Source organism: Falco biarmicus, chromosome 2 (assembly GCF_023638135.1).
Source record: "Falco biarmicus isolate bFalBia1 chromosome 2, bFalBia1.pri, whole genome shotgun sequence".
Lineage (NCBI taxonomy): Eukaryota > Metazoa > Chordata > Aves > Falconiformes > Falconidae > Falco > Falco biarmicus.
In genome coordinates this window covers 28,283,650-28,506,900 of record NC_079289.1, presented here as the reverse complement: position 1 = coordinate 28,506,900, position 223,251 = coordinate 28,283,650, and the positions used below count along the sequence as shown (strand labels likewise).

Below are 223,251 nucleotides of genomic sequence, written 5' to 3'. Positions count from 1 at the left end.
CTAAGACACAAAATCCTGCAGCTAGAATCTGCTAAACCATTTATATACTGCTGTTGTAGCTTGAAGCAACATCAAGGAAGATTTGGGACAACACAGTTTGGGAGGAAAAAAGTATTTCCCTCTATTCTACAGTCAGAAAAGGTGTATTCCGCATCTTGATTATCCTCTGTGTGATTATCCAGAAATAGCAGCCCATATGGAAAGGAACACAAAGTACTCTGCAGAATATTCTCGTCTGGTCACCACAAAAAGAAACACTGGGTGCTTTTAGTGGGCAACTTGCTGTTAAGGGACACTGAGGTGCCCATCACCGGCTTGACAGAGAGTCACAAGAAGTGTTCTGCCTTCCAGGAGCTGAGGTCCAAGGTGTTGCTGAGAGGGTGCCACAATTTGCCAAAAGCAGACTACTATCCCTTCCTACCGTTTCATGTGGGCTCAGATGACACTGCAAGCCAGAACGTGGGCATAGTCAAGGAAGACTATAAAGCCCTGGGGGTTCGAGTGAAAAATATTGGTGTCCAAGTTAATTTCCATTTTACCAGCAAGAAGAAAGGGTTCAGGCAGAAATAGATGTATAATGCAAATCAACTGCTGGCTTCATGGCTGGTGCCATCATGAGGGTTTTTGGCTTCTATGAGGATGGGACATTCTTTGATGACAATGGAGGGATGGGGTCCACCTGTCTAGAGGAGGCGAGGGAACCTTTGGCAGCAGACTGGTCAGCTTGGTGAGGTGAGCTTTAAACTGAAGGACTCAGGGGGAGGAGTCCAAAGTGGTAACACTCATGCCATCACATCCAACTGCAGAATAAACCAGGCCAACCAGAGCAGCAACAAATGTTCCTTAGCTGCTTCCCAAGATGAGAAGCAGAAGGCCAGCTACCTCAAGGTTGTGAGTGACTATGGTGGATCCTCTTGCACCCCTCTTGGGAAACTTGCATGCTTGATTACCTCTCTGAAGTGCCCATACACCAGTGCACACAGGGCCATGATCTCATTGCAATTGCAGAGACATGGTGGGAGAGCTCTCATGACTGGAATGCTGTCATGGATAGCTACATACATTTTAGGAAAGACAGGCCAGCAAGGCAATGTGGTGGAGCTCTTCATGTGAGAGAGCAACTGGAATGTATCGAGTTCTGCCTAGGAGTGGATGCAGAACAAGTTGGGAGCTTATGGGTAAGGATTAAGGGGCAGGCCAACATGGGTGACACTGTTGTGTTTGCTACAGGCCACCTGCTCAGGAAGAGGAAGTCAGTGTGGCCTTCTACAGACAGCTGGCAGTAGCCTCGTGATCACAGGCCCTGGTTCTCATGGAGGACTTCAGGCACCATGGTATCTTCTGGCAAGACAGCACAGCCAGGCACACACAGTCCAGGAGGTTTCTGCAGAGCACTGATTATAAATTTTTGATGCAGGTGGTGAAGGAGCCAACAAGGTAAGGTGTGCTTCTAGACCTTGTACTCACAAACAAAGAAGGACGGGTTGGGGATGTGAAGGTTGGGGGCATCCTTAGCTGCAGTGACCATGAGATGGTAGAGTTCAGGATCCTGCGTGGAGGAAGCAGGGCAGTAAGCAGGATTGCAACCCTGGACTTCAGGAGAGCTAACTGGCCTCTTCAACAGCCTGCTTGGAGGAATCCCACGGGTTAGGGCTCTGGAAGGCAGGGCGGTCCAAGGGAGCTGGCTGGTACTCAAGCATCACTTCCTCCCATCTGAAGATAGGTGCATTCCTATGAGTAAGAAATCAAGCAAAGGAGGCCTGCATGGATGAGCCAGGAGCTTCTGGCAAAACTCAGACAGAAGGAAGTTTACGGGTTGTGGAAAAAGGGACAGGCCACTCAGAAGGAATAGGGATGTAGTCAGAACGTACAGGGAGGCGATGAGGAAGGCTAAGGTCCATTTGGAATTAAATCTGGCAAGGGATAAGGAAAACAAGGGCTTCTTCAAGCATATCAGCAGGGAAAGGATGACTGGGGAAATGTGGGCCTGCTGCTGAATGGGGTGGGTACCCTGGTGGCAAAGGACACAGGGAAGGCAGAATTACTGAATTCCTTCTTTGTCTTGGTCTTTACTGCCAAGGGCAGCCCTCAGGTTTCCCAGACACCGGAGGCAAGAGAGGAAGTCTGGAGAAAGACAGACTTTCCTCAGGCAGTGTGGGTTAGGTGAGCGGACAGCAAGGTGGGCTGAGGGCTGGCTGAATGCAGAGCTCCGGGGGCTGTGATCAGAGGCGCAGAGTCCAGCAGGAGGCCTGTAGCCAGCGGTGCTCCCCAGGGGTCAGTGCTGGGTCCAGGCCTGTTCAACTTACCCATCAATGCCCTGGGTGAAGGGACAGAGTGTCCCCTCAGCAAGTTGCTGATGCTAAAAAACTGGGAGGAGTGGCTGCTACACCAGAAGGCTGTGCTGCCATTCAGCGAGACCTGGACAGGCTGGAGAGCTGGGTGGAGTAGGAACTTAATGGAAGTCCAATAAAGGAAAGTGTAGGGTCCTGCACCTGGGAGGAATACTCCGATGCACCAGTACATGCTGGGGCTGACCTGCTGGAAGGCAGCTCTGGAGAGAAGGACCTGGCAGTTGTAGTAGACAGCAAGTTGCCCGTGAGCCAGCGGTGTGCCCTGGTGGCCAGGAAGGCCAGTGGGACCCTGGGGTGCATTAGGAGAAGCGTGGCCAGTAGGTGGAGGGAGGTTCTCCTGCCCCTCTGCTCTGCCCTGGTGAGGCCGCACCTGGAGTGCTGTGTCCAGTGCTGGGCTCCCCAGTTCAGGAGAGACAGGGTACCACTGGAGAGGCTCAGTGGAGGGCTACAAAGGTGATGAGGGAACTGGAGCATCTCCCTGATCGGGAAAGGCTGAGACAGCTGTGCCTGTGTAGCCTGGAGAAGAGAAGACTGAGAGGGAACCTTACTGATGTTTACAAATACCTTAAGGGCGGGTGTCAGGAGGATGGGCCAGGCTCTTTTCAGTGGTGCCCAGTGACAGGACAAGGGGCATCGGTCACAAACTGCAACATGGGAAGTTCCATCTGAATGTAAGGAAGAACTTCTTTGCTTTGAGGGTGGCAGAGCACTGGAACGGGCTGCCCAGAGAGGCTCTGGAGCCTCCTTTTCTGGAGATACTCAGAACCCACCTGGAGATGACCCTGTGCAACCTGCTCTAGGAGAACCTGTTTTAGCAGAGGGTTGGACTACATGATCTCCAGAGGTCCCTTCCAACCCTGACCACTCTGTGATTCTGTGAACTTAGTAACACCGCAGCATGTGCATAAAAGATGACATGCTCCTTTGAAAATATGACCTGTGACAGCACTCTGTGTCTTCAGGGGCAGCTTTCACACCTGTAATTTTTACCTATCTTTTTGTTTCCAGAGTCTCTGTCCGTTTGCAAAGCACTACTGAGCCCAGCGACAGGACAGAGGCAGGGACATCAAGGGGGGCGGGGGGCGCAAACCTTCAGCAGCAGCACATGTACAGAGTCCTGGTGCCATCCAGTGGGCAGCTGTGCTCTCCACTACAAAGCAAGGTTTCATGAAGAACTGTGAAATTGCCGCTCTTGCTTTCCGAGACCCCCTTGTACCTCCCAGACAAATGTAATGTAGACAAAGGAGTAATGAGGAGTCAGGGGCAGATTCACACGGGTGAAGGTGAAGAACAATGGGTGGTTCTTCACAGTGCAGGCTGCTTGTACATGAGCTGCCTATCTGAGCTCCATGGCAGTCAGCCCAGCTAGTGGGTTTTAAAAAGCATTTTTTGAGTTATCCTAGTGGAGGGATACATCCTGGTCTGCTCTAAGGAGTGCTTAAGCACTTGCATGTAGAAAAGAAGAGGAAAAAAAGAGTAATACCGCTCCAAGCATGTCCCAGGTGACCCACTGGCAGTTCAGAATCAAACACATTATCTGCTGAGGCATCTCTGATGGGATTCGCTTTGGGATACTGAGACACACTCACCTCTTGACATCACAGCCTTTACTCAACTGCTTCTCAAACCAACGTCTCTGAATACAAGCTCAGGTTTCTATCCGGCTTTTTAACCTACTGCCTAGTTATAATTTTGCAAGAAAATGCACCAGAGAAGTGGTGCTGTTCAAACCCTACTTTAAGGGTAAGTTTTCATAACGACAGTGCATTCTCTGTTGGCAGAACAGATCAGAGCTAGTCGTGAGCACCTTGCTCTACCCAGATACATCAGCCGCATGGCATTAGACCCTGGAAGGCAAGATGAAATGTTTTGTGCTGACCTGCACAGTCTGTTGCCAAGAACAATGCTTATCTCCTTTGCGTCCTTTCTGAAGTGATTATTGCAGTCAGAAGCCTAACCCCACTCCACGCCTTAAGGACTTTCTGATTTACTGCAACATACTCTTCCCACTCCCTGCGAGTCAAGAGCTTATCTGGGAAAACAGATGCCTTGAAGACGTGGGGCCCCTATTCTCTATTCCAGCTAAATTCTACTTATGACTTGAAGGGAGGGGGAAAGATTATTTTAAATCATCTTTACACTGCCTGTATTTCACAGTAGTCAGAGGGCTAGCTTCACTCCTGATAGGAATTAAAGCGCCTTGAGGTACTGTGATATAAGGCCAGTTATTTAGGAATGCTAACACCTTTTTGGCACACAGGGATAGACAGAGATAGGCTTCTCTGTCATAACATGTATCTCTGAGGTTAATAGAACACAGAGAAAAAATATACCTTCTAAGGATATTTATTTTACTTTATAACTTATTTCTCTTCACAGTCAGCAGATAGCCCTTCTGCCGTGGGGGTTAGAGTAGAAATTCAGGCTGGCTTAATTGTATTTACAATGTTCTTAAGAAATAAATAACTCTATCTGCAACTTGGATATCTGAAAGTGCCCTCTCTAAGGAGTCAGGCAGGCGGGATCCTCTACACAGAGCAGTGCGAGACCATATAAAAGGAAGATAATGTGTAGAAGGTACAGAAGAATGCAGCTATGAGCTTAGGAAAACACTTCTCATGCAGATTCAGATAAAGAAAAAGACATCCTTTCCTTTTCTGCAGTCCTGAGAGGTGTACCCTGACCGCCTTCCCATCTGCCTGCAAAAGCGACCCACAAACACTATTTCTGCGGTTATGTACACGCCTCTGTCCTCACTTATGAGTGTTACTCTTCACCTCTGTTACCTCACACAGAACAATCTCCTGCCTACATGGTTTTCCACTGCAAAGTCCTCAGTGAAAAGAAGCTAAGACCCCTGAACGCAGACCTTGCTTCTTACAAAGAAGCATGCTGCTTGTTAATGATTAGAGAAAAGAAATTAAAGCATTTCTCATACCTTGGAATTTGGTAAGCCAGCCAGGCCTTGCCAAAGTCAAAGTTTATCTAGTTACGGACACTCCTTAAATGGCAATAGAGGAAATATAGGTAGGAAAATCTGTGCAGGGGAATCTGCTCATACCTGTAATGTTGTGCTTTATTTGGGATAATAGAAGACTAAGGTACTGGGATAGTGGTGTAGAAAATGCCCCTTGTGTTTTTTTGGGGGTAAAGGAATCATCAGCAATACAAAACCTCAGACTAAAAATCATGAAACACAAAAGCAAAACTTTGGGACTGGAGCTGTGTTTCTATCTCCCCATTGCATTTTTTTGTTGTTGTTGTAGTGTGCAAGTGGGGATGCCCTGGGTGCCCGGGCAGAAGCTCTTCAGCATCCCTGCATTAGTGAAGGAGAAGAGGGAGATTTTCCCAGCACAGCTCTGAAATGTATACGTGTAGGTGTACATGTGGAGGTGAAGGAGCTGAGGTTAAGAGGGAAAAAAGCAGATACAGAACGTTGTCCAGTGCAGTGCAGTGCAACAGAGATTGGGTGAAGTATCACCCTCCTCCTCCCCCTTTACTTTACATTGACAGTGGTCAGAATTGGCCTAATTTCTGGTTTCCTTGGAAACCTTTTAAGTGAGCATGTTTATTGTAACAGCCAGAGTGCAAATAGTGTAACTAAAGAAAAGATATATGTGAATATTTTGATAGTTCAGAGGGATTTAAGAGGTGTGTGCATATGTAGGTTTACATTCATGTGCGTGTGCCTGCATATATCTCTGCACAGATGTGCCTTTATTTTATGGAAGTTTCCAGAGGTTAGAGGTTTTCTTGGGACTGTGCAGTAGCTGAAAAGAACGGAAGGTGGCAGGTTTTCAACGTTTTCATGGAGCAAAAAAGTACAGTAAAGGAAATGCAGGAAGGAGCTACAGTAAAAGGAAAACAAGAAGGTAATAAAGTGAAAGGATACAGAAGGAAGAAGACAACTAAGCCCAGACCATATCCAATTTGTTATATCTCTGCTGTTAGTGATTGCATTAACACTGAAGGCTATTTATTTCCCTCATTCTTGAGATGTAATTCACTGGTGCCATAAGGGCTGATTTCACTAGATCCTTGAAAACACCTGGTCAGTTGTCATGCATTTCATTTCAAGACTTTAATGTTTCATGAAAATTGTAAAATGCAGGTATGTATTCTTTTCTGGTTTTTATTATTATTATTTATTTATTATTTTATTTCCTTTGGGAGTGCAGGTACATGGGAGATAACACCAGGCAAAAAGGAGAATGAATATAGGTTTGCCAGAAAATTATAAAGCAAAACCCCAAAAGAAATAAAACAGAGAAGATGACAGAACTGTCTGTTCTCAAGTCATTAATTGAAGATCTTTCTGAATATTCAATGAGGCTTTGTGAAACTGTTACTACAAACGGGTGCCTTGTCATCTGCAGGCACCCTCTTGGCTGGTCTACTTTTCTGTAAAGCACACATCTATCTCTTTTTTCCAACCCACCAGTCTATTTTAAGCAACAAGTTCACCTCACACTGTGTGACAGTGGCACGAAAAATACCCGTTTGCAGCCAATGCTGGTGACTTACCAGGTAGGATGCTCCTTGCGTCTTGAGCTCCCTTTTTCACTTTGTCCTACAACTAATTGCCACAGCTTGTTTTGTGAGAAGCAGACTGAGAGCTGGGTTTGAGTGCTCCAGAGGGATGGCAAAGGCTGGTCTGAGCTGGACCAAAGCAACCTCTCCTGCCCCGGCCGGGGGTGCCAGGAGCCACCGAGAGTTAGTGGCCACATCCACAGGCACTCACGTGGGAAAAAAGCAGCACCTTTCTTGCCCCTTTGAGAAATCTTGGACTGTGTCCGACAGCAGGCAGCTCTTCTTTGTTTAGCAGCCAAATTCCCTCATTCCCAGGGCAGCAGATTAGCTTTGAACTTAAATACCTTTGCCAAATGAAAAAGACTCTCTTCAAGCCTCTGGGGACCAGGGACCAGGGAGAGAGGTCTTGCTTGTCCCAGACGCTGGCAGAAGCCCCTGTCACTGGCCCGTGGAGGCACATGCTCACAGACTGAGGCTGCTGCTTGGGAGCACTTCCAGGCCACTCTGCTAATGAGTGACCAAACCCAGCTTACAGCACCCACAGAAGGGGAGCCAAGAGACCAGCAGCCCAGGAGAGGGGCACAAGGAGAAGCTTTTATCTTTTTCCAGACTCCAGGCTGCTGGTGTTTGGGAGGGGGAAATCCTGCTACTGCAGCATCTTGACATAAAAAAAATAGAAGAGGCACCAAAACATGGACTTTTGGAGAACTTCGGTCATTTAGTTTCTCTTTTTCTTAATGTGTTTCCTTGCTGCTCTCCAAACACAAGGTATTTTGGCAGAATGGTTGTGCTGCTCTCTGGTACCCTGCAGCAGACCAGGGCTCAAGCTGGAAGCAGAGATGGCAGCTGCTGGTCCCTGGAGCTGCGATCGCTGAGGTTGCCATCTGGGAGACAGTCCTGAATGCCACCAGTCTGCATATTTTGGACTCCAGCAGAGTGTATCAAATCAGTCTTCCTGACCCCAAACACCAAGAGGTGCATTCTCAGGTTTTGGCTGTGGGTCTGGCTGCTATGATTCCTTCCAGACAAATACATCTTGCATTCTGCTTCCCATTTTGTAACGCTTCATCCTTGTGATCTTACCTAAGGAATACATATAAACAAAAAAATTGTATTATATAACACAAAAACATGAACACACACACACAAATGTACTATTTACATATATTGATATCTATTACATACTATATAAAATGCACAGGCATTATATATAACTATAGGTAAAGTTTAAAATACATATTACACAATAAAATCTCTATAAATTTGTATAATATAGCGTGTACTTGTTGCAGTCATGCTTTGAGAGCCGTTTTGTTGGAGAATAAAACTTCTCAGCCATTTCATGAGGAAACCGGGACAACGCATATTACCACAGCTGACAGTCCCAGATGGGAACTGCAGGCAATGCCTAAATGCTGCAAGAATTTTTTTTAATTATTGGCATCACACTTACCATTCATAATGATGTTATGGATGTGAAATGCATAGTTCCTAAGAAAACTGAAATCTCCTGGGGGAGAAATATCTTCCTGACACCTTCATTTTGAAAGCCAAATTGGAAAGGAAAAACCAAGCAGGGGCGCACTGAGCCAAAAGAACTCAGACAGATGCTGTTACTGGTGGTTCTGTTCCGAGCACAGTGTTGCAGGATAGGAAAACCAACACAGCTGAGGAAATAGCAATAAATGGGTGCAGCAACTGTTGCAGGAGGTGTGTGCACAAACCTGTCCAGGCTAACACCTGATAACAGAATCTGAATTTCCTGGACAAGCTGTCTAACTGTACAACTAGTTCAGAAAAAAAACCTGTCAGCAAGGGAAAGCAATTATCGAATTGCTTACATTTAGCCTGGCTACATAAAAAGCAAGATGTGGGTTCTGCCTATGAAACTCGTATTTTTTGAGATGCCAGTACAGTTAAAAGCATTTAAGTTAGCAGTTGTAGCCACGCACCACTCTGGGTACTTGCTGCAGGTGGGTTTAGGTCCCGGTGCACAGCCTGATATCTGCAGAATCACTGCAACAAACCAAGCTCTTCCTACAACCAAAATGCAGCAGGTAGGCCCTTAATCATCAGTGAAAACTTCACTTGTCTGTTGCCCTTCTGTTCAGCAACTTTTAGGTGTCTGTGCCCATTGTGATGTAGTCCATAAACAGGCTTTTTTTGGCCCTTGTCACTAAAGTTCACCTAAATTAGGATCTCAGTGGAGTTTAGGTGGAGTGAACATGGTCTACCGAGACTTGCCTCTGCAGTCTTGGGAGATGTGACACAAATGAGCGCATCCCCATGCAGCATAGTGAGTTGGTGGTTGACATTACAACCTGAAATGGAAAGTCTCCTGGGGTGCAGAGGAGCCCCGAGAGCACCTGTGCCATACTGTACACTGTGATGCATTAGGGTTGCATGGGATATTGAGGGCATCACGTGGCACCTCTGCTAAGCTCTGGGCACATGAATGTCGCTCTATGTGTGATGCATGGGCAGCTGCTGATGCCCATAAAGCCATTACAAATCTCTCTCCAGTTGATGCTCTTTGAGGATTGAAACAAATCTTTCCCTTCCTCCTTCTGGGAGTGTTGTGAGATCCTGACAACGGGAGGCCAGGAATCCTGACTCCAGGAGACTGTGCAAGGCACAGCATTAATGAGGTGGTCTGTGGCACTGTTGTGTGATGTACAGGAAGACATCTCCTGTGAAGCCAACCTCCTGACATATCAGCATAATTTTGTCCCCAAAGACAGGGGCTTTTGTTGTTCTGAACGATTAGTCAGATCCTACTCCAGCCTGTTTCACAGACTTGACGATACTGGGGACCCGTCCCTGTGGGGAACAATGTAGATTGCTGTGTTCAATCCAAGTCTCATGCCAAGAAATGGAAGATAAGCCCAGCCACATCCCCATGAGCTACTACTACTACTACTTTTAAAGAATTTGGTATTTATGTTTCTTTCTTGCCAGGATCATTTTGGTGCCATTAGAAACATAAGAAAAAAATACATCAGTGAAAGAGACACTTGATAGCCCGAGAAATATTTTTTTTAACCTTTGGTTACAAACAGCAGAGAATAAATAGAGCATGTTCAAAAGGTAAATAAACTCAACAGTATCTTTTACCTCTGCCCCTATTTTCCTCTCTCCAGATGCTTTACCTCATTCTGGCCAGATCATAGGCACAGGATATGTGCCAGCAAGAAGCTATAGACTCATGTACCATTTCAAGCGGTCCCCAGCAGGAGGTCTAGGCAGATGTGAGGTGCAGGTAAGCCAGCTGTTAGAGACCTAGGGTGCTGACAAATGGAAACTTTCATTCCCTCTTACCCCAATAAAAAACCTGCCAGATTATGGGTTTTGTACTTTATTTCATCAGTTCCAAGCCTGGGTCTGGCAGCTCTTTGTACAACTGTAAGGGCATGGGTGGCTCTTCTGGGTTGGGTGATCTGCCTCTGACAGAGCCCAGCAGGAGCTGTGAGGAAGACAAAGGAAAGAAGATGAACAGCTTGATTTATGTTCTGAATCATCTCAGCTGTTTCTGGTCCGGGATTTCTAAACTAGCTGTTGAAGCAAATAGTTGATTGTGACGGACTTTTCTTCCATGAATTTAACTTCTTTTTTTAGTTTGGCATACACATCATCCTTCAGTAATGAGTCTTGCAATTTTAATTTTAGGTTGGATAATTAGGTATTGCCTACTTTGTTTCATCCTTGTAGCTAGCAAATTTTTTTGGTCGAAACTGAAATATTGCAAGAAACAGTGAATACTTTTTTTCCCTAATCATTGCCTACTTTGTTTCATCCTTGTAGCTAGCAAATTTTTTTGGTAGAAACTGAAATATTGCAAGAAACAGTGAATACTTTTTTTCCCTACTCATTGCCTCTATAACATCCAGGATTTAATGCACCTCTATAATACTTTCTCTTGTGTATTTCTTTCTGAGGCTGAAGAGTGGAAGAATCTTATCTATTTAATCTCGCCTTATGGGGAAGACATTCCTTACCTTTTGTCATTCTTTTTGTCATTTGCTGTCTCATTTAGTTCCATTATATGCTTTTATGGATGGGAATGCAAGAGGAAGAAAGGCAGATATTAACTTGTTATTAAAGAGGTGGGCACACCATGCACTTATCCAGAACGCTTCCTTTTGTCTTCCGTGGTAGCTCTGTTAACAGGTTTTGCTACAAAAATGGCCAAGAAGAGGCTAGAGGTGACAATTGTTACACCTGATCTTCCAGTTGCATTAGTTTAACTGGTGCACTTTAACTGGTGACCTACAGATTTGTGCTTCACATGTAAATTAACACTCAGGAAAACTTGTATCATGAAAATGCAGGTAACAGGACAGAGCAGGAACCCAGCGCATGCCCGAGCATTGGCCGTGAACTGAAACAAGACTCATCACTTCCAAATCTTCCAGTTCCCTTCATTTTTACTGCAAGTCAGTGGTTACTTACCAAAGCAACAGTAGTGCAAGCAAAATTCTAACAGATTATCTCTTGAGATAAATAATAACACCAACACTCAAACAGCCAATCACTTGAGAGTAATTAACTGCACAGCTTTCAAAGCTAAAGCATTCAGGGGTAGGAGCTGAATTCCTTTGGTGTAGGACCTGAGTCATTCTTTTAAAAGACAGTGAGGATGCATTTAAAAACCCTGAGTCATATAAATGCTGAAATGTAACCAGCCTCGGGCTGTGGAGAAAGTCATCCAGAACCTGCTGGAACATGCTTGCCCACCTTAGCAGTATCAGAATTTCACTAAGTGTCAAAATGAACGTGGACATGACTCCATCGCTGTGGATGATCTCAGAGCGGGAAATTAATGTCCTTTGATTTATTGATAGTGCTACAGTCCTGTGTCCAGATTATTCGTTTACATGATATATAGCTATTTGTCTTGGAGCAGGACAGAAACAATTCTGATCTGATTTGCCCTGGTAGAAATCACAGCACAGAGCTCACAGATAACAAGAGCGGATGGCTCAGCTCAGTCTGTGTAACTGCTAAGCGTGAAATCCGCATGAGCAAGTTTAGGTAGTAGAAGGGAACAGACAGAGCAAAGCAGGAATCACTGCCTGCTACTTTATCCTTCCTGATAGCAGTTGGTAAATATACTGTATCACTTGTGTGACTAGCCATAAGCATAGCCTTTCCGACAGGGAAGGAGGCGGGTGATTGCTTGAGTTCACACAGAAATCAGAGACCAGTGCTGCAAGTTTGCAAAGGGTGGGGTGAGAGGGGAAAGGTTCAGAGCCGCTTTTTCTTTCTGCACCATGTGTGTGTGCACGCGTGCGTGTGTGTATACATATAACAGTTTCACCATGTCTACATCTCATAGATTTCTAACCCCATACATTTGCTACTGGGAAAAAACTAATGAGCTGGCACAAGAAACAACTGACAGCAACATCAGTGCTGCAGGAACAAGAAAATTGCTTCCTGCAGGCTCACCTTCACTTGTCAATGAGTCTAGTACAATAAACCCTGCCAGCACACAGGAACATGGCAATCCAGCCCACAAAGGACTTGCAGATAGCTAGAGCTTTCTGATGGTCTGGAATGGAAAGGGAAATCCCTCTCTGAGCCATGACTGCAACCACAATGATTAAAAACCTACCCCTGCGCTGAACACTTCATGACCAGAAAGCAATCAGTTCAGGAACAAAGCAGTGAGATTTATTGCAAACACAGCAGTAAGTTTATGTTCTGTTGATGTGACAAACTAGTTTTCCTTAACACTGCGTTACTGACCCCTCTCCACAGTGTGATATTCATACACAAATTTTAGATCAGTAACCAAAACAGAAGTAGTTTTATTTTTTCATTATACAAATGCCAAATATCACAGCCATAGACATAAGCAAAAAATTGTTCCAAATAAATATGCATGGAGAGATTTTTGACAGCTTGATAACAAATTTAAACACAGTAATTATTGTATAAATGGTTTAACAAATGGTATTACTGCTAGCAGAATAAGCATCTCCAGGGAAAAGAGGATTGAATACAAAATCTGGAAATAGATTAAATATATATATATAAAATATACTCAGTTTATTGCATGGATAGATAAATATTAACATATTTGTGCACATAACTGGGAATGAGGCACTTATTCAGGTTAGTAAAACAAGGCCACTTGTTAAGTAGAAGAGAAAATGTTAATAAGCCTCCAAAACATCTTGCTGAAATCTAAAACCCTGAAGCCATAATAAAAAAAGGCATGTGTTACAGATGTATTTATAGTTCACTGAATTGTAAGAAATCCAGTTTCTTAGGAATGGGACAAATCCAGCAGGCCTTACTGAAAACGTTGGGATTTTTTTTCCAGACAGAGGACTTTGGTATCTGACTCATGAATCTCACTCATGCTTGTTCAGCTTTTCAATGTTTGCTTTGTGTTTTATTTTGTTATCACCAGTTTGCATTGTTATTTTATATATTGTTAGCAAAACGTTAGCCTGATAATCTCCATCAACCTAAACATTTTACAGACTTGTAATCAGATGCTATTCAAAACAGTGATCAAGTTGTTTATCGCGCTAAATGCTTGGCTTGTAGAACACATGGTTTTGATGTGATTTTATAAAAAGAAATAATAATAATAAAAAGATTTGCCTGCAAAGCAACTTTAATGATATTTCAGTCTGTTAAAATTCAAAAGCAGAAAAATAGCTCTACTGATAAACACCTAATTTCTGTATTATAAATATATTTTTTTTTAAAACGATCTTCTCTGCTTATAAAAACCAGGCATTTTATAAATATTAAAATGTTCTATTATTTACATGTGTCCCATTTTGCTGTGGAATCAGACTGTTACTATCAAAACATGCAGGTTCTAGGAGACAGATTCTGCATTTCTCATTATCATAATGATTTCACACACAGGAAAAAAGGCAAATTTGATCTTATGTTACATTTGCAACTTAGTGGTGAACTTAAACTGAATATAAAAAGCATCTGTGGGTTAAGTCTTTGATCAATCTTGCACACATAATACATGGATCACAAAACCAGGAACTTAATTAAAAGAGTAAATTAATGTCAGGTGACTAGGGAAAAGGTCTAATGCACTGGGCACATCTTGCGGATAATTGTTTTGGGCTAGAACCCAGATTAATTAAAATAAAAGATGACTGCATGATTTTAGTAATGGAGTTTGACCCTTAGGTTGCTGCAAACATCCCTCAATTAAGCAGTCTGAATCACAGCCCTCAGAAAAACCTAGAAAAGGTAGGACAGATTCTGACCTGATTCGTTTGGTGAAAAACTGGTTAAATCTTATTAAATGAGTGAAGTGCTAACAATATAAATCCAGAGCATGAGATACCAGCATGAGTGCCTCTGTGGGCATATTCACACCGTACCATGAATCATAGCACAGCTATTCCTAGGCTAGTAGACCTCAATGTTTCTGAGCCCTTACGGCTCAGAGAGCGATTGCACAGAATTACTGGGTCAGGTCTAGCTGTACTGGCAGAGCACCACAGCCAGGCCAGGAAGCCTTTTGGATGGATTTTTCAGTTCAGAGGCAGCACTGTGTGCTTGCAGCCAGGCTGCTTTCAAGTTGGCTTTTGCTTAGCTAACTCAGATCTCTGCAGCGTGGTGCCCATAATACCAATTGCCAAGTGTATTGCAGCTGAAGAGAGTTTGGGGGCTGCCCACGCCCACCACCACAAGATAATGAATGGGAACAGGTATTCTAGCAACAGCCTCAACACCTGATTCAGATTTTGTATCTTTTATATAGTTTAGATCCATTCACAACTCCATTAACTCCAGTGCTGTTTAACAACTTTGTTGGCAACATGACAGTGGGATTGAGTGCACCCTCAGCAAGTCTGCTGATGACGCCAAGCTGTGTGGTGCAGTCAACACCCTGGAGGGGAGGGATGCCTTCCAGAGGGACCTTGACAGGCTTGAGAGGTGGGCCCGTGTGAACCTCATGAAGTTCAGCAAGGCCAAGTGTCTTGCACATGGGTCAGGTCAATCCCAAGCACAAATACAGGTTGAGTGGAGAATGGATTGATACCAGCTCTGAAGAGAAAGACTTGGTGGTGTTGAGGCTGAAAAGCTCAACATGACCCTGCAATATGCACTGGCAGCCCAGAAAGGTGACCAAATCCTGGGCTGCATAAAAAGAAGCGTGGCCAGCAGGTTGAGGGAGGTGACTGTCCTCCACTACTCTGCTCTTGTGAGACCCCACCTGCAGTACTGTGTTCAGCAATGGAGTTCCCAACATACAAGAGGAATATGGACCCGTTGGAGTGAGCCCAGAGGAGGGCCACAAACATGATCAGAGGGCTGGAGCACCTCTCTTATGAAGACAGGCTGAGAGAGTTGGGGTTGTTCAGCCTGGAGAAGAGAAGGTACCAGGGAGACTTTATAGCAACCTTCCAGTACCTAAAGGGGGCCTACAAGAAAGCTGGAGAGGGGCATTTACAAGGTTGTACAGGGACAGGACAATGGGGAATGGCTTTCAATGTAAAGAGGGTAGATTTAGATTGGACATAAGGAAGAAATTCTTCACTGTGAGGGTGGTGAGGCACTGGCATGGGTTGCCCAGAGAAGCTGTGGCTGCCCCATCCCTGGCAATGCTCAAGGCCAGGCTGGATGGGGCTTTGAGCAGCCTGTTCTGGTGGAAGGTGTCCCTGCCCATGGCAGGGGGGTTGGAACGAGATGATCTTTAAGGTCCTTTCCAACCCAAACTGTTCAATGACTCTATGACTTGAAAGGACTTACTCATCTATAATGTTAGTGTGACAAATGGGACTATCTGTCCTGAAGGTTATATAGCTTTCATAGCCAAGCATTTGGCAGGATTTCTTTGGGACAGAACAGGTCCTGTCTGGATAAGAACTGACATGGGACACAGCTGATCAAAATTTCTGTGGGACATGATGGTATTTAAATCAAGAACACTGAGAGAAAACTAGAGTTACTCTTGCAAGAGTAGTTACTCATTAAAAAATGCCCAACAATGCCCCAGCATGTTTGTCAAGATGTGCTGTGATTATGCAGTAATAAATACTACTTGATTCTATCAAATGTTAATGTTTTTTTCACTTTGTTGCCATTTAATATGGCAATTGACAATCACATGCTGGATTCAGTATCGTGATTCCTAGGCTCAGTTCAGGCAGAACCTTGTCCTCTGCATTTTGAATCTAACTCTATCATCTTCTCTAGGTGCTGAAATACTAATGTTTGCATTTCCCAGCTGTGGATATGCACTAAGAAATGTAATTTACTTTACAACACTTCCATGATCCATTATAAACTTAAGAGGACATAAGTGTCCAGTTTCTGTGAAAAATGATTTTTTTTTCTGGATTTGTTGCATTCTTTGGCTTTATATAAACATAAATAAGAAAAAAATGTCTCAGATTAAATAGATGAATAAGAATTTGCAGAAAAGAGTAGGTATTACATCCTGTGACATGCAACTGTTTATAATGCCATGCTGTCTAATCTAGCTGTCTTTTGAAAAAAAATTCAGTTACACATAAGTAAAAAAAAAAATAATAAAAAAATCACTGGTATAGCTTAAGTGAAGTCAAACGCTTATAGGAGGAGGATTCATGCCTAAGGCATTTCATCACCTTTCAGACTAATTGTCGACACTGAATATTTTGTGAGAAACAGTACGAAATATAAAGGGTGTAAGGATTCCTCCTCTCAAGTATTTTGTGTTTCTAAAGAAACAGATTTCCTCTCTTATTGTAGACAGGATATATAGCACCTTTGGATACTTTTTATGAAATGTCAGAAAATACAAAAAGAAAACAAAATTCTCTCCCTTACAATGCAGTTCCTTGAATTGCTGCTTAAAATTAGTGCATGATACAGGGACATCAGGATTACCTTTCGTGCAAAGTGGGAGATTCAGTATGGATTCTTCTATTGTTGATAATGGCAGCAAGAGTTCAGTATGAAAAATTTCAAGTACACCTAGAAGCATATGAACTCTTTATTCCTCATCAGTCACTGTGATCTGCTGCTAGCAAAGTGCAGTTCAAGGTTTTTTTATGAGGCACTCTGGAGACTCTGGCTTGAATCCTGCAGTCTTGGAATCAAACCTCTGAGCTGTCACTGGTGTAATTATACGGTAGCATCATTGGTTCATTGCTGCCTGACTCCTTTGTGGCTTCCTTCTTCTCAGAATTTTGTTTCCATTTTAGCAGCAAAATGATGGTTGCAATCAAGCAGATGGCAAGGAAAACGGCAGCAGCTCCACCAATGATTGTGACTACGCTGACCCCTTCACTTTGGTTATTCAGTTCTCTTGGGAGAATGCCATTGACTGCAATCTCCCGTTGAGGAACCTGTTTCTTGCTGGTGCGATCTAGTGCTATGTGCTGTATATTTGTTCCTCTGTTGTTCTCTACACCAATGTCTTTTGCGAGTTCTGGGTCTTGCTCAGCTGCCCTCTTCTGACGTCTCTGTGTGGATGCTCCGGGGCTCCCACCACTAAAGAGCAAGTGGTACTGGTGCTCCACGCTTCTTTTGCCAATTCCACGGTTAGCATTCTCTTTTGAACGTACAGTGTAGATTGTATGGACATACCACTCCCTACCCAAAGACACCTAGAAAGACAAATACTTTTTTTTGTATTTAAACACAGACATGCCCAACCTGGACAGCACTATACACAGAGGAATTCAATCACTGTTCCGAGCTGATTGTCTGGACAAATATTTTTAAAATCAGATAACCCACCTCTATGTGCCAATGTGCATCAGAAGAGTCATGTTTTCTGCCAAGATTTTAAGAGGGGGTAGTCTCCACTCCTCTCCATGGCCAGACTCTATGGCTATCAGGTACAGATGAAGAACCATAGCTTTGGCTTTTTTTGGTACTGTTAGTGCCAATGGCTGTACAAAGAACCTCAGCTGTAGACAGGCTGCAGAAAAGGACCGTCTAGGTCCAACCTGCCAGCTAACTAGGCCCTGGCTGTGGCTCTGTTTCCATCTTAATATAAGAAAACAGTTTTTTACTGTGAGGATGGTTGAACATGGGAATAGGGAGGCTGTGGAGTCTCCATCTTTGGAGATGGAGACATTCAAAATCCAACTGGACATGGTCCTGGGCAACCTGCTCTAGGTGGCCTGCTCTGAGCAGAGGGTTGGAACAGGCAGTTTCCAGAGGTCCCTGACAACCTCATCCATTCTGTGATTGCACGATTCCCTGCAATCTGTGTGAGATGATGCTATCTCCCTTTAATTTGTCTTGTCTTTTCTGAATACATAATAAATCTGGCCTCCACAAAGTCCAGTGGGATTCTCTGAATACTATCTTAAAGCTGCTGGCTGATAATTTCAGTGGTTGAGTCCAAGTCCTGTTATTCTAAGAAATAACACATTTTCTATTTTACTCTTGTTTTTCCAAGTCTTTCTCAGGATATTCTGTTGTTCCTTCATATTCTCATTCTTTTGAGAGAATGAGGATCAAAAATCACAGCATTATTGGAAATGGATTCTTCATATAAAAAATGAGATTTCATTTTCAGGGAGGCAAATTATGAAACCCTTTTTACATTGGTAAGTAGGCTGTTCTCTTAAATACTCCACTGCTTACAATGAGACCATTAATACTGAAGGGGTCAGGAGCAGGATTAAAGTCTCCTCAATATTTTTTCTACTAAATTTATACACTGGAGTTTTGCATGTAGTTTTGCAAATACTAAAGAGACAAATAACGAATAGACAATTCCTAGCTGAGTTATATAGATTAAAGGGGTCAATGCACACTGTTGAAGGATTATATTTAATTAAACAGTAGTTGCACCCTTTAGTTGTCAGTTTCTAGGCTTTCCAGTGCTTAGATGTTTCACAATGTGCAAGTTCTCAAGAAAAGAATTGCATAGAAAATGCTGAGTATCAAACTAGATTTTGATGAAGTTCACTATAAATGCTTATGAATCTTTTATTTTTTGTCATTCACAAGTGAGATGGGAAGCAATAAAACAATGCTGTGTAACAAGAAACTTAGCAAGTTCTTAGAAGAAATGCATAAGAATCATCTATATAATTTTGGGCTAGACTGTGGAATTAAGCAAAAGGAAAGCATAGTATCCCCACAGAAATCTTTTAATAACTGCTACAAATTTTTTATCTATGAATTTTTAAGCATTTATAATCCTGTTTGACTGTCATGGGAATCAGAATAAATTTTTCTGTTGGCTTCAATATGACTTACCGTTAACAATGCTTACACAGGAAGCCTTTCTTGGTTCAGTACTCTTGCTACTAAGCTACAGAAATCATACCTGAAATAGAGGAGTTGAATCTACTTTAAATCCATCAGAGCCTGGCTGTTTAACTAATGGAATTGCTTCAGGATCATCTATTGCAAGTTTTGCATTAAAAAGCAGATTTCCAAAGCTTGTGGCTTGCGTCTCCGGTTGAGCTTTGTCCTACATGATCACGGAAGGAAAAAAAGTTTGTAAAACACAGATTCATTTATTCTAGGGAAAACAGTTCTAATATTTATGCACAATGTAAAAATTGTGTAATTTACACATTCTATTTTATGCAATCTGGTGTAATATCAAAAGAAAAGACATGAGAAGCAGTTGTGGTCACATCTGACTTGTACTAACTTCTATTTAATCTCTTGCCTGAAGGCGTTTTTGTTGAAATATGAGGGAGAAACACTAGGGAACAAACATAGCTACATTTCTGAAATAAAAAAGATATATAAATGTGGTATGAAATAAAAGTAAGACTCTATTTCTCAGTTTAAAGAAGCTACCTCTCATTTCTATTAACAGTCATTCATACAAATTAAATAATCATCTTACTTAAAGTTAACTCTCTAAAAGTTGGGCATCAGGTCTGTAGTCATCTAGGCTTACTCTAGAATTATTTTCACAAGGGAAATCACATCAGGAATTCTAAGCCAGCTTTAGAGTTATCTTTCTTTGCCTATTGACTACAGAGGCATCCTGGATGACTAACTTTACATTATACACTACATTTTGGAAGCCTAAAGATGAAACAAATTCCAATCCTTAACCTGCACATGTCCTAAGACTCTCTCTATGGTCAATGGCTATAGACAATGCAGAGCAAGAGTCTGTTTTGGGATTCTAACTTAGGCCAAACTCTAAATGATTGAAGTCCCCAAAAGAATTAAGAGTAGAACCAGGAGGAAGAAAGGTACAGTACTGCCTTGATCAGTTCATATTAGTTTGGAGCTCAAGTCAAAAATTTGGTGCCATTGAGAATATTTTAAAGAATAGTTGGTTTTGGATAAAAAAGAAGTTAGAAAAAAATTAAAAATATATATTTGCATCCTCCCAGAATTAGAACACTTACCACAATCTTAAACCTGTACAGAAGGGATGGAGAATCAGCAAGGCACCCATATTCAGTGTTGGATGGGTTGTATTTGGGTACATATCCATCAGCTCCTGTGCACAGGAAAACCTTCTCGATGCTACAGTAGAAAGAATCACCCAGATTCTGCACTGGATCCACCATCACCCGGCCATATATGATATCACCTGTAAACAGTGTACACAGTTCACATCCTATTACCCTGGAGCATTTAGCACAGTACTAAGCCTGAGTTAATAAACCTAGCCAAGAAGCTTAGTGCAGTGCAATATGATTATGATTATATCCAAAGACACCTTGCTACCCAGCTTCCCCTGTAGGGGTGTGTTAAAGGCTGTAATCACAGGGCACACTCTTCCACGCACTCTGGGCCATGTGATAGCAGTAGGAGGCCATTTGCTGTCGCTGTAGCCTGAACCACTTCAGGGGCTGCTTTAATTCTGGGCTATACTGGGTTCTTCATTCAAGAGGTGACTTAAATAATTATGTACATTATGTACAACTCTGTATCAGATCAGGGTGTAAGTTTTGGCCTCCTGACAATGCACTTTGTTGAAGAGATGGGTTTTTTTATGTCAGTAGGATCCTGTTTACACTGTATAAGAGTTTATTTATAGTTGGTCAGACTGGCATACTGTACAAGGGAAATAAACATTATGAAAAGTCATAGAGACATTTTCTGAGATTTGGCTCCCTACTGTGTAACTGCATTTCAGCTGTCTGATAATGTTTAAGATAAGACATGCTTGCCAGACCTGTACAAATAACCTGGGCCGTTGCTATGCAGGCAAGGAAAGTGTACTGTGTGCAGTGGTCAGATACATACGACAGAAAGTGGTTGGGAAGGCTGAGAATCTGGAGAAGGAAAGGAGAGATATTGTGTTGCTTTTACAACAATTTGGAGCAACTGTAAGGGAGACCAGATACCTGCTGTACTGTGCAAGAGTGTGCAAGTACTGAGACTGTGCAAATACAACACAAAAGACAGTCATGCATTCAAGGTGCTGGCACTCTACGCAAAAGAGGCACGTGAGGAAAGCAGAGGAATGAAATGACTGCTTAGGTCCACCGACAAATGTGTCAACTGACTCAATCTTTCCAACCTCAGCCCACTCAGTGGAGGACAGGGGGAAGGGAGAAAGCCTTGATGAAAGCACTGTTCAGTAGCAGCCAAAACATTAGCATGTTATCAACCTTGTTCTAGCCACAGATGCATAGCATGGCACCGTAGTGGCTGCTAATAAGAAAGTTAACTCCATCCCAGCCAGACCTAGTACACTCAAATGCAACACAGACTGTATAATATTCACTTATCAGCTAGGAATGTTCTTCATATCAGCCAACATTTATAAAGTGCTCAGTTTATGGGAAAAGGTACCAGCACTGTAACCCTCAGACACACCAGTTTCAGTGCAGAGTGGCCAACAACTCTGATGTAAATGGCCAGGTTGGAAAGGCAAATGCAAAAGAACACAAGCAACAAGCCCAAACCCTTGCTCCTATCTTGTTTTGACTGAAACAGGACCCTGATAGTGTGGAACACACATTAAACATGCATGAGGTGTGCACAATTGTACCTTCTGAGAAAGCAACATCGCTTTCTTGCCCAAAGCCCATTGAGCCATCAGATAGCCAAAGTGTCTTTTTGGAGAGGAGGAACATCTGGGTATTCAAGCTGAACTCAGCCGCCACTGGATCACTGACCTAAAACACAACAACATAAGGCTCTTCAACAAGCATTGTTTAAAGACTCTTAAAATACAGCATGACTTTCTCCCAATGTACATTATTCATCAGCTCCCCAGATCTACATGCAATAATACAGTTTAACCAAAAAACTTCTTTGTATTAGACCTATACTGTGATATATTTTACATGCATACAACCTTTGAGTTATCTGCCTCTGTGATATTTGATAGTATTCTAGGTTAGCTTCTTTCCACCTCATTTTTCCAGGTCCCAGCCAAAAAGGTGCCCAGGGCAACTGATGTGTAGGGGTAACATAAGGAAAATATTTCCCTCAATAACTTGTCTCCATCTGACTCATCACAGCCTGTTTTCTCTATCCCATTTTCATTCTTACATCCAAGTCTCACCTCTGCTACTGATCCTCTACCAATTATTTCAAAGTACACATTGCTGAGGATTTAGTTGCAAGTGTCAGTTCTTCTGATGTGCTGCAGGATATCAGATCATGCATGTGAAAATGCACCAAACCATGTGAACATCTTTTTATGTTAATATTTATCTTTATATATTTGACACAGTTATCTATGGTTCCTCTTTGATTACATTACAAGAATAAAATAAATTAATACTGTCAGCAGCAGGTTCTCATTGGGCCATATAACATTAAGTCAGAAGGCAAACTATACAGGGACATGGCATAATAAAAGGGTAAGTATATAGTCAACAGAAGAACTAGGGAGAGCCCAGAGTTCAAAAAGATGCAGTGTACTTGAGAAACCAATATGGAAGATGCACACATTTTAAAAAAAAAACCAAAACAAAACAAACAAGAGGTCACTAAAATAAAAAAATACTGACACATATATGTATATTTATGTATACATATGTAGATGTGTGTGGAAAGGAAGTAAGGAAAACAGAAAAGAAAACAGTCTTGCCAGCGCATGGACAAGGGACTGATGGAATGAGATATAACAGTACCAACAGAAACTACTGCTGCAAGTTATACAGCTAACACATTTATTCTTCTTCAAATCCCTTTTTCACAACAGGTTTATCCCAAATTATCAAAGCAACAGAATTTGTCAAGAAGAATGTATAGCTGAAATAGATTTTACACCCACTGCTACCCTTCAGAAAAAGGAACCCTACCCCCATAGCCTTTTCACAGAAAAAAATAATTTAAAAAATCATTTCCATTCTCTTGGAATGCTTCCTTCTTAATGCCTGGGATTCAGGCCCACAGCTTCAAAAATCTGACTGGCACAACAGGTTTCCAGCTGTGGTTCTGAAAAAGAATCAAGCATGGCCTCATCACGCTCTTCCTGGGCAGAGTAAATGTCCACTGAATAGGAAGCAAGAAGTGTGTGTTCAGCTAAAGGCTCCGGACTTCAGCCTCACAGCTTACAAGAATGGTAAGAGCAATGGCATGGGTAAATACCATGCACGTAGCTATGAACACATCTTTTAGGCATCCTATTCTAAGCTATTAATTTTATTTCTGTTTTATGTGTAAGTCTCAGTACTGCCAGTGGCCGACATAGCTGTTATTTATGACAGTAGTTTAAATGTAATTATTTTCATATGCATTTGAGCCATTTTAAACAAGAGTTCTTAAAAAATAATCTGTGAGGACCTGCTGGGTGAGATGAGTACTGTCACTTTATTTGCTTATTTTCTATGCACATCAAGCCTCATATGGATGACTTGGGGACAATGCAGGTCACTCATGGTAGACATCCCCACCTCCATGGGACTAAAGCCCATGAGATACTTGGTACCTCAAGAAGCAGAGAATTCTTGCGATTGCTCCATCCCAGGGCTGCAAGTATCTTGACTAAGGAAGTGCTACTGTCAGGAAATAGTCATGTACATTTAAAGAAAGGAGATGCTGAAAGGACTGGGATAAAGCAGAGCTTTGTGGTTGAATGCTGTTTGTGTTCAGGAAATTCCAGAGAGAGACAGTAGTAATACAAACCTCACTAGGGTTCCAGGCTACCCGTTTCCCTCTTCAGGGGCCACAGAGAAAAGAAAAAGGAGATGGGCAGATACATACTAAAGAAGGAAATGTAGAACCAAAATCTCTAGAGTGGAGACACCAAATATATTGCCTTCTTGATGTTTGATCCTTAAAATGGCCCCTCACTCATGAACAGTGAAAACAATTGTGAAGAAAATAAGAACAAAAAGTTTTCAAGAAAATGAAAAGCCTCATGTTAAAAAGCCCAAGAAGATAATTCAGTACAGCAGCTGGAGCACTAGACCAAGAATTGGGAGAAACAACTGTTCTGCCCCATGACTTCATCATTAGGCTTTACAGCCAAAGTCATTTTGGTCCAGTTATGACACCTGCGCTCACTGACTTCATCGAAACATATAATGGTTTGGGTTGGAGGGCACCTTTAAAGATCATCTAGCCCAATCCCCCTGCCATGGGCATAGACACCTTCCTCTACAATCAGGCTGCGCAAAGCCCCATCCAGCCTGGCCTTGAACACTTCCAGGGATGGGGCATCCACAGCTTCTTTGAGTAACCTGTTCCAGTGTTTCATCACCCTTATAGTGAATAATTTCTTCATTATGTGCAACCTGAATCTACCCTCTTTCAGTTGCCCCTTGCCTTGTTACTATAGCACTTGGTCTCTGGTTTTCTTATAAGCCCCCTTTACATATTGGGAGGCCGCAACAAGGTCTCCTTGTCTCACTCTCTTCTTCAGACTGAACAAACCCAACCCTCTCAGCCTTTCCTTAGAGGAGAGATATTCCAGCCCTCTGACCATTTTGAGGCCCTTCTCCGGATCCACTCTAACAGGTCCATGTCTTTCTTGCACTGGAGACACCCCAGACTGGATGGGCCTGTGCAAAGTATGAGGTGTTGCCTAGTCTAAGGACCAGTGTCACAGTCTGACCATTCATGTTCACTTCTCTGTCTCTTGTTCCTTATTTCTAAAACAGTGGATACCAATGCTTATTCAGTTTTGCAGAATAACTAGAAGATCTTAGAGGTGAAGTGCTAGATATTGTCTACTGAATTTGTGCTACTGTACTGCTGTAATTGCTGCTTATTTGGGACCTGCTTTCAGTCCACATAGTCTTTCAATCTATGATGGAAGGGAACAATATCATGGGCCACAGAATCTCCTGAATTCCTTTTCCTATGGTATCTCAAGAAAAAGAGCTGGTCTTGGTTTGAAAATTATTGGTGATGGAGGACTAACTGGCCACAGTCCTTGGCGATTATGACACTGCTGCAATTTTGCACCTTATCCCTATTTTCAACTGATGTACCTGAAACTTCCATGTACTGTATTATTAAAGCTTTATCTGATATAATAACCCCTATAGTATCCATTTATTTGTTCCAAGGTAGTTCTTAGTTTTATTCATAGTTCTTAGCCGTAGACTTCTTCCAGGTAAGAGTTAGGTCTCTTGCTAGGCTACTTTGCCCATTTTGCAATGATTTTTGCGGCTTTTATGAATTTTCTTTGAATTATCAACATCTTGTTTATACTAGGACCTCACACAAGCTCTGGTTTAGCATTGCTGTGAATTGCTTTAGAGTTCCTAGAAGCAGATTGGAAATCCCAGACAAAAGCTGAAGTGCTGAACTAGTATAAATTCCCATCACTCCCTCCATTCAAACTTTTTCAAAATGTTTTGCTAATTAACTCTGAGAAGGCAGGTTTCCTGTCAGATCATGTATCATCTCTCTGCTTCGCCAGGACTTAATGCCATATCAGGAATCATCTGTTCTCCCATAGCTGGCATAGTGTCAAATGAAAGCATAAAGACTGCATACATTCTCTTGTGTACTCCGGCTAATTCAACAGAAAAGTGATTGTGTATCTCTGACTGATCTGGATCGGATTTATACCATAAGATGACCTAATGGCACACATCTATACTATTAATGAGCATGAAACCACAGCCACACTATTCCAGTATTAGTTGTACTGGCTCCAAACAACAGAAATGATACAACTTCCTCCTTACACACCCGAAGGTTATGCTAGCCCTTTTTATAAGACTGTAAACTGGCAGTTTATTTTCTGCTAACTATCCAACATGACCCTCAGATTTTTTCCAGTCAATGCTTTCTCAGCAGAGTCCATATTTTGTTCCCAGCTACAGAGCTTTACAGCTGGGCTTTGTGAAAGGTATGCTGTTTTGCCTGTTCCCATGTTCCCATATGATCCATACTGCTACCTACGGCTGCAATTTGTCTCACTCTTGTGACTCTTAAAGCTAAGCATTTTAGCAGTGCTGGCTGTCTACACTTCCTTTATAGTCAGTGAAGGAAGTCCCGCCTTAGGCATGAATTAATCTCCCTCTGGAGGTCCCACCAGAGAACTAGCTCTGATCTTTGTGTCAGATTAAAACCTTATGATAACATTTATGTTTTCCTAATTATGTGATAAAACTATTTCATACCAAAGCCAACAGACAAGTAAATAATTCCCAAGGTTAGTTCATATCACGGTATCTCCCAAACCAATGTCAATGAGCTTCCTATCAGCTATCAAAGATTGGCCGTGCATTGAGGACAAAAAAACATTTATACCCATGTTACTATATTAGCCTTTACCAGTTGGGCAAAACTGGTTAAACAGCAGAGGGGGAGCATGTGCAGTCCCACCAATTTTGGAACTGGTTTGTTTAAAAGCAAGTAAATTAAGGTTCTAGTACTATCATTGTAAGACCAACAAAGGCAATTTTGGTAACAAACTGAAAAGGAAACATGATGAAGGTATCATTGTGATGGTACCTGCTGGAAACGGATATCCAAATCGAATGTGATCGGCTCTCTAGGATTGCAGATAACTGGTAGGTTGTACTCCTGATGTGGAGCAGTGGTACAAGCTATCAGCTTCACAGTGTATGTTCCAGAATAGTCTCGAACCTGAAAAGAGAGAGAAAGCTGTTCCACCAGCACCCTAACTAACAGGTTGGGGCAACAGAAGGCAGAGTGAAGGCTGAGGTCTTACCGCAAAATCTGAAACAAAGCTCCACTGCTGTACTGGCTGGTTATACGTTGGCTCACTTCGGATGAGGCTGAGGCTAAATGTCAGGCCTGGGTGATCAGCTGACATAACCATGGAAATTAGAGATGAAGCTAGAAACATGTCAAGAGACAGATTTGTCACCTTTAGTGTTTCACTGCAAACTCTCAGAGCCTGAAAAACATTCCCAATAATTCATAAAACACGCCATAGTTGATGTTAATATATTTACAGGGCACTTGGTTTTATTAACTGAAACTAACAAAATCAATTACAGTCAACACAGCCGGGTTGGGCCACATAACCAGAACTGTCTGAAGATTAACAGGCAGGCAAAAGTGGAATGGCAAAGATCTATATTCCCTCCTGTTTTAAACTTGGAATGTCAGCCCAGGGAACACAAAATAATTTCTCTTAGTAATGTAACTCTTTTGGCTCTACCTGATAGGCAAAACCTAACACACTAGAGGACAGCTGCGGAAAAGTAGAAGCACTATGAAGGAGTTTTACAGGTCAATAAAACTGAATTAAACTAGAAGAGATTTCTTAAAATTATTTTTCCCCCTTCTCATTATTGTTCAGCAGATTTAATTTAGTTAATCTTTTCCATGGCCAGCATTCATGGTCAGATTTATATCTGTAGACAGCCTTACACCTGTGATTATTCTGAATAAAGGCAGTGGGGTTTAAACAGATTAAATTGCAGGATCAGGTCCTCAGCAATGACTAATTGAATGGCAGTGAGAATATTTTATTAACAGAGTGATACAATGCTCATACAAAACCTTTTCTTACTCTCTGAAAAAGGTCTAGATAACCTACAAAGGCTTCAAGTTAGAAAAGACATTTTAATACTAAGTTCCTAGGGCAACATCAGTAAATAGGTAATCATAGCTTTTAGATTAAAAACATGTATTTATAGATCCCCAGTGGACAGAATGGCCTAGATGTTCTTTTTTCATGAATCGGGCTCTTGATCAAGAATATCTCTGTTTTCCATCAGATTAATGCATATTCTATTAAGTTTGACAATCTGAATACAGTCATCAGTGACAAGAAAGTAATCCAAAGTAGAGGGAAAATCCTTATCTGAAGAGAACAGTACATAAAAAATTCAGGTTTCAGTAGCAGAAATAAGAAAAATTAATAGTATAAAATCTGGGAGAGATTTTTATAATACTGCTAAAATATAGATTATGCTTACCAGGATGGGACATCACAAACAGGCCATGAAACCGGGCTTCAGTCTTGAAGTTGACAACCAAGCGCCCCTCTTCACTGATACGCATGCTGGTTGGGTACAGGGAACCTGGCAGAAGAAGCCAATTTGCAAAGTTTATTCCTCTTGCAGATGACAAATAAAATACACTCCTGTGAAACACCAGCCCCACTCTTTCGTTTCCACTTAATCATGTCAGTTGTCTGGGAGGGGGCCTGCTGCTACCTTACGAGCTGACCCAAGATTCTTCTCCAACGAGAATTTACACAGTGGGGCCTAGAGTTTTCACAATGCTTCAGCTCTCCAAAGCACATACAGAACCTCCTGGCAAAACCATGGTGTTACACGTTGTCACGGACCCACACAGCTGCTCTAGTAGGCTGAGGAATGTCCACAGCACAGTGTGCTTGTGTTCAGGCAGCAGCATGGTCAGCTGCAAGGGAGTTTTATAGAAGGAAGAATACTTTTGTTTTCACAAGGTACTCAGGCTGACTCCTGCCAATGAAAGCTGCATCAGAGATACTCTTTAATCAGTGCCTCCCTATCTATTGTCCCAAGGCAGCACCCCTCAGCATTTAGTTGTAGCAGTTGGTTGTGGCTTCCATGGCAATCTGTTTGAGGGTGCTTGATTTTGTGAAACTCATTCTGACAGGCTTTGCATTGCTGGCAATTTCTGGCATGAATCCGGCTCAAAACACAGGCCTAATGTTTCCTAATTTCAGGTTACAAGGTCTTGTTTATATGTCAGAATTGGTTTAGTGCTGTAGCTTGCAGCCAAGTCCCTTTTTCTCTGCAGTTCTGCAAAGCTTCAGAGTTCAGGCATTTCCTCCAGTGCCCCCTTACAGCCAGCCAGTGATGGGCCCTCACTCTGCTTGCAAGGAGCAAGAAGGAAACGGGAATGTTCTTCCATGAATGTGTCAGCAAGCTAACATACTCACCAATATGAATGCATACCACCCACACAAAATCATCTGTATCAATCAAATGTATTGGTACATTAAATATATATATATGTATGTATGTATGTATGTATGTATGCATGTATGAATTATTGCTTTAGAAGACCTGGACTGATGTACAGTTTTATGTAGAATTTAAGTAGAGCAATTATATATAACCAGAGGTATGGAAATAAACTGGAAACTAGTTAACCCCTCTCTGCCCGGAAAAAACTGCTGCTCATTGTGCAAGGCTGCGGAGTCAGAAAATACTGCCCAGATCAGATTGGGATTTGTTAAGGGTCTATCCTTTGCTACCTTGCTGTGTTTATCATCTGTTTTGTGCTGGCTGTTTTCAAAGGGAGCTGCCAAAGTCCAGCATCTCCATCACCTGGCCATCAGCTTCTTAAACAAAGAAACAAAATACTTAAAGCATCAAAGACAGGAAAATGGTGGCATAGATGCACCACATAACTGCTAAGGCTGAGGATTAGACCTCGTTGTTATTCAGTGACTAATACATCATATGATTTGTGTCATGTGGTTTATTCTTTAGGCATGGCATGACATGTGCTTCATTCTTCATGCACTGTAGATTCCCCTTGCCACTCCTGATTTCCTGCTTTTAACATGAAGACAGAAATTACATAGCAATGACTTCTGTAGTTCATATACAAAGTCTGCAGAAACAAAAGATGGTTTTATGTTCACTGGAGTCCTGATACTGTATAAGCGTACATACATAATTATAGCCAGTGCCTGTATTCTACCTTAGGCTGAGACAGATATGGAACACCTGAAGCTTAATGCTGGGAAACACTAAGTAAATTTACATAAATAGAACAAAGCAGCATATAGGTGTAACTATAAACTTTAATCTTTCACAGACATCTGTATGTCACTATTTTAAAAACATAAATTAACTTTTTGCAAAGATAAATTCTGTAATGATAGAGTTTGATTTGTTGACTAGTTATAGTCACAAACATTTATTGACAGTATCTATCACATTTAAAGAATGTTTCACAGTTTATTACTCTAACACATAGGACAGGTTATTATACCCTTTATATATTTCTGTATATTTCAAATATTTCACAATTCATGTTTTCAAAACATCAAAGGTTTCTGAAACTGCACATTCATGTCCAGAAAAAAATACCGCAGAAAAATATCAATTGTTTTTCATTGAAGTGCAAGCATCTTGTATGGTGACAGAATATGAACACGTAGTGAACCTTGAAGTTCTGAGTAGAAATAGATGTTTTAATTTCTCCACATGTACTTCAAACATAACAAAACATTTATCTTTCTTTGCAATAAAAGAACCGATGTCAACTTTACATGGTTTTCATAAACACCCCAGCAGAGAACTGAGTCCTAGGAAATGACAGTTTGCAACTGGTAATAAATTATATACTTTCTGGGGGCTTTTTAAAGTATTAGAATGATTGAAAAAAACATCCTACTGTGTGCAAACTATACTCTTAGTAAAAGAAGACGAGTTGGATGAAAAGAAAACCAGCAACTACCTTGGAGCTCTGCTTCAGGTGGGCTACCGATCCCATCCTTCCACAGGATGGCAGTGTCATACACAAAAGTCAACCGGAGCTCCGACTGCAGGTCGAAATGCTGCCAGCCTCCTACACCCACCGGAGAGTGGAAAACGTAGGAGACGTACAAGGGGACCCTAAGCGTGACATAGGACTGCACTAGGTTGAGAACCTATAAAAAGGAAAATTATTTATTTAGGTTAGTGGTCATGAAAGGCAACATTGCACAGGTAATCCAAATGCAAGAGAAAGAGAAGACGCAACTTGAAATAAATATTGTGACTGAATCAAATTCTCTTATTTTGCAAATTGCAGATGAAGTCCAAACCACCACATTTCAATGTATTTCACCTGAGCTTACATCTCCTCAAGATCCATTTTTGTATTTCAAACTAAATATGTGTTCTGATAAAACATAAACCTCTCAATTTTGACTCATTTTTATTTAGGTTTTTAAAGTACATAAACAACATGGCAACAAATGAAGGTTTTAGAAATTTTTGAAATATCCTTTTGCATTTGCTCTATACTTGTGCCTTAACCAACTCTTTTGCTTACAGTCTTACATTACTATCTTCTAAGAAGCTCTTCTGGAAGACCCTGAATTTGCTCAGATGTCATTGCAAGACTGATTCCTTGGACTGTACTTACTCATCTAGAACTATTTCTTCCTTTGTGCATGGATAGTAGCTAACACTCCATGCAAACACACAAATCATACCATTTATCACTGTCTGGAAGAAGTAAAAATAATATTCAAGTTGATATAGATTTAAAACCAGACCCTTTATGCATATATTGTGAAAAACAATAGCACTGTATTTAGTTATTACCAGTCAGAGAATTATATATTCTTCTCATATATAGATGAAAAAAGACAAGAGCAACAGTGTCAGTAAACTGTCACCTCTTAAGATAACTCTTACATGATATGTGGATCTAAATTTTTCTGAAGAGACTTTGAAACTACGGTTTGTTAAAAATACCTTTTCATTCACATCTCTCTGATTAGAAATGTGCAATCTAGATCAATTTAGAGCATTCTGGATTTTCTTAGAAAGCCACGGAAGGAAAGGCATTGAGATCATTTCCCGGTGGAAAACTTTTCAAAGGCATAAATGGTGTTCAACTCTCATTTATTTCCGATAGAAATTCCATACATAAATTTGTATTTGAACATTTCCCTGGAGTGATTACTTTACAAGCTTCTAAAGAGTGTTTTGCACTATCAAAAAACTCCAGCATTCAAAGTACTTTACAATCTGTGTAATAAACAAACTGTTTCTGGGTTCACACAGTGCCGTGTCAGGGGGCTGAATGTCCATTACTTTACAGCTGGTTTACATTTCCAAATGCCAGACAAAACTTTCAGTAACACTATGAAACCACAAATTTACTGCCAGCACTGAGTGAACACTCTGAGCTAATTAAGGAGTTCATTATGGCAAATGTTCATAGCTGCCACAACTCACTTCCACGCATGACACTCCTTGATCTACACACTATGCTACCAAACCCTTTCCACTGACATTGTTTGCATTGTTCCATACAATGTGCTAGCCCTTAGACAGCAGACAAACTGGAAACACAGAGTGTCATGCAGTAAAGCAGCCTGGTAGATAATATGAGAAGCTACAGTAAGAGATTATTTTCTATTAATGTTTGTTGGTTTTACAGAAACACAATCAAGAGCTTCTATTTGGAACAAAACAAGAGGGTTTACTTCTCTATATGTATTTGATGACAAATCAAAGTTAGACAAATATATTATTCTTTAGGCCTATTTAGGCTGCAAGTTTATCTTTGGGAAACCTGCACAAATATCTCAGCAGTTACTTAAGACAATTTGCTAAATTGTTCCAAATAACAACACAGAATTCTCACTTTATTAAAAAAAAAAATAATATATATATAGCTATGATGCAACTCTAAGTGCATCATGGTTTGCCCTTAATTCAGGAGTAACCTCAAACATTTGTCATTTCCTGGAACAGTATCAAGAACTGAACACATTTGCTAGTATAACAAATGTGTTGCTATTGAAAAGTCATCCCAGACAAACTGTCGTCTTTTCTCTGTGTGTTTTTGTTCTACATCTGCATGTTGTACAGTAAGAATTACACATTGAAGTCAAAGACCTGAAGTTCAGCTTGTTTATGAGGAAGAGACAAAGGTACATGATTTAATGTATGTCCACTATCCTTTTGAAAAGAAGCATACATCATGCTTAATGATAATGTAGAGAAGGACTGGAATATCACACAAGGAGAATTTAATGACCTTGAGGACTTGAATAACAGAAGTGAGATGAAATTTTACAGCTTAAAGTAATAGAAACTAGTGAGAGAGATTTCTGCTAGAAATTAAAGACTTTGCTTAGAAACAATAGAGGGGAAAAGATTTTGGTACGTGAATTGATCACATCATAACTATGACCTTCTACCCTCTCCATGTGATATGATCCTAAGATAAACTGAGGAATGGGGTAGAAATTAGAAGCATGCATGCCATTATACAGAGCGCTAGTGAGAGCTTATCTGGAACAGCTTTGATCATCCATGCTTGAAAAAGCCTACTTTGCATTGTAGACTGCAGAAAAAGAAATCAACATAATCACAAGAATGGCATAATTATCTGATGAGAAAAGACTAAAATAGCCATGTTGGTTAGCCTAGTACAACAAAGGCTGAGAGGGAATACGAATGCTGTCTATACACGTCAGGAGATGAACAGCAGAGAAGGCCACTGATGATGAAAGATGGTGCTGACATGGGAACAGACGGGAATAAGATGGCCATGACAAACACAGCCTAGAAATCAGAAGAATTTCTAGCACTCAGCGTGGTGGCATTTAACAAGAATAGTGAAGCCATGAAATCCTATTAGCTTTTAGATTAATTTTACTAGCGTTGGGACCACATTACATAGAGTTAAGGCAGTGGCCTGGACAGAGCGATCCACAAACCCCTTCTAGTTCGGTGTCTTGTGCTACCTCAAGTGAAAAAAACCCAAACACCTTCTTTCAAAGTTTTTCTTGAATTTCAAGTCCAAGGTACTATTGGCTCTTCACATGCAGTGCACATAACACAATCCATTAATGGGGTTTGTAAGCCACATGTTAGGGTTTTCTTGCCTCCATTCAATGGGAGCGTAGTATTAGCTCAACTCATTTGTACTGGTGGAGATCTAACCATGGGATCCCTTCTGGGTCTAGCCTGCCTGAAACACTGCTCCTTTGCCATATATCACCACTGCTTTGTGGACAAATCTGAAACTATGGTGCTAAAGAACTGTCTTCATTTCTAGAACCCTAGAATTTAGAAAGGTCTTCCTTTTTAGCAAAACCCATATGTCCGGGCAGCAGGGCTGCTTGCCCCAGCCTAGGAATTTATTCAGTAATTCTCTGGCTATCGGTATGAACGTCTGTGTGCTTCCATCAGTACAGCTGCCCTTATGTGTGATTCATGGCATGTAGAGAGAGGAAGGGGTTCTTGCTAAACCAGCTGATTGAGTTTTTATGCATACAAATCCTTCTTCAGGCACTTGTGGACTTGTGGGTGTGGAGGAAAACCTACAATACCGATAGCCAGAGAATTACTGAATAAATAGTTCTCTTTCCTAACAGGAAACGAAAACTTACAAGGCCCCCTCATTTCCTGCTGTCAAGGAAAATGCCATGAAGGGCAAACTAATCTTCAGTAGGCAGAAAAGAAAAATCTCAAGACATGCTACGTGAAATACAGAGGACCTTTCAAATAACATAAAAAGGAAATTAACTGCAGATGAAAACTGTGTCAGAGTAAGTGAGCAGACCCCTACCACCCCCCCCACCCCCCCCAAATGAATTGATGGAATGTGTTACACAGATGGGGGAGTCTTACTTCTCTAGCCCTCTTACTAACACCGTTTAGGTGAACATGAGAAAACATTCTTTCCATTGAGTTATCTTTATTTTCCAGCACTGCCTGCGAAGCCTATTGAAAGTAGCCAGCTGTTCATATTTTATCTCAATGTGACACTGATGAAACCAAAATGGTAACATAGAGTTGTGTAAGTGTAGGATCAGCTTAACTGCTGTAGAGAGACAGGACAGGTGCATAATGTATCTATGCATTCTATGCACAGGAGATTTTAGCAGTTGTACTGACAAAACTATATTCATTAACATTAATTTTAAACAATAGTAGGTGGGTGTGACTTTTAGCCTTCAGATAGCAGGAGAGAAATACACACTACAGCAACAGCTCAGCTAAATTGGGCAAATTGTGTCTAATAATCTGTGACAGTGCTAGGTCTGGAGAACCTGAGAAGGCAGAAGACTCAAATTTTTCCAAGCAGGGAACTCTTACTGTTAGTATCTGAAAAAGTGTACATCACAGATCACTCAAATAGCACATCTCAAAATTCATGTGTGTGAGGGAAGAACATAATTTATACTGGATATTGATATAAGAAGCAGAATTTCATACATTACTTTTTTGCAAGTCAAAATTTTGCAGAGCACAAGATCTGTTTTTGAACACTGACAATTCCCATTTAAGACTTAGGAAATATTAATGGGAGTTTCTATAGGTGTTCTCCTTTTGTTCCCTTTTCTGTTGCAAACTGTCAAACTTCATTAAGTAAAAAAACATAATTAGTTTGAGAATCTGTCATGTAACAAGTGAGAATATTTACAACAAAAAATATTTTCAGTTAATGCTTTGGGGCATGGACTCTGTTCTACTTTTATATTGTGCTTTATTTATCTGGCTTACATTTCCAGAGGGCAGAACTTGGCAGTGTGTGTGTGCATTGTTAGTACTGATAAAATCAGAATTATAAATAACACAAGTTCATGTTTTATATTGTATATCCCAATGAAACAAAGTTTTCATGAAAACTGTCTTTTTGTCCTCCAAATTGGCCTAAACCTCATTTTCTGTTGCATTTACTTGCTATGTCTGTGAATCTGAGTCACAGAAGTTTAACAATGTTATCAAGTAACTGTTTACACAATATCAAAGTGGTAAAGTTAAGATTTCATCCCAAGAAGGCAGGCAGCCAGGTAGGTCACAGGTGAAATGCAAAGCAGGTTTGTTTAAAGAAGTCTGAATGGAGAGGTGAATGCAATACAGCCTTGAAATGCCAGCTCCTTGAAAAATTTAACCTCTGACTTTGTTACACAGCTGGTGCATTAACTTTATAGTAGAGTGTTTTCTTCACAGCGCTTAGTGAATGCATGTGTTTGCAGCTGGAGAAAAAAAACGTTTGACTGTTAGCGAGCTTCCATGTCAAGGGAATACAAGTTGCAGGGCTTTCTTAAACTTGACTGTGGTGGCTGCACTGAACAAAAAAATCTGAAATTAGATATTTCTGTCTATTTGCATTTTACAGCATCTAGTAAGATTTTCAGAAGAGCTGACTTTTCCCCCTAAAGTATAATTTTGGTAAAACTAGAACTGGTAAAGCTGGAAATATAATGTTTCTGTGTAATAAAAAAACTCTGTACGCTGCCTCATATAAGCTGTGGCTGTACATTCGTGATTTTAAAATCTGTTTTCACATGGGATTTCCAAACACTCTGTGCCATAACCTGTGTGGCATAAATGTGAACTGAACATACTGGAAAAAAGGCATTTTCAGTTTTGGCCAGAAATAACTGTTTTACTTAGAGACAAAACACAGTGCTCAGCTGTGTTCAATTACAGTAACTTCAAGGTATCAATCTGTACATTCAAGTATTTTAATATGTGTTCTTTACTTTCTTGTTTCTGTCAAAGACTTTCTTAATTGGCTGTTGTTAATAAAATTTGTTTGAACGGTAATTTCCTTGCTTCCCTATGCCAGGTTTGGCAATGGACTGGAACTAGGGAAAGTAACATCCATATATAAATACTTGGCCAGAACCACACAGAAGATTTTAAATGCCAAAATGTCTGGCTACAGCAAACAGTTATAACAGTAGGAAATGAGATCAAATGATACTCCATACTATCAAATAAGTCTAGGCCAACACTTCTATATATACTTTATTTAAGGATAGCCACTTGTTTGGTTTTCACTGTTTCATTTTTTAACTTCCTTTCATAAATATGTCATTGTTCTACACCTGCATCTTAAGAATGAGGTGCCTGTAGTACTTGACTCTCACAATGTCCCATGAAGTTCAACATTTACTAATTACTTGAAAATACAGGAAGACAGCCCTTAGGTAGGCAAGTTCCACATTTTTGAGGCCTATACATATCCAAAGACAGACACTGACACTTAGGCTGTTACTGCAGGTTGTCCAAAAGAACGCTGTTGCTGCTAACCATCAAAGCTGACCTTAACTTTAGCCAGAACAGAACTACAATCCAAAAGAATTAGCTCAATTTAAAGAGGAGCAGATCTTTATTTTTAAATATAAGGTGCTTAAGCTGCACATCTAAATCCATGTTTAGACACATAAATTCCTGACTTTTCAGATGTGGTGAATATGGTCAGACCCCAGGAACAAAGCGTCTAGCTGTAGACTGAAAGGAGTGCGGCATCTAACTCATGCAGGGTTTGCTCAAGCACAGAGTAATTGAGAAACAGAATGGGTCACAAGCAAAAGGTCTCAAAGAAAAAAAAAAAAAAAGAAATCTCAGACCTTCTCTGTATGTATTATGACAGTTCAGGAGTTCATGGGAACTGGCTAAGACAGCTGCAGCCTGCAACAAACACTAGGAGCACTGCCAGAAGAACTACACCAGCTGCAGGTCTCCCACCTCACTTCTTGCTGATTGAAACTCATCTTCTTCCCCTACCATAGAAGGAACACCTATAAAGTGAAGTTCCACAATCACACAAGATGTTGCCAGTTACTTTTGTGAAATCTCTCTGAAGCAACAGTACTGTCTTTGTTTGACCATACAGGTATTGGAGAGCTAGAATCAAAAAACAGAATTTTGAGCTTAGAGATCTAGCCAAAACTGACGCTATTAAATTTGCAGTGGTAGCAGGATGTGGTAAGAGTGTTTTTGTTGTTTATCTCTTCTGTCTGTATAATAGAACTTAAGCTTCCTTTGTGTGCTAAAAAAAGATGGTGAAAACCATAGCTGCCAGCTTTCCTCTCACAGAGGAGGATTATTAATTGTTCACTGAAGGAGAAAAAACCAACAATGGTGACAACCACAGAGATAGGGCACTGACTGCCTCCCCTCTCAGCTGGAGGGGGTCATGTGAAGATAAAGACCAAACCTGGAGAAGAATTAAATGGAGGTGGGGGAAACGGGGAAGGCAGCGAAGCGCATACTGGCTGTGGGGCAGTGCTTCACTGCTAGAAGTAATTCAGCTTGATATTTCACTTAACACACTGTAACCTCTTAGCCATAACCTACGAGGCACTAAAGAATAACTTCAGCTGCAGTTTCATGGCTCTCATAGCTCATGTTCACCCCATTCTGCTTTTAAATGAGTGGTCTTACCTAAAGTACATAATGCTTCTGGAGCTTAAAGCAAGAACAGCTCTCTGCCTTGTTCACATTAGCATTTATGCATGTCCTCCACAACTGAGTATACAGGTTCTTTTCATTTACCAAAACAGTGGAATGTATCCTCTCCTTTGTTTACACACATATAGGTTTTATTTAAACACATATTTGTCTAAAACAGCTATTCAGCCTTTTCCCTAAATGACACAAAAATATTCAAAATGGAAAGGATTCATACCAGGCCTTCCTTTCTTTTCACTGTGGGAGAAGTGCCTTGCATAGGTCACAGAATCAGAGCCACAGCTGCTTGGCAGCTGTGTGTGCTTATGTGCTTATCATTGAGTTGTGTGGGAAATAAGAATATATGATTGCATATTTACATGGGCATAAGGAGATAGTCAAAGATGATGAGTTGAAGAAATTAAATCATTCTAAGAACAGTGAAGATTACTGTCATTTTTATCTTGTGGGAATGTGTAAGTTTTACATTCCACACTTGCATGCCACCTTCTTCCCTCTGACAGTTCATAGTCCCAGTGGAATGTGCCTGTAGGAGGATCTGCCTGTAGCAGAGGGGCAATCCCAAGCAGATGCACCAGCATCAAGTGAGCTTTCAACATGAAGGCAGAGACCTTCTGGTTTTATACCTTACAGAGTATGTAGTCTCTAGTTAAATGGGACAGAATGTTAGGAACTGAACTCAGGGCTAAAGAGAACCTGGTGCAATTTCTTGTCCAGCAAACTGACTGATCACCTGCGGACACCCACAGAGTATGGTGGACTTTAGGTGTGTAAGTATAAAAAAAAGGAAAAGCAGTTTATCTGATTAGGTATCTACATGTCCGTTGGCACCTATGCTTTTAGTAGTAAAACAGCTTTGTTGTTGCACATGCCCATAGGCTTCTTTGGGCAACAACACACTTTTCTCATCTGTTAAGGCCTCATGTCATTTCGGACTTACAATAAGAATTTGTGCATATAAGTCTACTGAGGTCTGATAAACAGATGGATCCTTGGCAAAATTAACACCTGCCAAAAAGCAGAGAAATTATGGCCATTTCACACAGTGGCCTGATCCTTTCCACAGTGGCTCAACAAGGAAGGCTAGCAAGCCAGTAAAGTAAGTTAGCTTTATCACACAGTTGTCATGCTGTGGATGGACTTCTCTGAAATGAGGTACTGCATTTCCAGTCTTTCTTCCAGCCTGTGGGATTATTCCCCAAAGAGACTTTTCTGTGTCATAAAGGACTGATCTTCATAGCTACAGCTTTTGTAGTCCAGAGCCTAAGTGGTATCAGACAGGCTTATATGGTAATTATACAAGGAAGACCTAGGGATTAACTTCGCTCTCAATGTACCAGAAAAAATCTTGCATCCTTTTGCTTCCACATTACTATGGATCTATAGAAATAATTTTCCAAAGAACACCTGACGGTCTCACCAGTCTCTTTGTTTTAACTCCCCAACCACTTTCACAGCTCTGTTCTTTGTCCATTCCATATTAGCAGCTTCTCATTGCTTCCTGACCAAGGAATTTTCTGCTGGGTGATGCAAGATCACTGTGCTGTCTGCACTGGTGGGTCTTGTTACCCAGTGAGCAAGATCAGCAGAGCCAAGCAGCTGGTAGGACACTGCAGTCCAATGTTATCAGCAAGAAGGCTCTTCACAATTTTTTAAACTCTTTTTTAAGATACACCATGACTAACACTAAATAGCCCAGACTATAAATATGCTAAAAGCAATCCTTTAGAAGCTTTTCATTCTAAGAAAAGACTAAGGTGGCTCACTATACAGTAAAAGTGTGATTGATTTGTCCTAAAATACTTCAAAACTGTATTGGGAGATAACAATAGCAAATTTCATTAAAACTAAATTATTCCCTTACTTTCAGTCAGACAAGGATTTCATATATAACCTATTAGCATTTAATGAATATCAATAGATTTATAACATAAGTTGGCTTTGGGGGAAGTCTGTTTCTTCTTAAGAAAAAAAACCAAAACATTTTCCAAATAAATTAATTCTAAACCCACTTATTTTTACTAGCACAGATGCATTACAAGGGAAATCTTTCATTTTAAGAATACAGTACAAAATCAAGTTACACTTCCGTACCTGTCCATCTGTCCCAATGGTGCCTCCACAATCTGTGAGGAGCTCGGACATGTCATAATAGCTAACAAACTCCCATAAACAGGCTTCCAGATTCAGATTGCGGTAGAAGCGTAGGGTATTGAAGCCCCTAATTATTGGGCTGTATTGATAGGGAATGGTCTCTCCAATCACATCTGGATTTTTGGTAGCATCAGTTAAGAAACCATGGTGGGTCTTCACTTCTGTGTAATCCAAGAGGTTGGAGCATTTATGGTTTCCAACTCTAGTTCCATCAGGGCTAAGGGTCAGCTCAAAGTTGGAGAGCTCTCTTGTAGAAATAACAGGCAGCATGCCTAAAAAATATTAATTTATATCACTATCACTAAATTTCAGTTGTCAGAGCTGCTTAATTTAGCCAAAGTTTGTCAAACACTAAGCTTGTTATGCAGTGCTTCTGTATTTTTTACTTATAATGTACTTTAGAATTCAAAGAAAGTTGATATGCTAAGTGTGTATGAGAATGTTATCCACAACAGCTATATCTTTATACCATGAAATGTGAAATAAAAATTTTCTAAATCTCCAACATATTTTTTAGTCAGGACTTAGTGCGATTTTTTCAGAAGCACATAGTAATTAACTGATTTTATATTTTTTTAATAAATAAATTCTTCTTTGGTATATCTCTATGCACTTCAAAGGAGTTTTACAAAGTGCAGGTCTAGTTCAACTTATGTAAACTATGCAATTAATCTGAAAACAATCTTCACATCAAAGACTATGTATCAATACAGTATCTTATGCACCTTGTTGCAAACTGCACTTTTACATTCATCACATTCTTCTCTGGTCCCATGTGTTAAAAGATTATATTATTATTTAGGCTATTTAAAATGACATGATTTAAAATGGCATGACCAATAAAATAGCACAAATAACAGCTTGTTGTATGTGTTCTCTCAACTACACAGCTGATTTTGTCATACCATCAATATGTGGCATTGTGACAGTCAGTTTGATGAGGTTGGCATAATCAGGATCTTCTGGGCCGGTATAGCGCAGTTTGGCAGAGAATGGTTCTGCTCCAACTACTCCTGACATATGAGGTTGACAAAGACCTAATGGAAAAAAAGAGACAGTAACTTTATGTCTAGAAGAAATAACCTGTACTTTCCCTTGCACTATTTTTAGATGTGCTCTTTTCCACTGTACAAGTTTCCAAAACAAGGAGAATTTTCATGAATGACAAGTAAATGCTTTCAGTAGCATTTACCAGAGGTTTGAACAGGAATTTACGCAAAAGAGGGTTCAAACAGAAATCATTGCTAGATCAGCTGGACCACATTTTCAGAACCAGGTGATGATACCGCACCTGTACATTTTCAGCTGCATGCGTCAACCATAGCGTGAAGTCAGTGTCAAGTGCCAATACTTTCTCACACAGGTCCTCAGAGGCATACACTTTTACTCCTCCCACCCTCTTAAGCACACACACAGATTTATGGAAGATACCTGAGTAGTGTTCAGTTGGTTTTGGCACTGGATTGGGATGTGAACCTATATATGCCTTCATAGGACTCTCTGAGCCCTCTGTTCCATTAGTGACTGAAATGTAGTTAGAATATTGTGTCAAAGGATCTTTAGAAATACTGTACATATACCAACGTAAAGCCAGCTTCAAAGTTAGATCAAGTTGCTCAGGGCCTTGTTCAGTTGCATGTTGAATTTGTCCAAGAAAGAAGAATCTGTAACTTATTTTGGCAATCCTTTTGAGGGATAGTTCAACTTGTTCTGGTATTAGTCCTGCTTTGTAGGACCAGAAGATTAGGTTTGCAATCATATAATTTGAAATCCATGCGGCTTGTAGTTGAATCATTCAATGCAGAAGTGTCTGCATTCTGGCCACAAGAATCATAGCACATTGTCATGCAATGGCCAAAGGATCACAAGGTACTCTAAGAAAGAAATCAGTAGAAATGGAAAATCAAAACAGTTGCCTTTGCCCACATTTCTACTGTTTGCCCATTTCTGAGGGATTACAAGAAAAGAGGAGGCAGGGCTCTCCTCTTGGAGAACATACTGGTTCTGGTGCACCTCATCTGGCTCAGCAACTCCAAGTTGGAAACTTCTGGCATGAGGAAACAAAATTTCTCTTCTGTACATGATAGCATCTTTTGTTTGTATTTTTTCTCAAATGCAAGTAAAGCATACTAAAGAGGCTAAATACAATTTTTTCACAATCTGCCTTACATTTGAGAATTTGGTCTATGCACTGGAGGTCAAGCATCCTCAAAACTGAAAATATTCAAGATTTTGTCAGGTTGCTCTGAACATTGCATTTCTTTCAAAACAGAATCTTAGAATTTCCTTTATGTTGTACACGATCTTCAGGATTGTTCATTTCCACATCACAGGTTACCTCAGGTAATATATGCATGGCAATTCAGTCCTGAGCCTGAGCTAACCAGCCCTGTTAATTTGTCAAGTGTAATCCAAGTAACACATTATAACTGAGCCAGTCTGTTTCACATGACAGAACTAGCTCACCCAGCATAAGGCTGTCTGCCTTTAATGAGCACTACACTGCGCCTTGTAGGCAATACCCTTAGACAGAGTCCTCTTTAGGGTGTAGGATTCCTGATAGTACAAACAAAGGTGACTTGAGCCTACAGTCAAAATGTGGAATAAAGGATAGGGGTTAATAGAGATTCTATTAATTAAGCTACTTAGAGCCCTAACTTAGCAGAATAAACTGTTTTAATTAAAATATTTAGTTGGAAAGGCCAAGGAAATGAAAATGATACTGCAAATGAACAATCATGTAATTTATTATCTATCATAAGGTCTCACAAAACCCAGAAGAGTTAATTTTGCTATGAAAGCAGCAGAGATGACACAAAGAATGCAAAATGGCTGCAGATGGGTAATAAAATAGAAGGCTTTGTAATTTACCTTGATTGCTGACAATTACTCACTCTCCATATTATAAAATAAACATAAGTATCTGTGCTTTCTGCAACAAAATATCATATGCTCTCAGACTGTACTCATGTGCATGTCAGCTCTTCATCTCTGCTTCATAATGTTGTTCAGTACAAGTTTCATGAAAAGAGCTGGCTGGGCAAAGGAGGTAGGCTACAGTAACTGCTGGCTGAGAGAAAGCATCGTCAGTTCGGTACTGATTAGGTATCAGAGAGAGACAAAGAAAGTATCAGAAAGAAGGATGAATATTATGAATAACTCAACCATGAAAAAATTTTATCTACACCCCATTATTGGACAACAGTTGCATTAGTCCTTAGTCGAGGAAGATACTGAATCTTGGGTGTCCAGTGAGGCCAGAATGCCAGATGAAGCTTTTCTTCTGGCTAAGCATTCCTAACAGCATTCCCATGTGGGTTCTCCAATGTCTAACAGGAGCTGAGATTGCAACACAACATTACTACATTTGAATTCAAAGGCCAACAGAAACCAGCTTTCACTAATTCCGTTGCACATTACATACTATTCTCCTAAACATAAAAGTTTGTTTTTAAAGTTGTGCTTTTAAAGATGTGGAAAATTAATAAAGAGAAAAACCATTTTCTTCACACAATTCTCTGCTGTGTGAAGAAAAGAGTTTTTGCACCGCCTCTACAAACAACAGAAGAAAAGCTGAGACTGTAATGTCAAAACACCTGATCATCTAATCAGATTTTGTTAGGATGGAATCTGGGATCCAAAAGAGGTCTGGGGGTTTTGCAATATGTAATGATGTCTTACCTTCTGACGTGCTTATAGTTACAATAGGGCTCATAAGCTCAAGACCCTCATTCCCATCTGAATTCACAGCACGAGCCGCACACTGGACACGAGAACCAGCTTGAAAGTAAATGGAGTCAAGTGTAATCATCTTGGAGGAAGTGAAGAAGGTATCAAAGTCAACCTCCTTCATGGGGCTAGTCACACCATCAGGACCAGTGGGTGCACTTACAAGCCACCGGTATTGTGTCAGAGTATTATTGATGTTCTCACTGGCACATATAGAACCAGTCTTGTCAAAGTCTTCGTATTTAGGATTACAAGCCTGCAGAACAAGGCAGATGTGTTAAATTTTTTTTGCTTCATGGCAAAGGAATTTTAATTTACCAAGAGTCAGTAATCTCAAAAACATGGAATTGACAACTCCAATAAATCTATTAAGAAATCAATTTATTTTGACAGTAACACTTTCAGCACTGTTATGGTATATTAAAAGGCAGGTCTAACCATGCTTATTGAAATAAAAATATTATTTTAAATTATGGTTTATTGGTGAAAATCTAACTATGTTATGAAGGTACAGACTACACTCTCACATATATATTTTGGATTTCAATATTTCTTTTGGTTTTTATATTTAGGAGAACTATTCAACATAAGATGCATTCCTGTGCATAAGGAACGGTGTGAGAAACCAGCTGAAGATGCAGAGAGTCCAAAACCTTCCTCAATGCATATGAACATTCATGCAAACTTTTCAGTTGCAAAATTACAATGAAAGAAGCCTGTAGGACTTCAACAGACAGTACTAATTTTTCAGTCTGTATCACTCATTGAAAACAATTTATCGCCAGGGATTTTAACTCCACAAATTGAGGCAAGACAATGCAGGAAATAGTAAAATCATGCAATCACAGACTTAGTGTGAACATCAAACTGCTCTTAGTGATGAACAAGTGAAAAATCTTTCTATGCTTTTTGTCCTCTTGAAAATTGATTTGTTATCCAGACAAAGTAGATTAACTCTTAGGACAGTTCTAGTCTCATGCGTGACTCACAACAATATGGATTGATACTGAGCGCCTAAAGTCCATTGAACAAAATCCATATACTGATTTTGTTCCATCTTTCCACAGAGATACTCACTGTGATACAGATGACAGGATAGCCAGCTATGGGACTTGTTCTGTCTTTGGCACTAGAAATATCATCATATATCAAAAGGGATGCAACTTGCGGGACAGAGGGAAAGGTGACATCTGCCATGCTGTTCATTTCTTCAATGTAAACAATGGCCTTGGCTGTCTGAACAATGAAAAGGCAGAAATAGTTCTCTGTGAATATTTAAATAAACAAGGGGATTCAGGCTAGACCTTGATCAGAATATGTGTAGCCTTTGGAACATTGTCCTCAAAGAAGTTCTAACACCTCAACTGGATGAGCTGTTGAAAAAGGGTTGAGGCACTGGAAAGTATATTGCAGACTACAAAAGCAAGAGCTAAAATTATATTTTTCTTTTCAGAACACTGAAGATACCAGACCCAGTGGGGTACCTTTTGTCCCAGCTTTCTTGAATCACTTCAGTACTCTGGCAGAACCCTAATGTGCAGTGTATGCTTTAACGCCTGGTGGAAATGGGATGCTTGTCATCAGCAAAGGCTGTGTCTCTGCTGTCTGGCCACCTGGAGTCAGACTATATATATTGTGATACTGATGAAGCGGTCAAAGGGTTTGAAGAACATTATATGCAGAATCAGAGGAATATACTGTTCAAATTAGAAGTACATATGTTATAATGCTAAATACGAAAGTGTGGCTATTTCATTTCACACAACGAGAATATTAAAAGGGTTTTGAAAGCAGAAGTTATATTTCACCTAATTGCTCTTTTTACAGCATAGAGGTTATATTGTGTTGCCAGGGTGTGTTTCCAAGAGGATATCAGTTTTTAGGACTGATTCTATGAGGAGAATGTGTCTGGAATGGTATCTTGAAGACTTCAGTCTCTCATTGTTTCCATGACCCCACGAACATTATTCCCTTGGCAACAATCTGTTTTGGGTAGGTACTACTGTGTCAGCTGGGATGATCTTCTTTGTCTTTTAAGATACAAGCCAAGATATACAAGCCATATACATGGCGTGTATAAACCTTAGAAGAAGAGTAAAGCTGTGAGCCAGAAAGTAAGGTCTGTTTACCAGATTTTGCTGTTGAGGACTTTGCATCAGTTTGTTACCTGTATTTCTGCGACCATGTTCTCGTCAGGCTTCAGGTGAACAGTGAAGGCTTCTCTCATCTCCCTTACTCCATCAAAGAGAACTTCAATCTCCACAAAGTGCTGTGTTTCACCTTCCTTAAACTCAATTTCTAAAAATATAAAAAGACACTTAAAAATAAATCTGTTTTTTCATAACAAGCTGTAATTCTAGACCCAGCCACGAGAGATGGCAGTTAATACTCACTTTTAAAATTACAGATGTTCATATATTTAGTTTAACCTCTTTGATGCTAAAAATAATAATAATGAATAGCAGTGAACACATGGAAATCACTGAAAATAAAGCATTATCATCATCAAAAGAGATTTGCAAAGACCAAGATTTAGTCTCACAGAAAGTAATTCCTTGAAAATTACCTGGGACTAATTATTACATAAACGTTGGTAACATGAATGACCAAAAGACTGAGGAGATCTCAATAAAAAGTATTTATCATGCCTTAGTCATACAAGATGCATTTAATTACAATGGCATATACCAAAACCAAGATACAAGACTAGAGTTACACAAAAGGGTACTGCATTTTGAAAAGCATTATCTCTGAAAAAACTTTGCTTGCCATGATGGATAAAAAGTTCAGTCTTATCTGTCTCTATTGAGTTTGTGTAGCAAAGTCTTGGTTGTGGGAGGGCTGCAGGCATGGCTTCTGTGAGAAGATGCCAGAAGCTTCCATCATGTCTGACAGGGATAGGGCCAGCCAGCTCCAAGATGCACCTGCCACTGGCCAAGGCTGCGTCCATCAGTGGTGGTGGTAGCCACTCTGTGCTAACATTATTTAAGAAGGAGAAAAAAACTGCTGCACAGCAGCAGTCAGAAGGGAGAAGTGAGAAAATGTGAGAGAAACGACTCTGCAGGCAGCAAAGTCAGTGAAGGAGAAAGAGGAGGAGGTGCTCCAGGCACTGGAGCAGACTCCGCTGCAGCCCGTGGTGAACACCACAGTGAAGCAGGCTGTGCCCTGCAGCCCAAGGAGGCCCACGGAGGAGCAGATCCCCACCGGCAGCCCCTGGAGGCCCCACGCCGGAGCAGGTGGGTGCCTGAGGGAGGCTGTGACCCATGGGCAGCCCACGCTGGAGCAGCTCCTGGCAGGGCCTGTGGCCCCGCGGGGAGAGGAGCCCGGGCTGGGGCAGGTTTGCTGGCGGGGCTGGGGACCCCGGGGGGACCCAGGCTGGAGCTGGCTGTGCCTGAGGGACGGCACCCGTGGGGGGACCCGGCTGGGGCAGGGTGTGAGAACTGCAGCCCGTGGGAAGGACCCACGCTGGAGAAGTTCATGGAGGAATGCTTCCTGTGTGCGAGACCCCATGCTTGAACAAGGGAAGAGTGTGAGGAGGAAGCAGCAGCAGCAACATGTGAGGAACGACCAAAACCCACATTCCTTGTCCCCCTGTGCTACTTGTGGGGAGAAGGTAGAGAATTTGGGAGTGAGGTTGAGCCTGGGAAGAAGGGAGGGGTAGGGGAGAAGCTGTTTTAAAATCTGGTTTTATTTCTTATTGGCCTACTCTGATTTGATTGGTAATAAATTAACTTAATTTCCCCAAGTTGAGCCTGTTTCGCCCATGACGGTAAATGCTGAGTGATCACCTCGTCCTTATCTCATGGGTCTTTCATCATATTTTCTCTCCCCTGTGCAGCTGAGGAGGGGAGTGATTGAGCAGCTTCGGTGGGCACCTGGTGTCCAGCCAGGGTCAGCATACCATACTGACAGTAAGAAGAGTGCTGTGGTTCTTGGATGTATTAATTACTAAAGGAAGAAGTAGTACAGAAACTATTTAACGTTCGTTTAGGGAATGGGTGAGAGTGATAGTAGGTGTATTTCTACTGTCTTTGTTTTTAAAGGATGTCAAATCAATCAAAGATGGTACAGAAAAGACCAACAGAAACTGAGGACCAGAAGGAAAAAAAAAAAAAAAGACTTGCAGAAAATGATGTTCTGATTAGTATATTGAAATACTGTCACAAACAAAAAATACCAGATGCTAAAGAGCTCTGCTCAAGTATGTATGGTGATGATGAAGCGATAAGGACTGGTCAGTGAAGCAAAACACTAAGAAACACTCATCCTCTCTGGTGCCTTCAAACCAAGACTGGATGCCCCTTCTGAAGTGTATACTTCCTCTAACCAAAAGTTATTGGGTTCTACAGAAGTAGCTAGGGGAAACTGGGAGAATCCTGCAATCCATGATGAGTCTAATGATACTTCCAGCCTTAAATTTTACTAAGCCATGAAAATACTCTTTGTGGTAATAAACATGCTGGTGTGAGAGCTAAGAATTTTACTGAATTTCAGCTTGTCACACTTCCTTCAGATAACCCAGTTAGGGATGTGGGGTTTATACCCATGACTGAACAGGCAGGGTCCCTAAACCAACAGATGCTCTGATTCTTCTGTGGGGAAATCCTGCAGATCACAGACCTTTCTCAAAGGTTCTTGTTATTGTTCTGCAGTAGCATGTTTCCCTTGAAAACTCTGCTCCTGTGTGCTGTCAGTGCACAGCAGGGAGAGGGTAAAGCAAGGCCATGTGTATAGGTAATGTGTATAGATAATGCGTACAGGGTAAGGATTAGCTGACATTAAAAATTCCTGTGGTTTTCAAAAGGAAAGAGCAAAACTCTAAAATGCACAAGGCAAAGTGACTGTAATTAGCAAGCTATGGGTTGATAACTTTCTTGTTGCTAACAATTTTTCTCTTCAAATATTACTAGTGGGAAATGCCTCTTTATGGAATTCGGAGATAGCCCACTGTTGTTACTGGATGTTCAAAAATAAGTCCTATCTTTCGGCTGGACTGGGCACCAAAACAGTTTATACAAAACTGTAAAAGCACTCCAGCAATGAATGATTAATCTTAGTATCATGTATTATCGTAAACTTTAGAAGAAAAAAATTCATAGTGCTACAAAGTCTATTAGTCATTCACTAAACCATGTTGATGGGCGACTAATAGAAATAAGTTTATCAACTAAGAAATTTCTTATTCTGTTGCACAACTCTCCTTATTCATTACTAGTGAGGAGCATTGGGCAGTGAATTGCAGAGATATAGAAATAAAGCTTAATTATTATGAAAGTAAAAAAATGAACAGAAGTAGACATTAATTCCTACATAGAGCAAAAGCCATTAGCTTAATGAACTGCTTGAGAATCAACTACACAATCATATCCTATAAGTAGATGCTTTTGCAAAATAATGGTATTACACTTTGCAAATGTTACTAAGGTGGCACTCACAGATTTATTCCACATTTATTACTTGAGCTACAGATGTTTTCAAAGTAGACACAATTCTTTTGCAAATACCTTCACTGATATCTAGTATTCTAAGAGCAGTTGCATACCACATGGGATCACGTCTGTCCTGAATTTAAATAGCAAAATGTATTAATAGATGTAGTTGCAAAGTAATCTATTCATAAAGTTACTTAATTTTTCAAATATTACATTAAAGTCATGAACAAAACCAAATAGTAGGATGTGATAATCATCTGAATGATCCTACCTTCTGATATAGGGTGATAGTCTTCTCCAGAAGTAGCAGATCCATCCTTTGTATGAACTCTCACAACAGAAACCTTGGAAGTGTCTCCCAAACGAAGCACTGGGATTTTTACAACTGCTACTTGCCTTGTGTCCTTTGGTTCACTCACACTAAATTTGGTCTCACCAAACTTAATAATAGCCTCTGCAAACAGAAGAAAAATGTTTTTAGAGCACACAAATGGGCTTCCAAAAGCCAATAACAACAAAAAAATTTCTTACTGTCTGCATCATCCCGAATCTTTATCAGCATCTCATTTTGTTCACCAATAGAGGCACCAAACGAAGAATCGCTTCTTGGAGTGCCAAGAACCAGGCGTAGTTCTTCCTCTTCTTCATGGAAAGTATCATCCATAAGCACCAGCGTGCAAGGCTTCTCAGTTTCACCTGCAATCATTCTGAAGGTAACATCATGCAGAACTTAGGTGTTCTTTGCTCTATTACAATACTTCTTCCCAAGCTCAAGGAACCACAGACTGCTTCTGCTGGCCAAGGCATCCACCTTGACACTGCATAAGTTAATGGGTAATGACAATAGTGAAAGCAGAATTGGTAATCATTAGCTTTCTATGAAAACTCATTAAAGTGGCATCCACTATTTTGGGACTTCTCAAAGACAATTTTCTATCTGGTATATCCACTTCATGTGTATTGTTCCTTTTGTTTTATCTTAGAATAAAATACTCCTCAGTGACCTCTCCCACAATGTGCATTTAAAAAAAAAAAAAAAAATACTTGCACGAGGAAACAGAGTAATAGAAACTTGCACTAATAATGGTAATTTTGTCCTGAAGTTGTCCAGTCTCTTTTGACTGGACACTCTCCAACTGTGTGGACCTTCACTTATTTAATTTGATTTTAGTATCTTTTAAACTCCCACTGATTCCAAGCAACAAAGGTTATTGCCTTAAAAATGCTTTGGAGTTGCAGAATACTCAGTTTGAGCACTCAAAAATTAATGTGTCTAGACTTACTAGATGTTCAGAGACTGGGAAATAGGCCTTGTCTTAGGTCTTCTACAAGATCAGCAAGAGTTATGAGTGGTGCACAGTGTCTGGCTCCAAGTGTCAGGCTTAGTGGGCTCATCATCACGAGAATGACTCCTACTTCGCCGACAAAAGGAACAGCATAGGATATGAAAGAGGTCAATTTACAGTATTTTTTCATCATTACACATGCAACTATGATCCAAGCTCTTCAAGAAGAACCAGACCAGGATACTGACTGTGTTCATTCTCTGAGGTGGGTTTTTTTCCCCCTATAGAAAATAAATTATCCATTAGGAGGAGAAAAAAATTTTTCAAAATATTTATCCTGCTCATTGTTACATGTGAAATGTGAAAACTACTGAAACTGCCACATATTAAACATGCCTAAGAAGCTTATGGAAACAAGATACGATCGTAGCAGATCTCTTTTTGCTACTTGTCTTAATGGAGAAATGGTAGAGTGACACTCAAAAAAAATGAGGAAAATCACTTCCTAAGGGGTCCAGATCCATTAATTGTAACAAGTTGGACTCTATCCTGGTTGCACAGAAACAATGGCAAAGGTATAGAGTACATGACAGCGCTGAAAGCTGAGGCCATCTCTAAATAAAGATAGATGGAACAACTCACTTTACTAGAGAACTATCATACATATCTACAGAAATATGAAGGTCGTCATTTCTGTGATAAGGGCATACCAAGGATTTCATGCTGATGACAGAACTTGCTTAGGGCTTGTAAAAATATTATCTGTGTGTAAACTTAAAAGACTAAACTGTTCTGCACAAATAGAAGGAATCAGGTAATATTCTTTCAAGGCAGGAACATCTGACTTATTTGTATTTAATGTCTGATGTGAAATATTAAGTATCTGATATTAGTGAATTGCCTTAGGAAAACTTTGGTGGGAAAAAAAAGTTCAAACAGAAATTACAAAGCTGTATCCCTGTTGAAAGACCTATTACTTACTTCAGTGAAAGTCAAATGTATTTACCAGAAATCTGCTTAACAAAGAGCAGAGCTTCTGAAGTTTCCTTTCTCACAGCAGGTCTGTGCTTCCATTACTGTGTTACACTGAACCTGCTTTTGCTATCAAAAATATCCTGGCACTCAGGCTGAACCTATATGAGATTATGTCCCTCCCTTTGGTTCCTATTGATGATCCCTCTATGTCAGAAGTGAAGCAAAAAGAGACAACAATTTGTGCACTCTGCCCATTGTGTACAGAAAAAAGCTTGGTTTTCCAGAGTGGTCTTTTTGGCAGTACTTTGTGAGAAGACACAATTAAAATGAAAGAAAACAAACAAACAAAGGAAAGGAAAGCAAAGCAATGCAAAGCAAAACAAAACATGGTAGACTCAAAGCTTCTAAAATAAGATCAAAAGCTTACCAGGAAGGAATGTGATGATGGAACTGTCAGTATTAGGACGTTCTTCAAAGTCCATCATTACCTGAGCTGAACCTTGCCTTGTATAGCACCTCACAGTGGATGTGTATCGGATATCCCCACTCCTGTATATCATGGCAGAAATCTGTCCATCATTTTCATTGCCTACATATACAGATTCCTTAAACTGCATCTTAGGCACTGGGAAGAAAAACATAAAAAGAATGTGTATAATTGCAAAAGTTATCATATCTTTCCTCCATTATTTCAAATTTGATATCTTACATTGCACAGGATACATAAAATAAGCAGCCAGACAGCAAATTACTGAACACATCGTCTGTAGCTGAAACAGGCAGACTTGCTGGTTTTGGTGTGATTCAAAAGGAAAAGTGCTATTTGTGTACTGCAGTCATCGATCTCCTGCAGAAATGTGAAAAGGCAAAAAAAAATATTACTCACAGTCAGACAGTGAGTCATTAATGAAGATGGTGGCCTTGCTGGGTTCTCCAAGGGCAGCGTTCATGGGCATCCTTAGCACAAGCTCAAACTTCTCAGTTCCTTCTAACACCGGTTGCCCAAGGTCATCCAGAATTACCACACGAAATGTCTGCATATGGACTCCAGGGGAAAAATCCAAATTACGACTGATGCCTACATAATCTACTCCAGCTACCAAAGGAAAAGAGATTAAAAAGTATTAAATTAATAAATAACATTACCTGCAATGAAAAATAAAAACATCTATCATTACACAGTTAATTGTAAGCAAATATATAGGGTTTTTTATATACCGTTTTAGAATTTGCCAAATTCTGGCAGTCATGTAAAGCAAAAAGCTCTTTTGACCAATATAAGTTGGACTATACAATAAAACAAGTCAATATTAAGCTATAAATATTAAGAACTGTTCAGAGGAGTTGTGTAAAACAAAGTGAATGGAAAATAAAAGAATCAAATTCTGCTCAGACCATGTCTGGTGAGGTCTGGCACCTTAATGTTAAAGGCAGACTGATCTGGGTTTGGTTTGCTTTTATGTTTTGTTTTGTTTTGAGCAAAGCAAAACAATCCATAAAAAGCCAGTAAGAAAGCAAACAAACCAAGATACTGACTAAAATGTGACACACTGTCTCAGAACCAAAGCATTAAAGCTATCTAGGATTTTAATAAAGGACTGAGTTTTAATAGTTTTAATGTTCATTTTTGGGGGGAGAATAAGCAGCAAAGCTGTTGAAACAAAGCTTTGGGGAGAAATGGTTTCACTGAAATTGAAATAAGGTTTGGAATTCTGTGAATTTAACGAAATACGGCAAGATTAAAGGCCATTATCAGGTGGGCACTTGCCTGGGGTCCCTGCTGATCTACCCCAGATCTAAGCCTCTAACACAGGATGCCAGGACTGGCAGCTCAGTGCAGCAGAATCATTGCAGAACTGTGTAAGACCAAGAACCAGGTTTATGGTTTTACAGCCAGCCAGCCATGTCAGAGCTTTCAGGCTGTAACCAACAGTCAAGACAGTCCAAGAGGTGTGCCATTTCCAGTTTTGAATCTAGAGGTCCTAGCAAAATTAATTATGATTCTTACTGTATGGAAATATTTTTTTCCCCCAGAAATAAAATAACTTAAATATTCAGGATGAGATAAAGACATCAGATCATATAAAGCAAGTTCAGAAGTGAAGTAATCTTATCTTTTTTTCAGACTTCATAATTTTCTTTTTCATGAGAAATAGGTTTATCATATAAGTTATGTCTGATACGTATATAAGATGATTAGATATTCCTGAAATAACAGTAAAGTTTTACATAATTTTGGCTAAAAATTAGTTGAGAAGCTAAACTCTACTGTTCAGTTACACTCAGAATAAGCATCTAAGGGAGATAATTTTTATGCTGTCTTTATATAAATGTCTTAGGCACATTGTCATATGTGAAAAGTAAAAAAAAAACCCCTATACTAACACTTGATTCTGCAAAGGTTCTGTTGAAGCATCACTGAACCACACAGCCATAGAAATTCTCTTGCTGAACAGGATACTAGATAGTAATTTATCATTGCCTACAGTAAAAATGAGAGGAGCAAACTCTGCATGCTGCCAGTGATTATAACTCTGTGCCCTCAGTATGCTGTTGAGGCAAATAATGAACTGCTTTCATGGGATAGTGTTTTATATGAGGATTTGAAGGCATTTCTCTTAGTGCTGTATTTAATGACAGTACAGTTTATTTATAACAGTTTATAAAATTTTACAGTTGCTCCTACTCCTGTTTTGAGACAAAATTGGTAACAATTTGTACTAAGATCTGCTAAGACCAAGAAACAAATAATTTCACCTTATGCAGTTGAATCTATATCAAGACCAAATGCACTAGCATTTTTTGTTGTTATGTATTATGAAACTAGAGCAAAACAATAACTTACCCTCTGCAGTTACTGGCTCAGATTTGCGAGACCTCACTGTAACGGAGGCAGATTTAGACAGATCAGTTCCAGTCCTCCAGACACGTACCTCAATATGGCCAGCACTCTCATCAACGTAGTATTCATCATTTCCAAAGTAGAATGCTGGTTCTGGGGGAAAGAGAAATAATGTTTATAAATGTTTCTTTACCTTACATTGAAGGTAATGAGTATCAAATCCACATTAGACAATGGGGAGCACTTCACTCTTCTCAGTAAGTGAAATACAGCCTTTTATTAAGGGTTAGAATTTTTTTAGGTATTTTTGGCTTCTTTTCAAGTATTGGTTTGCCTGTTTCAAGACAGCAATTGTTGTATCAGCACTGTGTTCTTTTTCTTGCCTCCTACATTTTCAACTTTGTGTGTCAGCAGTTATGAATCTGTGTACAAACCCAAATGTGTTATCTCATTAAACTTATTTGAGTCCTGTGCACAAGCCAGAAAATTCCTTGCATTTTTCAATTTGGTGCAAGCAGACAGAGGTGAATATAGATAATGAAACCTTAAGTTGAATGTCCTCATGGATTCCTGTAGCTAAACCCAGACTGGAACATGATATATATCTGAAGCTGCTTTTGGAAAAAATTTCCAGCTAGCCAAAGGGGCAAATACTTAGTTCCCCCACATCCAGCATTTAAAACAAAATCAATCTTATTTCATGTAAGCTGTAACATGAATAGTATTATATCTTAATATTTAAGTTCCACAGTCCATGAGAAAAAAGAGCAAAAAAGCAAAGGAGGTTAAGTGTTATCCCACTCAACAGACATATTGTTTATCGTCATGTTTTCCTCCCTTTTTCAGTTTTTCTACCTATAGCAATTTACAAAGTAAACAGGCTTAATAACATAGCCCAACTTCATCCTGGATATATATTAGGTCTCCTTTTCTACCTCTTCCATTTCTGTTTCAAACATGCAAGAGTAAGCACACACAGGCAATGCCTCAGTTTTCCCGTTATGCAGCGGAAATCATACCTACCCTCCCCAACGGCTGGGATGTAATTTAAAGATGTACACAAGTTCTTTTTGTATTTAAGCAAAATTTTCTTATGTTGCTTAGTGAGAACTTATTATAATCATGAGGTTACATTATCATAAATGTGTTTGAAAATGCCATACAGCATGTGGCCAACTTAATTTAAGTTGACAAAGATCACAGCAGTTAATCAGTGCTCTATCAGTGGCACTATGAATACTTCCCCTTCCTGAAGCATAGAAAAAAAAAAAATCAAAGAAAATGACTGGAAAAGTTTATCATTCTACAGAGCTATGCCTAGAATACATAAAAGGTACAACTTACCCAAAGGAGGAGACATAAATCCTTTTTAATGGTAAGTGAAATTCGGGCCATCATTTCCATGATTCAAATTTTCTTAAGATTATATGTATGTTGAAAAATCTATGACTTCTATTATCATGGAACAAATGCTTTGGAATTAAAGAACCTGCTTTGGACTACAGCTGAGCTCAATAAAGCAAAATATTGTGAAGACATTGTATCTTGAAGGTTTTGGAGAAGCTTGTAGGATAATCAGACAAAATATCTACGCATTTCTGAAGTACTTGAGGCCAATCTGACTGACTACACAGTGTATGGCAACAACCTCCTCTGTAGTAGATTGCTTATTTATTTTTATAGAAAATTGAACAAATTAAAATAGGAATTTAATTAAAACTAACCAGAAGTAATATAGTTAGTTATTAGTAAGCCAAAACTTAATCTGAGAAGTGAGCAGTTAATAAATATTTTGGAATTGCATTCATGAGTTAAATTGGAAGTTTTGGAGAACATAATTTTCTCTTCTGCTTTCAAGATTTTTCCTGTATTTCACAACTGCCAAAGCTAGTAAACACCGCCCCCCCGCCCCCCCGCCCTTAGATATTCCGCATCAGTGAAACAAATCCAGCAGCCTTTTTATTTATCTGCTAAAACCAAAATCATGGGTTTTAACAAATTGATGGAATTGAATGTATTTACCGGAAAATAGTTCAGACTCATAGACCTGCTTGAGCATTATCAAGGACATCAGCCTTTGCAGGATGAAAGACAAACTTGGTAAATGTATAACTTTGGTAGATGAAAAGGTTTTCAGTTCCAAGTTAAATTTTTTTTATTCAACATTATGTGTATTTAAATGTGCATGTGTGTTTGAGTGCACAGGCATACAAACATCAGTCTTACATTATTTGCCTATAGGGACTGGTTGCCAGAAACATTTTTAACATATGAATAGGATACACTCTCTGGACCTTTTTGTATAATTACTATTAATTTTGATGACAGTTCTACTTGCAGAGATGCTGCAGAACTGGATATGAGATCTGCAAAGAAATATGCCATTTCAGACATACAACAATCTTCTAAAATTCTCAAGATGGACAAAGACTCATCCAGCCTCTGGAGGTTAAAAATACACAATGCCTACCAAATGGTGATGAATGTGACAACAGCTAGAAAAAGGCTGCTAAAAATATTATCAAATCTAATAAATTTCATTTCTTAATCAATTATTCTTAAAGTTTAACACTCTTCCCCAAGTCTAATCTCATTCTTATAACCATATTCATTCTATATTTATGTCCCAGTGGTTCCGGAATTAGATCTGGACTTGTCTGCACCTCATTTTAAACATTTAAGTGAGAGGTACTCACACCCACAGCCTGCTTGCTCTCAGTTTGCAAGGACAAAGATATGCCATTACAGAGATTTCCAGTATAATAAACATACAGAATGAGGTGGAGTGGTTCAGCCACTGCAGTGAAAAAAATTTTAGGAGATCTGGAAGAATCCCCTTCTGCTCACTGACTACCCAGGGAACATAAATGATCTGCCTTAAGCTAGATGGAAGATATAAAAGAAAATTTATATTTCTTGCAGTGTTATCCTAATGCTTTATTTACTGCTGCTGCAGAAGAATCTCTGTGCACTGTTTATTCCTGTAGCCACAACCGAACGCAAAAATGCCTAAACCCTCAGTTAGCTTGCCTTGTATTCCAGAGTGAGGGTTTCACACTTTTTGAGGCATATATCTTCAATGAAAGACACATTCTGCATGGTTACCCATCCTAGGAAACAAATCCTTACAAATGTTTTGTAAGTTCATTTCCTGTAAGCTGTGTTAGTAGCTCCCCAGGGGAAGTAGCAAAGCCAAGGTACTAACAGGGAAAGCATTGTCTTTCTCAGGTCATGGCTGGCAAACACTCTGCTCAATGACTGCAGGCTCACTTACGGCAGTTCTTTAATCTAGTAATCACCCTGAAGAGAGACCACTGCAAATTTAATGGTTCCTTTTACAGAAATAAGAGGAAGGGGTTTTTTAAAGTTTTTTTGTTCAGACCCACAGATTTCACTGGCATGAAGTTACAATAATCAGAGGAGAAAGGTTAGAAGCTTTAGTCCCAGGTTTCTTGGCACAGAAATGAAATCTTTGTCTTGCCTTTGTGCTTATACAGTCAGGAGCACAGATCAACTACAGCACTAGTCAGTCCCCAAGCAGGAAAACAAACACACTTCTCATACTGTCAGAAATAGCTCTATCTTTGAATATACATTACAAAATCAATGCAATAGCACAAAAAAAAAAAATTATTTCCAAGGAAGCTTTTGTTTTTAAAATGGTATCCTTACAATCTGCTTTAGAAGGACATGGCAAAAGAGTAGGTTGGTTATAGGATATGTAAGGTGCCATAATCGTTTGGGCTGCCCATGCAAATAATCTGCGAGGTGGGCTATTTAGGACAAACACAAAAGAACAGACTTGTCTTGCTGCCACCTTGATAAGCCTTAATACTAAAGTGTTTTTCGGTGATATAAGCTTCCAGTGAGAGATACGTATATATATGTATATCATCTCAGAAAGAGACAAATAATAGAAGAAAACAGACCTTCCACTCAGACATATTTAGATATTGGAACTTGAAACAGTCATTACAACTGAACTCATGGTTGATCTTTTCTAGTGGTGTTAAACCATTTATTCCTGTAAGCTTTTGCCAATGTTATGATGTGATCATTGTGAGTTGCCAGAGCTAGCAGAAATCTGTTGTAGTAATGCAGAAGGTGCAAAACAGGGCTTTGTAAACCTACTAACTTGTTCTGGTACAGTCTAGATATGCTAGTGCAATGCTGAGTCCAAATTAATGAGCCCTGATGGTTGACACAGCTAATTAGCTTGAACATAACAACAGACAAACAAGGCCAGATTTCCTCTGGATCTGATGTGATTCATAAATCCCTACACAATGCTTACTTGCATTTCAGTATCACAGTTAGCATTAAATGACTGAGCTGCTGAGTCGATAACAAAGAGACTCCATCCTTCTGAACATGAAGTGGGTGAGTTGTAGAGAGACCAGTTAAGAACAAGAGTTCCATTAAATGTGAGAAGGAAGAGGCATTTACTATTTAATAGCAGTAAAGGTCAACTTCTGTAATCTTTCTCATATATGCATATTAATGGGAACAAAGTATAAGCTCAGAAAAACTCCCTTACAAAAAGTTTATATTATAATATTATCAAAGAGGACTTTTAACATTTGAAACTAGGTAGCACTATTCTACAGCTATATACACATCCTTGAACCTATGCAAGCAACTAGGCTTGCCTTTAGCACAATGAATTTAATTTGCTAAGTCATTTATTTTTGCTGAATGCTGTAGAAGCAGAGGTCAAGATTACAGTCAGAGCTTAGTTCTGGAGCAGGTACCTATTGTGCAAATGCCAATAGCTTTTTATTTGATGTGGTCAAAACAGATTACTTTCAAATTCATATGTTGCAAAAAAGAAAAGTTAACTTTCATCTTCTTAGCACTGTTGTCATAACTTTTGCAATCAAAAAGTAAATTCACCTCAGAATCAAAGTTACTAGTTGCAGCCAAAATGCCACACACATTATCTGAAGCAAATAACATCTACATTTCCATTTGTCTCAACAGCTCATTTCTGTCTAGCAACTTACAATGATTTTTTAAATGATACTGCAAACATTACAACAGGTAAAAGGACAGACTCAAATTAATGCGACCCTTACCAAACTCAGTTCTACTCTGTAAGAAAAAAAAACATTTTTTAAATATAGAAAGTCAATGCCTTACATTGACTGGGCTGTTTCATCACTGAATTACTCTTTTTTTATGCAGCTTAACCCCATAATTTCAGTAGAGTAACACCATATGAATCGAGATCTATAACTGCTACGAACATTATGTATAATTTATTTTTAATTAATTTATGATACAAACTAAGTCAGTACAGACCTTTACATTTTAACTCACCCTTTATGTTAAAGTGCATCCATGCTTCAGTTCCTTTACACACAGTACCATCACAAGCAGCACCTGCCTAGCAGGTCTGGAAGCCATATCTAACCTGTCTGCTACATGAATAAGTAAAACTTAAATGTGAGCAAAGTAGCACAGTAAAGGAAGTATACTACAGCCCTAGCTGCAAGACTAAGGATGGCAGTAAGATGGCTACAGCGATACCCTATATCTGACCACGTACTCTTCCCTTCTTGTCTGTCCCATCTGTACTACAAGGACAGCCTGCAGCATAGTTTGCAGCCTGAAGAACTGAGATAAACCTAATTTTGCTTAACATCAAGTTGCAATTCATAATGGTTCAGTAATAACTAGATGGGCTACAGAGAATGTCTGAACCATGGAATAAAGACATCTGAGTGCATGAAGCCATTCTGTAGCTCAACTCGTTCAAGATGCGTGCCTTTAAACTGAAAATGGATTTTTTAACAATTAGTTAACTATTATGTACAAGACGGTAATGAACGGTCTTACATTGTCTCCCAGCTATAACTGGCAGTTCAGGAGAAAGACTAATGTGTGAGCTTGACTATTATAAGTGACCTTCTCTTGGACACAACTCATATACCTTTGTTGGTTTGCTGAGAAACATTGCTAACTTTCCAAAATACTAAATTCATATATATGTGAATTAACATATATGTGAAAGTATTTATTGACAGAAATAGTACTGTTATGATCCTTGCACGCACCCTCAGATTATAACATACAGACCTTGATACCACTGAAACTATCACAGGTGCCAGAGGAGCTTCAATGTGCAGAGTCTGAGGACAGGACCAAAGTTTATCAAGCTCCAATCATTTGCCCAAACTATTCCAGAATTCAGATAATTGCCACATTTACCAATGCAAATAAAAATATAAAGACTAATAGCTGAAGAAACAAACACTTTGGAATTTGAGGAAATACCCAAATGTGATGGTACTGCCTGCAGCAACCGTCTGATATTCACATACCTTTTTCATACTGGCTAGACCTCCCACAGAGCATGAAACCAACTCAGATTCTTCTACATGTTCTGTTTTTTAAAAGAATGAGATTATTTTTATGTAAGACACCCAGGAAATGGGATCCATAACAAATTCTCAACAAACTGATGAAACAGAGGCAGGCTGATAAATGGCAAGGCTTGGCAGTAGTATCTAAATATACCACACACAAGGTACCTCACAAGGAGGCCAAGCATGAAGGAGCTCACAGTCAATGATTCATACATGAGATAAGAAATGATGACTCCTACAGACAGAAATAGTTGGAGAAGCTGAGCAGCATTTTAGAAATCAGGCTACATGAAGATATAGCATGTAGCCATTTCTAAATGTTTTTCACATTTTAATTGAGTGATTAGTTTACTATTGGCCCTTGCGGAAAAAACAGTGTGTAGAAATGGTCTGAGGGTAGTAAGTCTATTTGCAAAAACAGTTTTTCTGAGAAGAATATTTTCAGGTTTTCTCTTCAAATCATGTTCCTAACTCCTAAAGTTATATCTAGAAACACAACCACCAAATCACAACAGATCATTCTATGAATATTTTCTTTATAGTATCTTGTAACATCACACACTGAAATCATGGCCCTGATCTCTAAGGTTTTAAGGCTTGAAGTCATAGTGATGACAATCATATTTTCTCCCCAGCTGAGATTTCCACTGGTTGGGTAGTTGTATTAGTAAGGCTTTTGAATGATAAATAAGTGTTTTGTTGTTTGGTAAGGAGAGCTGATAGGAAGATGTCGAGGAAATTGTGGAGACTGAATAGCAAAGATAGAAAAGACAGAAAACCTGGACCTTCCAAAACATAAAAGCAAATGCATGCTGAAAATGGGTGAGCTCCTTATGCAATGAAAGCTATTAGACTTTGAGAAAAAAGATATAACAAGATTCTAAATGTCAAAATAAATCCAAATTGTGAATTTTCTGAGACTAATTTTTCATAGAATCACAGAAGAGTTTGGGTCAGAAAGGGACCTTTAAAGAGCACCTAGTTCAACTCCCCCTGCCATGGACAGAGACAGATTTCATTATACCAGGTTACACAAAGCCCTGTGCAGCCTGACTTTGAACACATCCACTGATCCACAACCTCTCTGGGCAACTGTTCCTGTGTCTCATCACCCTCATCATAAAAATTTCTTCCTTATGTTCAATTAAATCTGCCCTCTTTCAGTTTAAAACCATTGCCCCTTGTCCTGTCACTACAGGCCTTGCTTAAAAGCCTCTCTTCAACTTTCTCATAAGCCCTGACTATATAATGAGAGGCCACCACAAGGTCTCCCCAGAGCCTTCTCTTCTCCAGGTTAAACCCAACTCAGCCTTTCTTCACAGGAGAGGTGTTCCAGCCCTCTGAACATTTTTGTAGCCCTTCCCTGGACCCACTCTAACAGATCCATGTCCTTCCTGTGCTGAGGAGCCCAGAGCTGGATGCAGTATTCCAGGTAGGGCCTCACAAGAACAGAGAAGAAGGGGAGAATCACATCCCTTGACCGGCTGGCCACACTTCTTTTGATGCAGCCCAGAATACAATCGGCTTCCTGGGCTGCAAAGCGCACGTTGCTGGCTCGTGTCCAATTTTTCATCCACCAGTACCCTCAAGTCCTTCTGTGCAAGGGGGGATACCATACATCCCCCAGTCTGTACTGATATTGACGATTACCCCAACTCGGATGCAAGGCCTTTTACTTGGCCTTGTTGAACTTCATGAGGTTCACATGGGCCCCCTCCTCAAGCCTGTCAAGGTCCCTCTGGATGACACCCCTTCCCTCAAGCCTATCAACTGTGCCACTCAGCATGGTGTTACTTGCAGATTTGTTGATGGTGCACTAAATTGCACTGTCTATGTCATTCATAAAGATATTGAATACCATCGGTCCCAGTACAGACCCTTGAGGAACACCACTCATTAGTGGTTTCTGTTTGGACATTGAAACATCGAGGGTAACTATTCAGACATGTCCATCCAGCTAATTTCTTATCCATCTAACGGTCCATCCAACAAACTTGTATCTCTTCAATTTAGAGGCAAGAATATTGAGGGGGACTGTATCAAAGGCCTTGAAGAAGTCTAGGTAGATGACGTCTGTAGCACTTTGTCCACTAATGCAGTCACTCTACCATAGAAGGCCACTAGATTAGTGAGGCATGATTTGTCCTTGATGAAGGCATGCTGGCTGTCTCTAATCTCTTCCCTATTTTCTGTATGTTTCTACATATCTTCCAGAAGGATCTGTTCCATGATCTTACTAGGCACAGAGGTGAGTCTGTTAAATTAATTTTAACCAAATGAATTACAAATCGGAATCTTATCAAAGCATCAAATGTGTTTGGTTTCATTAAAGAATAAATGAAGAAGGGAGGCACTATTATCATAACTATCATGACTACATATGGTGCATAGAAGAGGAATAGCATAACCAAGAAATTAAAAAAAAATGCTATGTTTTCCAGGTGGCTGTGGTATTTCTGTATCATTTCTGGCACAGCTTGTACCACATTTTTTTAAAGAAAATTATGATTCTATCTATTCTTGTGGATAGTTAATAAATCTGTTCTTCTGCCTATATGCATACACACACCCTTCTGGCTTGGAGACATCTTAACCCTATCACAAAATAGACTAAGAAAGACAGTGCTCCAATTCTGACTTTAGATTTTTAAACTTTTACTGTTCAGTCACAATGTTATCTTGAATTTGCTTAACCAGCAGAAACAATTTCTTACAGGCTTTTTGCCCACATATAACGAGAACACATTTAGCCCACTGAGTTCTGAGAAGAAAAATATGCAAGAGATCTTCCACACTCCCTTTACAGGAGCTAATGTTGAGAATGGAACTTGGCAGAGAAGAGAGAACAGAAGTGAAAATAGAGCAACAGCCAGACTTATCACACAAGCAGAGCTCTAATGACAGAAAATATGCTCTGCTGTATGTTAAAAGTTCTTGAATTCTCTCTTTTGGTCTTCTAACCCCATTGGTGTGAGAGGGAAGAGAAAAGAGTTGCCTGACAGACAGTAATGTGAGATAACAACTAAGGTAATCCTTTAAGGATTTAAACATTCAAAAGGAAAATCAATGTCATTAAAGCCCAGTGGGGTACACTGGTTACTCTGTTGTTCAGTATCTTTTGGATCTTCAAAGACTGATGAGTGAAGTGTTAGTATAAGCAGCTTCAGAGGAAGCAAGATGATCTGCAAAAAAAACCTTAGGAAAACAATGCACCAAGATGTTCCACAGAACTTGATTATCCACATGTTAAATACACAACACTAAATTCACTCCCTACAATCACAAGCAACCAAGAACAAATGATAAATTTAGAATGGTTTGCTAGGCATTCAATACATTTTCAAATATAATAAATATTAATATTTATTTATATCTATAATAAATATAAGACCTGCAGTACAAATAACAAAGCCATGAAAAAATAAAACATGCTACAGGAAGACTGGAGAGAGAAAGATGTTCAATGTACTCTTGAGTGAACTGTCATAAAACAATGATCCATTAGGCTCTGGAAAACAACGTCAGTAACATAAGAATGCTATTTCATTTAACTCATTCTATATTTAACAGAAAGTATCAATTTTCTACAGTTCCTGTAAATTTGTACCTTCTGCTTATCAACTATTTTATGTGCTTTGAGTACAAAACTCAAAAGCTGTTTCCCACATTTCCACGCTTTGCTAGAAATACTGCTACAATTCACACAGAAATGTAATAATGCGTATGTCAGCTAACCGTTTCAGAACCTACAGCAGTGAAGACTTAGAGATACACTGCTTTGCCAGCTGAGTCCTCTATAGTAAAGGAGTCATCTGAAAGAGATGTGACAAAGTACGGTAAGCAGGTCATGAGGAGCCCAGATCATAAAGTTGGACTATATACCTAGTTATTAAGCAGCCAACTGAATATGAGATTAATCTAATATTTGTAGTTCATGTATATAATGTGTGAGTTTGCACCTGCAGACACACACATGTAATAAACTGCCAGCAACAGATAATGTTGGAAAAGTAAATCATAAATGTGCCTGGTTGCCTCTATAGAATGTCCTACTGTAAGATATGACAATAATTTATTTCTGTGACAGACATCAAACAGGGACTTTCCAAAATCTTTAAGGCTATCACCATAAATTGAACATTTTTCACTGTGTTGAACTGGTGATAATTAGACACTATAAGTAAAGAAAACTGGGAGTATAACATGTGTCATAAATTGGATGTCTTCCACCTTTTCCCTTGATTAGTTGCCAGTCTGGCCACCTGCCATAGACTGGTGAAAGGGGAGGGGTCACACAGAGATTTTACCTAATGAGAGGACAAAAGAAGCTAAAAGCTGCACAGAAGTGCCAGAGGCATCAGTCCCACCAGCACAGTAAAAATAGAAAAGGAAGGAAGCAGTCAAAGGTGGATGTATAGAGGAAAAAAGAACAACTATCTCACTATTTTAGTTATCTCCAGAGAACGGTGATGGATACTTTGCCAAATTATGACTCCATTCTTTAATATAACAATGGGCATGCTATGCCTATAGTGTTCAGGTTGTAACTAAAATTGGACAAATAGACCAGCAGATATTAATCACTGAGATCAACCACCCAGACATTCAGTTTAAGGTTATGGCATACTTATTTTCAGAAAGAAAAAAACACATTTGATGGCCTGCCTTGGAGGCCAGTGGAAACAATGAGATTCCAGATAAACTTGTGAGATAAGGATGTCTCTCTAACAATGTTACTAATAGAATATTTAATTATCATCAGCTGGAAATTTGGCTCAGTAGATTTAGTTGACACTGTATGTCTACTGGGAGCCAATGCAAAGCATAGCTTTATGTCGCCTTGCACTGTAGACTTTCTGCCTCTTTTCAGGCTATTGGTAGTAAACATTAACATAGACTTTACTACTCCAAGCAAGCTGGACAAGTGCTAGTGGCTACTGATTTCCAGAACATAGTCTAAGGTTTTCCAAAGCTTAATTAACTGTAGGGGGAGTGACAGTAAGTGTTTTAAAGAAATCTCCAGAGGACTAAATAATTAATCTGTTCTGTTTGATCTCTAACACTGGCTTTCCATGTTATCATACCATGATCGTACCATCATCCAGTTTACTCAGCTGTAAAATATTCCCAGATAGTGCTATCCTTTCCCCTGTCATGTGGATGATATGAGTGATCGATTCTGTTGAGTAGGTACAAAGAAAATGGTAAGCAAACCTCTGACATAAACCTGAGTCCATTGCTTTCCCAGCCCTGATGTAGAAATGTCCAGAAGTCTGAACGACTGCTTGCCCATCTAATGTGAATGTAGTGGAACAAATGTATTTAATGTACTTCTTGCTGTGAAGAGCATGAGGCTTCAACAATTCCACTAAGGCAAGATGACTGTCAGCCTGGCTGTAAGGCTGGGTGCTCTCATGGCAACACTAAATACGGTATCATGGAATTAAAATCACATGGGAAGATAGCCACTGACACAAAACTTGATGCAAACAAAATAATTGTAAGCATTCTCCTCTTAGCTACAAACTTCCAGCTCTGCATTCATCACACCTCTTCTCTTCGGGTTTCCAAATGTGACTACAAACCAAGAGTTTAAAATTTGCCCGTGATACAAAACAGAGTAAGCAAAAAAAGAGTCCAAACAGCAGCCTGGCCGTCAAAACAGTTGACTGTGAGAGCAGAGTTTCACTTCAAGACTTGTTGCAAGGACTAAAGCACATTTTGTATTGGACTTATTGCACACAAGACAGCGACACTGTTGGAGTTAGAACCAAACTACAGGCTGCTCATTCCCAGATGAACTAACAAAAGAGTTTGGTCTCATTTTTTTTCTTAATATATGTGAAATTATTTCAGTCACAGCTTCAGTTAGAAAAACAAAGAACACTTCTAGGCTGACCTTGCTGAGTTGCTAAGTCCCTGGGGATTAAGGTATTTCCATGGAAGACTGGGGTCTGGGTGTTTTCAGGGTCTGAGTCTAAACTCCAGGACACCTCTCTCCAAGGAGAATGAAAAGTGCACAGTAACCTTATCTTCCTTTTCCTAGATGCACAATATTGATCTATTATGTAAAGTGCCTCCTCCAAATGAACTTTATGCTGAACTCTGTGCTCTCCATGCAGGATAGGTATGTCCTTCCTGAGCCAATCAAGTGACCTCAAATCCTTCAGGGATTTCTGTTGATCCCCCAAATCCTTGATGTGCATGCAGACAAGTAGTTGAGCCCACCAATTCCGGCTAGATTTAGAAACAAAAGTCCACATTTGCATGGAAAATAGTTGGGTATTTTTGTCTGATTCTGGACTTCATCTTGAACATCTAAATACCTAGTGAAACACGCTCGAGCATTCATTTCTTTAGATTTCAGCTAGATTATTTTCAATTTTTCTTTAGAAATCATAATTATATTATGAAGCAGGAATAGCTACGTATGTTTTTGTTGTCTAATGGCATTTCAAAGTAGGAGCTGTTTTAACAAAAAATTAGAAAAAAATCTTTCCTTCATGCCCAGTAGTGCTTATCACTTTGGGTTGAATGGCAAGTTAAATTTCTAAGGCTAGGGTTTATAGGTACTGTCAGAAATCAATGTATTCAGATGCACCAGATATTCACAGTGATTGATCTCAACAGTTCAGATACTTCTAGGATGGGATGGTTCCTGGGAGTACATCTGTCTTTAACTATATTAACTATAGGAGGACCCCAGCATAGCCTGCTTGAATGAGATGGCTAATATTGAGTGAGATTACTGCTACCCCAAAAATGGATGATTTGCATAGGTCTTTCCCCTGAATGCTTTTCTTGTAGTGATTCATGGTTAGTGAATATCACCTCTGACTCAAACAGATCCACGTTTTTATTTTTTAGTGCTTAAACTGTAGTGACGTGTAAGTTTGAATCCAAGATCTCCAGGCATAATTTACTTTGCTGTGTATTTCACTAACTTAATCCTTTTCCTCTTTTCTACCTGTCTTCAGCTTCAGGACCTATCAGGAAAAGTCCCTTCCGAATTAAGAAATGTCCCAACAGCAGCACTAATTTTAAAATCACCTTTCACAATATAAAAATATACCTGTGCATGGTCTACATACTATGGTTTTTGTTTTGTTTTTTTTGTCCCAGATTTTGCTTTGGCAGCACAGCACTACTGTATAATCCCCAATTAAAGTATTCAGTTGCCAGGAATTTAATATACTCTGGTTCACTACAAAGTTGAGCACACCTCTTTTATTTTTTGTTTATTGTCATGATTGTATAGCAACTCAGCTATTTTAGTTAGACCCTAAGGGCCTTTCTAGAAATAAAAGAAGAAAAGACTTTGATGATAGGTACTGAAGGTGAATGTTTCCTAATTAACTTGCACTGAATGCCAGAGGAGATAAGGTAATGTTGGTTGTGCTGATTTGACTTCCATAGGAAAGATCTCATGTAGTATTATTAAACTTTGACCTTTGCTGTTTGTATCTTTTGACCTGAAGAAGTCCATGCATAATGTTAATCCTGTCACAGGAGTTGGAGAAATCACAACTTAATGACATGCTGTGACATTTGTCCAAAGAAGCTTTGTTAAATAGAAGATGAATTTAAACAATGAGAAAAATATATCAGTAGATATGAAGCAAAGAAGTTAAAGTGAACTAAAGAATTTAGTATGACATTACAATAGCTCATAGGCTATTATACATGTGCTAAAGTTTTAACCCATCTCTATCTGAGGCATTTTCTGAATTAAATTTTGATGTTAAAAGCTGAAGAAAATGCTTTTTATTTCACATAAACACATTTACATTTATTAAAATTAATGTTGTGCACTGAAAATAATAACCAATGCTTCTTAAAATTCCCTGCTTATTATGTAGAATTTTAATCATGACTGCCAGAGTGTTAAATTGCTCACACATTACACAAATACTTGTGTGTGTATATACACAATCTGAAAGAAACATACACATATATATTTCTTTCTCTGTGTGGAGACATAAATAGGTATGTAAGGTATACCGTAATTTATCTACTCTGTAGCCTGTACTCTGCATTTTATAGAACAGGCAGCACAACACATCTCAGATGAAAAAAGACACATACTGACTTTTCTGTTATTGTGCATTATGGTTTTGTGAAAAATAAATTCATTTTCATGTTTTCTAAATTCATTCTCATGTTTTCTAGTGGCAGTGTTAAAACAAAGGAGATTTCCCTAATATGTTGTGGGAGTCTCATAAACAGTTAAGTTGTACACTATGTTGTGATTGATTAACTTTCATAATTTCTTATTCAAAGTCAGTCAAGGTTACAGTTATAATGATTGTGTAAGTCGAGGAATTATAATCTTATTTTAAATGCTAAAAACAGTATCTAAAAGTGTTCCCTCCCAAGAAATAAGGTTCTACTGAAGATAGACACTGTAATTTCAGCTTCAGTTCTCTTTTAAACAGTCTCTTGGAGAAACATTCTCCCCATCCCAAACTTTCCATATATATTTTAAGCACTCAGAACACTTTCAAAAGCTGGGTAATCATCTGCTTCATGGATATATTTTTTTATACCTACTCTCCCAATATTTTGTATTCTGCTATCTACAAACAGTAAAGTTCATGAATTCTTCAAAATTATTCAAAAAATCAAATTGTTGCAAAAAACCTACACAAACCCGTATTTGCCATCACAGCAAAGTCAGATAAACATATTTCTATTTCAGCTTGCATTCGATATATGATCTGTTACAAGAAGTGTTACTTCAAACTTTTGTATTCGTTAACGATATATGATTATCCAAATACTTCACAGAGAAAACAAAGTCACCTCTGTCACAGGATTACATGTGAGAAATTTCAGGCAGACTGAGTATTTATGATGTAATTAGATGGGTGTCAACTTCCTGCCTTTAAGAGCTGCCTTTTATACTCTTAACTAGGGAGAAATCACTGTGCTGATAATAAATGTCTATCTTGGCATAAGACTTTCAAAGATATAATTCCTCACATTTAGGCTTCAGGAAATATGACAGTGTCACAATAGATGGTTTATGGCCTCACAGAGAGGACTAAAATAGCTTATCCGTATTCCTTTCACAGAGTTTCCAGTTGGTATGTCAGCTTCTAAAATCCATGCATAAATAGGGCAATTGTGCCAGGAAGCCTTTTTGCTACCACTCCTAGAAAGAAGAAAGTTGCACCACCCATGCTAGGGACACTGAAGGAGACACTTGAGGCTGCAGTAGTATTTACATGAATTTTTGAAAGCAGTTGGTGACACAGTGTGCTGATTCTACTGTTCCTTAGTCACAGACCTCTCTAATCACAAATAGAAATGTTCTTTTCAATGCAACATATCAAAGCTATCGACCACTTGAACAAAGGACATCATTTGGTCAGCATGTCCTTACTGAGGCAATTGCTAAAATAACATTACTGACTTTTGATAATTCGCTTTACTAAAAAGACCAAGGCAGCATACATGGACACTTCTAGGCAGAAAGTTAAATGCAGTATCAAATCAGAAGGACTATAGCTTGCCTCTTAGCAGCTGCTATATGGCTTCTAGTCCATCGGGGATTCTCATATGGCCCTTTGGAAAGTAATGCAATGGGCCTGAAGGCTTGTGGACATAACCTCAGAATCACACATAAATAGATGCCCATGAAAGGTGATTTTTTGGATTACATCTGCTACTGTGATAGGGAAAGGTGCATCTCCTCACTCCCAATCACTGCTTGTGTGACTTTCTCAAACCATAAAATATCAATACTAAACACTTTAAAAAACCCGCATTGCTTTCTAATAGTATTTTCAAATCTCAAGATGGAAGCAGCATGTGTTTTAACCAACAGGAAGAAGTGCAAAAATCCAATTTCTACATGCTGATTTGAATATGATATTGATACTATTTGTAGTTTCTGTCTGGAACTGGGAATATCACTTTGTTAAATGATGTCTTACCATCATCCTTGTCAGGTACAATGGTAATTCGAGTGCTTGGGAATTCTGCACCAACTCTTCCACCCATTGGCATGCTCAGCAAAACATCAAAGGTCTCAGCCTCTTCATACAAGGAATCATCTATGATGACAATCCGACACATTTTTTCTCGTTCGTCTTTGTCAAAACGTAGAATGCTGTTGTGATCCTCAGGCCTGGATATGTAGTCGGAGTAAGAAAGTACAGAGGTTGGGGCAGTGCCAGATGCTGTTCCTGTGGCATAAAAGGAAAACAGTCACTATACATACCATGGTTACAATGATCTCCTCACAGAGGCTGAATCTTATTTCATTACCTTTTAATTTCTATTTACTTTTACATTACAAGATGGGCTGAAACCTTTGACCAGGCTACATTTCTGAGATCCCTGGACAAACTTCTTCTGTATATAATGCAATGCAAGCACATGGCTCCTCAAATTAATTTCCAGTTTTCCAGTCAGAAGGAATATTGTAGTCTATCACAAAAGACACTGACAAAGGAGACCTAGTGAGGATTAACAACTAACTCCCTTTGTATATTTTACCCAGTGAAGATATCGGTGGACCAGAAATTATCTATACAGCTAGAATTTGATGAAAACAAATTATTTTGATTCCAGGTCACCTCACCAAAAATGTTGCTTCAGCTGTCCAGATGAAAAAAAATAGTAAAAGCACAGTTATGCTTACTAGAGACCCCATGCTCTGTGTGGATTTAATTAATAGGAGACTGAAACATAGAGGAAGGAGAAGCACAGCAATTAAGCACTATTATTTTGTAACTTTTTTTTAAAGATACAAACAAATAAAGGATATCCGTGGCAATCACTGCAGTGCTTTCAGTTCTCATCACTTCCAGATATATGGGGCTGATATAGATAAAGAACACAGATCCTCTTCACCTCCTAACAAATGGCAGAAATTTGCAACATGATCGTTTCTCATCTGTATTCAATAATAATCCAAGACAGACTGAAAAAATGAATACATTTCCAGCTGAGACTGAAGATATTTAGATGAAAATGTAATTAACTGCTATAAACAATTTTATTATACGATAGATAGAACAATTCTTTTTCCTTTCTGTCTCCCGTTTTTGCCTTTTTTTTGTTCTATAGTAGATTCTGTTACCATGTTGTGTGTAGCAGATAACCATCAGTTCCTGGCTCACATCTCCACTTCTTCTGACTGGAATGAATAATTCACCAACATCTTCTTCAATAGTATAGGTGGACTGAGGAATAAAGACTGTTGATTCTGCAAAGAACAGACATATTTATTTATGTAGATTTATGGCCTCATAAAGTCACCTATAAAATACCTAGGAGCATTTTAGCATATTCTGAAGTGCAACAAATAACTTGTATTTATCAGCAATAGTGCTAATTTTAAGAAAAACTTGGAGGGTGAGAGAAGTAGAGTTTCTTAGTCTTTCAGAAATGGAAAACAAAATCAGATCACTAGGTCTGAATTCACAAGTCCTTATTAAGTAGTCTCTAATCTGACTAATTTACTTATCTAGGGTTACTTGTGCAAGATAGTGTTTGGAGAATTTGTCCACAAGGTCTATATTTTTCTCATTTCCATGGTATTTCTTTATTAACAGTTAATCACAGAAGTATCAGTAGTATAGCTCACACACAGGCAGTGGTTCTGCAAGGCCATTCATTAACTTACTACATCAAGATAACTGAAAATCATTTGGCATTGAGGATGCAAGATGGAGCTCCTGCTATCTTACTCTAACTTGGACACTTGATTTGAATCGGCTACACATCTACTCCTGTTTTACTCAAAGGAGACCTAGCCAATACAGTCAGCGAAGTCTAGAGAGCAATCTCACCCTAAAATTTATTGGACCAAAGAATGTCAGATGTGTTTTTCAGGGAAAGAAACACTAAAATGAATTTTAAACTCTTCATTATTTTATATTCATATAATCATATTGCTGTTTTATGCTGTTACTGGGATTCAGGATCCATTTTGTTCTTATTCTCTCAAAAACTCAAGAACAAAAGGTGGCTATGCATATGATTATAAAGCACCTTTACAGTTTCATTAATATGACTGCAACCCAAACAGAATATAATTCTGTATAATATTAAATCAAGTGGTATCAGCTGACTGCACAAAGCAATTCTTTCCAATATTTCAGAGTACTTTGGCAAACAATTTTCTGAAAATTGTCAGGTGATTTCTTTGAAAACATGTTCCAGGTTTTATTTATCCAATTGGAAAATACTAGCAGCATGACTTAAGGTCAAAAGACTGCCTTAAAAATGCTGTAATTCAGGTTTGGTAAGATCTAGACACTTTCACTATTCCAGCAAGTCAAATATTCAATGTGAAAAAAACCAATCCCCTACCTTTTTCTTTTAAAGTAAAACAAGATGTAACACCCAAAACCCCCATTTTGTTAATTTTATTTCTCCCTTTAGAATTAAGTTGACAAAATGAAAAACTCTATCCTAAAAAAAAAAAAAAAGCAAAAAAAAAAAAAAGCAGCAACCTGATTTGTTCTGTTTTCTGTCTCCTATTATCCTATTAGGAGTAAAATGACACTATAAAACTTGAACTGATCTTATGAACAACATAAAAGCTCAGAGGAGAATGATGTAGACAATGTCAGCTAGTGTAAGAAAGCACATCCTTATGCAATCTCTTTTTGGAATAAAACATTAACTGATGTCCCATACACCAAGGGCTGGTACAGCTTTCCAAACGAGCTCACTGTTTTGGAACTAAGACTACACCATTCAAATAAATGAATTTGAAAATAATTTTCACTGGAAGCAGAATAAAACTTTTGATGGTTTCTATACAGTTAGCAGCTGAACTTGTACCTACCCTGTGCTCTAAAAGACGATTAGGAAACCTAGTCCTTCCCCTCAAAATTCTCTTTATATTCCTTCCTGTAGATATTACTTGATTTGCAGTTGTGCATTCAATTTTCTCTTGCGCAACTTCACTTTATGTATAATTACTACAAATTCTCTGGGACTGTGAAAATTTTATCTTAATATAAGAAATAGAAAAAACTATCATTGGCATTAAGAAGACTCAGATAACTATCTTGAGTTGTGCTATCTCACTGATCATAGAAAAGACAGATGTAACACATTTTCAAGTAATTTCTGTGTTTCATACATACTACTTTTCAAGTAAAGCACTATTTTTCTCAGTGGCTAAATATGGATGATGATCATATAACCTCTAGTTTAACTTGCGCTATGAACAAAGAAACCTCTGACAGTTTTCCTGCGCAGTCCTCTTCAAATGTTAATCAGGGAAGACCACATAAAAGAAGCTGTTACAGTCATCCAATACTTGAAAGATCCCTTAAAGGACAGTTTTGTGTGACCATGGCCCATGAGTTCAAGTGTCTGGATGCAGCTGAAAAGCAAAGCAACCAGAGCACATTCTACATTTTTAGGGGTTTTTTTCCTCAGCTTCTTTTTTCATTTACATTTAACCATAACTGTATCTGTTCTTGACACAGCTTGTGCTGTACTTGGTCTACTGAACCTTACCCTTACTGACCTCCCCAGCTTGACATTAAGGCCTAACTGATGCGACTAGTTTGCTTCAAGACCCAAACCAGCCTGGACTTTCCTGTACCGTCCTCTCTCACAGGAATTATCATGGCAGAGTAAATCCAGTCAGCCTCCAGCCGCACATGCAGATACACTCTGCTTGCAAACACATTGAACTGAAACCCTATTATACATAAAATGAAACCGAAACTAAACAAAACAAAAAACCTAGAAATAATATATCATAGGAAAAATGCAGGCATTTCATCAAAGCATGCTACCTTAGTCACATATTCATTAATTACTTAAAGTGATAGGGGACAAATGGCTACCCAATGCCCAGGCCTGCCTTCAGAAATATTCTGAGGGAAGGTAAGCTTTACTATCCACTATTACTAATAGCATTTGTCCTTCAGTCTATCTTCTGGTGTATGTACATATTGGCAGCACAGTTCTGGAAAGGTTCTTACCATCTCCTGGGTCAATAATTTCCACTGTGGATACATATGGAAACTCCAGAACTGCCATGACAGGCTCAGAAAGAACAATTTGAAAGGACTCAGACTGTTCATGTTCACCGTCACTCAAAATCCGTACTCGCCACGTAGCTAAGGTTTGGCCAGGATTAAACTGCACTTGCTTCTGGGCTTTTCCTCTGAAATCCTTATCTTTCTTGGCAGTACCATCTTTGGTGCTAATACCTGCAAAAATCATAAATTTAGGTCATTATAAACATTACTTACATTTTTTCTGTCATTTTTAAACAAAGAATTTTTAAAAACCATACTTCTCACAACCCGAGAGTATTCAAGCCAACTCCAATTACTCTTGATCAATTTTATGCTAGTGTCACACACAGCAGTGGAAGTGTATCAATTAACATTATGAAAGACAGTTTGGACAGAATTAGACAAAGCAAAGCTAAATGCTAGAAAAACTCTACATTCTCCAAGGTTTCAGTCAAGTTTCTGTTTCTCTGTAATTCAACTATGGGTGCCCAAAAGGGCCAACAATATGTTTTCATGCCTTTACCTTTCTGGGTTCTCTTCTGTTCCAGAACTTCTAAATAACATGCTGCCTGAAACCCTCAAAAATATTTATTTCTCCTAGAAAAAATCAAAACACACCTGGAAAGGGGAAAGCTAAGGAAAACACAAAGACACAAAAGGGTAAAACGTACAGAATAAGGATGAAAGATGTAAAATCTGAACCATTGTGGTCATTCCCACTACAATAAGTATTTTTTTTTAAATGATCATCCTCTTATTTCAGTGTTTGCATAATGACAATTATAAACTGTAGTTCAGTTGAAACTGCAAAGCCATAAGATAAAAATCAATACAGCTCATCCCACAGAGACAACACAGACCTTACAGCCTCAAATCCAGGATGCTCTAAAATGGATTTCATTGGCACTTTCCTCACAGTTTAAGGCTGTTTAACAGGCCCACATGGAAATTAGACAGTCCTTCAGAACTATTTCTAACTCATGCATTTGGCCTTTGTTTGAACCCCACAGCACCACTCAAATCTTAAAGGTCTTTCTCAGGTTTTCAGAAAAAAATTCAAAACTTCTCCCTTCTCTGTTTGTTTCTTACAATGGTGTTAATTTATTAAACCATATAATCTTTCCCTACACAGCTTGCCTTTCTTGCTTCCTGCTTGTGCCTCTCTTCCTAAGTTATAGCCAGTATAACTTAGCATAATATATAGCCAGTATTTTACATAACCTATAACCCTTCAGACCCTTTGGCACTACACATGGACCAGAAAGGCCAGCAAGCATCTTAACCAATATCTTTTAAGTTCTTTGCAACTCTGTAATTCCATTTTGCAGGTGGTCAGAGGCAAGTTATTCAAACTGGTTTTGCTGGATTTTGAGTCAGCTCAATTCAGAAGCTGAGCTTGAATCTGTAGGTAGATAATTTTGTAAACACTAGTTGTAGGATCAGAAGTCAAATCAGTATCTGTTAATCAGCACCAGTAACTAATTTAAACCACACACCTATAACTTTGCATTTTATTGACCTATTTTATTCTTTTACTTTAAAAGAAATATATTATCAAAGTTAGTTCACTGTTCAAGATGGAGTCTTTTAAGTTAGATCCAGTTATTTTGTGCCTATACTCCTTATATCTCATGCCAAAATAGGTATCCTAACTACATCTCAATACCTAAACACAGATTCTTATTCAGAAAGAGACCTAAACAGAAACCTGATTTCTAAGCATGAACTTGTGCTCCATGCCAGGTAAATGCTTACATATCTCTGCAAAACCAGCTTTGAACTGAGTGCCTTTTCTCAGCAGTGTAAGCTCGTCATAGGTTTCAACATGAAACTGTATAAGAATAATGCTCCCTAGTCCAAACGCATCACCAGGAAAAGGATGGGAACAGATCCAGAAACTACAGACAGGTGTGAGGTTGCAGGATGTGATAACATAATCTTTTTTCACCTTTTCACTCCCCAGACACTGCAAACAGCTTTCAACACCTCCTGTATCAGCCTCAGTTGACTGCCAACATTGACAAAAGAAAACGAGCCTAATGGTCCTAGCTGCTAATCAGACCAGCTCACAATAGCCTTCCTGGAGAATGATCTCTGCTTATTGTTGTCTTTCCAATTGCTACAACTGTTTTTTCTCATTACAGGAAAAATAAAATTCGGACAGGAACTACATTCTGTGAAACAAATACAATTGATACCACTGTTGGTATCAATCAAATCAGAGAAAGGAGGACTGGGTCTTGGGTTGTTAAATCAAAAATTAACCTCAGAAGACCAAAAAGAGAAAAGTGAAATTTTCATCATATAACTAAAGAAATAATATCTTAGCATAACAAAAGATACTTGCTTTAATAAATAAACATACTCCTTTGAAAGTAGCTTGCTTAGTATGAAACACCAGTAAAAGAAAATAGTTGTATTGATGCATTTTATCATCTAGCTGGCCAGTGATTTATAGAAGCAACTGATAAGGTTAAAATTGAACTTACTTATAAAAGAGGTTTCTCCAAGATAACCTCTCCGTTTAAGAACAACATCAAGATATTTGGAGTCTTCATTTACTAAATAGTATTCCTTTTCTAAGGAGATCCATGCCCAGTTTAGGCGAAAATGTTGATTCTTCAGCTTATTGCCTCCTGCAAAACAAAATAAAAATTCATTTTTCTTCTTCATCAAATACTACTCTGTCTTTGGAGGTTAATGTAACCTGTACCCTGGGTAAAAAGTGTATCTTACCTAGACATCACAATCCAAAGATTTTGAAGATTTAAAACTAAGAAATAACAAGTAAAGAACTCAACCATGAAATGTTCAGTGCATATAGGAACAAATTTTATCTTAGATGCATACAGATTAATCACATTCCTTACAGAGTATGCTAATGTTCTTCTTTTTCAAGGGAAGAAGAACAAGGATTAATAAAAATATATTTAGGATGCCTTTTTAGAAATTACAAAAGGTGCAGATGATCCAAGTTTCTGCAGAACTGTATTGGTATTTCTAAATAACACACAGCGTAGGGCATTATGCAGAACTTCTTCAATATGATCAGGCTACCAGAAGCACTGGAAGACCCTTAGTATCCTGAGAGACTGGAGCTGATACCTACCATCTTTTAGACTTGCATGTACCCATGCAGCCTGCTTCTAAAACTTGCTATTTTGTTCACTAAATCCAACAATTTCTGCTCTTACTGGTTTAGAATTTATGCATTAGCACTGTATGATTTTAGGAACAGCTTTCATGTCTTCCTAGGAAATGGTTTCAATAGGATTAAGTATACCTGATACACACTGCAGTTTATAGTTATGCTGATGCCCTCCTAAGTTTACATGCGTGTAACCGTTGGGTTAGGTATGATTGCCTGTGCCACCTAAGAAGATTTAGAGAGATATAAATGCTTATTGGAATTCTCTTATACTATTTTGCAATGAGCTATCTTCATGATATGACGAATGCCCCCAGCTAAGTAAGCTGTTGAGATGTTTATTGAGAATCAGTTTTCAATAGACCACAAGATGTCTTCACAGTTCTTTTTACACAGGCACAACTGTAGCAACATGTTCCTGGTGAAGAAAGCAAACTCCAAGGATCCCTTCCAAGGTCTTGACTGTAGCAGCAGCACAGCAGCTTCCTTGTGGTCTCACTGTGCATTCAAACACTGGGAACTGAAAACACAGGACAGCAAGCAATGCACTAAGCTAGGGAAACTGAATAGTTAACATGGACCAAGTCAGCATCTCTGGCTGGCAGCTGTTGATGGCATTGTCCTTAAGTTGAACACTATTTCCTTATACAATAATTGAAGAACCTTCACAGTCCTTCTGAAACAAAAATGACCATATAGTTGTCAACAGAAGTAGGCTCTGTTTTTGAAGCCAAAGCAATGCAGGAATACAGGAAGCATCCCTCAAAACTTTTGGAGGGGATGATATGGAAGTCATTTAACTCCAGCTGCAAAACACTGAGCACCAGCCTAAAATCTGAGCATGTCTCAGCCTAATCTCTTGCTCCCAGCAGAAATGAAGCTGTTGTGTCTACAGTTAATGGGTTTTGTACAACTGTAAAAGAACAGGAAATACTGATTGAAATGGCTCTCTAAGGTCCAATTAAAAATGCTACTTTTTTTCAGTTGAAAGGTAATAGCTGGAAAGAGCTAGCATCCATTTCACTATGAACCAACTATTTGTACAACAGACTGAATATCTTAGATTAGATTATCCCATTTCTAATAAAACATAGCATAGCTTTAGTTTTACAAGTACAGTTTACCTCCATCTGTTCACTGATTTTTCACAGTAAAAAGGCATTTCTTGTCAGTGTAGGGATTCTAGATGCCACACATAAAAGGGCATGACAAACTGAGTTCTATGTATCCTATTGGACGTTTGTTACTACTCAGGAGAATCCTCTAACTTCCATAGCAAGAATAAAATAACCTGTTCAGCTCACTGAAGGCAGATGCTTACTCAGCAACTGTCTTCTGGGAATGCTGGCTTGTGTGGGAGGCTGTAAGCTGATCTCCTTCCCACAAGGTGCTGCTACAGAATAAGGTTTGCTCAGGTAATGACTGTCTGAAACGTGCCCTTTAGAATTAACACTTCTGTAAACAAGCCAGTGAATAGAGTTACTGGAGTACTACACTGCACTCCTTGCCCTGCTTTTTTCTGCTCTTTTGATCTCTATAGTTGCTGACAAAGGGGATGACTACAAACACACATACGAAAACTGTAAAGAGCACCACGAGAAAACCAGGAACTACAGTGTTAGCTACACCAGCACTTATATCAGGTTAGACATATGTTATGTCTTCCCATTAGTTTCTTGGGACAAATGCAATAGAGTATGTCTTGTTCTGTAATCTAGTAAGAAAAGCCATTTGTGTGCTGCCCTTGAACACAACTGCCCAATTTAAACATAATTTGACACAGGGATAAAAGTTTCTAACGATATAAAAGAAACAAAAATTTACTGCCAATTAGAGGAGAAAGAAGCTATTAGTATCACTACTGAGAAAATTACTGCTGCATAAGCTTACTAGAAATGAGACTGTCAGATACTGGAAAACCCTCAACTGAAGGAAAAGCGTAGCAGAGTTTATATCTTTTTAGACAGAATAGATTCCAGCTAGGGAATGGAAAGCAATAGCAAATCCAACACCAACTGTTCTAACATCCAAAGAAGTAATGGTTTAAACATGTTATGGACATAGGCACACAATCTACAGCTTACATACACACAGGTCTTATGTTTCATTTCTAGACTCTTAAATCAACCTTAAATGTAATCGATATTTGCACATAATTACTGAACATACCAAAATTACTACACAAGTGACAAAAATCCCAGTTGTTAAAGAGGAAAAGTCATACAGAGAAATTCTCAGTAGCCAACTACCAAACCAGTTAATTCCTGTCATTGAAAATGTTGAAATATACTGAGTTAGAAATCTAATAGGAGGACGAAATTTAGGAAGGAAAATGTGCAAGAAAGAAAATATGATTTTATATTGTGTTAATTCCACCTATTTCTTGCTTTCAGCAGTTTCTTTCCATTTTTTCTTAAAGTAAAAAAAAACCAAAACCAAAAATGTATTATTTATAGCAGGCTTTCAGCAAGCCTGCATTTCTATCAGCCTACTTCTGCCCCTAAAATATATATTGTTCACGTTTTAGAAGGTGCAGTACTAAAACCATCAGATTCATAATTTTAAGAAAACAATATAGATACTTTAGATCTTGATTTCTTAACTTTGTGCTTCAGAAGAAATGTTTTCTAAACTATACAAGCCACTTCACAGTCCAATGTCCCCAAAAAATAAAACCAGTGTTGCGGTTGTTGTTGTTATTATTACAGAACTCCGACACAATAGTGCAGGAAGTATATGATACAATTTATCTAATTTCAGGTATTTATTTTTGAGCTAGAAATTCTAAACTGTCTTTATAGCCAAAATTGGGAAAGAGGCATTTTGTGAGGCTATGATGTATTTTAGGTATCTATTTTTGAATGAGATTAGCTGTGCCTCAAAATATGCAGAAATACATGCATTTTTCCTCAGTAGCTGTTAAGAAGGCCTGTCATGATGAGTTACATTGTAGGCACTTTTATTATGCTATATATATACACTAATGCTAGGTAAGATGAGTTCCACCACACCTGAACTGGATGAAACTGGGCTGTTCTAGAAGATGGTAGAGCCAAGCACCACACAAATATAAGGTCTGTTAAAGAATAAGAAGAGTATAGCTTTCAGAAATTATAAAATATCAGAAATAAAATTTCACATGCCATCTTAATTTTGTTCCCTGTTAAATTAGTTATCTGCCTTACAATAGTATTTCTATAGGCAAATGAATTTTGCATGGCTCACTAGCACTTCCTTTGGGCATAGTCAAACATTTAGCTGCTAGGCAAATAATTAAGGTAATTAAGGTACCTCAATGACAGTTTTGCTTTTGTTCCTTTCCTAGACAAGTGCTTGTAATACAAATACATCAGAAGTTGACAGAGAGAGAAGCCATTACTAGAGTGCTTTTAAAACAAAACAAAAGGAAGGAGGGCCATGTTACGACAAGGTAAATCCAAAGTAACTTTGGTTATACATCTATGAGATACGGTTGGCAAGATGTTGCTATAGTGATGCATGAAAACCCATTTCTTGAATTTTGCCAAAGACCACAGTGTAGCAGTGCTAAATCAGAAGATGCTAGACAGGACCTGGTATAGTGAGACATTGATGAGAAATGAGATGGCAAGGGTTGTGAGACACAGTCAAAAACTTTGTACGCAGCTTAAGCTAAGGATCTAGAGTAAGGTGGGTCACAAAGTGACTTAATGACTGTGACTTCACTGACTGAGGCTGCTGAGGACAATACTGTCTGAAAAGGTTTGCCTGAATATGACAAATCAAAGATGGATGTCGTCTAGAATTGGTCTTTACAGGAGTCCTGTCAGAAAACAGTGTCACCTGTCAGAAAACAGTGATATATTATTTTTGCATAGGTCATCAAACCAGAAATTCCTAGAAAGATCAAGTCATACAGAAACTCCAATTTCAGCTACATGAATAAAAGAAGAGGACTTGATCAGTAAACTGTTTAAAGGGAAAAATATTAAAATGAATTTTCCCATTTAAGCATTTATCCTTCGAAACTGCTGTTCAGGTATCTTTAAAAATACATAAAAACTCCATCAGAAACACTCACTAGATTGTCAGAACTTTCTATCATGATGTAAAGAGCTCAGAGAAGGAAAGAATCAGTTCCAGTTCTCTCCACAGATTTCTGGGCTATGTGAAGACAGTATAAAATATATTTCCATCATTAATTCGTGTCTCTTGAGCGCTGGCAAGCTGAAGGGCATTCCATAGAGAACGTCTGATTGTAGCTTTGCTGTCCCTAGGAGCTACCCCAGAACCCCAATTCATAAACAAAAGCATACAGCTACACCACAGTGTTCACCTATTGATACAATGGAAATTGATGTATCTTGATAGATACTGTCTTCCCTACATGGTATCCATGGCATAATCAGTCAGAGATGAATCAGCTAAAGAGTGCCCAACCTGTACAACCATAGCCACCCAGATTCATTGTGTCCACAAAGTATGTCTTGCATTGCCATAAAGCTCTACAAATACCAGACAGCTGTGGTTTAGACATCTGTTTCATTTTTTCACCCTCTGATTAGCTTCTTTCTGTGCCAAACCAACTTAAGTTACATATCAGGATAAAGTTATCTCAACAGTTTCATTAGAAGTAAAATCTGATGTGGAATGCAGAAATCTTAGTTCCCAAGATCATGATTCTCCATCTAGCTATGAAGATCCCTGTCAACCTTAGCACTTCCCAAGTTTTTTGATCCCCACACTACTTGCTAGTTGTTATTTGTGGTTTATATAAACATGATTTTTAGCAGACTAGAGAAGTGACATACAATCTTAGATGATTCTGCTAGTTAGAATAAATGTAGAGAAGATACTATATATTCAGCTGAAGACACACAGTTTCAACAACTCTGATTTGCCATACTGTGTCATAGTCCCAGTACATTCACCCTACAGGTTAAAAAGGCAAAGATCTCAAGTAAATCTATTAGAAAGACCTCACCTATAAAATAGATAATAAAAGTACTTTATTCAATGTTTTGGGGCAGTACATCATTGGGCTAGATGACCTTCAAAGGTCCATTCCAACCCAAACTACTCTGATTCTATGATCATATGCTGTTCCCTCTGCTATGATCACCAGAAAAGGCATATCAGGTGAAACTGCTTTAATTTCATTTAGAAAAGCTATTTGCAGAAGTGAAACACATAAGTAAACCCAGCACATAAAATACGCCATTAAAATGTTTTAAATAGGCTTCAACAATGCATAAGCTAACCTAATAATTTTACCCAATTAGAAACCCTTAAAATGCTTCTCCTTTATACGTCTTTTTCAAATGTACTATAATGGACTCCAATCACTAAAGCAACTTGCTGAACTCTGCACCCTTCTGCAATCTCTCTGCCACTGTAACTCAATATATTTGCAGAACAACCAAAACCAACCCCCTGAACTAGCCCCTAGTGATTAGGGACTAAAACAATGCTTCCTCTGACTTGTCATGAGAAAACACACACTTCCCAACATTATGGACTTGGCTTGCCTAGAGTGTAATTGCTGATATCCAATGGGCTGCAGACAGTTTCTGTCTTTCAGTAGTTTCTGTAACTCTTTTGCTTTTGTTTTATGTCTGCCCCCAAGAAACAAGTTGGAATGGCCACATTTGCCAGGGCTCAGACTAAGCAAATGCTTGAAGTCACATAGCAGAAAAAATATCTTAAGTATACTGTACAGTTGCTTTGTTACAAAAAGAGAAGGGGAAGTGAGAGAATGTAAAGGCTGGCTAGTGCATATTAAATGTTGATCCTAGTAAATTCAACTAAGCGTAACTAAGGATGTCTCCAAGCACAGTCTGGAGATTCACACTGGGTTAATTTAAGGAATTTCCAATACAAGTCTATGTCCAGTTCTTCTGCAGGAGATTAGCCAGATTCTGATTAAGAGATTATCCAGATTTTCATTGACAGAAACTGTGGAAGAAAACATGCTCTTTTAGACACTGCGTTTCATAGCTTTAAATTAATTTCAGTTTAAATCAGCTCAGTACAAATTAGTTCACCAAGAGCCAGGATACCTTCATTCTGTTGGCTGCACCAAGAAGCTGTGAGCTTTCAAAGGAAAGAGCAAAGCAGATAAAGAGAAACCCAGTCTGAATCATAAAAAAGGATGCTGGACCACTGTGTGGGTTTCAAAGCATTTATAGACATAAAGTGGTTAGCTTTGTAACTGATTTCAAGGGAACCCAAAAGGATCCACTTGCTGGTTTGGGATTCTGTGCTGTAAGCAAGGTACTAGCTCTGCAGGAGTTGAATGCTTCCCACTTCTACAGTTCCAATGGTGAAAATACAAATAATTTAATGAATTCAGGGTACTACTGAAGTGCTACTTATTGAAGTGCTTAAGCACATACCCATATATGCTGCTGAATCATTGTAACAGAAGAGAAAGTCATTGAGCTACCCAAAAAGTTCTTAGCAAGACTGAACAAAGCAAAATTGGGCAAAAAAATATTCATATTATTCCTCCTCTCCCTCAAAATATCAATCCATCAAATTAAAGTTGTTCACAAAAAGACTGGCTTTGATTAATCTCTTTACTGAAAATACTGGTGGAGAATAAATGATGAATTATCATCTTTTTCCACAGTCTGACTTAAGTATTTCAGGTATATATAGCTTCACATATTATTACTGTAATAAATTTGTCTACATATACATATGCATGTACATGTACATATACATATATAAATTTGTTACATATGATGTAACAAACTAATTTTTAATGTAAAAACTACAAATACTACACCATACATTTTATTTTATTTTTTTCAAATGGAAAACCCTATGCTCAATTATTCCACAAAACTTTATTAGAATTTTGACTTTTTGACCTGTTTCAAAATAAAATATCTCAAAACATTTTCACAGGATAAGACAATATCTTGTTGCTCTGCTCAAAGACTCAGGAACCATTCAGCATTTATTGGTGGAGAACATACACAGAATAGGATTTGCAGAATCACTTTAGATAATGCTTTCTCTGGACAATCACATTCTAGAATTTGATCAATCTTATTTTAAAGTAGATACTTTAAATATGTCAGATGCAGCCTAAATTTTCCTCTAAGGGAGCAAAGAGTTTAAATGAAATACAGGGTAGATTAAAAGTAAAATAATGACAGTTCATTAGACACAAAAAAATATGTTATTTATATTAATCACATATATTTCTATATTAATATATTCACAAAAGAATGGTTATACAATACTTGTACTATGTACATACCAACAATAACATATTACAGCATTTTAAAATCTTGCAACATTCACAGTGCAGCCAGACAGGTTACTGTGATGACAGTGACCATACGATCTGATCTAAATCACTTTGATACATTGGATCATTATACAGTTTATATGGAAAGATTTCTTTGGAAGTTGAAGTGCCACAAGTCTCAGTTCCATAGAAAGTATATTTTCAAATTAATACAGGCCTGTTCTCATTACAAATCAGAACTGACAATGTTATCTTTCCAGAAATACTTTGCCTTACTGAATGTCAGCGGGAGCGAGGCATTCATCACAGAATCTGCTCAAAACAATTCATAATCAGACTCTACCCTCTCAGCCTGCATGCACTATTGATAGGGAAAAAAAAAAAAAAAAAAGACATCTAAAAATTATGAAAGTGAGCATTTTAAAGGATCAGAATACATTACAAATAATAATGTGAAGGTATGCTGAATGCACCTGATTTTGGCCAGTATTTGAGGTCAAGCAGTCACCAACAGGCTGGCGTTTGGAAGGCAGACCTCTAATAAACTCCTGTGCATCAGGCACATGAGAAGGTTGGTGTTATACTGAATTTACAAGATGACAGATAATGAAGCAGAAAGACTTTATTTTGCCCTGTCACTGTTTCTGAGATGATGAACAAGGAAAAACAAAATTTTTTAAAAAATTGTGCCACCTGACTCTTGGTTGGTATTGCTAGGCACTTAGCAGGGATTATTTTAAACTAATCAGCAGGTAGCAACCACTGCTGAGAGCTTTTATTTGAAGGTAGTAAAGGACAAGGAAGAGAGTAAAATGTTTGGGAACTTACCCTTCATTCTGGAAAAGTCACTCATATAAACAGATTCAGGAGAAGCAGGACAAAACCAAAACCAAGGGAAATGGACAGGAGGGGAAGCATTTGAAAGGGGACAGTTGATGGCTACTGAACATAACGGCCCACTAGTCCCAGAAAAGGGAAGGTACCAGGAGGCAGGGTTGTCTGTAGACTGCTCTATTAGCAGCACTTTGTTCTCAGAAGTCTTTGTTCTTACTGTAGAGATCAGTCCTTGTTTTGAAATGATGCTTTATGTTATTGTATAATGGATAAATCATGACCACTGCTTCCTAGCAGAAAAAAATCCAGAGCAGCCAAATTAATTCCAGTGAATAACCACTATTGGCAACAGGTCCTAGTGCACAGGAACATAACCAACTCGGTCCTATTCCACAAAATTTAAAGACATAAGACCTGCCACTTATGAGTAGGATTCATACAGTCTAATTTTACCATGTAAAAGAAGTATGTTTAACTTAGGCTAGCTGTCCAGGCACAATGAAAGCAAAGAACTGCATCTTCAGAAACTGCAGGTAGATCTGATATGAACAGCTGGATTACCCTCTGGAAAGGTTTGGCCCACTCCATTGAATATAACTGGAGAATGTTCAACCCGCCAGTCTAGATGGCTAATTAAGTCCAAAGACATGATTTTCATGCACGCACAAAGGAGAGTCCCGAAAAACGCAAAAATGTGACTACTCCTGAATTGTAATACAGTAAACTTGTAAATTCAAACACTTTAAAAGTAATCTTTGGAATATTTAAAAATAACAACAAAAAAATCTATTTGGTTAGAAGAATTACTCTAATTCTAAAAGTTATTTCCATGTTGTCATTAAACTAATTCGCACTCAGTGTAGCCACAAACTAACTTTGCACCAGAAACATCAGAAAAATAATTTAAACTTCCTTTCTGAGTAGTAACAGAGAAAACCCAAACATACCACTGAAGCTGTCATGTCTATCATTAAACAATGGTCATATTACCTAAAGCAGAATACCTTTTTTCCTCAGGATCCACACCCTGCACCTCCCTCTGAAGGAAAAAAAACACCACCTGGATTAGTAAGGTTTTGTGCATGCATGGCCTGCAGCAGTAGGTAAATTTATTAGATCTCTGGCAACACATTCTTAAAATAAACTTAATAGTCTTCAGGTCTCTGCTTACTAATTTGTTTTGTGGCGCCAGACAACTTCTGCCAAAAAACAGGCTCCAGCTGAATTGAAGCAAGGGTCATTTCCTTGTCTCCCAGAATAACGGGTTTAGCTCCACCAGCTTAGTTACTGTCCTATATGGGACTGTCTTCTGGTTTACACATTTAAAGCAGCACTATATCCATATTAGCCTGTAGTAAAACTACATTTTAAAGCTTAATCAGACCTAGTGTTATATTTGAAGGTCATGGGGTATCCTCAGCCTCAGTCTTGAAACTAAAGAGTAATAACAGAAAAGTGCACTGTGACTTTACAAATGAAAGACAGTCCAACAGAACATGACCCAGGAGAAATATATTTACAATGAAAATATTGTCTCACTTAATATAGAACTATTTTAAGATACTCCTTTACTCTGGGAAAAGAATATATCAATTTCCCTTTCTTTAAATAGCATTTTAATTTAAAACTTGCTAACACAAACTCCTTCATATGTGCCTAATTTTCCAATGCTTGCAATATCCTCATGCTTAAAATTGGGGAGCATGAGTGGGTGCCACCTGAAACTGAGGCCTCTAATTTTTCATAATGAATCTGAAATTGGTATTTGTGTCAAACTGGCAAATTTCCCTTGAAGAAGTAGTTGAACTTTTTAACTAACTGTTGAACGCTGTCTTTGCGGAGAATTCCCCTCTATTTCAGGTGACAATCCAGGCTCATAAATCTCAATTTTTATAGCCTTAAGAGGAAAATGTGTGCAAGAGGGATTAAAGAGGTTGTTGTTATTTGCAAAGCCTACCCTAAACAAAATGGAACAGTTTCCATTTGATCAGCTGGACTTGCTGTAACTCACTGAGCACCAATAGGAAAACTATTCTTTCAAGTCCATGTCAAAGTGATTGAACTGTTTTTCTTTATTAAGAATTAACTTCCACAGACTTGAATTTTGGTTCCTTTTCTGTTCTGGCAATGCAACAAATGCCCAACTGACTGGAGGAGAACAAATGTCAGGCAGGCTCATTTAACATTTACTCTTAATTCATTTCAGAGTAATTGTACCAGGTAATCTGAAATACTTAACTTTTAATATTTGACCAAAGAAACTCCTTTGTGGTGCCTTTGATCCTTTTTAAGCTATGCCAAACCCATAACCTTTTGCAGATGATTTAGTCCTGCTCAGGAAGAGCAGAGTAAAAAACTAAAAACATACAAAATCATTGATAGAGACAAGGACAAAAAAGGGTTCCTTTTCAGATCACTGTAATTTTGCCTTAAGACAAGCCTTGTAAAGAGGTATTCAAAGATATTAGTTCTGCTGAAGAAACATTTTTGCATGAATGCATTTTTTAATATCATGACAAGTTCTTCAATGTTACTTGAGGCGTATCCTATGGAACAGAACTGTATATTCCTAAGGCAGCTATTATACTATATTCCTGTATCCTTTTTCATGTCAAATTCCAATGCTGAAGTCACAATGTATACTGCAAGATGAAAAAAATAAATAAATTGGGAGAACCTCAAAATTCCTTCAGAAAAGTCAAGACATGAGAAATCTGTTCAAATATCAAAACTAAGTACAGAAAGGTACTTCTGAACTTAATTTTGAAACTCCTGAATAATATGACCACTGTGAGTTTCCCAAGACAGAAGTTCAACAGACATAAAGCAGAGGGACAGGGGACAGAAGTGACTGTGAAATTATGACAACTAATCTTGATAGTAAGTTGCTTCCAACACATTATTTCTCTCTCCCTCCTCTCTGCATATGCATGCAATCTTCATTTATACTTTAAGACAAGTAGTTAAATTAAATGAAAATCATCAGTAGAAAAAGTGTATCTTTATTTTTAGCACAGAGCTAATTTTAACAACTCATTTATTTATGTACGGTTCACATTTGACTCAGCTTGAAAAGAGATCATTGGTTTAGATAGTATCCCCTGTCTTAATGTACTAGTAGAAAACTGCAACATCTTGATAAGTGAAGAGGTACATCTACAAAAAAATCCCTTTATTTGTAATAGGTTTGGCAAGATTATTTTCAAAAATTACATATTGACCTTCAAATACCAAGGTGTGTTTTCTGACATGCCAAGTTGAAGTTCATTTGGCATCACTCAGGCTTTTGAAAACTCCTTGATCAAGACTTCCATGACTGTTCTCCCACATGTTTTCAGAAATTAAAATCCTCAGCTTTTTCCCAAGGGCCAGGGAGGCAATGTTTTTGTCAAATCAAGTCCAGCTCCCCCTGAACCTGCTGGCTATCACATACAGGCAGGTGAAGGCCTGGGTATCTGTGGTCTGAAGTTTACATTTTTTGCCTTAGAGTTCATACAGAAATGTGTGGAGGTGCGACCACAGCAGTTTTAACAAGCCAGCTAGCAGAAATGTTTCTGTTTTAAAGGAAGGTTTTTCCCACCCTTTCTTGAAAGGGAGCTGCATAGCCCTCGCCTGTCAGGACACGACCTCAGCCTCCTGCGTGTCGCCCACTGCAGCTGATAACATCGCTGACAGAAACCGCAGCAGTTCCCCGGGCTGCAGCATAACTTGGGGTGCTTGAGAAGCTGCTGGGAAAAGTCCTCTCACCTCAGCCTGCAGCAATCCAAACAACGCTGATGACACAGTGCTGAGCTGTCATCGTCTACCTCCTCCTTTCGGCTGCGGGTGTTAAACTTGGGTTTTTTAACTGATTTAATGGCTGTTCAAAACATTTATTTTTTTTCCCCCACTACATCTGACAGTTCTCTTGCTACCTGTTAGGATGCCTACTCCTTGTATGATGCAGCAACATGCTGGAGACCGAGGCCCGTGGGTTCAGGAGGCCCATTCCAGGAATGCTAGAGAAGCCCTGGGGTCCATAAGGCCATGAAGAACAGTGGATACTGTAGAGGTGGGAGCACAGGGAGGAGGTGACAAGATGACAAAGATCACCAGTTGCTCAGTGAGATTACTAGGACATCCCAGATCAAATCAGCCTGGGCAGCCCTCCTGCCAGGTAAGTATCGATGGCTACTGAAATCCTTCCAGCTAATGACTGCCATCGAGCTACCTGTGAAAGCCTTTTTGTTTAGGAAGGTAAATTCTCCCCTGTATGCCTTTCAAGGATATTTCTTTCCATTCTTACCTTAATTATATAAGAAAATTAAGGACTTGGCAGGATTGATTAATGAGCGCTGCATATATGTTAGATGCGTAAATAACAGTGGATTTTTTTCTCTGTTCTGTAAGACTGAACAGGTGCGGATGTCAATTGATTTAACATCAGAAGATGGGATGGCATAAGTATTAATCTTCACATGGATAACTATGCAAAATATGAAATGTCACTGATTGCTGGGTCACTGTTTGTCATCTGTGGAAAGGTACATTTGAGTTCATCTATGAAAGCTGAGTGACCAGTTGGTCAGGCTGAAAGCAATCCACTGCTGATATTCCTGTGCAAAACAACATACGCCATGTAAATCGACACATACATAAAGAAAAATATAGCAGTGATTCCTTCCATGTTTAGAGATGGATCTGAAAAGTTATGTGATACATAATAAAGTTTCAATCATTCTAACATCACTAAATCTGATCCTCAGCTTCCTACCTGCTATAGGCTTCTCTGTGCTTGGTCTACTGGTCAGTTCCATCCAGCCACTCAGAAGGGTGGACTCTAGCCTTAAGCTTTCCAAAGAACTTCCTACTATGTTACCTATTTAAGAAAATAATTGGTCTACCCAGATCTCCATCTCCTGCCTTTTCAAAGAGGGAAAATATTCTTGAAGTTGTTTGTAAAGTCCAATGAACTATAATGGTATTAAATCTCAAAACATAAACCCTGGCTTTTATGTTTACACTGCAATTCTGCCCCTCTCTCTGCCCCAAGCTAGGAAGTGCAGTTATATCAGCTAAAAGTGCGTATGGGTTGAGGTTTCTGACAGGAGTAGTTCCACCAATTCTTGAGTAACCATTTATCTTTTAATTATTCCAGCTATTCTTTAGGTGTCTTTCATATCGGAAGAGAGGGGAACACAGCAGTTGAGTAACCTCACTGCCTCTTAGCTTGCTTTTAAGGTTCTCTAGTCCAAACTCACCCAGTCTTCTCCAGCAAGTTCACACTGGGAGTGATCTGGGATCTCTCTTCCACTGTTTAACTCTGTAGGTAATCTAACTGAAAGGGATCTTCCTGATCACTGCATCTGGTCTCCTGTTGCAACAGAAAGCCTTATTGCTATTCTATGTCCAAAACTCATTAATCTCCACCTGCAAAGCAGAGGCTTCTTGCCCTTCTCTTCACCTCCTACAGTGGAGCCCTTCAAAAATTGTTGACTAAAATGGGGCACTGCAGTCCAGAGGTCTCACAATAACTCTATTTTAAGCACTTGGACTTAAAACATTTCAAGAAAGCATATTCTGACCTTGGAAAGTCTTTGTCCAAACATATTTCTAATCCTTTGGACATGATTCCAATCTCATGTTGTTAAATTCATATCATTATAGATTCCTTAGCTGCTGAAACATGAGCAATAACTCTATTCAATTCTTCACATACTCACTGAGTAGCTTCTTGGACGGATAGTGAGCCAAATACAGTCTAACATAGCCATGGGAATGCACTTTCTTTTTGCTTTCTAGTTAATGAGCAACTTTCAGGATGAGTTTGATAAAAATCCTTATGTTAAAGAACACAGGAGGGAACAGTGAAATGAAACTCGAGAGTGTACTATCTCAAAAATTACTTGTTCAATGCAGACACATTTGCTCTGTTCTGTGAAATACATTAGAGGCCTGTATTTTAATATTCTTGTTCTTTTATTGACAGATATTTCAATCTACAATCACCAGGATACCTTAATGTGCCTTGGCACATGAACACAGGGGCAAGACATAGTACATGCATCCTCTTCGCATCATGCAAACAAGCTCTGGTTGCGCTGGTACATGCCCGTGGCACAAAGGGCAGCGCCACAAGACTCAGCCCTGCCAGAACCGAAACTTTACCAGTTTGATGCTCTGCTTAGCCTGCTCAACCCTGCCCTGCTGATTGCTGATTCCTGAGCTAGTTCATTAAGCTCTGTCTTGAGTGGCTCAGTAAGGAAGGGACTGTGTTGCTGTGTAGATGGAAAATGGTTGGGGTTTTTTATTATTATTTGGCTAGTGGGATATAAATGAAGAGGGTAGATTTTATCTTGGGTTCTCTCAGTGTTTTCCCACAGTGCACTCTACAGGTTATTGGATACGCTTGTCTCTCTCTTTCCTACCTATGTGTGGTCACAGAAACCATTTTCTCTCTGGTCTGTCATCACGTGCCCTTCTTGTGGTAAATACTGTAACTGCTTACACAGGGATATAATACAGGACAAGTCTTCCAACCTTTAATTTGAAGGTTTCCTTTAACATTATTCAACAACTAAATACAAAAAGGGCTGCCAGCAATATGTCAGACAAATCTGACAGCCAGTTTTCACACCAGTGTCCTCATAGGGCACCATTTTCTCTGAGTCAGATTTCGATAAGCAGAAGAACAGCAATTATTTAAATGTATTGGAGAACAGGGTGGCAAACCTCATGGCATGAAAGTGGGCCTGGAGTTCCATTCAGACTATGGTTTAACTTTTTCCTCCTAAGAGATCTTGGAGCAGAGACACTCAAAAATTGCTGGAGAATGAGATTTGGACAGTATACTGTATGGGAAAGTTTCTACTTTTTAGGTCAATTCTTTGCACCCTTACTAATTATGCAGAAAGGTCTAAATAAAATAAATGTTATACAGAAGTGCATGGAAGTTCTGCATAACAACATATGGATTTGCACTACACAGAAGAATTATTCACAGATATATATAGATAAAAAACTAGGAATACTTCAGAATAACATTTAAAGTGTGAGCATATCCATTTATGGCTATACTATATTTCAACTTTAAAGCAAACATGGTCTTTTCTTAAATCCTATGCTGCTGAGCAAGGCTGGCTTTAAGACATCAGCTTTCCATTATCTGAGTACTAATAGATTGACTGTAAAAGACTTCTTTGAGAAAAAGCCTAGAATATCTAGAGAAAAGTATTGTGCTGACATACATACGAAGCCAGACTTGGCTTGGGTAAGTCCCTGAGCAGGCAGACTGGAATATTATCAGCAGGGAAATCCTTACACCTTGGATAATCCTGCCATCTATGCAGTTGTTGATGCTAAAAAAGATGGTGAAAAGAAGCTACGGTGAAATCAGGGATCAGTGATAAAGTAATTAAGGAATTCCATTAATAATATTGATTTGGTATATCAAACACTTTTAATGAGTTCTGAAATAGGGTTTTTTTGTTTGTTTGCTTTAACTAGGTATCTTCTTAATATTAATCATCTGGCAAGCAGGAATGCTGACTTCATTTTAGCAAAAGAAAATCACTGTACATTTCAGATCTAACCAAATCCTCAAATATATATTTCCTCTGCTCTGTGTTTCACAAAGATGGCATAGCTTGATGTTACACTAAAAATGATTTCACCTTACTGATGGTCCTACTTGTCACTTTTCAAAATAAAACTACTCTGCAAGGAACTATTAAGACAATTCACCTCTTTTGTGCATATACTGTATCATACTTAACGGCTTTAATACTCACTTTCTTTAGAACTTTTTTATATCTCACAAATTTGTCTGTCTTTCAGACTGACTCTAAATTTTGCTTTCCTCCATAATTCTGTCTTAGTGGTGATCTGACAGAATTGATTTGGACTTGATTTAAAATGCAGCTCCCTCAGTAGCTTTCAACAGTCTGCCAGAAGATCATTTTTTCAGAGCAGTAAATCACAATAAAATAGGACACAAGAAAGGAGTGTTAGGGGTGAAAAGAAATCAATTTGATAAAACAGAATAAGTTTGAACAGGAATTGAAATAGTGGTTTCCTATTATCACTTTTGGTATCAAAAGAGAAGAAGAGGGAGTAACTAATACACTTTTGCCAAACCTAAATTTCTGCTTACACCAAATAAAATGTGATGACAAAATATGTCCCTTCACTTAGTGTTCTAGCAAACCCATTGTTCACAAATTTAAAAAAAACACCACCAACTCATATTAATACAAATAATGCAAAACTTACTGTGAATTATTCCTGTGAATTCCAGAATGCTCTCTGCAATCTGGTATTTAGTATTTTGGATAAGATTTTTTGTCTGCAATTGGCACACAAGTGAACCCTATAATCACCTAGAAAGTCAGCAGTAACCAAGTATCCTGCAGAAATTTTGTTAAAAGTTTTAAAGAAAGAATCATAATGTATCATGATGGAAAGAGAACTAAGTCTGATATGATGGTCAGATAAAAAGAAATACACTTTAACAATATTTTGAATGCTACGTCATTAACATTACCTGAAGATATTTTTATAAGATATATGCACAAACCTAAATTATTTCTGAATAAAAATGAATATAAATTATAAAAAAGTTATCATTTTTTCCAAAAAATGGCATAATAATTCTGAAAAAAAAAATCCTAAGTAACAGTGTCTATTCTAGTAAGCACCATATATCAATGAAAACACATGATCAATGAGCATCAGGTTTAGAAGATGCTATTACTCACTTTTAAAGTTTCAAGTACTCATAAGATTTTTAAACATCTCCTCCCATAAAATGAGAAACTTTCATGTGAAATTTGAAGTCTAGATAGCAGGTTTTATATGTTAAATATATATAATTCAGCATGGCAAAATGATCAGCTTCTCATAATGTGAAAAATATTTTGCATCCTTTTATATCTTTTAGGAGCTGTGCCCAAACATTCAATCCCTCTCTCCACCATAAAGACACAACATGAGTGATGGGCAGTGAGAGGCAATCTTTCAGGGGATTTCCTTGAGTATTCTTCCCCTTGCTGCAGAATTTGATCTCAGAAATGTTTAGGAAAGTTATATTTGAGTCAATACAGAAAAAGTTTTGACACTTAACAGTCAAGAAATATAGAGTATTCAGGTCAGTAAGAGAACAGTATGTGAGAACTTTCATTATCTCCCTACGAAATCTAAATGGTCTGTCAAGCAAACAGCTTACAGTACTTAAAGCTCTTTCAAAGACATACTCAAAATGGTATAAATATGTAGACTGTAGTAGGTACAATATTTATATGCTTTAACCTTTGCCAGAATATTAATATTAAGAGGAGATGAAAAATTATAAACAATTATGTTTTGGAGAATATAATTTCTACAATTCCTTCCATTCCTAGCACTACAGCACAATATTTCAAACACCAACAGTGAACTGAAGTTCAGCATTCATTTCTATGGCTTGAATCTGCTCAATAGGCAGTGTGAAGTGCAATTATCAGCAAACAATGCAGCATGACTACTAAAATTAACACTGACATATTAAGGAAGATTTGTGCGGAACACAGAGAATATTATTAATGCTAAAGAATTTTACACCTGATATGTAGAAAAGATTGACACAAAATTTTCTGACCATGCAGATTTACATTTTTCATATAAGTTTTGGGAATAATCTGGATTTCTTCCCAACAGCTACTTATACTATATTTTTAAGAAGCCACATGTATTTCACCTGACAAACTTAAGCCAGCTCTCTTTATACATTGTTAGATTTATAAAGAAAATTGAGTTGCACTACTTTCATGGAATACTCTTTGATATGAGATCTGACAGACGTGGGACGTAAATATGTCTCTACACTACAAGTCTCCTTCTTTCTCTGTATATATCTTAAACAAGAGAACTACATAGGTAAGCCCCTGTAGATAAGACACATGCACATATATACACAAAGACTTATGTAGGGAACGCACAAGTCTTGAACGCTCAGTTAAACAGTTCATTGAGTACATTGCATTCACTCCAGATTCAAAATAAGTTTCATTCTGCAGCTCAGCTGAAGCAAATGGACCAATCAATGACTGTTCATTAAGATGAAGACCTTGTCCATATTTTTTTGTGCTGCTCTGGTATCTATACACCAGTGAGATGCACATCATATCAGCAACATAAATGCGAATAAATACACTGAAGGTACCACACCCACATAAATTTATGATTTTTTTAGTGTTCACATTATGCATTGGGATTTATTTTTCATCTTACAGAAAATTCAAGTCTTTATTCAGATCTGGAAAAACCTATGTAACAGGCTGGGGAATAATTCTCTTTGGCTGTCTGAAATAAACCAGTAACATGGATAATAATAATAATATTATTATGGATAATAATAATATGGATAATAATATTTCACTGTATGAAGCAAAGTGAAATATACTGCAGATCTCCAGAGTCCTGTTTTATGTATTAACAGTTCCATTCTACCTGCCTCCCACTACAATCCCTATAGGGAGTGACTCCAAGAGCAATTCCCCACAAACCTTATCCAGGACTGCAGCAGACTCCAACAACACACACAAGAGAAATCAGTTCATACAGTTTCCGAGGACACACAATTAAAACTTTGCATTCTGCCAGTAAATCAAGACTGAGCACCCTGTTCTTGAGTGAAAAATGTACACTGTTCCCTTCCGACAGTAATGTCAGGCAATCTCTCCTACTTCCAGTAATGCAGTTTAAGTTGGTATAACGCACTCAGCTGTAATCTCCCATTACTCAAACTTTCACCTGGAGAACGTCAAGCCTTTGGGCTGGACACTATTAAGCCCCCACAGGATGACACAGCTTGACTCACTAGCAACACCCCAGTAAGTAAAGTGATTGTGGAGAGCAACATTCTGGCAAAAAAATTGATGGTTATCCCAAGCAGAAAACTCTGTTTGGTGCCTATGGCATTCCATTATCTATTCTCTCTGCTGAATTTACATACTCATACAACCCTTTGCTAGTACGACAACACTTACGCCTTACCACAGGGGGCTTTGCTGGGTGAGTATATGTAACTTGTAGTTTTAACCACGGCCGAAATCCTTGCCCTTTTAACAAATTATCTAGGTCATAGACCTGCTGGTTCTTGTAACTGTGGTTCCTTTACTGTTCTTGCCAGGAGAAGCTGGAAGCTTGCTTCCACTTTCTCTCCAGGACTCTCTATACAGGGAGACACTACTGCATTGAATTACACTCATGCTATGCTAGATAGGTTTTTTTTTTAAAAGAACTTATTGGTATTAGTTTCACCTAACTTTGGACACTGTAGATATCTGTATCCTAAGATAGTTATACTAAGCATCCATTATAGCCAGTGAAAGTCTAGTCAGTGGATTAGGATCCTGTTGCCTAAAGATAGGTATTCAGGACCATTTGAGATCCTTTAAAGTATCTGGGACATCTGCAGAGGCTTCACAAATATAACACAGGATTGACAGGAAATCCATGTCCTTCTGCAGGGTTGCACAGAGGTCAGGCAGGTTGGCTGGACCTCTTACACTGCACTCAGTCCTATGCTGAGGGAACTAAATCCTGCACAATGGTGTCTTGAGAGCTATTCAGCTCATCCTAAAGAAGACACTTGCCTCAGATGAATAGTTTTGTAATTCCTGACTGTACAAAATAAATCTTCATGGGCCACTGTGGGACCTTAGACAACTAGACACATTCAGAAACCTGCATTCAGATATCTAAATTTGTGTGTCTTCAGTCTAGCACAAACTTCCACACATAACGTTTAAACCTTGTTTTTTTCAGGGAGGGGAGCATGCAGATTGAAAAACAAATCTCATGTTACATGGCAGCTGACTATTACTAAGAGAGATTCTCAAGCCCTACCTCTTGGCACTGTGTCTTTGAGATGAATGTGTGGATGTCTGCCTGCATCAAACAGGCAGCCTGAAGCAATATGCAGACAGGGTAGGACAGGAACATGTCACAGAGCAGGGAAGTGAAGGAGGTAGTATCTCTTTCAGTGTTGGCCTCAGATTGGTTTAAACTGATTGAAAATGCATCCCTGAGTCATGACTTCATGTATGCATTCAGCACGTATAGACGAAGCACTGCCTAAGAAATCAAGAACTCCCTGTTCCCCCACGGACTCTCAGTCCCAGCTTTTGCTCCATCCCCTCCCTGGAGCTGGCACAAGTGGCTGTGGCCATTTAAGGAACTACTCTAGGGAACTGATCTGTAGTAGAACTAAATGTGGAAAGAAACAGTTTAATTTTAATTTGGGTGATTTCCCTGACCCAGAGTTCATGGCACAGTGGTAAGAATGCTTGTGCCATTGTAAGGGAGGCAGCAGCACAGTGGCAAGTACCAGGGGTGGAGGGAGAGCGCAGGACTGCTGCACTTGGCAGCAATGCTGCCTCTTGACGCTGAAAGTAATCTCTTATGCTGTCCATTCCTTGCTGGTATAAATCAGTGTGTTGGAGTGTAAATCTGGCCATTATTCTGAAAAGCAACTTTTCCATGTTATTTCCACTAAGAAACAACTTAATCCCTGAGTCTTATACCTATTGTAGAGTGTAACCAAGGAACACACACTTTGATGCTGACACAAATCACATCACTTTTAACAACATGAAAATGATTCCTGATAGAAGCCGGGAGTTGTTGTGGCAACGATTTAAAGAGGTCATAAAGGTTCCAGCCTTACAATGCTTCCCAATAAAAACAAAAGCCTACGGATACCCAAGCTTTCTGTTAAAGCTCCTTTCCATCAGACCCATTGGCCAGGACACTAATGTGACCGAAGGACAGAGCTTTCTGAAATGTTACAACTTGCTCCTTTTGACCATTGTGAGGCACTACTTTGCATCTAATTGCCCACCAGCCACCCACTTAAAAGGTAAGAAGTCACTCCACAAAACAGAGATTTGATGTCCTAAGAGGTAAAGCACACACAAAAAATCTGACCCTCTGAAAACTGATTCTCTTAAACTCATGCTTTACATACACACACAGAGATACCTACCTACAACACACAAATGTAGCATTTCAAGCACCCACAAGAATGAATTCTAAAGTGAATGCATGATTTTAAAAAAACCCTAAAAGGACAGCAGTCTGGTTGGGTTGCTTTGCAGATGACAAAATAATAATAAAAAAAAAAATTCTCTGTTTAATAGTGTTATCACTTGTAACCATGTGCCAAATATGAAAATCTAGATAGGTATTAGGAAATAACAAATATACTTTGTTTTTGCAGACCTCATTAGCTTGAGAAATGTCTTTAGGGAGTCACTTCTGAATGTATCCATAAAGTGTATTCTCTTTACTAAACCATTCAACATCTTGACCTCACAAAAAAATAAAAGATGAGGAATATGGGTCTCATCTGAAAATCAAGATCTGTTAGCTGCTCCCTTCTGCAATGCTTTGAGTGCCCCCTCCATACATACTAGCCCTGCAAACACACGAGTGGCTTTTTTGTCTAGTACTCTTACAGATATTAAAGCCACTCATATAGATAAGTATGTGAAGGATTGAGCCAGTAACAGGTATTTGCTGGAAAATCCTTTTTTCATTGTTTACTTACATAACAAAGAATAAACAGATCTGCCTGACTGTGACAGACACCAGGACAAAAGCAGCAAAGAAAATGCACTCTGAGTAAGATGAATCTGAACAATGCGTTCTTTAGTTTTCTTTGTTCCTTTTGGTTGTGTTACAGTAAATGTAACTAAGACACACACACACACAGAGAAAATAAACTTCACATTAACCTCTGGCACCAATTAAACTATCTCAGCATTGCATGTTTGTTCAAGTACATTTTAAATGCGATAATGTTTTAATAGTACATGACAGTGCATGCAAAAGAATCACCATATTCTCTTGCATGCGGGCCATGGGGGGTATAGAAAGAACCTCAGATCTGACTCAATTTCACTGTATTTTTAGATTGATCTGAGCCTACAATAAAGCAAGGCTTGCTTCCTGCTTACACAGTAACAGTAGGAGCACATAAAAATCCATCTTTAAAACATGTACAATCTGCACACAAAAGGTGATGGTAATCACTCCAGACACGTAGAAAAATAGGTCCATGAATGATAAAAAAAGCAATGAAACCTGATGGAGATTTATTCATGCACTACATAAGAGGTCTCAGCATGGCATTTCAGGGCCTCACTATAAGAAACATAATAATCAACAAGTAGACCAACAGACTTTATTATCTTATCATCTCACTGGCTGTTATAGTTGCAAGAACTTTATCAGGTATTTATCAGTTTCTTTATTCACTAATTACAGATAAATGTAACAAAACCTGCATGGTAGCTTCCAGTACCATTTTTTTGCTTTTAGTTTCTTTCATATATACTAAAATTAAGTACTTTATATTTTTAAATACAAAACCCCCTGTGAAATGTTTTCTGTTTTATATTAAGAATACAAATATTAAACAAAAAATACAATTATCTAACAAGGTCAACCAGTCTAAAAGAGCCTTTTTGGGTTTTTTTCCCTTTTCTACTTTAAATAGGGAATTTTCTATTTAGTTTTGGAAAACGTCAGACCACACAAACTGGCCCTGTTTTACAAAACGGCCTTGTGATAGGAATACAACTGCAAGAATCTCAGATGTCCCCCAAACAAGGATGAAGAAAGAATGAAAAAACCTTTCTTCCAGCAGCCCAAGTGCTGTAGCCTCGTGTAATTAATATCATATCCGTCAAGTGAGAAAGATCTCAATACAAAACTGCATGCAAAGTGCGGCTTTCAAAATTAGCATCAATAACATGAGTGCTAACCTAAAAGTACAAAGTTGTGAGAGGTTTTTTGCCGTAGTGATATTACGTGTTTTCAGGGATTAGCAGTATTAAGTAACATGGCTTCAGTTTGCTTTCTCATCAGCATTTTCTGATTAGTATAATATATTTTCAAACAAAATTTCACAGTCATGCCTGTCTTCCAGAAGAGTAAGGACGAGGATGTGGGGAACTACAGACAGGTCAGCCCCTCTTTGATCATTAGGAAAGTGATGGAACAAATAATCCTGGAAACCATTTCCAAACACAGGAAGGACAAGAAGGTGATGGGGAGGAGTAAGTATGGAGTTACAAAGATAAAATCATGCCTGATGAATTACAGACTTAGTTAAGCAGGCTTAAGTGATGGATTGAAAATTAGGTGAATGTATATCAATGAAGCTGGGATCAGCTGCATGAAGTCTAGCTGGAGGCCAGTCATTAACAGTGTACCTCAAGGGTATGCTAATAGCGGGGCAAATGCTGTTTATCCTGGATGATTAAAGACCTGGATGCTGAGACAATGTGTACCCTCAGCAAATTTGCAGATAATAAAAAACTGGGAGGAGTGGCTGATATCTCAGGTGCATGTGATGCCATTCAGAGGGACTTTGACAAGCTAGAGAAATACTGATAGAAAGCAAATAAAGTGCAGCCAAGTCCTGCCCCTGAGGAAGAATAATTCCATGCAAAAATACAAGTTGGAGTCTGACTGGCTGGACAGCAGTTTTTGGAAAAAGATCTGGGAGTACTGGTGGGCAACAAACTACCCATGCATACTTGCAGCAAAAAAAACCAACAACCAGGAAAAGCACTGCCAGAAGATAAAGGGAGAAGATCCCTTTCCTTCTACTCAGCACTGGCAAGACAATGTGGAATGCTGGGTCTAGCTCTAGATTCCCCAGCACAAGAGAGACATGGACATACTGGAGAAAGTCCAGCAAAGGGCCACAAAGATGATGAAGAAACTGGAGCACCTGATGTATAATGAGAGGCTGACAGCTGGGATTGTTCAGCCTGGAGAAGAGGAAGGCTTAGGTGGGAAACTTATCAATGCACAGAAATACCTGATGGGTAGATGTAATGAGAGGGATCTGGTCCCTTCTCAGAGATGCCCAGTGACAGGACAAGAAATGATGGGGATAAATTTAATTGCAAGGTGCATTCAAACATGCGAAAAAACTTTACTGTAAGGGTGTTCTACCTGTGGATCAGGTTGCCTAGAAAGGTTGGGGAGTTGCCATCCCTGAAGACCTTTAAATGTTCCTTCCAATCCAAAGCATTCTATGATTCTTAGTCACTTAATCTAACTCTAATGAATCGGTCTTTGAAATGCATAAAAAGGAGGGGAGCCGCTGTGTTCACTTTAATCCTAACTATTTAGGAAAATTTAATCTTCTGAAACAGTTTAATGTCACATTGCTGAATGCAGTGGAAATGACTAAACAGGTGATACAGATGTGGCCAAAAGAAGAGACATCAGACTCCCCTAGTGCTACAAATGAAAGAAACACAAAAATCAAGGCTGCCTACCATCCACAGCTGTTTTATAGATAAAAGAATACCAAATGAAAAACGTGCAATGATGAGATTAATCTGACAGAAGTCTGGTTTTCCAAAAAGTAGGCATCTAAACTAAAACAATTTTCATGCAGTCAACAGAGAGAAAAGCATCTCCAAGACTAGCTTGCTCTTCCTCCTTTGTACACTGTCTTGATCCCTGCAGACACCTAAAGAACCTCGCTGAGGAAGCTCATGTGGTTAGTGTAGATGAGATAACTAAATTTCATTGACTAAATTGAATGAGATTAACCTGGACTGTAACATCTGCCAGACACATAAATGTAAAATCTCTATCTTTTGCTAGAATAATGATTATTTTTTTAACATTAACTTTATAGGGAAATTCAAATAAAATTGTATATTTGCATCTATAGCAAACATAGCAAACATTCGCTGATCTGGTATAAGTAGCTATTCTTATTTTCTTAAAGGCAAGATACAGGCTCTAGGAATGCTTACTTCTTTTTCATGAAATGGAAAATACACAGATAGATACTTTTAAGAGTATTGATACATATAATGTGCATTATTGTAAAAAAACCCCAAACCTCTCATAAGTATAAAGTCAGACGTGCAGACTTCACAATTTCCCATGAACATTTTTTTCATCGCAGCATAATACTTCGAAGTATAATAACTGAAGCATAAAAAAAAAAAAAGTCAACAAGCTGCTTCCTTTTCCAGTAAGTAGAATTTTAAGCATAAGGTTACTTAGCCACTAGGTTTTTGACCTATACATCTGTTCTAAGAATAAATTCAACAGAAAAATTTGATTGCAGGTTATTCCTAGAGCAGAGTTTGGAAACACACATAAGTAGTCTTAATTTTCATTAAGAAACAGAATTAGTGCCCTGTCTTTATTTCAGTCTTATTAAGAATGACAGAAATGTCTTTCTCAGCTACTGTTCTAAATATTTAGAGGATGAAAAACACTTTTTGAACCTAGTATTAGCAAAAAATTTATTCTTCCAAATACTGTTAGGAAGTGTTCTTTTGAAAAATGAGGGGAGAAATGTTAATTGTGGCTCTCATGATTCAGTCAGGTAAGCAACTTCAAAACAGATGTAATATTTTATTATTTTTTTAAATCATTGACTGTATAAGAAACCTGAAGATGTAAAAGCCTTGTAGATTATATGTCAACTCGGGGATGAATGGAACAGCAGGGTGAGCAGCTAGCTAATACTTTTGTGCTTTATTCTTTCCAGTAATATCCCTGTTGCCACTAGATATCAACAGAGGACAAAAAAAATAACTTTTTTATTTGTTCCTTCTTTTTTTCTTTTCTTCTGCAGGGATTGTCACCACTAAAGCATACTCCACCTCTGCACAATACAATAGACTTCTCTCAAAAGTGTGATTGGCTGATAGAAGTGAAAAACTTTGTAGCTGAAATGCTCATGAGTATACTTTCAATTGTTGTTTATGTTCCTGAATATTTACTTTCGAAGAACAGATTGCATGTGCTGTCCTTGCATGCTCAATGAGTAGAAAGTAATCTAATGTCATCCTTCTTTATTTTATGGACATTACAGACAACAGCATTCAAACCTGAAAATTTGGCCCTTTGCAATGCTAAATGAAACTTTACCTTATGACTACAAAATCATAAATGGGGATCTCCTAATCTAATTCAGAGTTAAAATCTCTACACTAACAAACTTCACTTTGGAGACAGGTATATCTAGTATGTGACAAAACATACCTGTCTTAAACCTTCATCTTAATCAGGTGATAGCTTATCATGCTGAAGGAGTGGAAAAGGGAAATCTTACAAGAAAGCAGGAAGATGGCAGGAAGCACTGTAGATACGAGCACTGTAGATACCATTGTGTGAGAGGTGGCATCTCTAAAGAAAGTGGAAGGAAGCACAAGTTGCATTGAACACTTGACAGCAAGCACTTTAACCATAGGAGCTGCATTGTGACTGCAAACTTTAAATCAGAGTTTATGGTTGGTCAGGACTGAATCTAAATTTCATTGTGTCTAAGATGTTAGCCTTGAAAAATGAACGTGTACTTTGCCTACTTCTGATTTTGATGATGGCAACTTAAGGTACAGAAAGCTTAATTTTGGTTATAATTGATGTATCAAGAATAGGTTTCTTCAGAAACAACTGAGATTGTTTTATATCTGGAGGCAAAGGGAAGGAATACGTTCACTAGGCAATGAATTGCTTTTATCAGTGATTACAGAAAAAATGGTTATACTTGTTTTTATCACGTCTTTCATGGTTACAGTGATGTGATCCATCTTTAACATGTGGCCTTCAGCCCACAGGGAATGTCAAATGATACTAAACACTCCCATTCATCTGACCAACAGCGACTTTAAGGGGTCTGTCCAGTCTTTTTGTTAAACACTCTTTTTGATGACTTCACATTGGACTTTGATTTAAGCTTAAACCAAAACCCCACATTCTTTCAAGGGGCTCATTATTCTGGACTGAGCGTATTTAAAACCGCTTAAAGCTCCAGTTCAGCTGGCTAGCCAATAGTCCTCAGACCTAGCAGATTTTTTTCTTCCTGAAAGTAAAGCCTGCCTGTGCAGGAAACACAGCTTGCTTGGGAGCTAGTCTGAATTTCTGAAATGAACTCCCCCAGGAATAAAGAACCATCACAAATCTTCCAGTTTGAGTCAGAGTATACACCTTTGATTTCTCTTTAACAAACATGTAACATACACATTTCAAAAAGCCCCAAAACTGCTAGGTTACACTGCACACACAATTCTGCCCCAAGGAGCGGATGAAAGAAAGAACATTTTGTGACAGATGCTAATCGTGTTTGTTCATGTACTTGTGATAAGTATTTGGATACTACAGGATACTACTGAAAGGGGGTGGGGGGAAGCACAGTAACAACCAACACAGAAGAGAATAGCCACACCGTCACTTCTGTCCCGACATGTCCTGCAGGACTGCCTCACTGTCCTAGTGCAATGCTCTGTGCTTTATCAGGAACACATCTTCTTTGCCATCTCCGCAAGCTCACATCTTAAGTAAATGAAGTTGACAGTTTATCCATCAAACTAACGTCATAAACTTAACATTACAATAATGTTGTAATGTTAATGTTAAATTTGATTCTCAATGAACAAAAAATCTGAATGTGAAATAATACTGACAGCACAGAGCGCTATCAATAAACTCAGTCTTAAACATAAAGTTCCACAAATCTCTACATGTGCTTTTTATCAGGCATCTGTGGTCTTCAAGCTCTCTTTCCTAGTCCAGAATACATTTCTATAGGTTTCTTAATTCGTCCGTACTTATTTCAAGTCAGCTGAATACCATATTGTTCATCTGTTCAGATGTAAATCCTTTTAATGCTCTTGATGGGTTTCAAAATCATGTAATCTTTAAAACTTTCAGATACCCATCTCTATTTAATGGCAGATTATTGCATTAATCCTCCACCAGAAAACTGATCCTAAAATGCAGTCTCCATTCTCCACTTTAACTTGCCCTATGCTGACAGTTGCATGATTGTACCACAAGCAACATCTGTGTATTCCTTATCCAACTGCGGACACAAAATAAGGGAAGGAAAGAGACCAGTTGACTTGATTTGATTGATGAGTGAAACTAAATATAGTGTGCAAATACTGTGTGTCTTGCAAAATAGTCATGGAGCCATTTTACATACTGAACAAACTGACAAAAAAACTTTATGCTGGATGCTTTATTGTGTCACATATGTTTTCATTTAACAAAGCATCTGTCATGACTGACCTTGTAATCTTATCATACTTCTCAAAGCGACAGCTTCAACAGCAACAACCCACATTTTAAAGAGATTTGTTAGTGATATTTCTACATTCAGGACTAAAGTCTTTACTAAATAATCAACTCAGGCACAAAAATAAGTGTGGACTTTGCAAAACTTCAGTAATGATGTCAAAATTGGTATCTAGTAATCAAAATTAAGTCCCTGCAAAAAATTACAGAGGGATTATGACAGAAACCATTGCTTTTTATACATGGAAAAGAATTATCACCAGTAGGTTATTATCAAGCAGCCTAAAAGAGCGGAGAAAGAGCACCATGAAAGCAATGAATGGCAAGTAATTAGTAAGATCATGGTTTATTGCAACATTAATTCAAGCAGTGATCTCTACTACTACAATGCTCTTTCACAGCTGATACTTTCCTCCTACTTTGCCTCTTATTGCTAAATTGTCCTTAATGCAACACTAGCCTTAGCCTGTTTCCAGATTGCCTCAGATAACAAAAGCAGTACACAACAGTCACCTGGCTACTGTGGGCTGGATACCCTTTAAGTCCTTGCCCTCTTGCGAAGGGAATGACTGGCACTACAGAGCAGGAGTACAAAATGAACATGGAGAGAAGGTGGCTTCTGCCTGCCCTCCTCAGTGCTAGCAAAGCTGGCCAGACAAGCATTCATGCCAGAAAGCTGCTGGAGGGGTTTCTCTCTTTCTCTGAGCCAGAATCTTTCTGGCAGCTCTCCATGGGCCCTGCTGCTTTCCATGGGACTTGTCATGGAGAAATGTCAGTAAGCAGAATGCTGCATGCTCCAAGGGCAAATGAATTCAGATGCTGTAGGCAGGTCCTGAATTACTACAGACAGGTGGAACTTCCACAGCAGATGTAGCTACATGTCAAAAGTCTGAAGGGGTTCTTGTGTTCAAGTAAACTCTGGTGAGAATCAATATAATTCCTGTTTTATAAGGCTATGATGCAAAATGCAGATTATTTAACATTGCATCTGCACTTCTGGTTTCAGGGCACTAAAGTAACATTCCAGTATACCTGTATTTATCAGACAGGGGCAGCTGGGAATCCTGAGAGAAGAGCAAACGGTAAGCTAGAGATTTTGGTGTCCAGTCAGTCTTGGATGGGGTAATACTGTAAAATACTAGAGTAAGCTTAAGAAGGAGATTAGCTATATCAATGCAGCTATTTAAATTGTTATACTTAGGTTTTTTTATACAATGCAGTCAGACATTCCCTAAAGAAATTAATAAGACAATATTAGAAGCTAATATACTTTGGCTGCTTGTTTCTGCTCCTTTGCTGGAGGCTGTCATTCCTCTAGCAATGCAAATGAATAGAACTCATGAGCCTCTCTCATCTGCTCTAGCACAAATTAACCATCCTAGTTTAAACCCTCTTCATCAGCAAGTTAAGGTAACTCAGTTGGCATTATGCTGAAGCAGAGAAAGACAGTGTTTTGTTGTCTCTTCTGTGAGGCTGCAGTCTTTAGCAGAGGTTTAGTAATTAACAGCTGAAGGACTTTGATATCTTAAACCACCACAGCTGCTTCTGTGATGACTGTCTATGAAAGCCTCAGTGTTAACTTACTGAGATGCGTACATGGGGAAGGTCATATATAGGCTAACTGCTACAGCGTGCTTACAGATTTCAGAAAAAAGAAATACCATATTGATGTGATTCAGATGCCTAAGCAATGGCTTCTAGTGCAATTTAAGATGGCTATGGAAACCAGATGTCAGTGCAGGCTTGCAGGTGTGATTTGGGACCTATGGAAAACTTGCACTGTTGTGAAGGGGCAGTTAGAGGCCAGAAGGCTACCTCATGGTTCTACCCTACTCGCACTATTGCAAGACATGTACATTTAGGCTAATCATTCTTAAAACATTTTTCTTGATTAGAAGGATGGGGAACATGGTTTTAAAGTTAAAAATTCAGGAAAGGATTTTTTCCTTTTAAATCCTTCTTTTTCTCTGATGAGATCAATGGTAAATTTCCTGTTGCTATTCAGCAAGGAGAAAATTAGGTTAACACTGGATGCTTTTGTAGATCATACCCTTCCATTCTGGAACACAACGTACAAGCTGGATTCTGCAGCTGTGTGTGTATAGAATACCTGCAGCCCTCCCTACAAGACAGTAGTGAGCCCTTACACTACTGAGTAGAGTCATTGCTATTTCCTAATACCCACAGGCATCGTTGTTACCTTCCTCTGTTGAAAACAGTCTTTCAAGCACTTCTTATGCACTGCCATCAGAGCTCAAGGAGAATCAGTTCATTGGAAAGGTGTCTCAGCAAGTGGCACTTCCATACAAAGACTTATACTTTGAACCACTTTGTTAGCCTACATGTGCTGCCAGCCAGAAAAAACACACTCAAGTGCTGCAATGTAGTGTCTGCTGCTCATGAGCTGGCAAGAATGTGGAGGATTAGAGAAGGGTGTTGCATGGTTTCTGGACAAAGAGGCTGTCTTGTGATGACATCTACTGGCTAACCAGAAAGGCACTAACCCACCTGTAGGCAAGCTCATTCCAACATTTTCCATTCTTGAACATTTTAGGTACATGATGCATCTAACCTCAGAAAAAGGAGGCTAAACCAGCAAAGAAAATAAAGGTCCATTGAGAAACCCTACCTCTGCTGCTAATGCTTATTCTGACCATGTATCTTGCCTTCTCCTATAGAAGACAAATGCAAAATAGATACATTTGCTGATTTGTATTTCAAATGTGTTGTAGGTTACAATTTCCTTACTGTAGCATTTTCCCAGCTTTTATTTTTTTCGGTTCCTACCTCCTCTTCTGTAAGCATGAACCCTTTCTAAAGTGTCTGCTATTGCCCCCTTCATGAATGCTTTCATATTAACCTCCATCTCCAAACTGACCAACACATACAAGCCAAACCGTTCTCTTATCTAATAGCTTTAGAAAAGTACACTTACGCTTCTTTTTCTTCCAAGTTTTCATCTGCTAAATTATTTAGACACCCCTATCACAGTCTAGCCAGTCTTCCCTCCAACTGACTTCCAAACTTTTCACCTCAGTTCCCAGCATGTGTTTCATAGCACCCACTTCCTACCAGCACTGTGACCTAAAGACCCATAAAGCTGATTCATTCAAAATGTCATCAGAATACCTGTCCTCGTGCAACTCCAGCACAAAACCTGCTTCTTGCCACCACAACCCAGTTCCTTGCAGCACACATGTTCTCTCTTACCAGTTCAACACTGAAAGAGCACAGCCTGCTCTCAGTCTTGGCACAGACATGGTGCAAGACCTGGCTCAGTTCAGTGTCTACTGTACAAGGATTCAGAAAGACAGTACACCTCTGGCCAGCTACCCATTCTTGAAGAGTGTGCTGGAGCATAAGATATAAACTCCTCTTCGTCCTGTTCTCTGTGAATTCAGCAGGGATGATACACTGCAAAGGAGGTGGAATACAAATTCTCAGTACTTTTCCTTAAGTTCACTATCTATAGCGTGAGCTAAAAAGGTTGTTCATAGCCTTCCTTCTAGCATTTTAACTGCAGCAGAAGGAACTCAGAAATAATAACAAGGAGAGTAAGGAAGTGAAAAAGGTTATACAGATAGGATGCGAAGAAAACCAAGTCTTGCTTTGCCAATCAAGCTGTGCAAAGTGTAAAATACAGACAAATTACATAAGGGAAAAGGCTAAGATTTTTCAAATGCCCTCATTTCTACTTATCTTGGAGTTTGTTAACTTCAGAGGAGCAACATAACAAAGTAATTCAAAGGATCAATCAAACACCCTTTTTAAAATACACATATTAAACCTTCCAAAAGCATAATTCCTTACAGTTGTAAGATCATTTTCTCCCTTGACATAGCATTCATATTATAATTGAATTCACAGCATTCAAGTCAGTTTAAGCTAAGTAAAAATGGACAAAACCAAAGCGTTCTAGAATGACTCCCCAGGACAAAGGCATTGTGTTAGTAGCTGATGAGCTTCACAAAATAGAATTAGGATGGACTCTCCTGCCAAGGCAGCCAGCTTAAGGTAAAAGCACTAACCTGCCAAATTTAGTAGATTTTGTACATAGGCAAGACTCAAACTAAAGGCAACTCCAGAGTCCTAACTTGCAGGAAAAGTATTTAAACATTCTGGTATACCTGTAGATAATAACATTCAGAAGATTACATCTCTCCCACAGACACATGTTCATTTATTGAAAGTCCTTTAACATCTTTTGCTCACATCATAAACACTAACATTAAAGATTCAGTCCACTAACTAATCAATAGTCCTGCTTTTCAACAATGACCTTTTAAAGGCTTGAACATAAAAGGTATTTCAAACTATGTCACATGAACAGAAGCATTGCCAGAAGCCAGCTATTACTCTGGAAGCACCCTTCAGTGGTCATTCAGTTGGTTTGTGTAGTTTCTTTCTTCTTTTCTTCCCCCTAGGTAGGACCAATTATTGGACACAGATCTGAAAGCACACAGGCAGCTCTCTCTGAGGTCAGGAAACAACTACTTAATGTATCCTGCTTTCAACTTGCTAATGAATGGCTAACTCCTAGGTTAAAAATTATCTTTCAAGGTTTATGTATGTTATGCCAGAAAGGGCGGGGGGGGGGGGGGGGGGGGGGGGAAAGTGAATTAAAAGCACTGCTTGTTGTATGTTTAACCTACATTCACCAGAATAAATGTGTGAAATGGTGGTAATCACAAAATATCTGTCACCTTGCTAACAAATATTTTTTGATGCTTACGCTAATGCCATCACCTAGGAAAAAAAAAAGTATTAATGTTAATGTAGCTCCTAAGAGGATTTAAATATAATTTTTATTACAAAGCCAAGAAGCTTTCATGTAATTTCTTATTCAGTGCTTTACAAGATTCATTCCACATTTCTGACTGAGAAAAAAGGTGGCAATGCTCAGGTTTTAAAAATCAGGTGATTATCTCCTTCATTTTACCTAGTTGTCTAAAAATCTGCCCCAAATGCAGTAAATATCCCATACCAGATTCTGAACGCAGCAAAGTGCTTTAAGTGTAAGGTTCCCTTTTCCAGTGGCCACAGACATATACACCAAATAAAACAAACTATGGGGAGCAGGAAAGACAATACAAAAGTATATTTTTAATGTGCCAAATGTGTTGGAAAACCAACACAATCTCTTATACTGCAGCCTCACTTTAGGAAGCTGTTGGGAGCTTTCTAGCTATTCAGGGAAGTGTCAGTTCAGTGTGAACCTGTACTTGGAACACCTGCAGTACCATGCCCTGGCTCTTTTTCTGTGTCACAGCACCATGTCCCAGAGGTGAGCTGTAAACAAGGACTAAATTTCACTTGTTTTGTCAGAGCAGTAGAGAGGTTGTTATGTTACATAGTCACAAGGATACAACCTACAAGTGAGGCATGGTCAACAAAGCCCTGCTAAAATGTATGTTCTCCAGTAACAGGTTAGTGACACAACCCAGCTTTTATCATGGGACTTGGCATGTCCCATCAAGATACATGACACAGCCCACTGGCAAACAGGGTATTAGGCTGTGAGTCGGCACCATGAGCGCTTCACATACCTTGGAGGCTTGCAGGTATTAACTCTCTGCCAGTTCCCCAAACCACTCCTGGATTCCAAATAAAATGAGAATTCCTTTGCCAGTAATAAACCGCACAGACGTGTTCATTGCAGTCCTTAAGAGTTCCACCAAACAAATCAAACATGTATTTCCAATGCAGTTCCTCAGGGCAGTCCTGTGCAGGAGTACAAAGGTGATGTTTCCCTGGCTCAGTGCCATGTGTGCTCCCCTCCAGATTCAGTAAAGCACTGTTCTGCAGATTTCCTACACACAGCTCACCCCATTTCAGTCACCTTTTCTGAACCCCTCTGTGTACAGCTCATGTTTGTCATGGCCACCTCCATTTCCCCTGCTAGCTAACAAATTGCAGCTTTCCAGCCTGCAGCCCATCATATCAGTTCTCATCTGGTTTTCTTTCTATAGCCCATATCAGTATTGGCAAGTCTTATGATTTTTATGTATACAAATTTATAATACAAGTCCAAGACACTGAAGACATGGTATAGCAGCCTAGTCAGAATGTAAGTCACAGCACTGCAAGCAGCCTGAAGAAAATTATGCTAAATTTTACAATCATTACTTTTGGTGGGGGTTTTCCCCCCACTGGATTACATCGGATTGAATAATCAATTCCACATACCTAACAAGTCCAAGAAAATCTCAAAAGGCTAATCTTTTATCCATGTAAATATGGTTTGCACACATGCTATCAGTCTCTATCTGTGATGTACTTATTAACAATAATCTAAACCCCAAGTAATTTTATTCTTGGATACATCAGAATGTTCTAGGATATATATTTTTTACGGTGAGAACAAAGGTAGAAATCTGCAGTATAAACATCATGTTTCAGTTCCTTAAGGGTAAGATTCATCTCATCCCAAAGCAGATATTTAAAATTAAAATAAATCTAAGTTAGATTAAATAAATCCCTTTCATGAAAGACAGTTTAAATATGTTGTAGGCTAAATAAGGACAACAAAAAGGAGACAGATTTTTTTTTTCCTAACAAGAGCTGCAAGAGAGACTAAGGGTTATACCGAAGATTACCAGCCAGCTGAGACATGACTGAGAAGCTGTACAGAGATTTCAGTCTCAGCCTGGTCTAGTGTCTTACTTCAACCCCTTATTTGCTCCTCAAGCACAGTAAACAAAGATGTTCTGAAATGAAAACAGAAGGAGGTGAGAAGAGTGTTTTACAACAAAATATTTGTATAAGAGTCTCTGTAACCACACTGAAGGGACTTGAGAAGAAATTTATTTCTCAGGGTAAGTTATTTTAATTCCGTTTTTTTAAAGTAGGATCAGTTTTCTATTAAAATGAAAAAAATGGATTTTTAAACACCTCCTTAATCAGGTCATTGAAAAAATCTTATCCTACAAAGGACACATGTAACTGTATACACCGTTGTGACAAAAGACCAGTCTGCTGATATTTGTCTCACCAGCAAAAAAATCAGATCTTGTAAAGTTTTAAGACTTAGGACTGGGTATAACCAGTGTTGTACTCTCTCTTGTAAATTTGTGCAGTTCTAGAAATACAGAATTACACATAACTGTATTATCCAGGGTTAAGGTTAAGGGGCCTGGGAAAACCCAGAAAATGGAAAAATAATAACAAGGGAATTATGAGACATGCTGGGGAGGATGATGTGCAGATAGGCAAGCAACTCTGTAGGGCATCAGGTCACGTTTAGCACGGGGTGGAAGCAATTAGTTCAGCCCGCAAATAACTGAGTTTGCTTATATAATTAATCCTAAATTCCTCTCTGAAGTTCTCCCTTACCAGATAAAAATTTCAAAACATCTGAATGACTCAGGAGCCACTGCTTTTTGGTGAAACTTCAAATGCATCTCCAGCACAAAGTGACTAGAACAGTACCATGATCTCCAGTTATACAGCAAGGTGTCACTTCCACTTTACGAGACAGAGGTGACAAGCCCAGCAGAGATGACTGCTTCAGTGGCAGAATTCAAGTGACATGAAGACAAAAAAATAATTTATCTTTATAGGACAATGAAGAACTCTATCTGTCTTGCAAGGGGTTGTGCTATTCCGAGGTTTTATGCCTACTTTCACAGTTAATTTCCCCCTGTTCAATTTCTGAATTTCAGTGCAGTACTTCTAATTTCAACATTTCATTTGCTAGCAAAACTTTCTGGGCTTTCTTTCTCTAGTTGTTCATTACATGGACATGAGATGAGAAAAGACTCAAGATTTTATGCTAAATATTCATGAATTATCATAACTTCTTCTAATCTCATAAAACCAAAAGCATCTAAATGGCCAAGTGTTTAACAGCACCACACATCTCCATTGCAGCAGCTTCTCTTCCTCCTGCCATGCAGAGATGTGGAAGCACAAAGCACTCATTTTCTTTGCTTGCTTGGAAGCAGCCTAAATGATGACAACAATACTTTCCTAACCCTCTGTAATGGCCATAGAAATCAGTATGCAATTGCCCTTACGATTGCATAACAAAAGCTCTAGGCCTCAGGCTCAGTGACTGCAGGGTATGCCAAAGAACACAGCTTCCAGAAGAGCAAACACATCCCAAACCCCAACTCCATTTGGAACACCTGTTTTACTTGAAGATAACAATCTGATCAGTCACCCCTTCTGGCAGACCAGTGCAAACTAGCATTCATGGCAGATTCTCAAAAAGCTTCAGTTAGATCTGTTTCCTTATGGACACTTTCTAATTATCATGGTTTATTTGTTTCAGGGGTGCCTAATACTGTAATCACTTGGTAAAGCACAAACAGGACAGGCTGGGAAACTGATCTGCTTAAGCAGCCATCCATTTGAATATATACAAAGCCTAAATCTGTTCAGAAAGAGGTATGTGGCTGAACAGGAATAGCCAAGAACAGGGGCAGTGCGAGACTGGTCAGTATAAGACTGGTCAGAATATCAGCATTGCACGTTGCGTTACTCAGCTCCCCGTTTCAGTCTGCAGTCACTGCTTCATGCAGTATTTGTCTCCACCTTGCTGCATCTTCACCCACTATGTGATCATCTCCCTAAAATTTACCTCCTGAGGCTCTTGTATGACTGAGTTTCTAGGTCTTCCTGGCTAAAGCAGTCATTGGAGTGTGTTGAGTGCTGGCACAGCTGGAATGGACAGACAGAGGAGCACACTCCTGTGTAAGCCAAGAAACACCACTTCAACATCAGTTTGTTCAGACTCCCACAGCTTCAGAAAAAACACCACCCCAGAGCAGCTCAGTTCAGTAAGGCCATAAGAACCTATATCTGTTCTTCAGAAAATCCATCTGCAAACTCAGCTCTGGCAGTCTCAGTGTGGATGGCTACATGCTGTGAGTTGACTGCAGCCCTGCAATATGAACACTCACAGGCAAACCGCAATCCCTTGCATGCTGAGATCAACTCTTGGACTTAGGTCACAGCTGCAGTGGTAACATACCTTCAGGGACTCCTAATGGCCAGTCTGCACTTCAACAAATCTTCCAGTCATTGACTTCATGGAAACCCCCCTAGTTTCATTAATAAAGGACTTCCTGATACACCGAACAAACACATAACAGAAGGGATTCAGGTCCTCCTAGATTCTTACAGTGTGTGACATATTTCTGATGATGAAAGTAGAAGGCAAAGGATATTCTCAGTAACACGTTAGATAGATTTGCTTCAAAGACCCCACAGAAACACATTTTTCCTTTTAAAGGCAAACTGTCAAGAATATATTTCTGCCTGAGCTCAGAGATATCTCATTAAAACACATATGGAGAAAAAAAAGACACATATAAAAAGTAACCAAATCATAAAGAGTGAGATTCCACCCTGATATTCCAAACTAACCCCCTATTTTTAAAGAAAAGAGAAGAGAACGCTCAGTTTAGCACACAATGTAAGTTATGGAAGAGAAATGTGTATATAGAACTTAAAGCTCCAGCTGGCAGAGAATGAGCAGCACAAAAAGAGAAATTACACAGAAATCCTCAAATCAGATTCACTTCCCATTTTGATTACTGTAATTCGGTAGACTTCCTAAATCACGACCTTTTCTTCTGCAGTGCCACAGAAAGCACATGCAATTTCAAGGAAATTTCATTCTATTACTTAGATTAATTTCCTAACAGTATAAAACCCCCATTTTTTTCTAAGTGGTTTCTGGATGTTTGGCACCTTCCTTTCAGTCTCTCTTTATTTCCCTATTAATATCCTTCTTTGTTCTTTCTCTACAGCTGCTCAAAACTGAAAGTCAAGATTTTTCACATGCACAGTTGCATCTATACCAATACATCTTCGCATTTTCTCCAAACCACCAGCTCAAAGTTCTCTGATGTTGCATGTTACTCCGTCCTGTACTCCACCTTCATCTTCACAATTTTACCTGGCAATCACCATGTCCAAATTTCAATTCTATCTCAAGAATGCATTCCATGATTGCTTACATGTTAGCATGTGAGATATATTTTCATATATTCTTTATTTGATATGACAGATATAGGTAATACAAATATTTCTATAATAAAAATAACTACTAGCACTGTAATGCTCATGATATTATCCTTTAAAGCAATATTTCTTGAAAGTACAAAAGTCTGACTGCATCTACATCAAGACTAGAGACCAAAGGCAGACATGAGAGCAATCCATTCATCAGTGAACTGAACTCATTTTACTTTGTTACAACTACATATTTTTTAAAATCCAGTTAAAAAATTGAATCTTTCTGTGTATGTTTATTAAAACACAGGATTGTTTCCCATAGCATATTATTGATGATCTGTATTGTAATAATACACAAATGTCCATAATTGCCATGAAAAATACAGAAACAGTACAATTAAAGGGTGGTGGATTCAGTGACAATTAGACTGTCAATGTGTTGTTTTACATCTGTGTACAATCAAGACAGGCTTCTAGGCAGCAAATACTAACTTGGACATGCCAGACACTCCAACATGTACTTCAAATGAGCAGTGAATAAAGGTTATTAATTAATTGCATGATATTGTATATTCTGATACAAATCTTGACCTCATGACCATATCTGACAGGCAAGCCCTGGCAAATCTTGCCATAGCAGCTTTAAGACACTACCCCCTACATCTGTCTGCCCCCTTCCTACATTACTGGCAGACATCTAGCAGTTACTGAAGCAGAGTATGTGTCCTGCCCCTAAACTGCACATTCAGAGTTCAGCATCTTAGCTGCACTAAAAAGAGTTACTAACATAAGCATATCACTCTGCTGACCCTGTAAAATGGCAGCTACCTCTGGCAAGAGTGGGATTTGAGTAACATATTAAGCCATAAAATACAGTCAAAACTTGTGGGTTTTTCAATGTGGTCGTTACTCCAGCAATCTTCCCACTATCTTCAGGAACAGTTTAGGGACAAATAGCGACAGCAAGCTTAGATACATTTGATTAAAGGCAAAAATGTTAGCTTTTAACCAGAAAAGAGGTTACCTAAGAAAATAATGTCCAGATCCTTGCCCTCACAAGAGTTCCTTTGCCTTGCTCATGTCCCAGTCAGTCCACTGGAGCAGAATGCTCCCATGCTGCAGAGGAACACCAGTTTCTACATAATACCCTATCCTGAGCACAGAGAAAGTGAGGGTGGCCCCATCCATCAACAGTTCCCAACTCTGGAACCATAAATTGGCATCATCCACTGCAATCCAAATATGCAACTGTAGCACATACAGATACAGGACATCTAGCTTTAAAGTAGTTAGTTTATATATATATATATATATATGTGTGTGTGTGTGTGTATATATATATATTTATATGTATATATACATATATGGCAGTGACAATGCAGAACTCAGCATGAACAACTGCTCCTAAGACTGTAGACTGCGGACTGCTTTAATACCTGGTCCAGATGGTAAAGTCAGTTCAGGTTATCTCTCTACAGTCATTATTCCACCTTGCAATTAGCCTGCTGTGATTTACACACAGCATCCATCATGAATAGAGGCTTTAGGTGTCCTTTGATGCAGCCCAGAATCACTGTGAATGTTCAAAATAGTTTAGAAGTCAGCTTACCATATCACCTTCTCCAGAAGTGCAAAAAGATTGAATTTTGTTTCCATGCAAAAATAACCTGGTTAACTGCAACACTGATATAATATACTCTGAAGCAGAGTATATTGACATCAAAATCATCTCTGTTAAGCCATAAAATAGCTCATTATTACACTATTTGGGAAATGAGAAACACCTTGTCACTGATGTGTATGAAAATGTAAAGTGATTTGCTCTACAGTATGAGATTATGTTAGATTAAAAAATATTGCAACACCAAGCACAAAACACAAACAGGAAATCTGGCATGCACCTGCATGCACTGTCTCTAAGCAGAGGCATCTTCAGAAAGAAATCTCTGGAGGCAACATTTTCTTTGTTACGCAAAAGGGATAGTAAAATGTCAGAGTAAGTTGGCATCTCTACAGACACTGCATGTCTTAACAAACATGCTGCAGTTTCTTGTTTTAGTATAGAAACATCTCTGGATTTTTCCCAGTAGTGTCAGAGACAGCAATGGACAGTTACTGACTGAAAAGAAGGTCACACAAGCACAGAGTTTGTGCAAAATGAGACTACTTAGAATGTCTTTATCAATCAATTCCCTTGCTGATCAAATTCTTCACTTTAAAATAAACAATATATTTCAATAAATGTAATATCATTTCCCTTAATTCAGTTGATCTGGATCTCTGCGACTGGAGTAAACCCGCACCCCACGCCACCCCACCCCGTGGGGCTGTTTTCACAGCCTAACTTGGGCAGCAAAGTTAAGGTGCCTTGGTTAGGAGACCCATCTCCCTAACTTTCCTTGAAGTACCTGCAAGGAGAGAAAGGGCTTTTCATCACAAATTCAGGACAGATGCTGAGTACTTTCATCTGCTTTCAAACAAGCCCTTATTTCCTGGGCACAGGCCTACGAATATGGGCTCCTGACGTCATCCCCAGCACTAGAAGGCTACTGATTCAGTACCAGGTAGTAGGTTACTTGGCCTTGACATGCACAATACCAGTAATTACTTACACACTGTTTCAAAGCAATTGAGCACAGGTATGCATTCTGGATTTCAGAAGACCTTTTCTCTTAAAATGATAGAGATGCACCGTTTATTTTTTAAAGAAGGAGAAACAAAACCAATGAACCAGGTTTTTTTAAAAAAACTGTGATGTAGTTTTCCAGTAGCCTTTACTCAAACACTGAAGTGTTTGCCTGATGACTTGGTTCATCACTCCCTGTACCTTTTGACATCTCGAAAGATACTATCTCAATGATGTATTCATTGCATGGGCACCATATTCAACCTGTTAATCAAATAGCTGATGTAAGGGATGCCATTTAATATGGTAGAACACAAGACATAGCCAGCTGGATCATTCCATTGCACAAGTTTTATAGGATTATAATGCCAAAACATACAGCTGCACGAGCCAGCATTCCAGTAATCAAACCACATGTCTCCTACAACAGGCAAACCACCACCTTGTGTCATGTACTTAAGATGTTTGATCCACTTTTTGTTAAGTGATGTTCCTTCCACAAGAGTAATTAAGTTATATTTTCATCACTTGTTACCTCAATTCCAAGCTAAATCCATCACAAACACTGACACAACATTCTAAAGAAAATCAGATATTTCCTTTATTGAACAATTAAAATTATTTCAACATTTAATAAAAGTGATTAGAATATTATGAACTGGAAGATATAAAACTTATTCTAGTTTATAATGTGTGCAATGCTATACATAACCATTGAACCACACTTACCTTATGTACACATTAAGATTTTTTTCTCATAAATATCACAAACATGTATGTAATTTTCCACCTTATTCTTTATTTGTCATTATTTTCTTCTTTTTATTTTTTATGTTATTATTAAAAATATACAATCTTTTATGGCATATTCAAACATGCAAGAAAAATTTACCTTGGTAGTAACGGAGATGTCATGCTGGAATGACATTTTACAAACTAAATGCACTCATCATTTTATAAACCATCTTTGTTCAGCTGTTAAGGCACCAGTCAGTGAAATCCATAACAAAACTTTTATAACAGTATCTACAGAGTTGTTTATTCATCTAACTATTAAACCTTCACAGCCTGAGGAGCCCAAGGGTGTGGTAGCAAGATGGCCTTAAACTGATTAATTATGGGATGCTGTAGGTAGGGTGAATCCATGCCTTTGTGTGTGGCTGCATCACCGCTAGTGCCAGAACAGAGGACATGTACAGCCAGATGCAAAGAGGAGGTGGGACTTCCCCTTTGGTAGGCAGCACAATTCCAGGTTGCCTCAAGCAGTCTGTGAAGGGTAGCTAAACAACTGAGCTGAACCAACCCAACAGCTCAAAGCCCTCAACTGGGGAAACCCCATTTCTCTCTCACCTCCTCCAGTCCCCCCCATTCCTAGCTATGGGGCCTCCCTGCTGCTCATCACTGCCTGTCTGGTAAACCAACCCAACATCCTACTACTCACTTTGCCTAAAAAGCTGCTGGCTTTCTGCCAGGACAGTTAGTTCAATCAATTTAGCATGCTATAAACTGGTGTAAGATGAGATAGGAAAGGATGAGGGAGGAAGAGGGGCTCTCTTTTGGCAGCAGCAAGTAATTAAGTCAATTTGACTGTATCATTGAACCACATTTTAAGGGAGGAACCCAACTGCTCTAAACTCTGTAAATAGATGATGGAGTGAATCAAGAAACTCCAGAGGGCTACTTGGCCTGCATAAGACCTGAAATGCCTTCTAGAGGCATCGACATCTCCTAAATAAAGCTCTGGAGGCATCACTTATAAGTGTTAAGAGCTAGGTGGCATGGATTATGGATTCTGTCTCCCTCTCTTACTCCCCTCAGCCAAACAGCATCTGATTCATTAATCTAAATGAAAAATGAGGGATGGAATTCATTCCAGCTGTAAAGCACTACACTTTTATCATAGTTCATACACTTTCAAAATATCCTTTCATACCCCTTACACGATTATGTATTATCTGTCCCCCAGTTAAATGGAAAGAGAAATTAACACTTTCAAGCTTGCCTCCCAAGTCTGATTCTCCTAATTTTACCAGCCATTGTGGACAGCAATGTCCATGCTCCAGTATATGACTCACACCATACAAAGAGGGGAGAGAGAAAACAAGTTTGCAGCTGCTTACCATGAGCCAAGGTACTGAATGGTAATAAATCCTGTGAGCTGCTGATGCAGCCTTGTATGTGATTTCCCCACAATCCTACTATAAGATGTACTTTCTTCTTACAGTTGGTGGTTACTAACCACGCTCTATTTTCACGTTGAATGTGGAAAACAGTTTCTAGCCCTAACTTAGCTATCAGTGATTCATGCTAATTTGGAAATGCTTCTTGCAGATCAAATTTGTAAGCTACTTATAGCCATGATAGTTTGAATACTTGAAATATTAGTCTTGCTTCTTCACAGCTGAATGAAGTAATGGGGAACTGAGATTTTTCTTACTGCCACAATACAAGCCTTGGGTTTATCTAGATTGATACAGGATAGTATGAACATCAACAGCATCCTGGGCTGCATTAGGATGACCTGCCAGCTAGCTGAAGTAGGTGATCCTTCCCTTCTACTCAGCACTGGTGAGACACACACAGTGCGGGGCCCAGTTCTGAGCTTTCCAATACAAAGAGAGACATGGACATACTGGAGCAAGTCCAGCAAAGGGCCGCAAAGATGATTAAGGAACTGGAGCACAAAACACACAAGGATAGATTGAGATAGCTGGGATTGTTCAGCTTGGAGAAGGCTCAGGTGGGAAACTTAGCAAACTATAAATACCTGATGGGAGGGTGTAATGAGAGGGAGGGAGACTCTTCTCAGAGGAGCCCAGTGACAAGACAAGAAACAATGGGGGCAAATTTAATTACAAGGTACATTCAAACATGAGAAAAAACTTCTTTACTGTGAGGGCGTTCAAGCACTGGATCAGACTGTCTGGAGAAGCTGTGGAGTCTCCATCCTTGGAGATACTAAAAAATTGACGGGGCTCATTCCTGGCCAACCAGCTCTAGTTGGGGCTGCTCTGCACAGGGGTATTGGACTATATGATCTCCAGAGGTGCCTGCAAACCATTGTTGTTCTGTTGTTTTATGGCTTGCGTACAATCACATACCAAGTGTGAAGAATTAGGAATAAAATCCATTTTAACAATTCCATCTCAAAGCCATCCTTTCTCCACTTAGAGGCATAAAAAGACTAGGAAAGTACTAGATTCTCTTCTAATCATATTATTCATTTGTAGTAAAAGCTGAGACTATTCAGTGTAAACATAATGTCTCCGTTTCCTTAACTTCACAGATAATAGATTCACCGCATTTCTTGTAGGCACATGGGTATAAACATACATGATCAGGACACTCTATGCTCACACAAATATAGCTAAATATGTATAAAGAAGTGTTTGCAGTGTTTTAGTTTCAATTTTGCAATCTTCTGTGCTCAAATCCCTATTTTCTCTAATCATTTGGCATATTAAAAGGATTATATAAAGTAGATAACAATTTTACTTGCATGTCTAAGTGTTTTATTTTATCTCAGTCACAACTTCTTGGTATTTCACTCCACCAAAAGTTTGTCTCTGTATTCTTTGACAACTATTTAGATAAAAGAAATGGCCACTATGAATGAATTTACAGTGAAGAAAAAGATAACACAATCTTACTTCTATAAATTCCATCAACTTACTAAAACTGTTCTCAGTGTCTACTGCATATGTTGCAATAATTACGTATATAGAGAAATAAAGAGGAATCACGACCATCTCCAAGCACCAGAAAAGGCAAAATGCCGAACTTGAATTTTGTTTTTATGAATAACACATATTTAAACTTTAAACAAATGCACTGAAATCAGTTTGTAAAAAGATTAGGTAGGAGTAATATAGAAGACACATTAGATTAACTGTACAGCCCTCAGCCTTTGATAAATTTTGATAAACAGACACTTCTGATACGCTCTGAAATTCAGAGCACACCATAATAAAAACACCATGAAGGTGAAAAGAATTGCAAAGTTTTCTTAGCTAGAGAAAGATTATAGAATTTTACAGAAGCCTCAGCATATGCAATTTTAATTTACCCAGTGTCAAAATCAGACAAGCCTGCAAATCTACTTTTAGCTTCATTTCATTTTATCCCTCTTTTAAAATAGGTTTTCAATTATTGGGCCAATCTTTTTTTTTTTTTTTTTATGTGATTCACACCTGAATTTCTCCACAATATTAATTTCAGCAAAGGAAACTCTATGTGGGACTTATGGAACTGTATGCATAGAACCAGCCTTTTTTCTAACTTCCACCAATGACCAAGAAGTACCATGACATCATGGAGCATTTTTCAGTCTACATCTTTTTTATTAACAACAACAACAAAAAATGTATCCTAGATCATTAGGTTTATTTTATGTTCCTTATGAATTCTAACCTTTTAAAAGCATTCAATGACTTCACTATAAAATCTGTAAAACAGTGTTGTTCTCATAAATGTAATATTTTTTTTATTTCTCCTTGCATAAAGCAAAGCAGTATGTAAGGATCTCTAGTAAACTTTCTCAACAATTACTTTTCTTTACAGCCACCATCTTCTTTTGTTGTCTCTTTTATAAAATAAACATCTCAATGACAGTCCACAGTGATGTTCAGGAGCTATATATTTTTCAGAAACTCAGCTACTCGGGTGAACAGCTCCACTGCACATCCAGGCATCCTGTAGATTTATTCCATGGGGGGCACTGTGGTGTTACAGTCCCCTATCCTTGATCAGGACCTGTTCAGAATAAGGTGCACCCTGATGATGAGGCAGGTTCCTCCCTATGGTGCTCAACAAGGTCTCACACTCACATGGTATAAGAACATGGACACAAGGCATCTGTAAGTGAACAATACCAGCTATCATGGGTGTTCACTTTGGGGTTTTTTTGGGCCTCCTGGTTTCCTCCAGGTCTAACACCTCTGGGTTCTGTCATTTGTAAACATTTGTAAAGATGACCCCTTGCTGCTCACTTGCACTGTTTACCACAAACTCCTTATGAAAGAAATTGCAGCATCCTCATCACAAAAATCCTGTTAACGACAATTAAAAGCTAATCTCTACTAAATTTTACTGTTGTCTAGCCCACATCTAAAGCAGAAAAACATCTATTCTCACTGATGTACAAGAATTTCTTAGCTACTGTAACAACTGTTTGGGAAGGGCTTTGAGGAAGACTGATTTTCATACAGCTGATTTGGATTTCTAACAAATTCACTATCTTTTCTAATATCAGAAGTATCCTAGTGGATTAAGGAATTTCTGCTTATTAGTATTAACACAATATAAAAATATTCAAAGTTTTAAATACTCTATTTTTAACTACTGATTCAACCATAATATATATAACGAGTCTTACCAGTCATTGTCCTCCAGATAACACACACAACAGCAATATGCCTTTCTGTTACCAAAGGACAGTTTTAAATTTTAGCAGCCTCTAGGTTATTTTCTGCTGATTTAAGTAAGTGCCTACACTGTAGGGAAGCTCAGTCACTTCTTTTCTTAATTCTTTTTTTTTTTTTTTCCAAATATTAATTTAACAGTACAATTAATGTGGATTGCGTCTTCAGTGATGTCTTTGTTTCAGTACTTTTCTTGTTATGGGTTGATTTTTGATAGATTATATAAAGGAAATGTCACAGTAAATAAAGATCACCCAGACTGTGCTTCCCTTTCACTTTTGCCTTCTGCATCTTTTTTTAACACTTCAGAATTCCTCACTCTAAATGAGAATTTAACTTAAGGCTAGCATCTAGATCCCCAGACATCTAAAGCAGGAATTATGCATGCAAAGGTAGTGTATTTTTTGTGGTTACTGTCAGCAGGGTATATCTGTATATACTGTATATACTGCATATACTGCAGCAAAAGTACTGTATATTTGAGTTGGAGAAAACCCCGTTCAAATTAACTATTTAGTTACAAATGTACATATTTTTTTAAAAACTACACAATGTTGCAACATAGGAAGGAAAAACCTGGAGGGGGGGAAAGGATCCAGGTCCTTTAGTCACACCTTTGATAAAGAAAAACAAGTGCCTGGAACTAGACTCTAAATCAATACAAGTTAAAGATGGTGAGTTAATTTCCAAGAGGTTAATTGAAACAGTACAAACTAGAACTCCTCAACGATACACACCTTTATACACCTAGACAACAGAATTACAAAATTAGTATTTCACAATGTCCGTGACCAAGAGCACTGACTGATCATTAATGCATTAGTAGGCCAGTTGACAAATACTGTTACGCTAGCTAGGATACTATTGAAGGCGATAAGGTCGCATTGGTATCAGTGTAATCAGATACTGAACATTAGAAGGCACAGACACAAATATTCAGTAAAGGAAAATTACTAAGGAAATTCTATTACACTCCAAGAGGAGCATACACTGGTTTGAGCAAGTACTTCAAATATTTTAAAACAGATGTTCCCAACTATATATATTCCTTACCCTTCTACGAACTTTTTATCCAAATTCAGATATTTTAGAAACTGCTTCAAATCATTATTTTTTGCAACCTGCACCCATAAATAAAATTGATGAGAAGTGGGATTCATCTTCATCTTTAGATGCCTAATTTTTTTCTAGTTATACCAGGTCCCCCCTACCATAAATGGAGAAATAATAAAGCACCCCAGGAGAAAAATGTCAGCTACTCTTAGTTTGTCTCTTAGACTGAGATGAATCATATTTATTTAATCAGATTAACAACTACATTAACTAGAAAAGCATTCCCAAAATTACCATTAGATTTTGAACCATACAGTTGGACACCTTTGTTAAACCACATGACTCCCTTCCTTTCTGTTTTCTTTCTGAATTTGAAAGAGCAAAATTTGGCTGTACGTTGATGAGAAGAATTTTGTTATGATGTAATAAATGAGCAGAGTACTAAAATATATTGCCTCTTAGAGCTTCCATTTAAAAAAAAAACGAAACAACCACCACCTGCCCAGAGAAGTATGTTACAAGTCCCCTCCAAACTTGTATTAGGCCAAATCTTATTAATAGAAGACATATCTACAAAGCAAAGGTAAGATACTAGTATATGATAGTGTACCTGTGCCAGACTGATCTAGCTGGCACCCAAACATTAGCAATTAAAGAATTGCAATGTGGGTTTTAGCATTGTTTGTCATTTATTTAGCATGTATATCCAGAACATATAGAGAGTTTGTGCTTAGATTGACATACGCTAGAATGCATGCCGTGGCTTCTGCTACTCTAAGCTATGCAGCTAGCTTGAAGTAAAGCAAATATGTTAGCACGTTCAATTAATCATACCTTTGTTCCTCCTGTATATCCTATTCAATGCCATTTAGCGCACAGGCTTGTATTTTGGAATGGAGCTGAACAACACTGCCCAAAGGGCAATGTATTTATGGAGGGGAAAAGAAGTGATTCTTTTAGCTTAGTAAGGAATAAGCCAAGGACTACTAAATTGTGCAATAAGTAATTAAAGGATTTTAAAAGAAGACCAGAGTAAGAGCTACTTAAAATGAAAACAAACAAACAAACAAAAAACCAAACCCAAATATACATTTTTAATTTACTCATGGACACCATTTTGCACTGAAAGCCCACCCCAAATATTTCATTTTACTCTTAATCCTGAAACTTCTGTTTATCATCTTCTTCATGATCTCTTATCAACTCTACACTGGAAAGGCGAGTTAGGCCTGAGAACAATAGTTTCAGATAGTGTGAACAGTGAGAGTTAAAAGTTGACCTAAAAAGTATTCTGTACAAGCGTGACAGTATCTCCTGACTGTTTTCCTGCCCCCAAATAATTATTTTTCATAAAAATTGGAGTATTTCCTATGCAGAAGAAATGTGCATTTTTTAATGTATTTTAAAACTGACTGTTGCTTGAAACAGTATGCTCTGTCTCCTTCCAGTGTAGCTAGCTGACTGCATAACAATATCTATAAGCAAAGGTCAGGGTAAAGACCTGTTTATACAAAGCTAAGCACTGAAAGAATACTTGCTTTTCTTTGGGTAGAAAGCCAGTTCAGGCATCTCAAGAATTCAAAGTTCAAGACTTAACTGTGAACCATGCTACTCACCAAAGCAACCTCAGTGCAATATGGGAAAAAAACAGGAGTGCAGCAGGAAAGAAAGATATCCCACTAGAATATGTACTTGCTATATAAAGTCGAAGAGGCCAGCTGACTTAAGGACTATACAGAGTCCTTTATATATACATATATGCTCGTATGTATAGTCCTGTTATAGTAGACTAAAAGATTTAGCTTACAGACCATCAGTTCAAGTCCGCATAGCTAAACAAAAGTGAAGTAACTCTGCATGGGCCACTGGAGAGCTATAGGAGTGGGTGGTTACATGATCTAGTCATAGAAGAGTGTCACTCATATCCCCACATTTGCTATCATCTGACAGTGCATCCATAGAGGGGCTAGCAGTGTAATGAACATGAAATATCATTCTGATCTGCTGAACTCCTCCAAGCAACACAATAATCAGGTAGAATTCGTGTTGGATAACCTCTGTGGGAGTAATTTTGTCAAGCAGAGGGTGGAAAGCTGGACAGTCTTGTTCCATTTTCATTTACATAAGGATGGACTTATTTCACTTGATTATATCAGAATAACCCTGATCTAGCTAAGAAGAACAGGATAAAAAATAGAATTCTAAAAAATATAGCACCTATATTTATATATAATGTGATTTTAAGAAAAGCTGGCACATTATGTGGTTTTGAACATCAAAAATAAGTACATTTTGCAAATTTTAGCTTTTGGATTGTTAAATGCAAAAGGTTGTTTTAAAATTCTGCAAGACTGTTAGATTTTTAGGTTTCGTTATTCTTTTTGGCTGTTTTTTTTAAAGTGCTGCTTACTTTTAGAACTTTTTGTAAACTTCCCTGAGGTGAAAAACGTTAAGATAACATTAAGATCAACGAGATACACTTTACAAGAATGTGTGTGGGTGGGAGAGGGATAAGATTGTATGTTGAAATACTAAGCAAATAATGTTACTAGTGACTTTATGAAAAGACATAACAAACCACAGGTTTTGAGGGCTGTACCATTCAGTTTTCATTTTATCGTCTGTAAATTCTTGACTTCTCAGCTATGTGATTTAAAGGTCCTTCTATGACTTTCACAATATACTTCTTAATTTCCTTAAGGATCTTGGAGGGGGACCAGTGAGGAGTAAGAATTGTTTATTATATATACAATCTGGAAGAATAACAGTGGCAAGAATTTCCTGCAAATAATATATTCTCTTTCCAGTTTTTTCCTCACTGAGCTCCAAGTGAGCTTTGTTGCTGACTCTAGTTCCATGCAAAATCAGTAATAGTTGAGAGTTTCTATAAATTCCTGCTCCATGGATTTCAAGGCCAAAAGAAGCATTCATAGTGATTTAGCTTGATCTTCTGTATTAAAGGAACATAAAATTCCATCCAGTAACTTTGTGTTGGATGTAGTTTGACAGGTGGGTTTTTTTCAATAAGATATCTATTCTTTAAAACATCGGGAGAATTCACCACTTGCCTTGAAAATCTGCTACCAGTTAAGAGCATTTGCTCTTAAAAACTGCATTCCTATATCTCTAATCTGAATTGTTATGCATTCAGTTTCCAACCACTGACCCTTGTTATGCCACTTCCTACCATGGGTGAAATATAGAAATCGAGCATTCAGAAACTGCCAGCAGACCAGAAGCAGCTCAGACTCTTTGTTTCACAAAATCACCATTATTGTTAAGTTTATGAAACAAGGCCTCCTAGGAAATTACACTTCCCAGCTTTTGTTAAAGTTGACAAGATCCATGATCCTTAACAAGCTGTTCATACTGTCATTTTATGAAACTCAGTGTTGGTTAAATGTTTAAAATCATCTTGTCATGCATGGCTATGTCAAATGCTGTGAAAGAAAGCCTATATTAACTCTTTGTCATTATCTTAATACCTAATATTAAATCTCACCATAGTAATACTCATTCTGAAATCATCAAACAGGACTACAAAAATCCCAAAGAACAGAAGTGGACTTAAGCTGGAAGTATTTGCAACTCAGTTCACTAAATGAATCTGAAGAACTAAGCTACATGGACAGAACTATGCAAAAACTTCACAAGTCAAAATGAATACTATGAATAAAAAACTACACTACAATTATTACTTTTCATAACAATTCCAAAGTTATGAAAATATGAGATTTAACCACAGAATCTATAGATGTCTTAGAACATATTTTTGCACCAATGTGTATCTATTCCATGCAAAGAACAAAGCAGAAGTACTTACAAGGAAAAAACCTGCAGATGAACTATTTTTTTACCAAAATAATACATTGCCTATTGATGAGAGGATAATCAAGGAAATGCAAGTGTGGCCAAATCAAGGTACATCTGCATTTCCCAGCTAGGAAATTCAGCTCTGTCCACAGACCTAACATACATTTGCACATACTCTTACTTAAACTGTAAGTCAAGTTCACAGGGGTAGATTTATTCTCTTTCAGTTGTGGAAACCAAGGGAAGACTGTTCAATAAAGAACAGATTCATCACATGTAAGAGCAATGTCTGAGGTACTTAAGTGATGCTTCCCTAAAAGCAGGAAGCTCCAGCAGGTAATGCAGTCATTTGAGATCTCAACAATTCAGCAATTAAAGATTGTTCCAGGGCTGGCTGTGCTAACAAGCTACGCTCCTCAGATGCTTAGATGAATCTGGGACTTCAAAACAATGAATAAGGTCTGGTTTACATGTGCATTTAAGGGAAGTGTAAAGAACCATGAAAAATCACAAGCTGCATATTTAGAACTGTTTGCTTTAATAAGCAGTAATAATAGTAATCAAGAGGAGGAAATAATTTTATCATGTGATTTCAAGCAGAATTCCTATGACTGATGAATATCAAACTACTATAAATAATAGCAGAAACTACATAGAGACTAATAGTCTAAGATTACATTTGCTTATCCCTCAATGTGCTGAAGTTACTACAACTTTAAGTTGACCATTTTAGTTAATGGATGTGTATTTCTCAACTTTTTTGAGGCTTCTTTCAATTTGCAGCCACCCTAAAGAGTAGCAAAGAGCTTTTTCTCAGAAACAACTCTTTCTCAGAAACAGCTCTCTGATGACAGAGAAAGGGGATTAGTTAAATCTAGGCTGTTTCAGGGGATGTAGTAAGGAGACTCAATAAAAAGGAAAAAAAAGACAGACCTCATAAAAAATATTTCCTTTCCCTTTCTCATCCTCTTTCCTAAAGTGTTAGTGAACATTTGCTGGTCATTAACTGGAATATGGTGCAGATATATTTTCATGAGCTAATTAAAATAATTGAATTTACTTGTGCTGTGAACCTAATAGTTCAGAAAAGGAGTTCAAATAGCAGTATAATTCAGGATCGTGAAGACATGACACAGGAATCACTGCAGGCTCACTATCTTAATGCAGAGATGCGGAATGGTGAATGTGTTTGCTCAGTCGGGAACAGGTACACATACAATAAGATACGTTACAGGTAGGAAGTGTGCTTGTACAGATTTTTTTTTTTTTCTGAAAGGAGTTATTTTCTATTAAATAAATAAATGAGTGAATAAAACTTTTTTCTGTTGTGATCTGTTCCTCTGTTCTTCATAAACTGAAAATCAAGAATTATGCATTATGATTCAGGGCAGAACCACTGCTGTGAAAATTCTCCTACTTATTTGAATAAAGCTCAGTTGTAACCCTTCTATAGATCTGAAGCAGTATATCTGAAAATAAGCACAAAGCATATAGTCATTGTGCATCTTAAAATGACACACAGGACTCTGCTATGCTATTGCTACAGTATCTGTATTACATACTACATATGCCTGTCTTTAAGTGAGGGAAAAAGTTAGATCTATATGACAATATGCGGGCTCATGGGCTGGCTGATAGATCCCAATGACAGGATTACAGTCCTTCATTTTTAGGCCCTTTCAACCAAAGCAGTCCACATCACTTCAATTTAATGCTGAAGGTCTGTCTATTTCACCTACCCTGAAGGGTGAAAGATTCAGTCCATCAGAATGTATTCAGGAGGGTTAAGCACAACTCTTTCTTTTTTTTTTTTTTTTCCCCATGTTTTTTCATTGGTGGCAAAACAGTGCCAAAAGCAATGCTTTGCTTTGTGTCATTCCAACTTGCCACTGGTGTACAAACAACAGGACTCTGCAGGAGCACAGGTTAACTCAACTTTTCCCAGTTCCTGCTATGAAAAGGCATCCCTTCATCCCTAGCAGAGCTAGTCGTCTGATTAGTAAGCTCTTGATGATTATTGGTACAACTAGGCTATGGCAGCAAGCAGAAGGCAGAGAAAAGACAGAGGAAGGAAAAAAAAAAGTTTGCTTGGATGGAGATAGAGGACAGAGAGCTGAAAACTTAACTGAACACAGGCATACGTCAAAATTCCTAGGGGTCAGGGAAAATGGGGTGTTAGGCTTTCACGTGAGGGAAGATTATGAAGGAAGAGACTTTTCCACTGTGCTGGCTGGAGCAGAGAATTCAGGAGAGTCAAGCAGCAGCCCAAAAGGGCCTGGTTTTGATGCAGTGGGACAGGAAGCCTGTTCTGTGCTTGACAGTGAACAGTTACTCATTCCACACAAAATGATTCTGCTTCAATGAGAGGGATTCACCTCACATTTCCTATAGCCTAAAGGCTACAGCAATTGTGTATGAAGTATCCATTTAAGCTTCCTCAGGCAGCAGAGAAAACTGAGCACAGGTTTCAAGTATCAGCAGTGAATACAGCACGCAATGATTTATTACGTAAAAGCAAGAGACTGGCAATCTCATGTCCTTTCGTTAAGTTTAGCATAATGCCCAAATCACTCAACAAGCTTGAAAATGCCCACTTCACCAACTAACCTGTAAGTTTTGCCAGTGCTGAAAACTGCCCTGTTTAATACCCACACGATTTATGCAATTCTAAGTACACATGGAAAGAGAAATATGGGCAAAACTGGATTAGAATTCAGAGCAACTGCTCCTGTGTCACATATTAATCTACCCACCCTCAAGGTGTGTCTCATTTTGTCACTGGTAATGGAGAGGACCTAAATTTATTACAGCCACAAATTCAGCATTTTAAGGACCTTCACTTGATTAGGAATCCAGGACATAACCCAACTCAAAGTTTCCACTAGAGCAGTTCTGCCATTTGGATCACCAGTGTAAAATACTGCATCACCTATCCCTGAGGGAGAAGACCAGTGATGCAGTCGTGCATCTGCCAGGAAAAAAAAAAAAAGAAAAGAAAAAAAAAAAGGTAATGACCAGTTTCCTCTTCATTAGATTCATCTATATTTATTTTAAAGACTCTCAGTGCAGTTCTCTCTGAAGGGATGTATTTGAACACACTACTACAAATCCTCTACTGTAATGATGAGCCAGTTTAGAGGGTATTAGTGAGATTAAACAGTGCAGACAGTGAATGAATTCAGCATAAAGCCCAGGAAAGTCTTCAAATAATATACAGAGTAATCCAGTGGGTTTTATTTAACTGGTTACAGTGTCTTGGGCTCTTGAGCTCACAAGCTTTGCCTAAAGAGGAGACATCAGAATAAGAAATCAAATACTTTGAGGGCCCTAAAATAAAAAGATTTTTGGGTAAAATAGTTTTAGGGACAGCAAATAATAGCTTGCTATTAATTACGAGAATCTTATCTTCTACAACCTCCTTTTGAACATCACATTAGTAAGTGAAGAAATTATTCCCACAGATGTCAGTAATGCAGGATCAAACCACAAACCTCTAGGCACAAAGACCCTCACTGGAGGCACTGGGCTTTAAATTAGGCTTCAAATCTTTCTTTAAAGGTACAATTCCCTCTCTAATTATTATGTTACACCCTAACTACAAAGCTTTACAGAGGCAGCAAGGTGTGTGGTAACAGCATTCCTACAGTCTTGAAGAAAATGCACATTATACAGCAGAATGACAGAAATGCTAGGCTGGTACTTAAGTTAAAAGTTACTGAGATTGGAATCCTGGCAAACATTCAGGGCAATGATGTATCAAGCTGAATGAATTAATGTTTTACTAATGACTTGAACTTTAACAAGCTAAAATCCTTTTTCAGAAAGGGCAAAAAAAGAAAAATTCTGTCTTTTCAAAGAGCTTCCTAAGGGCCTACTGCTAAATGAAATTCTTTCTAGTACTAAAACCAAAACCTAATTAGTTAAATCTGTAAAAGAAAGACTAAGTGAAGAAAACCCTAGAGAAAACAAGCCACAATATACTAACTTAAGAAATTCTCATCTAGGCAAAAAAAACCAAACAAAAATTAACACAGGTCAAATTAATTCACTAATTTAACAGGATTTTCACTCTGCTGGTATTATTCCTGGCTCTTAACTTCAAAGAATCATAGAATCATAGAATTGTTTAGGTTGGAAAAGACCTTTAAGATCATTAAGCCCAACTGTTAGCTTAGCATTGCCAAGTCCACCACTTAAAACCCCCACATCCCTAAGTGCCACATCTACATATCTTTTAGATACCTCCAGGGAAGGCAGCTCAACCAATTCCCCGGGCAGCCTGTTCCAATGCTTGACCACACTTTCAGTGAAAACATTTTTCCTAATATCCAATCTAAACCTGCCCTGGCACAACTTGAGGCCATTTCCTTTCATCCTATCACTTGTTACTTGGGAAAAGAGACTGACACCCACCTCACTCCAACCTCCTTTCAGGGAGCTGTAGGGAGTGATAAGGTCTCCCCTGAGCCTCCTTTTCCCCAGGCTGAACAGCTCCAGGTCCCTCAGCCGCTCCTCATCAGACTTGTGCTCCAGACCCTTCACCAGCTCCGTTGCCCGTCTCTGGACATGCTCCAGCACCTACCTCAACATCCCTCTTGCAGTGAGGGGCCCAAAACTGACACAGGATTCAAGGTGCGGCCTCACCAGTGCTGGGTACAGGGGGACAATCACTGCCCTTGTCCTGTTGGCCACACTGTTTCAGATACAAGCCAGGATGCTATTGGTCACCTTGGCCACCTGGGCACACTGCTGCCTTATGTCCAGCCAGCTGTCAACCAACACCCCCAGGTCCTTTCCCACCAGGCAGCTTTCCAGCCACCCTGCCCCAAGCCTGTAGCGCTGCCTGGGGTTGTTGTGAGCCAAGTGCAGGACACAGCATTCAGCCTTCTTGAACTCCATGCAGCTGGCCTCAGCCCATCGATCCAGCCTGTCCAGATCCTTCCTGCCCTCAGCCACATCAACACTGCTGCCCAACCTGGTGTCATCTGCAAACTTACTGAGGGTGCACTCAATACTCTTGTCCAGATTATTGATAAAGATATTAAAAAGAACTGTCCCCAATACTGAGCCATAAGGAACACCACTTGTGACCAGCTGCCAACTGGATTTAACTCCATTCACCATCATCTTTGGGCCAGCCAGTCAGCTTTTTACCTAGCAAAGAGTACACTCATTCAAGCGATGAGCAGCCAGTTCCTCCAAGAGAATGCTGTGGGAAACTGTGTCAAAGGCTTTGCTAAAGTCCAGGTAAACAACATCCACAGCCTTTCCTTCATGCACTAAGCAGGTCATCTTGTCATAGAAGGAGATCAGGATCATCAAGCAGGATCTGCCTTTCATAAACCCATGCTGGCTGGGCCTGATCATGTGGTTGTCCTGTATGTGCTGTGTGATGGCAGTCAACATGACCTTCGTAACCTCCAGCACCAAGGTCAGGCTGAGAGGCCTGTAGTTTCCCAGATCCTCCTTCCAGCACTTCTTGTAGATGGGTGTAAGCTTTGCTAACTTCCAGCTGACTGGGGACCTCCCTGCTTAGCCAGGACTTCTGATAAAAGGTGGAGAGGGGCTTGGTGAGCACTCCTGCCAGCTCCCTCAGCATCTTTGTGTAGATCCCATCCAGCCCAATTCAGTTGTGTGTGTCTAGTTGTGTGTGTAGGTCACTGACCATTTCCCCTTGGATTATGGGGGCTTCATTATGTTTCCATTTCTATCTTCTAACTCAGGGGACTGGGTACCCAGAGAACAGCTGGTCTTACTATTGAAGACTGAGGTAAAGGCAGCATTAAGTACCTCAGCCTTTTCCTCATCCTTTGTCACTGTGTTTCTCCCTGCATACAATAAAGGATGGAGATTCTTCTCAGCCCTCCTTTTGTTGCTAATGCACTTACAGAAACATTTTTTATTGTCTTTTATGTCAGTAGTCAGATTAAGTACTAGTTAGGCTTTGGCCCTTCCAGTTTTTTCCCTGCATAACCTCACAACATCCTTGTAGTCCTGAGTTGCCTGCTCCTTCTTCCAAAGGTCATAAACTGTCCACCTTTTCCTCAGTTCTAGCCAAAGATCTCTGTTCTGCCAGGCTACTCTTCTTAACCATTGGCTCATCTTTTGGAACACAGAGACAGCCTGCTCTTGCTCCTTTAAAATTTCTTCCTTGAAGAATGTCCAGCCTTGCTGGACTCCTTTTTCCTTCAGGACTGCCTCCCAAGGGATTTTGTTAACCAGGCTCCAAAACAGGCCACACTGCCCTCTGGAATTCCAAGGCAGCAGTTCTGCTATCCCCATTCCTTACTTCTACAAGAATCAAAACCTATCATTTCATGATCACTGTGCCCGAGATGGCCTCCAACCACCACATCACCCACAAGTCCTTCTCTGTTTGCAAACAACAGGCCCAGTGGGTGCCTTCCCCAGCTGGGTCCTTCACCCACTGTGTCAGGAAGTTGCCTTCCACACACTCCAGGAGCCTCTGAGACGATTTCCTCTTTGCTGTATTGTATTTGCAGCAGACATCTGGTAAGTTGAAGTCCCCCATGAGAACAAGGGCTAGTGATTGTGAGACTTCTCCCAGCTGCTTACAGAATATTTCATCTCCCTCTTCATCCTGGTTGGGTGGTCTGTAACAGACTCTTACCATGATCTCTGCCTTGCTGGCTTTCCCCCTGATTCTTGCCCATAAACACTCAACCCTATCATCACCATCATTAAGCTCCAGACAAAACACTCCCTAACATACTTCAATGCCAATTATAAAGAACAGGTCATATAATTTCAAAGAAAATTTGAACAGCATCCAAACACAATTTTGGCTTATGGAATAAAACTAATATCTTCATGTTCCAGAAATTACACAGAGGTTGATGAGGCAAGAATTATCCTTATGTTATAAGATTTAGCAAGGCAAACAGAGTCTTATAATAGCTAGAATGTTATAAATTAAGATGCACATATTGCAAAAATTTGATGACAATATATGACATCATTATATTTTCTCAATTTTTAATTTAACATGATTCTTAATGTATTTCCATAGGTTAAGACTCACAAATGTTTCTTGTTGGAATACTGTTTTTCACGTCTCTGTAGTTTGTTTCAGAGGTATTTATCCCTCTTGTATGAACAGTAATCTAATTTTTAAAGAAATCCAGGAACTTCTTCGATACATTTAACCTACTGATCAGACAAACCTTTATGGGAACTCTAGAGACACTACACGGTTAACTGGCAAGTGAAGTGATAAATGCTAAACTCATCCTGAGGGCTACTTAGAATCCCTCAGTGAAAATAGGTTGGGAAATCAAACAAGTCAGGGTTCCTTGACAGCAGCCATCATTTCATTCTTCTCTAGACCTCTGTATTTGCAACCACCAACCAATATGATTTCACAGGCTTATTATAGCTCGCTTTAGGAATTAGTGTCTTTCTTCATGTTCTCATGTCAGTGGCAATCAGTGTTACTCCTGAAAGTTCTCAATTCCTCTACTTAAGCCTAGTGTGTCTCCTTAATCTCTTTAATTCTTGCTTTTTGACCTAATTTTACTGCTCATTGTCATGCTTCTTTCGCTGCTAGTTGGGCCTTACTCTGTATCTTAAGAATATAAAAGTTAAATTGTGGATTGTTTTTAAGTAAAAATCCTGCTGAATACTTAAAGGGCTATCCTGAGCATTATCATCCTTGCCTCTCACCTGATCAGGTCAAATGAAATTACTGGCATTTTTCAGCTTGATGGAGCTGAGCTGGTCAATTTTGTTGCAAACGCGTTGTTCTTTAAAAGTGTGATTATTCTGCCAGTCATCTCAGCTTAAAACTAGGAAAATACCTACCACCAGGTGATGGTGTTGGAGACAGTTCCCTTTTAGCCAACAGTCAGCGTGCTCATTCTACATGGAGACAAGACTATTGGCCCTGACTCAAAGAGAAATGGAATCAAAATCTCCCTGCGCTAAACTCTGATGTAAGCCACCAGCTTAAGTGCTATTCTGGAATGCACTGCTCCTAATTGGCCTGTTCAAGCCATTTTATTCTATGAAACATAGCAAGTATTAGCAGAAAAGGAGAAATATAGAGGGAAAAAGAGAGGAGGAACACACACAAAAAATGAGACAGAATTTGTGGGGCCCATGCTAACAGCATTTAGTTGCAAAGTGGAACATCAGAGTACAGGCTGTGTTCCAATGAGTAATTAAGAATTCGTATACATGGGCAGCAAACAGAAAATGAACACAAAACTGGCCAGAATATAGGTGAGGACACATTATGGTGGGTATGGGTTCAAAGTCTCTGAAATGAAGGAAGGAATTGCAGTCAAGACTTCCATGTTTGGACAAAGTGTCCTAACTTGTGTATAAAAGGCAATTAAACCCACAATTGCCTCCTCTTTCCTAATCCAAAACAGTACCTAAATCCACCCCTTCAATCACGCTGCTTTGCTTGTGTTAAAAAATGACCAATAATCCAGGACGGGGAGCAGAGGAAAGCTTTGCCTTTGGATAAAATCACCATTAGAACCCAAATAATTAAAAACAAACAAAAACTGACTTGCCAAATGAAACTACTTTTTTTTGCTTTTCAAAAAACATTTTGTTTTAGCCCGACAAAGCAGACCTTCTTTCATATATATATATTTGGCGGATAAGGTGATATTCAAATTAGAAACAGAAAATTCCATCATTTCCATCAGTCAGTCTAAAACACCAGTACAAAGAAACCAATATAACTGGTACAGAAGACAATTAAAATCTTTCCACTGAGATTAGTAAGGCTTCTACTAGACTTTCTGTATACCCCATATAATCATCTCTTACTCCTGTGCACTTTAACAGAGATTAATTTTGCTGTGACCTTGCAGCCACATTCACAACAATGCCCTCATGAACTAATTTTTTATTTACAGAAAGGTTTATTTTGAGGTTTGAGGTTTTTTTGTTTGGTTTGGGGTTTTTTTATAAACTGTAGTGTCATACTACTGTTTAAATCCCCTGGTAATACTTAGAGTAAGAAGTGTGACACATGGAAAATTGTTTGGACAACAACCTAGAGTATATCAAAACAGCAGCAACAAGCCTGGCAACAGACCAGAATCCAATACAGTACTTGGCAAATGATGGAAAATGTACCACCAACATCTGATGCCCTCATTTTTAAGATAAAGATAGATGTAGTTGATGTTTCTTGCCAAGACGAGTGAGCCCAAATGCCATATGTGAGGTCAAGCAAGGATGCTGCAAATAATTCCCAATGATACTTTACCAGTCTGCTTCTTTAAGAACTGTCAGATATTGAGTCCAAAATACCTCTTCCTACACTATTACTGTAGCCCACCCAGGAAAATACATCAGTGTTACAGCTTTGAAAAGCAGCACTGACAACTGTTTTAGTTTAATATTTATACTCAGAAGTGTAATATTATTCTCTCAGAAATGAATGAAGCATACCAGAATGGTAAAATTCCTAAAAATATATTTTTTATTTAGTAACATGAAGGATGACAGATGAAATAATTATATTTCAGAAATGTAATGGAAGTTTTCTCTAAGCAGTAGAACAGTACTTCTTTAATTTCTTGCATAAACATATCTGGGAAAACTCTAAAAAGTTTTCCCAGAAATTAAGTTTAAAGGCTAACTTCAGGGAATTGTTTTTGAAAGACTCTTTCTTCAATGGAAATTTAACCAAACGTTAGTACAGGAAAATGCAGTGCTGTGTAAAGGCATTTAAGGATCTGTAATGAAAAGTTTAAATGAGATTTAGCTAATGATGTAAATCACCAGTTTCAGTGAGCCCTGGCTCTGCTATGCTTTGGCTTTAAGTTAGAAAAGCTCGCCAAAGAGCCTGAAAAAAACCAAACCAAACCAAACCAAAACCCAAACCCCCAAAAAAACACAAAAAAAGGAAAAAAGTCTTGTTTCTTTCCTTCCCTAATGATCCTCACATTCCTAAAACAGCCATGATAATCTGTCATTACTTCCTCTGAAAGCATTCTACACTTGAGGCACTGTATTGCAAGACACCATTTAGCAGTCCTAAAGAAGCAGTTTGGAAGACTCCACTTGAGCACTGAGCAAAGAAGGGACTTAGGTAAAACAGATAATGGCTGAACAGAAAAATGAGTTTCCCCCTTACATGTGGTTTGTGGTGGGGTTTTTGAGGGGTTTTTTGTTTGGTTGTTTTTTATAATGCTCCAGGCTCAAAAAGACCAAATGTCAGGGTTATCTCATTTATTTTCCTCAGAACAAGAAAATTTAATGGAACTGACTTTGTAATGCAAAATATTGTTAATATGGCAACAGCCTCTTGCAACAAAAAAATACTGAGTCACATAACGCTAATTTCTTCCATGAGTTCTGCAATCCTGCTTGAGAAGTTTCCGAATCTTCAGAAGACAGAAAGGGGAAGAGGAAGAACAAGCAAGGCAGACTAATGTGATGAGAGCACTAGCCAAGCAACAAGCAGGTCAAGGAAAAGGTGATATTTTAAAAATATCTGGGGACAGATCACTATTTTGAAGATATGAACATTCCTTTACTGACTTTACATGGTCTGAACTTGAGCATTTCAGAGGTATCCACAACACCTAAATAGAATAAAGAATTTTTTTTATGTGAAGCAAAAATACAGACAACAATAGTCCTTTACAGAAAAGCTCTACTCTTTAACTGGCATTCAGCACACTACTGTAGTACTGCTACCCCAGTCCCAAACCCATTGCTGGGCAAGGGAATCTATTTGACTCTGATACTGCCTCTGAAGGTATGGGGTTTGCGCTAGGGTTTGAGTTTAGTGCCAGCTTTGGGGTATGTTTGCTTTACTCTACACAATCAGCAGAACCCGGCCAAAAATTTACCTTAAACCAGTTCAACCAGTTTCACATTATTTGAAACAGCACATTTCAGGAGAAAATACCTTCTACAGATTGGATAGGTAGGCATTTAGATCCATATTCTTACTCAATTACTATGACTTACTGCAGTGACATCAAATAAACTCAGACAAGCAGAGTATAACGTGAAAGTAAACAATGAACTTCAGTTTTAACTGTGTATTTTCAGTGCTAGTTTCTCATGTAAGGAGTAAAAATGCTTCCGACAACTCACAAGGGATGTAGCATGAAATTGTAGCCTGCAGTTTTCTGACAGGCACAAGCGCTCTATGCACTGCAGCTAATTTCTGTGTCAACTTTCATTCTGTACAGATTAGTGCCAATTTGCATAGCTGAAGCACCAACTCTATGCATATATTTGGTAATGCCATACATATATCATACATTCCTTGAGCTATCAGTAATATGAAGTTGCTGCAGACACTGCAACTTCTTATTATGTATATCAGATTTAAGTTACTCTGTAAGTCTGTTTTTCGCTAATTAAAAGGCTCAAGCATTTTCAGCGGGATCTTTTTCTTCAATCTAGCAAGTCTCTCAATAGTGTGCAAATTTACATAACACAAATACATCCAGTTCAACTGTCAGTCTGGATTTCCTTTTTTTCCCTTCCTCACAGGAAAAAACCCCACTGTTTTCCCTGCCCTCTAGTACTATTGGTTCCTTTACTAATCATTGAATTAAGAATTTAATAATATAAACATCAAGAATCACCACTGTCACATGCTTACACTTGCCAAGAAGAATTTTTTCTTCACCTTGTTAATGGAATGTGGAGGCCACTTCTGAGGAAAGAGATTCAGCTGACACTACTGTGCAACTATTGTGAAAAACCAAATTCCACACTTTCTTCAAGGTTTTGCTAAAATAGATTCATAACACCTTCCAGTATCAACAGGTCTCCACATGACCATTTCAAGATTAAAATTCAAAATAAAGTAAAGTGTAAATTGTTAATATGAACTATGGTAGTTCTTTCAAAACATCACACGGCTAACTCAGCAGCATCTGATATACTAGTGTCTTCTTGTTCTGACGGAAATGCAAGGGCTCACCCAATTTATAGCAGATCATCTTGAGGCTAAATCCCTAAACATGATGAATAAAACCCTCTTCTATCCTTAAAAATATTAGTGCTGATAAATGACTGAATTGCATTCAATTTATTTCACTTCTTAATCACTCTTAGGAAACATGCCATTTAAAGCCAGAAAAGCACTACAGCCATACATATGTAGATAATTGATACTGACAGTAAGACTCCTTCAAAGCTTAAAACCTCAACCAGTTCTTTCTGGTGAATCCTCTAATTTTGGTTTGAATACAGCAGGCCTATGCTCTCATTTGTGAATTACAGTCCTAAAGGTTCTTTCCTTTTATTCTTAAAAGGCCTTCCTTTCTTTTCATAATTGAGCCCATTTCTGTTCTTCTTAGTTTTAACTGGAAAGTTATCACAAGATAGCAATAATCCATGAGCTATTCTCCATTTGTCTAAACTGCAGTTTTCTCCCTTGGCCAGTTTGTCCCACTACCATATTTCATGCTTTCAGACCCCAGGTCACAATTCCATAAGCAGCACAGCACTCACTCCCACTGTGAGAAACTGAGCAGGCAAGGGGTCCAAAGCTGCCAGAGTGCCGACTTGGCTCTTTTCCCCTCACTTACCCACCTAGTCTGCTGTTGCCCTAACTTATCATAAATGCTAGCCACATGTAAGAAGATAAACAAAATTCCAGATCCACAACAAAATTCACACCAGAGCAGTTTGGTGGCTCCTTGTACTTGGCCTCCAGGCAACTGCCTGAAATAACAGACTTGGGCCTTAATAGGACTGTCATCATTTAAGAGGCTGACAAAAGAGTTTCTGCATTTGTTTGCAGAAGTCATGGTATAATGAGTGGGGCAGATCAACCATCAAAAGATGGAGCTAGAGAAAATCATGTTGCTCTGCTCTTATCTGCAGTTTATAGACCATGAACAAATATTCCAAGACACACAGAAAAGTTTTTTACAGGCAACACTAGAGGTATGGGACAAAATCAACTTTCTGATTCATGCTATTTGAAGAGAGCAGTGACTGGTGTTGTAGGTTGCCTTCGCTGGGGCATGAGACGACTGGAAGGTATAAAATATTTGGGTTGCAAGACGCGCCTTATTTTTTTTTTTAAACTTATGTGAAATAACATAAAGCTGAATTATATGAACACATATTCTATCACTGAATCACATTTTGAAATCCCTCCTGATTTCAACTGGATCACTCATGGACTATGGCACAATTCAGCTTAAATGAAGTCACACTTATTTCATTTACAGCATTAGGCACGGTATAGTAGCCATCACAAACTTGTTATTACTGCAGAATTCCTGATACAGAAGACAGAAGTCTGAAATTCTACTGTGGATGTTGGTAGTCTGTGCTGCATCTTTCACTCTGATCTTGTGCGTAGTCCCTTAGTATGGCCTGGCTTAAAATCAAAAACACTAAAACAATAGTCTTGGTACCACTGAAATTCTGCCAAAATATAGCTGAGCTGCAAAACACTGGCTTTGATATTTTGCTGAAGAGGGTGGAAATATAGCTAGATTAAATTGCTGGATTTTTCACCCCTGTACAGATTCTAAAGGCACTTCTAATAAATTTGAGTTATTTCAGTCAGACAAATATTAATGTTTTGATCACAACTTTATCTCTTTTAAATGCCGTTTTATGATCCTCAGTCAAGCAGAAAACCAGAAATATTCTGAAATGCAACACAGCTCATTTTTCACTGTGCTAACAAATAAGCCTTAGGAAAGCAAAGACCATCTCACCATCTAGCTAAGTAGTCTGCGAGATAGTTGCAGGTTCCAAAGGCTCTAAAAAAATCAACCACCACCTTGTTATCATAATGATACTTTGTATTATGAAAAATAGCATTCTGTTACAAATTGACAGGCTGTTACAACTCTGCCAAGTAGAAGCAGATGTGGCAGGTAAGCTTTCCAATGAAACAAAAATTCTTGGTATAGAGTAGGAATATATTAAGTGCAATCTACTTTAACTACATATTTGCCACTAGAAAGTGTTCAAGTAGCATGGAGAGAAGTCTCACAAACATCGGGTTAACAAGGAGAATCTCCGTTTTAAGAACTGATGTTAATCAGGTTGCTGAGAGCAAACTTTATTCAGCTTTAATTACTCCCATCACATGAAACTTTGAAACATATCAAGACTGAGTATTTGTTTAACCTACTAGAAGAACAACTTGAAAATCATGAACAATGTCACAATGTGGTGACACCTTTCATAAGAAAATGATGGTATCCCTAATAAAATCTAGCACTCTGTGCTCCGTTATCTTTACTTAGCTTTACATTTCTCTAACCTATATCTCAGGTTTCCTTAAATAAAATATTTAAGGAAAATAAGTGTTACAAACTCTTGTCTCACCCCTTGTTCTCTGATGTAGCAAAGATTTGCAAAGACATTTGCAGAAGTCTCTAGAGGTACTGTCTCTTCTATGCTTGTCCAGCACAATGAACAGGAGAACAAGCTTTAATATACCACTTCCAGAAATGGTAGATGGTGGCAAAACTGTTCAGTCTGTGAAAGACAGGATAAATCCCTGTCCACTGATCTTAATACCATTAATTGGCCATGCCTCTTGTAAAGCAGTAACACAAACTGCATACACATGAGCTAAAAATAAGCTAACTTGAAGCATTTTTCCTAAGAAGTATATTATTAAATCAACTAATACAATTCATTGCCAGTTACTCATAGAGCTGTATCACATATTTAAAAAGGTATTAACGTAACATAATCTAGTCATATCTTACCATACACAGGAATATCTACATTTAGGAATATCCACACTAAGTACAGAATTTGGATTGGGGGGGGGGCGGGGGGGGGGAACAAAACAAAAAGCCCATTAATGTTTTTGTTTGCCCTTTAAACTGTTCTTTCTTTGTTCTTTAAAAACAAACAAAAAAAACCCAACTACATTTTTTTTCTTCTCAATCAAGTATATGTCAGTATTCTCAATTTGTTTTTATTCTATTGTTTTGCATCCTCCACAATCCTACAAAATAATATTAGTCAGGACACATCACATCAGTCAACTGACAAAGATCTTTGACAAGCCATTGAGGATTCTGTTATGTTAAGGAGGTAGAATCACAACTTGAACTCTATGCAACATGTATATTATAGACAATGTAACCATATGAATAGCTTATAGCTGGAACCTTTAAAAAGGCAGGCAACCATAACTGCAAATCAAAACTTAGAAAGTTTCTCAAGATAAAAAACTTATGAGAATTTCTATGTAAAGAGCCTGGACATGGAATACAAAGGTAAAACTACAGAAAGCCCAGGTATCTGAGTAGACTTAGACAATTTCCCTTCCTTGCTAGAGTAGGTTGAGTGTTTTTTCATTAGATGTAACTACCGTTTTACCAACACCTCTGTAATCAAGACAAGGAACAGGTCACAACATGGGAAAGTCATAACAAAACTCATATTCAAGAGGTAACTTGGACTTCCCTTTATTAAACTCAATGTTCTTAAACTCCCAGAGTATACTTAAACTCTTTCAAGAACAACAAAAGCACAGATCTTATGAGTACTCACCACCGTCTTCAACCATGAAATGAAAACTGTCACTGGTGGCATTGTCACTCCCTCGTAAAACATAGCATATCTTCATATCATCAATATCAGCTGGAAAGAGTCAGGAAAATTATATGTTATTTTAAATGCTGAAGATAGGAAATTGTTTTTATAGAAAAACTTGACATGTATTAAATAGTTTAGCTTCACCAGAGAGGCACCAAGGCTCTTTAGCAAAGCTCAGGAATTTCAGTACTAACAGCACTGAAGTTTTACAGATACCATTCATTCTCCCTCCCTTTACTTCCCCCTTCCCAGTGCCCTCTTTCTTTTAAGATGTATTTACAGAAAGAACTGAAAGGAAATGTAAAGACATGGATCAATAGTCAGAACTATTTCATATTTTTAGTGGTGCATTTTCTTAAACAGAGGTGTATTGCCACTAAGATATCGATTCTGTCCTTCTTCAGCCTGAGAAGTACTGTAGAGGTCATAGAAAAACTGTGGGTGAAACAGGAGCAAAACACAGGGTATCTTCTATGTTAATTTCTACCCTTCATTCAAGAGGCAAGACAAATTAGTTCACACAACCCCTCCCTCCCACCCCTAGAACTAGATTATTTCTGTCATGTAGTCTACCTCTAGGATAGGATATCTCTATACATTCTGCTATAGAGAGAACTCAGTCTCTTTAGTTTTCCACAAAAATGCTCTCTCGACCAGACCATCCTTCCTTATCAGCATGTTTTCAAAGGACATGGCATATAATCTATATGAACCATCATAAATAGCGCTCAAACACTTAGTGTGATCGGCTCTTTTAAGAACCCAAACAGGTGCAATCAGACAGACAAGACTTCAGCAAGAAAAACTTCAGTGCACAATTCTGAATCATCAATTACAGCAAAGAAAGTATGTAAAAGGTAAAGAAATATTACTATTGTGGTTTTTTGGTTTTCTTGAGTAGTGGTGAGAAATGAAAACCAATTTTTGTCACTTCCTTTGAAAGACTGTTGTTGGTAAAAATCCATGTCTGATACACATTTTAAGAAAAAGTGATAGAAATTAATAGCGTTCAAGTAGAGCTGAAGTACCACCCAAGTTCTCCTCCCATGTTAGCCAGATGCATTAGTAAAAAGAAGCCAAAAGCACTTTTGTTAGAGCTCCTCAAAATCCTCAGTTCCAAAAGTAGCCAGGCATCTTCCAGGGCAAACAAGTTAAGAGCATTATCAGGAAATATATGTCACTGAAGAATCTCTTCCATAAATGTTTGAAAGTTAAAGATCAAAAATTCATGGGGCTGTAAAGAGGACGCAAATGCCTCTTCATGCCAGCGGAGCAAATAAATCTTTCATCCTGCAAACACTTGCACAAATACTCAGCTCTGCCCATGTGGGTAGCCTTATCAAACTCCATGGTTCCAACACACATAAAGATAAGTACTTGAGCCAGTGTTTGCAGGACCAGGGCCACCTCATCAAAAAAAGCCCCTCGTCATCCAAACATCTTAATTTTGTCAAAAGAATTGCAAAGGAATGACCTGTTTTCTGTTCATTAAGAATATGTTCAGAGTCACTTGAGCAATTCTATGCTCTTCTTTCACAGTTGATTACGTTATGCTAGTTATATTAAAATTTGTCTAGTTGTAAGCATAATTCATTACTGTATAACTACAGTGCCTGCTAAATATTCATCTGATATTGGAATTCTCCAACACAATTTTGAAATCCATCCAACATAATTTTCAGTTTAAAAAAACCCCCACAATTATTTCCACTACACTGGGGTTTATAATTTAAAATTCTGTAAAACTGATATGATTATTAAAGGCTACATACATTACTATATATTATTTAAGAAACAAATGCACTTCACAACATAGTTCACTTGCCTCTCTGAAAACACTTGCCTAACAAAGATGATAAAAAGCATTATCAGGAGTGAATGTTGAATAAAATCACTGCTTGCAAGTGATTTGGCTTGTGTATTTGGCAGGAGTAGCCATGTGGATACCTTTGGCCTCAGGAGGCTACATGGAGTGCTGATACATCAACCTAGCTATGTTATTGCCAAGGCAGATCCTTACTCTCCACTACTCCTTCCCTGCCACCTTCCCTCAGCACACCTGCAGAGCTGTGGGATGTGACCTGCCCCTTACAAACCTACTCGTGTGGGACTGGGGCCTCCCAAAGCAGTGCTCTGCAGTCCATCACACTTTGTGACATCAGCTACCTACCTACTTGTTATATACCACTGAAGCTTTTTAAATGTGAAAGACTTTGTAGTTCCCTAACAGACTTTCCCTACTTTTAAACAAATTATCTAATCTTAATGAATATCTGCTATGAACAAATTCCAGCCCTGACTTGCAGAGGTGAGTGCAGTATGATTATGCATGCACACTATTCTTTGTGTATATTTTTGCCCTAGGACAGCACTAGACTAGAAATTACCATGTGGCAAGTGTTTTTCTTTACGTTTTCTCTGCATTTACTATCACCAAATTGTACATACAAAGCACAAAGAAATAATAATGAATTAAAAGTGCTGTTTTCAGGTGTAGTGTGAAGTAACAGGTAGTACTTGAATAAACTTAGAAACTGCTTAATGCATTTTAAGAATATTTTATTTTGCTACTGTCACTTGCCTGTCTCTTATTCAGATCATTTTAACAATTAAATAGAAAAGAATAAAAAGCACCAACTATTTGCAGAATCCAGGGACCTTTTATCAAGAAGTTAATTCTTCCATACTCTAATAACCCCTTTGAGCAATCCAAATCAACTCTATGAGCCTCACAAGCAAAAGATTACCTACTTGTGGCAGAAATATTTGAAGTATATTAATTGGAAAGATCTGCACTGGTTGTTCCTGAACAAAATACACAACAAATCTCCTGGACATACTATATTGTGCACAACCACACTTTGACTGGAGGCTTTTAGCTCATCTGGCAAGCTAGGCTAATTTCCTTTCTAGCACCAGGCAGATACTGAAAATTAATCTCAAGCATGAGGCAGAAAGCTGTTTGCTAAACAATCACTCTGCCCTCTCAGTTACAGGCAATCTGAAAAAACAAACCGCTTAAGCTGCTTGCACACAATGAATCTTGTTTCATCAATGTTATCTTGCTCAAAGTGGTCAGGCTGCCTGTTCATACAACCACATACCCAAATCCAAGGAACTGGAGTGTGAGGTGGTAGAGTATTAGGATGGACCTCACAAACTATTGAGCAGCTTTCAAAATTGATCTGCATGTGACCCTGAACAGCCTCATTTACATGACTTCAAAGCTGGCCCAGTTTTCAGTAAAGCTTGGACAAATGACCTCCAGAGGTCCCTTCCAACATAAATTGGAGGACTGTAATGATGTTTTTTACAAGCCCTATCATGACCCGCACGTTAACGAAACTGGAACTATTCAGCATTTTGTAAGAAGTTGCCCTGCATGGCAGCATAGAACCCTTAAAAAGGGAGGACATAAAAACATAAAAATAAAGTGTATAACAGCAGGTCCAACAATCAATACAGGAGCATCCAAAAGTCAACACTACTACTCATGGCTGGTTGCAAAATCTGCACTTATATTAGGAACATTAAGAATATGACAAAACTGGTCTTGTTTACTCCTATCATGAACAATAATAGGTAATTATTTGTTTCAGCATAGCAGAAGCATGAAATATGCATAAATTCACTACTCTGGATTTGACAGTGCTTTGCACATTAATGGTAGTGGGCCACAAGGTGAGGGACAATAGTGAACTACGCCCAGAGAGCTTTAAGTATGCAGCTTAGTCTACATATGACCTCTGTGTCTCACATTACTTCTCAAAACTGTAGCCTTCTAGGTTCAGCCAAGTATTTCAGTCTCCCTGCCACTCACAACCTCTCCCATACCCAAAGCAGCTGCAGACAAGACAGCATCTGAGGAAAAAGGGAAAGGAAAAGACAGTGCAGGGAAAGATCCCTGACTTTCACTCCCAAGTTGCTCTACGACTTCCAGCAAGTTCTCTTTTCCTGTCCTCGGCAGATGTATTATCCCTGCATGAGCCTGATGCTTTCTGCCTTTCACACAGCCTTTCCAGACACCTCTTCTCCTTCAAGTGCTTGGCCCTGCATTCCTAAGACATTTTTATGTGTTTGCTTCATAAAATACAAAACATTATAAAAAGCATTCAGGAAGTTGAGAAAAGAGATACCACAGAAATAACACACAGATACTCAGGAGGTATTCACTCATAGAGGCCAAAGGACAAAATTATTGAAAAAATCTGTATTTCTTAAAAACACTCATAACAGAAATTACGAGTGCTTATGCCAGTACTGTCAGGGAACCTGTGAAGTTATATCACTTTGTGGGAATCTTCACTAGCTTTAAAAACAATTTTTCCCTAAGGGTTGCAGGCTTTTCACCCAGCTCGGGCAGTCCTGGGATATTAAGAAAGCCTGCATGCAGATCAGTGAGCATGCCACATGGTCAGACTGCCAATTGAAAGCCAAGTAGCAACTTCAGTTTGGTCATCTGGCTAAAAATGTATGCCTGGCCACATGGCACAAAAAAGAACGGAATATGTACCTATCCTGAGTGCCCTGCCTCCGTGAAAAAAACGGGATATCACTGTGCTATGCATCAGTCTGCTTTCAAGAAACACTCACTCAATAATTCTATGTTCTCCAATGTTAAGAGAAACCCACTAAAGAAGTGATAATCTCTTTATTTGCTTACTCCCATTCTCATCTGTTTCTCACTTATTCTGACAATATTCTTGATACTACTCACAGTTCACTACTGAAGCCTTACATTTAAGGAGCTGTGGTGGTTCCCAAAGCTTAGACATGGTTTAGTCCCTCCTCCACCTCTTTTTTGCACTGACGCTGCAAACCTCAGGGCAACCCAGCCATTCAAAAGCTCATCAGGCCTGTTTGCAACATTTAGTATATCTGACAAGAACATCACTACAGCCGAGACTGTAACACGGGACACATGCCAGTATGGGCTCTGTGAAATGAAATACAGCCAACTACAAGCATTCACCTCTAGCCTTACCACCTACACAGCCCAGCCTGCCTGAGCCCCTTTAACTTTGAGTCTCTATGCTGTTGTGCTGTCTCCAAGTCCACAGCTGCAGAAGGCTCCAAGAAACTTCATTTCATTGTTAATTAACAAGCTATTAACTCACTGCAAAGTAACATAAAAAATTCCCTGGAGAACAGCTAATGCTTCCTGTTTTAGGTTACCTCATAGCCCTGTGTTGAGGCTTTATTTCAGAACATACAGCACGTGTGGTTTTCATTCTACTTATACCACCTAGCATTTTAGTTCCATGTAAAAAGTAAGTACCACTGACATAATTGTAAAACATTTACATTACATTTTAATTTACCACAAACGTTTTGTGGTTAAGATTTGTGTAATTAAGGCAACAAATGCACTCATATTATTTCCTCATGTTTGGGAAATGATTTTGCTTTTACAGTTAAGTGTGCTCAGACTGTATAGCAACTGATACCATGGTATGACCATTAGTTAAGAATAGCTTGGCCACTCCTGTAGCATTTTCTAAATAAAACTGTTTAAAGAAGGCACTCAGCCTCTAAAGATCTGGAACCATGTGCAGCCCAATGCTGTTATACAAACTTCTATCACTGACAGGAAGTCCAAATCACAGTTATTTGGACTGTAAGCTCTGCAAAGCGAAGATGCTCCTTCATTCAGTGTTTATCCAGTAGACCCCCTTTCCTATTTAAAGCTGTCATAGACACAATAAATAATAAACAGAAATAAAAAGTAATAAAGCCATTATAAATAAGCTCACTGTTGGAAAGTTTCTCCCATCAATTATTATAGAGTTTAGCATGAAAAAGCATGTTTCCAGGGATCTAAAGAAAGCATTGCATTGTATTGTAATACCTTGGGTGAACTGGCTGATGCTATGGTTGCCTTTCCCCAGGTGGATCAGGAAGCCATGGCGTGGAGCCTCTGTAATTCTGATCTTAAGGGTAACGTGTAAACTGTCCCTGTCTTCCACTCTGAGCACCTTGTTGGTAATCTGAAACCCAATGTGACCTGTGGCCAGAAGACGGAGAGTCTGAGCACCCTTATTTATTACAATTTGAGGTACACTGTTGTCCACAGCCATTACTCGAATCTTCATAGTCTGAGGTTTCCTTGTTTCAAACACAGTGTTGGGGAAGACATAGAAATCAGTATGAGTGCCATCTGTAACAGTGAAAGAGAAGCTATCCTCAATTGATTCTGTCCCATCATGTTTGTAGCTGATTAGATTTTCATTTAGATCTTGTTTAGTGAAGGTGGTGACTGGTTTGGAGTTATTAAACATGATCTGACCATGAACTGGTATTTGTGTGATGATAAATTTTAGCAAAGCATCGGGTGTATCTCTGTCTTCTGCAGTCAGTTCAAAAGGGGTTATCAGTTTGTATTCATTTTCAGTCACCACCAGGTTATGGATTGTGACAACAGGTTTCTTATTGTCCACATCACTGATAGAAATTCTGAAAGTACGAAATACAGGGTTATAGCCATCAGTCACCTCAAACTCAAAGCTGTCCATTTTCACCTCATCTTCTGAAGTGTGAATGTAATAGACTTTATTGCCTGCTAATAGGAGTTGAGTAAAAGTGGAGATGGGTACCCCAGGCTCATCTGTACATTCAAGATGACCACGAACAGGTGCTCTGGTAATAGTGAAAACTAAGTTCTCATCTGGACTATTAAGGTCACTGGTGCTAAGCAAATCAGTAGTAAGGGTTACCTTCCCTCCTTCCTTCAAAGAAACTCCTTTGCTGATTACATCTGGAAAGACAATATCAATGCTACCTATTGTCACATAAAAGTAGCGGTCAATGAGAGGATTTATTCCATCTGTCACATCAAACTTGATGAGATCACGAATTCCTTCTCGGCCAAAATGCATATATTGAATTAAGTTTCTATCCACTTCCTCTTGGGTGAAGTTCATCCCCAGGGTGATATTCTCTACTCCACCTGAGGGCTTTATTCTCTGTAAGAGGCCTTGTCCTGGCCCATATCTTATAATATACGTCAAGGTTTTGTCTTCAGAATCCAGGTCAGTAGCCTTCAATATTCTGTTATGAATAGTTTTAGTTTCCCCTATTTCAATCTCCAAACCATCATTGATGGCCATTCTGGGTGTCTCATCATCTACAGGAATAACCATGATGAGTACTGTTTTCCTGACAGTATGTTTACCATCTGTGAGTTTCACCTCAAAACTGTCCTCCTTTGTCTCAGAGTCATCGTGCTCATAGAGTATGTTGGAGCTCTCTGTTACCTGATCCAAGGTGAAACTTTCCACTAGGACAGTTCCATTGACCAGCTGGTTCACAATGTGGCCATGCCTGGGAAGCCTGGTGATTGTGAACATTAACTCATCAGCAGGCATGTCTGCATCAACTGCATTAAGGATAGGGGTATCAATAACCAGGCTCATGCCTTCCATCACAACAAATTCTCGCACAAAAATTTCAGGCTCTTCATCGTTGATCGGCATAATGACAATGGGGAAAAAGTGCCTTTGGGAAAAGTTAATGCCATCAGAACAGCGGAAAGCAAACCTGTCTTCAACAGGCTCTACACCCTTATGTATACTTTGGACATAAAAAATATGCCTTTGACGGAGGTCTTTTAAAGTAAAAGCACTTATAGCCACACCTGCTCTGGATCTTTCAGATCCTGGGGCTGGAGAGATGTTCTCTACATACCCAGATGTGGGCTGAGCAACAATGGTGCAGAGTACATCATCACGTGGAGTATCCACATCTTCAGCCCTGAGGTGAGCAGGAGTAATGACCTGTTTGTCACCTTCCATTACCCTGAACTGCTCCCCTAGAAAAATCTCTGGGGCTTGACTGTCAACAGGAAGAATGGTCACCAAGACTGAAACTCCTTGAACAACATTGCCCCTGATGCTCCACTCCTCAGATAGGTCAGACAAGGTAAGGTTGAAGGTATCTTCTTTGGGCAGAAGGCCTATTTCACCACCAGTGTGAGCATATACTACAGCACCATCCAGCAGATCTCTCTGGGAAAATTTCTCTGCAGGCACCCCTTGGACCAGGATGTTCCCATGCTGAGGAGGATCCTCTACAATGAAGGTCAACATTAAGTCATCTGTATCCTCATCTGTACCCTGAATGACATTCGCGGTGATTTCAGCCACACCATTCTCCAGCACATCCAGGTAGGAACCAAGGGTGCCTGGGGGCAACCGTAGTGTAGGAACCTCATCATCAACTGGGTGCACATTCATTTTCAGTGTGATTGGCACAAAATGAACACCATCAGTCACATCAAGCTTGCAGGTATCACTGTTGGTCTCAGCTCCACTGTGCACATACACCACCCTCCCTTGTCTGATATCCTCCAGGCCAAAGACACCTCCTGGAATCAAACTGTACCCAGAAAGCTGCAACTGGCCATACCGAGGAGCCTGGGTCAGGATAAATCTGAGATGGGCAAGTTCAGTGTCCGTGTCAGTGGCATCCAGCTCAGTTGGACTAAGAACATGGCTGCCTCCCTCAGGCAAAGTGAAGCCAGTGTTAGTGATTTCAGGAGGCTGGTTATCCACAGGTTGCAGGTAGATGGTGAAAGTCCCTTCAGCTGCATTGCCAGCTGCATCTTGCACTTGATACTGAAACTGAATCAAATGAGGAGCCACCCCCAGTTCTTCCTGCGGAGGACGGTACGAGATCTTGTGATGATTGATCTGGGCTTGGGTGAAGTGGGTAACTTCCACAGAGTGATCCTCAGTCAGCACAAGGGATCCCAGGCGGGCACCATATACATCTGGAGGGTGGTTAGTGTCAGTGTCAGTGGGGGGCTGGGTTATCGTGTAGCGAAGTTCACGGTCCCCTGAATCCTGATCTGTGTAACATAAGTGCTTCCTCCGCAGTGGGGTCACCTGCTGCTCTGCAACTATTAAGTGCAGGCTGCTGCCACTGTGCAGCTCTGGGGCTAACCTGTCTATGGGATGTACTCGAATTACAAAAGTCTGTGGCCCAGAGCGGTTGGGTGGGTCATTGTCATCCTGGACTCTAAAGATGAATTGGTCTAACACAACCCCAGGGCCAGGGCTGTGAGGCCCAAAGTGGTGGTAAAAGAGACGCCCCTCCACAATGTCCTGCTGCAGCCACTCTCTTACTGGCTTTTCATAGATTAGGGAGCTCCCTGCTAAACCTTGCACCCTCCTCCAAGAAAAGGCCTCATCTTCCTCCTCCTCCTCCCAGCCAGGAGGTGGCTGTGCTTGACGGAGGAGGAGCTGCCCAGCAGTGGGGCCAGACTCCACTGTGAAGAGCAGGATGGCATCCTGCGAGTCAATGTCAGTGGCGCTAAGAGCACGGGTGGTGATGGGCACTGTTTCACCCTCAGCCATGGCCAGCCCTGTGTTAGCATTGAGTAGGGGTGGCTGGTCATCGGTGGGCACCAGGGTAATGGGGAAAAGGAACTCAACACGGTGGCGAGAGCCACCATCTTCCAGCCGCAGCACCAGGTTGTCACTGAGTGGAGACTCGCTGCCGTCATGCTGGTAAATGACCAGGCCTGCTGCCAGCTCAGCCACTGTGAAGTGTTTACGAGGGGCAGCAGGCACAGGGGTGTCCTGCAGGAGAGTGAGGTGGCCGTGTCTCAGCCCTGCCACCACACTCACCCGCACCTGTTCAAGGTCATCCTCGTCACTGATCACCAGGTTGGGGCTGGGACCCGGGCCTGAGAGAGGCCGTGACTGCCCCTCGTAGAGCACAAGGCCCGTGTTGCGGGTCACCACAGGTGCCAGGGTGTTCATGGGCTTCACCACAATCACAAAGGCGAAAGGCTCTGAGGCAGCACCCTCCGGATCCAGTACCTCCAGCTCGAGCTCAAAGAGCCGCTCCCGATCTGAGTCTTCCGTGGGTGGCTGGTAGGCGATGCGCAGCTCCCTCACGTCCCGCTGGCTGAAGGAGGAGACAGGCAAGCTCCGGTCGTCTGTGCTGACCATGTGGCCCTGACCGGGGCCAAAGGGAGAGGTGATGTTGAAGAGCAGCAGGTCCGGCGGTGACTCGGCATCCTCAGCTGACAGCATGTCGGGCGTGAGGGCGGTGAGGACAAACTGGTCCACCTCCATCATCAGCATGGCAAGGAAGCTGGGTTTGGGGGCCACGTTCTCAGTCCCGGCCCGGATACGCACCAGCACCTGGAAGTACTCGCGCTTCAGCAGCGCCCCGCCGCCCGCCGCCTCCCGCAGCTCCGCCACCAGCGGCACCAGGTCGCGGTTGGGGGAGCCGCCGGCCGCCGTGTGCCGGTAGCGCAGCCCCAGGCGCAGGAACTCCTCGCAGTCCCACATGGAGGTGGGCACCGGGCCGCCCCCCGCCGCCTCCCCACCCGCGGCCGGCGGCGTCGCCGCGGCCGCCGCGGCTGGGTAGTTGAGGATCTCTCCGTAGCGGGGCAGCCCGGCCAGCGGCGGCAGCAGCCCCACCCGGCAGCGCTGCCGGCCCGGCTCGAAGGCGAACTCCAGGCTGCGGGCGTCCAGCGGGTTGCTGGTGCCCCGCAGGCGCTCCACGGTGAGGGGCAGGTTGCGGGTGACGATCTCCAGCTGGGTGAAGAGCACCTCCACCTCCAGCACCAGGGGCAGCACCAGGGCGCGGCTCGGCGAGTCGTAGCGCAGCTGCAGGCGGACGCGGTCCCGCGCGGGGCTGCGGCCGCCCAGGTGGGCGTACTGCACCTCGCGGGCCCCGAAGTCGCAGGGGAAGCGCCGGGGGCTCAGGCGGCCCGGCCGCTGCCACAGCGGGTCCTCGTCCAGCACGGTGAGGTGGCACCGGTCACCTGGCTGCACCTGCAGCACCAGGTCCCGCGCGGGGTCCAGCCAGGCGGAGCGGCCCAGGGGCACCCGTAGCCCGCGGTTGGCCACCACCACGGCGGCCGCCTCCGGCGCCCACGGCGAGGAGACCGCGCCGCTGCCTGCCGGCGGCTCCGGCGCCCCCAGCCAGAGGCAGCCGGCCAGCAGCAGCCAGCCGGCCGGCAGCCGCCGCGGCGCGGCGGGGAGAGCCTGCATCGTCCTTGCCGGCGGAGCGAAGCGCCGGGAGCCCCCGGCAGCGGCGTGCGCGCTCCGCAGGGGCCGAGTGGCGGCCGCGCTCCCGCCGCCGACACCGCCCTCCCCGACCCGCTCGCCTCACGCACACGCTGCGGTCTGAGAGGAGCGCGCCCCGCTCCGGAGGGGAGCCCCGCGAGCCGCGAAGTCCTGCCCGGTACCTCCGAGCGGCCAATAGGCACCCGCGGGGGGAGAGGCCGGCTGGCGCGATTGGACAGAGCGGGATGCCAATCACGCAAGGTAGTGGGGGACAGCCTCCCCCTCCCTCCGCCGACCCCTCAACAGGTTGTTGAGGAGAAGGCGCCGGGAGAGCGCCGGGCGCGGCGCTGGCTGCGCGGGGACGGGGCGGGAGGGGGAGGCGGGCGCCGCCGCTCGCCTTGCCGGCAGCCCCCGCGGGAGAGGCGCCGCGGATCGCCCAGAGCCCCCGTGTCGCGGAGAGGGCGGTGCAGCTTGCGCAGGGCGGCGGGAACGCACCTCCGCCAGCCCCGGGGGGCAGCGGGAGGGCACCGCCCCTCCCCGCCACCCCCGCACGGAGCCTCCCCGCTCTCGCCTCCAGTCCCCGGCTCCTGGGGCAGTTAGAGCGGGGCTGTCCCCCCGCGGCCGCCGGGGAGGGCTCGGGGCTTCCCTTCCCCTCAGGGTACGGGGCGGCAGGCGGGCGCGGGCCGGCAGCGATGGCGGTGGCCCGGTTCCCGCGGGCAACAGGAGGGGGGTTGCCCCAGAGCCGAGCCGGGTTAACGGGGGCCGGGGGGGGACAAAGGTGCCCGAGGGACGGCGCGGCGGGTGACGCGAGGGGCAGCGCCCCGGGGCCGCGGCTGGGGGCGGTGGCGCGGGGACCTGCTGCCGCCACCGCCCTGCTGCGCGCCAGAAAGAAGGCGGATAAATATCTCCGGGGCAAAATACATTAGCTGATATCCAGTTTCATTCCTCGGAGGTGACTAGTCGCAGCACTGGTGAATAAAAGCTTCACAGTATTCCTGCCATCTTGTGTCTGCAGTTAAAGGCATATTAGTAAGAGCCTGAGCTTGCAGGAGTTGCTTGCCTTTGAAAATCCCTAATGGCAGGCTCTCAGGTTTTATTCATCTTGTCTCACAGCTGCTAAAATTCTTTCTTGTTAATGAAATGTGAACCAGAGTCTGTTTAAAAGAAAAAAAAAAAAACAAAACCAAAACAACAACCAAAAAAACCCCAAACACGTTTCTAAGAACAGAAAATCAGAAAATACTAAAAAGGGGGCAGATTCAAAGGTGACCCAAGGCAGTTTGGAAATGACCTGGTACAAATTTGTGATGCCTTCTTTTAAAATAACCTTTGACGTTACCCTTCAGTGGTGGAGCAACTTTACGGCAGGTGATCTTGTTTTCTGTATGAAAAACCTGAATTTGGAATTTCAAAAGTGGGCAGTCAGCCATGTTTACATCTCAGTGTTCATTCCAACAAATAATTCAGCTTGGTTTGGGGGAGGAGGACATCAGTGGACAACTGCTCTACATAACTGGATTGTTGTAATTTGTGAGATACTTTTATATTCTATTACTGACGTACCTGTGGAAAACTGCAGAAAGCTATTTTGTTAAACAAGTCTACACTGAATTATGACTTGGATGCTGCTGCAGGAGGTTGTAGTTCTAGTAGTCAGATACCGAGTAAGTTAAGCAACGCTAATACCATTTCTCTACCCTTATGAGGCATTCACCCTGGATTTCAGCAAGTTAATGTCTGATTTAGGCCTCAAAGGAAGGTAATTCAGTAGAAAAATTTGAGTGCCAGGAACAACGATCTCCCATAGTTTCACAAACGTAGTGTGAATATCTCTTCTTGTCAGAGACGGCAATATTCAGGATAGGGTGGTTGGAATTGCCCAGGTATAATGGTCTAGTGTCAAATCCTGTGTTCTGTTTTAAAACAAATAAAAAGAAAACCAATGCACCAACCACCCAACAACCAAAAGCAAATGACCCAACACAGAGATTTAAGGTAGCATTGGGGTGTTTTGAAGGCATGTCTGCCTGCATGGGCATGCATAGCTTAACTTACCAAAGAAATGCATAACACCTAAGTTTGATTACAAATTTAGGCTGTAGTAAAATGAAGTTTTACAGAACCAATGTTCAGCAGAAATCTTTTGATTTATTCTCTTAAAGAGATACATATTTTCCTTTTTTTCCAAATAAATTCCCTTTTTCAGAGATTGTCACTCAAACGATGTGTCTATGTGTATACATGCATGTGTGTGTAGAAAGCCTTAGTGAAAAGGGTAATAAATCACTTACAAATAGCTAGCTTTTTTTTGCTGTTGTTCTAGCAGAAGAAAAAAAATAAAGTATCTAATGAAAAGTGCGCTTTTTTTTTTCAATTCTTAATGTTTTTAGACTATTAGGGATAGCAGGTAAACATGTACCTTTAAAATATTTTCTTTTTAATGATGATGTGTTTTAACCACATTTGTAATGGAGCAATCTCTTCTTTGTTAAACTCAGTCCGATATGTTTTGTGGTGTTTATCAAGAGATCGTATCTGGGACATCTCTTTTCAATGGGTAAAGAGAGTTAGAGAAATCTGTTAGATGAAGGAATAACTCTTTAAATATCTGTGTTGAAAATGACTGGAGAAGGGCATTCCAACCAATCAATTTTTGAGAGATTTAGCTTCTTAACTGAAAAAAAGAAATTCAAGGTAAAAGTAGTAAAGAGATGGGATTGACCCATCTCTGATACAGAAATATCTTATTTTCAGCGGACACAAGGTCAGGTTCTTTGATCTCTATTATCTACATCATCAAGTAGTAAATCTCCATGTACAAACAGCAGAAGTCCTCTTTATTTTTAGTAGTTGCTGTCTTGTCAAACAAGTCAATGAGCTCTGGTGCCACAGTTCAAGTACAAAGTGCAAGATGTGTTCTTTGGGTTGTTTTTTTTTTCTTTTCACAGCACAACATAAAATAAAAAGCGCTCCAGTTTATAGAGTTGATGAGAATTTTGTAAGGATTTTCCTTGACTTGCTGACTGGTTGGCTTGTGCCAATAATTGTGTCCAAATCATACTTGAAGGAAAGTCATCTTGGCTAAGCTCTGATCTAATGACATAGCTGTAAATCCAAAGCATTTTCCTACCAATTGTCTCTGAAGTCAGTGTAACAAATCAGAATTGGGCCCAATAACAAGTCCATTTATCTTTTAAAGTTTTCATTAAAAAGGTGACTGTTATGTGGCCAGGGGAAAAAAAAAAGCATCTACATATCTTTGCATGAAAGCTTTCAGCTCTGCTGTGCTACCACACAGTATTTCTGACTCAAAGCAGAAACAGAAAACTTTAAGACAAAGCAGACCCGCTCCTTTAACAGATTATTAGTAAATAAAAGTGTGCTTATGGAAATCTAGCACTGAATATTTCTTCTGAAATAAATTACCTGTGGGGCTCAGCAGGATAAATCTGTATTTTAAGACATTTGTTTATTTAAAAATGAATGTAAATCTATTCTTATTTCAAAAGCAACCCTTTCTGAGGGCATCTGGCTTATGTTTTTTATGATAGGTCACAGATTTGTATTCCTTATTGAAACCTACACAATTCACAGTTCCTGTGTAAGACAAACAGAGGTTTACTCTTCACATCTATGCATGAATTTATAGTTATCAAAGGCTGCCCTCTGTCGATATGGTGTAATCTTAACAGCTTATCGGTAGCAATTCCTGGTTTTTCTTGTTATATTACTTTTTGCAGGAGTTTTGTACTTAATGCTGGAATTCCAGACATGCTCTTCAAATAAATTATTAGTAAAAATGAAATAATTTTGATTATTAAATACTGGGAAAGAAGACTAAATGTGAAGTACAGTTGTCAGAGGTTTTTAACATTTGCTAGATAGAAAGCATGTGTGTTTCATAACTTACAAATACAAAAAGATGTGCCATCTCTTGCCAATGTATATTAACTGTCTTGCCAAGGAAATTAGGAGAGAAGGGAGAGAGAATGGAAACAGCAAAATAGATCCATGGGAGCATTTGGGCACTTACTGGTTGTATAATTAATTTTACTATTACAGTTCAACTCTGAAGGCCGTGTAAAAGTAAGGTGTACAGTACCTTCTGTGACACAGAGAAAATTGTCATCATTCACAACAGCACAGGTGATTTGGTGTGTGAAGACTCAAAACCAGTCCTATATAAATAGCCTGCTGAAACAAGGTGAAAATTTGGCAATGTTAAGTCAGCCAGATGAGTGTCTCCATTCCCTGTGTGTAGCTGTGCTTAACCAATAACCTTTCTGATGCTTCCCCATTCTTTTCTTCTTATTTCATTAATGAATTATTACGCAACTGACAATTTCTAAATCATTGGGCATAGCTTTTTGCCTGAGTATATGCAAGAATATTGCTAAACTGTAATTTTAAGTCATCCCTTTTCTGCCAAGTATCTCAAGAGGCAGATAGCTGACTCAAGAAACCTCACTCCTCTTCCTGAGATGTATTCTTTACCTGTAAATAATTGTGGCATTATCTTGACCCTATTCTCCATTTCTTTCATGACTTTTGTGTCATTCCAAATATCTGTTGCCGGGCAGGCAGAGGTGTTCCTGAGAATTCAAACACCACTAAATATTACATCCATAGTTTTATTTTCCTCTGCCTCAGGTAAATCTTTCCCTTGTAGTGTGAAGAAACTTCACTGGCTTCTGGCAGGGTAAGGTTTCATTTCTTGACTAGTGAAACTTACACAGTCCATGCTTAAAATTGTTTTCTGTTGATGCTGGGATGAGTGTAACAGGTATCTACAGTAAATGTGACCACATGATCCAGCCAACATTCACTCCAAAACTCAATCCAAAATCACCCTTTATGTTTCTAAAGCTCATCTTAAACTTTTGTCTTACTATCTTACGATGTTTCTTCTGCTCCTACCACAGTAATTGTTTACACGTGCCTAGCACTGGCACCCTGCCCACCCTCCATGTCTCTAGTGCTATTTTTGCTTCCACTTTAGCTCTTTGAAAATCTACTTTTCAAGTCAACCTTCTTCAAGCTTCTTCCCACTTTAGATCTCATCAGAAGCAATGTGTTTTCCTTTACATATTTTCTCCTCTGCCTTTTGATCACTCTTACTCTTTTTGTTTCAAAGCCAAAATACAACTTCTTGATCTCGTATTAACAATGAGAAAAGACTTGGTAATTTACAAGAGTAAATAAGTAGTTCCATGAAGCTTCCTTACCTACAGTTTATGTCTTGTGTTTGGACTCTTTGAAGTTTTTTTACTGTGATTACAAAATTTATAATGTTACTTTTAAATGTATGCTAACACACACACATGTTCTTTGATATGTAATGAAGGCAACAATAAAGACATTATAAGCAACATAGCAGTTTTCAAAAAATAATTAAAGACCTAGACTTTTTGAGTCCTCTCAGATTTCCCCTGAATGAAATTGATGAGTGGTTGGAAATGTTCTTGACAGGAACTGGCCAAATGATAATGCCAAGTTCATCTCAATGTGCAGTCCAGAATAGGTACATGTTGGTATGGGTATGTATTGTGTTAGACTATATTTATGTAAATTATAACTGAAATCATGTGTCAAGAAGGAATCTTGGTAAGACATTCATTACATTAAATACTTGGTAGCTGGTGGAGGTCAACACAGATCTTCCATGTTTATACATTTATCTGAAGTGCCAGTTTTTTAATTTTATTTTCTTGTTTTAAACTTTAAACTGTGTCTGTACTGGTTACCTACTCTAATTTACATTGCATTACATTAGGGAAATGTTCCTGACACCACTTTATCTAAAAAAGAGAACAGAATGGAAGCTACTTAGTGGATAAAAGATCAAATCCAGACTGTTTTTTAACTCCACCTGTCCCACAAATGCCCTGAAAAAAAAAAAAAAAAACAACCAACAACCATATATATATATTTTCTTGTTAGGACACATGCAATGTTGTTTTTTTGTTTTTTTTCTGGTAACACATACCTGTTACAAAAAATTGCAACAAGAGATTTATTTCCCTTCCTCTTTCTCCTGGTTCTTATGCTTTCAGAAATGATGAATAATGGCTTCTCAGTAAAACCGTTTTACACTGTGGCTTGTGTGCATTTTGACATTTACAATACAGGCATTTTATTAGTGTAGCCTGTGGAAAAAAATAATGGCTGAAAGAGCAGGGATCACTGTTGGTGCTAGAGTTAAGGCTATTCAGCTGATGGTGCAATGTTCTCAACTGGATAGAAAGTGAGAGAGAATCAAATTCTTGTTTTCATGACAGAGTTGTTTATGTGTCCACATTTGATCTCTGTATTAAGAACTATGAGTTTAAAAAGTAGGAGTTCAAATTCATTTCATTCTTGCATAGATGTTAAAGGTGGCTGAGGTGAAACTTTTTGGAGTTGTCCATTTCTCTCTATTGACTACAGTTTAGTATCTTTGGTCATGGTGGTGTTCTGGCTATTATGATTTAAGTGTTATCTCCTTAAATAAACAAAGGAAGACTTGTACATAAAGATAATATATTTTGATAGATTTAATATAAATCACTGGGAAAAAACATAAAGCCTTTGACCACATAAGCCTATCTTATCTCCTGGCCTGCCATAGAAACAGAGAGTTAATAATATTTGCCCAGAATTAACTTTCTTATGCTAAATCTATGAAGTAACTTGGGAGAGAAGTTGGGCAGTTGCTGTAGAATGAAGTCATGCTGAAATTTCATTCAGAGGATGATCTTTTTCCATCATGGATTACAGTGATTAATTATTTTCTGCATATATTTCATGTTTAGCTGAATGACCAGCGCTGGGGAGAGACTGTATTGCACCAAGTACCTACATCATATAAAGATAGCTCATTCAAAAAGCCAATCTGTTTTTCTCTAGAGAAGTGATCTTAGTGTTTGAAAGGCTTTTATAGTTTGAGCATGATACTGTTCTTCTCAAAACAATTGCAGCAGTATCTAGATGTATGTTACTATCTTTTTTAATGTGTTTTGGATGGCTGCTCGTCTTAGGGAAGGAGATATGTTTGTCTGTGGGTGAGTAAGTGGAGTTGTTGAAAACAGTGCAGTAATACTGCAACTGACAGAGAATTATATCTGGTAATAATATTTAGAATTATTTGAATTTATCTGAGCCATGATGTTGATTTTTTCCTACTAACAGAACTCTTTTCTATCAACTAATTATTTTTGTTACGTACTTACACTATACACAGAACATTCTGCACATTTTATATAGTATACAGTCATGTTCCATGACAAAGATTGTTAAACTAGGTCCGGAACTTCAGTCAAACAAGCTGTCAGGTATCCTCAAATTGAATGCTTTTAATGATTCGGGACACTATGGTATGTGTCATAAAATGAAACAAATTCTTTTGAAGGATGATCTTGCCATCTCTATGTTGACCTTGGATAACTATTAAAATTGCATATCAAAGGCTGACAAAACTGTTGTTTGGGCACTTCAGATGCCCTTCACTGTAATTTTCTCTCTCCCACTTTGTAAGAGAAATTTTACCTAATCTTTGTAGCTTTGGTTGTCATAACAAAACCACCCCACACAGGCAGTTTCATCATAGTACAGTTCAAACAGTATCGCTGCCACATACACATTTTCCTCTGACTATAAACTACTGGCCTTTAGTTAGACAGCTACAGGCTGGAAAGTAAATGAGAGCTAAGCCTTAAGATTGTGAAGAGGACAAGGACCAGCATCCTCCCTCCCTTTTCATATTCAGGTAGTGATGTCAACCACTTACTGTGTTTCCTTCCTCCACAGAGATTTCCCTAAATTAGCCAATGTTAACTTTACTCCCATTTTGCACACAACGGGTGAATACAGAGACATCTTAACCTTTTGGTCTGATACTGTGACTTCACTCAAACAAACCCCATATTGTCTTCAATTAGTTTTGCCAAGATAAGAATCACAGGCAGCTTGAAATATGACAGATGAGGATTTTGTTAATGTGCAAGTCATATGGATGTAGGTGTCTCTTTCACCTGCGTACCTATTAAAATGAGGTATTTGTAACATTGCAATTCCCCAGGCATTGTAACATTACAATGCTCCAGGCACTTCTGTAAATTTGTTTCAAGTCAGTTCTCCAGATTTTTATTCATATTCAAATGAAACATCAATCAGTCTTAAAGTATACTATGAAATAGGAGCTATTGTGGAGCAGCAACAATAAAACCTCTTGTTCAAACTGATTTCACCTTACCAGTAGTGCAGAAGGTGTTCATCAGAGACAAAACCCAGCAGTTCACAAGTAAGAATCACAATTTCAGGTCAAAGCTTATTTTAGAGGAAAGATTTTTGGAGGCACGGAGAACTACTTGGTGCCTAACTTCATCTTTCAAGTGACATAAACTGGAAGTCAAAAAACAGCTAGGATTTGTGTTTGGAGAAGATATTTGCAAGACTGCTGAGGTCCAAGTCTCACAGAAGAGTGCAGCATGTACTCACCACAGAGTTGAGACATGGCAACCGGCTGCCTTTAAAAAGAGCCCCAAAACTTGGGCAAGGCAATTTCAGATTTCCCATCTCAATATGTATGTGTAGAGTGAAAGAAGCAGAATATGACTGCCTAAGCTGAAGGATTCTTTGGTCCATTCCCCTTTATAACTTAAAATTTGTAGTAAGATGAGTTTATGGCATTTCAGTAAGGACACAGTTTTTCAAATATATGGTCAATAACCTTATATGAAACCAATGTTCTGTGTCATTCATCACCCCTTTGGACATGAAAAGACCATTTCAGGCCATTTATTTTAGGTGTCTGAGACCTCACTTCACTTCCTCCATTGACAGTATGTTAAACCAGGATTTACCAGCCCCAGTAGATTTGAATCATTTATTGCTGTGTTGATATTAGAAATCAAGATATTTTGACAATTGTCAGATAGAAACCACGCCACAGTGAGACTCCTCCTATAATCAGTGAAGGGAGATGGGGGTGAGAGGCAGCATCTTGTCCTGTGAAAAATGTTTGAGGAGTGCTCATGTCCTTCCATCCCTGTTATGGGGAAGCTTGAATCCCTGATTAGGTACTTAACTCCTAGACTTGCAAAGTCAGGTGTGGTAAATGCCACTCCAAGTTATCAGAAATTCAAAAGCTCTGAGCCTATTAGCTCTAGGGCTTCTATCTTTAATTATTTATATATTTTTTTAAAGTTAAATACACTTCTACAAGTTCTGCTGCTTCATATATACTCATATTCCTGAAGAAGCCAAATCTTTTCTTAAGCATCCTGAGGCTTGCATGTGATGCAACTCTCTTCAGTGCTCTGATACAGAATGGAATCGAAAGCTCAGGTGTTGCAGCATGTTCAAAGACTGGTGCTGCGACCTTTAAGACTTCTGAATGGCTTGCTTACAAGAAAGTAAAAAACAGGTAACTAGCAGTTTCAAAACATTTCCCACCGTTGTGACATCCCTGTATTATGTGACTTGGAAACCCAAGTCACTGAAATCAAAGGTGCTCCAATGGGAATGTATTTGGCCAAATGGGCACAAAATAGAGAGAGCAAGTAGTATTTTGCAGTAAGAGATTCTGGACCCACTTAATGACAGAACACACAATACATGCAGTTACCTTCCCCAATTTTAAAAGCTGTTAGCTGTAAAATGTCTTCTCCTTAAAAAAAAAAAAAAAAAAAAGCTGTTTGCTGTTAACTGCTCAATTAGCAAACACACACTCGCCAAATAATGAGAGATAGGGTCAGAGGCCACCAGTATCTGACCCACCATAAAGATTATTCTTGCTACAGCATGTAAATCTGCAGCTAAGCAGGTAAATCAAGGTCTCCCCCAGGGGCTACACAACAGCATCTAGAGCGATCTTGCCAACTGCCTTAGATAGCTAACTAGGTATTTGCAGTCAGATAACCTTAGTATTTGCAGTAGTTGTGGTATTTCCAACTGTATTCAGGGAAGTAAAATTGGCAACTCTATTTGACAGAGTCTCAGCTGGAAGGTTAGTTATACATGGTTGGCATACACGCTTGAGTCACAGGGCACAGAGGTTTTTGAGCTGGGTCACCACCAGGCTTTCTGCGGTCACTGTATTTCCATAAACAATCCTGGGACCCTTAGGGGGGATGGCTGCTTGAAATACAGCCTGTGATTACCCTGTACCCAAACAAGCACCTTTCTATTTTTGCAACATTTCCAGACATGGTAGATTTCCCTGTTATTGTTTAAGCCCTTGGTCTTTTGTATGTGCCCATATGCCTTAAGAAACTATGTAACTTTTTTCTTTTTTAAACAGTCTCTTCAGAGCCCATTGTGGATTAAATCCCACACTGAAGTTCCAAATGGGCAGTGAACACATCACAGGTATCCATAGGATAATTCTCTCTCCTTAAGTATCTGATCTATGAAATCGTCTGAATTAAGCAAAATCTTCACAAAATAAGCCACCATTTCTTCATGTGGTATTCCAGGCCATTCATTTACAAATCAACCTCAGTCTCTGTAATGTGTTACTCCCCACTTACATGTCTAGGTTTAGAGTCGCTTTTCTGCCCCTTACTATAGACTGATAAGAGGTCAGTAAGGAACACAAGAGGATGCTGCCCTAAGCAGTCACCCTTAGTTCAGAACCTATTTAAATGCCCCAGAAAGGTTACATTATTTTGTCTAATGAATATTTTGGATTTGAGCAAGTTATATTCCTTCTATCACTTTTGACTTACTATATTTCTTAAGTCTGTAACTATATGAGAATTTTCTTATATATGTGTTTTTTTGTGGCTACACCAGGACTTCTCAACCTCAATGGTGAAGTTTTCACCTGAGAAACAAATATGTTTCTTTCTCAGATCTGCAACCAGCAAGTGCACAATGTTGTAAAACAATGGAAGCACTAACATAAACAGTTTGAAAACAAATAAAGAAAAAGCATATGTTTTTTTCATATCTAATGAAAAAACTCCCAAAGCATATCCACAGGTAACTAAATACCTACAGGTCTCTCTAAAAAATATGATCTCTCACAGATCATAGATCATCCATCATGATTTCACTGTTGCTACTGTTTTTATATAAAAGTGTCAGCAACAGATAGTGAGTGATAGATATGTCATAAAGATTGTGAGTCTATGGCCTGTTTGCTTTAAGGAAGAAGTAAAGCAGTTGATATTTGCAAATAAACTAGTGGTTACAGCACCTTCTCAGGAAGCACCAGGGGTGCATTTTAGCCTTTTGACAGTCAGAGGACTTTAAATGTTTCTCCCTCCTACCTGAGCTGCCAGGCTATAGGACAGTTTTGAGACACCTTCTGTCTTTCCCAGTAAATCTAGACTAGCAAAGCGCCTGATGAAAGGAACAACCTGTTACTGCCCAGTCTAATGGCTGAAGACTCCGCTTGCTTGACCTCATTCCTGGAAATAATTTCTTCTTGCTGCTATAGCTATAATGCTACTGGACCAAAGGTTGTTTGGCAATCTCTGTGGCAGGGGTCCGCAAACTACGGCCCGCGGGCTGGATACGGCCCCCCAGGGTCCTCAATCCGGCCCCCAGTATTTACAGACCCCCCCGCACCCACCCCCCCCGGGGGTTGGGGGGGGAAACCAAGCAGCCGCAGATGACTGCCTGCCACTGCATCCGCGCGCCGGCCCCCTGGTTAAAAAGTTTGAGGACCCCTGCTCTATGGCATCTTATTGACTGTAACGTACTATACCCAGAGACAACGGTACAGTCTGAGCATCACAGGTAGAGGCAGCAGAAACTGCAGAAAAAAGCATCTCAGAGGCTCAGTAGCCCGAGTGTGTTGCCTGCAGCAAGAACTGAGTAACCCATAAGGGAAAAGGTAGGAGGGAAAAGGAAGCATCGAAGGCAGTTGTCATCACACTACCATTGTGAAATGGAGGCAAGAAGAACCACTTCACAAGACATTTGGGAGCTAATCTTTCACCCACGGTGAACTGCATTTGTATGATTTCAGATGAGCACTCTTTCTCTTTTCCACCCCTGCATTTTTTGCTCATTCCTGCCGCAGCCTCACATCAGCCCTCAGAGGCCTCTTCCCTAGACTGGATAATACTGAAAGGACATTACAACTGTGCCATACCATCTTTACACTTACTATTGACATCTGTGTCTTTTTTTTCATACTCGAGTAAGTTTTGTTAATAGAATTATAAATAAAACAAAAGTTGTCATGAATGCCATAAGAAGGACCATACCTTAGACTAACTTACAGACACCTGCTGAAGGGGAAGAGGCAATAAAACAAATGATCCAGCCCTTTTTTTGCTATTATTGGACAAACCTCAGGAAGAGCCTGGGTCTGTGAAAGTTCAGAAAGGAACACCTGAAATTTCATTTCATATCCTAGCTGCAATATAGTCAATATGTAGATGAAATAGCTGAGTTATTGCAAGGTTAAACAGCTAAGTCATGACGAAGTAACTCCATAGGTTTGTAAACAGATGAGTTTGAAAAGCACCTTCCAAAGAACTAGCCAAATCTCAAGATTTTCACTTGAAATAAATACATTCTTTAGTATAAGAGTGCTGTAGGAAACTAACACGTGAATGTTCTATAAGAATACTCTATAAGCAAAATGAATTTGCAAATAACACTTTACCAAAATACTTTAATCCGTCAGTGACATTGGCTGAAAAAAACATGATGCCAGTTCTTGACAGGCAAATTTCCTGGTGGTGATTCACTCCAGGTAACAATTTCATCTCATCAAGTCAGCATCCTCTAACTCTGGGAGACTTTAAACCAGGTCTTCTTCTTTTTTTTTAAAACAAAATAATAATTTATTCTGTTCACACCAGCCCAGAAGACAAAGCAGAAGGTCTCTGAGATACACAGAATAACATGTCATGATATATGATAACATACCACTCTTCTTATGTCATGCTAAAGTAAACTTCTTCCCTCCTGGTTAATCAGTTCCTGAATCCAGGCTTAGGAGCTGTGCTGCACACACACATACTCTTTACCTGTAAGATTCCAGCATGCTGAGCACCCTGTAACCTCTGTTACTGAGTTCATTAATGCCCTTTTTCTGCTCTTTCAGACCTATTAATCTTTCGGTATCTGGGTGGCCTGATAATTTACTCTAGTTGAGAATGTGAATTAAGGAACAAAATTCATCTAATGAATGTAGTTGTCTGCATTTGAGAGTTGCTTTGGGTTCTTTTTACAGACAATGCAATGAATGTTCCTATAATTCATTTAATTTAACCCTGAAGTTGAATCTAAAACAGGTCAAATGACCCTTGAATTTAAAATGCACACTTTTCTTCATTAATTACAGTGAGAACTTAGGGATGTAAGTACCTGCACTGCAGACACCTAAAGGTAACTGTGTTTAAGCCCACCCAAAGCACTCATTTCTTATTTTAATTAAAATTATTTAAAAATTGTTTTAAGATTACCTCCAGGAGCACTATTGTTTTGGAAATATATCTCCTTTATACTCCTATAGATAAGATCAAATTTGAGACCTAAGCATATACATTGAATAAAGAAGTGGAAGCCTTGTTATACTTATATTTCACATGAATATTTAACAGAAGAAAATGCTCAAAAATTAGATCTCAGAGATCTTACTATGAGACAGCCCTGGACACTGTTAAGTTATTTAAGAGTTATTTGAAAATATACAGTAAAATTGCACTGTAACTTTTCTGAATACTTGAAATATAGTTTCTGACTTAGTGAATTTCAATAGTTTAAATATTATTTGGAATATTTATATGAATACCTCTTGAAATGGTCAGATCTTCATATTAATTTTTTTTGCCCTGATTATAGGTTCTTTGGTAAGGACTTTATTTACAGAGCATTGAAGCTTACAACCTGTGATGTAGGTCTCTTTCTATGTCAGGTGTCTGTGGTTGTGAAGTGACCTTGGGAGGGCCCAGTTTCAAGGACTGGCAGCAGTCCAAAGTATGCTAATTCATAGATATCATGGTCTTCAATCTGACATCTGTCCTTCAGGAAACTTTCCCTATTTCTGAACCAACAGCAAAGGAAAGCCAGTGGGTTGTAACTCCTTTAACAGTATTCTGTAGAAATATGATCGGTCAAGTAGCTTGCTGCTAGACATAACTCTGCTTTGTAGATTATAATGTACACCTTAAACTGCAGCTATAATATTCAGAGGTCAAAGCTTGCAAGTGCTACTCAGGAAAGATTGCCTACCTCTGCACAATTTGTGGTCCAACCTTACCTCAGATAAATGAGTTTTCTGCATCGTTTTGCAAGTTCTGGCATCATTTTACCAAAAGGACAAGGACAAAATAAAGGGAATTCTAATAGTGACAGCCAGAGTTACAGGATATATGAAATGATTTATAGGAAAGTACTAAAAAACCAAATTATTTATCTCTTGACAACCTTTGGAAGCATGGACTAAAACACAGAATGTAGTATCATTAAGGAGTATAAACAATTTATCAGGGAAAAAGAAGGATTCATTATTAAAAATAGTTTGAAAATCTAAAGGACAAGGTCCAAAATATGACACATTTCCTGTGAAATAATCTACCAGTATTTAGGGTGTGATGACCACTGCTTGGGTTATTGAACAGATTAGATTCTATATCTGCAGAAAGGAAAACCTATTAAATAGTAGGGATGAATCAATAGTTATAAGTAGAAAAGATACAGATATTTAATGCAAGTATTTATGATACTTAAGCTTAAGGGAGTAATATGTCAGTCTATCCACTGTTCAGGGACACCCAGGCAGGAGATGTGGCAGCAATGGCTGAGGTTGGCATCTACAGCAGGTAGTTTGTGTAACATGGGCAGCACGAAAACTTTGGTAGTAACTGAATTTTTTGTTTCAATAAAAGATGAATCAGTTATGACATAGAGGCTATGTACTGATGGATGTGATAGGATATTAAGCAATAAATAAAATTGGCAAAGGATGGACACCTTGAGGAAGAGGATCTTGCACAAGTCTTATGGGAGTTAAGGGATCCTACCATTAAATTATTTTTCCTCTTCTTATGCCTTTTTTACTTTACCCAGGATAAAGCGGTATTCTGGGGCTTGGTCTGGTCTACATAAGTATTTAGTATCTTAGCTTCCATAGAAATAAATGAAGTTTAAACTTCTAAATACATTTACAGGTTCAGTCTTTGGTCCTCATCTTTTTCCAGTGATTAACCTTGTGAGAGGTCAGCAGCCTACTTATCAGGAAAGATTCAGAAAATTGTAGGAAAAACAGGACTAAAAAGGATGTCAGGTGGTCAGGTAGTCCACCTTCCTGCCCCAGGGTGGGATTTACTCAACCTAGACCAAATACCTATTTGTCTAATCCAACAAAGGGGAGTGCCTGGGGAGGCGTGCAATCTCTGCTAGTCAATCATAGAGACAGTGCAGATCAAAACCTCTTACTCTGCCTTCAAGCAACCATGCACACATGGTGCACTCAAGGAAGGACAAGCTAAATCCCAGGAGATCTTTAATGATACAGTCTAAAGGCTGAGATGTCAGTTAAACTCTCTTTGATGGAACAGATCCACCTGATGTGGGACAGGGGAGACTGCAACAATTCAGAAGGCTGCCTATGGTAAAACATCTATATAAACATGCTAAACTATAAACTCTTATAGGACATTTCTTTACGTAAGAGACAAAGCCAAGGCAAAAAGAATGTTCTTTTCCATCACTCACTTTTAAAATAGTTGATCCATCTGAAAAATAAAAGAGTTAATGTATGTAATAGATCATTTTCTGCTTTGGGAGTGGCTCCTTCTGTAATATTCTGGCTTTGTATGTGTGCGTGAAGGATCAACATCGCCCTCTAATTGGACTTTGCAGAAATCAGGATACATCTGTCTTACCACGAGCTAAACTGTTTTGCTGTCTTTTGTTTATTGCTGCTCCAGTTATTGGTACGTTTTCCCATTTGCTACATTTCATACCCACTCTCGTTGCTTTCCAAACAGGACAATTAGCAATCTGGGTTTCTGTTCAGAAGTGTGTTTCTTAGGTGATTTTAAGCAGGTCTCTTGTATGAGCAAAGGGCTTTTGCACAGAAAAAAAAAACCCAAACAACAAAACTGTGGCAAAATACAGGATGTGAAGACGCAAAAGAAATAAAACACATAAGAAATGAAGTCTGTTTTATATGAAACATTGCTTTTATAAGCAGTAGATATACAAGACCTATTACACACAAGGAGCTAGATTCATTAGCAAGCAGTGTTGTTACTTTTTCCTTCAAATTCCAAATACTTTTATCTGTATCAGTGTTTCCCACTGAAAAAAACAACACTAGAGATAGAAGAGCAAACAAAGGTTTCCTAATCTTGCTAAGCTTCAGTGCAAATATGTGGTTCAAACTGTATTCTAGAAGTGTTGTTCAAAGCCCTTAGATTCCTATCTTAACAATCCTTCCTAAACTCTTGCATTACATGCCAACTAAAGAATGACATCCTGCTCTTTGGCTGGAGGGGTCGTAAACTGTTCTGGAGTCCTTTCAGGGCTGTACTGCCTAGCTTCCCAGCAAAACATCTGAAATGTGCCCAATATATGGCCAAAGGGTGTAAATTTGGGTTTGGTTGGTGATTTTTGTTTGGGCTTTTTTTTTTTTTTTGCCTGGTTCCACACCAGCCCCAACATGCACATGCTCACATCACAAGACTGATTATTTTAGTGCTCTCAGAAAACATGATTGCCAATGCAGTTCATTTTGTCTCCATGGTTGAAGAAAATAGTGTGTCCAGGGAAGTGATGATGGTCTAAATAGAATATTTTCTTTGTCGAACCTTAACTTGGTAATCAGCTTCTCCTTTTGCTCTGAGTTTGAGCAAAAGGACATACTATTCCTAGAAGGAGCTCATAAGCTAGAGCCAGCATGATCAGTAGACTACAGGGCTCAGGAGAAAAGTATTGTAAACTCCTTTCTTCTTTTCCCTTTCACCCAAAGGCATACACATAGAAACATTCCCCACTCTGCCAATTTGATCTACTTTTACTTCAAGCAGTAAATTCTGCCCTAACAAGCAGCCAGACAGAGTGAATGATGATATCCAAGGCTGATCAGACCACCCTCAGTTATCTCCTAGTGACTGGTCTATCTGTTAGATGTTGATAGGACTTGTGTAGCATGTCATGCTGGTAGGGTGTGACCTCCCAGTAAATGTTGACACAAAATCTAGTTTAGTTTAAAAAATAAAGTAAAAATGCTGGAAAATTAGCTATTTACCACTTCATATCTTGACTTTGTGTCCACTGTCCCCCCAACTTTTTGGTTAAACACTTCAAGAGTGATTCAAGTGCTTAAGCATAGGTGTCTATGCTATCTTAGGTGCCACACAGTATCTGAGACATCACACTAGGCTAGAAAATCATAGAATCATAGAATGGTTTGTGTTGGAAGGCACCTTAAAGATCATCTGGCTCCAGCCCCCCTGCAATGGGCAGGGACACCTTCCACTAGACCAAGTTGCTCAAAGCTCCCTATGGAAGATCAGCTACAGCCTTACATAGAAGCAGGGGTAAAATAAAAAACACAAAGGCATCCCAAAAAATTCTACTGGGCATGTTTAGGCACCTGAATCCCAGCCTTCATATTTTCTTGGATCCCCCTTTCCTGTGTCAAATACAAGTCACCTGCCAGCAGCCCCCTCCAAAACAGACAACGGTGAATATTCATTTGCAAAGCCCAGGCCAGGGACTAAACTCCTTCACTACTATCAGATTCAGGAGTCAGCAACATCAGCTACTACCACCTGATCACTCCTGCCTCAGTTTATTTTGAAAAAAACCAACAACCACTCTAAGAACTCCCCCTTCACCGTTAAAGCAAAAAACCCAGCCCAGCTGCCACCTTGCCCTGCAGCTCTTTCTCCTTTCCCTGCTGTCTGACTTGCTACAAGTACTTGTTGCTCTCACACTTGCCCTTCTTTCTTTCTTCCTTCACTCTTACACCACTACAGGCTTCAGCCACTCTGCTATGCCTCTAGCACAGTGTGGTAAGAGCTGCAAGCATTACCAGCTGAAAAAAGCAAAGTGAGCAGCACAGGTATTTCCACCCTCAGCCCAGCTCCAGCCTGATCTGTGGGGTGAGACACCTGAGCTTTCATGCCAGGAGGACACAAAGGAGCCCTTCTCACATGGGAAGCAGTGCCAAGGATATAACGTGGAATTCACTCTGCATTTTCAGGATAAGCCTGCTTGGACCTGATGAAGATCAGAGAAATAGCAGAGAAGTATTGCAGGTAATTTTAGTAGCATCTAGGAATTGGTAATGCCAGGAATGACTGAAGGAGCCTGGTGCTTTATTAGAAACAGCTGGAGAGAGTTGAAATAACTCATTTAGATTTGACTGGATTGTGGTCTTTTGATAAATCACACAGATGCCTGCTCAGCAGAGATATATGGGTCTTCTGAAGGCTGCCAAATGAGGACTGTAAAACATAGATCTGAGCATTGTCTGAAGAAAGTAATTTCTTCAGAGCTGCAACAAGACAAGCGTGAGGTGAGGAGAGGCTACCCAACAGGGATGAGCATGCTGCTCCCTCAAGGAACAAGGGCCCCAGGTCTGTGTGAGCCGAGAGAACGGGAAGAGGTGGAGGGATAAAGAACAGGGCAGGTGGATGGGTAGGATGGAAGTCACGGTTAGGCACCCCACATGTTAACATCTCACAATTCTCTTAGTCTTGTCAATGCAATGTTGAAAGCTCTTTAAATTAGGGGTGAGGGGAAGAAGAGAGGGGACAAAAAACCCCATCAGTAGCTAAGAATGACCAAGGAAACTAATAGAAAATAGCTCTTTTCCTGGAAAGGGAGTTGCAGTGTAGACAGCATAAGATAATGATTTAAATCATAAGTGACCGTTTGTCACTTCGACAGTGAAACAGTGAGATTGTTTCTACTGCACTTTTTTGTGTTATTAAAAATGTTTATTTCAGGAAGATTCTTGCCAGCAGAGGGCTCAAAAATAGCAGTTACAATGAAAAGTCATTGTGCCTGTTTTGGGTAGTGTTTTTTTGGTTTTTTTTAAATGCAAGGGTGACTACAGCTATTATAGTTGGTCACTAAAGCTGAGGGCTTGCACTTTCTTTTACATTTTAAGGCCAAGCAAAGGTAACAGACCTTGTTTTTTACATGTAATTTGACAAAGTAAGCACTAAATATTACTGTGATTTAGTGCTTTAAACCAGTTTGGCAAAATGGTTCGTCTGCCTCTGCCCACAGTTAGTCTTGACTTTCCTTTTCAGAAACTCTTTAATATTTGGGATTCTACAGTAACTAGAAGTTACAGTCTATTTATAGGTATAAGAGCAACTGGAAGGACTGATAATCTTAGCATGCCTTTACAGTAGAGCAAAGTTCTGTTCTTTCTCATATACACACACATGTTGGCTTGCAGCCAGCCCTAAATATGCTGACATTTTCATGTGCATGCACACAAATATCCAGTGACAATCACAACAGCGAACTGATACAGGCTTTCAGAGTTTTTCATTCCATTTGGAGAGGGGACAGCCTTCAGCAGGCCATCTGATGGTGATCGTATAGGCATTAAAAAGGCATCACAAGCCTTTTTATCACCTGTAAAATACTTAATTTATTATTCTCAGGAAATATAGCTTCAGCACTTGAGAAGCTTGTTAGTTTAGACCAATATATTAATCTTGTGTAATTTGCCGAATCTTTTCATATTAGTAGTCTCTGAGTACAATAGTTTGTAACTTATTTGCATGTTATGTTTTAAAATTCAGAAGTCTTAACCCTGGAGCAATCCAATTTATATGTATCTCATTTATCAAGAGACAGATTTTGTCTGCAGTGGACCAGCACCACAAAGCACGATAGAGATCCAACTCACCATATGCTATCTAGTGGAACTGTTCCATAGAGAGTTTCATTCCTTTACCCTGGGCATGCTCAGAAGGTGGGGAACTTGCAAATGCTTTCTAATATGTGGCACTATTGCCCATGCACGGCATGTACTGTCAAGAACAGCATTGGTTCAGTTTACTCCATTCCTGGCACCACGAAGGAACTGGGAGGGTATCACCATTCTCAGTATATATCTAAAGCATGCAGCAGCAAGTGATAGTTACTTGTGCTGTTGCAACAAAGCAATGTGAAGAGCTGACACAGCAAGGTACTGTCCTCATGGTTACTGTCCTGTCTGTCATTAAGCAAAGTTAATTCTCTCAGCTGGATAGCAAGCTTTATTTTGCCTTGCCACAGTAATATACTAATGGTGCTTGTGGACTTGAGCTAGCATGTCCACAGTACTCTGTGCTATACACCAGCATGGTCAGGATTTATTCCACTGAAATTTAGCCATTTATTTGAGGTGATTAAATTAAGAATGTAAAATCCTAAACTATTCATGCTTAATGAAAGAGGGTTGATACCTCCAGAGGACAATTCATTCCACCCGTTTTAAACACTTACCTTAGGATGGGATTAATTGCTTATTAAAAGAATCTATCCTTCTCTATTAGCTGTGCAAGAACCTATGAACCTTGCTTAGATGGAAAATCTAAGCTTCTGGAATGGTAAAATTTGATAAAAATGAATTCTAATTATTTTCAGACAAGTTTGTACAGCTAAGCTAAGACAGGTGCCTGTCTTTACCATTGCAATGATTTGTCTCCATGTCTATGCAGGGAGTCAATGCCACATACAGAAAGCAATTCAGAACTTAACTGCATTGATTTGATCTTTGGAAATGCCTACTTTTCTTAATTACTTATAGAGAGACCAAATTAGATTTATTCTCTCAGTTTAGGTGCCTGTGTTAAGTCCCTTAAATTAAGTAGTATTAATACAAACCACAGTGCTAAATCAAGGACCTCTGTCCTGTGCCATATCCCCCCTCAGCACTTTCTTCTAAGCCATACCAGCACCGTTCTGGCATTTCACCAGTGCTGTGAGCTGCAAATCCTGCTGCTAACAGAGAAGGTAACAGTTGGGCCAATATGAAATATGTGGCTTGTCTGTTCTCCTGTGAAGCTGGCTCTTCGGGAACCCTGCAGGGCCCAGCCCTGGTGCCTTCTGCCTACCTAGGTGGGTCTGTACAGCTCTGTGATGTATACATAGATACACTTTAGATATGTATATTTATATATGTGTATATACTGCATTTGCACACACACACATAAAGAAATATAAATTAAATGTGAGAAGGAAATAGATACAGTAAGGAAAAGTCTCAGAAAGTTTCCCAAAAAAGACAGCACAAACACGGACAACTAGCTAATGGCTTCATGAATCAGAAAAAATTGTTTATAAAGTTTTTCAATTCTGTGGTAGGTTTCACTCAAAGAAAGTGTGTGCTGAGCTACTTTTGTCCATGGCTGTGAGGACCTTCCATCTGCCTGTGGGACCATGACACTATCTATCACAGGATACGAGATCAGGTGTAGAGGTACAGGATAAGGTGTTTCTTCATCCTTAGGTCAATATCCTTGTAGAAAGTTGCAACACTCCTTAGCTGAGTGGTGGAGGAGGAAGAGGACAGAAGTGGGCCACGATCTGCTCATGTCCCTGTCTGGGACTGCAGCTGGCAGAGACAGGAAAACCACCGACTGAAGCAGCCACCCTCGGCTGCCATGGGCAGCCCCGGCCGTCCCGCCAGGGGCTCTCCCAGCCTCACACCAGGATGTGCGGGAGGGCAGGAAGGCTCTGCAGTGGGGTCTGGACAGGCTGTGCCGATGGACTGAGGCCAACTGTATGAGGCTGAACAAGAAGTGCCGGCTCCTGCACTTGGCTCACAACAACTCCACGCAAGGCTACAGGCTGGGGGCAGAGCAGCTGGAGAGCTGCCTGGAGGGAAAGGACCTGGGGGTGCTGGTTGTGGCTGAATGTGAGCCAGCTGTGTGCCCAGTTGGCCAAGAAGGCCAACAGCATCCTGGCTTGTATCTGAAACAGTGTGGCCAGCAGGACAAGGGCAGTGATTGTCCCCCTGTACCCAGCACTGGTGAGGCCGCACCTTGAATCCTGTGTTCAGTTTTGGGCCCCTCACTGCAAGAGGGATGTTGAGGTAGGTGCTGGAGCATGTCCAGAGACGGGCAACGGAGCTGGTGAAGGGTCTGGAGCACAAGTCTGGTGAGGAGCGGCTGAGGGACCTGGAGCTGTTCAGCCTGGGGAAAAGGAGGCTCAGGGGAGACCTTATCACTCCCTACAGCTCCCTGAAAGGAGGTTGGAGTGAGGTGGGTGTCAATCTCTTTTCCCAAGTAACAAGTGATAGGATGAAAGGAAATGGCCTCAAGTTGTGCCAGGGCAGGTTTAGATTGGATATTAGGAAAAATGTTTTCACTGAAAGTGTGGTCAAGCATTGGAATAGGCTACTCGGGGAATTGGTTGAGTCAGCATCCCTGAAAGTATCTAAAAGACCTGTAGACATGGTGCTTAGAGACATGGCTTAGTGGTGGACTTGGTAGTGTTAGGATAATGGTTGAACTTGGTGATCTTAAGGGTCTTTTCCAATGTAAATGGTTCTGTACTTCTTATATATGCAGGTTGTTATATCTGCAAGTATGAAACAAATGGTGAACCAGGGGCAGATCCTATTTAAGGAACAGTCTGAAGCAACAGGAGTCAAGGCCACAGACAGGCTATGAAATATGTATGATGGGTCTATCCAGGAGACAAGCTACCTATAGCATAGGTGCAAGGTTCATCCATGAGAGAAGACCAGAGACAGGCAAACCTACAACATGGCTCAGGCAAGGCCTGAGCTTCTGTGGAGCTCCTGGGGCAGTGGGGAGAATGTACAGGGATGAAGGTCGCACATGAGGTTGGACAGGGCAAGTCAGACCTGTTGGTGCCCTCAGACCCTTGATAGAAGCTGACAGATAACTTTTCTGAATTTTGCCTGAAGAAGCATTGAACTTGCACTGTCCCACATGAGACAGGATGGCAAGGGGTGAGGGAATTTGTCATCATAAAGACCATGAACTGAGTCAGGCTTGCACTACAAATCATCCCCTGGCTGCTAAGGGCTTTTGTGGCACCAGACCCATGAAAAGATCATCTGTCTTTTGTTGTTAGCTAAAAGGGGCAACAAAGTGACTAAAGTAGAAAGCAGTGAGGACTGAGAGGAAAGCAAATATTGCCTGAAGATGAGAGAATAAAACCTTAGTGTGGAAAGAGCAGAGATTTCCATCCTGTCTGAACAGGGGAGGAAATGGAGCAAAATGTGGATGTGGTCAGAAGGGTCTTTAGCAAATGGAACCTGGAATTGATTCAGAATTACTGAACCTCCTATATTGCCAGCTTTAAACACTGCTGGCAAAATTTGTCTCTTCTTCCTTTTGATTTGTGCAGAAGTTGACAAATGTGCCTCTATTAACTCAAAAGGATCCAAAGAGCTAAACTCTGATGATGAACCTTATGGGTCACTAGAATACTACATAATAGATTTCCTGAAGGAGGTCAGTTTCCTTTTTTTAAAAGACCCAAGATTTTTCCATTAACATTCCCTCTCTCCTCCTTTTACTCTTTCTCCTGCTAGATTAATAGACAAATAAATCTGCAAAGTCAAACATTCACAAGTAAGTAAATGCCAGGACGAAGATTATTTTAGCAAGAGAGAAGAAACCCCTGCTGATCTTGCCACCTGCCCACATACCCAAAGGCAGATAGCTTACTTGTTCCCTAACCAGTGGAAAACAGCTGTGGCCAGCCCCTCTGTGTTCTGTGTGGAAGGCTGCCCTTACTCCGCACAGAACATCATTGCATATAAGCTAGTCACAGGCTCATTCAGGGTAATAAGAGGAAATAAATAAAATGTTTACAGCTCAAGGGATCTCTCTGTTTCAGCTCTTTTTCTTCTTTCCTTTTATTTTCCTCAGAATTATCCTTGTATGAATCCAGTAACTCCAAAGGCTACTGCCATGCTCTTTGATAGATGTGTTTCAATCCTCAAAATTACTGGTTTTGTAAACTCTCCAAAGTCACTTTCTGAAAGTGATGGCAAACAAAAACTCTTCTTGTTTATTTTCTTTAGTTTTCTGGTAGATCATGTTAAGCGTGCTTTGGCACCAGGTTGTATATTTCTGAAAAGAGCAGAGTTAAAATGCATCATAAGATGGATGGGACCTGTATCTGTGGGTGAGGGGGAACCTTTCTGTACTTTTGCGAATACACCCACTGGCTTTATAAATGTACGATAAAAATCTTGTCAAGCAGGACTGCAGGCTCAAATAAACTTTCTGGTCTCTGATCTCAAATGGAGTGTTTTAGCATGGCATTACATGTTGTTAATTCATGACTAAATATTTAACAGAGTCATAAATTGGGAGGCTCTGTTTCCTGGGCAGAAGGATGTTACTGCTATACAAAGTTTCCAAGTCATTGAAGCAAATTTGATTTAGTAGTTTGGTCTAACTAACTGGCCTGTGGGCAGCTTGGTGCTTTCAGTCCAGACTACAAGCATTTAAGTTAATGTCTTCTGGGAAAGATTCAGCACGTACAATCCTCACTGAAGAGACAGTGGGAAGTGCTGAGCCTCTCAGAAGTGGGAATTAACACTTTGAGGGATTGGTTCTTTATCTGTCAATAAAGCTATAAATTATTTTTACTGACTACTTTTGTGGACTTCCTTATTTTAATCCCAAAATGAAACCGTCTCTTCCCAGAATATTTTTCCCTGCTCTCACCAACAAATTATTAAATTACCTGGGAATCTGGAAATAGTTAAATTAGTACTCAGAAATGAATTGTTTTTATGATACAACAAATCTTTCTCTTCACTGAGGATGTTCTTACAAGTAGCAAAAGTAAATGCATTGACACATTAAGAGTTTGATCTATCCTGTTCAAATGTGGATTTCCACAGCACAAATAACTGCGTACAAATGAGTTGTGCAAGTTCCTTTGATGGTCAGAGGAAATAAAACCAGTTAATGAAGCTGAGGGTGAGATTAATTTCCTTTTAAATCAGAAGCCTACATGTGGTCATTTCAATGCTTAGATCTCCACTGACTCTATTAGGAACTCTAAAGGTATCAGATAGAGACACTCATAATCAGATGGATCCCATGTATGCTGTCTTTAAAACATGGTCCTACATAAGCAGTGGTATGCCAGAGCTTTCTCTTTCTCAGAAGACGTTGCAAAATTAAGGCTTTATGGATATGCAAATGTATACATTTTTGATGGAAGAGAAAGACAGAAGCTTCCCACTATATTTAGGTGCATCTATAGACAGAAGGCAGGCTACATCTGGCTCATTTTTAGTGGTGTAGAAATTAGCACCTAGACAATATCGAACTACTTGCTTCCCTCAGTGGAAAAAGACACTCAGAGAGGGTAATTTATCCATCCTCCTTTATCACTTGTTCTAGGATAAGATGAATTTAGACAATGTGCCTAGATTGCACATAAAACTCCCAGATGATCAACATTATGTGAGGTGTGTCCTACCCACAAATCCTGTTCTAACACCTGTGTGCATGTGGTGGCATTTTAAAGTCACCACCTGTGCACTTCCTGCAGATGTTTTACAACTATTCTGGTCTCCACTGCAGCCTTTACAGCTTTTATTCCTAGCATCCCATTTCTCAAATCCCCGCTTAAGACTTCTTCCTTTGTTCAGTGGCTTTTTGCAACCATACTCAAATCTACCGTCCTCTGTATATGAATCTGTCTGAATTTTGCTGTAAACATTTCAAAGCATCTTTTTGCTACCTACAGTTATTCAGCTTTATAAATAATATCCATTGCTGTTTAATTTATTTTAAAGTGATTCTGGATGGAAAAAGGAGTATGTGCACACAACAAATGCTGAGGAATATCATGCAATAGATGTGCAAGTGAGACAAAATGAACTGAGTGGTGGGAGGGGACCTCTTCCAGTAAATGGGTGCATGAGAACAGAAGACCCTTAAGGGGGAAAAAATTGTATTCCCAAGATTTAGAGATAAGCAAATGTAAAATGCAATCTTTGGAAACCTGAAGCCCTTGTTTTGATCTTTGTAATTGCTTTTTTTAAACTGGAGGGGCAGATGGTACTGCTGCCCAACCTTAACACAGCCCTTGCATACTTTAGGACTCTTCAGAAGTTCATAATGTGATATGATTAGCAAACATTTTTTCAGCTGCCTTGCTGCATGTACCACACACACAGAGTCTGTTCCCAGTCCCACAGGGTGATGCCAGAAATCAAACAAACTCCAGCACAATCTTTTGAAAGAAATTTGAATGATAAAATAAGACTACTGTCTGGCAAAACATTATAAAATGCATTTTCTGCTATCAGAGAAAGATGGAAAAAAACCAAAGACCAACCTTGTTCTACTGATGGACTTCTCAGGAATTGGACAGTCTACCTTACCATCCCTCTTTTGCACTGTTTTGGAAGATGTAGAAGACTTATTTAGGTAAAAGGGAGATGCTCATCCTGAATGGTCAGTAAGTCCTTGTTCCCTTAGCTGAAATATTTGGTAAGGATATCAGTGAACTCCAACATTGATAACTCATATAGAGAAGGCTCCTGCTAGCCATCAGCCAGCCAGTCAAAAATGACTGGATGTAAACCAATACCTAATACTGAAAGTAAAGGAGAAATCACATTAGTCAGTGCAAGATGGTATAAAAGACTTGAGGTGGTTTGAAACTAACTGATCTGGTTTAAGTTTATGCTTCTAAGTAAAATAAAATAGTCCATGAACTTTGCATGCTGTCAAACCTTGTTTTCTACATAGCTATTGGCTCTCTCTGGCTCTGTGTTGGACTGCTCAGAGTAGGTGTCTCCAAGACACAGTTTAGGCCTGGTTTTGGAGGCAGTTCAGCACCAGAAACCCTTCCAGTGAACACCTTTGTATGCCCTTCAGCCACACTGCAGGCAGCGTAGCACTGTTGTTGCACAAGCTTCCAAGAGAAAAATAACAGCGACCTTGTTCAATTGAATGCAGATGTCTTGGGACCATAGAGGAAACTGGTGATGTAGCACATCCCGGGGGTATGAGGTTGCAGAGGGGTTAGTCCTTAGTAGCGCAGACATGAGACATCCGCACCGCTCCCTGCACCCAGTGATCGCTCCCCAAAACTGATGCCAAAGATGCAGCTTTGCGTGAGCAGTGCTGCCTATTAGGAGATGAAAACCAAGGATGGATTCAGTCATCTGAGCTCCATGCTCTAGTGGCAACTCTGTTTCCAGAATGTGAGGTACTCAGCCAAAAAGGCAGACGTACTACTGTTGTTGCGGCCTGTGTCCTCTGTACAACCATTTCCCAAGCCAGAGTAACGCCCTAAGCAAATTCTTTAAGCAGCACAGTGTAGCTACTGATCCTACTAATTCTCAGCAAATAAGTTAACATTCCAGACATAACAGGTAAAAATAATGAACCTAAAGCACATCAGGTAAAACTTTGCTGTGGTTTTGCCACTTTTTAGGAAAGATGCTGCCTCATTCTGCAAGATAAGATCCTTTACTAGAATAAGAAAACAAATACAAAAGTTAGCAATTTTATTTGTTTGCTGTGAGTGACATTGTGAGAACGAATGCAATTACAGCTCTTATCATTTTAATGTGGCATTTACAGTTATTAGATGATCCTGCAACAATTTCTTAAATAAGCTGAAGGTTAGATGCAGCTCCTTCACAGTAATATGTTCCACATGTGCTACTGAGTCTATTTGGTGCCATATCCAGGTATCTAGTCTTCTTCATAACACTTCAGTCTGAACTGGAAGTGCAATGCCAGTAATAGAATGAGTAAAGTAGCTCTGCAGTCCTGCGAAAGAATTTAGAGAACAAAGATTTTCCTTCAATAGTGTGGACTTGTAGCATTACATTATTGCCTTTATTTCCTATCTCTTAACTGCTTAGTCATTACCCATCAAAGCTGGAAAGGTCTTTTCCGTTGACTGCAAAATTAAAAAAAAATGACATGGTGTTATGCAAGTCTTAGAGTGAAATGGAAAATTCTAATTTTAATAAAGAAATTTAAAAAAAACTTATCTTATTTGCAGCCTTTGTTTTGTTTGAACTATTTTTGTATTAACTGTAGACCTCTGTTTTATTTGGGAATAACAGTGATGTCCTTGAATACTTTGATCATGCAAGTGTAGATAAATTGGTTTATCTTGTAGAATAACTCATATGTCTGAAACACCACTTGTCAGATATTAAAATTCATAAACTAATGCAATTCATACTAGTTAGATTAATTAGAACCTATCAGTTTTAATACTCTGTCTTCTTAGAGCCAAGGAAAGCTCTAAGAAACCTGTCCAGGATTGCTTTATTTAGATAACATAAACATACGGATTCTGAACACAACAGCTGTTTCTCCCTTGCTGATAATTTCACCCTTTCCATTGTAGGATGCCCACCCCCCACCCCCTGTTTAGGGTTTCTTTTACTCTAGATATAATTAGAAATAATTCAAAGCCTTCTTATTGTTCATAAGTACACTGACAAACTCTATACTCACCTGTTTTTTCTTCTCTTGGCATGTTCCCACAATGACTAGATTCTAATTTGTATTCATGCCTATCAACTTTCTCCCCCCACACCCCTGATTTTTATATTTCCATTTCTCTCTCTTAACTGTGTTCCATTTTCTCCCTGAAGCTGGCTGGTTGTTATGGTTTTTTTTGGTTGTGGGTTTTTTTGTTTTTTGTTTGTTTTTTTTTAAAGAACAGGATTGTCTTTTTCATGTTTTTCCAAATTCTGTTTTTAGAATATCAAATAAAAAGTAAACTTTTCCCCCAAGTACTATTTTTTCCCACTCCTACACCTCATTCATTCAGTTCATGATCATTCTTAGCTCTGTGAGTAGTATTAATCATTGTGGCTTTATTGTTCTCACAGCTGAAAATAACCAAGCAATGCTCACTTTCACAGGGTGACTGTTAGCTCAGTGCCTCCTTATCTGCCGTGAAGAGCCCTCACTCAGCATTTGCCCTTCTCAGGTCTAGGGCTTTGGAGTTAGTAGACTGTCGTTTCTACAGTTTGAAAATTCCAAGGCTGGTTTAACATTAGCAGCATAAGGACCTTCAAACATTTCGTTTCAGCTTGAACTCCCTCAAAATGCCACGACAGATAGATGCTAAAAAACCCCAACAAAACAAACAAAAAATATCACAACAAAAAATTAGTTGGATTGTTCCCCTGACTTGCATGCGATGGTACTATGGACATCTGTGCATTTGTGGTCTGTAAAGGTTTGGGGTAACTTGGTGCTCAGTTATCTTTGCCTCAAGAAAGATAATGCTACTTTTTTACATGTGCTCCCTCTGTTCCCACATTTTAATCCCTGGATCTTTTCCTGAACAGATCTTGGACACTGACTGAAACATTCTAATAAACAGAAAAGCTTGCTATGTTCTAGTACTACTAACAAGATTAACTTTTTTTCAAAACTCAGCTACTTCAGTTCTTTTTCATCATCTTGATTCCCCAGCAAGTAGGAAAAGGGAATCCCATTTTTTTATTATTTTTTATTTATATTTTTTTTGTTATTTTTAGTCTTATTTTTGTCTTATTTTTACTTTTATTCTTATTCCTATTCCTATTCTTAGGTTTTTAACAGTTTTTTACAGTATTAGAAGCTCTTGTTATATCTTCTGAAAAAGAAAAAGGAGTTGCATTCTGAATCTGGGATAGATTCTGTGGTCTTTGCTGCCAGAACAGCATGACAGCTGCCTATCCCACTCCTTCCCCAGCAGAGACCTGCAAGCACACTCAATTACCTTCTTGCTTATATACCTTTAGCAATGAGATTTTCTATTTAAATACAGCATTTTGAAGCATCTGGATATAGCTAGTTTCAAGGCATTTGCTTGCTTAGGGTAAGAATAGTTAGGCCTATATTTAAATTCTTGATACGGATGCCAGCTCATGCCAAGGATATGTTTTCACATTACATCCCCACTGAACTCTGCAGAAGAGTAAAGATGCGATCTGGGAAAGAAAAAGTGAGCCAGCTGCCCAAATGCTCTCAGCTAAATAGAGAAGGTGATGAGTGGTTTTTGTCATATGCTATTTTGAGAACTACAATTTAGAGTAAAAGAAAAGATAAATAGAAGGGACAGAACAGTGCTGCCAGGCGTGTTGGTCCTGACAAGATGTGTCCTTAAGGTCTGTCATTATTGTCATCATTCTCCAAAATTCTGTAGCAGTAAAATATGAGTTATCATTTTCAAAAGAAATTGCTATCAGTTGGGAAACAAAAACATTTGAGTATTTGCCGGTATGCTAGCATTACTTTTTGTTTTAGTGACAGAAATATTAAGAAACTTCAGCCAAAGCTTATGGAAAGCTGGGAGGATGCACATTTCAGGAATGGCCAATTGAAAATTACTTGATTTTCCTTGATCAGGAACAGAATGGCTGCCTGCAAACTATGCAAGATCTCATCAGCCTGTTATGGAAAGGATAGAAGGAAGGAAGGAAGAAAGGAAGGAAGGAAGGAAGGGAGGGAGGGAGGGAGGATGTATGCTGCATGTTCCTCCCGCCATTCTGATGCTCAGAGTGTGGGCATTGAATGTGCAAACTATACAGGTGCTCTGCCAAAGAAAGGCTCAGCATGCAGCAATTTCATTGCAACATGTTTTTACTTGTATGTTGACCACAGTAACAGTAAACAAGGGGCACAATGTAGGCATTGACAGTTGTTTCACACAAGGAAGGCAATGCAGTGGCAAGACAGAAGTCTGCATACGGGTCAAGTATGAGTTACAGTACCAGAAACCCTGACTTCAGTTTGGCAGTGCCATTATTTCTCTGAGTAGCCTGAATCCAGTTACTATCCCTTTCAACTCTCCATATTAATTTCCTTATCCATGAAAAACTAAGAATTTCACCTCTTCCCTAAACTGGCTGAAGTATTAATGACACACTCTGGTGAACTGTACTTTGAAAGTACAAAATAGCTTTTTTTTTTTTTTTTTTTTTTTTAGAAGTGAAGGCAACTCTTTTTTCATCAACTCATGACTAGCAGAGGAAAACACCACCTGGCTCATTGATTTTCATGGGGTGCCTGTGACCCACAGAGCCACAGTAAGGCATCTGTAGCTGTTCCATGAGCCATAGCACACTTTAATTAAGAGTTGGATGATAAGCATATGCTACACTCTCTGAAATCTTCTGAAGGTCGTCAATGTCTGAAATTCAAAATTCCCTAGGACAGGAAGGTTTCTGCAGACAAGAGAACGCAGAGGCCATACCTACAATTGCACTGTATGGCTTTGGAATTTGCCTAGTATTTGTCTGCCTGTTGGTAACACATGATGACACATACTCCATTTCTGAAGTGGAAATTAAGAAAAAAAATGAACAGTTAGACCTATAATGGAATATCTTGTATTTATAAGCACTGGGATCAATGGATGAAAAGAGGTGTGCATGCAGGAGTTGCTTGTGGAAGTGAGTCATCCCTGAATCCCATGTCTTAGCGTGTCTTTCAGGGCATTTGGTTGTCACGCAGTAAAATCACACACATGATTTTTGTCTTCCAGCAATTCTTTACAGATTTTGGAAAGCTCACAAAAGGCGGTGTAGTTTTCTAAAGAAACCTACACCTACATGTGGTTGCTACCACATGATGTGATTCCCTAAAAAATGAATAAACTGAATAACACATTTGAAATAATCTCTGCACTCAGAGTAAAAAAATCTAAATTCTGACTGAAGCCAACTATTAATTTTCCACACTTCCAGTCTGAGATACTGCTGAGACAGAAGAAACCAGAGTACTTTGAGAATGTCAAAACACTCCATTTTTAACCTTCAGGATTGTGGCTGTCTTGAACAAAGCCTTTGATATATCCCATGCTTTGAGAAAAGTTCTTCTCTAGTGTAAGTTCACACAGAAAACTGCAGGTGGACTGGATATTCACACCTAATTTTGCAAGCACCAAGAAAGCCTGATAATGAAAAAATAACATCTTTAGTGAAAGGAAGACCACATGTTCTAGAACGTGTAGTCTGTGCTTCATTCTCAAAGGAAAATAGTCAACAGTGTTTAAACATATCTAGGACATAACCCTGCAGAAAATAAAATTGTGTAAGAAGCATTCTGCTTTTTCTACCCTCCCTTTCCATTCCCTGCCTTCTGTTTCCCTCCTCCCCACCTGTAAAATTTAGATTTAACCACGACAGGTCTGTCTCAGACACTCATTTCCACAATGTAACTGGGGAAGAATTTCTCATGGTGCATCTTTAAAGTGAAACATGACAAAATCCATCCAGGACTGACCTGCATGAGTGTATCCCTCATAGAAGAAAGATCCTGATTCCATCTCTGTCTGGTCCTTCAGTGTGGGTGAACATTAAAAGGGTCACTGCCTGTATAGTTCTTCCCTTTAATGCACCTTGGTTAGAGTGTGCAAGCTGATGCAGCATTTCTAGAAAGGATTCTGTGTTCCTACGTCCTGCATGATGCCCAGGGTCCTAATGAAATTAGGTAAAAGCAGTGTGGCTCCTCCACGAACCATCAGCAAATTTAGCTTGTCAGGCCGTGGCCTGTTCAGGCTGGCTATAGGTTTTAGCAGCTATTCAACACTTATGAAGAGGAGCAGCTTCTGCTGCTTCCCATAGACGTCAGGGCCTTCACGTTAACGTAAGGTCTGACCCAAGCTCTGCTCCGCTAAGACCCTACAAATTCATCTTCCACACTGCCAGGGTAGATAGAAGCAAAGATGACTTAAAGAAGTTTGTTTAGTCTAGGAAGAGGAGAATACAGGAAGATGTGATAAGTATTTTCAAACATATAACGTGATATCACAAAAAAAGAGAAAAGAATAAATCATTCCCCCTATCCAAAGGGAAGATAAGAGTTAATGGGCCTATATTGCAGCTGTGGAGACGGACATAAGGGGGGGGGGGGCGTGGAATTCTAACTGTTAGCACAAGGAAGCACAAAAATAGATTGATAAAGGAGAATGGGTTCTCTATCATGGTTTTAAAAGTAGGGTAGATAAATATACATCAGAAATTACATAGGCATGTTCCTTGGGGCTGTGGCTGGGACTACACCACCTTTTAATATCTCTTCCAGATCAACTGTCTACAACCCTACATATAATTAAAAAGTAGCAGTAAATATTCTGAAAAAATAAGCTCTCTTAAAAAGTTTCACACATGTATCATGCAAAGATAATGAAACATTTTCAAAGACAATGAAACATTTTCTTCCTTAGCCTGTTGTGCATACAGTGCCTGCACAGGACTGAATTCTTATGTCTATTGTGTAAATAATGCTACTATGAATTGAAGATTGGGAAGTAAACTTTTGGGCCAAATTCTCTGCTTGTACAAGTTGGCCTGGCTCCAGTTACACTCCATAGACTCATGCTGGGGTTTATTTACCGTGCTAGGGTTTGACCATTTGACTTAGAGTCTCCCCTTGACTTCCCTAGCCTTTGAATCTAGTCCTTGAGCAAGTCTGACCCTCTACTCAGAGAGTGCAGGATCCACACAAACAAGCAAAAGTGCTTCAACACGGCTTGAACTGTGGGAGCATTCCTGGCTGTGTCTAATTAAGCAAATACAGGGAGCCAGAAAAAAATGGGCAAGAGCAGTTAAATCCAGGAAGAGGTCAACCCTGTTGGTAATTAGCAGGATAACGGATCAAAGAGCTCCACTTAGCACAGGAAATATTGAGCACCTCGTCTTTATAGCTGCATCTGATAAAACCTGGGTTATACATTTTCTACTAAATGAACTGGAGGCAGCTACAAACAGGAGGCTATTGTTTAACCTCTGTGGGAATTACGGCTTGGTTATTGCATGCTTCATGTGCTACAGAAGAGCAGTCCTTATGCCATATACTGATGGAGGTCTAATGATCTCTTATCTTCTCATCCACAGTGGTTACTGCAAAAGCAAAGAAAAATGAAAGCCTTTCAAATGGCTTTGCCTCAAAAAAACCCTGCCTCTTGGTTTTTGTTTGTTTAGTGGGGATTTTATGTTGGCTTTCTCTTTTCTCTTCAGCTTACAAATAAATATATCCAGTACTTTAACAGGTTTCTTGCTCTAAAGGAGTAATTTAATCATTTTGTGTTACACCCTTCAAAAATCAATCAGATAACGCTGTTCAGACAGGAAAGATCAGACGTAAAAGTGAAAAGAGAAAGGCTCTTCAGTACCACTGTTACATTAATGCCTAAAAATTGCCTTTTAGCAAATACTGCACTACTCCAGGGCTGTGTCTACTGACACTGCAATTTCAGTTCTTTGCAAGACCTTAATTAAAGGAATAACACACACGTCATGTGCTGGAGTCAGTCTAAACTATGTTACCCTTTGGGTCTGTGCATTGAGTAATAAAGAAAAAATGACAACAAAACACCCAGTGCTCAAAAAACCCCAAACCAACCTTTTTTTTTCTTTTTCAGAAAATTGATTTTCAATAGGTAGAAAATTATGTATTTTTCACTGCTGATTGTAGATGAAAAAATCTGCTTTTACATTTCTCCCTGGAGACACTGCTGGGTTTGTCCTTACTGTGGCTGCAGCATAAACTGTCCATACTCATTTTAGAGTCAATGAACAGGGATAGTTCTTCCCTGGGTAAGTAAGAACATCTAAAGTTAGGCTCATCCTCTGACCTTTTCTGGGATGAGACTGTCTATTCATAGAATAGATTATAAATAATCATGTTTTCTGTTTAGACGCAAGCAGCTTTTCATTATTCTCCTGCATGTGACGGATCAGGAGCCATCTAAAGTGGATCAGTCACATTCAGAACTGAAATTGTCTCCAGCAGTAACAAATTCACTGTAGAAGACGTGATTTTCTCTTGCTGCTCCCTTCTCCTTACAGGACATATACCACCACTGAAAGCTGCCTTCTGGGGCTTATAGCATACTGTGTTCTGCATACTGTGAAAGGCTATGGGGATCCAGTCTCAGATAATTTCATGGAGTGTTTCCATTGCCAAATGAAGCTGGACCTGCCTTACCAGAGTCAGAGCAAAGGTAGTGCCGCAGCAGTGCTCTGACCATGCACAGCATACTCACAAGCCCTTGTACTCTCCTAAAGTTCTGATTTTTCACTGTGAAATAAAGGCTTCCTATGTTTCATACACATTAATGTGGAGTGGAGCACGGTTTCTAACCAACAATTACAAAAAAGGAGAAGGGACAGTGGGGGAAAGGAAGGATCACAAAAGTCAACTCCAACCAAAAGCCTCCATGGCAACTAAACTGCTGCTTTCTTTGAAGCCTCCTTATAAATGCCATAAGCACAAAGCATTCAGGCTTCCCTACAGCTCATTGGTGCCAAGTGGATTAGGCTGGCAGAGACTGTGCTGGTTTAATCCCCTTTAATGCTTTGCACCTTCAGTCTGATGAGCAGCCAGGCCCTTTCGCTCCAGCTCCACACTGAGCTCATCAGGGATAATGGCTTATCGTTACCATCATCAATAGGGAACTGCTTTTCCCTTTGCTCCAGGCCTTCATCCCATTTAAAAAATCTGCAGAAAAAGACAAGCTTTCACTGAAATTTTCCTACTCCTAACAGCTCAGCTGCCAGTTGCCTAGTGAATTTATGCATTTATGCCCGTTGCCCCTGAAAAGTGTAAATGAAAACTTGGCAACAAGAGGGCTGCTTCCTGGCAAGTCCTCGAAGAGTGTTTTTCACACAGCAATGAGGTGGCATTCATTCACATCTGAAGTGTATCCCACTGGAATACAACATCAAGTGGTATTTCACAGGCTCTTCTGCGCTCAGAGTAGGACGGGTTGTATCATACTTGTGCTTTTGGAAGTACTAGGAGAGAAGGGACATTATTCAGGCTAGGAAGGGTGGGGGTCCTTGGGCTCACCCACACAGCATGACCTGGCCACACACCACAAAAATCACTTCCACGGGACTTTTTATAACTATTACTGGGGCAGAAGCAGCAATGGCAAATCACAGGAAAGGCAGAAGAAATACTGGTACATCTGGACACTTGCCCTCTACCCAGAGAGACAGAGAGTCCAGAAGCGTAACACTAAGCCTGTTCTGGGGAAAGGGACAAACTGTTTACCGTTCAGCTGGATTCCTGCAAACCACCATTTCAGAAGCAGTTCAGTTCACAATTTGTTTGCATTTCTGTATGCCAACATATATATTCGTGTATCGGAGTACAACATCCATTACAATGTCTCGTAACCATCATCACTCCTGCTAGTCATCAGGTCTTCCATGTTTAGCTCATGCTGTGTTTTGGTATAAGAACAGATGTCCCAAGAGGGCAGTTCATGCTCCATAGATGGCAGCAGCTGTAAAATTTCCACAGACAAGGCTTTAGGAGCCCCTTATCCCAAGCTCTCTCTCATAGTACTTCTCTGAGGGAGCCCAGCCAACAGTTGTCCTACTGTTACTATCAGCTATGGAGGGGAAGGCATGAAAGCAAAAGTGCAAAACAGACAGAAGTATCCAAGTAAAACCTGGCTGCATAGAGTGGGAATGGGATGAATTTAGCTTCTTATTTTAAGTTGTCACATTATTAACGTTCAACAAAGTAATCTCTAACAAGATCCATACAAACGAACTATGGGTAACTTGAAAAAGTTATGAATAACTTCAGAAGACAAAAAGTAAATATTTGTGCATTTCATGAAAAAAGACTAGTTTTAAACAGATGAACAATTCCTCAGGTCATTTTAAAAGACATTTGAATGTTCTAATTCCTTAGCTCTTATTTTTCATTGTCACTGGTGTAATGTCAGCCTTTTTACCAGCTATGAAAAGTAAGTTTACTAATGTCCCATCATGTTATGAAAAGTTTTTTCTTTTATATTAGTTATCAAAGGAAATGAGTAAACCTTGATTATTATAAGAGAGACTGAGAACCTCTCCAAGACGTGTACAATTTAGCAAGCCAAAATCCTATTCTCTCTTATAACAGTAGCTTCACCACTCTGACAGAGCAAGTTTGAGGACTATGGTTTTAAACAGTGTTGGCATGACAAGCATATCTAGCAGGTTAATATCAGGGACTGGCTGTTGTACTTGCTTTCAAAGTCACTTACTGTTTTTAACAATCCTCAAAATGACTTTGAGAGCAAGCATAGCACCCATTCCTAACATCCACCTGCTGGATATTTCTGTAGTGCTGGCAGTGCTTAAAGTCCCAGACAATTCTTTGCCATCAGAAATACCACCGTGTTGATTATATATTCCCATAAAATCTTTGCTACATTATTTACTGGTGAAGTCAAATATAAACCAGAATCATTTTTTGCCTTTATTGCTTGTAGATCACATGTAACTTTGTCCAAGCTTAGCCTAAAGTGCCAGAAATAACACAGCATAACAATGCTGTGAATCGGATGCATTATTTTATAGCATGCAGCAGAAGAAAGGAAAGCTGCACTACTATAATACATGGAATTATTTTTTTCTGTTTTTCATAATAAAGAGTGCAGATAAACACCACAGACTCTGAGACAGAGAAAGCAAATGGATAAATCAGTAATAGAAAATGTGTGCCAGTAACTGGGCTTCTGGATGCCAAGGGCTGCCAGCTTTGCCTGGGCGATCCCTGCTTGTGTGTGCTGTCTGTGACTGACTGCACTACACTAACCACAGCTGCTGCTAAAAACAGCGCAGAAGAAGATGGCTGGCAGGGTATGAGTGGGAGGCAATAGAGACCAGGGTCTCTAGAAGTGAGAAAATCTTACAAGTGCCCTGCCAGGGTGGGGCCACGCAGCAGCTGTCCTGCATACCAGCCTGACTCGTGCCAGAGCACGCTGTATGGCCGTGGCTTCGCTGACAGTAGGGGACAGAGCCACAGTAAACTCGGCTTCATGTGAGCAGACAAGTTGACAACCGACAGTGGAAATTACGCTGGTGACAGAGCAGCCCCATGGAGTTACTGGGCTATTGTCATTAGGACACTCTTTTCTTAGTTCTGTGTGCTCCCAAGCATCTAGTTTTCAAAACTTATGTAAATATGTGGGGTGAGGATTCAGTTCACCTAACTGTAGCTTTTCAAAAATCAGTTGTTTAGGCGAAGCCATCCCTATGTTTCCTGTATAACCAGTAGTGGTACATCTGGTTTGTTTTCTTTTGTTTTTAAACCCTCTGATTTTAAGAAAAAATGAGTTAAACTCAAAAGGAACACCTCTATCTTTATTTCCTAGAGAAAAAGCCAAGAAGACTAGCAAAGATTGCGGACGGGACCAGCTCATGCCAAAATGCCTGTGTCTTATATATCATTGCCTATGTGTGCCAGGAGGCTAAACTCCGGTCATAATCAAACGCAACCTGGTCAATGCAGCCACTGAAGCCTTGGGAACAGATACATTCATCCTGATGCAGTGACTGCTCAGCTGAATCACCCTCTAGGTTGCACTGATGATAACAGCTAGGTCTCCCGTACCTGTAAGCTGAGCTTGCACACGTTAACCTCTCACAGGCACTTACATACCCTCTTCTGTGAGCTCATTACTATCACAGAGATGTTAACTTGCAGATGGCCAAAGTCGTATTACATGAATCCCATCTCAGGCACTTGTATTGCACTATCAAAGCATATGAAGAGAAAGACAGACAGTTTCCATCTCCTCAGGCACATTCATTGGCTTAAGTTACTCTGATTCACTCAAGTGGAATTCATAAATTATTAAATTGTACTGTCACTACATGCTTGGGAGTAAGGGACGCTTGCCTGGTCACTGGATGATGTCCTTGATACTCAGAATAAGAAACAGCAAGGCCAGTCAAGTTCCCCTAGTCTGAAATAAATTTCTCTAATGGAGACTCAGTGTCTTCTATAACATGGCCTGAGCAAACAACCAGCAGAGGAGGAGAAATCCTATTAACTTCAAACAACTTCGGATGAGATTCCCAGTTTGCACGTGTGACCTATGGCAAACCAAAGTGTTTGTCGCCTCAGCAACTCACTTAAGTTTCTAAGAGAGGACCAGAGGAGGATGTCAGTCTGAAGGACAAATTATCTTGCATGAGCTTTATTTTTCTGGATGACAAATTCCTGCCCCACAGGACCTTTGGCCATAAAACAACAAGAAGGACGTTAAACATGAAATGGATTTCTTTCTGTCTGTACTGAAACACGATCGCTTTGTTAATAAATCTCTCTTTTGAATGGGAACGAAGACATGCTGTGTGGTCTGTAATTACCATGATCAGGCAGTTTCCAGTCTTCCACAAAGCTAGGGCTTTATTTGTGAGGGCATTTTTTACTGATATTGCTGTGCATAGTTTGAAGGTCCAATTCAACAGTGTAGAGTATGACTGCAACTACATTAGCTTCAGCTCTGCCTTGGCCATTTGACTCTGAGCCTGTAAAGCATAACTCTGAACACTTACCTCAGAGCAGAAAAAAAGTTACTTTATGGTTTCTTTGCAATTTATACACTTCTTTGCTCCATCGTTTGCTTCCTAAAAAAAGCTCTGCTATCATAGGAAATTAAGATCTCTTTTTACTGAAAAAAATTATAATTTGAAGTCAATGTAAACTCCTTAAAATTGCTAAGGGCTAAAATACATGTGGATTTTATGTCTCTAAACTGATTTTAAATGTTTGCCATAGTTCTGTTGTCTTTAACATGTTATGGATTTTATTGATGTCCTTCAATATGTTTATGGGTTCCCAAAGATCTGAGCAGTCACAGCATGTGAATTAGGTGCTGAGTTCCATCTTTCTGATGAGTAGGACAGTATGGTTGTGGGTCAGAAAACACAGGGCACTTCAGATATATTTCCTCATTTGACTAGGGATAGCAACAGGCTGCAACAAATAAAGATAAAACAGGTTGTTCAGAGTTGCTGTGAAACAGCATTTCACTGAGTGAGGCACAGGTCTCTCGTTAAGGCTTTTCAATCAGCTTCATTCTGTATTTGCAGTCATCACTAGGGTGTCATTTTGGAAGAGCAGGAGACTCTTAACTTATGGGGTCCTTTGAATAGGGGGCTAAGCAATGTCTCAGGGCTGCTGGCTCCATACCCACAGTGTCAGACAGGGCTGCTGAGTAAGTCATCTGCCACGCAGCTGCAGCTGCAGCCTGGGGGCACGGAGCAATATCGAGGCTATGAACCAATGTCGAACTGCACAAACACAACAGACGGCCCAGGCTGTGGGGGAGGTGGAAATGGGAATTAATTGTGGATCTTGAGCTCAGTGTGCATGCATGAATGCTCAGACCTGAATGACTTCCACAACTGCATTTCAGAACATGTCAAGTGAGAAAGGAAAGACTTTTCCTCCTCAGTTTTTTATATACTTTAATGTTTTTATTATCATCTGACAGCTCAGTTACAGTTTGCAATTGAAAAGCTTTGCATTGCACTCCAGAGAGTTGGCACCTAAACCTAACAATTAGCCTTATTCAGTAAAATACCTACATTCCACACAATCACAGACAAGTCACAAACAAAACCTATCAGTAGTTTTAATCACATAATTCATGTATCTGGGCTGTGTTTGCAGATAAATCTCTGCTGAAAAAAATTCTTCTGCAAGAAAAGAGCGTGTTTAAAGTGGAGACAATAAATGAGAAGACATGTGTTGAAGCAGGCTCCCTCATTCATTTCTTTCTTGCCATAATTTTGCATGCTTTTTCCTCAAATAAAATATTTCAGAAAGTGTTGCAGATAAAAAGGACGACTAATAAATATTACTTTTCCAGCACCCACAGAGACAAAGCAAGAAAAATCTCCCTGGCTCCAGAGACCCATTCACTCACTTTTTTCTTTGTCTACCCAAGCATTGCTTTTGGGAAAATTTTATATTTGCTTATGACTTCACACAGGCACAGAAGTGAAGAAGGTGGTAAACAGTCTGGGTTAGGTCTATTTTCAGACACTTCATGAAAAGATTAAATATGAGAAAAATTACTTTTCTACTTCCCAAACTGTCATTTATGAGGATATGTTTTGAACAGAGCTCCCTGAACTGTGTTACTTATTATTTGAAAAATAGAACCCCCTAAATGCATAGGCTGTGTGCTAAGCTGTGGAATATGGGATGGCATATGGGACCCTACTTGTGGCTACAGCAGGCAGGAGCTGTATATATAAGATAATAACTATGTGTCTTATGTACCTGCTGGTCCCCGTTACTAGTAGCTCTTGAGCAAACTAAATTAAACAGTCTCACATAAAAGGTAAAAACTCCCAGAGAACCATGAAATCCACTGTACTGCAGACAGTCATAGTGTATCGTAACCACTAGAGCTTTACTTCAAGCTAACCTGCACTGTGGCAGTCTGTACAAATCCAACTCAGTACTCTGGACCTTTCCTCACGTAGTTGGTCCAGGCTGGAATCTGTGTGATTCCAGATTTTATTAATTTAGCATAAAAGCTGAATGAAAGCAAGCAGAAGAGCATCTGCATGTGCTGCAAGCCCACCTCTGGTTGTCATGCTTTCCATTGCTGCATTCCTCTGAATCAAATGTAGCATAGTTTACATATCAGCTCTTTATAGACTTGTGGAAACCTTTGAAAGCAGACTTTCAGTATCCGAGTCCATTGTTCACCCAGGTCTTGCCCACCCCCCCGACCCCCCCCCATCCCCTTCCACCTCCCCCAGGTAGGCACAGTAGAATACAGAAATAGCTGTGGAAAGAGAGAGAAAAGTATAGGTTCCTGGGAATTCATGGTAAACCTGTTGGTGTAAGGCAATTGTAGGTTTATGGACCTCAGCTTAAAGCCGCATTGATGGTGTGGTACAGTGGCAGGACCAATGTATGCAAATAGCCTCATGAAAGAATTCAGAAACCATTGGTGCTGGGTGGGATGGGGGTGCCCTGGCCTTGGCTCTGCTGGCTTGGAAACTGCAGAGCCAGGCTGCTCTTTGGAGGAACTCGTGGATATATTGAAGAGTGTGGGCTTGGCTTGACACCTTTCTCTCCCAGGGTATTCAAGGTTTAGGGGACAGAGAAACTTCCCTTTCTAGACTAGACCAAGAGTGTCCATGCTCTAAGGTAAAAAAAAAAAAAAAAAAAAAAATCTATTTCCCCACCATACGCCGTGTGCTGATACTCCCCAAGGTCTGTTCCCTATGCCATGTTTTTTAGCACAGAATAAAACTCAGGGCCCAGCCTCCTACATACGTGGGACTTCTCAAAACCAATGCAAAGCAATGCCTTACGTTGCCTAAATTACAAGTGCCTAAGATACAGAGAGACAAACTCATAATTTTAACAACAGTGGAACTCACACCAATCCAGGCATTCTTGTAACACCAAGTCAGACTCTGACCTCAACCATTCTGTAGTAGCTGTGCCATCAGTCAACAGCCTAAGAGCAACTGTATCCAGTACTGGCACACCTAAGTAGTTAAAAAACTTCAAGGAAGCCCTCAACTGAAAAATACATTTAATATTCAACAGCTTTTTATTAAAACATCTTAAATTTATATTATTTGCTTACTGTTTATGAGGCCTTTGGGATATTCTTATGCAAGATTTTCTCTCTGCCTACAAAGTTTAGTATGTTTTTTGTTGGGTTTTTTTTAGCTTGGATTTTGAATTGTAAAAGGAAAGGCTCTGAAACAGTAAAATCATTGACTAGCGTTACATATTTAGAAAACAGCACAGAAACAGGAAACAATCTGTATAAATGTATGTGTAATATTCCTAATTGATACACAAGCCTTACCTTCATTCATCAACAAATTCAGCTTTCCTTGCCTGGTCTATCCTGTTCTAGCTAACTTAAACCTGTCACAGTTTTTACATCAGAGAGAGCAAAGCAAAGGCAAACTGGTGGCACATACGTCAGGACTGGCATGGCATACATGCCAGAACATGGAATTTCATGTGACGTGAAAGATTTTGCCACTGCTGCCTTAAAGGCTCATCTAAGCCTACTGGTGTCAGTGGCTACTACTACCTTGTAACAGTGGAAGTTAACGCAGAAATAAATAGAATATGCACGTACAATAGAAATGGTGTCTCAAACAGACCATACCTGAGTAGTTACAGTTACCACATACTGGGAAGGAGAAGAATAGAATTTTATAGAATTTCCTTGCTGACCTACCCCATTGGCACAACAAAACCCATTCATCCCATTAAATTTGTGCCATTTATGCTAACACATTTCTGCAAGCAGGAATGTTATCAATACTTCTTGAGTCCATCACCCTTGTGCTGTGCCTTATCTCTGTATCTTAGTTTCTTTGAGGCTCCAATTGTACTAATGCACTAGGTAATCACAATAGTTGCTTGTCTACTTACATTGCCTGGAACCTAAGCAGAATTTATTTAGCAATGACGCAAAAATATTCTGAGCAGATGAACTAAATTTCCTCCAAATGGTGATGCTTTTAAACACTGAACATGTTATTTTATTGAAATAAAGAAATTTCCTAACAAACAGCTCTGTTACTGCTCTGCTTTAGAGTTTCTGACTATTTCTTTCTCTGATTTCAGCTGCCTTGTTTCTTAACAGAGGTTTTGAAATAAGGCTTCTTCTTAAATGTTTCATAACAAGTATGAAAAGACTTAAATTTTTGTTGCCATGAGTTCCTGGGAGTTTCCCACAGAGTGAAAACACTAAGTAACTTTTGTCTACCCTTAATCTGCAGTTTTTAATGCTGTTAAAGAAACAGAATAAGGTAACAGGCACAAATTCAGATGGTATCTTTCATGAGGTAACAAATGTTCAGTCCTCTAAGAAAGCATATGCCAGTCTGTCTGTATTGAATTCTGCTTGTGCCATGCATATAGGTAGGGAGAAGCATAGTCTTATATGTCCCAATGTCTTTAAACATTCCAGCAACAGAGAATACTGTTGTCCTGTGGAAGAGCTTGTGGCCACTAAACAGATGGGTGACAGCTGAGCTTCATAGCCTAGGATTTTTATGCTAGAGCTGTACAAATAATGCCTGGAGAACATAGCACCAGCTAACATGATAGGGTGCCTGGAGAAGGAAGCTGCTGAAAAGAATTTAGCATCATTATTATGCAATGTAAGATATATTTACTACACAAGTGCACCAGTTCAGAGATTCATATCATTGATTTTATTTTCTAGTCAAAACTTGGTTAAATTACACTTTAATAATACTTTCTAGAATTCAATGATATAATAATTTTATATATTTTAATCTCTCAGCAACTTTCTAGTGGAAACTATATTTAATTCTTGGTGTTTTAGCATTTTTCCAGATCATTTACAATTTTTCTGTTTTGTAAAAATCAAACCCCATGACACTGCAGAAGAAATTATCTTTCAGTACTAGTCTTGACTGTATAAATACTTTAAGGCTTTCAGTTTTATCTGTTTATTTGACCATGTAACTCTATTGCATCTGCATAGCATCCGGGCATGAGTCAATGCATAAATACAAAACCCAAAGATACCCTAACAAAACTAGGCAGATGGCAACATGCTTTGTCCACATCTCTGATCTGGACAATCAATGGGCCAGGACTCTGATCATGCATCATTGCACATTCTCCTCAGTCCACACACAAAAAAAGACACCACTAAGGTTTGCTATGCTCCTTCCAACTCCCAAAACACCTTTGTCGTGTTCAGGCAGAAGAATGTCCTGTTTTCCAAAGAAGCAATCTCTGTGACCTTGTCTATGGAAAAATAGGAGACTTCTGTAACTTCTGATATGGCTGTAAAATCTTCTGCAAACACTTAGAAATGTGTGTGGGGTTTTTGCATACTCAGCTTGAAAATACGATGGTATTTCAATTACAAAATTAAACTCTGGAGACCATATGAAATGAAATACTTCCATTCTTTTGGCCAAGGAAAACTATCCCATGGGACATGGATATATTTTGACCTTACCCAAACTCCAGATAAGCAGTCTCAGAGTGTACAAGTATATGCAGTTTCCTCTTATGTGTACTTACAGGAATTACTGAACGTTAGCTAGCCAAAGAATGTAGTCACTAAGATGAACATGAATGAAATCATTTCACCAAAAGAATGCTTGTCATGGTAGAGTACAAGGGAAAAAAAATGATACCAACTTAAATCTTTCTAACAACTACAAAGACCTGTTTCCAGGCATCTTTCCTGTCGGTGTTATTATAGAAAAAAGTATCTTTGCTATAATTCTTTATAATTGCCTCATCCTTCAGCAGTAATATTCTGCATGTTTGCTCAAAGGGAGCAGGCATACAAGTGACTAGCAGACGGATGACTCTTCTCAAACCAGATGAAGGCAGAATTGTAATATTTGTTGCAGGATTAAAGTGTTCAGGAAAATGATCAATGGGCATAATAACACCAATTCCAGGGAATTTATCAACCCAGTACAAAGCTTAATTTAATGTTACTGTAGGGTTTGGGGCATTATATAAAGGACTTTCAGAAAATAAGGGATTATTTTGTACATCTCAGCATAACAAGTTGCTGACATAACTGTCCTAAAACTGCCAGATAATAGCTATTCATCATTGCTCAGTTAGACAGAATCAGAACCCAACATCTATATACAACCCAGTATAATACTATATATATAATAATAAGAAAAATACCAGTATGGATCACAGATGCCTAGAAGGTTCACTGAAGCATCCCTAAAATAGCTGAAAGAGTCCCATTGTTACAAGAAAAAAAAATGTTCTTTTCCCTCAGGATGCTCAAATTGGAGTGAAAGGAATTTTAAGGCCTGGGAATAAAGCAAGTGGGCATATGTCAACAGCTTTGTTATACTCAATTATTTGTACTTCAGACCCTATCACATTCTTTCACCCCTAGTAGCTAATGTGCTGTATGATCCGTGTTTCAATCTTTCTCCTCTGTCCATGGCTCTTGATGTCTCAGTTCATCTTGTAATAGGGTGCCATCACTTCACTTTGAAGATAAAATGATCACATTGACAAACACAGGACAGAAATGAACCGTGTAACAAAAGGTTTCTGTATTGTCCAAAGCAGTTATTTCAAAGCATAACCACTGAAAACAAAATGTAGGCCTGTTTCTGCATCTGATATATCAGATATATCTGGTTCATAGCATATCATGCTCAGAAGGTAACATTAATTTCTCAGTCATCTTCTTGGGTTTTTTTCTTTTTTTTTTTTTCCTTTCTTTTCTTGCTTTGCTAGGTTCCTCCTCTCTTCCCTTATTTTGTATTGCTCTTAATTTGTTTGCACTGATCTCACATTTTCTTTGCACAGGTCCCAACAGTACAAATTTCTAGCCCATAACTGGAGCTCCTGCTTGTTTCAATAATACTGATAAAATTCATCTACTTAAATGGGTTAATCAACCTCAATGAAGGTAATTCTACCTTTCTGAAGAATTATATAAATGATGAAATCGCTTCCTAGGGTGTGAGCAATTTAAGGGCCTCCACCTTTGCTCTGCTTCTCTTCTTTATGTTAGAAATAAAGACATTTTCTACCTGTATTCTTTTAAAAAGAAAAAAAGACTCCAATATTTACAGGTGGTATTCAAATGACTTAAATTTGTTTGGATAGAGGTCAAGTTCTTAGTCTAAACTAGTTGTCCAAAAGTCAACAGAGAGCTAGACCAGCTGCAAAGAGTTATCCTACTATTCTTAGATGTTTATCTTAAGATAGGATAAATGACTCTAAGCGATATAAGTCTCTGCTAACTGCAGAGGCTAACTTACCGAGTAGTTTAGACTAGATGGTTAATTTCAGTTGAAGAAGTTCAGAGAAATAACAGAATATCCCCCTGTGTGTCTCCTTGTCTCCTGCCCTGTACACACTTGACTGCATTGTTAAAATCCATTACGATATTTTCTGAGAACAACTTTTAGAGACTGTATTGGGTTTACATGGCAAGGTTTGGTAGAAAGGGGGCTACACCCCGGGTGGCTTCTCTGAGAAGACACCATAAGCTTCCCCCATGTCGGACAGAGCCAGTTCCAACCAGCTCCAAGATAGATCCACCACTTTCCAAGGCTGAGCCACTCAGTGATGGTGGTAGTGCCTCTGGGATAACATATTTAAGAAGGGAAAAAACCTGCTGCACAACAGCATCTAGGAGAGAGGAGTGAGAAAATGTGAGAGCAACAGCCCTGCAGACACCCAGGGCACTGCAGAAGAAGGGGCAGGGGGCTCCAGGCCCGGAGCAGAGGTTCCCCCCAGCCCGCGGTGAAGCCCACGCTGAGGCAGGCTGTCCCACTCAGCCCGGGGAGGCCCACGGAGGAGCAAATCCCCACCGGCAGCCCCTGGAGGCCCCACGCTGGAGCAGGTGGATGCGCCCTGAAGGAAGGTGCAGCCTGTGGAAAGCCCAGGCTGGAGCAGGTTTGCTGGCAGGAGTTGAGACCCCACAAGGGACCCACTCTGGAGCAGGCTGTTCCTGCAGGACTGCACCCTGTAGAAGGGACCCACATTGGGACCGGGGGAGAGCATGGGGAAGAAGGAGCAGCAGAGACGATGTGAGATGCACTGACCACAACCCCCATTGCCCATGCCTCTGTGCCACTCAGGAGGAGGAGGCAGAGACACTGAGAGTGAAGTTGAGCCTGGGAAGAACGGAGGGGTGGAGGGAAGCTGCATTTTAAAATTGTTCTTATGTCTCACTATCCAACTCTGTATTAATTGGCATTAAATGGAATTAATTTCCCCTAGTCAAGTCTATTTTGCCCATGATGGTAATTGCTTTGCAATCTTCCTGTCCTTATTTTGACCCATGAGGTTTTCACCCTGTTTTATCCCTTGTCCTGTTGATGGAGGGGGGGTGATAGAGCAGCTTGGTGAACATCTGGTGGCCAGCCAGGGTCAGCCCACCACAGAAATTCAATTGATTTCTTCCCTTGATAGTGGCCGTCATAAGTAAGCCAGCTTTTATCTTTGGTAGCCACACATTGGTATCTGATGTCAGAGGGACAACTTCATGTACACAGGGAAGAAATATTCTTTCAGACATTCTAGTGTAGTTCTGCAGGTGAAAAAGATATTTTCCCTTTACTGATGATACTAAACTCTTTCTGAAACCTAATGTAACCAGTAAGGTCAGTGGATTGCATTTTGCTGACAAGTGATTTCAGAAAAACATACAGCTGTAGAAAACTGTTAATCCAAAGGATGCTTGTTTTAAAAGAGCTGAACTGAATGTTTCTTTTAGACCGTGTCACCAAACTCAGACTTTTAACACTAAAATTGACAATACCACTCTTTCAGTTTTTCTTGAAAGGCTTCCAAATGATTACTTCATAACCGCTACTATATCTCACTACCTCATCATTTCATGCTTGTTCTGAAATAATTGAAAAAGCATGCTTTACCATATATTATTATCTGATGATATACTTACTAACTGACGTGCAAGTGTGGTGCCTAATGCAGGATAAACAGGTACTTGTCTGAACGAGATTTCTCCACGTGCCTGCTGAAGAATGGAATGCAGATGGCCCTTTGCTTCCTCCTTGACAGGCTGCAGCTCTCTCTCTAATCCTTGCATTTCAGTTCTTCACACGGATGCACGCAAGACAGAGCAGGCAAAATACACTGTCCTGAGTAACTATGCACGTAATACCACAACATCCTAGAATTACAAGGCTGAGTTCCTGAACACCACATTCCTAGAAAAATACCAAGCAGCTGAAGATTGGTTGGAAGAGCAATGTAAAAATGATGAAGAGACATAGCTGGTTTATGGTGGAACACTAGGACAAGTCTGAATAGTTTGGCTAAGGAATGACTAAGGGTAGGACATGATAAACAACTCAAAATATCTAAATGTTGCTAATATCTAAAAAGATAGAAGGATTAGTATGGTGGTATAGAGGATACCTGAAAGTAGAAGGATGAACTTGGATAAAGGAGCAGGTAGGCAGCCACCTTCAGTATTTCTGTTAATAAATTTTGCTCAGCTATGCCTCAGTCTTCAAAAGCCGCAAAAATAGAGTGAAAAACTCACCCTAGAAATTGTATTAAATTTATAAATTCTTTAGTTAGTAAGATCCCCTAAGAAGAAAAATAAACTTTGAAACTGTAAAACTTATATATGTGTTATACACCTTATACCCACCCAGATTTCTACTTACGTTTTATAAAGAGATGTTAATACAATTTCAAAACTTCAAGACAGTAAATGAGGCATCAGATGGACACAGTATAGAGACATATTTTTTTTTTTTGTAAAAATAGGTTGGAAACAGAAGTGCTGAGGTACTATACTAACAGAATGACTCCTATTCTTACCTCTGCCATCAAGAGTGGTTTGAAAGAATGTTTATCAATATGGTTATAGGCACTTTATCTATATTATGTATAGATATATGTATTTTGAGGACAATCAAATATTTGAATTTCAGAGAAGGTATAATGTGATGGATGATGCTTCAGGATTATCATAGATGCATGAGGTTATTTAGCTTCTGAATTTGTATAAAGAAGAAAGAAACAAACACTGCAGCTTTGAAGTCCACAGTAGACAAAAGAAGAAGTAGAGGAAAAGAAATAAGAAACTACCAATGGATTATTTAAGGTGATACATCAGGTGCACATTAATTTTAATTCAAATTGTATTTCAGTTCAGTGTACACAAGTCTACAAAGATGAGAGGGAAGTTTTGTCCATAAAGGCAGATTTAGGATTCATTGTAACTCAAAGCGCAATGATGAGGAAATAGGTAGGTTACCTCAATCTAAAATCAGAGGAAGAACTTTAATGGCAGTTTAACTAGTTTTGCTGAATGTATTTGAGTACTTTTATTGGCTAGTAGAAAGTCATCTGGTCTGCTAGAGTGGGGAAGCTGGCAATATAAATACTTTGAACTAAGTATTAAACATTATTTGCCAACACTGCAGTAAAGTTTTCTAGTAAAGGATATTATTTCAGTAGTTAGATGATAGGAACAAAACATCTAGATACAGAAGACAGCTGAATATTAAAAAAGCAGACTGCTGTATTCTTAAAAAATGAACAGAATTTGTTTTACTATGCAGACCATTACTTTTGAAAATGTTATTTTTATATAAAAAGTTCTTTTAAACATAAAAAATGGTATGAATTTTAGAAGATGTCATAACATGCAACTGTCTTAACTATACCTTTGGCTGGCATGCTAACAAAACTGCCCTTTACAGGCAAAATTAACCAGTTTTCACCTTGCTGCCTTCTCCTCTGTCCTCACTCTGCAGCATGTGCAAGCAAGTCATCTCACCCCATGTGCTTCTCCTCCTTCACAGTTCTCTAAACTGCAGCAGCGTGATTGCAGAAGTTCGTTATTGCTTTCCACAAACCCAATTCATTCAGTTTGCTTCTAGTACAGCCTGTCAGAATCAGGGTTAGGTTGACTAGGTCCTACTACAGAGGAGGCACTTTGCCCTTCTGTACTATCCAGAAGTGAGATAGAGAAGAAAATCCATCTGAGGAGTGATAAAACCCAGATTAGGTGACCAACAGCCAAGATGCACAGCACCAGTTAAACATAATGTAAATAGATAATGTATATATTATTATGTTTGCCAAGATGACTAACTGAACTCTTATGGATAATAAATACACTTTGTGATATTAGGACAGGATTATATATTTACTAATCCCAAACAAGCTGATTTATTCATAATGATTCATAAATAAAGAATTTATCTGGGTTGAGTGAGTCATAATGCTTTAGATCCAATCTCTGGACAGATTTCCAGAAATCTGCCTAACCCAAATTCCTATGACTAATAAAGGGGCAGTGACTCCCCATACTTACATTACTTTGTCTGTTAGCAAACACAAAGGTTTTCATCTGCGTGCTTTCAGGCCTTTCTACTGCAAATGTTAGACAGTCTTTGTTGCCACCTTCTGGTTTTAGTAAATATATATAGCTCCACATCAGCTTAGCTGCACACTGTAGCCGTCAGGTTGACATATATACAAATCTTACTAAATTTCCACGTTTGTTGTGCATATAATGCAGCAGTAGGTTTCTAACTATTCCCTTTGGTTTTGTCATCCCTTGTCCCAAGGATATTAAGTGTCCTTTTCACATCACAAACACAGACAACCAGAGAAAAAATAAAACACCCATGACTTTAAATCTTAGAAGTCAACTCAAAACAGAATGTATGAAGATTTTAAGCTTTACCAAGCTCTGAAATGCATCCGCGTAACAAATATTTGTGCTTGTTCTTGCAGACAAGCATTTACATATATTAGAAACACATAACCACGCTCTTTTTGCATGTCTGTATGTAAGCAAGGTTTTCTTAATCTGGACTTTATTTTGAAGATAATATTTAAACAGATAAGCTAAAAAATGTTGTATTTAATCAACTGTAACTGCCAGAGGCAGTCATATCTGACTATTGTATGAAGGTGGAGAAGAACGTATTACAGGGCCATCTTACTACTCTGTAATTCACTGATCTGGACAACAGTCAGTTGCTACATTTGTAATTTCTGCTACTTGAATAAATTTAGTATGTAGCACATGAATTTTAAAGGGCTGTCTTTTTATTGCTTTGCCTTTGCTTTATGCCAAAATACTAATCTCTAGTAAAAAAAGCCCAGAGCTGCTGTTTCTAGCCAAAGAATACATTTTACACTAACAGTGTGTGTTTTGCTAATTTAAACTGTCCCTGACCTGAGCAGCAATACATGCCCAAAGCACTTGAAGCCTGGGCTCCTGATCCTGATGCTCAGGCTTATGCTGTGCTTCTTGAGGGCTGGAAGCAGAGCGCTACTCACTGCCCCGTGCTATGTGGCTGTGGCATTGTGCCAAACCTATCAATTGCTAACCTGTTTTTCTGCTAAAAAGAGAACTTACTACAGTTGTGATTCAGCTTGCAAGACAGCCCAGGCTTGATTCACTGAAAGCTGTATTGCTGTTCATCATCACTGTTCTGCCAGCTAGGCACCGGAGTGCTTCCAGTCTAGAGAAGAGCTACTATAAAATTCACTGGACAGACTACAAAGCAAGTTGCTGCTGTTGTCCACCTGGGCTTTCTCTAAACAATACAGCTAACATTCTCAATTCTTAGAAATGATGTGAAGTCTTCAGTGTTATAATGTTACAGCATATTATGTTAAAAAAAATGTGGGTTTTTTCTGCTTTTAGAGGATTGCCTCTTATGCTCACCATAAACACAGGACAAATTCTCCACGTCTCACCTAGTATGAATGAAAATAACCATTTCTTAGAGGTAAGGGTGTGGGAATCAAGGAACATAGTACAGAACTATAAAACAAGGTAGGTAGGAGTTTAAAAATTCTTGTACTTCACTGGAATTTGCAAACACTTAGAATGGAGTTTGTCTCATCTAACCCTACCCATCTTAAAGTTAGGTATCTGGTCAAAGTTGAAAGCCTGATCTTTAGTTCAGTGTGAGATTGCCATCTTCAGATGGCAGTTTACTTATCCTAAAATATATGTTCAGAACACAAGGTATCCTGCATGTTTACATCAACAAGTTAGGGCAGACACCTATAGGGCAAGCCTACACTAAGCACTTAGCCTTTACATGGCTAGAGGAAGAGGATATGGAACCTGTGCTGAGCTTTATTTTTCATTTAAAGGCTGACGGTACCTCTTTATAAATAAAGACTTCCATACTTTATGCCTTTAAACTAAACAAAACCAAGTGAAAAATAAAGTTTGTAACTTTCTACATCAGCATTATACATAATGTTGTTGCTACAGGTTACCATACTTACGTGCATTTCAAGTTTCCTTATATGTGGAGAGAAAATATGTGTGATGAGTGAGAATAAACTATAGTCCTGGACCCATCAGATGTCTGCCTTCTTCTGCTTTGGCCTCAGTGCTTTCACAGAGCTGCACCTTAATCTCTTTGCATTCCTGAGAGGTTCATTCCTAATATCATGAGGATCTGACCAGCCATTTTAAACTGTTCTGTTCCCATATAGCATTTTTGTGTTCATAATTTAGAAATTAAAAATCATGAAGTTAATTTCCTCTCTTACTTTGATTGTAGAAGCTAAGCCCAGGTACATTGCATCAGCCACAAATACAAAGAGGCAGTCACAGAGAAGGTAAATAACATGGCCACAGCTTTACTATCAAGAAGTAGTACTATAATGTAGTAAGGGGGCCTCTGTTTTTACAGTCCTATAGGAGGTTTTCTCACCTGCCTTCATGTCACAGCACTCTCCAAACCATCAAGCTGCAACAAGGTCTTTTACCATCTCATACCAACATACTCTTCATGCCAGTCCCTCTGCTGCCTTCTCCTCGTCTTGCCTCACCCAGGGCACACTCTCTCTCTTCTCTCTGTTTCTTCCTCGGCTGCTCTCCCTTCCTTGGCTGCCCAACCCCTTAACAGAACCAGCCACAGCTGCACCTTATCCACATCAGCCAACCCACCGCCCCTGAAGCCAGCCCACAGCTGTACATTATCAATGATAATTAACCCAGCTTCATTCCTCTAACCTTCATTATTAGTATTGCTATATTTCTACCCAACATCCCCCATCTCCCAAATATCATTGTGTTCTCCTGTGTCCTGTAGAACCAGTGCCTCCAATGTTGATGCTGCTGGGATGTGTTACATTGACTGGGTACTTGGTTGCAGGATGTTCACAACAGGATTGGTGATGAACTTCTCACCATGAGCAGAGCATCCCTGTGTTGCTTCCAAAAGGTTTAGTTCCCACTGCACAAGCCCCATGGAGCTAATGTGAGTGTGAATGGCAGATGCATCCAGAATCTCAGGCTGACTGGCCAACCAGCCTGAACTGAAGTTTTGACTGGGTTGCAGTATGGCAGGAAATCTGAGAAAATGTCCTCAAATACCATGTAGGTGGGGAAGAAAAAATGCCACTGGAGAAGCCATGTGCTGACTCTTAAATTAGCCCAGATTTGGTTTGTGGTATTCATTAAAATACAGGACTAGGAGGAGGAATGAAAAAGTTATGAAATACTACTTCTGCAAACAATGTAGGAGTCCTTGTTATTCCATAGCTTTCCAAAACTCAAACATTGGAAAGATGTAGTCTATTGGATTTACTCTCTGTACCTAAGGATATATTTCTGTTTCAGAAGAAAATAGTCTGTCACTACATAACTTCCCAAAGTCATCAGAGAAATCTGTAAAGAAAATGTGCTTAAATTGCTTTTCTTTATGTTCAGCAATGTCATATTAAAAACAATTCTCAGGTTACTAAGTTTAGGGTAACATAGGTCTCCGCGTGTTTGTTTCTGCATACTTTTTCCAGGATTGGCAAAGTGAATTTCTCTTTTTGGTATACCACAGCCTAATCCTTGAGAGGAGAGGGCTTTGAGAGCTCTCTAGGGCTTATGCTGTTCTTTCTGTATTACAGCACACTCTGTTTCTAACGTTGGGAGTCAAAAAGTGACCCCACAGAGACATCATGCAGTATAATACATTATATATGTGCTATTGTTAGATGACTTGTGTTACAACCAATGATGCTGGTTGTAACCTCATGAGAAATGAGAGCTGGAAATCCAGACAGCAGCATCTCAGGAAATTCTTGCCTGGGAACTCAATGTCTGAACACACTGAGCTAGAAGAAATTTGTTGTGAGTGGCCACAAATGCCTATATGAGCTTCCCTACCTACAGGGAGTGTGTACAAAAGCCACTGCTTACTAGTTTTGAGGTTAAAAGATGTGACTCAGGAAAGAAAAGGAGCTCAGAAATAAGGATGGTAAAGAGGAGATAGGTGGCTCATTATTTCACTAGCCAGATGCACCATTCAACTGACTTCTTCAACTGGGACAGAAGTGAAACCCATCCAAAAGAAGGTTTCAGCTGTTGAATGTCCACAACTGGAGAGATTTCATCAACACAGACAGAGGCTGAAAATCTGTTTTGGTTGCAGAACAGCGTCTCCACCGTTGTTTTTTTTCCCTTCTCCTTTGGGGTCCATAAAAACCTCCATGTTCGTCTTTTGGATGTAGGGTGGTAAGTCAACGTGACTACGGTCAAAGGAAGGGAAGAATGAGTTTAATTTTTGCAGTCTTGCCACACCAGGGGGGGAATGTGGCCTAAAACTTTTTTTTTTTTAAATTAAATTATTTTAATTATTTGCTAATATTAGTATTTTTGTAAGCAAGGCCTGAGTTTACATCCATTATTTGAGGATAATAAAGGTGAAGTGAAAAGCTGTAAAAGCATTTCTCTATTTGAAAGGAAGACTTCCCATAATTTTGGCTCCTACTATATAATTAAATAATTACCCCAATTTAAGCTAATTGCTTATCCATGCCTCCATGATATCCCTAAATGACACAGTTTCTAACTTGTTCAAAAGGAACAAATCACTGCCATATGATTTTTGGAATATGTATATCCTTAAATGTATCATTCCAGTGTGTTTTTTAACTTGTAAAGCCAACCTTAAGCCTGCAAGGTAAGTGTAAAAGGCTACTCAAATGCAAATAGAACCAGGTGGCCAGAGAAACAGGCTCTGGAATGTTGGAAAGAGCAGACATGCAGAGGTGCTGACATCTCCAAAATGAGACATGAGAAGTATTTAGGACTACACATCATACAGAAGTGTGCGGACTAATGTGAGATGTCTTTTCGTGTGAGGCTTTTTCTCCTTTTGGATCTTGTGATGTCCCTCAGAGGTGTTTGCCTGAGAATATATTTTCTGGCATTCCTGAGCATCAGACACAGAAGCAGGAGGAACTGTAAGAAACAAAACAAGAAAAATAAATAGCTATTTCACTGTTGGTCCTAAGTTCTTCAAAAACACCTGCTTAATAACGAAATACCAAAGAAACTGTGGTGTTATGGGAGTCACCAGTTACACATCGGATTGCCAAATGTTTCACTTACTGGCTCTCAGCCTCTTTGATTTCCCCAGGCATGCTGTGGGAGAGCAGGGGAGTGCTTCCCCAAGGCCGAATTCTTGGCTGAATGTGGCTGAAGAAAGGTCAGACCACGATAACAGAAATGTGAATTGTCAGTTTTTCATTGCTTTTCATCAATAAAGTTTTGGGGCTTTAAAATCTAGAGATAAAATATAATATACCCTTATCCAGCCAAATAAAATGGAGATCAAGAAATCTAAGAGTTAAGAGAGGGAGTTAACGTATTACTTCAAAAGAACCATGATAAGTCATATAAGAAATGATTATTTTTTATCTCACAGCAATTTCATTAGCTGAAATTTGTTGTTTGATTTTTTCTACTCAATTTTTGATCCAGGCCTACCATGAAATGTATACCTTTCCTCAATGAAACTGTTATAAGAGGTGTATGTGCTTAGATTATGTTATGTTGTATCTAGTTACTTTAAATATACCTACACTACATATACCAACTTCCTTAAAGGGTTAGTGAGAGCAAGGATACCTTGAAAAAAAAACCTACGAGACAAAATTTTCATATACATTTCATGTCCTAATTTCTGTACTGTTGAAGGGTCAAAAATATCCCTGGAACCAATAGCGCTGGGCTAACTTGCACCAGCAGTAACTGGGCACCATTTCTCCAGTCTGGTAGAGAGATAGATTAAGGTCATTAAACAGTAGCAATGTGGAAACAGGGGATATAATGTTGTTGGCATTATTTTAATTGTCTACTTCAGCTACTGCTGCTCTGCTGCAAAGTCATGTTTCAACACAGGGCTTGTATCAGATAACGGCAAAACACACTTGAACATGGTCTAATTGCTCTCCTATCATTGTAGCATGTGAAACTGCAGTTTGCCTTGCATTTTCCAAGCATCTTTTTAAGATGAAACTCCTACACTTTAATACTTCTGCTGCTGTATTACAGCTCTCAGGTTTGACTGTCAAGCTTAAATGATATGTTGTGGACAGACATGAACTCTGCCACCTATCCTCCGTGCTGGATGGGAGACAGTTTCTTATTTTAACAAAGTTTTCTAACTTTGATACTGATGTCCACACTAGCCAGCAGATGGATCCAGGCAAAGCACACTAGGCAAGCCATTTGAGACAGTGTATTGGTTTAGGTGAACTATGGCCATCACTTTCAGACTATTCTGAGGGCACCAAGGCCTGGGCATTTAGGCTGGGTGCTGCTAAAAGTGTGGCTGTAACATGTGGGACAAGTGACATAGTACATGTGGGACAGTTACTGTTCAGTGGGCAATGTGTTTTCTCAGAAAATGCTGTTACCATTTTCTTTATCATTCAAGGAGTAGCAAACTCAGCTCTCTCCAGTTTGTCTTCCACCTCTCTGCTTCTGCGAATTGTCTTTCCTCTTTCCTGTAATTCTTTCTTTTCCATTGACGTCCCCACCCTTTTATTCTTGAGGAAGCAATATTTGTTTTTCCCTGTTACATGAAGCTCTGAGATTGCCACAGCTATGCACAGAGTTGCTGAAATTACTTGTGCATGCCCAGTGCTGAATGAGCCTGGTGTATGTCTTTGAGAGAACTGGATTTTATTTAGTCAGCTAGAAGCACAGGCAGATCAAGCTCCCTCCTCTGCCCAGCTCTGTAGACAACCCCAAGTTCTACCTCTGTGATGAAGAGAGGTATTCAAATGAAGCATAGGGTGGAGGTAGAAGAGAAGAGAACAAGGTGGAGGAGTGCAATGCAGCAGGATAGGGAATCCTTTCAGAGGAGATAAAATAAGAAGTAAGACATAGGAGAAGTCAGGAGATAATGTTTCAGAGATTAAAAGACAAAATCCAATCTAGAGGGTAAGAGACATTTGAAATTTTACTTGCATCTGAGGAAGCACTGCTTGAAGAAGGAACAAGTGGATAGAAGAAAGGATGTAAAAGAAGTGGTTGCTAACAATCTGTTGTGGAAAACAAAATGTGTAGACGGGAACGCTGTTTCTCAAATAGCCTAGGAAAAAGGGCAACGTTTAACTGTGCCATGTTCAATTGAGATTTTTTTAAACATAATTATCTAACATATTCAGTCTTTATACACCTGAACTCCCATGAGATCAATGTGAGTTTAGGTACCTAAATATCTCTGCATCTGGTCTTACACGTCTATTGGAAAGCATCAATTGCTATTTTACTATAAACCAAGTACTACAATCTGATTTGGCACATTTCTAGACATTATTGTTTTACAAATGGATGAGAAAGTGCCTTGAAACCTGTGAAAAAATATTGCTCATACTGATAGACTGGTGAGGAAATAAGACCCTAAGAGTCGATATTGATAGCATAGGGTGGGGTAACATCTCAAGAACAATTATTAGTTGCACAAGTCACATAGAACAAGTCACATTAAAACCCTAAACCCATTCCCAGATCCCCATCTGAAGTGCTCCCATATTTCCGAAACATCAAATGTCAAGTGGAATGTATGAAAAATGAAACAAGTCTTGATTAAAAAGGAACAAACTTTTCATAACTGAGTTTAACCAGGCATCAAACCGGTTTTAAATTGTGCTTGAATATGGCATTAGAAGAGTAACAACGAGTCATGCCAAGGCCTATTTCAGTCTACAGATTCTGTGCTCACAAATGAAACACTCCATTCCTTATTTCTCTGCATACAATAGATCTGAGGAATACATGATTATGTCCCAGAAGCTGCACCCGTTTGAAGGAACCAATAACTTCTTAAAAAGTGGTATATGCTTTGACAGAAAAAAGGAACTTAATCATATGGAAAATGGATACTACAAAATTGGAAAAGCTTTCAACTATTGTCCCTCTCTCCTAAGAGTCTTTGCCCAAAAATAGAATGGTTTACAGTGAAGGGTTATTGCAGTGCCTGACAGCTGCAGCAGTGATAAAGGATCTCACCTCTTTTATGTCAAATAATGACCATTTTTGTCAATTTAATGTGGTAACCAAATAATTCCACTAGAAGCATAAGTAATCAAAAAGTAACTAATTTTGACAACACCTCTAAAACAATAAATGGCTTGGATACTATTGTGTATGTAAAGTATGAATAATTACAACAAAGTTACACATCTAGTGTAATGCAATGTATATCTTGAAATAAATGTAGGCTGAAACCAAAATACAATCTTGACACTTTGACAAGACATTAATTTACTCTGTGACACATAAATTTCTGTAAAATGTTTATTTTACAGTTAAGTTCATTTTACAATTAAATTTTTGATGTGTCCATCTTTATATAATTCTATCTTTAAAAAAACATTTTTGTGAATTTAGATGAAAGGAAAAGCATTAAATGCTGTAAGTGGCTTTTAGTAGCAATTCAATACACACTATTATGCTGAACCGATTTGAAGACTAAATGTGCCTTGCAGTGGTATGAGCTGATCTCACCTGAATGATTTCAGAGAAGCTGGTGTAGCCATACTGTTAGGCAAGGTGCTTTTGAAAAGGCCAAGCTTTTCTTCAAGTCCTGAGAAAAGCAGAGTATAGGAAACCTACATATGATTAAGAGGAATTCTTGCATCCATCCATTCAGCAATAGTTTGGTGAACTTGTTAACAAAATTGTGATCTCATTTCTAATCCCTGTGTCACATTTGGACTTAGTCACTGGGTGTCTTAGTGTTGAGGAGACTGCTAGGAATTAACTGCAGTGTCTTGGAAATTTTTCTTGTTGCTTCAATTGATGTTGAGACATCAATGGCAAGGATTTGCCTCCTATTGGTGTAAAGAAATTACCAAAGCTTCACAATATCTTCTTTGCAAATAGGTCTATGGTGGTGGCTTACAAGCAGACGTTCTTTTTATCCATTGGAAGTGTCTTGTCTTGTCCTATCACTTAGCAGAAGTTTTCAGAGAAAGAAATAACTCAGTTCAGAGCTGGGTGACAGACACACATGGTGAGACTCAGGATGGAGGTTCATGACCAGTGTAAACCAGTCAAAGACTACAAGGCAACTGAAAAGGTTATTTTTCCTTTCCCTTTTCTGTTTTGTGCTTCTGCACCTCTTCACCCCACCTGTAGCAGTGCCTGGCTGCAGGGCCTGTGAATCATCTCACTTTCCTCTCTGGGTCCTTTTTAACCAGACCAAGTGATCTGGTCCAGCTCACCACATGGCAGCACCATCATTAATACTGAAATAAAGGAGTCGACAGGAATGTGTGTTCTAGGGCAACTTCTTGCAGCAACAGCATGGTTTCCATCTTCAGACATACAAAGGACCTAACATAGTCTGAGTTTTTCAAATTTACCAGGGCCTCATTCTTAAGATCTAGGCTTAGAAAAGCACTGAAGACTCAGGCAGCAATGAATACACATGCTGGAGAGAGGAGTGCTACATGTCAGAGAAATGGCATAAACTGTAATTTCGGATGGACTTCCTCCACACTGCTGGCTGTCAATGCCTGTCACTGACAACAAGTAGCCCAGCATGACCAAGATAGGAAAATACCGAATCTGCTTCCAGTGGCCTAGCCAAATGCTGTGATTTCATCTCCATACACTGTTTGCAAAGGTACAACTAAATCCGGGTCTGGAAAACCTCTCATCCCCTTCTGATGCAAGTATAGGTGAAAGGAAGCTACAGGGAGAGAGTTTATAACAAAGGCAAAGCGCAAAGATTATCTTTTGTTTTAGAGATAAGCAGTTATTTATAGTACAGATACACATTGTAGAATACTTCTGGATTGCTAAATGAAGGTCTAGTAAGAGAAGTTCTTTCTCCTTGTTATGTAATGTGAAAGAGCAGGTTTCAAGGCACACACACATTCACAGACCCTGGAAGAGCTCTGAAATATGCTTCCTGCACTCTCCTGTTAAACTTTCTGTCCAGAATGTATACGACACAGAAAACACCAAGTTATCCCACCTTGTAGCAGTCTTTAACTACTGCAGTAGGGGATGTGACACTGTGCTTTCCCCTGGTGATACTGGTGTCAGGTTCAGCTGCTAGAACCTGATTAGACTGATCTATCTCTTCCTTTGCTGTGGAAATGTCTGTGTCCCAGATAACACAGTGCCCAGGGCTGCAGACAGCTCAGCCTTCTCTTTCTTCCTGCACATGAATGCCCAAGTTCTCCCCGAAAATAATTCAAAAATGAAACGTGACTTTGGCGCAACATGCCTTTCCAAACTAGTTCAATGAAGGATAAACTATGAATCTCAGGAACAGAAACACCACTTTAAAATAGAGAGGAACAATCTTTTGGAGATATATTTAATGATAGTTTGTGAGCTGTCTAACAATTGTCCAGTAACCCTCACAGCAAGGAGATTTTTAAAGAAGAATTCAAGAGAAAATAATACTGTGTTGCATACAGTGTCTTCAGAATAAATAATTATTTTCCTAACATGAGATTTGCTTCAGATTAAAGTTGTTTCTTTCTTTCTTGTTCACTCGTGTGAAGTCAGGCTTCCTGGTGATCACACACACCAGCTGCTCTCTGTCACAGGGCTTCTCATGGAGAAAATTTCTGACATTTCATCCCTGCAGCAACCAGGCTGGGATATGGCTTATGTCTGAACATTTGGCATGGACTAAAAGAACAAAAACTATTCTCCACACTCTGTATTTTGCTTTACTGAAAATGTTCTTTTTAGAAAATAGATAACATATTGTGTATAGTCTCAAACATGAATGGAAGATTTGCATCAGGCAGTAGAGCTTTAAGCAAGGTTTAAAATAAAATTTTTGAATTGCAAAATATTTTTTGCTATAGACATCGTAGAAATATGTGCTATGTTAATTTATCTGGCTGAATTTGGTGGGGAAAAATAATCAAACCACCCAGAGGTGATGGCTTTTTATTCCTAGGAAGGAGATTTCTCAAGGGCAGGAACACCACAGGCTGTTCCGAGTCTCTGGTACGATGATTAAAATCATTGTCCATGACAAAGGTAGCACTGTGCAAGCACACAGCAGGTGTAGATAATTTTGTGTGATGCTCCTATTTACACTGGCAGTAAAATTGTGGACTGTGAGTGTACAGAGACAAACAAGTGCCAGTGGCTCAGAATACCTTTGCTGCCAATTATCCCTAACTACTTAAATGATCTCTATTTTTTTCTGCAGTGTCCTGAATTATGGCTGTTCAATGTATTCCTCTTTGTGCAGACACACACACTAATTCTGCTGTAGTTCCCTTAGGTGCAGTTCCTGTGCCCCTTTAGATCTGGCTTGGTTATGCCATCTTAGTTATAGATTCATGAAAAGGCTTTGTTTAAATCACCAACACAAGAGATGAGTCACTCCAAGGTAGACACCCTGATTTCTCTCTGAAACAAGAGAGGACCACTTTTAATGTCCTGTCTTTGGATCTTGTCTTCTCTGATGATCCTTTTCCCTGAGACATGACCTTTGTTGTGACCTAGTAAAACTCTCCATAAATCAGAGATGTAGCGAAGCATTTGAAACTGCTGCAAACCAACTCTTAAGATGGAAAAGCACACGGTCAATCAAAAGAAATGGAATAGTTAGATTTAGCTGTGATAAACCATCACAATCCAGTTTTCAGATAGTCTGTGTAAACACCCCTCATCTACAGAACAAAGACAGTGTTAGTGATACGTGGCTGAAATCCAATGCTGTGAGGATTTTTTTTCTCCTTATTCTCCCCAGCGCTGATTAGTTGGTGTGCATTCCTGTACAATCTTCTTGGAAGGTTTAAATTACACAGTGTTTGCTAAACCTGACACTTGGCCAAAGAAGTATTTAACAGAACTAATACATGGACTAGAGATCAAATGACAGAGTCTTGAAAAAGTGTCATTATCTATTTGATGAGTGACTATTTAAGCCTCAGTTTGCTGCTGGTCCCTTTTGAAGAACTGAGGCTCCAAAAGCGTAATTCATAACTTGACCATATCCTAAGAGCTGTTAATTAATTGTGCATGTTGGCATGGGATTTTAAAATATCACTCCCCTTCAAGTTAAGCGCAAAAAAAGGCTCCATTCCTTTGATGCAAGGAAGTGTGTGACTCACAGAGAAAGATAATGTTGCAATTACATGGTGATAAGGAAAGGTCACCAGTGCAGGCTCCATGTAATGTGTAGGAATCTTTACTGGAAATAAACATTTTAATCCTGAAGGAAAGATTGTCTATGGGTGGCAAATGTGGCGATGTATTACTGCCCTTTGCTATGTCTTCAAGAACAGAGAAAGGATTAATTTATGATCAGTCAAGGTGTAGGAATAATCTGTAATTCTCTGCCGTTCCCTCTCAGTGATTAGTGCCTGCCTTTGGGAAAATGACTTCCAAACATAGAATATTGCTGTACGTATGGAAGAAAGGAGTACCCCTCTGTAAACTCCAGCCATTCAGATGTTTTCTAGCCTAAAATCACAAGAACTAAGCCGGAGTAAGCATAGCTGGGTCTTGATAGCAGGTTTCCTGCTAAACTGCAGCTGGCTGTTCAATGAACGGTAATCTCCCTTCTGAGTTACTATTGAGCTAAAACTGGAGTTGTGGTTAACAGGTTTTTTTGGTAGCTTGACTGTCATTTCAAAATAGCAATGAGGAGTCTTGGAAAAGCATTTGTCAGGTTAGAGATAATACTCTGGCCAAATTTCCAGCTACTTCCCCTTTTGTTTGGAGGTACAAGAACAGTTAGCTGGGAGAAGAGATAGAGAAAATCTCCAATTAAAATCAGCATACGTCTTTCTTAAGACCCTACAAATGCTGGCATGACAGTCTTGCAGTGTGACGAGCTCCCTGTATCTGCAGTACTACTTCAATGACCTCCTGCCTCTCAGCTGTTGAAATTTGCCATTGCTCTGATCCTCCTGGAAATGTTAAGGACAGGCTGAGGGATTGCCTCTACCACCTCCTGTCATCAGCACTGATTTGTAGACTCCCCTCTGCCTATCAAGGCGCTGTCTCCATTTTACAGCCAAGAGAGAAAGCTGTCTTGGAGAACACTTACTCTCCTGCAGCGTCAAACATAATTAGGTCCCAGTCTATGAGCAGTGCTTCCAAGAAACGCTGCTGGTGAGAGGAAGAGAGGATTTCCACCTCCAAACCCAAGCCACAGAGAATTTTTCATTCCTTCTAACTGAACTCTGCAGTCAGGACATGAAGCTCATGCCCAGCTCACCTGAGGGAGGCGAACACCATGGCCAAGGCTAAAAGGACACAACCACATGAATGGATTGCCTCAGCTTGAGGAACACCTTTGCCTTCCCCTCTGTCACTTTCTTCCGGCATTGCTCATGTCCAAAGAAATACGTTGTTATGCAAACCAGATGCATATTGTTTTTTTCTTATCATCTTGCACAGCTGTTTGGCTGAGCTGCTCAAAACGCAATGTAGCAATCAGTTTATTATTTGACTTTATAACCTTCTTTTTTGCCTCTAGAATGTATTTCCCCTGTGCTATTTTGTGACATTTTTGAGATGCCACATGTGAATCTAAAATGATATAAACAATGTCCTGTCTCGACAGTAGCCCATTGCAGAGCATAGGCGAACACTTTCAGCTTGTTATCTTAAAACAATTTAACTTGCTGCAGTACCTGTTTGCAGGGGCATTGAGCTCAGGCTGTCCCTACTTGGTCAGAGACCGTAAGTTCAAAACTTAAAGAGATACTTCCCTCTGCTGGTCATGTTTATAAAATGGTGTCCTCTTCAAAATGTTAAAAAATAACTTGCAACGCTCGTCATGTAGGAAGAGTTTAGATGATCTAGCAGTTTAGCAGCTGTTTCGCCATACTCATTGTTTCTCCATACTCATTGAATATTGTTACTTTTTTTTTTTAATGTTGTCAGTTTATTTCATAAAAGTTGTATTATCTAGGCTGACTGGGGATTTTAATATACTACAAGGACTTACATTTTTATGAGTGCTCAAGAACTTTTATTGCTAAACATTTTGTAGAGAAACTGAGTTTATGGTATACTTCAGCAATTTATATTACGGTCCACAGATGGAAGAAATAGTCAGGCAGTAGAAAGGAATCAGACTTCCCATTTGGTGTTGATTATCCAGACAGTTCTATGTCCCAACAACCTCCTGCTATCCAGGTCGATTAACTTATGATCATTGCTTCACAAATTAAAGCCCTATCCTAAACTACTGTAGCTGTTTATAACTTCTATTCCTTTTGCATTTATTGCAAATCATCTAGGGGTTCTGTCAAGGAAAAACTGTGCTTCTGTCATACTGTGTTATGTCTACAGTTCAGGCTTTGTTTCATTGCACTATACCCAGAAAAAGCATTATCCCCACTGTTTTTAAAAGGTTATTTCTCATTTCAATATCACCCCCAGTTCTCAGATTCCTGAAAATACTGAACTGCGGTTCTGCTTGACCGCTGCTGGTTTTCTTCCCCACAGATTATTTCAGTCCACGAGCACCAATTCTTAAACATGATCACATTAAAAATCAGGTTCCCTCTTTATCTTGGACATTAGTACATTGACCTTGCATCTGTTTATCAACAACTGCAGAGTTTTCCATCTTTGGCTCTCTATAATCACAATAAAATCAAGATAAATTTATAAATTTATCTCAATTTATAAACTCTTAATCATTCTTATTTACTTTTAATATGATAACATCAGATAGCAACAAGATGGCTAGAAGTCTCGTTTACTGAAATGCTACTTAGGTAGAGTGAATAATTACATAGCCTAGTTGGGTTACCTAGTAGCACTTGTATTGTCTTCACATTTTCCCTATGACTATCAGAAGAGTTAAAATATATGATACCTTAATTATTGGAGAAGAGTATGTGCTCTGAGCACGTGACTGGGTAGAAGAGGAGATCAGTTCACACAAAACATCTTCACAACAGGTGAAATAGGCTTGTGGGGTAGTGTTTGGAGTTAGCTTTAGAAGAAAAACTGCTGCAGATTAAGGAATTGTGACTGCAAGTTGCTATTATTTCTCTCTCATTTTACCCGCAACAAAATCTCTCAGTAATCCTCACTCCTCTAGATAAAATTTTATTCCTGTCATCTTTGTAATAGACTATGTGGCCATAAGACTTTTCAGCATTATATACAACTGAACACTACACTAGAATAAAATCAAATCTACCTGCTAACGCTTGACTTGTTACTTTCAACACCCTGACACATCCTTTGACTTTTCTTAGCAAGCAATATTGGATTTTGTGTTAATTATAAACTATTTGTCATGTGTTTTTAAGGTACCTTCACTCAGTTGCAATCTTCCACTTTTCAGTGCTCGCCGTTCTCAGTGTGAATCACAGTGGGGGTGTGTAATTCTGACTAGACTCTGCTCAGCACATTAGAAACAAACACAGGAAAGCAACCTTTTTTAAATCATCCACTGCTTCCTCATGTCCTTGCACATAACAGAACCTCATCATAAACTTTTTAAAGATGTTCTCTGTTAATGTGCTCTATTGAGACCTAGGAGACTGTAACAGCTAGAAAGACAAAAAGTGAAGCTTTACTGAGAGGTATCCAAAAGTACTGTAATTTTCATTTCAGCAATAGTGCCAGACTGGAGTGAATACAGATCAGAAATTACCTACCATCATACATTGCAAAAAAAGGTGTATTCTCTGTTGCTAAACAGTAACAATCTCTGCTCTTACCAAGTTTATCAGATTAGGTTGGGGCTATCTCCTTACCTTCACTTTCCAAACTATCCAGAAGGATAATTACTTCAGCTACAGCACAACTTAAGCGCCGAGGAAAAAATACAAAGCAGTAGAAAGAATGAATTGAATTAGACCTCAGATTTCATATATATTCTAGTGTAGGTCATTCTATAGAAGAACTTATAGAAGACCTATCAAGACCTTAATAGAAATTAGAGAATTTCAAAGCATTTTACACCAATAAAGTATTACATCAACACTACAGAACTCTGTACAAAAATTGCAAGGCTTGTAGAGGTTTAATTTGTGTGAGGTTTTTAAAATTAATTTATTGGTAACATGATAAAATTCCTGTGGTGTATTCCATTAATTAACTCTTGTTCTGTCTGGCAGATCCTTCCTAGGAAGGCAGTTTTGGTTGCAGCCTTTGAGTGATGTCATTACACAAGATTAAATTAGAGATTAGATGCCAGCACCCTATACTTACAGTGTGGAGAGTTGTATTAAGCAGATTTCAGACCCTTCACGGGGCTATCTAGTATGTCTCCTGTCAGCATACAATGCATATGCATATGTTGTGGTCCTCTGCATAGATAAAAATCAGTTTCACAGTGGTAAGCACGCTAAATGGGAAAACAGACTTCTAAAAAATCATATCATAAACTTTATCTAAATTAAATATCTAGAAAGACACTGAGACGTTACCTGAAATAATATCTTTAAGGTGAGTCATAGACACCAGTTAAAATTGGATGGTTACAATGAAGGCAGATAGACTTGTTCAGATTTGTTGCAGGTTCAGCAACATTAAGTCAGCTCAGCTAGACTAGTTTGTTGTCTGATGAATAACAACACTAGAACATTTATACGTACTTGGCACATTTCAAGAAAGTGAAACTTATTTTTAATATAAATAATAATATAACTGAGGATGTCTACAGGTAATGAAGTTCCAGATGGGTAAAAAGTAATTTTTGTTTTGTTTAAGGCACAATAATACCTAATAAAATTTTGTTTCCTGACACAAAACCCTAGCTCTGAGCTTGAAGATTGTTGACACAGCCCACATGAGCTCAGGATAGCACCAAAGAGATGTCAGAAACACTAATTCTCTGGGAAGACCTAACCTACTACCCTGCTTAGCACACCTTGGCAAGATTAGACCTTTTAACAAAAATGCCAGCTGGAGGACCTTCCACACCTTCCTGTTCAACATTCTCTTACTTTTGGCAGGTCTACAGGATTTTTGGGTGTCTTCAGATCCCCTACAAATAACAAATGCATACACACAGAGACATCCTCCTCCTCACGCAAGGGATACTGGAAACAGAAAATCAGGCGTCTCCATCACTTTTTTGTTTACCATTGAGCTGTCTGCTTTGCAGTGCACTCCAGAGGCACTTTTAAGTCTCAGAAGACTTTAGAGCTCTTTCATACGTTGGGATTTATGGAGTTATGTGACATGGAGCCATCTTATTGAC

General features: G+C 39.5%; 1 protein-coding gene across 1 annotated transcript; it reads right to left on the bottom strand.

Moving 5' to 3' along the window:
• Positions 1-12,532: 12,532 nt before the first annotated feature.
• On the bottom strand, positions 12,533-155,687 carry FREM2 (FRAS1 related extracellular matrix 2). Its single transcript, XM_056329345.1, has 24 exons — positions 150,437-155,687; positions 144,544-144,633; positions 77,356-77,502; positions 74,828-75,058; positions 71,956-72,081; positions 70,805-71,056; positions 54,502-54,651; positions 52,543-52,752; positions 52,084-52,281; positions 49,927-50,091; positions 49,667-49,849; positions 46,131-46,261; positions 45,041-45,199; positions 43,916-44,219; positions 41,140-41,271; positions 40,175-40,506; positions 30,600-30,792; positions 28,115-28,219; positions 26,896-27,023; positions 26,676-26,810; positions 21,799-21,925; positions 20,201-20,388; positions 19,150-19,296; positions 12,533-17,467 (listed from the first exon to the last, which is right to left on the bottom strand). Exons 1-24 carry the CDS (start codon positions 155,592-155,594, stop codon positions 16,955-16,957), a joined length of 9,504 nt encoding a protein of 3,167 aa, XP_056185320.1. The 5' UTR covers positions 155,595-155,687; the 3' UTR covers positions 12,533-16,954.
• Positions 155,688-223,251: the final 67,564 nt, after the last annotated feature.

Excerpts from the sequence above, each read along its gene's own strand:
- FREM2 (XM_056329345.1), bottom strand. The coding sequence starts at position 155,594 with ATGCAGGCTCTCCCCGCCGCGCCGCGGCGGCTGCCGGCCGGCTGGCTG. Across the intron at positions 72,082-74,827 it reads AATTATTGACCCAGGAGATG|AATCAACAGTCTTTATTCCT; the intron begins GTAAGAACCTTT and ends TGTTCTTTGCAG. Across the intron at positions 20,389-21,798 it reads CGATGTTGCTTTCTCAGAAG|GTGATATCATATATGGCCGG; the intron begins GTACAATTGTGC and ends CACTGTTTACAG.